This window comes from Populus trichocarpa, chromosome 10, assembly GCF_000002775.5.
Source record: "Populus trichocarpa isolate Nisqually-1 chromosome 10, P.trichocarpa_v4.1, whole genome shotgun sequence".
Classification (NCBI taxonomy): Eukaryota; Viridiplantae; Streptophyta; class Magnoliopsida; order Malpighiales; family Salicaceae; genus Populus; species Populus trichocarpa.
This window is the reverse complement of record NC_037294.2, coordinates 17,978,204-18,255,998: the sequence shown is the minus strand read 5'-3', so window position 1 is coordinate 18,255,998 and position 277,795 is coordinate 17,978,204. Positions and strand designations below refer to the sequence as shown.

General features: G+C 35.0%; 36 protein-coding genes, 3 long non-coding RNA genes, 2 other non-coding genes and 4 pseudogenes across 71 annotated transcripts; 17 read left to right on the top strand and 28 right to left on the bottom strand.

Annotated features, from left to right (window-relative positions):
- The first annotated feature begins 7,972 nt into the window (after nt 1-7,972).
- On the top strand, nt 7,973-9,996 carry LOC7474416 (protein VAPYRIN). The gene is made up of 2 exons (XM_002316159.4): nt 7,973-9,088; nt 9,462-9,996. Exons 1-2 carry the CDS (start codon nt 8,111-8,113, stop codon nt 9,912-9,914), a joined length of 1,431 nt encoding a protein of 476 aa, XP_002316195.4. The 5' UTR covers nt 7,973-8,110; the 3' UTR covers nt 9,915-9,996.
- Nucleotides 9,997-11,837: 1,841 nt separating this feature from the next.
- On the top strand, nt 11,838-13,844 carry LOC7464628 (peptide-N4-(N-acetyl-beta-glucosaminyl)asparagine amidase A). The gene has a single exon (XM_024609859.2). The coding sequence runs from the start codon at nt 11,918-11,920 to the stop codon at nt 13,712-13,714; it is 1,797 nt and encodes a 598-aa protein (XP_024465627.2). The 5' UTR covers nt 11,838-11,917; the 3' UTR covers nt 13,715-13,844.
- Nucleotides 13,845-15,209: 1,365 nt separating this feature from the next.
- LOC7464627 (probable methyltransferase PMT23) lies at nt 15,210-19,754 on the bottom strand. The gene is made up of 8 exons (XM_002315106.4): nt 18,832-19,754; nt 18,167-18,316; nt 17,713-17,983; nt 17,475-17,585; nt 17,054-17,225; nt 16,630-16,884; nt 15,974-16,168; nt 15,210-15,780 (listed from the first exon to the last, which is right to left on the bottom strand). Exons 1-8 carry the CDS (start codon nt 19,381-19,383, stop codon nt 15,594-15,596), a joined length of 1,893 nt encoding a protein of 630 aa, XP_002315142.4. The 5' UTR covers nt 19,384-19,754; the 3' UTR covers nt 15,210-15,593.
- A 1,547-nt stretch (nt 19,755-21,301) lies between these two features.
- On the bottom strand, nt 21,302-24,808 carry LOC7464626 (eukaryotic translation initiation factor 2 subunit alpha homolog). Its single transcript, XM_024611324.2, has 7 exons — nt 24,202-24,808; nt 23,443-23,499; nt 23,278-23,364; nt 23,061-23,207; nt 22,821-22,925; nt 21,911-22,009; nt 21,302-21,726 (listed from the first exon to the last, which is right to left on the bottom strand). The coding sequence occupies exons 1-7, from the start codon at nt 24,583-24,585 to the stop codon at nt 21,574-21,576; spliced, it is 1,032 nt and encodes a 343-aa protein (XP_024467092.1). The 5' UTR covers nt 24,586-24,808; the 3' UTR covers nt 21,302-21,573.
- A 2,748-nt stretch (nt 24,809-27,556) lies between these two features.
- Nucleotides 27,557-33,818, bottom strand: LOC18102687 (factor of DNA methylation 4). 6 transcript variants are annotated; one of them, XM_024611247.2, is made up of 8 exons: nt 33,579-33,815; nt 31,734-32,788; nt 31,414-31,595; nt 30,645-30,713; nt 30,257-30,544; nt 29,857-30,069; nt 28,506-28,737; nt 27,557-27,996 (listed from the first exon to the last, which is right to left on the bottom strand). In XM_024611247.2, the coding sequence occupies exons 2-7, from the start codon at nt 32,779-32,781 to the stop codon at nt 28,507-28,509; spliced, it is 2,031 nt and encodes a 676-aa protein (XP_024467015.2). In that variant the 5' UTR covers nt 32,782-32,788; nt 33,579-33,815; the 3' UTR covers nt 27,557-27,996; nt 28,506. The 6 variants fall into 6 exon arrangements, with proteins under 6 accessions (XP_024467015.2, XP_024467017.2, XP_006378650.3 ...); XM_024611249.2 differs by having other exon boundaries at nt 27,557-27,959; XM_006378588.3 differs by having other exon boundaries at nt 27,557-27,927.
- Nucleotides 33,819-37,093: 3,275 nt separating this feature from the next.
- On the bottom strand, nt 37,094-37,166 carry TRNAK-CUU (transfer RNA lysine (anticodon CUU)). Its single transcript has one exon. It is a non-coding gene; the product is annotated as a tRNA-Lys (tRNA).
- Nucleotides 37,167-37,385: 219 nt separating this feature from the next.
- On the top strand, nt 37,386-40,971 carry LOC7464625 (cell number regulator 13). Of its 4 annotated transcripts, none has more exons than XM_052456696.1 (7): nt 37,386-37,602; nt 37,944-38,306; nt 39,251-39,603; nt 39,701-39,807; nt 40,015-40,086; nt 40,211-40,317; nt 40,431-40,723. In XM_052456696.1, exons 2-7 carry the CDS (start codon nt 37,977-37,979, stop codon nt 40,662-40,664), a joined length of 1,203 nt encoding a protein of 400 aa, XP_052312656.1. In that variant the 5' UTR covers nt 37,386-37,602; nt 37,944-37,976; the 3' UTR covers nt 40,665-40,723. The 4 variants fall into 4 exon arrangements, 3 of the variants coding, with proteins under 3 accessions (XP_052312656.1, XP_052312655.1, XP_024465112.1); XM_024609344.2 differs by lacking the exon at nt 37,386-37,602 and adding an exon at nt 40,747-40,971 and having other exon boundaries at nt 37,663-38,306; nt 40,431-40,524; XM_052456695.1 differs by lacking the exon at nt 37,386-37,602 and having other exon boundaries at nt 37,659-38,306.
- On the bottom strand, nt 40,101-46,104 carry LOC7464624 (uncharacterized). 2 transcript variants are annotated; one of them, XM_024609343.2, is made up of 12 exons: nt 45,815-46,104; nt 45,569-45,659; nt 44,313-44,606; nt 44,020-44,178; nt 43,539-43,679; nt 43,349-43,405; nt 42,752-42,890; nt 42,145-42,249; nt 41,769-41,959; nt 41,619-41,660; nt 41,448-41,535; nt 40,101-40,579 (listed from the first exon to the last, which is right to left on the bottom strand). In XM_024609343.2, the coding sequence occupies exons 1-12, from the start codon at nt 45,910-45,912 to the stop codon at nt 40,548-40,550; spliced, it is 1,437 nt and encodes a 478-aa protein (XP_024465111.1). In that variant the 5' UTR covers nt 45,913-46,104; the 3' UTR covers nt 40,101-40,547. The 2 variants fall into 2 exon arrangements, with proteins under 2 accessions (XP_024465111.1, XP_002315140.1); XM_002315104.4 differs by lacking the exon at nt 40,101-40,579 and having other exon boundaries at nt 41,055-41,535; nt 45,815-46,102.
- A 3,017-nt stretch (nt 46,105-49,121) lies between these two features.
- Nucleotides 49,122-51,824, bottom strand: LOC7474413 (ferritin-3, chloroplastic). Its single transcript, XM_002315103.4, has 8 exons — nt 51,398-51,824; nt 50,997-51,080; nt 50,817-50,877; nt 50,605-50,692; nt 49,912-49,973; nt 49,652-49,717; nt 49,481-49,544; nt 49,122-49,370 (listed from the first exon to the last, which is right to left on the bottom strand). The coding sequence occupies exons 1-8, from the start codon at nt 51,712-51,714 to the stop codon at nt 49,318-49,320; spliced, it is 795 nt and encodes a 264-aa protein (XP_002315139.1). The 5' UTR covers nt 51,715-51,824; the 3' UTR covers nt 49,122-49,317.
- An 11,183-nt stretch (nt 51,825-63,007) lies between these two features.
- Nucleotides 63,008-64,137, top strand: LOC7464623 (LOB domain-containing protein 12). Its single transcript, XM_002316155.4, has 2 exons — nt 63,008-63,372; nt 63,646-64,137. Exons 1-2 carry the CDS (start codon nt 63,217-63,219, stop codon nt 63,982-63,984), a joined length of 495 nt encoding a protein of 164 aa, XP_002316191.1. The 5' UTR covers nt 63,008-63,216; the 3' UTR covers nt 63,985-64,137.
- A 4,576-nt stretch (nt 64,138-68,713) lies between these two features.
- On the bottom strand, nt 68,714-76,688 carry LOC7464622 (cytosolic endo-beta-N-acetylglucosaminidase 1). The gene is made up of 11 exons (XM_024609462.2): nt 76,150-76,688; nt 75,221-75,358; nt 74,742-74,851; nt 74,547-74,658; nt 74,349-74,456; nt 73,297-73,409; nt 72,469-72,550; nt 72,038-72,118; nt 70,793-70,848; nt 70,113-70,248; nt 68,714-69,668 (listed from the first exon to the last, which is right to left on the bottom strand). Exons 1-11 carry the CDS (start codon nt 76,627-76,629, stop codon nt 68,931-68,933), a joined length of 2,154 nt encoding a protein of 717 aa, XP_024465230.1. The 5' UTR covers nt 76,630-76,688; the 3' UTR covers nt 68,714-68,930.
- Nucleotides 76,689-77,582: 894 nt separating this feature from the next.
- Nucleotides 77,583-82,660, bottom strand: LOC7464621 (cytosolic endo-beta-N-acetylglucosaminidase 1). 2 transcript variants are annotated; one of them, XM_024609459.2, is made up of 13 exons: nt 82,057-82,660; nt 81,744-81,881; nt 81,556-81,665; nt 81,344-81,455; nt 81,149-81,256; nt 80,670-80,782; nt 80,368-80,449; nt 79,908-79,988; nt 79,765-79,820; nt 79,346-79,481; nt 78,475-79,210; nt 78,215-78,336; nt 77,583-77,998 (listed from the first exon to the last, which is right to left on the bottom strand). In XM_024609459.2, exons 1-13 carry the CDS (start codon nt 82,447-82,449, stop codon nt 77,765-77,767), a joined length of 2,421 nt encoding a protein of 806 aa, XP_024465227.1. In that variant the 5' UTR covers nt 82,450-82,660; the 3' UTR covers nt 77,583-77,764. The 2 variants fall into 2 exon arrangements, with proteins under 2 accessions (XP_024465227.1, XP_024465229.1); XM_024609461.2 differs by having other exon boundaries at nt 81,744-81,913; nt 82,057-82,203.
- Nucleotides 82,661-83,902: 1,242 nt separating this feature from the next.
- On the bottom strand, nt 83,903-89,045 carry LOC18102686 (DEAD-box ATP-dependent RNA helicase 18-like; annotated as a pseudogene).
- Nucleotides 89,046-91,421: 2,376 nt separating this feature from the next.
- On the top strand, nt 91,422-94,986 carry LOC7474410 (protein trichome birefringence-like 33). Of its 2 annotated transcripts, none has more exons than XM_002316153.4 (6): nt 91,422-91,726; nt 91,880-92,096; nt 93,522-93,693; nt 93,796-93,995; nt 94,093-94,251; nt 94,413-94,986. In XM_002316153.4, exons 1-6 carry the CDS (start codon nt 91,498-91,500, stop codon nt 94,750-94,752), a joined length of 1,317 nt encoding a protein of 438 aa, XP_002316189.3. In that variant the 5' UTR covers nt 91,422-91,497; the 3' UTR covers nt 94,753-94,986. The 2 variants fall into 2 exon arrangements, with proteins under 2 accessions (XP_002316189.3, XP_024465231.1); XM_024609463.2 differs by having other exon boundaries at nt 91,512-91,726; nt 91,885-92,096.
- A 1,307-nt stretch (nt 94,987-96,293) lies between these two features.
- LOC7464620 (uncharacterized) lies at nt 96,294-97,536 on the top strand. The gene is made up of 4 exons (XR_008060235.1): nt 96,294-96,502; nt 96,691-96,761; nt 97,102-97,231; nt 97,372-97,536. It is a non-coding gene; the product is annotated as an uncharacterized LOC7464620 (long non-coding RNA).
- Nucleotides 97,537-102,924: 5,388 nt separating this feature from the next.
- LOC7464619 (abscisic acid receptor PYL4) lies at nt 102,925-104,231 on the bottom strand. The gene has a single exon (XM_002315100.4). The coding sequence runs from the start codon at nt 103,957-103,959 to the stop codon at nt 103,315-103,317; it is 645 nt and encodes a 214-aa protein (XP_002315136.2). The 5' UTR covers nt 103,960-104,231; the 3' UTR covers nt 102,925-103,314.
- Nucleotides 104,232-110,949: 6,718 nt separating this feature from the next.
- Nucleotides 110,950-117,869, bottom strand: LOC7464617 (SNF2 domain-containing protein CLASSY 2-like; annotated as a pseudogene).
- A 2,966-nt stretch (nt 117,870-120,835) lies between these two features.
- On the bottom strand, nt 120,836-122,871 carry LOC7464615 (dehydration-responsive element-binding protein 2A). Of its 3 annotated transcripts, XM_024609367.2 has the most exons (3): nt 122,695-122,871; nt 121,417-122,050; nt 120,836-121,383 (listed from the first exon to the last, which is right to left on the bottom strand). In XM_024609367.2, exons 2-3 carry the CDS (start codon nt 121,984-121,986, stop codon nt 121,135-121,137), a joined length of 819 nt encoding a protein of 272 aa, XP_024465135.1. In that variant the 5' UTR covers nt 121,987-122,050; nt 122,695-122,871; the 3' UTR covers nt 120,836-121,134. The 3 variants fall into 3 exon arrangements, with proteins under 3 accessions (XP_024465135.1, XP_002315132.1, XP_024465134.1); XM_002315096.3 differs by having other exon boundaries at nt 120,836-122,050; XM_024609366.2 differs by having other exon boundaries at nt 120,836-122,050; nt 122,732-122,871.
- Nucleotides 122,872-124,004: 1,133 nt separating this feature from the next.
- Nucleotides 124,005-127,132, bottom strand: LOC7464614 (laccase-12). Its single transcript, XM_002315095.4, has 6 exons — nt 126,928-127,132; nt 126,661-126,812; nt 126,148-126,392; nt 125,885-126,013; nt 124,540-125,493; nt 124,005-124,444 (listed from the first exon to the last, which is right to left on the bottom strand). The coding sequence occupies exons 1-6, from the start codon at nt 127,045-127,047 to the stop codon at nt 124,314-124,316; spliced, it is 1,731 nt and encodes a 576-aa protein (XP_002315131.2). The 5' UTR covers nt 127,048-127,132; the 3' UTR covers nt 124,005-124,313.
- A 3,084-nt stretch (nt 127,133-130,216) lies between these two features.
- Nucleotides 130,217-130,289, bottom strand: TRNAV-UAC (transfer RNA valine (anticodon UAC)). Its single transcript has one exon. It is a non-coding gene; the product is annotated as a tRNA-Val (tRNA).
- Nucleotides 130,290-131,863: 1,574 nt separating this feature from the next.
- Nucleotides 131,864-135,075, bottom strand: LOC7464613 (laccase-12). Its single transcript, XM_002315094.4, has 6 exons — nt 134,886-135,075; nt 134,627-134,778; nt 134,199-134,446; nt 133,849-133,977; nt 132,310-133,272; nt 131,864-132,195 (listed from the first exon to the last, which is right to left on the bottom strand). The coding sequence occupies exons 1-6, from the start codon at nt 135,009-135,011 to the stop codon at nt 132,065-132,067; spliced, it is 1,749 nt and encodes a 582-aa protein (XP_002315130.1). The 5' UTR covers nt 135,012-135,075; the 3' UTR covers nt 131,864-132,064.
- Nucleotides 135,076-141,375: 6,300 nt separating this feature from the next.
- LOC7474409 (probably inactive leucine-rich repeat receptor-like protein kinase IMK2) lies at nt 141,376-144,599 on the bottom strand. The gene is made up of 2 exons (XM_024610712.2): nt 142,303-144,599; nt 141,376-142,208 (listed from the first exon to the last, which is right to left on the bottom strand). Exons 1-2 carry the CDS (start codon nt 144,269-144,271, stop codon nt 141,586-141,588), a joined length of 2,592 nt encoding a protein of 863 aa, XP_024466480.2. The 5' UTR covers nt 144,272-144,599; the 3' UTR covers nt 141,376-141,585.
- Nucleotides 144,600-146,131: 1,532 nt separating this feature from the next.
- Nucleotides 146,132-147,260, top strand: LOC7474408 (PRA1 family protein B3). Its single transcript, XM_002316151.4, has one exon. It carries the CDS (start codon nt 146,394-146,396, stop codon nt 147,027-147,029), a length of 636 nt encoding a protein of 211 aa, XP_002316187.2. The 5' UTR covers nt 146,132-146,393; the 3' UTR covers nt 147,030-147,260.
- A 1,065-nt stretch (nt 147,261-148,325) lies between these two features.
- Nucleotides 148,326-153,034, top strand: LOC7464612 (uncharacterized). Of its 2 annotated transcripts, none has more exons than XM_002316150.4 (9): nt 148,326-148,473; nt 148,772-148,894; nt 148,999-149,066; nt 149,970-150,023; nt 150,262-150,522; nt 150,630-150,692; nt 151,342-151,410; nt 151,493-151,538; nt 152,740-153,034. In XM_002316150.4, the coding sequence occupies exons 1-9, from the start codon at nt 148,440-148,442 to the stop codon at nt 152,802-152,804; spliced, it is 783 nt and encodes a 260-aa protein (XP_002316186.3). In that variant the 5' UTR covers nt 148,326-148,439; the 3' UTR covers nt 152,805-153,034. The 2 variants fall into 2 exon arrangements, with proteins under 2 accessions (XP_002316186.3, XP_052312568.1); XM_052456608.1 differs by having other exon boundaries at nt 148,328-148,477; nt 148,776-148,894.
- A 1,076-nt stretch (nt 153,035-154,110) lies between these two features.
- On the bottom strand, nt 154,111-155,979 carry LOC7464611 (uncharacterized). Of its 2 annotated transcripts, none has more exons than XM_024609962.2 (2): nt 155,066-155,979; nt 154,111-154,970 (listed from the first exon to the last, which is right to left on the bottom strand). In XM_024609962.2, the coding sequence occupies exons 1-2, from the start codon at nt 155,920-155,922 to the stop codon at nt 154,304-154,306; spliced, it is 1,524 nt and encodes a 507-aa protein (XP_024465730.1). In that variant the 5' UTR covers nt 155,923-155,979; the 3' UTR covers nt 154,111-154,303. The 2 variants fall into 2 exon arrangements, with proteins under 2 accessions (XP_024465730.1, XP_002315128.1); XM_002315092.4 differs by having other exon boundaries at nt 154,111-154,949; nt 155,066-155,978.
- Nucleotides 155,980-160,307: 4,328 nt separating this feature from the next.
- LOC7464610 (cation/H(+) antiporter 15) lies at nt 160,308-163,685 on the bottom strand. Its single transcript, XM_024610358.2, has 3 exons — nt 163,260-163,685; nt 161,980-162,978; nt 160,308-161,597 (listed from the first exon to the last, which is right to left on the bottom strand). The coding sequence occupies exons 1-3, from the start codon at nt 163,464-163,466 to the stop codon at nt 160,410-160,412; spliced, it is 2,394 nt and encodes a 797-aa protein (XP_024466126.2). The 5' UTR covers nt 163,467-163,685; the 3' UTR covers nt 160,308-160,409.
- A 3,117-nt stretch (nt 163,686-166,802) lies between these two features.
- On the bottom strand, nt 166,803-169,604 carry LOC7474407 (cation/H(+) antiporter 4). The gene is made up of 3 exons (XM_024610711.2): nt 169,383-169,604; nt 168,094-169,113; nt 166,803-167,996 (listed from the first exon to the last, which is right to left on the bottom strand). Exons 1-3 carry the CDS (start codon nt 169,602-169,604, stop codon nt 166,803-166,805), a joined length of 2,436 nt encoding a protein of 811 aa, XP_024466479.1.
- A 3,690-nt stretch (nt 169,605-173,294) lies between these two features.
- LOC7464609 (protein EARLY RESPONSIVE TO DEHYDRATION 15) lies at nt 173,295-174,098 on the top strand. Its single transcript, XM_002316149.4, has 2 exons — nt 173,295-173,620; nt 173,725-174,098. The coding sequence occupies exons 1-2, from the start codon at nt 173,356-173,358 to the stop codon at nt 173,907-173,909; spliced, it is 450 nt and encodes a 149-aa protein (XP_002316185.1). The 5' UTR covers nt 173,295-173,355; the 3' UTR covers nt 173,910-174,098.
- Nucleotides 174,099-175,910: 1,812 nt separating this feature from the next.
- On the bottom strand, nt 175,911-176,822 carry LOC18102685 (copper transport protein ATX1). 2 transcript variants are annotated; one of them, XM_024609511.2, is made up of 3 exons: nt 176,639-176,822; nt 176,456-176,531; nt 175,911-176,295 (listed from the first exon to the last, which is right to left on the bottom strand). In XM_024609511.2, exons 1-3 carry the CDS (start codon nt 176,645-176,647, stop codon nt 176,147-176,149), a joined length of 234 nt encoding a protein of 77 aa, XP_024465279.2. In that variant the 5' UTR covers nt 176,648-176,822; the 3' UTR covers nt 175,911-176,146. The 2 variants fall into 2 exon arrangements, with proteins under 2 accessions (XP_024465279.2, XP_024465280.2); XM_024609512.2 differs by having other exon boundaries at nt 175,911-176,292; nt 176,639-176,805.
- A 2,271-nt stretch (nt 176,823-179,093) lies between these two features.
- Nucleotides 179,094-185,673, bottom strand: LOC7474406 (putative UDP-rhamnose:rhamnosyltransferase 1). 3 transcript variants are annotated; one of them, XM_052456325.1, is made up of 2 exons: nt 184,117-185,673; nt 179,094-179,282 (listed from the first exon to the last, which is right to left on the bottom strand). In XM_052456325.1, the coding sequence occupies exons 1-2, from the start codon at nt 185,524-185,526 to the stop codon at nt 179,259-179,261; spliced, it is 1,434 nt and encodes a 477-aa protein (XP_052312285.1). In that variant the 5' UTR covers nt 185,527-185,673; the 3' UTR covers nt 179,094-179,258. The 3 variants fall into 3 exon arrangements, with proteins under 3 accessions (XP_052312285.1, XP_002315125.3, XP_052312286.1); XM_002315089.4 differs by having other exon boundaries at nt 179,094-179,442; nt 184,277-185,586; XM_052456326.1 differs by lacking the exon at nt 179,094-179,282 and adding an exon at nt 179,449-179,783 and having other exon boundaries at nt 184,614-185,588.
- A 4,788-nt stretch (nt 185,674-190,461) lies between these two features.
- On the top strand, nt 190,462-192,759 carry LOC7464608 (staphylococcal-like nuclease CAN2). The gene is made up of 9 exons (XM_002316148.2): nt 190,462-190,823; nt 191,043-191,098; nt 191,186-191,300; nt 191,407-191,517; nt 191,621-191,808; nt 191,898-191,954; nt 192,040-192,199; nt 192,280-192,348; nt 192,427-192,759. Exons 1-9 carry the CDS (start codon nt 190,671-190,673, stop codon nt 192,523-192,525), a joined length of 1,008 nt encoding a protein of 335 aa, XP_002316184.1. The 5' UTR covers nt 190,462-190,670; the 3' UTR covers nt 192,526-192,759.
- Nucleotides 192,760-192,801: 42 nt separating this feature from the next.
- LOC7474405 (uncharacterized) lies at nt 192,802-197,813 on the bottom strand. Of its 5 annotated transcripts, none has more exons than XR_002984462.2 (5): nt 197,015-197,714; nt 196,038-196,107; nt 195,867-195,956; nt 194,207-194,305; nt 192,802-193,064 (listed from the first exon to the last, which is right to left on the bottom strand). XR_002984462.2 is itself a non-coding variant. In XM_002315088.4 (4 exons), the coding sequence occupies exons 1-3, from the start codon at nt 197,351-197,353 to the stop codon at nt 195,913-195,915; spliced, it is 453 nt and encodes a 150-aa protein (XP_002315124.1). In that variant the 5' UTR covers nt 197,354-197,712; the 3' UTR covers nt 194,052-194,305; nt 195,867-195,912. The 5 variants fall into 5 exon arrangements, 3 of the variants coding, with proteins under 3 accessions (XP_002315124.1, XP_024466854.1, XP_024466853.1); XR_002984461.2 differs by having other exon boundaries at nt 192,802-193,026; XM_002315088.4 differs by lacking the exon at nt 192,802-193,064 and having other exon boundaries at nt 194,052-194,305; nt 197,015-197,712.
- A 1,031-nt stretch (nt 197,814-198,844) lies between these two features.
- Nucleotides 198,845-200,684, top strand: LOC7464607 (protein LURP-one-related 14). Of its 3 annotated transcripts, XR_002983918.2 has the most exons (4): nt 198,858-199,335; nt 199,507-199,728; nt 199,936-200,144; nt 200,246-200,684. XR_002983918.2 is itself a non-coding variant. In XM_024609285.2 (3 exons), the coding sequence occupies exons 1-3, from the start codon at nt 199,102-199,104 to the stop codon at nt 200,065-200,067; spliced, it is 561 nt and encodes a 186-aa protein (XP_024465053.1). In that variant the 5' UTR covers nt 198,845-199,101; the 3' UTR covers nt 200,068-200,262. The 3 variants fall into 3 exon arrangements, 2 of the variants coding, with proteins under 2 accessions (XP_024465053.1, XP_002316183.1); XM_024609285.2 differs by having other exon boundaries at nt 198,845-199,335; nt 199,534-199,728; nt 199,936-200,262; XM_002316147.3 differs by having other exon boundaries at nt 198,859-199,335; nt 199,936-200,262.
- A 5,806-nt stretch (nt 200,685-206,490) lies between these two features.
- Nucleotides 206,491-207,533, bottom strand: LOC112328974 (uncharacterized). Its single transcript, XM_024610710.2, has 2 exons — nt 207,495-207,533; nt 206,491-207,199 (listed from the first exon to the last, which is right to left on the bottom strand). The coding sequence occupies exons 1-2, from the start codon at nt 207,531-207,533 to the stop codon at nt 206,585-206,587; spliced, it is 654 nt and encodes a 217-aa protein (XP_024466478.1). The 3' UTR covers nt 206,491-206,584.
- Nucleotides 207,534-215,207: 7,674 nt separating this feature from the next.
- Nucleotides 215,208-218,158, bottom strand: LOC7464605 (uncharacterized). 5 transcript variants are annotated; one of them, XM_024609361.2, is made up of 3 exons: nt 217,866-218,158; nt 217,721-217,783; nt 215,208-217,025 (listed from the first exon to the last, which is right to left on the bottom strand). In XM_024609361.2, exon 3 carries the CDS (start codon nt 217,003-217,005, stop codon nt 215,335-215,337), a length of 1,671 nt encoding a protein of 556 aa, XP_024465129.1. In that variant the 5' UTR covers nt 217,006-217,025; nt 217,721-217,783; nt 217,866-218,158; the 3' UTR covers nt 215,208-215,334. The 5 variants fall into 5 exon arrangements, with proteins under 5 accessions (XP_024465129.1, XP_002315122.2, XP_006378644.1 ...); XM_002315086.4 differs by having other exon boundaries at nt 215,208-217,128; nt 217,721-217,787; nt 217,866-218,157; XM_006378582.3 differs by having other exon boundaries at nt 217,721-217,787; nt 217,866-218,157.
- Nucleotides 218,159-218,959: 801 nt separating this feature from the next.
- LOC7474404 (alpha-soluble NSF attachment protein 2) lies at nt 218,960-222,608 on the bottom strand. The gene is made up of 9 exons (XM_006378581.3): nt 222,296-222,608; nt 221,940-221,989; nt 221,782-221,854; nt 221,431-221,510; nt 221,023-221,174; nt 220,374-220,533; nt 220,241-220,288; nt 219,809-219,889; nt 218,960-219,466 (listed from the first exon to the last, which is right to left on the bottom strand). The coding sequence occupies exons 1-9, from the start codon at nt 222,435-222,437 to the stop codon at nt 219,386-219,388; spliced, it is 867 nt and encodes a 288-aa protein (XP_006378643.2). The 5' UTR covers nt 222,438-222,608; the 3' UTR covers nt 218,960-219,385.
- Nucleotides 222,609-226,612: 4,004 nt separating this feature from the next.
- LOC7464604 (amino acid transporter AVT6C) lies at nt 226,613-229,704 on the top strand. Its single transcript, XM_002316146.4, has 5 exons — nt 226,613-227,046; nt 227,235-227,387; nt 228,500-228,703; nt 228,805-229,270; nt 229,363-229,704. The coding sequence occupies exons 1-5, from the start codon at nt 226,626-226,628 to the stop codon at nt 229,484-229,486; spliced, it is 1,368 nt and encodes a 455-aa protein (XP_002316182.3). The 5' UTR covers nt 226,613-226,625; the 3' UTR covers nt 229,487-229,704.
- LOC112329019 (uncharacterized) lies at nt 227,394-228,261 on the top strand. Its single transcript, XR_002984486.1, has 2 exons — nt 227,394-227,826; nt 227,979-228,261. It is a non-coding gene; the product is annotated as an uncharacterized LOC112329019 (long non-coding RNA).
- LOC18102682 (uncharacterized) lies at nt 229,321-232,820 on the bottom strand. The gene is made up of 4 exons (XR_002984483.2): nt 231,813-232,820; nt 230,628-231,431; nt 229,821-229,984; nt 229,321-229,656 (listed from the first exon to the last, which is right to left on the bottom strand). It is a non-coding gene; the product is annotated as an uncharacterized LOC18102682 (long non-coding RNA).
- Nucleotides 232,821-233,604: 784 nt separating this feature from the next.
- LOC18102681 (organic cation/carnitine transporter 3-like) lies at nt 233,605-237,667 on the top strand (annotated as a pseudogene).
- A 244-nt stretch (nt 237,668-237,911) lies between these two features.
- On the bottom strand, nt 237,912-248,781 carry LOC7474402 (endoribonuclease Dicer homolog 2). Of its 3 annotated transcripts, none has more exons than XM_024610991.2 (23): nt 248,546-248,781; nt 248,308-248,380; nt 247,897-248,074; nt 247,193-247,306; nt 246,276-246,410; nt 245,535-245,619; nt 245,369-245,433; nt 244,237-244,377; nt 244,025-244,153; nt 243,796-243,931; nt 243,601-243,694; nt 243,026-243,221; nt 242,781-242,941; nt 242,422-242,640; nt 242,036-242,262; nt 241,625-241,899; nt 241,097-241,518; nt 240,901-241,007; nt 240,240-240,436; nt 239,954-240,163; nt 239,421-239,831; nt 238,965-239,243; nt 237,912-238,523 (listed from the first exon to the last, which is right to left on the bottom strand). In XM_024610991.2, coding segments are annotated over exons 1-23 (4,230 nt in total). In that variant the 5' UTR covers nt 248,547-248,781; the 3' UTR covers nt 237,912-238,148. The 3 variants fall into 3 exon arrangements, with proteins under 3 accessions (XP_024466759.1, XP_052312093.1, XP_002315119.2); XM_052456133.1 differs by having other exon boundaries at nt 240,901-241,004; XM_002315083.3 differs by having other exon boundaries at nt 248,550-248,781.
- Nucleotides 248,782-254,077: 5,296 nt separating this feature from the next.
- Nucleotides 254,078-255,708, top strand: LOC7474401 (uncharacterized). Its single transcript, XM_002316145.4, has one exon. The coding sequence runs from the start codon at nt 254,864-254,866 to the stop codon at nt 255,545-255,547; it is 684 nt and encodes a 227-aa protein (XP_002316181.2). The 5' UTR covers nt 254,078-254,863; the 3' UTR covers nt 255,548-255,708.
- A 475-nt stretch (nt 255,709-256,183) lies between these two features.
- On the top strand, nt 256,184-258,067 carry LOC7474400 (60S ribosomal protein L38). Its single transcript, XM_002316144.4, has 3 exons — nt 256,184-256,346; nt 257,226-257,409; nt 257,818-258,067. The coding sequence occupies exons 1-3, from the start codon at nt 256,344-256,346 to the stop codon at nt 257,838-257,840; spliced, it is 210 nt and encodes a 69-aa protein (XP_002316180.1). The 5' UTR covers nt 256,184-256,343; the 3' UTR covers nt 257,841-258,067.
- Nucleotides 258,068-258,829: 762 nt separating this feature from the next.
- LOC112328973 (uncharacterized) lies at nt 258,830-259,341 on the bottom strand (annotated as a pseudogene).
- A 12,503-nt stretch (nt 259,342-271,844) lies between these two features.
- On the top strand, nt 271,845-276,958 carry LOC7464602 (AP2-like ethylene-responsive transcription factor BBM2). Its single transcript, XM_052456131.1, has 8 exons — nt 271,845-272,307; nt 272,566-273,196; nt 273,316-273,398; nt 273,707-273,795; nt 274,169-274,242; nt 274,357-274,407; nt 275,215-275,291; nt 275,685-276,958. Exons 1-8 carry the CDS (start codon nt 272,061-272,063, stop codon nt 276,581-276,583), a joined length of 2,151 nt encoding a protein of 716 aa, XP_052312091.1. The 5' UTR covers nt 271,845-272,060; the 3' UTR covers nt 276,584-276,958.
- The last annotated feature ends 837 nt before the right edge of the window (nt 276,959-277,795 follow it).

Below are 277,795 nucleotides of genomic sequence, written 5' to 3'. Positions count from 1 at the left end.
CAAATTAATATAATGATAAGTTTCAAGTTGATGGAAGGAATAATAGTAAATGGGTGTAGTTGGAGATGATGGATTATGAATGGGTTTGGTGGGAGCTTTGGTTGCTTCCTTGATGTTTCTATTCAAGACGAGCTTGAGATTATCTCAAGGCAAAATGCTACCATATTAAAGTAGTAGCATTTCAAAGTCTCTCTCTCTCTCTCTCTCTCTCTCTCTCTCTCCCCTTCGATTTCAATTGATTTACGTGAGTTATGTTTGACATTGCTATGAATTCATGCTTTTAAAAATAAAAAAATATATATTATTTTAATATATTTTTAAATAAAAATCAATTTCTATTAACCTCTAGAACATGCCTCATCGAGAAGAAGTCACTTACTACGTACGAAATTAGCACCTTGAATGGGACCATTTTCTTCGAATTGCTCTGTAAGCACTCTCGGAAAGAATATTAAGAAATTTAGATGAAAATGCTTTTATGAGCAACTCAATCAGTTGCAGTGTAATTTTCCAGAGTTCGGTCCCTCCAAAGACCTCTTTAAATTGCTTTAACGTAACTCTTCCCTTCAGACTTTGCTCGTGATAATAGAACATCCCGGCCCACCTTCTGCGTACAGTTAATTTAATCTTCCGAACATGAAAAGGGGTGGTGTATATTTTAATTTAATCTTCCGAACAGGCAGTTTCTTCCCTACATGGCTACATGGGCCGTTCTACAATGTCGGCAAGATAATAATAATAATAATAATAATACCATTAAATAAATATAACATCCCCATGCAATCTTGATATAAATTCATGCATGCATGATTTGCTCCATGATTTCAAAAGAAATGGGCTGAACCCTGTATATTTTCCATGGCACCACATGGTGCTCACATGGCATTATCGTTGCCTTCTAGGGTTTTAATTGAGTGTAACTGACTCCATCCAGTCTCCCTCTGGAGTTTTCCGATTTGCAGTAATCCTGATTGCATCGTTGATTAATTGTTCTCCCTTGCAGAAGCCTAGTTAGACTTTGGACACTTTTAATATAATTCATCAATATCAGATCAGAGGAAAATGCCAGCCGGTTTGAAAACTTTTTTGCTTGTGTAAGCAAAGTTGAAACCCGGGAAGCAAGCTGCCAGCAAATTAACTACCAAACAAAACATGGTGGACCTCGTCGTTTTTATATATTTATAATTGCAAATGTCAGCTGCGAACTTGGATATGTTCTCTAAATTTCAGGTTTTATTTAGTGATAAGCTACGACTACCGAACCTTTGCACCATATGAAGCCCGAAATAATAATGATTCCATTTACACTAATACAGGTTCCTCAGCTTAGGTGGCCGAAAAAATTTAAGGAGAAGAATGAGTTTTAGCTTAGAAATAGGATTGAAATCGTGTTTTTTAAAAAATTTAAATTATTTTTTATTTTAAATTAATTTATTTTTATATTATTTTGATATATTAATGTAAAGATAATTTTTTAAAAAATAAAACACAACTATAAGATTATAAAAATAATGAACCAATGTGGGTCTTACCATTTCTGCTTATATACAAGCGACATGATTTTTTTTTGCTTCTGTTCTAGATTTTGTTTTCTAATTGCTGGCAGTTTGCCCTTTCACATGGTAGGATCGATTCATGATGTTATCATCTTCTTCTTGCTCGGAGCATCATGCATGCATGTGATCCATGTCCCACTTCATTGTTTTGATGTTAATATCCAGGCGTACACCACTACTGTACGCCACTTCCAATCTCTCATGCTTGTGTTTGGACAACTTTATTAAATAAATTGACAGGTTTTGAAATGAAAGGGAAGTGCTAGCTCGGACATTGAAACTGAAATGATGTTTGTGTAAGGAGAAAGGATCCAATGTGGTCCGTTTCTTTAACCAAAGCCCACGTCAGAGTCTATTTATTTCAACCAGCTTTATCCAAATTACGAACGAGATAAACAGCGATAGTCTTTGACCTGAAATAACGATCGGATTCGGGTCGGTTTTAAAATTTTAGAATCAGGTGCACCGCGGACAAAAAAGAAAAACATCCAGCCGCTAGTTCTTTCTGTGTTGACAGCCCCTGCGTCTCCATCTCTTGCTTATCTCGTGCAAATCCTTGATCAATCCGCGAATTTCTCTCTTAATAGCAAGGAATCAAGATAAGTGTTTGTCATGGATTATCCAAATTCCCCTTGGAATTAGTTTAATCAATCCAAACTCTTCTTGCCCAAAAAAAAAAAACTTTCCCTCATTCGCAGTCTCCACGCCTCAAAAGACCATGTTTTTCAATTCACAAATCTTTTCGAAAAAAATCTTTTTATCCAAATGTTTCTCTGCTAGATGCCAGCCATGTTTCACTAGTTAAAAGTAAAAACCTCCTGAAGTAAAGTTCGTGCTAAAACACTTGCCGTTTATGGTTGTAGTTTAGCCTCTTGTATAGTTGGAACTTTCCAAGGCTTTTGCGTGTCAAATCAACGCCTACACATCTTATTCTTGCAAACATATCTCATTTTCATCTGGGTTTCGTATGTTTTTTTTTTGTTTTTGTTACCTCTCTGTATCTCTTACTTGTTTTTTTTTTAGTTTAACGTGGATGTCCGGATTAACTTGCGCGTACCTCGACTAATTTCACGGGCCCTGAAGTTAACGACCATATAAGCCTCCAGTGACCATCATATAAACAACCACAAGACTTGAACCTGAGACCACAGAGGGAGCAAATCTCTTGGTACCAAACTCTTACCACTGGACCACCACCTAGATAATTTTTCTTACTTATTTTAATTAGAGGTGTATAAAATAATACAATACCGGATTCATGAATTATTTTGTGTTACAGTATCAAGTAATTCGATTAGAAATATGCCAGTATAATAAACGATCACGAACAAAACAGAAAATAAGAGAATGAAAATGAGTGTAATTTCAATTTGAGACCGAGAATGTTTTTCAGCATATATCCCATTCCCAAACAAATTCGGGTTTTATCCAGAACCTGAAAAAATCCTGGGTACAAAACCCGAATACTTATTCGGATTGATTTCGACTGCCTTGACTCGAATTGTTCAAACCCAAAACTAATATTGGAATGATCACTCATACTCCCACGTCATGATTGCTATATCGAGGTGTCGGCGGGGGACCTCACCAAACCTTTTCTAATGTAAAAAAAAAAAAATGTTCAGTGTAATATTATTAAAGAAGCAAAAAAATATATATAAAAATCAGGTTATTAATTTGACTGATTTATCTAATTCGGTTAATTTAATAATATATAAAAAAACAACAATAACAAATAAATAAATAAAAAAGTCAAAGTAAATCTGGGTTAACTTGTCAATTTCGTGACCCGACATATAAAATCGAGATAACCTCGCAGAAAAAAAATAATGAGGCATAATCTCTAACGAGCCAATATTGAAAGATGAAAATGAAAAAAATCAATTATACAAAAATAATCTAAAAAAATATAATTCAACTCGGATTTGTATTTCAAATATGGTACTAGAACCCTAAGGTCATGATTAATCTATAGAAGTCAAACCTGAAAAAAAAATTAAACTAAATTCTCGATCAATAAAATATGAGGGATGAAATTAAAAAAAAAGTTTCAATATAAAAAAAAGGATTTAAAACAAAACCAAGAGAATAAGGATAAAATTTTATATAAAAAAATAAAATCAAATATCCAGTGATAAAATTGAAAAATAAACTCATCTAAGAAAAAGATTCAAAACAAAATAAAATAAATAGCAATTAAGAGAATGAAGACTAAATCTAACAGATTTAAAAATAGAAGAAGGATTAAATTGAAAAAAATATAATTTTATAAATTATTTGAAATATATTAATTAAAAAAACATGGACCAAATCTAAAGGAAAAACAAATTGAAAGACTATTTTGAACTTTTAGAGCGTTAGCACATAAAAATTAAAGAGGAGCTAAAAAAAATAAGAAAAAAGGTCATCGGCATCTAACCGGAGATCCAGGCCACATGGGTCATTTCAGGATGGAGAAGGAGGCCATCGAGACAATCTAAACATTGTCACGAAAGTTAGTGTTAGGCCACCAAAATACACCACATGCATCATCCGAAAAGAGCAAGGACATCGCACACAATAACTCATAAGTTGTTCGCACCGAATAATTTTTTTAAACTAATATTTTATATTTATTAAAAAATTAAATTATCCCTCGTGAACTTGATAATTGCAGAAATCTAAAATGAAAAATATAAAAATGCCTTAAAATATCAATTTAAGAAATTTTATTTTAAAAAGAAATATAATTGTTAATTTTACTTCTCTTAAAAAAAAGTCAAAAAAGCTCAAGGACCCGAGTTAAATAAATTTTATTTTTAATGATAATTTAGATATTTCAATGTTCTTTTAAAAACTTAAAAAACTAAGTTAAACACCTTTAATATCATAATAATTAATGGGCCCCAATAAAAAGATTCTTTTACCTAATAGCAAGTTCATTGTTTTCATTGAAGGAGCTATGCACAATGAATTCTCCATTTCCATCAATATTTTTTTTTAAAATCCAACATGAAATTAAACAAAGACTCCTTAAATTATTGGAGAAAGAGATCCTTAAATAAACAAATAATCTACCACTGTAGAAGGAGGTCTCTAAGCCACTACTTGAGAGTGGCTTACCAGTTACTAGGTATACCCTTTGTACTCTTTTCCTACAACTCTCCCTTCTTCTTTCTCATTATCTATATTCTTACTAGAAAAATACTTGCTCGTTGGACGCTAACCTCTAATCAGGCTTTTCTCGTATTTGCAAACTCAGCAAAGCACAACTTTAAGGATTTAAGACCCGGATCGATCCAATTATTTATTCAAGGCGACAACATTTGACACAAATTCAGTATTTAAGAATAGAAAGGAAAAATACAAAAAGATAAAACTAAATTTATTTTTAAAACAATTTTAAAAAATAAAACTGTTGCTTCCAAGTTATTAAAAAATAATATAATTTATATATTAAAAATTCACCTATCAGTTTAAGTTTAAATTTAGTTGGCATTGCTTCTCGTTATTGCAGGAGTCCTTAATATCAATTTGTATTTCAAGCCACGGAGATGGACATAAAACTGCTTTCCTGTTTCTATCTGGGCTCAAAACAAAATATTGTTAAACTTTAAATCCATCAGCATATAGATAAATCAGCATGAAGCGAACAGTAGACAAGCTTTGAAGATTCATCCATAGTTTACATGTCTCGTTGGAACGACGACCGGACGCTGACCTCTAATCAGGCTTTGCTCGTGTTTGCAGACTCACAACTTCAAGGATTCATGATCCGGATCCAATTCAACATTCAAGGTGATGATGTTTGACGTTCGTATGTGAGGATTTCACGACCAAAAAGGCCATTAAAACATCGAGTATAAACGATGCGATGCTTTACAAGTCTATACTTCTCTAAAGGGCATGATCGGACTTGTTTTGTATGTGTTTTGACCACAAAATATGATGCGATATTTTAATTAGTTATAGCAAAGATATTTCAATTCCTTCATTTTGTTTTTAAACTATTAATTTAAAATGGATTAAAATAGGTTTTAAAGTTGAAACTGATTTATAAACATTGTAGGGATGAAATTAAAATCTTTTTGGATGACAGCTGTGAAAACAATGTTTTAGAAAGTTGTGGATAGAAATTCTTGATCCGATAATTAAAAAAAGACAAAAAACGATGAGTCATTCTCATTGAATGAGGCATCGTTCTTCTTCTTCTTTTTTTTTAAAAAATATTTAGGTTTTTTAGACTTTGCTGGGACATGTCGCGTTTAAGCCAGGAGGCATTGAGCTGATTTCTTTTTTCTTCTGATATTTGTTTTTTATGTGTTGGCAATTCACAATTTTAACATGCTATTTTTTTACACAACTCAATACACACACACACACACACTGAAGAGTGTCAAAGACATGTAATAAAATTACAGGTAAATTGAGATCTCAGGACAATAATGGTTTTTGTGTTGTTAAAACTTAAAAAATCTATGATGCGTGATCTTAAATTTATTTACTTAATAGAGCATTGAAATTTAAATATACACTAAATTTAATTTTTAAAAACATTTTATTAGCTTCAAATATTATAAATTTACTTTGATTTCTTAATAATAATTTTTATTATTATTTGTCAATTCAATATGCACAGTTTGAAATTTAATTATTTTGTTCTTATTGAAAATCACATGTGGTGATTTAAAATAAATTGTTTTTAATGTACAATTCACATACTTTATCTGCACACGTCAATATCTGACAAAATTATTTTTGATTTACTTTAATTTTAAATCAATTTATTTTTTTTAAAAAAACTTTCTTAGGGCCCTCGAACTAGCAAGATATATAATTAATGTTTGGGTATGTATTGTATTAATTAGCCGTAAAAACACTATTTGAGAAAAACTTTACCGAATTGTCTCGCCGAATAGATAAAAGGACAGAGATGGCTAGTTATTCAGAGCAATTTTATGTACGAACTCACATAAACAAGATAAGGTAAAGAGCATAATTGAGAAAAACTTTTAACGTTGTGAGAAACTCATTGAATTTTCTGCTTGGGGTTGTGAAAAGGGAACGGAAAGTGGAGGAGATGGGCCTGGGGGTTGGGATAGAGGATTTATTGGGGATTTTGTGGAGAATCTTGAGGATCATGGTTTTGGGTTTAAGCCTTTATGAGAAAGACGAGACAGATTCTGATTTTTACGTTATTGGGCCTTAGCCTGGTTGTTAAGCTAGCAAGGCCCATTCTAGAAATGCCTGTTCTTGTTGAAACCGGGTTCCCTAGCATTCCAGGTACATGTTTGGTAATGCAATAAATAATGTTATTGTAAAAGTATTTTATAATAAAAAAATATATTAAAATAATATTTTTTTTAATATTATTATATCAAAATTATAAAAAAATCTATAAAAATTAATTTAATATTTTTTTATGTAAAAAGTACTTTAAAAATGGGTTGAACCAATTAACAGACGGAGCTTAACACTATACACTGTCTGGTAGAAGGATAGAGGAGGGTCACTGAAGGTGGGATAAGAAACCATAATCAAGAAAACCACACATAATCCTCTTGCGTAAGCAACATAATTAACAAAATAAATCGCTAAATACTCTCATCAGACTGGTTTTAATCAATCGAGGTGGGGGCTAAAGTGGGACATTTCTCCAGGAGCAGGCTGCACTTATAACGTTTTGGATTAATTTTTTTTGCACATGAGTGTTTTGTCTTGGCACGTAAATTAATCATGCATCGACAATTTAATAAAATTAAATACTTGCTATACAACAATTCGAAGCCTTTAAATCCAAAAAATACAGTTCATGCATAATAATAAATACTAATTTGCAAATTAATCACCAACTTCTAGTCTAATGTAGTGAAAAAAATTCCAAATATTTACTAGGCACCGTTGAAAGATTGGATTTTAAAATTTTGGATAAATGAGCTTTGTATATATCTTACCTTTCATGCTAAATAATTCCGAGTTCACCTGATTTGGTTTTTTAATTATAATTTTTTATTTTATATTGTAACTCAAAAATTATTTTTATAAATAAATTATAACAAGAATAAATTAAAATAATTGTAAATCATAAATATTTTGGTAAAAATAACCCGAATCTATTTTTTTAAAAGTGTATTATAATTAAGTTTAAAGTAAAAGAATTTAAACTTTTGATCAGAGTAAAATTTCGATATAATTTTGTAATCAGCTTTTAAATTAATTTAAAAGTTATTTTTAACCAAACATACATAAGGTTTTTCTCTGAATCAAAGTTAAAAAACAATTTAAATCAATTTATAAAAATTATACCAAACATTGAGTTATTCAATGCGATCTTGTTTTTTTCTATCTTATGTTCTTAGCAATTCTCTTAACTCTGGATTAATGATGAGTACAAATCATATTGGATAAGCCTTCTTCTTCTTCTTCTTATGAAATTCGTATTTTTAACAAAGCGCCAAACAAGTCACAAGACAAGAACCCCACATATTCACGGGTTGATCACAAGAAACCACAAACCTCACTGCCGCCCATTACCAAGAAGACATCACTCCTCTTTCGTATTACGTACACCTACAATGGAGAGATTAGTAGAATTATCAGACACAGAGGTGCGCATAGACTTCTTGCTGTATTCCAAATGCCGAGCCACAGTACGTTTGAGGTCACTTTGTGCCACAGCCCCAGTAGCTTTCAAAATCCAAACTTCATCTCCGCATAAGTTTCTTGTTAATCCACCAACTGGACTCATTTCTCCTCTGTCTTTCGCTACCTTCCAAATCGTCCTCAGACCTCAAAATCAACTCCCACCCACTTTCCCACGCTCTCCGTCTGACCGTTTTCTAATCAAAACGGCTCCGTTTGCCTCCAACTCGCCGTGTTCAACTCACCCCGACTCACTAGCCTCCTGGTTCTCCTCTCTCCCTCTCGACTCAACTCAGGACTTCAAACTCAAGGTTGCCTTTGTTGGACCCTTTCTTCTACGCCACGCTGTCAGCTGTGGAGATGCCGACTCAGTCAAGAATATATTGAAGAGGCAAAAGACAATTCTGTCTGAATTGACCCAGAGAGATGCTGAGTCGTTGCTCCGAGTTGCGACCGAGTTGGACAACTCGGAGGTTGTGGTGAATTTACTGCTTGAAGGCGGGTTGAAGATTGACGCATGTGTGACAGCTGGTGGGGTGGGGTCTTATCAGGTGGATCCCAGGTGGGAATCCAAGGGATGGAGTGATTTACACGTGGCAGCGGCTCTTGATCGGGCGGATGATGTTTTGGATTTGTTGAAAGGATCGGGGCCGTTGGATTTGAGAGATAAGGAGGGAAGGACACCGTTGCATTTGGCTTCTAGTAGGGGAAATATCAAGTGTGCTAAATTGTTGGTGGAATCGGATGCTGATAAGGATGCTAAGAGTAAGGATGGTAGGACAGCGTTGTATAGAGCAGCGGCTAATGGTGACCGTAGGATGGTTGAGATGTTAATTGATGTTGGCGCGGACCCCACCATTCCAGACGATCGTGGCCGTTCAGCAATGGACGCTGCTCGTGACAAGGGCCATGTAAGTTGATAAAGAACTTGCGCGTCCAATTTTAGCCTTTTGTTTATTACTGATTATTAGCTACGAAGCTTAAATTAAAAAGTAGATATTTTTTTTTTATTTTAAAAAAGTAGATATTCTGAGATAACATTATTATTCGTTGCATGCTGCTGGATATATTGGAAATAAAATCATGAAAAATAACAAAGACAGAAACTCGAATTTTTTTTAGCAAGTGACGTTACGGATTGAAAAAACAATTACCTATCTTACATGGCATTGGTTTGAGAAAGCATACTGTGATTTTACTGTGAAAACATTCAGCCCTCACATTTGGTATCCATCTAGTTGAATTTTTCTTACTCTTCAACTGGAACAATGTATAACAATGCAGGAGGAGGTTGTGGAGGTTTTACAATGTGGAGAGCTAGCACTAATGGCCGCAAGACGTGGTGAATTAGAGAGCCTCGAATCATTACTGAGAAGGGGTGCCAGCTTGAAATATCGCGATCAATATGGTTTCACAGCCTTGCACGCAGCAGCTGTGAAGGGACACACGGACATAGTGTCGATGCTTGTTGAATTTGGAGTGGATTTAGAATGCCAGGACAATGAAGGTCATGCCCCGTTGCATTTGGCAGTGGAGGGCGGCCACATAGAAACGGTGGAGGTGTTGATCAACAGGGGAGCCAATGTTAATGCGAGGAGCAATCGAGGTGCCACCCCTCTCTACATGGCTAAAGCCATCGGTTATGATGATATTTCACAGTTTCTGGTGGATAGAGGAGCCTCCTCTTCTCCCCCCCTCTCTCTGCCTTCCTCGTCATTTCTCATGTTGCAACCATAAACCAGTCTTAAATCACATTTTTTTTTTTTTGTAATTTTGACTGAACATTGACAAGTGTTAAGAGCAACATGTTACAGTCTCATCCTCAACTCGATAATTTGATCTCTCCCATGAGAAAGCAGGGGTCACGAATGCATTGCAAGCAAATTATATATTGTCCCGCACAACACCCACCAGTCTGTTGCGGAACTCTTTGTTTTTTCTCAGAAACACCAAGCTTTGGTACTAAAGTCCACCAAGTTTCTATTAGCGATATTTCCTCTACAAACATTTCTCAAAACCCTTCTGTCACATAACTTCTACAGTTCCAGCATTAGATCAGCGATATTTTCTTTAAAAGCAGGGTCGGATTTGTCGTTTGTGGACAATCGGGCAAGATTGTTGTTATGGTTGATCCTGCCGTTGCGGGTCTCTAGCGTCTGATCTGGGCAGTGGATGGGCTTGACTGTTGAGGGTTTGATGCGGGAGCCGAAGTTAATTTTGGGAATGGGTAGATTAGTTGTAGACTTGTAGGAACAACTAAAAACCTGGCTCCGAGAAAGGGATTAAAAAAAGAATCAAATCATAAAAAACTAACTGTAATGTTAAAAATTATAAATAAATAGTAAAATCCTAATAAAAATCAAATTTAGATTTGAAATATACTGATTAATAAAAACCCAACAAAATAATATAAATAAAAGTCTAATAATAAAACTAAATAAAATTCAATAACTTAGACTTTGATGTCTTAACCCTGTATAAAGGCTGGTTTCAGGCTGCAAAGACTTAGTCTGGTATGTTTAAACTGACTCAAGATACCTTATATTTTTTTTAAAAAAGAAAAGAGATTAGGCTTCTTTCCATCATCGAAAATCCAGGGCACGAACCGTGTCAAGTTTGTTGTTCCATCATGACGATATTTATATCTGCTGTTATCTTTGGAGACAACATTTGTAATCAAGTGAAGGAGATGTTTGATAATGTAGTAGCGATTATTTTACAAAGTGTTTTCCGCTTAGAAATATATCAAAATAATAACAAGCGAAATAGATTGAACAAGCAAAAAAATAATTTGAAGCAAAATAAAATATAAAAATTCAATTTAAAAAAAAATATTTTTAAAATACAAAAACAAATAGACTTGAAATCACGATAAGCAAAATCAAAATTTCCAAAAATCCTATAGTGATAGTCCACCTTCCTATTATAGATTGAACAAGCAAGATGATGAATCTAGTTTGAATGCATAAAAAATCACTAAAAAGGGAAAAGACAATGCTTTCCTACTGTTATAGGAGAAGGAAATTTCCTAGCTTTCCTTACATGGCGTCCATTTAGAGTTTTTATGTCATAATTCTTATGTACCTCGCATACAGAAACACACTCTCCTTTCCTTCAACTGGATCTTTACAGTTTACATCACTGGCCTCGCATCTACTCTCCTTTCCTTCAACTCATTTCCACTGCATTAAAGATTTCTCCAGATATATATATCTATTTCTAACCTTTAATCAATCTACCAAGTGGATCTTTTTTGCCGACGACCTAGGGTGAATGTTTGAAGCATCAGATTGGTTGGTGTTTATTTTAGAGTATAATTGGTTTTCAATGACGATATTTTGCTTACAATCCCAGTCGCTGCCATGTTTTTCTATATCCTTTCTCGGAGTCGGCTTTTTCCATTGACGAGTTCTTATATCCGTGACAAAAGAAACATGATAAGCTTTTGATGAAATTGACAAAAGGGAAACATGGAGATTTCTGTGAGACAGAAGTTATCATTGATCTTCTATGTATTTTGAAGTTAGTTGGTATAACGAGGAACAACCGAGGAGGGTCCCTACCTCGTGTCCTTTGGTTTCAGCAAGCGACAAGTTTACTGAACAAAAAAATAAAAATAAAATCCAGGGCAGTAATTTCAAGATCTTTTTTAAGTCAACAGAGACTGGCTTCACATCACATAACTAACCATCTCTCTCCTCAGTCCTCGTCGCCACCCAAAATAGAAGGAAACCTAAAAAATGCACCCATCTCCCACTTTGTTTCTCCTCCTCGTCGTGACCGCGTCCCTTCCCCTCGCTCGCTCTACTTCACCAGATCACTTTTTCAAGCCATCCTCGCCACCTCGCTCACCATCACCATCACCCGAACCCTCACCCGAGCCCGAACCTAAAGAATACTTCGAACTCACCCATCCTCTACCCGGCGATCGTTTGACCCCATCATGCGTGCTCCAAACCATCAACCATTCATTTGCCAATACAATCAACAAACCTCCTTTCTCCACCCCATACTACCCACCACTCGACTGCCCCCCTCCTTGGTCCCACGTTACCCTCGAATTCCACGTCAAATCCAAAGGGGACCAATACGATCGCGTCTCCGCCTTATGGCTCGGTGGCTCCGAGCTCCTCCGCACCAGCACCGCTGAACCCGAAGAACACGGTATCTTCTGGAATGTTCGGAAAGACATCACTAAGTACTCCTCTCTCCTCGTACAAAACTACCTCAACTTCACTCTCATGCTCGAAAACATCGTTAACGATATCTACACCGGCGTTTACCATGTTAATGTCACTCTCTACTTCTACAAAGATAACGCAGTCAAGGTTCCTTTGACCGGTATAAATCAAAATCTGATTGCCCCAGTTTTACAATCACCCTTGTTTGGAGACAAGAGCATGTATGATCCACCAGCTGATTTGATAATTCCGATTTCAGCATCCGATAGCACAAAGGGTTATTGGTTTATAATAGAGAGTGAATTGGATGTTAAATTTGAGAAGGTTAGATTTCCGTTGAATACACGGAAAGTCGTTTTGGAATTATATGTGTCGTTTCATGGGAATGACGAGTTTTGGTATTCGAATCCGTCGAATTCTTACATTAGAATGAATAATCTGAGCACTCCGCGGGGTAATGGCGCGTTTAGGGAGGTCTTTGTTACAATTGATGGGAAATTAGTGGGATCAGAAATGCCATTTCCGGTTATCTTTACCGGAGGGATTAATCCTTTGTTTTGGGAACCGGTTGTAGCGATCGGTGCTTTTAATTTACCTTCGTATGATTTTGATTTGACGCCCTTTTTAGGGATGCTTTTAGACGGGAAAGATCATCTTTTTGGTATTGGAGTTACGGATGGGATTGAGTATTGGCTTGTTGATGCTAATTTGCACGTTTGGTTGGACACAGCTTCCACGGTTGTTGAAGCTAAGAATGTTGTGAATATTAATCCTGCGTCGGAAATAAGTCGTAGGGAAGGGTTTCAATCACTTGATGGATCGTTTGAGATTAAGGCGGAGAAGTTTACACGATTGGAGGGGTGGGTTAAGTCGAGTTCAGGGAATTTGACTACTAGTATTACGCAGGAGGTTAGGCTTAGGAGCTCGATAAGGTTCAGAAAGAATGGATCTTATAAGGTTGTCAAACAGAGTATCAAGGTGAGAAGAGAAGCGAAAGTGTTGAATGATGTGGGTGGATTGGTTAGTCGTGTTACTGTTAGGACAAAGTATCCTCTCAAAGTGATTACTGTGACTCTTCCTGGACTGAAGAACGATACTTATATTCTTGTTACTAATGTTACCCATGAAGTGAATGAGAGGATAAGAATTGGGAAGTTGTCGAGCCATGTTAATAACAAACAGGTTTCTAATGGTTGGATGGAGGTTAAGGATCATTCTGTTCTTTCAGGTGAAGTTATGACTAATCAAACTTACGTTTGCAGGGATGAGTTCGGTTGCTATGTCAGGATTGTTGCAGCATTGAACGGAACACTCATCAAAGACGATTCTGCCAATGTCTGTCCATCTGTTAAGTAATGTAATTTGACTCTGTTGATTCTAATGTTTGTTTCACTTGTTTTGAAATTCAAAATAATCTTTCATTTCTGCAGTTGTACATGTCCGTCTGTTCGTTAATAGAAATTTCTGATCTCAATTTCATTGCAAAGTTTCTAGTTCAAAACAATCTTGTTTCTCTTTGAGTGTTCCTGGATGTGTGATTCTGAACATAACATACAGTGCTGACTGGTAGCTTTTGAAACCTCTGCTGCCTATAAAGCGGTCTCCAATTTTAGAGCTATAATATTGCTGCAAATACTAGATTAGCTATTATGCTTTGTCACTCTCTGTGATTTCTGTGAATTCATTTCAGAGATGATTTTGTGGATTTCCAAGTGTCTTGGTCTTACTGTACAACTTAAGGACGATATTCCGGTTTTTACGCTCTGATTGTTGTACAGGGATACCTTAGGTGGTTTCCTGTTAGAATTGTTATATTCACCAGTAAGATTAAACAAATAAACTAGGAAAGAAGGTGCTGGTTGTGAAATAATGTCAAAATTGTTTATGTACGAGTACAACTGAAGTTGTCGTCTTTAGAGATTAGAGATTAGAAGTGAGATGATTGTGTAGATGGGAGATGTGATCCAATGAACTAATCTGCTTGGAAATCAATCAGCAATGAAAGCAATAAATTAACTAATTTGCTTCATAATTTAATTTAGTTATTCTGCTTTTTGAAGATTCCCACTCAGCGATGAAAAGGGATGTCCTACTTGCCTGAGATTTGGAAAAAAAACTGGACAGAAAAAAATATTAAGAAAGATAGAGGAAAACCATCTACTGACTACTTTGATAATGCCAAGAGACGAGCATCCATATATGAAGTTTCATTGAACTTGCGCCTGTTGTCAGGATTCCAGAGCTACAGGAATTCATCTCAATGATAAGAATGTGATACAGGCTTGCATGTGGCGTACATTAAGCTGTGTCAACAAGAAGCTAGTGCCAATGTGATGCAGATTGATAGTTTGCGTTGGTTTGCTACTGGTTTTCAGTACGATCTGATTGAGTTCGCTCTCCAAGAAGCTTTAAAGTGTGGTTTTCTAGTTCTCACTTTTTTGTGTTAAACGTGGGTAGATTAGCTGCCGACGAATGCTAAATCTATGGTAATGCCCGCCAAGTAAATATTAGACATGGATTGTAGAGGAGTTAGAGAACAGAAAAAAGTTCAGTTTGTTAATCTTTCTTGAAGCTTGTCATCTTCTATGATGGCTAACCGCCAGGATTCAGTTTTGATTATATGTACGTATCTGAAACAGAACAGCTACGTTCCCTGTGAAGCATAACGACAGGGATGCTGGGATGGCGGCGCTAGACAAATAGCGTGAGCATATTCATATCTCTGCTAACAGATTTTATTGTGGCTTGGAGGCGCTTCATTGCATGGCCATGCATCGTTATGTGGATCGGGGGCATAACAAAAATCAGGCTTAAATAGCAAAATGACTGCCAGTACATGCTAACTATTGAGTTTGAAGAAAATAATAAAAAGCAGCTGCTATATTCAAACAAACTGGATACAGGCGTCTGTCTGTTGATATCAGCATTGTAGCAAACTTCAAACGACTAAGAGATCGTGTATGTTTTTATACAATTAAACTTTTATACATTGGCAGGATAACCACACAATTTTCAGTAATTGAATCAACCGCTCTGATCTCTTTTTGTTCATATAAGATGCGCTATAAAGATTTACACCACCAAAAGAGGGGCGATCTTCTAGTTGCAGTAATCAAACAGCTCTCAATAATATTTTCATCAAAATTCTTTAATAGCTTGATAATAAGACCATGTATTTTTTTAATCCCAATTGATATCACATGTTGAATCACGACCTCTGCCCACTATTTCACCATTATTTGGGACGCCAAAACCCTTTGTTACCAACGAGAAACTGTCCTTGATAGAGGCTCGTTGACCACTGCATCGAACGCAATACTGAATTTAGCTTGTTAACCATCTCCATAGTGTCTTGAACCAAAATATATCCACCAGGTCGCAGGATGCGATCCATCTCCACAGCTACATCTATAATATCACATCTGAAAAATTGCAGAGTAAATTCAACACAGCAGCCACAAAGAGAGTAATCCTACAAGTTCATTGACGACATGGTTGCCAAAGCACCAATTTGTCTGATATTTTGCTCATTTTTTTATGCAACATCCAAACCGGAAAACAACCATAAATTAGAGTATAATGAGCAAGCTTTAAAAACAAGAAATGATACAGCACCTTTGAGTTAGATTTCTGAAGAGAAAGCTGGCGTGCAATAGATCATATGTTCTCGGATAGGTATTCAAAGACTCACACCAGTCATGATAGATTCCAATCAGCCCTCTGTCAAAAATAATGGGCAGAGTATCTTCCGTGTGTGTGGGGACAACATTCATCACCCAGTAAGGAAGGTCAATGAGGGCTGCTGCAAATCTGTAAGAACAAAAATCTCAACAGCACAGCAAGCTTCAATTGCAGGGTGTGATCAAGCAGTCATGCAATTAAGTAGTCCAAGAAAAATGTTACCGCAACTCATTGGGCAATAGTGCATTTTTTTTTTCTTTCCAAATTAAGTGTGGGAGTGCACATGCGCACGTGTATATTTGATTAAATAACATTCAAGTGTTTGCTGTCTTGATTTGCTTTTTTAAAGGTAGAAACTCTAGACTTATGGAAATGGGAAAAGAAGTTGAGAAAGAGAGATGGATCCAAATTAGATAACGACATTAAAATCTACTAGCAAATTTAACATTCATAGCCTAAACACTGCTCTATGTGGACAACTAAATAGGGAAACTAAAGAAAAGGAGAGACCTAAGATAACAGCCGAACAATAAAACCTAACAAATAATACAAATCAGTCCCAAGTGCTTTGCAAAGTTTAAAAATCTTACCCTCCATAGCCAGCATTCATATCCATTATATTCCGCACACTCGACCAGTTTATAGCAGGGCCATCCAGATAAACATCAGATACAAGAGATGCCCAATGTTTGGTGTCCTCGATGAACATCTCTTCAGCATCTGACAGGGTTGTCAGGCTTGGTGGCTTACTGCTAATTCTATCAGGCCATTGTGTTGGCCAGCCAACCAGGTTACCCATGCTATCAACTGGAAGTCTAGGAAGACATCCACTGAGAGGTACATACCTATCAGACCGAAAAAAAGTTTTTAAAAAAATGAAAGAAGAAAAGTCATAAGGGGCAAAAATTACTTTTTCTTACACACACAACAACTAGACAGACCAAAAGCCAGTCGGCTAAACAAAACATAAACATCACAATTTCCTGTAGGAGATGATATTTTCACAAAGAATACCATGGAGCATTCTTCTCATCCTGCTGCTCACAAAGAGGAGGATTGCTTTCTTGGCGTTTTTCATAGCAGGAAGATGAGACAGGCTTCTGATATATTACAAGTCCGATTCCTGATGAATCAACAGTCTTGGCCACAACCTTCCAGCATATAGATTTTGTCAAAGCTACCATAGCTGAACCAGACATGCAAGACAAACTTCCAATTTAGATCAACTTAAAATAGTCATTATTAATTCCACGGCTGATTCTGATGATTTTGCAATAAAATGGATATAAATAAGCAACATGAAGGAGATTGTTGCCCTCTATCGAGTCACGAGGAGGGAGATAATTAGTGTATAGAGAAAAAATGGATTTAAAGAGGATGTGGTTGGGGGGGAGAAGAGTAAGAAATACAAGCACAGAGACAACTATCAGCTTACAATTCCAAACATTGCGATCTCTGTCATCATCACGATATACTGGAGTAGCAGACCACACAAAGAAACCCCCAGGTCTGAGAATTCTGTTGAGTTCCATTAGTGGTTTCCCTCCTGAAATTTAATGAACAGCATCACAAATACGTCAACTCCCAGCTAGGCTGATAAAGAGGAGAGAACAATTCAAAAGATTATTCATAAGAGACAAGAAGTTCAAACTTAATATATATAACACTAATACCATCTGCATCCCAATGAACCCTGCATCGAGCACAATGAATCAGATCAAAAGCATTATCTGGAAATGTCAACTTTTGTGTGCCAATGACAGAAAGCGTAGCAGGAATTCCCCGCTCCAGAGCAAACTGAATCTGAGCTTCATGTTCATCCTTTGGGGCAAATGACATGGTAATAACATCTCTGTCCAGCAAATAGCCACCAAAGCTGGCAACGCCACAACCAACATCTAAAATTACCCTAGTGTGCCTCCCCCACTCAATACTTGGCAAAGTCTGCACATTACAAGAATCATAAGAATCATCCACCAATTACTCACCCAAACACACAAATTACAATCCATACCAATATCCAATGACACATTGGCGATTGCCTTTCCCAGGCATAACTAATGAGTAGCCTGTCACAAACCAATCATATTTAAGAAATAAGAATAAAATTAAGTCAATTCATCCCACCTTTTCAATGAAATTGATGTAGTTAGTAACCCCATCCTTGAATTGGGTACCACCACCAGGGAAAACAAGAAAATCCCCCTTCTTAATCACCCAATGTTGATCCTTCTTGTATTCGACAAGCTTAGGGTGTGGAACGTTATCATACCAAATCTGGAAAACAGAAAAAAGGGGAAAATAACTAAATTGGATTATCCAAACAAAAAATAATGTAGAATTTATTTTGGCTTACTTGTTAAGTAAACCCTTGAATCAAAAATGAAAATAACAAGGAACACCCATTTAGCTCACGCACAAAAACCATATATGGGCATCCAATCTATAAATGGTAGTAGCATTTTACACCCTTCTCTTCATTCATTCATTCATTATTACTATTATTAAGCATTTTACACCCTTCTCTTCATTCATTCATTCATTATTACTACTATTATTATTTTCTTCTTTTTTTGGATAATTAACTTCAATCCCATTCCACCATAATACATCCTTAGGGAAAAAAAATATCAAATCTCATCCCTCACTCCTAAAACAATACAAAAAATTTAGGTGGCTAGCTTAAAATTAAGCTTCCAGATTTTGCCCAACAACTAAAACCTGAAATAAAAAGGAAGAAAACTAACTAAAACCAAAATCTTACCAAAAAGAATTAATCAAAATAATCTCACCATGTCCCTGCTTTTCGGCCACGGAACTGGCACTTTATAACCATTAGGAAGAGGCACCAAACACCTTGGACTTGGTTGCGGGCAATGCCTCTCTCTATGCTCCATATGCCTTCTTGATTTCAGCTCTTTTATAGCCTGGGAATTATCCAAACACGGTATATAATCCACTGCCACCGGTCCTTTACACGCCACCCATTTTATCTTCAAATCAACTATTAGTAAATTATTATGATCATTATTATCAATATTAGTAATAGTAGTATTATTATTTTCATAATCATTTGATGAATTGGAATCATTACTATCATCGCTCTTGGTATCATCGTTGGCATCATCGACTTTTTGGGTGGTGTCAGGTGAGATGGTGGCGTTTTGAGAAGGTTTTGAGGCAGTGGGGTTAGATTTTTGGAGATCTCCGAGAGAGAATGTGAGAGATTGAAGATTGTTTGAGTATAAGAAGAAGATAGTGGCGGAAACGAGTAAGATAGCAAGAGCGAAGATGAAAGGGTATTTTCTTTCTTTAACCAGATTTTGAACAGATATCATCGCCATATGCTTTCTTTTTGTGAGCTTTTGGGAGAGAAAGGGTTTAAGCAACTAGCAAGGATCGAGATCCAGAGATTTTGGGTCGGAGACAGAGAGACGATGGCATTCAATCAAGATGACCTTACGAGGAGCAAGGTTACAAAAGGGCTAAAGGGGCTAAAAGTTCCTCTAACTATTCTGGGGCAATCGCTGACCTTCTGTATTTTTACAAAAGGAGAAAAGAAAACCCGCCCCAAGTAAGAAATGATGGCAGACACTTGCTCGAACCTGGTTTTAAAGGCAAGTGATCTATGGTGGAATTATAAACCACCAATGGCCAAAAAAATCATCCTCGTATAACCATTAGATCCACCCCTCCAGCGAGAACTGCAGCAATACAAAGACAATAGTTACATGTAATTTGTTTCTATTGGTCAGTTACCTGGTCATTTTCAATTATTTGATATGATTTATAAAAAAAAAAAAAATAGTTTTTAGTTATGAATAATAATTCAAGAGTTATTTTTAGTAAATAAACTTTGTAAGAGAAAATTTCCAAGGTCTGCCCTTTATAACATTTTATATTCGTAGTTTCTTGGATTACAATTTGTGTATATTGTTTAATCGAATAAAATAAAAAGATGAATATGTTATCGTATATAATATAATACAAATGACAGATTCATCACTCAAAATTGATTGATTGATACGCGATTTCTTCTCTCTAGTGCCATGATTTTCGTCTAATTTATTAATAAAAAAGGTGTAGTCTACCCATTAAAATAAAATAAATAATAAAGAAAGCTAAACACACATGCCTTGCCTTTCATGCCATGCATGCCTGAGAATTTTTTTCGGGCTAGGAGTACGGGCAAAAAAAGAGAGAAAGCCTTTCACGCATGCCTTGCCTTTCAAGCCCATGCATGCATGGGGTTCTCTTTTGGACCAGGAGTGGGGTTTGTCCTCCCATACACAAACATTCTTAGTTTTTTTTTTTTTAAAAAAAAAAATAATAATAACCCTGAACTTTTAAATTAGATTAAATGATATTTAAATAATTATCTAATAATATTTCAGTTTCTAAGAAGATTATAGCTTCTTACAATAATATTAACAATTATTTTATAATTAATTATATATTAATTTAATATGAAAAAAAATAAAACTTTTCTCATTAATATTCAATACGAATAGGATGTCTATTTTGTTAATTTTTATCATATAATTTTTTATATATTATTTTATTATTTTTATATTTATTAAAAAAATGCTTAAAAATAATTTATTAATGTTTTCTTATTTTTTATTGAAAATTACTGAGAAACGTTGGTAAAGGAAAAATAATAAAGTATATTCCATAACTAACTTACTTGAAACCAGGAGAGAAGAAACATTCTACATTTTCAAGACGAACTAATTATATATAGTTAATCATTTTAGTACAAACTTTTATACGGTCCTTTCACATGGCTGTGAATACCCATTCTAGTTTCTATATGAAATTAACATCTTCACTTTCGTTCAAAAACAGTTTAGAGACATTATTGACTGAAAATATTTTTGAAATTAGAAACATTCGTACGTGCTATTTTATAAATAAAAATCCCACTTTTTTATTGTAGGTTTTTTAAGCAATAAGAACAATGAATCAATTAATACTAACAACTTTTTTTATTTATCAGTTTATATATTTAACACCCATTTAACACGCACAAAACCACCCTTCCAATCTATAAATCACAGTCGTATTTTACACCCTTCTCCGCATTCATTATTATTATTTTTTCTAAGATCATCCCCGCTAATTCTATCAGCCAAGTTTTTCACTTAAATGGAAGATTACGAGAGAAAGAATGGCGGAGCTTGTGAGACTGCGGAGCTAATTCTCCGCATTCAATATTGGTTTTCCAAGACGAAAAAGATTATTAACGATAGAACATGCAGCTTCAACAAAAGCATTTATATATATATAGGCCCCGATCCAAGTGCCATTCGTGTGTAACAGAGCAAAAGATATAACACTCGAGAAAGACGACAGAGAATAGCAAATTGTTCAGCAGTTAAATAAATAGGCAGTTATGTATCCTCACCTAAAATCTGCTCAATGATTGAGTAAATTGGTAAAAAAAACTCATCAATACAATTCCCCCAAAACCTTGTCCAAAAGATTGGGGAAATGATTTTCCAAACAAAAAGTAGCAGTTTCCGCTGCCTTTTTCACTCCATTATACCTACTGCGTTCTCCACATCAGCATCTCCCAACCCCGTATCTTCTTCTTCTTCACTATCTTCATCGCCACTGATCTCTTCATTGGCACTCCGCAACTTAAGCATGTGCTCGGTAAGCAATTTATCATCTCGTTCGCTCACCTAAACCACAATATACCAAGTCAGAGAAGCCCAGAATGGAAAGCAAGTTATAAATGAAGTAAATAAATTTTCCCAAAAGAAGCCCTTATGGGCTGACACCAAAAATTCTGAGAAGAGTTCCAGTTTCATTTAAGTGTTCAAAACAAATAAAAACCCTTGAGCAGATGAAAAAATTGACACTCACTGCTCTCGGTGGCTCCTTCACAACAAGTTTCCCTTTCTGCGCCTCTATTGCTTCAGTGCATGCAGCAATTGCTTGGGTGAGAATTGATATTCCTTGATCCTGCACGGGCCAGTAGAAATCAGAGCATTTCATCAGCACCATGCAAATACACAATAATGACAGCATCCCATAATTGTCTCCAAGTCATTTTTTTTAAAAAAAAAACAGTTGACAGGGCCTTCAATTCTAGCTTGATAACAAATCATAGGAATCAGAATGCTGGTCTGTAAAACAGCTAATCATCAACAGTCACCAACCCATTTCACATTCTGGCCTCCAACAAAAAGTTCAGTAAACAGTTCAATTTAAATCAAGTGACAGTACATGATAAAAATACTAAATGATCAGAGTTCTTTTTTCTTTTTCTTTTTTTTCCAGCAGGCTGAGTTACCATGCCAATGAAAACTCGCTATCTTGCACAAATCACAACCTAGGCAATTTCAAAATCTGAAAATGAACTGCCTTGAACTTTATGAGGCTGGCTAATCACCCCCTACCAGACAATTAAAAAGAAAGGGGAAAAGGGCGAGGGGTGCAAGTATTGTTGTCACCCCAAGAGCAGGGGAGTTAGAGTATATATTTACATCCTCCAACATGTGTTAGCGCATCATTGTATACTTGATTAGATCTCTGCCTACAATTCTATGTTGAATAAAGCATCAAAGAACATAAAAGCAATGAGATTCAGCATTTGGACATGAGCATTACTACAATTAGCATTCTCTCTATGCATGACACTAGCAGTCACTTGGGAGTTAGGACTTGCACATGGAATTTCACAACAGCCTACATAATAAAAAAAATAAATTAAATCTATAATCATGTAAGGTTCTCTATTTCATCCCAAGATAGTTCTCAGAATAAGGCTAACCTTGTCTAGGGTTTGTGTGGTGAGAACATAAAGTGGAGGAGCAACCAGTTTAATTTTCACAGGGCAGTCTGCATTTCCAGCAGCCTCAGCTTTCCGCATTGCATCCTGCAAAGTCAAAGGGTAGCTTTTGTAATATAGAATAGCATCATGAAACTAGAAATTCTACCCACAGTAAACATGGTCAAGTTCACGAACACTGTCCACAGGAAAAGAAGGCAAAGCTAAGAATGCAAATTGGACCTTAATGTGGAGAACACCATCAAACTGGAAACATTTCATCTCAATATCAGCCCTTATCTTCAGTGGCTGTGGGGTCATTCTTCTCCTGATATTCCTAATCAAAGCTTCTTTGATTTCCTCTGACACAGCAGGCACTACCTTGGTTACCTGCACCGTGAATGAAATCTCTGTAATGAACAGAAAGAATGTGACAAAGACTTCACCAAACAATGGTTACCTCCTGTCCATCAGGGCCAGTTTCTTTGACTTCACGAGTGAGGGGATCCAAAACTGAATCAGGGTCATTCACCATGATTTTGAATGCCTGCATGTCAATTCATTGAGTAGTGCATAACAGGTCAAAAAGGAAAAATCTCCAAAATGAAGAGCTCCAAATTCTCACCTCAAAAGCATGTCCATATTTCCTGTACAGAGGCCAGCCAATATTGACATACAGTTCCTGCAATATGTACTGGTTTTAGTTTGGCAAACGCTATTTGAAAGCATTCATATTCTTGAACATGACAACACTGTTATCTCAGGCCATGACGAACTCAAAGGAACTCTGGAAAAGAGGCATGTTAATGAACAATAACAAAACATTACAGGAGCATCTGAATAGGATATGCTCAAATCAAACTGAGAGCTTCAAATGCTTTTACATGTCCACAGCCATGATCCTAATGGTTCAATTATGTTCCACCACCAATAAATTTCCCTCATGTTAAATCAACCAGAAGCAACCTTGCACTACAGCCAATGTGCAAACACGTTTGCTGGTTTCTTAAAAAGTAACACATCAAGACACTTCGTGGTCTTAAGAGAACAAAACACAACCAGAAACAAGAAACCATCATACAAAGACATAATAAAACCTCGTTCAATTTCTTTACACAATACAGAATTATTATATGAAAAAAAAGGCACAAATATAGCATAACAATCCCTTAATTTCAATAAACAGAAACTCTAACAATTCAAATTTCAAAAAATTAACCTCCAATTACATCGGGAAAAAAACCAAATCCGGACAGATACCGAACATTATATACATAAGAGCGCATTATACTAACTGACTGCCTAGAATTTCACTCAACTGAACTCAAAATAACACAAAAGGCCACACAATTAACCACCAAAACCCTAAAACTAAAAAAAATACCTCCAAATCAATACCCAGAGTTTCAGCGACATGTCTCATGATAGAGTGAACAAGCTTGCTCTTATTATACCTCTCTTCGCAAGTCTGAATATCCTCCTCACTGACCCTTCTCTTACTCAAATCAATATACCCCTTCTCTTTATCAACACGCAAGACCATGACAGGCTCGATGCGGCCAACCTTAATCAAGCTACTAACACTCCGAATCCGACGGCGAGAAAGCTCCGAGAACAAGATCATACCCTCGATGTTGTTGTACTCGAGTAAAGACACATAGGCACCCATGTCGGCGATGTTTTTCACTTGAATCATAACTGCCATGTCCACCTCTGGGTATCGCGATTCGTACATGCGACACTCCAGATTTGGTGAGTGCGTCGCCATGATTGCTTGATTGGTCGAATTGGGGATTTTGTGTGTGTGGAGATTTTTCTTGCAGTCTCTGTCCCTGCGTGTGTGATTGGCGAAAGAGAAGATGGCGTTAGGGTTTTGAGCAGGGGTAGCAGCAGCTGAAGACGGTATTTTCAGGGATAAACAGCGGTTTTTATGTAATTTACTACTCGGATATTTTGCTTGCGTTTTTTTGCCCCCCGAATTGATTGCTGATTTGCTAATAGTACTTAACTACGTGTCTACGTCGGTGGTGCAAAGGGAGCTTGTACTTGACCACATTACTTTGTTTTTTCAAGTGTTAAAATTCATCACGATGCACGGAACAAGGCGCCTCTCTAATGTATCGAAAAGACCCCTCAGCTGTTTCATTACCTCCTCCGGAGGGACCGAAATCTGGTACATCGGTAATTGAAAGAGGCCTGCAAATTCATCGGGGCTGTCGTCTTGGGAAACTGTGCTCATATGATATCAACACCCTGCCCTTTCCCCAAACCATGGAGCTCATAGCCTTGACCGGGCTGTTAAAAAAAACCGGCTAATAAAAAATATTTGCATTACTTACCAACATAATTATCAAAATAAAATAATATGAATATTATATACGATAATAAATTATAAAAAAAATATTGGTCTGATGACAGGTTGATGTTTTTTAAATTTGATCAGCTCGACATAACTTGAATATATTTTTTTATTTTTATATTTAGTAATTTATAAATTGAATATTTATTTTTATTTTATTTATAAATATTTAATTTCTAAAGTTTTTGTTACTGGACTTTTCATTAAATTTATTTAATGTATTTATCACTTTGCTCGAGAGAAGGAAATAATAAATTCAAGATATTAAAATTAAAACTAACATTAGAATGGCATCACACTTATAATTTATATTACAGACCCACCTTTAAATATGAACTCATAAATATTAATAAAAAAAAACAGTATTGCTCAGTATATCTAAGATGCATTGTATGCTGGAATCGAACGGACAGACTCTGCTGGTCTTTCTTGTATCTATAAGATCTATTATAATATTTGTGGACGGCGTAGAAGTTTTCTGGCTTGATATCGATAAACCCACGTGGATCAAGATGGAGAGCCCTGGAGATAGATCATTGTTTTCGAGACTCGAGTTCTAATGGCCGCATTTCTTTCTCTGCAAGCAAAGTTGGATCCAGGGGAAATTGTGTCTACTTTATGCAAGCAATGTTGGATCCCTCGGGCTGCAACCAGGACTGGGATCTTGTCTTAATCTTTTTATCTGTTTTGTATTTATATAAATCTCACTATATTCATCTCAAAAAATAAAAGAAAAATGGAGTTTCACTGTAACTAGAAACACCCTGTGAAAGGGAGGTCCTGGGCTGACATCTAGCCATTGATTCCCACTCAGCATATTGCCAAGCCATGTATAGTAAATGCTTATCTGGACGAATAAAACGAGAAGAGGAATTTGGGGATTAAAAAGAAAGATATGCCGAGGAGGTATTGGGTGGGAAAAAAAACCCACCACCGTCTTGGAGTTATCCGAATACTTAAGGTGGCTGATCCGTCGTTTTTCGAAAACCTCCAGCTAGCCACCACGAGCTTATTTCGGACCATTATAATTTTCACATAAATTATATTAAAATTTCTTATAAAACTTCAATTGGATTCAGTCTTAATCACTAGATTATTTTAATTGATTTAACTCAACGAATAAGATATTTGTATTTTATTAATTATAAGCATATAAATTAAATTTGAAAAAATGTATAAGTTTAAAATATTTGCTTAGAAAACCCGAGCAAATCTCTTAAATCTAGATTAATATCTCAAATTCACAATTCGTAAAATTCTAAACCTAGACTCAATTAAAAAACTCAATTCCTCACCATTTCAATATTGAAATATGAAATTGAAAAAAAAACATCAATTTAAAAAATTTTCTAAAGTAAAAAAAATTAACAATAAAAAGAATGACGATCAAATCTGATAAGAAAAAAAATGTAAAAGGATAAAATCATAATAATAAATTAATTTTAAAAACTATTTCAAATAAAACAAATAACAATTTAAAAAATGCAAATCAAATATGACAAAAAAAATTGAAAACAAAATAATAATTTCATAAATTATCTCAGATAAAATAAAAAAAATAAAAGCAGATTTAAAAAAAAAACAAATTAAAGTGTTGTATTGAAAATTTAAAGAGACAAATATAAAAATTAAAAAAACATAATAAAAACAAATAATCATCAACAATCTATTGGCTACACACGTCGCCGGAACGGAGAGGCAACCACAACAATTCAAACACTGTTTTAGAAACCAATGTTTGACAGCCACATTCCCCATCACCCGCAGCCCCAAAGACCCAGGCATATCCCACATGTCGGCCGTATAATACACACATTAAACACTTGTTTGTTAAATAATATTTTATATTTCATAAAATATTAAATTATCCTTAATCAATTTGATTATATAAAAAAAAAAAAACTTGTACACAAGTTGAAAAAATTTTGTTTTTAAGAATAATTAAATTATTTTATTGTATTTTAAAAAGTAAAAATACAAAAAAAAAAACTTGTAAATATCAATTTAAATTTTTTCTTTTAATAATAATTTAGTGACTTAATATTAAACGACTGACAAAATAAATCTTGATAAAAAAAAACTATATTACTCTTAATATCAAGTTTAATGATTTTTATTGAAATGACAAAATAGTCATTTTCCTACTCCAAACTTCAGTGATTGCTTTTATGTTTCGTTAATAAGCCACGTGTCAATGTTTTAACCCAAATTCAACCATATTTATAGCATGTCACAGATGTTATAGACGGTCCAATCATTCCCTTATTCCCGCAGCCTCACCTTCCCTCCGATGATATTTTCCCTGCAATGAGTTAAAGCCGAGACTGATGCCGTTCATAATTACAGCTATCGGAGCTGTCTTACTGTTGGAAACCAGAAATTAACCATCAGAATTGTCATTTTTTAAACACATCAGCTCACACATTTCCAGCACATCCAGATGGCTTACAAGAAAGAAATCCTAGATATTTGATCACCCAAAGTAGTTTTCAAAAACCTGTATACTTCACTAAAATCTTAACAACGCCAAGATCCCAGATTCCCAATGAAGGAATAGACATATTGAACATCAACTAAGTGTATCACGTACAAGTTCAAGGGTGACTGCATACACATCTGCATTCCAAAATACACCAAAATGCAGAGACCGGCGAATCCTGCATACACATCTGCATTCCAAAATACACCAAAAAACCGGCGAATTCTGACAGGGCCAAATGCCTGACAAAAGAGCGCTTTCTGGCTGTAATTCTGACAAAAAGCCACGGTTTTCTTTTTCAGAACTGCAATGGAGTAGCTTATTTGATATAAAATGCAAGTCTGCACGAGAGAGAAAGAGAGAGAAGGGACCAGGTGATGTCTAGAGCAAGAAGAGCTACACTAATGCTATCCAATCCATTCATGTACGGCCAAGCCTTTTTGTGCCTAGGAACTAGGAAGGTTCAACAATTCCTATTCACACCATGCATGCTAAAAATTGAACCCTCCTAGGCACTGGTACATGCATTAGCTTATTGGCATGGTCTCTTCTTTACATTTATACACATCCAATGTATGTTAATTCCTATACGAAATGAAAGCATGCAACATCAAGACATCTATATATATAGAAATGATAGTTATGCATATCCAACAAGAATGACATATTAGCAAGCAGCCAATCACGAAGGGCAAATTATATCTCTGAATTCCTCCAACCATTAAGCAAAATTGCTAGGTTTATCATTGTTCTTGATGATAGTGATAAAAAAACAACAGAAAAAATAACGCATTCACTCAAACTGCAAATTTCATTTTTATGTTTTCTGGTAAAAGGTGATAATACATACCTCAGGTTTTCCTTCTCTTAAGCTGTCTCCACTGCTTTAATATGTGCATCACTCCCTCACTCAGTGTTGCCTTCCTTTCCTCTTTGAAATTCCATAGCTCTTTTATTACGTACCTACCACTTGGGTTATACTCGTTCATTTCCTTTAATGCTGTTACCACAGCATTAAAAACTTCATCACCAAATTCACTCTTCAAACTTCTCAAATTTTCATCATCTTCGTTGATTATTTCCTACCAAGCCAAATTGACAAACAATTTGATAAGATCACAGCTTGTTTAAGAATTGTGAAATCATAAAATTCACTATTGACCAGTTCTTATGCTTGGAAGGAGAGAATAGCCATGAAATTGAATTCAAAATTTGAAGTGGCTGAATTCAGCAACTACACAAATTCACCCATTGAAGTCTGGTTTGTGGAGACTTGCTGCCTCAATGTTCTATCCTACCATCCTACCAATAAGCTAACATTTTGTCTTTTATAATGAAATAAGTAAAACAAAAGACATGACACTTTCGATATTTAGTTTAACTATACCAGATTATGTTTATTCCAGTCATGAATTCAGTATAGAATTCAGCTCAATTAAACTGTGCCAATACACTGGTTGAATTTAATCGGCACAAAATTTGTTCCAAATAAGGAGAAGGACAAACCAGTGATAAATCGATGAAATAATCCTGAAACATGGATGGACTCTCTAGCAAGTGAGAACAAAAAGGGGTGGGGGTGAGAGGGGATAAAAAAATGTATATTGAGAATTATAATAAAAGAAATGGAAAAGAAAAACAAGTTGTAAGAGAAAATTGGTAACAAAGTTTGTAGAAAGACTAGCCACCCTTGGCTAGAATAAAGTAAACTATTGCCCAAACCAAATACACAGATACCAATTAAATGGTCTGTTAGCAAAGAAAAAGGAAGGAAAAAATCAGCTAGCAGTTCTTGCAATCTTCAAGGAGTTACATCCTCATCATATTGAGAATTATTAAGTTATGTGTTTGTAGTAACATCGTGGTTCAGGAATGACAAGCTTCAGTTAAGAAAAGTATAGCCAGGAACAAAAGCAGGGTAGTGTCAAGTTCACAAGGGCAGCTACCACGATTTATTCACATTTCAAGGTTTGTGCGACTGTGTAAAGCTCTACCTAGTCAGGCAAGAGTAACAAAATATATATGTTTATAATCAGGAAAAGAAACAAGACTGAGAAGGCAATTAGAGTAATCTATTGGCATTTCATACTAGTGAGCCTATACAAAATTCTATGTAGGCAGGTCTAAATCTAACACAACATCTACTTTTATTTATATTATTAAACATTTTTACCATTCTGTTTGAATTGGGCATTGCATACCTTACTATTCCCTTCCTTGTCAAGGATGACCTTGAATGGATGCCAGCTCGGATCTCGAAGACGATCTTCCCATAGTGAACACAACTCAAGTGCTTTCTCATCAGCTTCTTCATCTAAAAATTTTATCTTGCTTGCCTCATGAAATGGTTTGCCATCAAGATCTCCCATTCTCTTAACACCAATAAAAGCACGGGTTGTCCATTGCCCCAAGTACTGTGGAGTGAGGAAATTAGGCTTTCATCAAATACCACAGACATTACAACATGAGTAAGATGAACAGCAATAAAATCACAGAAATTTAACCTCTAAATTAGCTCACTTCAAATACACTTAGTTAATATCTTAAACAAAACACATTCAAAGTTTTATAATGAAGAGTAGAATGGTTTATGGTACTTGCACTTATTAACTCTTTGCGAGCGTCCTGCAATTCATCATTGGTTTTGCGTTCCTTGATGATAAGGGCTTGATTAAGTTGCTCCAATCCATCCAGTTCTTCCTCCTTCTCTTTCAATTCTTCTCGAACTGTATCCATTTTTTTCTTGACATCAAGGTCTTCATCCTCTCCCATGTGTTTCATAATTTGTAAAGAATTCTTCATGCACTCTATCTCCAACTCCAGTGCTTGTTTAGCATCAAGCTTCTTTTCCAGATCAAAAATTTTCTTGTGCAGTTTCTCCTTTTCCCTCTGCGTTGGCCATTTGCCAAAAAATTCCATTATTTCTCCAGCTGGAAATATTTTACTGTTCTATTCAAATATTTTAGTTCAAGGAGATGAATTCATGTACCTTTTGTTCTTCTGCCAACCTCAACACACTTTCATCTGCCCTTTTCTGCTCCAAGGTTGCTCTCTCATTCTGTATGAAGGATAAGACAAGGTTAACATTTTATTTTTTAACAATATCTAGGACTACTGCCTAAAGTATCCAAATAAACCAAAACCACCACCATTACAACAGCTGATGCAGGACAGTAGTCCATCAACATATAACAACAGAAAAAAGTAAGAGATAGAATTCATAAACTGATGCATTGAGTTACATATGCACCAGTTTCTGGTACCCTTCAACATATCCAAACATTACCGAATGCAACAAGGGCTTTGGAGCATCTGGTTGAAGTTGAATTCAAATCAAATACTCAAGAAGTAATCCAGTAGGGCAAGTAGGGAATGCTGGGGTGAACCAGAAAAGTTTGGGTACAACTGGATCTAATTGTAGCCTAGATAAACGCCCCGTAGACAATTCCCAAGGTGGTGGTGAGAGTAGGAGCCCCATTGGTAGGGAAAAAACCCACAACCAGAGGTAGACTTGGAGAGATGTTCAAATTGGTAGCTTTGGCTTTTGCCTTCCAAAATTGTAATATCTGCTAAAACATCACAAACTTCCTTACCTTGATCAATGTCAGATAATTTAAATATGGATTAACAGGCTGAGAAACAAAATTCAATAAAAAAAAAATTAATAACTGAGGCTAGATCTATCAATTTTAGTCATTTTGCAGAAAGCCCCAGCATACTAAGAAATTGGCAGCTTTAAGAAAGGCAAGGTATGTTACCATTTTCTTCTCGTGATGAAGTTTCAGTCGATCATTTTCATTCTGCACCTCACGTCGCTGCAGTTGCTTCTCGCGCTGCTTCAATTCTTCTCTCTGAGCTAGTAGTAGCCGCGTGACCTTCTCATGCTCAACAGAAATCTCCTCAAAATGATCATGTTCATTCTGCTGCATTTTTCTTATTTCTAATCACAAAAATTTCACAAAGAAACAGAGGATAAACTTTCTCAGAATATATCACTGGAAATCTGAATAATTTGAAGTAAAATCCCATTTAAGGTATCTTTAAACCCTTCTGGTAAACTTCCATAACTGAGACGTACCTTCATTATATGACTTCTCCATGGCTTCCTTTTGATCCATCACCTTGTTCAAAGATGCACTAGTCTCTTTATATCTGCTCTCCATTTCTCTAAGGTGGTCATGTTTCCTCTCTAAGGTGCTTTTCAAGTTGGAAACAAGTTTGGCATCCTTCCTTTGGTCCTCGGCTTGTTTCCCATCAACACTCTTTAAATCCCCATTCTTTCTGAGATGATCTCCTACAAGACCACTGGCTTTATAGTCATCCTCTTGGGCAATCCATCCATATAACCTCTGTCCTCGATCCCTCACTGGAGTTTCAGTATATTCCTTCTTTCCACAATGATTCGAATCAAAATCCTTTTCAAACATAATGGCATTACTGAAGCCATCCCAGTCTTTCTTGAACTCTACAATGGCAAATCCTGAATGACCATATCGGCCCCATAAAGGATGCACCCTAACAGGATTAAAACCTTTTCTAGCTAATTCATCCCTGAGTTTTGAGCCACTTTCCCCAACACGGCGTCCATCCTTCATCTCGGTTTGTATATTGGCAAGAACCCCCATCCAGGGCCAAACAAGCAGCTGCTCTTTATCATGATCATGTACAGCGTGACATTCAGTTTTGGGCCTTTTGGCAGAGGGGACAAAAGGCTGCTCTTTATCATGATCACATGCAGCAAGAGATTCAGTTTTGGGCCTTTTTGCAGAGTGCACAAATAGCTGCTCCTTATTATGGTCATATACGGCAGGAGGTTCAGTTTTGAACCTTTTCGAGGAGGACTCTGATCTATCCTTCACATCAAGATGCCTCCGAATATACCTTGCAAGAGCTAGGTGTTGAGCTTCCTCTTTTAGAGTCCCTCTTCTTGATCCTCTACCAAGATCAGAAGCATGCTGGAGAAGCTCCCTGAGATGGTAATCTCTCCCATGACAATAGGGGCATTTGTAAACTGAACCTGAAACTCTGACTCTAATTCTTTCCTTCTTCAAATCTTCATAATGCCTTTCTTCATACTCGTAAAACTCGGACTCTCTTATGTCCCTTTCGTGTGATCTATGAGACATCACTAACCTGAAATACCACAAAATTACAGGACATCAGGACACTAAAGTTGCAAGAAAATCATCCAATTCCCTATTCTCCTTAGCAATTGACAGTGCATTTCATTTTTAAACATCTACTCAGTCAAAAATTAAAGACAACATTCATGAAACAACAAGAAGCAATTATGGATGTACTTAACTTAGTTATCCAAGTAGTTAATTAATTACCAAAAAACCACAGAATGAAAACTAAAATTACAGTATAAATTACGATCTGATTCAATGTCTCGTCTTGTTCCTTTTTTGGCCTAAGCAAGTACACGAATGGAATCCTAGCAACTTTAAATGTCAAAAGATCTGAGAAATAAATAAATTAAAAATCGAGGTTTCAACTATCACAAGAAGGCAAATCCATGAAATAAATAATATAAGTTTTGAAATCTTACTTCAGTTAGGTTTCACAGCTAACAACACTTTAAATATAAAATCTAAGAAATAAATTAACTAAAACATTTTTCTTCTTAACTTTCTCTAGTTTCAAAAACTAACACATACTCTACACTGCTAATAACCTCACTTCAGCTAACCACGACATTCCCTGCGTTTTCTCAGAAATCAAACAAAGAAGAAATTCTAAATCCATTTAACACAAAAGAAACCCTGGTTTCACAATTTCGTTTTTTGTTGTTTTTCCTTTATTTTCTACACAACCAACAAGAGGCAAAGAAACGAGTAACTTTTTGTGAATAAAAACAAAGCATTTATGAACAAATACTAAAAAAAATGCTTTTAGATAATAATAATAATAATAATTTCACCTGCAATTCCAAAACCCTAATCGATTTGCTTCATAAGGAAACCCCGCGACTTTTAATCAACAACAAAATGGAATACAGGGACGTGAATGAAACGACAACGTCGTATAGACTGAAATTTGAGAGGGAGACGTTATTTGTTATTTGTTTTTTCTGATGAAGTCTCTTTCTTTAATGTCCTTTTGATTTCTCTGCGAGTCAAGAAAACACAGATTAAGGAACAGTGACGTCTTTCGTTTTCAACTACTGAGAGGGTCCTTTTCTATCCGAATTTGGTCTGTTTTTCGTCTGCTTGTCTATTTTTGGAGGGTGCTACCTATCTGTCATCGCGAGTAGAGAAACAATATTACACTCGTGGCTGATTGGTGGTATTATTGTAGTTTATTGAGATATTGAGGGTGAAAATATTAAAGGAAGAGGGGATCGCTGCAGAATGTGTGGACAGAGTTTGTTGAGAGGGATTTTCTTGAGTGTGATCCTGGGGGCCACTAAAGGATGGATTACAACCGTTCTTGCCAGTTGGCAATTGACAACAAGAAATAAGGATTGCCTACTGATCATCAAATTAAAACTATGTTACTTTTAAAGTATTTTTTATTTTGAATAAAATTAAAATAATATGTTTTTAAAAAATTATTTTAAATATTATTATTAAAAATATTAAAAAGTAAATTAAAAATAAATAAATTTTCACCAGAAACAAGAAAAAAAAAAAGAAGAGTGTTAGTTCATCACGGCAACGGCTGGTGATTCTACTTGAGAAATCTAACGGCACACTTCATTAGTGCTGTAATGTACTGTTGCAGAGCTTAAAAGGGTGTGCCCTTGTAAGGAAATGGTGTGGAGAAATCATGACCTCGAGATTGCAGGAGTAGATTGGGTGGTTTGGTATGCGGTGGTCAAGGCAGTAGGTAGCGCGAGTAGAGAGTCTGAAATAATATTTGAGGAGTAATGGATTGTTTATTAATGATATGTTTCATCCCTCAACTTTTTAATTTTCGTTTAGTAAACTTTCAATTTATCATCTCTTTAATATGGTTTTTATATTTGTTCTTTTGGTCCACCTCTCGAACTCCCTAGCTAATAAAGCATAGACGACACATTTTCTCTATCGATAGCATGACCTGGCAATATGACATGAGCCTTCAATTTGTTTATGATATTGTTTTGTTTATTCAATATTGATAAACTCAAAATTAACCGCAGAATATTCCCTAAAAAACTCACTTCAATTTACCTGGGCACAACCAACCTCTCTCTGAACTTTTTATGGGGGAGGAGCCCTTGTACTTGTGCTCTTTCTAGAGGAGGAGCTCATCTTTATGGGTTTTTTGGGTAGCGTGTTTGATTTTATTTTTGTTCTAATAGGTCTAGACAACATGTATGAATCCAATTCTCGTTTTAAAAAAAAAATCAGGATTTCATGCGGGTATATCAATATTTTATATTGATCTAATATGCATTATTTTGAGTATATTATAACTTAAAATATCACAAAAATAAAATTACATTTCATCATATTCTCTCCATAATATGACAATACTTGTAGACTATAAATACCCCATAAATTTTTTAAGAACAATGTTCAGAGTTTCTTCATTCTTAACATCTTCATTATACATATATTTTCAGAGTCTATATCTTAAAAATATCATTATAATTTTTATCTCTACAGAGTTACTGATTTTATTACCGGAGAGTTCTCGTGACCATCAAATAGAATCTTTTGCAGGCACCACCTACTACTACCATATATACTAGTCACCTTGTCTTACCAAATACCATGTACTACCAATTACCATCCATTTGGACTTTTTGTATCAAACTGCTAAATACCTTGGCTAGAGAGAATAAATTAAATTACTTGAACTAAAAGATTAACCACTCATTTACACATATCAATTTTATTCTTGGACATCTTGAATTTTAGGACTTATCGAACATATTTCTTTTTATTTATATTTTTAAACTTGAGATGGCGTTATAAAAAAAATAAAATGTTGATGTCATTTCTCATCTATATTTTTTAGCGTTGCGGATAAGATTTTTATACATTACATAAAAGATCACACATTAGGTTGATTGGGGCGGGATTGACTTTGGTCAGACCAAGCCCAGGAAAAGTCTAACTGGGCCAAAAACAGGCTGATTGAGTTTGGTTTGACCGTGTCAAACTACATTCAATATTAGGTTAGGTTTGATTGTGGTGAAACCGAGCCCGCAATCTTAACTAAAAAACCATGCTATATTTTTCTTCATTTGTGTCAAAATGAATCCTGTATGTGAATTTTTTTCTGAAAGAAATTCAAGCATTTAATTTAGTTTTTTTTTAAATAGAAAAAACATGGATCCAGCAAAAGCGGGATCACCCTCTCGAAAGGTTAGTTGAAATGATAAGGAAAAGATTTATTCAACTTAAAATCTTAATTTTGAGTTTTTTCGGTGACCACTCATAGAAATAACATACCTAGCTTGACTAGTTCTACTTAGAAATGCACTATAAGTTTTGCTACTAATATAAATGAAGGCCACTTTATAATTTAAATGCAAACAATTGTGAAATATATTTTGCCTTGTTTATTTTTACATTTCAAAAACGTTTTTGAAAAAATTAATTTTTATTTTTCTTCTTAACTTTAAATTAATATTTTTTGGGTATTTTTAGATCATTTTGATGCGCTGATGTCAAAAATAATTTTAAAAAAATAAAAAAAAATTATTTTGATATATTTCCGAGTGAAAAAATACTTTGAAAAACAATCATAACCATACTTCTAAACACACTTATGAAACATGATTTGTAGCTACGAGAGTGGAATAGACATGACTTCAATAAATAACAATACACAAAATAATCGTAATCTATGATAACATGTGATGTGATGTTGATATACGAAATTATCATATCAAAATTAAAAATAAAAGGCACAAAATACATGATAATTTTGTATATTATTGAAAGATAAAAAAAGAGCAGATGTGCCATGGAGTAACGGGAAAGCATAGAAAACATGAAGGGTAAATAGATATGTAGAAAAAAACGAGGCAAATCCAATGTCCTAACATGAAGGACCGTAATGAAGTTTTATTAAGAAACCAAGGGTGTGTTTTGTCATTTAACACAAAATCTTAAATGTAAGCCCGCCCCTGGACACATTTTTTCACGCCAAACATATAATCAACTTATATAAACACCTGTTAAATAGAAGGGTGTGTTTTCTCATTTTAATAAAAAATATTTTTTATTTTTATTTGTAAATATATTAAAATAATATATAATTTTTTTAAAATTAATTTTTGATATAGAACATCAAAATAATTTAAAAATACATAATTTTTTTTAAAAATATTTTTAAAATAAAAAACTAACGGAAACTAAATATCAAGAGTCACACGGCGTTCAAAAGAGATAATAAAAAAAAGAAAAAGGAATGTTTCATTTATTTATGCTAAAATACAAACATGCATTGATGTTGAGCATTAACTGCAGGCTATGTTTTAACTAGGAAAAAACCATGCGCCCACCGTGGGGCTCGAACCCACGACCACAAGGTTAAGAGCCTTGCGCTCTACCAACTGAGCTAGACGGGCTTCCTGATCAATAAATGGATAACATGTAATATAATTTATTTTCTCCTCATCTTTTATATTAGAATACGGAACGAGTCTCGAGGGTTTTCCTCAATCATGCGTGTTGGAATTCTCCAAATTGAATTTGGTCGTGGAAGTGCACGAAACTATGTAGACGGTATGATCGAGGAAACGTGTTGATTCGACTAGAAGAAGAGAGCTTGCTTGCTTAGACAAGAAGGAAAATGTTAGAGATGAAAAGGAACTGAATAAAAGGATGGAATAGCTGATCTTTCACCGGCCGCCATATTCGAGAGAAATTAAAGTGTGGTTGGGGTACTATTTGGGCCATCATTACACACATTACCCTTCATTATATATAAGTAAATATCACCATTATCTCGAGGATTATCCAAATAAATATTATCATTAGCATAATTGCATTCAACCTTTGCAGGTTAGTCCGTTCCTTCTTGTCATTAAGAAATTGTTTGTTGTCAGCTGTAAATACATTAGCAACTTAAAACCAATATATTGTGAAAATAATCTAGTCTGTTAAAACAAATTACTATCGAACATGTTAGTTCATTTCCATCCCTTCATTTTACGGAGTTTGTAAACTATGGCCTCTGTGTTAAATTTGAACTTTAACAAAGCAAATAAAACCCAAAAAGTAGAAACACTTCCTTAAACACCTCATTTAATGCTGAACTCCCCTTCACACTCTGTAGTGATCACTGCTCTCTCCATTTTCTCTCTAAAGCTACAAAATTTATAAACATGGCAAATCTTGCACAGGTAGCAGGAGTACACACATCAGGCCTTGCAAACATGATCATATCATCAGCAAGAAACGCCACCGCGCACAAGAAAAACTGCGAGCAACTAGCAGAGCACGTGAAGATTATAAGCAACCTGCTGGAGAAGATAAAATCAACGGACCTGGTGAACTTGCCTGCTACAAAAGAGCCATTGGATTGTCTAGAGGAAGCTTTGAGAAAGGCACTTGATTTGGTGGAGAGCTGCAAGGAAAAGAGCTATCTATACATGCTTGCTATGGGATGGAGTGTCGTTTATCAGTTTAGACAAGTTCATGATGAAATTGATAGGTATCTTAGGCTTGTACCCTTGATTTCTCTGGTCCATGAGTTCAGGATGCAGGTAAAGTAAAAAAGATTATTTCCTTCTTCTTTTTTCAAGAGTTAATGGCACCTATTTAAATGAAACATTCAATCAAGTTTTTTTCCTCTGGTAGAAATCCAATCAAGTTGCTTTATACAAACATGAATCTTTTATTGATATTTTTTTTTTTATGAATATCTCTTCTTGGATTCGAATGAGGGTGCAAAAATCCATATATTCTTTTCCCTTGAAAATTTTACCCGAGAATGCGTTATTTTTTCTTCTTCATTTATTTTCTCTGGGCACTAGACACTAGGAGATAAGTGAAAGCAGGATGTTTGACTGTTTTTATCTCCAGTTTCTGAAAAGTGAAAAGACATGTTGAAGAAGCAAGAACTGTTTGTTTATTAAAAACATATCCTAAAGCATGCTTAATTTTGTTGAATTTAGGGTGGGCAAGAAAAAAAATCCTGCGCTTTCTCTGGACGGTTAACTATAATCTGTACCGTTAATAACAGGTTGGCCCTACGATGTTGGTGGACCCCTGAGATACGAAGGACTCTGATTCCATGAATATTCCTGTCTCCAGTGAATAGATTGGCAACAGAAGTGAAAATAATGTCGGTGTGATCGAGAGTAATGGTGCAGTAACTTCTTATTCATGACAAAGAAAGTAGTAATTTGAAAAATAATTAATAGGCTTTTGAGCTCACTGCTTTCTCAAAACTAGCCAAGAGAGAGCACTAGTTGCTGCAAAATATATTAGCTTGGACAGCCTCTTGTATAGTTCAGAACCAAAGCAATGCGAAAAGGCACTGATTCACCATATAAATATAAATAGGAATGGATGATGTTTATGTTGCTATAGCAATGTTCACAAGCGACACTCTCGCTTGAGTTCGATAATGTTTTCCTTCTCATGAACCTGCCTTGTAGTAGTTCAAGTTCAAACAAGTTGGTCTTGAAATTATAGATATGTGCAGGATATAAAGGAAGGCTGGCAGGCAATTGAAGAGGATCAAAGAGACTATACCCTCGATGAAGACGATGTAGAGGCTCAAAGTGTGATTTTAAAACCTGACCGTTCAAAGAAAGATGCGAACATGTTGGAGAAGTCTCTATCTCGCAGATATCCTGACTTGGGATTCCAGGAGGCTCTCCAAGAAGAAAAAGAGAAATTACAGATTGAGCTGCAGAGATCAAGAACAAGCAAGGAGCCAAATCAATGCCGAGTAATTGAACATCTAATTGAGGTAACAGAAAATGTCGTCAATGATGTTCCTGCAAAGAAGGTTACGAAACTTCTTGTTAATGAGCCAACTTATGTTGTCTCAGGGTATGTGTCCAGACAGTTCTGGTGAAGCTTTTGTGTATGTTTAATAGTTTTGTGAAGTACCTTAAGGTATGTATTAATTGGGGATTTATGATTCTAGGTACATAACCAATGCAAGATCCAGCAATGGGGTCCTAAAGCCTGGAGATAAGTGCCAGTCTGAATGGCAGGTTGATCTTTTTGATTGTTGCAAGGAGCCATGTTTGAGTGAGTCCTCCCAATCCCCTTTCTTATGCATAGCTAACTATATAAATGCAGGGGTGACTCTTGTCTATGTCTGCTTATTGCTCTAGAAATTACTAATGTGCTTGGTTTTGTTACTTCGATTCAAATCTTGCCTCCTGCTATTTTAGTTCCATTGATTAGTTCGATTTCTATATATATTTACTTTTTTATTTAACTTTTTTACTGCAGGCTTGAAGACCTGCATTTATCCCTGTGGTGTATTTTCAAGGATAGCCAATGTGGTGTCGAAAGGAAAGACATGTAAGCTTAGCTTAAAAAAAAACCCTTTAGAGCCGTGATATAGGCGAGCTAGTTTAGTACTTAATAACAGGTTTGAGCGTAAATTAACTCTCTTAATATTTCTCTTCTTTAATTCCTGCTAAAGCTCGCGAGCGTGCGATTAATGATCTAATGGCGTACTCTATTTTTTGTGGATGTTGCTGTTACACCTGCTGCATCAGGAAAAAAATTCGGCATCTTTTCGACATTGAGGTTGGTTTTCTTCTTTATGGAGGAGGGCTTCGAAGCTCTTCCTTGTGAAAGTTGTACATCCTTTTGGCTTGAGCTACGAAGGTAGAAGCAGCTGACAAATATACTACTTGCAGGGAGGGTCATGTGATGACTTCTTAACTCATTTCATGTGTTGCTGTTGTGCAATGGTTCAAGAATGGCGAGAGCTTGAAGTCAGAGGCTTTGAAGGTACATGCGGTGCAATTTATCCTCTAAAAATGATTTGGGCCATTGGCTACCGGAACTGCCAGATTTTAAAAGCCCAATTTCAATACTTCTTGGCAGAATTGAAATTCTGTGTTTTAGATTTGATACAACCATTTTTCTAAAAAGTTTGTGCAAGAAAAAAAGATGAGTAGACGGGTAATTCTTTGCTACAGGAAGTTTGATGATGAATTCAATTCCTTGCAGGTTGCCCGGAGAGAAAGATGATTCCTCCGCCTTACCAGTATATGATGCCTTAATTCCTGAACAATATGCTGCTCTCTACAAGTTCTATTTACTAGATACATGTAAATAAACACTTTAACAAAGGCATGGCACTGGAACATTCTGCAGAGACAATGTGTTGGAGCCATATTGTACCTTTAAGTTGACTTGAAAAGGAGTACACGCTAAGTGAAACCTATTTCTAAATGAGCACAATGCGGTACATGCAGCTTCTGCCAAGGCGCTGCATGAACAGCTATCTATCTAGAAGACCAGTGGAATTTCCATCATGGCAGAAAGGGGATGGTATTTAAACTAAAGGCAAAATCCATCAGGTGATTTATGTGAAAATTACAAGATCATTAACCAGTCAGGTATACAAAAAAGTAGAGCTGTTAGAAGCAGCGTCAGATCTGTCAGAAAAACTACTGGGTTGGAATTCAGAATCGAGCCAGTAAGTTCAATGCCGTGAGACAGTGACATTAAACCAAATTGAACTCTGCTAAAAGGAAGAGCTGGCCTTGGCTGAAAATCAACATACAGAGAGGAGCGACAAGAAAGAAAAAGTAGCATGCAAGAAATATTCTCTTTCTTTTCAATAACAAACTATAATCCATCCTTGGTGGACCGTGTATCATCATTCTGTAGAGATAATAGACAACGAAACAGTTGTGATAACTTACTGCTTGCAGGTTTCTGCTCTGGTTCTTCCAGCTTTGCAGTGCACACACTATCATAGTCATGCTTCAGATGAGGAGCCACTATTTTTTCCTGGAGAAAGAAAAAAGAAACTAGAATCAGCATAGGAGAATCGATCATGTAAATTAACGCCAAAGAGTTGATAATACTAGTACCTTAAACTCTTCAAAAGGGCAAAAATCGGAACCATTACAACCCTATCAACAAAACACAAAGAAGTCAATATTTGGAAAATTTATAAAGGTTCATATCAAGAAAGCACAAAAAACATATGCATAATAAGCAAGTGAACTAGCAAGATATACCGTCATTGGAATCGGTTGTTCATTGTGGAGTACTTGGACAAAGTACTTGCTTGCAGAGTTTGCCGGGCAGCTGTGCAGGACCAGCATGTTGTTACCAGCAAAAGGTGCCACAATGCTGCCCCGCCAATTTCTACTCTGAGGAGGTTTTGGAGGGAGCTCCAAAGGTTCTTCCCTTCGTATTTTCTGGAACTCTGAAAGTCGGTAAAAATAATTAGTGATTCAGGATATAGCACACAGAGACAAACACATAACTATCTTTTATGGAGGTATTGCATCTTTAGCCAAGTCGATAGCCATATAAAAGTGTCATAATACAGTTGCGTTCATGCAGAGGCACAAATGCCGAAGAGGGAGTCTAAGAATGAAATCAACTCACCAGATCCTTCAAGAAAAAGTCCAAGGAGGCATGTAAATGGGACCACGGTCTCTGCATGTGCAAACCGTAGCCTTGCCTTCTCATAACTTCCAGGAGGATGCTTTTCTAATAGAATGAAAGCCCAATAAGAAGAAGAAGTGTACGAGTCTTACTAGATCAGGAAAAGGTTCTTCAATATCATTTAACGATTATGCATATATATCTTCTTCTTCTTTTGGTGATTTACGAGGAACTGGGGTATCTGCAGGACATTGGGCCAACACAACAAATCCTCCACCACCCAGGATTAGCGTGACAGATCCTAATTTGCATCGGTGGGCCAAGCCATCTTAACTCGGTGTTGATGGTTGCTAAACTCAATGCTGAGCCCGAGCCAGCTAGTTTTAGATTTGTGCCAAATGCTAACCTCATTATAGCCAATCTAGAAATAAAGATTAAAAAAAAAAATTCACCAGGTTCCTCCTTGTCCGCAACTTACTAATGCATATTAAAGTTAAAATATTCTTTGTTCAACAATGAGACAATAATGTCACTTAAAGAAAGGGATGCAGTTCATCGAAGGCATAAAACAAGCATACAGTCTCTAACATTTGACAACTTGACTTACCTTCATTTGCTTTAATGGCTTGCTCCATGGACTGGACAACATCTTCAAGCAATGGCACTCCCATTCGATAATTTATTGAATTACCATAACCCTTCAATACAAACAGCTCCAAATCATCTGCCCACTCCAGCAAAGCAACCTAAGTATGTGCTTAGGTAAGCTGATCAATATCAATAAATCACAAAAGAGAGAATACTTTTTCAATTTGCATTAATGAATTATCATTGCAGACTTTCTGTATAAAAACACTCGTTTCATATAATTGCAAATGCACATTTTCTTAAGTTAATCGACCATGTCTTTAACTTTCTTGTTAATCCAAACATAAGCATTTTATTTTGTCATTTCTTTTAGCCCATGAACCCGAATAAAAAATAAAAAAACAAAGATGAAAGTATTCAAGTGATCAAAATAGACAGACTTCACTACGTTATTGACTTCCACAAAAGTGAACAGGGAATAATTATTAAGGACGACTGAAATTTCCTATAAAAATCTAGTTGGAAAATTGTGATCAGCGGACTGATTTATCATCAGCATTAGCCTATGGAGAAACATAAATAAAACCTAAAATCACAGCATCAGCATTCAAATTACCTCGGAAGGGCTGAAAAGACCACAAGCTCGATCAGTTATATCCAGGACAGATGCTTCCTGACAAATTGAAAATCCAAGGGCACATTGCATCAAAGTAAGTAAATTAAATATACAAAAATAGATAAAATCAGGAATCATAACGGAATGAAATTTGTATCATAATGAACAGTCATGGAGACAGGGTTGTCACCTGTTTACACAGAGACCACAACGTAGCAGTATCCTGTCTAGTGAATTTGAGCCCATAGCGGCTCACTAATGCAGACGTGATTTCATCCAGTACAGGTTCCTTTAGCTTATCAACAGCAGGCTCCTGCCTCTTCTTAAAATCCTGAATGCATATATGTGATATGAGAGGAAATTGACTGCCTCATAACAACTCTGGGCAGAGAACATGAGCTTACATGCAAATCCACAACTTTTATGCTTCCACTAACTTCAATAAATTTCAAGTCTTGCATCTAGTATTCAAATCTACAAGCCCCATCTAAAAACCGTTTACAAAGAAAATCATTCTTTTACATTAATTAAGCTATCATGGTATTGGGCAGATAAAAAGGGAAGACAGAGTAAATAACCACACAAATTGTATATTGTTTTACAATGTACAAGCTGTAAGGTTTGAATCCAGATGTAAAACTTCAACATAAAAAAGTAGAACTGGATATTACCTTATAGTTTCCACAACAATCATGAAACCTCAGTATAATGTCGCTAGCAGGGATTTCACTTGTAACAGCAAAAGCTCGATGTTGTGCAGGTCCTAGACCTCCCTTCTCACTTAAAAGCCCCATGCCAAATGCCACAGCACTAGCTGATGCACGAGGAACCTAGCACATTGGAGAGAAAAAAGAAGGAAGTAAGTGAAATAAAATAGTAAAAGACTAGGAGAACAGCACAGGTATAAAGTGGGAATTGATTAGGTGAGACATTTTCATTGTAGAGTATTTAGAACAGAGCTCACCTGTGTAGCCTTTATAGGATAAACATCTGGGTGGTATTCCTCATCAAATAATTCTGAAAATCTCTCTCTAATCCTGATTCCAAGATTGTACAATTCTTCTTCTCCTTTCCTGATCAATTCTCCACCTTTCAATTTCCCTCTCCAAGGAGATTTCCATCCCCGCAACCACAACGGAACTTTCTCCAAAGACAAATTTTGTTCTTCAGCTTCTCTTATAAGTTCCCCCAAGTGAGAAGCCAACTTGTCTAACTCTCTCATCCGTTTTTTGTTAGGAGAACGAGTTCCATGTCTTGCCTAGGAAGTAACAAGTGAAATTCAAAAAACATGGTAATAACTTTTATCAGAGCAACAAATCACTTCAGGCAGTAGAAGAAATCAGCATATAAACCCAGCAAATTAAAACACTAAATCAGAAAAGAAGCCTCCAAAGTAATTTTAAAACATAAAATATCCAGGCAAAGGATCATTCCATCATAAAAATAGTACTAAGAAATAAATAAACTCCCTCCAGAAATAATCCCTTAAAAAATAAGGAAAAAGTCATGTTGGTTTAAGCAAATTCTGCAAGTGATGCCCACCCTGGGAATGCATGGCTCATTCCAACAGATTCATTTAACAACCAAATTACTCTAAATGATAACTTGCATGTTGAAGTTCTACGAATTTCTATAACTCGGAAACTACAAGTAGCTCTTTTCCCTGACTTTGGTCAAAACGATATATTTGATGTGTTAGAAAGTCCCTGATTTCAAGGGCACAATAACATTCTGTTGACAGCAGAAAGTTTTTATTCGTAAAGAAAAAGATGCTTCAAGTAATTCCATGAGCGTCGATGCGTTTTTTAAAAACCCTGAGTCTGAGTCCGGCAAGAATCAACTACAGGGACAGATGAGAAATTCAAATTCCTCCGTGACAACAAGTGCAAAACCATGCCCAAAAACTAGAAATTGAATCATACTAAAAAAATTAAACAAAAAAAATTAAACCTAAACATCTTTCGTGATCAGTCATCTCCTCGAGCAGCTACTTGCCAAAATCTCGGATCTTAATCTAGTTTTATAGGAAACTTGCTACATTAACAGGTAATTCAAATTTAAGCACAACATTTTAGTATTATAAGCAGAAAAGACTCGAGCTGCTGTATTTACTTTTAAATTTCGCAGATCCATAGCGATGACGCGGACTTTCACTAGTCAAACATTAAACATGAACAGGAAGAAAACACCTATCTAAAAATTTGCAACAGAGAAGATTACCACAAGGTTTACGTGGATAGGAGTGCATCCATTAGGAATATTATTGGCAGCTACAGCTGAAGTGTTAGCCATATCCTTCGCTACATCGTACCTGCACACAATTTATCAATCAATTAAATAATTACACATAGCTAACTACAAGTTTGCTTGTTTTCGAGCATTAATCTCGTTATTCCACAGACAAAATCAATTGGATTACCTAGAAAGTAAAAGATGGGATAAAAATGGTAGAAACAAGAGAGAGACCTCGTTACAGTGCAGAGGTGGCGACGGACATCGAAACCTTGATCAGCATTTAATTGCGACGATATCGATAACAACAGAAGCTTCAAAATAGCAAACATTGCTTGCTTCTATTGTTTTTCTCTTCTCTTTCTGTTTCTAGAGTGGCAAAGGGAGAATGTATGTATGGAAATTCTCTGTACGGAAACACGAAGCAGATGTCTCCACGGTTTCCAGGGCGAGAAAGAAAGAGCTCTGGCGCGCACTGGAATAAGTCGCTTGATCGTTTCAGATTATTTACATTTTCTTTGACTTTTCGACGTGATGTAACTGACCCAGTAGAAGGGTAACACGTGGTTTTTCTCTTACCGTTTTACTCTTTTTAATATTGATTAGATCCTTCTATGCTATAATGTCACGAACGTGGTCCATCCATGCCATCACCGAGTTAACAGTTGGTCAATAAAATTGATTCGACACGTTATCCAGACATGTTTGTTTATAATTAATATAACGAAAAAATTGAATTAAAGTATTGTGTTCTTCTTGTAAAATATTTATCTATATGGTAACATAGTCAAAATTAAGAAATTAACTTCTAGAATCCCCGAACCCTAATCGATCAAAGTCAGTTCGCAGCTATGACTGGTCTATACTTGTTTTCCACGCAAACATCATCAATGCAAACTATATCTCAGCCCGTCAAAGTTTAGTTTAGGCCCAAGTCCTCGGATTGAGTCCGATCACTGGGCTTCATGTATTCTCGCTTCATCATTGGATATCGGAAGATAAACGCGGCAGGCCCAAACAATTCACATGAAACACAGAAATTTCGATCTCTAACTAGTACCAGTAGAATGGAAATTCGGTTTCCATTATGCCTCGACTTTTCCAGTTTTCCTACTGGCAAGTAATTAGTATGGGCATTTTTGAGAGAGAGAGTGTTCTTTATGCCTCTGGCTATCAACTTTCTTGACTGTCCAATCCAATGAATGTATTTGCCAAACGACAAGCACGTCCGAAAACAAAAAAATCATTAATTAATATGGTGTCAGGAAATTATTGTTTTCCTACACTCAAAAGCACAGTGGATTACAACAATAATTCATAGTGCTTTTCTTTTCTTTTTTTTTTTTGCTAATTTTTTTCTTTTTTTTTCAAGTTATTTTTTTTAAAATTTTTTTTTCAACTTTCCTATTTTTTTTTTCATTTATTTTTTTTTCAAAATTATTTTTGTTGATTTTACTTTTTAAATATTGACTTGGTTAAAATTTTTGCTTTTTAATTTTTTTCTTTAAAATACCGTGGATTGCTGCGATGTTTTTCCACATAGTTTTTATATTTTATTTCTTTATTTTTCAAAATTATATTTGTTGATTTTTTTTAATATTGAGTTGATTGAGAATTTAGTTTTGTAGTGTTTTTTTTCTTTAAAACATTGTTGATTGTTACAGTGTTTCTCCGCATGGTTTTTTTTATGATTTTCTCTGAAGTTATCTTTTTTTATTTTATTTTTTAATATTGAGCTGGTTAAAAATTACAGTTATAATATGTGAGGAAAGCACTGTAACTTTCCTCGAAAATTACTGTTGATTGCTATAGTGTTTTTTCCCACATGGTTTTTTTCTGTTTTTGTTATGTTTTTTCCTGAAATTATCTTTGTCAATTTTATTTTTTAAATATTAAGTTGGTTAAGAATTGCAATTACAAGTAAATACAAGTTTTTCCTCACAAAACACTATAGATTGATACAGTTTTTCCTCACATGGTTTTTTTCTAATTTCTTTTGTGTGTTTTTTTGTGATATTTTTTTCCAAAATTATCTTCGTCGAATTTTTTTAAAAATATTGAGTTGGTTAGAATTTAATTTTGTAATAAAACTTAATCATGTGGGGAAAACATTGTAGCTTTGCTCATAAAACATTGTGGATTGTTACAATGTCTCTCCGCATGGTTTTTTTTGTTATAATTTTTTTCAAATTTATTTTTTTTAATATTGAGTTGTTTGTGAATTACAATTACAAGTCATTACAAATAAGGCTAAATCATGTGGGGGAGCATTGTAGCTTTCATCACAAAACACTGTAAATTGCTATAGTGTTTCCAACATGATTTTTTTTCTTTTTTTGGTGTTTGTTTTGTTATTTTTTTTTTCTAGAATTGTCTCTGTTAATTTTATTTTTTTTAATATTGAGCCGATTAAGAATTTAGCTTTGTAATTTTTTTTTCTTTAAAACACTGTGAATTGTTGCAGTGTTTTTCCATGTGTTTTTTTATGATTTTTTTCAAAATTATCTTTGTCGATTTGTTTTTTAATATTGAGTTGGTTAAGAATTATAATTACAATAAAGCTAAATCATATAAGGAAAGCGTTGTAGTTTTTCTCACGAAACACTGTGAATTGCTACAATATTTCTCTAAATGGTTTTTTATTTTATTTTATCGGAAAAAGCGTTATAGTTTTCTTCACAAAACATTGTCAATTGCTACAACGTTTTTTCTCATGGGTTTTTTTCCTTCCAAAATTATCTTTGCTAGTTTTTTTTTAATATTAAGTTGGTAAAGAATTTAGCTTTGTAATTTATTTTTTTATTAACTGAAAAGCTAAATCATGTGGCGAAAACACTGTATCTTTTCTCACAAAACACTATAGATTGCTATAAACCATTTTGTTCAGTCTCTATGTTTTTGATCACCAACACAACTTTTTTTTTTGTCATGAAATATTTACTCCATCTTATCTTTAATTTTTATTATTTATCTAGTGCTGATTTATAATTATAACACTATCAAATATATTTGTTTTATAAATCCACGGCAGCGGACGTAAATCTCATCTCATGTCTTTATATTTGGGGGCTTAATCGGACACGGTTAACCTCTTCTTTATCCCGTGGGGACGGTTGATTAATAGAAAACAACCTTACCCACTAAGTGACAGCGCGAAAGAAGATCAGCGGTTGATTTTAGATAATTAATACAGCACAACCTTACCCCCTAATTGACAGTGATAGAAGATCCTGTCCGTATTGATGAGAACTTATCGGCAAATCGAAGGGCCAGTTGTCATGCAGCGAAAAAGACCACCGCCCAAACAACAGCGGCTAGGCTTTCCATCCTTTTCAGCGGCTGAAGAGAAAAATCGAGAATACTGGAGAATCATATCATGGTCCAGGTATACAGGACCACCAAGAACTTGAATCATCAGACCATGAGTACAGCGGCTGGTGGTCCATTACCATTTCCCTAGTCACTTCTTTTTCATTTTTCGCTGTGGTAGCCATTGCAGAACAAGGTACAATAAAATTAAGAGTGAAGGGGGACAACCATATATTTTTAACTACCTTCAAGCTTTTGAAACGATGGCTAAACTCATGTTCAATCCTGGACAACAAAGCATCTTTGCTAACCAACCACACCCCAAAAATCCCTTAGCAAAAACTAGAATGATTAACACAAAAAGATAGGCACAGAACGCCCTCCTAAATGGTACTTCAAGCAAGGTAGAAAACAAGATGGCTTCATGATTATGCAACTACTTCTTCCCCATGGAGGAGCATCTGGTCGAAGTGCCACACTCCTGATAATTTCAAAGAAAGAACAACAGTTTAGAGGATGAGCAAATGCGCAGTGCAAATTCATAAATAAATAAAGGTAAGGGAGAACTTTGCACAAGATAGAGATCTTTACCATGTCCTTTACCCACTCTTCGCAGCTGAGCAACATATTCTGAGATCTTTTTGATAGCATCCACCTACAACGTAAGCAATTTGAAAGGTCAAAATCAAAATTCAGCTGACCTGCCATAACTGTGAAAAATAAATGCTGGTGGAAGTAGACCAACATGAAAACTGTACGTACCTGCTCAGCTAAAAACTCACTTTCAACGAAATCTGTCAACTGCACGTCTTTGTTCTTCTCGGCCACCTGTTGAACAAAACTTAATTCAATTTCTACGTACTTGGCAAACAAAACTAGAAAGACCTGAAAGATTTTGTTATCTAAAAGGCAATGCAACTTGCAGCATGGCCCCATTTCGTCAGTCACTGCTGAGTGCAAACTGAAATTTACCATGCAATGAAGTACATTAAATCCTAAATTGAGGGATAGAAATGTCTTACACTATGCAAGTTCAGGAGCTTTTCATTCGTTAGTTTTTCCAAAGACAAGGCAAGCTCCATTGCTGAATCAAGAAAAACAACCACAATCAGGTCAATTAAAGATAAAACAAAGTACATCATAACTTAACAAAGCAGACACCAATGCAATGCAGCACGAAGTATTGTCATTTGCTTGTAAGTTCTTGTAAACTATGGATGCATACAAATTCTTTCAAGTTCAACACACATCACAAGCATAAGAACACAATGAAGATTTGTATTTGAGAAGCCGCTTGTGAAGTTTAACTTGTGATTATTAACGGAAGCCCATGTAGTTTCAACACTGAATATTTCCATTCACCTCGAATTCACAAAGTATACCCTGTGCCACGACAGCTACGTATAAAAAAAAAAAGAAAAAAGGAGAAGGATAACCATGCCCTGATTGAGAAACTCAGAATACACCTGGTAAAATCAATCACATTCCAATACCTCCACAGCATGAATTTGCATGATCAGTTCAGTATATAAGGACACGGTCAATCAACTAATTTCTCCCCTGAATTTATGTCAGGATTAAAGCAGAGAAAAACATTAAAAAGCACCGGCCGAGGACATTTTTCACATCACACAACAGCTTCAATAAATAAATACAAAAAACTTCATTTTGCTAAACTCCTCATTGTCAACATATAAACGCCCATCAAAACTCACCATACAGTGCATCTCCCTTCTCCGCATGATCAAACTCAGAGAGGGGCATCAAAATAGACTGCAGCTTCACTTTTCCACCCCGTTTATTCTATGAGATTAAACAACAATGACCGAGGATTCAATTACATTATGAACATAATAAAGAACTCCCAGCGCTAAATTGAAAAGGAAAAAAACAATAAATAACTATATCAAATTATGAATTTAATCACCTGGTATTCCATCAATTTCTCAGCATGCTCTCTTTCTTCGATACTAGATTCCTTGAAAAACCTATTAGAAAAAAAAAATGTTATGAATCAGCTTTAACAACATATAACAAAAGAGAGAGCTAAAAACATAAAACAAAAGAGAGAGCTTATAAAAAACAGAGAATTTCCACGGGAATTTACTTGGCAAGGCCCTTGAGTGCCACATTATCTCTATCGAAGTAGGCAAACATCGCATGGTACACATATGAGACATTGTACTCCACACTGCCATTCCAAAAACGACATAATTGATGATTAGAAAACAGATTACTAAAGCGATATACTTCACCAAAAAAACTCAAACGAAACATAGATGAACCCAAAGAACCACGAAACATAGATCTAAATATGGAAAACACCAACGCAAGATCAGAATTAAACATCATATAAAAAGAACATGTCACAAGAAAAGTAAATATAGAATCTTTAATCCAGTTCCAGTATAAAGAAATCATTTTCTATATCAATTAAAGCAAATCAATCATTTCTTGACGATAAAAGAATGGTCACTCAACAAGAAGCTTGAAAAAATGAAATCTCACTTGATCTGTTCATTGATGGCGGCTTCGCTCTCATCGGTAAATTTCTGCCTGGCAAGAGAAACTTGTGGCACATTAGGCACGAGATTCAGTTCTTTCTTAACCTCCTCAAAAGGCTCAAAGACGACACCAGTTAAAGGTCTATTATTAGCCCCCTTTGAGGCACAAACAACGAATCCAGACCCAGTTTTTGAGCGAAGAAATGAAGGGGAAACAGAAAGATTTTTGTTAGACAGAGAAGAAACAGATGGAAACAGGGAACCCAGATTATCCCCTGTCGCGTTCAATAGAGAAAAGGCTGGTGCTGCCTTAAGTAACATGATTTTTTTTTTTACTGAACAAAGATGAAATAACGGGTATTGAAATTTCTAATGAAGAGGAAGAAGAATTAAAAAGAGAGATTGGTGTGGCGTGTGTTTGTGTGTGGTGAGGGAGAGAGCATATAATGTAGAGGAGGAGAGGTATTGACCTTTGGATTGTGGGACAGGTGGACGGTGAAGATAGGAAGGCGGAGTGGAGCGCGTGTCAGGCTTGTGGCACGAACTGGAAAGGAGTATGGTAGTCACATGTGAGTTCATTTAAAAGGAGAATCTGGAATATATCGTCCCAAAAAATAAAGGTGTAAACTTTTAGTTGTCAAAAAAGTTAAGAGTGGATGAATTCACTCAGGGAATATTCTCGTTCCCAATGTTGGGTTTCGTCAAGAGCGTTACTGTGCTCTGTATAGCTACCATTTACGAGTTGCCTCGCATGGAGCTTGGTAGATGAAGACTTGAAGTACTAGAGTGAATTTCAGTTTATAATTGTTAGGTCTTTTGTATTGAAGGAAGGAAAGAGAGAGTGGGGGTAAATATATCAACTGGGGGGAGGTCGACGTGCATTAGCATTTAGGAGATGTTTGAAAATATAACTGTAATTATGTTTTAAAATATTTTTTATTTAGAAATATATTAAAATAATATATTTTTTTATTTTTTAAAAATTATTTTTGAAATCAACAAATCTAAACAACCTAAAAACACTTAAAAATTATTAATTTTAAGTAAATAAATAATTTTAAAATTTTTAGGAACACGGTTCACGGTTTAAACAGTGTGAAAATACAGTAATTTTTAAAGTGTTTTTCACTCAGAAATATATTAAAATAATATATTTTTTATTTTTAAAAAATTATTTTTGATATCACCACATCAAAACAATTTAAAAACACTAAAAAATATTAATTTAAAGTAAAAAAATAATTTAAATTTTTTTAGAAATATGAATTTAACCGTGTTCCTAAACAGTGTAGATAGTATAAAAATACGTTAATTTTTAAAATTTTAATTTATTTTTAAACCTAAACATGCTTTTAATCACTCGCTGAAATTGGAGGTTTCATTTCTAGAATTGCGGCAAGGTTTTTTATTTTTTTTGGTTGGAAATAAATCGGTTGCTAGAAGCCAAATGTGAGAAGGGACAAAAAACCGAACAAATTTATTATCAAGAAAAAAAAAAAAACCCCTCCCATCGAGGGCCCAAATTCTAGAAATAAAATCTTCAATTGATTAAATGCTAATATTCTAATAATAAAATCTTCTATTGATTAAATGGTAGTATAACCCCTGCAATTAGTGTCCAACCAATATCTAATCAGTACACCAATTTTTTTCTCTTCATGCAAAAGACCTAGCTGTTATGATCTCAAGTCCCTCCTCACAATTGACACTTCTCGTACTTAAAAATTGTTTTTCAACATGTTTGAAATGATGTTTTTTAAAGATTTAATTTTTTTTATTTAAAATTAGTTTTTTATAAATTTTTTTTATTTTAATATATTGATATTAAAAATATTTTTTAAAATAAATAAATAATATGTATTACTTTAATATATTTTCAAATAAAATCATTAACACATTTCATGTCTCGTAAAGCTAAACGTGAGGAAAGCACAGGTTACCTAAACAAGACAGTCACGATATCTTCCCTCGACTCATTCCCTCTTCTCCACCCTTTTTTTAGGGGATAGACTCTTGTCTACTTGTAGCAATTAGAACTTCGATAACGAGTTTTGCTTATGGGATCAGGGCAAGATCCTTTTCTTCTTGTCTTGATAATAAGATTTTTATTTAAAAAATAAAATAAAATTGAGCTGTGTTAAGTCAGTGTGTTTATATTGCGGTAACTATTGTGGTTGTGGTTTGAAAAAAAATATTTTATAAAAAGTACCTTTGATTGAGGTTGATTTGGTATTTATGTATATTTGGTTAAAACTGTAGTTGAAATTGAGGTTGAACAAAAGGTAATTTAATGTGTTTGGTTGATAATACTTTTGAAATTGAGGTTATAAAATAATTTTAAAAAATAATTTTTAATTTAAATAATACTTTATATAAAATATTTTTTATTGTTTCATTAAACTATCTACAATTTCATCACGTATGAAATACATCCGACAAGGACTACGATTTTTTTGGTTTCTTAAGCTCGCAACAACATCAGCTAAAATATAATCAGGAACAAAATTGGGATTGCGATCAAATTCTGCAAATGCTACGTCATCAAACGATCTTTGTCTAATTTATGTAGTGTCATTGAATAATATTAGACACTAGTTTTTTGAATAAAACACAATTAAAAAAATATAAAATATTTTTTATTTTACTGGATCGGACCCGTTTCAATACATTTTAAGTTTTGGACCGGAACCGGTCCGGCTGGAACAGTGGAGCCAACTACACTATTCATGCTAATTAATTAGCATAATGTGCACAAGAAGCAGCAGAGAGGCAGGAATGCGACGAGAGAAGCATGTAATTTCTGCTTCAACAAAACAGCGTTTTCAACGCAGATAATGTTAGGATCCACGCATAAAAATCACGATTGATTTCATAACCAAATACTATGTTGCAACTGTTATATAATAAACACAGCCGCGGATGCTTAGCCAAACATGCTCGTCAAGGGAGAAAATCATTTTCTTCACTGCTAGACTCATCTCTTTTTTTTTTCTAAAAGAAAAGAAAAACTGTTTTGTTCCGTGAAAAGAACAAGTTGATATCAGCAAATGGGAGAGATCTCATTTAGAATGCTGAATGATTTTGCCTTGATAATTGATAACGTTTATGCTATTGACTGTGAAAATTAAAACTTCCCGAAATTATCATGTCCTTTTACATGCTGGCCTTCTTCAAGCACGTGTAAGTAGATCGTCAACAACTACCTTCATATGATTTGATTGGGAGATAAAATCCGCATATGATTCTACCTCCGAGAATGAGTTATTTCAGAAGGTGATATATTCAAGTGGATAATTGGCATGTCAAGCAGATAAAATTATTGCTGTAAGGAAAGATATTGATATTTTTTTATTATTATTATCGTGGATGTTCAGACTATTTTATATGTATTTTAATTAATTCTATAAATTTTAAAATTAATAATTATGTAAGCCTCTAATAACTATTATATTAGCAATTGCATGGTTAAAACTTTAGATCACATAACTAGCATCCTTGGTCGAAGATATTGCTACTCTTCTTCTTCAGAAGAGAGTGAAAAACTTTACACAGTTTCTTAAACGTCTACCGAGCATGATTCCGTGGAAGAAACTTGCCTCCTTTTACCCAGGTGATAAGGATGAGCTGGGGAAAATAACGTCAACTTTGGGATTGATTAAAGGAGGATTGCAGTGGGACCACTTTTATGGATTCTTTATGGCGCTGTCACTCTCATTCAAGACAAAAATCTTTCTAGGCTTTGATCGTGCGTGTGTGGAGGATCTCCCTAGTCATCATAAAATATGCTTGGCTTTTGGAAGGTAGCACCCATTAACTGTGTCGGAAGAGAATCCACTTGCTTAAATTAAATGTTTCTATCATGCTAAGTATTTAAAAATCCGCAATGGATCGATCTGAAATCTTTTTTTATTTTTTTATTTTATTTTTATTTATCCGGACTGATGATGATTTAGATAATTATAAAACAACTAGTAGTTCATCGCCTTTTTATCACAGTATGGCGATTTGTTGAATGGATCATTTTTTTCATCAAGATAAAGGTCGAGTAAATATTAAATCATTTTATCACAATAAAAAGGTTATTTTTTACAACGGTAATTATTTTTTTGCGAGGTTCGTATGAGATGTACAAAAATAACCATTAATTATTAGGAGAAAAATGACCTCAAGCAAATAATATATAATTAACATGAAAAAGAAAAGAAAAGAAAATCTATAAAATCCTTTTTATCTTGACTTTTTTTTAACCTTAACGTGTGATTAATTAGTTGTGTGATTTTAAGCCGGTGTTATATTAACCTTGTTTCAGCGTCGACATTGTTATAGAGTTTTTTAAAATCATGTATAGTAAGCTGATCAATGATCAATCGTCAAATATTTATTTCCGTAAGAAGAAATAATTAATTATTATTTTTGAAATAAAGTTGCGATAAGAATAACATTTTTAGAATATAAAGAAGTCAAATCATATGAAATAATCATTATTTTTTTAAGTTGCGTGGAAAAAATCAATAATTATTAGAAATATCTTGATATACGAAAATAAACAATAAAAGAAAAAACTGTAAAAAATATAAAAAAATGGATGCGTGGGCCTGGTGACATCAGGCCCACTCACCTAGGATGGAAGCAGGTGGTTTGGAATTTTTTTTTTAAAATACATTGATGACGCCGTCGTTGCAACTTCCAACTCTATGATAATTTTGCCGTCAGAAAATCAATGGGATCAATTTCAACGCTATTTTCACTTGAAATATCACAGCACCCTCTTCTCTCTCTCGCCTTGTATCCCTTTACATAGGGGATATTGTTGCAACATAGATAAAGTTTGTGGACTTTTATGCACGACCTAGATTTTCAAGGACTAGAGTGCATAAAATATCTAAAATTTCCAAAAAATCATATTTTTTTTGTGAAAACGGCATCATTTAAAAAAAAAGCCGCAAAAGCACTATTTTTTAAGGTGTTTCATTGTAGAGCAAGCATAGTGAAATGCTTGGTTTTTCACTACAGCTAGGCATGTTTTTTTTTTTTTTGGTTAATAAAAGTAGTTACTTCAAGTTATTATAAGAAAACGCCATAGGGGCATAATCACTTTATTTTTACTCAGAATTCAAGCTGGGCAAGGTTTAACAAACCAATAGAGAGAGTAGAAGAGACATGACCACTACCCAATTCCTGACAACTAATACGGGCTTCGGTCAAACGAACTGCTGTCTGCTGGAACTAATACCGAGCTAGTTTTAGGATTTATTTTGTTTGCCTGGTCCGAGAAATGGAGCCTCGAAGAGATCGAGACCAATAGCCTGCAGCCGTTAGAAGGGAAGTTAACTTGAATGGTGAATCCAGGCCCAAGCTCGAAAGGCTTGGAATGGGTCACGACTGGTTACTGGTTAGGATACCAATTGCTAAACAATCTTGCAACTCCACCATGGAATTACGTTAAGAGCAAAAGCCCGAAACTAGAGCTGAGATTTTCGAGCTTTGCAAGTCGACATCCTTTAAAAGAATTTTTTAATTTTTTAAAGGATTACTTAGCGATAGAGAAGAGATTAACTCGGTTATTTATCACAAAACTTATCAATCAATAAATTTCTCGTCAAATAATTGTGAACTAAGAGATATCAAGTTCTAGTCCTCCCTTTTAAAATATTCGAGCTTGAAGATATCTTGTTATAAAAAGAGACCAAAGCAGTCCTGTTAGTGCCCAATCCAGTCTGTCATAGTAATATTACTCACGTGCTTAACTATTAATTGTGGTTTGTATGGCCTCGATGTATGTAAAAAAACATACATGTAAGCAAAAATAATAATTGTTTTTTTTAAATACATTAAAATAATATTTTTTAAGATTTTTTTTAATATATAAAAACCATAAAAAACAGTTAACAGAAATCAATTTAATAATTTTCAGACAAAAAATAATTTAAATAACATTTAAAAAATATATATTTAACCACAAAAACAAAACACTCCAACCCCGGCAAATATATTCTAGACCTGTGTACTATGAGCAGCACCCACTGCATTGTGGAAGAGTATTTAAAGCCCATTTAAAAAAAGAGTCTAAGATATTAAAGACGGTGTATCACACCACAGTCTCTAATCTCATGGGACAATAAAATTAGCCTTTATTGTGTCTGGCCATCTTTAATTATAATTAAAATTTCAACGTATCAGCTCAAACATCGTGAATCCAACAATTCACCAGTAATACGCGCTGTCTTTTAATAAAAAATAATTCCATGTTTTAGCTAGCTAAATTAACTATGAAACTCATCGTACTGATTTTTATTTTTCTTTAATAGATAAATTTAATTTTATAAATAAATCAGTATAATAATTCCTTTGTAGACATAAAAATTCTATTCCACGTAAATTTATCTCCCTCTACAATATATTGATTATTTAAAAAAATAATAATTAAAAATCAACTCAAAATAACCCAGTTAAAATCCAATAACCTTATCAAAACCTGTGATCCAGGTGTCAAGTCGGTCTAGTCTCTCGCGGAGTTACAGGGCGCTACCGCGCTACTATGCAGTCTCCAGTCCCTAGCTCAGCACAAAATTTTCTCGGCCTCACAGGCAACAGGCCACCTCTTTCTTACCCATAAAAAATAATCTTCTCTTCATAGCACTACGAGGCCCGTTTTTCTGGGTCTTTTGCAATGAATATATGTGCTCCGAACCAGCGTTGCCGACGTGTCCTCAACTGAATTCTTACCATCCTTCTGCGATGGAAGATTAACGTTAGCAACCTGTTACTGAAAAAACTAAACAAAAAAAGTTAAACTTTCTAAATCATACATTGTTAATTGGCTGATCTTACCATCCTTTTTACACGTAACGCATGTAAAACATAAGTTTTTAATATAAGAGCGTTCTTATATATAAAAAAAAATCATGAAATTTTTTGTATATATTAAATAAATTATATAAATTTTCCACACAAACTAATCCGGTGATTGATTTCTTTATTCTCAATCAATTATTTAATAATTGCAACACGCATAATCCATCATTCATCGTATATTTTGTAGAGTCTGACTGTGGTTTGTTTTTAAGCATAACACTTCTCCCAATACAATAAGATATCTAGAAAGTGTAACCCTAAAATACAAGCTTTAAAAAGATTTGTTGTCCGTGTGCTCTCATGACATATATTAATTAAGAGCCAATGATCTTATTTTTTACCATTTAATTATATATCCCTGAATTAAACTTTCGGCTAAGGTCAGTTAGTTGATTTCCTAGTTCTAAATAGGAGCATCTAGCTCTAAATCTGAGCTTCTAGCAAGTCTTATATAGCTCCTATATCATGCGCCGATAATTATAGATAAATATTGGTACTGTAAATGTAAACGATTTTATATTTCTTGAAAAATTAATTTCAATGCTCACAGCAGCATCTGCACAATTTAGAAAATTAATTTTAAAAGAAAAAGTACACCGTTGATATGTTGGCACGCGACCTAAGCCTAAGGTAATACAAGAGGTTTTCTTACACAATATATATACTTGCCAAGAGACAAAATTAAGTTATCTTACAATGACACATCAACCGGCTAGCATTGAGATTATCAATGTTTTTCTTAGGAAGAGATTACCAATGTTAATTAAAAAAACAATGAACATTTAATTACAAGATCATGATACAAAACCATGCATCTCGAGAATGAATCTTTCATTAGCACGACGCTAGCTCATTTAATGCTTGCATTGGAGGTCTCATGTTTTTTCCTTTCAAGATGGTGAAGATGTCTGTTTTTCCTCGTAATTTATTTGTCTCAAACTTTTAAAAACCAGAGAAATCCAAACAAGGTTATTACTCCCACATTACCATGGTCTCACTCTCATCTATTTCCCCTAGTGCATAGGGTGCATCAAAAGAATATGTAAATAGAGGCTCTTTATCTGGGCACTCAGTTTCGCTGTTTTTGGGCAATTCCCAGTTACAGGCTTGAGAATTTGACCGAGTTTAAAATAGGACTCCTAGTATGGTACTTAAAAAAGAGGATAGATCTAGCACCAAATTATCAGGTGAAATAGTTAGGTTACATTGCCCCTTGACAGAGTGCTACCATCTTTTATGTGTGTGTGTGTGTTATGCAAAGCTAGCTCGTACGTAGATATTTTCCATAGCATATTGGTGAGTACTGTGTTCTATTTTGCGAAATCAGTCTGAGACCCAAAGGTGAAGGAGACCTTGTTTTGCCTTTGTCATTAGGGTGCCCACTGTTATAATTATACTTCTGATCAATTGGGAGTCGATTTCTTGTCTGTATTTTATGAAGACTTTATTAAATTATGTAGAAGAGACCAACTTACAATGAAAGAAGCGCTGTTTTATTTTGGAAGACAAGAAAAGAAGCTTGGAATCATGTGAGGGACAATAAATGCAAGAGTTGGGTAATAGGAGGACTTAGGGTTCCACAACACCAATACAAGTTTCAATATTAATCTCCCTCGAACTGGGTCTCATCACAGTTTTAAGAAAACTAGTATGGAATCATGTCAGGTCTCATTAAATTCTTGGGTGTGTGTGTGTATGGGGGGGTGTTTTCTTTGATTTCATTAATTATCATGCATCCTTATTAAAATATAGATATGAATTCTGCCTAGGTCAGAAAGTTTAATCATATCCAGCTAATCAGCTTGGGTGCTTTATAGTTTATATACCTGTGAGCAGTCCACAGCTCAGGCTCAATGCTATAAAAATTGCTAGATAGTATCATGGCCAGCGTAATTAACTAAAGCTAAACAATAAAGTGAAAACCGTGTTTATTGAAATAATATTTTCATGTTTTGTTTTTTCTATATAAAAAAAAATTTAAAACTGGTTATTAAAAGTATTAAATTTTTTTTCCAAGATCTATCAATTATTAACAAATTGATTGAGAATAAATAAATTTTTTATCATTTTAAAAGCAAGCTAAAATGACCAAAATATAATTAAAAGCAAAAATATTAAAATCGTTATTAGGTTAGCTGAGGGACAATTTGATAATATTTGATCAAATATAAAATATAATTAAAAACAAAAAATATAGTAAAATGATCAAAATACCTTTAAAAGCAAAAATAAAAATAAAAATGATGTTAAAGGGTTTTTTCATCTTTTCATAATGGTTTTTTTTATTATTATCATGTCAGATCATGGGCAATTTGATCTTTGATTGAATATAAAAAATAAAAGAAACATAAAGCTAGATGTGTGTGGGAGGCACCAACACCTCATGACGGCCAAAATCCCCATTCCATTGTGTCATTAAAAGTATAACCGTGTCCTCTTCTATCTAGGATGACACATGGTCTTTTGGAGCGTAATTTGTCGTTGATGATGCTTTTCTCTTTCTTCCCCTTAACATTCGTGCTAGCCATGCAAAATTTCATACTTCTCTAATTAATGAAGATTTCCACCTTGATCCATATTCCTTCGATTTCTAATTTTTGTTTTTGATCATTTTGTAAAACTTGGATTTGTTTTCAATTTCATCATTAATTTCAAAATGGATATGTGCTTTTTTCCGATTTAATTTGTATTTTTTTGATTATTTTTTTGGGTCTTTTGTTAAATTGACTTTTCTTTTCAATTTCACATTTCAATTAAAATTTTATTTGAATTTCTTATTTGAATTTCGATCCTCATCCTTTTTATTTTTTTAGGTCCTTTTATTAAGTTGATATTTCTTTTCAATTTCACCTTTCAATAAAAAATAAATTTATTTTGTGTTTAAATTTTGATCCTCATCATTTTAATTTCTATTTTTTCTTAATTCATTTGTATAATTGAAATTCTTTTTTCAATTTCATACTTCAATATTTGATTAATTGGAATTGTATTTCATGGTTTTTACAGATAGGATGCTTTCGATCTAATAAATCGGGTCACGAATTTGAAAAGTTAACGTAGATTCTCTTTTATTGTTTTTTAAAAATGAGGTTTGTGAATTTTTATATTTTCTTTTCCATTGAATTATTCAAATTTCATAACATGAGTAGTGGGTTTAGTGGGATTACCTGGGTTGGCTTGGCTCTGATTACCAAGGTTCCAGTCACGCTAACTTGGGTCAACTTTTTTAGGTTTTTTTTTTCACCCAATTTTACTATTTTGTATTTAATAAGATGAGAATTGAACTATATCATTATCCCCTTTTAGAATTTTTTTTTCCAGGTTATCACAATCATCTTTTATTTTTTAATTTAATCTATTAATTTGTTATCGTAGCTTATTTTATTATTATTTAATTAAAATAAAATTAATTCATTCGATTCTATTTTGTCTATAACCTTTTATTTTTTTTATTTAAATGCAATTGTAACATATCTAAGCATTATTTTTTTATGAAAAAAAATTGGACCTAACAGGGTCCACAGCTGGTAACAGACTAATTATCATCACCTGGATGGCTGAATTATGTGACCGTACAATTTTTTCCATGTGGGGAGAACTCGGCTAGCTAAGCAGCACACCTTAACATTACAGTTAACATTGGGCAGCACATGCATAAATCAACTTTCCTGTGACTGTACAGGGAGAGTGAATTTAACGGCTAGTATGGCTATTTATGTCAAACTAAAGCATGAGTCCGTCCAAACAAACATTCTGCAGAGCTTCCTCTCCTCTCTCGTGTTCTTGGCTAGGGTTTCACATATCAAGACAAGTATAAGATTGGAGATGAGCAAAATCTGCTTCTATACATGTTAATTAGAACATGTTTCTTGCAAAAGACACAATCTTTATTGAATTGCCCAGATGGGTTCACATTTATAGCACTATCCGTGTGGGAGGAAGAGTCGATTATGATTAATGGACAACGTGGAAACCTTAAACCGTGCATACCACAATTTCGACGTTGTCGGCGATCATCTGGAACCGTTGGTTCCATAGCATTTTCCTCGTGTAATAGACATATAGGCACACTTGTAATGACTACCCAGAACGGATTCCCGTGAACGTAGAGTTTTAGTTGGATCGACACGTACATGGTTGAGGATTTTGTTTCATGTGTAGCTAGGGTTGTTTGTCGTTTGTTGTGATATGAGCGATTTTCGTTTTAGACTGCGGAATCGATCATTGCTGCCTTCTAGTTAGAGAAAAAAGAAAAAAGATAATTCTCCCATTGAAATAAACCAAACACAACATTTCCTAGTCCGGTGATGAAGAAGACTAAAAACGTGAAGTAAGGTACTATTACAACCATTTTTTGGCCGGTGGTCTATCTACACAAGAAGCACAGGGGTAAACATTTGCCACTTAACCAAGATATATGATCATACATACCTAGCTAATTGATTTTTTTTCTTTTAAGAAAAAACTCATTCTAAAAAAATAAGACTGCCTAAATTGATTTACGGTTCATGTCCTAAGAGTTGGGGAGTAGTATCGAGAGGTTAGTACCTGAGCTTCTACCCTCCTCAAACTAATCATAGAATAATCATTTGATATTACTAAAATACCCCAAGGAACAGTCTGAAATGGCTCATCAATTGATCACTGAAAACGTAAAATAATATGCATATTTGGTTTCAATCTCTAAGAACTTTTTGCAAAAAGAAAAAAAGAAAAAGAAAAAGAAAGTGCAAGTACTCTCTTGTCTGATATAAGACTTCATCATAATTAATTACAACCAGTACCAAAGTCCTATTTTTTAATCATCGATGTCCCTAAACAGTTTGTGAATCCGATCTGTTCTAAGCCGTTATAAATATACCACTCCGGCCTCATTCTCTCCCAAGATTTCTAGTCATCTACTCCTAGGTTTGCCTCCTCTTTTCCCTCTTCTTCACAGTTCACAGACCTAGTTTTTTTACAAACAAAATGGGTGGAAATTCACCATGTGCTTCCTGCAAGTTACTTAGACGCCGATGCGCTAAGGACTGCATTTTCTCTCCTTACTTCCCTTCTGATGACCCCCACAAGTTTGCCATTGTCCACAAAGTCTTTGGTGCTAGCAATGTCAGCAAAATGTTACAGGTCTGTCATTTTCTCTCTCTTTTTTTTTTTTAAGTTCTAATCATAGGTACATATGTGGTTATTATATATGTACGTATACATATCATATGTGTGCTGGAATGAGAGTGGTTTTCTTTTGGTAGGGAAAATGAAAGATGCTAATTAATAAAGATAGCTTGGTTGTGCTGTGGCCGACCAATTGGTCCAGAAAAGAAAGTTCCCTCTAATAATGATTTTGAGATGCATGTTATCTTAATTAAATAGACATTAACCTTTTCTTTTTTGGCTAAGTAGGAGCTACCAGTTCATCAGAGAGCGGATGCAGTGAGCAGTTTGGTGTATGAAGCGAATGCGAGAGTGAGAGACCCAGTTTACGGATGTGTTGGAGCCATATCCTACCTGCAAAACCAGGTTTCCCAGCTACAAATGCAGCTTGCAGTGGCTCAAGCAGAGATATTATGCATCCAGATGCAGCATGAACCTGTGATGCCAACCTCACAGATGGGCCCAGATGATGACAAGTCATTTCTTCTCCAAAATAGCCTCTCTCAGTACCTGAATTATGGCTCTTCAAGCAATGCAATTCATGATTCTCTCAAGAGAGAGAGCATTTTTGGAGACATGATTTCTTAATTAGTAGAACTTGATGCTAGCTTTAATCCCTTATTGCTCACTTTATGTTCTCAGAGTAATATAACTGGAGAGAGGAAGGGTTGTCCTTACTTGATGTTAGTTAAAGAATACGCTTTATAAATAAATAACACTGCAACCAACAGATCAGTAGTATAGTTTGTCTTAAAACAATGGTGACTTGACGAGGTCAACTCTTGCATGTGACCGGTGAAGTAGTAAGCTTAAGTTTTATTTTGGGTTAAGTAACCTATTAAAGTTAGGGGTCGGTGGCCTCCCAAACAATCCAGACATAAATTCTTGTGGTGACTAATTAGCTGTTTACAGTAATATAAATACAGGGTTCTCATAAATGATGAAAGATGATAAGCAGCCAGTGAAGGAAAATTCAATGGACCTCTCCTGTTTTTAAGATGACGAAACACAACCAAAAACCTGTATATATAGGTCATCATCATTCTAACAAGATAGTATTTGTATAACAATGATCTGTCAAAAACAAGGACGACTTTTAACAAGTTATGGCCCGTTGAAGTGGAATCTTAGGAGAGAGTTAAATAATAGTTTTAGGCTTCTGTATGTTTGAATGAGGTGGCTGCTTCGGCTTTGAACAGTGAAACCTATAGCAAGCGCGCCCAAGACTTTTACTAGGCGTTGCATTTAGCAATAGCTGCTCTCTGCACAACAAGAACTGTGATGTTTTTTCGCAGCTAAAATTAAATACCTGTGAAATTAATTAAGCGGTAATCTCATATGAGGGAAACATGGATTATGCATTTTACCCTTCATTCTCTGTTTTTATTGGCCTTTTTTTTAATGTTTTGTTCAGCAGAAAAGCACAATTAATATGCTTCCGTTTGAATTTCCTATGGCGCTTTAAATACATCTATATATATTCCTACTGTTAATTAGTTGCTGGGCACCAAATTTAGTAAATATCAACAGGTGCAAAAAAGAACAAAATTGGACCACTCTACTAGCCGCAAGTCTAATCGAATCACAGATTCTTCTACCAAGTTCAAGTGGAAGGTTGTACAAGGAATTTAGTGCTCAGTTCATGGGAAGTATACAGGAGGGACTAATTTTCGTTGTTGTTTTGAGCTCTTAACAGCGTGTCTTTGTTGGTCCTATCTCTCCACACAATTATATGTCGAATCAAACTGATATTTTAAATGGTGAAGAATAAAAGACAAAAGGCAGCAACTGACTCAAAAAGATTCCTCGATAGCTAGCTTTGTTTAAGGTAGAAGCATTTTGCAGGTCAAACTTCACACTTATATTACATGCCCTCTCAAATCCTCTACTCCTCGTAGCCCTTAGGCAGCAACTTCTAGTTTTAAAGGTCATTTATGCCTGCGGTTGTAAATTAATAATGGAGAAGTTCTGTTCCATGACTGTTCCAAATATTTCCACTGAGATCACAACGCACCCACATGTTTTGGATTATTGTGGACATAGCAGCAGAATTGTTTAAAATATAAAACTCCCGGTAACTATAAATGTCTTTTCTAGCCAATATAATATGCCTGCTTTCACTGAACTTGAATACGTTGCCATGAAAAAGCTTGAACCTTTGAAAGGGTAAAGAAAAGCTACAAAAGAAGCTAAAATCATGTAGGGTCATAAATATAGAGAAAGGCAACATGAAATGACAGGATGGTCCCTTGAAACTTCGGTGGTTGGTAATATTTAACAAGATTTTTTTTTTTTTGAATTGCATGTCTCAGTATTTGGGAACGATAAACAGAAAAGTAAATGAAAGCAACTGTATCAATGGAGATATGGTCACAACGCAAGGGCTTCCTAATACTATTAATTAATATCACGAGATCAAATTTCACTTAATACAATGTACTTTGGAAGTTTCCTAGTTGTCAGTGATGACATTACGCGTACGTTTCATTGGTTTTTCTTTTACTTTTTCCTGGTAAAGAAGACAACATGTTTTGTTAAGCAAAACAACAAGAGACTATAAGCAGATTATTTGTGCTTCAAATTTCAATGTATATTTGCGAGCTTGATCATCAGTTTGACAGTCTCTTGAAATTTGATCAGAGCTGCGAGATCTTTTTCTTTTTTTGATAAGATTAATTGTAATTAAGAAAAAAAACTATATCAAAATAAAAGAGATATATTCTAAGAAATATAATTACTCAGATAAAAACTGATAAAAAACAACCGATAGAAAAGACAAAAACTAAGAGAAGATTAAAAGTGAAAATAACATATTATTAAGATAGAAACTGAATAATCGATCAACTGATTTCTCAAAAAACTAAAAGCGGTCGACCGGTTGTTCATACAGAAACCATGAGATGATTCAAGTAATATATCTAATTTTTTAAATTTAATTAAAAAAACATGGATATTAGGATTCAAATTTATGATTATGTGATTTTGATGCCATTTTAGAAATCAGTTTAAAATGAAAATATAAATTGTTAAACGACGTTGAACTCTCTAATAGAAATGTTGATCAATAATTTATTAAATTAGATGCATGTGTTATCAATACGATGATCTACCCATTAAATGATATCATCAAACAAAAAGGAAATAACTAAAACCTTACCGGGACCAGCATTAATAAATTATATGTAAAAAAAAAGAAAAAGAATATGAATGTTCATATAGAGAGTTGAGTTGAAATTTACTTGGTTGAAAAAAAATGAAGCATTGCAATAATTAATAAAAAAAGAAAGATAGACTGCATTTTCTGAATTTCTCCCAATGATAAATAGAAGTTGGATCGAACGAGTTTAAAAATCTCCTCACATATATCCTCATAGGGTTAATAGATCTGATGAAATACATCCTGATATGGTTGATGGATCTGATGAAAGACTCTGTCCATAGATCTGATGGGGTCGATAGATCTTGAGCAGGGAGAACATGGCTACAACACTCTCCAACATTTCTTACCTGATAAAGCTTCATAATATATATTTATTTGCCGCAGTCCCTTGACTAATTGTCAGTTTATTAGACACAAGATCGAAGCTGTATTTTTAAAAGGAAAGAAAGAAAGAAAAATTTAAGATAAAAATCCGTGACAAACGAGAAATATCATCATCATTTAATTATATTTTGTTAGTTTAGATGATTAATGAAGCCCGCCAGCTAATTTTGTTTTTTTCTTTTTCTCCCACCGCGACAATAGAGCGGAGTGGTACTGCCGAGTGTCGACTTGATCAGCATGTAAGGAAAAGGAACAGAGAGACGATATGAATGAGACGAACTTAAACTACGCAATGAGATTATGGTAAAACATGTGTAAAACCTTAAACTCGATGAGTATATTGTGCCTGTGGGGTCAGATATCTCGGGGCCCCACCGCAGCTTCTGTGGTGCAATGAATATGAAATTTCGTGAAAAAGATTTTTTAAGTTTTATGCGGTACATGTTTGTTCGTTCTTTATTTTTTTTTTCCTGGAAGTGGAGATGGTGGCTAGAAATATTTGCATATCTATACTGCCGCGAAGTCCTTTTTAGCCTTGACAAAAAGTGGACCTGGAGATTAGTTACTGATATGTCTAGCCTGGTCCAGATTGAGCAAGTTGCGTAGGAAGGGCAAAAGAAATGCACAGTAATTCCAGATAACTTTTGAACATAAAGACTGCTTCTACATTGGTCCATGATGGCAGGGAGGACAATCCCTTCTGCAACAACAAAAAAATAAAATAAAATTGTAATTGTACTTTTCAGCTTAATGACATGAACTCTTGTGAGAGTGTTGTTATTGCTTGGTGGAGTGAGAGGAGGAAATTGGATGAGTTTGTACCCTGTTTCCAAGCATAAAATCTAAACTAACTAGCATGGAATCAATTAATACTGGAGTGGTAACTCCCATCAATCACTTAGCTTTCTTATATTGAAGCAAAGTGCTCCAAGAAATCTAGTCCAGAGGACTTAGGAGTAGAAGACATTAAGAGTCATGTAGAACTAACTAATTAAGACTTGTGAGGGAAGGGTTTTTGAAAACCAAGCACCTTGCTTTTGGATGTATTATCCTCGAGCACTCGAATGAGAACTACAGGATCCTTCCACTATCCTCTGCTGTCTCCATAAACTAGCCAAGTTCGAGGTTGATAGGTGAAACAGAGCTGCCTTTGTCTTGTTATGTAACTTTTGATTATTTTTCCAATTCATTGCTTATTTTCACATCAATTTGACTCTTTCTAGTCTCCACCATGGAAGTTACATGTACTAAACCTCATTGTGTCAAGTTTCTAGCTGTGATTTGCGTGCGAGCAGTCACTTTCAGACACCGGACTTTCAGAAATGTCATCATGACCAAACGATGAGAGCCGTCCACATGCCGCTTGTACAGCACTCACATTCCCATTTAATGTGAATAAATAGTTATTTCTAGATTTTTTTTTTGGCAGTAATCTAGATTATTTCTTTTGTTACTAAAGATGCTATCTGTAAGTTTGACAAGGTATTCCTTCCTTTTTTTTTTTTTTTTCATTCTGTTTTCTACGGTGCATTATTTGGCTGCCTGTTATGTTTCTACACAACATAGGAAGGGTGCCAACTAGCACGCCAGCAGTGAAAAAAGCTAGTAACCTCAGACATGAGATTCTTTTCCCTACCCACTGGACTTCCATCTTTAACTTCCAGAAAGTGAAAGTAGGTGATTCAGTTAAGGAAAGTTGGAATTTTAGTAGTTATATGTCAGTGGGTGAAATAGGAATTTCAGTTAAGCTAGTAACCTCAGACATCAGATCAGTTTAGAAATTTAAAAACAATTTATCTTTCATTGCAAATAAGGAGTAAATATATGCAGTTAGAAACACGTGTTGCAGAGGAGGAATTTATTATAAATAATTCTTATCTTAACCTGTGTGTTGAAATGATACAGCACTCGCCAGATATAAGCAATGCCATTTGCGGTTCCTCAAGGAATAATACTAATGCAAATGGAAAAGGAAATCGTAGCAATTAGCTTACTGACCTTCAACATCCAGTAGCATATACGGAGATTCGTCCAGCTCCTGGCAGGTCCCATCAGCAGCACACGCTTGGATAATGAATCTGAGACTACCGATATGTGAGGGAATGGAAAGGTCGGACATATAAAACGCTTGAACGTGTGCCGCCCCAAGGTACACCCTAGCGTCTACTAGTGTTCCAGTTGCATTTCCATCAACTTGTTTTGTTAGTTTCTCTACATAGATATTGTACTTTGGGAACAGAAAATCATTTCCATCTTTCAGTTTCCAAATGATTTTCAAACTGACAGTTTTGAATCCCTGCGAAATTGAGCTATATTTAATATATTGACTCTCGGTTAGCCATGAAGTTGAGGGAGGAAAAAATAAGTTCCCTGAGAAATTTTTAATCGTGATGTGACCAAGCACTGCAAAATACTCTGCGAGACTGGGAGCTGGAGCACTATCTTGGTTATCTGCTCTGAATTCGGATCGCAATTCACCAGGTGTAGACTTCGTCCTGTAGCACACAGCATGGATTTCTGTTAACATGAACCCATCCATTGCAACAGTACCCTCATTTATGATCCATTTTGAAGCCATTTTGCTAACTTGACTTGGCATAATCATTTTACTGAATTTGTGCGACAACCCATTCATTTCTGATGGTGCAACAAGTACCATTATCTTCTCACTCAATACAGATGAAAACTGAAGAGAGAGGCCCAGCAGCGAATCCCCCTTTGATTTCACCTGGCATTATTTGAGGTGTTAACAGCTAAACCAGATGGAAGTAGATGAAAACACATTGAAGAAATAATGTAATTATTTTATCAGTTTTAATGTCTGCATAATGTGTCCCAAAATTCTGTCTCCAATCGACAGGCACACCTCATTCATAAAGTTGGATAACCGTTGAAAAAAGAAATAAAACTCTGTTTAGCTAGAGATACGGGAACATAAACACATGCAACCTCATTCAAATATTTCTTATCCATACTCATTTTTTCTTAAGAACTGTATGTTCACAGTATTACTGTTTCAAAATTTAAATTACTATTTTACCTCAAGCAATTTCATTTCAATTTTTTTTAACGGCAGTTGAGTTCTTTACAGGATGGATACGAAATAGGGGTTTGCCATTTTATTATGGAATACTCTCATGTCATCAAATTTGAACCAAATAAGAAAGCTTACAGAATATGTAAGGACGAGATGCAGGTTGTCCAAAAGAAGCTCTCCTTGAAAAAGCCTTATTGTGAAAGGAACATTCTCTTCGAGAGTTCCTTTAAATGTGATGTTTCCTCCCCCATTATAAGATTCCTCCTTGAAGCTATCATTTGCAAATATATGTTCAAATCAAGTCAGAGGAGTGACAATCAGCATACAGAAATCAAAATTGGTGCAAGGAATGTAGTATCAATGTCATGTCATGGGCTATGTAAGCTAGCAACAGGCCACCAATCTCAAAATGGTGAAAGATACTAGCATGTTCTAATGTCGTTATCATGCTTAAGTCTCATGGAGGACTGAAAGAGCAAGCATAAATGAGAAGCATCCATAAGGAAGTCTCAAAATGGTGCTACCATCCAAAAATATGGTTCACTTATAATGAAGTAATGATGTTACTAGGCCCACAGAGCAATAAACATACCGTTTTTCTGTCAATATGAAGCTACACCACAAATAAGTTATCTTTGAATAACAACATTAAGAAGAAAACAATCGGAATCTTGATTGCAAGTGTCCTAGTAGGCTTGTACATATGCTAAATTATGAACGTGTATATATGCTATTATTCATGTAGTGGAATCAACACTACTAAGTAGCTGTAATATGAAGTAAATAAAAAAAATATTATAAGCACTGAAGCTTACTCAACAATGAATTGAATAGCATCTGGAGTTGGTCCATCAATAAACTCAAGACGAGGCTGCCAAAAGAGAAGGGATAAGAAAAATAAGACATGGTGACAAGCTGGTGTCAATGATGTTACTGATGGCTGCTCAAATAATAGCAGGTATTGGAATATTTCAGATAGACCATTAAAAACTAAATTTTGCCAACTGAACTGACCAAATATGCCTCTCCATCTCCATAACACACACGGGGTTTGTTTCACCTTTTTTGTGCTAAAGCATCCCTTTTATCTGATTATAAGAGAAGCAGGGGAAGGAATGCTTCTCTTATAATCAGCTTTGGCATGCCAGCTTTTTATAAAAGCAAGTTTTTTTATCAAACACTTCTACCCTTAAAAGCTGCACAAAAAGCTGCTTAACTTGTAACATAGCAAGGCCAAACAAAGCCATGGTACAGAAGCAAAAGCATACAAAGATAAACACAGAAGCAAAAGCATACAAAGATAAACACAGAAGCAAAAGCATACAAAGATAAGCAGGACAAATCTTTGATAATTAGCTTTAAGGGGCAGCTGTACGAGTTACAAGATTGAACTCACTATTGCTGGATACAAGCTAGAATCTAGTATTTGCTTGGAAAATGTGCATCTGATGCATAGAGGAGATGTTTCTCACAGGGTTTGCAGGCTTTGGTAGTACAAAAAGAGGGCAAGTGCTGGAGAGGTGTGCTATTTTTGCTATGGTATAATGCATTTTGCGAGAGTGCAGTTCCAGAATTTCTCAGCAACAAAAATTATCTTTCTTATTGCTTTGGGATATGGTAGTAATTTTAGCTACACTTTGGTCTTTACAGGGATTTTATGGGAGTTTCCTTGGCGGACATGAATTAAAATACTACTCACGTGCCTTCACTAAAGCTTTATTAAATTCCCATCTATGCAGGTAGAACTCAGAAAGGATCATAAATTGTGACTTAATAATAACGTGAGGGTCACAATGTTTTGTGAGAATGTATACACTCTTCATTGAATATTGAGCATTTGATATTATTAATAAAATTCATAACAGATAGCAAGTGTGACTTCTGCCTGTCCTGAAAGATCAAAAGTTTCTCTATAATGCACTTTGGAGAGATAGTTGGAAGTCTCCAAAATTTCTTCATTCCATAACAAAATAAAACTACATGGTGAAATGAAAGAAAACTGAAAGCTCCTATAAATATCAAAAAACAAGACAAGCCAAACCAAACATACTAAAAGACACCTGAAAGCCTTGGCAAGACATGTTGTTCCAAGGAGCATCTGTTAGTTGGTTTCCCTCGACAGAAATATGATAGCCTTGACCCTGAAAAATATCAAGATTGTCAGTACTTGGAAAACTAATACTTGGAAGGATGCTTGACCTCCACCCTTGTGACGATCATGAATAGTATTTATAGATCAGTCCCAATGATTGCAATCACATGATTACTCAAGGACAATGCAGAAACTGCATCGAGAAGAATGGAATCCTATCACCAGCTCACTTACAGAAAGATAAAACACAATGTATAATTCTTATTTGACTTAAACCTATTTCATTGAATGCTTTCTGCTACAATCTGAAAGAGTGCTTGCTAAGTTGCAAAATCATTTCAACAATTATTCATTCCAGCTTTCAGGAAATCAGTGTAAAGAGTAGGATGTAGTTGAAACCTGATCAAAATTTGAGTAAAAGGGTAGTAATTTAGGATAATTGTTTACTCTTCCCCAAGATTTAGCAACAAGTTCCCACCAACTGCAAACACAAAGTACATCACAATCACAATTGAACTCATAAAGAAAAATAGTGTTAAGATTTTTTAGGTACCAAATGAAAAAGAAATATTTTACTTTTAACCTATGCATATGCAAAATTCATACCCTTGCAAGAAAATTGACTTGCAAGAAGAAAAGTAATGAGGAGCAAAGGAGTGTCATTTAATGACTCCAGGCAATCTGGAAAAAAACTTTTAGTTCAGAGCAAACAACAGATGATAACAGTTTCATTGGCAAAGAACAAATTTACACAAATCAAAGGAATAAGATAATGAATTCTAAGAGAAAACTGTTATTCTAGCTGCCAGTACATATAATTTAATGTAATATTTCTCTGAAAAAGACAGTATCCATATCAAAAAGTATGGATGCAAGATATTTGTTGACCTTATTGAGTTCATGCATGCAAGTAAAGAGGAGAAAAGCATTAAGAGAATCTTAAGACAAAACATCACAGCCAACATCAGAAAGCATTGTGCAAAGTGCATCATCATCTTTCTTTATCCAGAAAGCAAAAGAAAAGTTTCAGAGCATCTAAACTTCTAACGCAAAAGTGATGTTGATTTGTATCAGGTATTAGGAAACACAGTTCATAATCTAGACAAGTTTTGCAGGAGATATAGAAGGCTAAGGAAGCATCATATGTTATAGCGGTACAACATAAAGCCATATCAGAACCAAAATATTATATTCATGAAATTTTGCAAAAAGATACAACAGGATTACCGATTTTGAGCAGTCTGAAAATCAGGTGGTTGCTTTGTCTCGTATAACCATCCAGGAGCAAATATGGCAGCTGACACGTTAGCCTTCTTTAGTACATCAAGTGCGACATTTGTCTGATATCACAGTTACTAGATTAAGAAGAAGCTACAGTTCCCCATGCAAGTTTAAAGATGTAAATTTAGCAAAGAATACTAAACTATATCCACAACTTAAAGTACAGTAGGTGACAAACTCAACACCTATATGCCATTGTTGGTGTACAAATGATTTCATAACATGCCTTAAGAAGTTTATATTTTATGCTTTGAGCATTATTCCTTCACCAGTTCTTTTGTTTTTGGCACAAAAATGATATAACTATGGATGAAAAGAAAGGAAGATACAACAGGGAGAAACTCCTCCAAATCACCACCCATATTGGCATTGCCATAGATCATATTACTTCACCCATGAGAGCTATGATTTGTTTTCCTAAAAGAAAATGAGAGCCAACTCCTATCAAATGTACAGAAAATATGGATCAATCCAGCATAAACACAGGATCCATATGTGACAAAAACTGGTACCATTTCAAACAGAAAGCATCAAGAATGCTACAAGTCCACAATATCATTTTCGACATAAGGACAAAGTATCCAATTGTTTCAGGTGGAAGGTGGACACGGCATATTTTTTCAAGGTATTCACTCTCCCAAAACCCACTAATTGGATCAATAACAAAGCCTCAGCCCCACTAACCTCTTATAGAGTAGAAGATAGCCATAATCCTTTAAAGTAGATAAAACAGATCATGGCATTTTCTTTTCTTTAAAAAAACAGTGAGATCATCGCTGACATTGGTCTTTTAGATTACATGTTCCTGGAACTCAATCAAAATATTAACAAAATACATGGGTGGATATCATAACTGTTAACCAATGGACAAAAAAAAAAGTGCAATGAATGTCTTCCACATGCACTGAATCTGATCAGAATGATGAAAACAGACCTACATCATATGATAGAGCTTGTAATTAAGATTCAAATGTCTAAATGAATGGAGAGATACCTACATTCCATTGTCCACCACCAAAAGTTTTCCTTCCAAATACATCTATTCCCATGTAGACATCAAACTTTCTATCTCCAGCCACAGCAGCTGAAAGATCTGGATAGTTACTCTGCTTGGCAAATGATTAAATTTGTGCACATGAAGAAATGAAAAAATAAAAAATCAGGTCTATATGGAAGAGAACAAGAGAATCTGGTACCTTCCATGTGTAGTTTACAAATATGCCATCACATATGTCAAAGAAAGGTTTGTTCTTTTCATTCAGTTGATCTTGCCATCTAAGATGTCCGGTGGTTATGACACTGTCATACCTGCATAAATGGTGATAATCACTACAAAAAAAAAAAAAAAAAATCAGGATGGATAGGTAGAATGCAGTACTTTAAATACTCACCATATTACCAAAGATTCAGGCATTGAGGAATGCATTGTATGGGTCAGATGGCTCACAAATTCTTCAAGATTAGGAATTTGCTCCTCAAGCAAATTAACCTCAATATTAATCTGCAATAAGCAATTGCGACCTCAACTGAAAAGGTAAGTGAAAAAGATAAAGATACAAAAAGCACATGGAAATAGAATGAAAATCACATCTGAACTCCTTTCCACTCTTCCTCAGGAAAAGCATTCTCTGTTGCTCCAAATACTTAACGTGTCTCTTTGTATCATGGAGCACAGTATCAAAGATTGAAAGAAAAAAGCAAATTTCTGGTAGTAATTGTCAAAGGAGGCTTGACATAAAGGAGAAAGACTACATTTAGCATGTACTTTCAAACACATCAAAAAAGTGATTGAAATGACACGATGCGAATTATTTAACCTGGTCCAAGATAAATTCAGATTTAACATACGAAATTTTAACAAACTATATACCAGCCATCCATCAAAGCCCAAATCAATGGCAAGCTCTGCCAATCGCTCAGCATACATTTGAGCAGACTCCTTTGTTGCAAGCAATTTATTGCAAATAAGTCTTCCTTCATCCCATTCTGTTATAAAAGTGCCCAACACCTTCCATCAAAAGGAACAAGGAATAAAATTAAATGCATCAATTCCTTCAGCCATCCACTTATAACAGTACATCAAGCGAGAATAATATAGGCAAAACCAAAGTATCCAAGGAAAAAAATACCATAGTGTCTGAGCTCCCATTGAAAACAAGTGATTTTGTTTTACAATTACAGGCTAATGTTTTTTCCATGAAAGTAAAAATTGAATCTAGGATATATCAAATTCAGATTTCTGTGAGATCAATGCAAAAGGTTGTTAATTTCTACCAACAAGTTCTTAACTTGGCACTCAAAGCAAAAAAGTCGAAATTTGTACATCAAAGATTATACCAATAATGCACATTGCCATTCAACCAACCATTTTTAAAAATTAAAATAAACTAAAGATGTTATTTACAAGATTTAAACCATTAATAACCAATGCAGAAGCCTACCCTATGTGACATTATTACACCAATTCTTTCTTCAATTTCATATATCACTGCAGACTGAAAATAATAATAAAAACTTTGGTAAACTACAAAAGAACCAGAATTCACAACTTCACCACCAAAGCAGCTTCCTTACGATTAAAAAAAAAATCCAAAAGGAAAAAATCTTTTCACATATAAACTCCAAAAGGACCATATTTACCGAACCAGTGTCCTGCTAATTCAGAAAAAAAAGTCCAAAAATAAAGAATCTCCTCACATATAATTTCAATAACTAAACTCGTTCCACTAATAAATTAACTTAAAAAAAAACCCATTTCAGCTAAAGAATTGCAAAAAAGATAAATAAGAAAAGAAGTACCTTGACACCATGTCTGTGAGCAGTATTAATCCAGCAAGGAGGAGGCAGAGTAACCAAACTATGAGAGAAGTAAACGAAAACATCAATCAAGTACCAATGCCGAATAGCATAAGCATCAGGATTAGTGCCTCCTTGAACCCACTTGTCATCCACATAACCTCCTTGCATATCATGGCAAACAAGAAGCCTAGGCCTATTTGGCAGAGACTTGGGTTTTAAAGGAACAGAAGATTTGTTAAATGGGCAATGAAAAGATTCAAAATAAGAACGAGTTTCAAGCTCTTCAAGGGTTTTGATTGGGTATGAGATTGGAATGGAGGGTTGTGATGGGTCGAATTGAGGAGGGTGATCAATGGTGGGGGATTCTTGGTCTTGTGGGGGGGCATTGGAATTCATTTTGTTGAGTATTCGAGAAAGGAAATTGTAGAGAGTGACTAGGGTTTGGCGGTTGATGTAGGCACGAAGGAGAGATATCAGCATTCACTCCTCTGCTTGTTTATTTTCAAAGAAAGACAAGACATGGTAAGTACTAATTTCGCTTTATATATATATATATTTTTTTTTTTTTGGAATATTTTATTTTACTTTATTTTATGTGGTTCTTACGGTGTGTTCTTGTCGTTGATTTGGTTTTGGAGGGTATCTAAAGAGAGTGTAATTCTTATCTCATGCAAAATCTTTTAATTTTGCCTTTATTCTCTCCTGTTTTACCGAGAAACTTCATATGTCGAATGTGAGATGGATGAGCTTTACAATTCTGGATTCGATTTGAGAAAGGTTCCACTATGGTTATGCACAAGCATGATCTCGTATACATACCCGTTTCTGGTCGTTGGATCAAAGATTCAAGAATTCACAGACAAAACATAACCAAAGGTACCGCCATCTCAATTGTATTTTGATGCAATGATTGGGGTTTTTTTTTACAGATTTGTGTTTGAGACAACTAGTTTCTTTAATTTATTAAGATTTTATGACAACTGTTTATCTTTTTTTTAAAAATAAAATATTATTAATAAAATATCACTAATTACACTGTAAATTTTTCCAGTCAACTACCTCTCTGTGTCCAAATCTTATTTTTCTGCACTCTCAGCCAAAATCATTTTGCGGACATTTCGCTTCTTAGTTGCGCAATATTCATCGGCATTTCGTTTTCTAAGCGGTTACTTAGATAAAGTGAGAAAATTTGACTTACTATCAGGGAAAAAAGAGAGTAGGAGTTATCCCCATATCTCGTCTTCTGATATGTTTCGATTTGGTACGGTCAACCTGAAGATACAACTCTCTTAGTAGTTCTAAGTTCTGACATCATTTTTTTCCCTTTTGTGTTCACATGATTAGGCTGTGTGTATGTGTCTGTTCTTGGGACGGTAAGACTACATGAGACATCACATGGAATGCACAGAGATACAGCTAGAACAACAATGTCATGCGTCTTAATTACAACTGTTGTAGCATTATTGAATTTAATCATCTGCTATGGTCTTGGAAATGATTCTGTCTTGAATCTCACAAACCTTTGTGTATCATAATCATGCAGGGAAGTTTTTTATATCTCTCCTAAAACTAGTTAGATCATACAATCTAACTAGCTAAAATACCCTATTGATCTTTAGGGAAATACAAGAGTTTCCTTTCCCCATTTCCCATTTGATAATGTGCACAGAAGTATGACAAAAACCATAGATAGAATCATAATGACCCAGATTTTCCTCTCTCTTGAGGGCAACCTCAGCAACTCCCTGATCTCCATTCTTGAAGTACTCTGCAAAAGCCCTCTAATAACAGCCTTCGATCTTTCACACATTAGTGAGTCGAACCACTCAAAGTGCCGAATACCAAGCTTCTGCAATTCACAAGGAATTTGTTTTCAATTAAATGGTTTAGACACTTGGGGGAAAGGATAAAATTAACGGTTCAAACTTTTGAGTTTGTGCCAATAAGTTGTAATTCAACTGGCAGTAGTGTCCCTCCTTCCTATAAGAGGTCTCGAGTTTGATATTCTCCGACGCATCCAATAAAACTTGCGAGTCTGACTAGAAATTTTCAGCTTATTACTTACCCCATGACTTTTGCAGCCTAGTAATTGTTGTCCATTTGTCGAATGTGCCCACGGATTTACTAGGTTATTCCTTTCAACATAGCTGAAGAGTTGAAACATCTTTCTGCCGCCTACCGTCGTTGCTGCCACACATATGGTCAAGTCATGTTATTAAAGTGCTATAACGTTGGGCTGAAACAAGCACCATCACCCTTCCTCCTTAAGAATAAAGAATATATAACAAAAAATGAAAAAAAAAGAAGAAAATCAAAATTTCTAACCTTTGACATCGAGTTGAAAATATGGAGAATCATCCATGTTCTGGCAAACGCCATCTACACCACAGACTTGAATAATGAATTTGATGCTAGAAGTGGTTGCAGGAATTGGAAGTTCAGAAACATAAAAGGCTTCTACATTTGCCACTCCAAGGTACTCCTGAACCCCTCCTAGTCCTACACCATGATTTCGAACAGCTTGTTTTGGTAACTTCTCGACATAAATATTGTATTTGGGGAACTGAGAGTCAGTTCCGTCTTTCGATTTCCAATCGATCTTGACACTAACGGTCTTGGAACCCTGGGAACCTGAACTCCATTTGATATAATGACCTTCGACAAGCCATGAGCTAGAGGGAGGAAAATATGTATTCTCTTTAGAAGTATTCATTGTGATGTGACCAAGGACTGCGTGATACTCTTTTGGACTATACGTTAATGTATCCTCAGAGCCATCTGTTCTATGTTCTAACCTCAGTTGGGAATGCTCATGCTTTGGCCTGTAGCAAACAGCATGAATTTCTGTTAATGTGTATCCATTCATTTCAATACTACTCTCCAGTACAGCCCATCCTGGAGCAGTTCTTGGTTTATTAACTTGACAGGGCGCTATGATTTTACTGAATTTTCTTGAGAATTGGTTTGTTCCCCAGGATGCAAGAAGTACTGACGTCCTTTCATTTGCAGCGGAAGAGAAATGAAGTGAAAGTCCCAGTAGAGAATCCCCTTCTGATTTTACCTGCATTAGTTTAGGTGTTCATAGAGATATCTAAGGAAATTGTTATCATCTCAAGACTATTAGAAAATTATGATCTTCTGGACAGTCTTCTCTCCCCAGCCTTAATCAATAACCACAAAACAGAAGAGAGCTTACAGAATGTGTTATGTGAAGAGGCACTGCATCCATAAGCAGCTCTCCCTGAAAGATTATTGTTGTAAAATCTGTGTTCTCTTCAAGAGTCCCTTTAAATGTGATATTACCTCCTCCTCTGTAAGATGCTTCCTTGAAACTACCATTCGAATACATGTTTCATTCAGGATTTTGTATGCTAGTCAAAACTATTAGAAAATTTACAGCAATATACATCCAAGTCAAGAACTGGGCTTCAGAAACTGGTGGCCAGCCCCCATCAATCAGATGGAAAACATTGAAGGATATAAAAACGAAACCGATCCCAATGTTACACTTGTTTCTTAAGAAGGGTTGAAAATGTGTGGTTTACTCGTAAAAATAATGGTTTTGATGAAGGCATTTTCAAGGAAATGGGTGATACTTATCACCGTGATACTTACTCTACAAAGACTTCAATAGTATCAGGACTTGGGTTACCAGTGAACTTGAGGAACGGCTGCCACAAACACGAGGGTAAGAAAAGCTGCATGATTACAAGCCCAGGGCAAAATCACTGATAATGACAGGTATATTAGGTGCACACCTGAAAGCCTTGAGAAGAAATGTTATTCCAAGGAGCATCTGACACTTGGCCTCCTTCAACAGAAATATGATAACCATGGCCCTGAACGACATTGAAGACTTCAGAGTTACAGAAAACTAGTTTGTGTGAAATACCAACTGAGGTCTTGTTCATTTATAAAATCCTCCAAATGACTATTGGCAATATTGGAGATCTAAGAAAATTGAACGTCAGTAAATTCTGCAATTGATTGTCCAAGCTCACCAAGTTCATGTTTTGCCAGATGAGTTTCAGCCTAGCAACTCAAGGAAACCAGAACTAAGATGATGTTTTCAACATGAATTCAATGGCGGTTGAGATTTTGCACAGGCTTTTCAAATTGAGCTAGGTAATCCGTACAGTTATTATTTCAATTGATACAAGTGGCGTAAATGATTGATAAATGGAAGAAGATTTCATCGAGTTGGAACATGTTCTCTACCTGATCAAAATTTGAGTAAAATGGTAGGGTTTTAGGATAAAACTTTACTGCTCCCCATGATTTTTCGACAAGGGACCACCAACTGCAGACCACAGAAGCATGCTATTATGTTCAACATAACAATTGTGTTAAGAATTACAGGGTACTAATTCGTAAAAAAAATATCACTTGGGAAATTATTTTTGGTTAGAAATCACTTTGCAAAGTTGACATTATAGAAGAGCCATAACAGAAGGTAGTACTGATAATTTCAAAGATATCTAATCAGGTTTGTGGAAACTGCAGAAAGAGAAGTAAATTACTGATTTTGAGCAGTTTGAAAATCAGGTGGTTGCTTAGTCTCGTAGACCCATCCGGGTGCAAATATGGCAGCTGACACATCGTCCTTCTTCAGCACATCCAATGCAACATTTGTCTGATGTGCAAACAGTTGTATTAGATACATGAATCTAGCACATCGACATGTCTTAGCAGAAATGCCAAAACTAGCAATCTAATACGCCACTCATATTTGGTTTTCCAATTACTGATTATGTTTTAGCATCTGATTATTAATGGAAGCTGTGATTTGATCTGCATGATGGTTTGAAAATTTCAACTGCATTCATTCTAGGTAAGAGATATGTCAAACACTTATTAATGGAACCTGTGATTTGATCTGCATGATGGTTTGAAAGTTTCCACTGCATTCATTCTAGGTAAGAGATATGTCAAACACTTATTAATGGAACCTGAATTTAAAATAAATAAAAAACTGTCTTCTCCACCATAAGCTACATACCATCCATTGTCCACCACCAAAAGTGTTTCTTCCAAACACATCTATTCCCATGTAGACATCAAACTTTCTATCACCAGCAACAGCCGCTGAGCTTCTTGGGTAGTCTTCCTGCAGAGGAAACAACAGAATTGGCATGCAAGAAGAATGGAAAAAATGAAATCAAAAGGCATATGAGAAGAAAGGAGAAGGCGATACCTTCCATGAATAGTTTACAAATATGCCATCACAGATATCAAAGAATGGCTTATTTTTATCATTCAGTTGATTCTGCCAGCTAAGATTTCCATAAATTGTAACACTATCATACCTGCATAATAATGATAATTTAAATCATAAGAACTTTCGAGATTGGTTCTGCAAGATATATTCTTTAAACAATAAAGTGAATGGGATTGCTTATCACCCACCATATCACCAAAGATCCAGGCAATGAGGAGTGCATGGTCTGGGTTAGATGGCTGATAAATTCTTTCAAATTAGGAATCTGCCCCAACTCCAATTTTACCTCCATATTGAGCTGCAAGTAACGATTCATTTATCAGCTATGGAAAATGATCCAATCAATGGGACTCCTAAAAATCCATATACCAATTACCAGCCATCCATCAAAACCCAAAGCAACAGCAAGCTCTGACAACAGCTCGGCATACATATGAGCAGACTCTTTTGTTGAAAGCAGTTTATTGCAGATAGCTTTCCCTTCATCCCATTCTGTGATGAAAGTCCCTAACACCTTGGTTTTCATAGGCACAAGGACGTCATGCACTGAAGTGAGTATCCCAACAAGTCATCAAATGAAATATATACACACACACACACGCACACATATACATACTCTTCTAATTAGTTCCATTTGTTCATGACCATGCATAAAAGTGAGTGTCAAAAGCATTACAAGTCTTGAGTACCTTAACCCCATGTCGGTGAGCAGTATTAGTCCAGCAAGGAGGAGGCAAAGTAACCAAATTATGTGAAAAGTAAACGAACACATCAATCAAATACCAATGCCAAATTGCATAAGCATCAGGATTGCTCCCTCCCTGGATCCACTTATCATCCACATAACCTCCTTGCATATCATGGCACACAAGAACCCTGGGCCTGTTATCTAAAACAGAATTTTCAAGAGGAACAGAACATATGTTAAAAGGGCAGTGAAAGGACTTGAAGTAAGCCCGAGAACCTAAGTCTTCAAGGGTCTTGATAGGGTAGGAGATGGGAATGGATGGCTGAGTTGGATCAAATGGAGGGGGGGGAGGAGGGTCCACGGTGGAGGATTGATGCTCTTGTGGTACAGACATGGTTAGGACCTAGGAGGGGGAGATTGCAAAGAGAGAGATTCAGGATTTGGTAGTTTACATGTATGGATCCAAGGGTTGATAATGGTGGTTATAATATAAGATTTTGGCACGAAATTCCACCACTACCTTGTTAGAGAATCAAGTGTAATCAGGTTGACTTGATTCTGTGATAGAAAGTATTGGGTTATTTTCTTTGTTTTGCTGTTTTTACTTTTTTGGCGTTGGCGTTGGATGTTTGGTGGGACTTTTAAAAAACTTGAAAGTACGTGTGGACATGTGCTTTCTGTTCATTATTACCCAGCAAATACGGCAAATAAGGAAAAAGACTTGAGGGTGTCCATACTTCTTTAACGAATAGCATATAGACATAGGTAAGTGGTTACTATAAACATCTGATATAATCGACGCTGATATTAAATACGTCAGAGGCATATAACTTGCGGAGGAAATCATGCAAAATTTTAAAATATTCTTTACAGGGGATCTTGCAGAAAATAAAGATCTGGTGATTTTCCCGAGGTCTTGCCATGTTTTGTAATTTCTCTCTCTTAATCGGTAAATTAACAGGCTACATTTCACAGAAATATTAGAGATGGTGATGGTGAAAGGGTATGCAATAAACTAATGTTGAACAGATGTACAAGAAAATAAGCCACTCGACCCCCGAGACAGAGCCTAGGGAGAATTGATGGATTGTATTTGATTGGATTATCATTGAGTGCATACGTGTATTCAAGTTCTTGATTGGTGTTTTCTATTGTTAGTCATTGTGTAGTTTCCCTGGCTTTTTCCTTGGAAAGAAACGAAGGGCTGAAGACTTTGACTTCGGTGCATGCAGCGTCTTTGTGATGGTACATTCAAAGACTAGCATACAATTAAAGGATATGCTTGTTTTTTATCAGAAGCGAGTTATCTGGTTTTCGATGCAGCAAGTAAGAGGGAACGCATCTCGCTTTTTATCAGAAGCGTGTCATTTGGTTTTTGATACAGCAAGTAGGAGAATACAATTCTTACTTTCAATAATTCTGAACCTAATCTTTCCAGAAAAATGCGTGCAGATTGCTCTCGTGAAGTCTACCATGCTCCTGTTTTGTGCACGTCCGCCCTTGCGACGTGAAAAATGATTGAAATGATCATGGCACTGCTGGATTCATCGAAGTTTTATTAACTTGATATTGCACAAGCATGAGATTAGAATTGATGTGCCAAAATGAGCTGCTGCTTTACGAAGGGGTTTTGTAAGATACCGTGATATCGACAAAGATAGCACAGTGATGATGGTAATAAGCAACAATAGGCAGCACATAAAAAAGGTTTAACGGGACTTTATTCCTAATTGAGAGCCGAGTCCTGTCAATAATTACCTTTAAAAGATTTTACGATTCTAACAATTAACTCAAAAACAATTCAAAACCAAATTGATTAGGAAGCTCAAACGGTTGGGATATACTCGTACAGAGAAAATTCTTTTTCATTTGTATTTTATAATTTTTTCCTCTCATATCGACGCCTTTAATCACCATGCAATTCCCATTTAAATTCATACTACTGTCAACATCAAATAGAACAAAACCAATATGGATTCATATTAGTGCACGCTGACAACCACTAACATCAACATAATGTCCTCTGCTTCGGTGCCCTTCTTTGCAACAACCTCTAGGACTAGTACTGGTAAAAGCAATGGCAACAGAAGCAACCACTCGAATCACTCATGTATCCCTCATGTAAACCCAAAACTGAGAGGGAATCACACGTCTCTGTGTCACCTATACAGTTTCTCTGCAACAAAACTTTGCAGCATTTGTAGAAGATTTTAGTCCAGTCTTCACAGCAAGCTTTGAATATCTTAGCCGGTGACTAAGACGAGTTTTAAGTTGGTTCCTCAATTTTAAAGCCCACATTAAAGTTGCAGCAGAGAAACCATTCATGTAAACTCACAGGATGGCTATCCGCAAACCATGCATTTCAATTGTCCCCTTCAGTTTTTTCAATAAATGATATTCCCGAGCCAACTCTTATTCATCCTGAATTGTTTGGGCAGCTCATCTCTGTTTAGCAGTTTGCTTTCTCATGACGGTAGGTGCGGCGTTGGGGGTCTTGCTTGGATTTTGGGGTTTTGGTTCTCACTGCTGTGCTTCTTTCTTTGCTTGCAAATCTTTCTGCCTTTTCTTCTCACTAGATTTATCCCTGATCACAATCATTGGCTATCAGAATTAAATAGCTTAAGAAAATGAGTAGATCAAGTTTGATGACAGCACATGGAATCTGGACACCATGCACAGGAAAATGAGTTTAAGCATTAAAGATCTATATGAATACAGGTGAAGCTTAAGTGAGGAGAAAACCAAATTTTGAAGCTGCTAAACTATGACAAAGAATATATGAATCAAATAGCTAATCAGACTGCAAATGAGAACATTAAAAAATTTCAGGCATAAGATATTTAATCATAAGTACTCATCACTAGCATCAACAATTGCCGCTACAAACTGAACAGTCTCTTCTTTACACTTAATGAGGTAAGTTAGGAATGGTGAGGAACTCTTACTTGTACTTGATCTCCTCTAAATTGACGTCATCAACTGGAGTGAAACCCTTGGTTGAAAGCGAGTAGTGCTTTACCTCAGGCATCGATGGGAGCTGCAATAAGCCATATCCCATGCCCAACTTCCCAACTTCAAGTTCTTTCCAACTGTAAGATAATTACATAAGGCGAACCTAGTTATGGTCCAACAGAAGTAAGGCCCTAGGATGAGAAGCCTTGAGATGGTCTCACTTCATACCCAGTTAAGAGTTAGCTTTTTTGCAGGTAGGGGGGCGGGGGGGTTAAGAACAGGATGAAGCATAATTGTTAACCTGAAAATGTAAGAGCAGTGGTGATCTTTATATGCACTGCATGAATGTAAGAAACATATGCTCTCAATCCTTTCTCCACAGTCCTTTCTCCATGACATCATGGTCCTTTTTGGCAGCAGATCGTACCTGAAACAGGCAATGACCAGAGATATTGAATAAATTACCAAAAAATAGAAGAGCATAGAAGAAAAGAAAGCTATGAACTATGATGCTAGATACATTATACAGAAAGAAAGCCAGTGTTCAGCATATAACAACAATAGCAGTGGATGTATTAACTCTGGAAACATATGAACAAAAAATATCAAATTTCAATTGTGACACAATTAGCTGAATTGAGCACCATAATTAATCACAGACTATTTCAGCATGTACTGCTGGCATCAAATCTAAATAAGCTTGATAATGATATGTGTACAATAGAGAAAAATGGTCATTCAGCATTTACTAATAGCATTGTGAACCTAATCAGGATTTGTTTCTCTATCATCATCTTCAAAGTTACTACTAGGAAACAATTGTGCTCACCTGAGGAATAACATCATGTGTATCATCTGCACATGTCCTTTCTTCAAGAGGAACCCTTCTTATGCGCAGAAATTTCACATAAGCTTCCTCCTGCTAGAAAGCAGCCACGTTGATCACTTTTGTTGTAAATAGAAGCAGTGGATAGAAAATAGCAGGAACAAAGAACACCAAATGACATATTTAAGAACTAATGATGGTCTTCAATGCAGAAGTGATAAGCTATACCTTTAGCAACAGAAAAACAACGGCATTTCATTGTCCACCCAACCGAGCAGTTCGACCAACTCTATGAATGAAGACATTTGGATCTTGAGGGGGATCATGCTGCAAGATTAAAAACAAAAAAGGATTTTCACTTGTCAATTAAGTTTAGAAATTAAAAGTTTAAAGTAAAATTGCTAATAATGTTAACATGGAATCATAACATTCTCATCATAAAGTTACAAGGCCACAGAATCTAGGTAGTTTCTACGCTACCTGCATCATACAATCCACACCGGGAATGTCAAGTCCACATGCTGCAACATCAGTACACAGAAGAATGCCACTTGCGAGATAAGTAAATGAAGTCCAAACTTTCTCTCTTGCAGTCTGTCAGGCATAAAAAGAAAAAAAAAAATGTCAGTATGAACACCTATCAGTTCAAGATTTTGTCATCGACAAACTGGGCTCATCTTCAAATTTTTACTTGCTTCATCTTCCCATGAAAAGATATCAGAGAAAACAGTGAGACGTGGAAGAACAACCACCCAGTAACCAACACAAGCACATGTCATGAAGTATCTGCGGATGTATGGAAATCATCTTTTTTAAAAGAATGATATCTCATCAGGCCTTAATAATGTAGATTGCATTTACTATCCTTTTAAAATATAAAACATGACTCACATTATAATCTTTTTAGACTTGTTCTTGATAAGGAGATCAAAAAGCTGAGATGGTTTCTTACCTGCTTTGCATTCCAGATACAGCAGAAAGAAAAGATGGATTTAGCATAGTGACTCCACTAAAGACAAATATTGACCACCAATTGCACTCCATTAACATGAAGGGTTAACCCAAGTTGAAAGACAACTCGGTGCCCTGTAGAATTATCATATCTAAATGTACAATATACCTCGATGTAAAGGCCTGATGGTGTCCTGGAAGGTGCTGATTTTTTAGTCGATGCTGAGTTATCAAAGATTTTGTTTCAGCTCGAACTTCAACCCTCACAGGATTCCTCAGCTCAGCTTTGGATAGCTCCTCAACAACCTCAGTTTGAGTAGCTGAGAAAAGGCCAGTTCTGCGCAGCTTGGGTAAGCGAGATATAATGGAAGTTACCTGCTTCTGGAATCCCATATCCAAGAGTCTACAGCCTCATCCAGAATCAAAACCTGTTTCACCAAATCCAATGAACAAATTTACCAATAAGCTTCATGATTGTCTTTTGCTGCACACCACAAAATCATCCTTGTTTACAATCTCCATAATATGCAATTTCAGTTCATGGATATCTCAATACACTTCTTAAAAAGGCATGCAACATTTTATCAGATGTCCCTAATTAAGCGGTCACGTTTTCTTTCCATAGAAGTAACCAAGGAAAATGCTTTGCGTTTCTACAGAACGATAACACATGAAACATTACAGACATGAGGGTATAGAAGCATCAACCTCGTCAAGTGATTAAAAATCACTACCTCAAGGTTTCTAAAATCCAAGACATCCACACGCTCCATTATAGCCTCCCAGGCGTCCCTATCAATAAATTAGCTCCTTCCTCCTCTATTTTCTTCACATCTGCTTTTACATCCATGCCCCAACAAGTAGCAGGGACTTAAAAATTTGATAAGGTCGCGATAAAAGGTTGTGCAATATTGTATATTTTGAGGATAACTCCCTTGTAGGAGAATCAATTATTCCCATCACCTGTAAACCACATAAAACACTCAGATTATCAGCTTAATAAATAAGCAACATGACCAAAATTAAAAACAAATGCAAGGAAGCAACTGAGCAAAAAAAAATCCCCAAAACCCACTAGAGTTAAAATTTCCATCTTCAATACTGAAACAGCTAAAAGAATGAAAACTTTCCTCTCATTTTTCAAATTTTCTCAGCAACCAAACAGAGCTAAGAAAATCAAAGAAAATGAGAATATTTTTTTCAGCATTTCAAATACTGAATTCAACCAAATTACAAATCCACTAAAACAGACAAAACTTACTCTAATTGAATAAGCAATAAATTAAATTACGCAAGTTTAACACTAACCCTACACTAAAACTGGCCACAAGAATCACTAATTTTCCATTCGAACAAAAAAGACACAAACTTTCTGGCATTTATCAGCAGCCGAACGGAGCAGAAAAGTAAAGAATAAAACAATCACCTGGTGAGGTTTGGGAGGAGAAGAGGATCAGCGAAAAATTTCGATGAGAGGTAGCACACAAGCTAGAGTTTTTTTTCCGGAGCCAGTGGCGGCGTCGACGGCTACGTCTTGGTAGCTGCATAGCGCACAATAATCGAACCCGGATTGAGTTAAGGCTTCGAGAACCGGTTCGGAGATTGAAGGTTCTAAATCAGAGAAGCGATTGTTCGTTAACACTCTGTTTGGGTTCGGTGATTCGGTGGTGTCCATTCTGTACCCGCCGCTTCTTCCATTCACTTTCAAAATCAAAATCTAAGTGTCTGTCTGGATTTAAGAGAAACGTTTTTTAAGGATGATTGAAAAACGAAAAGCTTCAATATCCAAAAGAATTCAGAAAATAGTAGTAATGGTGGAAATAGTGGCCCAGTCTTTGACTCCTTGTACAGTAGTTTGAACTTTGATAAGAATTGAGACCTGGGACGTTAAGGATTTTGAAGGGAAAAAAATATACAAGGGACGACAGCAATAAACACAGAATTAATCATCGTTTGTGTTCAGGATTTTCTAAGGACTGGGCTAGAGTTGATGGCCTTTTGTTTGAGGTCTTGATTAATTTATCTGCATTTTGTAATTGGGCTTCTGTTGCCCTTTATTTCTAATTTGGGCATCGACCCATTCCATCAATTGATGATTGATTGCCGAGTTAAAGGAAAAGAAGACCACTTTCCTGGACCCAAGCAAAAAAATTACTGCAGCCATTTTAGAGGCGCTCTATTTTATTTTCTATTAAGCAATAGACAGAAAGGTTCTCTAGTTGGCCAAAAAGGATATGTAACGCTTAGAACACTTTTCTGTAGCGTAGCTTACCTTTATAGCTCCCAGCACATCATTTCTTAGTTCCCTTGATCTTCTGGATTATGAGGACTGAGAGTCACGTCCATGTTGCTTGGATTGCAAAGCACAGCCAGCCATTAGTTGTGCATGAGAAAATCTAGTGATGGTAGATGAATGCTGAGAAGAAAAACAACCCAGGTGATAAAGATATACGAGCAGCCTTCATCTGCTTCTCACTGTTTTTATAATCACAATGTTTGGCATTTGAAGTAACTTCGTTGGGACTTCTTGGCATTATTCCATTTGCACCGAAGCCACCACTACCAAACTACGATTTTGGAAGGTTTCCTCCACAAAAATGTGAATTTTAAGTTATTCAACTAGTCCATTGATGTCATTAATTCTTTCCCATGTCATCATTTTAAGATATCTTTATTTCTAAACCCTAACTTTTTTCTGTATAAATTAATTCTCAACGGCAATGGATAGGCACCGAATAATTAAGAAGTTACGGTCATTAGGTAGATAACAGATTTTTTAAAAAAAAATCCTGGTGTTAGTTAATCTATCGCCATAATATAATTTCTTAAAGTCGGATGTACAAGAAAAGGAAGGCCAACCACTTGAAGCTGAAATACTACCAAATTCTCACCTAAACCTCTCGAATAAAGAATGGTAACTCCTCACGCTCTCTTGGTCGAATTGTTGTGGTGGTGGATGTGTCGTTTATGTATATAAAATGCCAAGTCTGGTATGAAAAAGCCAAGGCAAAATGATGTTGTTATCCATCTCTTTACTGATCTTAACGTACAAGTTAAGAAATTATTACAGCTTCCCTAGTAGTGTCTTAATGCGCCACCACCCCTTGCCGGGAGGGCGTGGTTTTCTACTTGTTCTCATGAGCCTTGACTCTCCTTCCCGGTGCCCTTTTGCAACATACAATGCCTGAGAAAACGTGGACATGAAAACCAGGATAGATATTTAGATAGATACGAAACACTACAATATATGAACGGATTATATATTAAGAATTTGCAACAGTCTTCATCAAATACTGTAATTGTTTGAAAATAGTTTGATGTCAACATTTCCAAGTGTTTCAGAAGCTCATTTTTTTGGAACTAGGAACAAAAAAAAAAAAAAAACCTTACAACCTAGCAGTTTAATAATCCATGCAACAAATTAACCAAATAATAATAATAATAATAATAATAATGCATGTAACAAATTCACCAGTTCGAATTACACAAACCTTATAACCATTGAAGGTTTACATGATTGTTAACTTTAGAACCCGTGGGATTAGTTAAGATACGTACAAGCTGACCCGGACACCCACGTTAATTAAAAAAAAATACATGCAACAAACATTCATTCAACAAAGAAATCATCACAGAAAACTCTAAACCTTATGGTTTTTTATTATATAATACACGATGCTTTTAAAAAATATAATTATTAAAATTTGTTTTTTTTCAATTACATTTTTTAATACCAAAATTTATGATCAATTTATCAAAAAAAATGTTAAAGAGAGACAAAATTGAAACAAAAAGAGATCAAAGTGTAAAATAAAGAGAATATAGGGGATAGCATTTCGATCCCTTTATATTCAGATTCATGTGATTATTTGTTGACTATTTATTAATATCCCTGCTTGTCGTGATTTGTTTCCTTGCAATAAATAATTGATTATTATTCATAGCTGGATACAAGAGATTAACATTGATCAATGGTTTGGATCTTCCATCAAGAGTGCCTGGTAATGCGACCCGTTTCTTTATTAATTAATTCATGATAGCTCAATCTTTTCTGTATGCATGGGAGATGCAAAGCTGGAAAATTTAGATTTTTTTTTGTCATGTCATTGCGAGGAACAAATGTTGCCAAAAAGACGTGTCAGCTTCTCTTCCAAATGGCAAGTTAATTATAGTTTCCATTGTTTTATTTTTACCATGCTGTAAAAACAGTGTTTTATATATATATATATATATATATATATATATATATATATATATTAAGTATCAATTTATAAATAAAAAAACCAAAAATACAATACTAAGGCAAGGCAAAGGATCAAATACCAGAACTTGTTTGTTTGTTATTACTCTTTTTTTTCTCGACATACAATTTATTTTTATTTTTTTTCCATTGAATTATGTGTTCTCGAGATCTCGATTGATAATTTGATACACCTAATTATTACTATTATACATGCATCTGAACAAGTCAATTGTATTTGCATTTTGAGAACTAGTCACCAACCATATTTTAATAATTTATTAATGAGTGTCATCAAATTAATAATTTCTTCCTAAACCTAAAAAAAAATAAAAATTATTAGGGAGAGCGAGTACTGCTGTATTAAACCTGTAGACGAAAATCAAAAACGTTATCATGAGACATCGAAATCAACACTAGTATTTTCTTTCCTCGAATGCTTCAAGCCTACATAATTGTTTCTATATAACGCTATGAACATTAAACGCAGTCTTAAATTTTCAAAGATGAAGCAACCTTTCACTGCATCTTCTTCTTCTTCTTCGTCATCATCATCTCTGATCAGAAAGGCCCGTCTCTCTCCTTATCTCCTCACTCTATTGGTTTTCATAGTCTTTGTTGCCATTCTTTATGGCGAGGATTTCATGTGCCTCCTTGGCCAGCTCGACCCCAACCTTGACCGTCCAGCAACGTCCAGAACCGGTGAGTTGACTCGATCGGTGGTTATCAGATTTTTAACTCTCTCAGTACTCTATTTATATATGATTCGTCTGTTGTTTTTTTCCTTGAAAAAAGTTTTTTTGTGTAAGAAACGTGTGGTTGACTGAGATGGATTATATCATGTTTTGGGGTTAGAGAAGAAGTGGGAGAAGCTACCTTTCTCCACGGGGAGGACCCCAGAAGGTTGTGATTTTTTTAGCGGGAGGTGGGTGTGGGACGATTCAAACCGGCCACTTTATGAAGAATCGGAGTGTCCGTACATACAGCCACAGTTGACATGTCAAGAGCATGGCAGGCCTGAGAAGGATTATCAACACTGGAGATGGCAACCTCATGGCTGTGATCTTCCCAGGTAAATATTAATTTGCTCTCTTCTCTCTACGGAATTTGCTAAATTGCACGCGATGCAATTGTGAATAACTATTAATTTTACCGTTTTAAAAAATCATGTTTCAATAAAGATAATTATACCATGTTAATTCTATTTTGATATCATTAATTTTTGGAATTGGTTCTGACTGTACTTTTGAGATTGTTTTATTTTAATTAATTTTTTTTTATGTTTTTATATTATTTTGATATTGCGATGCAAATAAATTTTAAAAAATAATATTATTATTTTGATATATTTTTAAAATACTTCTAAACCTAAAAAATCATGTAATTAAAATTATTGTGTAAGAAACTTTATTAAATTTCTTTAAATGCATAAAGTTTAATTTGGAGTGACGTGTAACAACAGATAAACCATGATCAGTAGATGTGCATATATATATATGTGAGTGGTGGTTGTTCCTAAACTTCCAGTTTCTGCTTTCATCTGGGCATGTTTTGTTTAAAATTCGGGGGCATGTTCAGATCAAATAGGACAGATCAGCAATAACGTTGATTAAATATAAATAATTGAGATTCTCAATAATGCTCCCTATCGTGTGACCCACTTCGATTGGAAGAAGAAGAAGAAGAAGAATAAACATATCATCGTTGACGTTAATTAATTTTTGTTTTCTTTTATTATACTTTTTTTATTTATTGCTATCCGTTCTGCTTGATTCCTTTTGAAATATTCTACCATCTCTTTTATATATATATATATATATATATATATATATATATATAGAGAGAGAGAGAGAGAGAGAGAGAGAGAGAGAGAGGTCCAAAATATTCAAGAAAAAATAAATAATTATGAGATTGATATTTGAAATATTAAATTAAATGAGTCAAAATGGAACATCACATAATCTACAGGGACTAATATAATTTATCCTAGTCTTATCACTGTCTCTAATTTCTGCATCAGTTTTACCTTTAAATGGGCTTGATATTAGTATGGGATAGCGAGCTCTGCCCGTAGTCCTCTGTGAGAAGGCCCATATTACTTGTCCGAATGTGGGCTGTTCATCTATTGTAGTCAAGTGGGCCGGGTCCAGTAGTTTGTGTACACCCACAAGGTGTATCTCAACTCGTTCACTCTCCAAATCATCATCGTTCTTATTTGCACTTTTGAGAAGGTATTTTTTATTTTATTTTATTTTGCAGACCCAAGATTTTGATTCCAAGCTTTAATCGAAATTGACTATTGCATTGAGCAATAGAAACAAGAAACGACACCTTTTCTGAAGTTTTCGTGCAGTAGTTTCATCCCAATGGCCACAAATTGCCACACCATGTTATTTACTTGATTGATTGATGTTTTGATGGATATCATTGCATTGATAACATTGGAATTAAGATTGTTGGCATGTAGATGACAACACTTTTGTCACATATTATGCAGTTTTAATGCCACATTGATGCTTGAAACCTTACGAGGAAAAAGAATGATGTTTGTTGGTGATTCTTTGAACCGGGGTCAATATGTTTCCATGGTCTGTCTTCTCCACCGACTTATCCCTGAAGACCAAAAATCCATGGAAACATTCGGTTCTTTAACGGTCTTCACTGCCAAGGTGAATTTAATTAATTTTCTTCTCTAATTTGCTTCACATCACCTGTTAATATATATATATGAAACTTGTACACAAAAAGTAACTTCATTTATGTTTGAACAGGAATACAATGCAACAATTGAGTTCTACTGGGCACCATTTCTCCTTGAATCAAACTCGGATGATGCTGTCATTCATAGAGTATCAGATAGAATTGTGAGGAGAGGTTCAATCAATAAACATGGGAAAAATTGGAAAGGCGTTGATATTATAGTCTTCAATACTTACCTATGGTGGATGACTGGCCAAGACATAAAAATCTTGTAAATACTTGCTTTTCACTCATAATTTGTCACAGTTTTCTTGGTTGTAGCTTGTATTAGCTTGAAGAATTGAAGTCTAACAGCTTATGTTTTCCAGGCAAGGGTCATTCGAAGATGAAACAAAAGATATCATAGAGCTGTCACCCGAGGATGCGTATCGTATGGCAATGAAAAGCATGCTGAGATGGGTGAGAAAGAATATGAACCGCAAGAAAACAAGGGTCTTTTTCACCAGCATGTCACCTACTCATCAAAAGTGAGCAGACTGTCTCTCTTCCATTGTCTGATTTTGTTGTGTTATGCACCAAATTGATTCTGTTAGACAAACCAACAAAGATGAGAGAATATGACATCATAGAAAAGTACACTGGTTTAGCTTATCTAGACAGGGGACTAACATTTGAAGTTCTTGGGCAGGAGCATAGACTGGGGAGGCGAACCGGGTCACAGCTGTTACAACGAAACAACTCTAGTTGACAATGCCACATACTGGGGATCGGATTGCAAGAGAAGCATAATGGAAGTAATCGGAGATGAATTTAGCAGATCAAGATTCCCCATCACATTTCTCAACATCACACTACTCTCAAATTACCGCAAAGATGCGCATACCTCGATATACAAGAAGCAATGGAGTCCATTGACTCCTGAACAAATTGCTAATCCTGTTAGCTATGCAGATTGTGTGCATTGGTGTTTGCCTGGCCTTCAGGATACCTGGAATGAACTCTTATTTGCCAAGCTGTTCTATCCATAGCACATACACTAGCAAGCCATGAATCCTCCTTTTTGTTTCCAGTGGGTTTATTTGATGATGGTACGGAGAAGCGATTTTTGGAAATTGTGATGCATGGGAGAAGTGGAAAAGATAAGAAAAATGAAAAAAAGATTAAGGATGAGCATGTGTATAATATCGTTGTAAAAGAAAATTCAAGTACAATTGAATTGATTTGTTCTAATTGCAGAACTAAATTCTTGTATTTTAAAATTATACTCTGCATCTTGAAATTACAATGGAATTCCCAAAATGTAGATTAACATTATTATCTATCATTGATCATCCCTGTAATGCCTCTAAACCCAACTCGCAGTAGGCTTCTCCGAACTCTCCAACACCAAGCATTCAACCTCCCCCGTACTATTTCAATCGACCCCACATCAGTAAGAGCTAGTCTACTGGACTGGACATAGGATATCGTTAACTCGATGGTGAGTACCATCTCCATTTCGAAAGCATTTGCATTCCTCCTATAATCTTCACTTTCGATTCCAAAATTCGAATTCGATCATAGATATGATTCATGCTTTATATTTTTAAATATATATAGAATTGTGTTTACATATTATGAATTTAATCATTTAGATTTTAGAAACATATATAGCCTAACATAAAGAAAATGAGAAGATCAATCCTCCCCGTTTCAAAAGGATCTGATAAAATCAGACGGATACGAAAAAGAAGAATGACACCCACAAATTAAGAAATAGCCCCTTAACTATGAGAAATCACCCACAAGAATGAAATCACCCACAATTTATTACATGAGTAATATTTAAAAATATAAAAATGAACTCTTAGCTGTAATTGTTTGGTGGGAGGTTAAAAATTGAGTGTGTTAATGGTGGTTTTGGTTAAAAATTAAATAATATATTATAGAAATTTTCATTGACGAAATGCAGTTAAAAGAGGAAAAAATGGATTGCAATTTTTTTATATATAAATTATAAGTTTGAGAAAGATAGTAAAAAAAAGGCAAGATAAATTAAGCTTTCCCCTGAAAACTTTTTACCCTCTCTCTCCAGAGCTAAAATTTATCCCGAATTTGTAGTGCTTGAGGAGTAATTTTAACCCGCTTAGTAATTTTTTGGATTTTAATATTGACCAATTGTTTAAATTTCTCTAATCAAAGTGGTCTGCAAACACCACCTATGATCTGGTTGTAGAATTTGCGAAAAAACTTCATATTCCATCAATTTTTCTTAGATTGGTATTCAAAACAATAACATGAAAAACAAGCATGCTTACCGGGTAAATTAACACCCGAGTATGATAGCTGTATCTGAAAATTGGTAAAAATCAACGAAAACATGGATGAAATATATTTCGTTGCATTTTACAGATCGAAAGTTATTATGAATTATTTTTTAAGGAAATGGTGATAAAATAAAAAATAAATAAAAATTTGTCGGTAATTCTGTAAAAATCTTCGACTAAATTGCGGGTGAAAATCTCGTTGAAAATTTTTGACCCGTGTTTTTTTTGCAGATGAAAAATGTTTTTACAAAAAGTTGATTTTTTTCCCCCTTTAAAACCCTTCTCAACCCTCTGAATCCTCTCTTGTAACTATTGCAAAAATGTTTCTTTTTTTCTTTATTTTTTTTTAGATCTTAGATCAGTATTGTTTTTTCTTCCGGGGAGAATGGGACCGTTACTGGCCTTTCTTTGACGACTTTGCCATCACTGGCACTCTTAATTCTTGTCACCAGATTCTCTATCATCCTCACCGGTAACCCCTTTCCTTCCTTCTCTCTTATGATCTTAGACATGACCTATATTAATCTTTGTTTCAATTAAGCTATTTTACTTAATCGATTACAATTATGTGGAGCAAAATAAATATAAATGTTATAAAATCTGATTATTAGTGATTTGGGTATAAATAACTGAAGAGTGATGTAGTTAAAATTTCTACAGAATCAACTAGATATTTGTGTTTTTGCAGAGTAGGATGCGAAGAATTCCCCATCTGTGCAGAGGCACAAGAAGTAAGTGTGCTTGAAACCCTAGATTTTGATATTGCCATTTCATTTCCTTTCTTTCGATAAAGTCTAAATGATAGATGTAGCTCTACAGTGTAGATTCCAACATTCTTAATTGGAGCGTTGTTATAGTCAAAGTTTGCTAGATGCATGATTAAGAGGTGGATAAATATCGATTGTTCATGTTTAAGTCGATTGACTCCAAGTTGTTCCGTGATACTTCTAACTGTCGGAAAAAAAGTCCATTGCCATCTGAACTGAAATTGATTGTTTTGGTTAGTTGAGAGATTGTATGACTGAATTAATGCTGGGGTGTTCTGCTAACTAAATGGGTGTTGATTGGCAGATGACAACAACAATATCAATTGAAGATGTTCATTGGGAGGTGAAATATGGAAAGCATTATTGGGGCATACGAATATGATCAAATTCCATGATGCTTTTGAGGATGAAAACAATGTCTATGTTGTCATGGAGTACGTATATATCTTACTCAGAGTTAACCTTTCATACAAATATGATCAAATTCCATGAATGGATTGCGGCTTGCTTTCTATGCCATTGCAAAATTTCAAAGTTGTTCTGATTTTTTTTTTTAAATATTTGTTATTGTCAGATAATTTGAAGATGGAGAACTACTGGACAAGATTTTATCAAGGTATTAAAGGAGAAGGACTGCTTCTACTCCCTTTGATACTTCATATATTTTTAGTTGCTTTTTAGCTTTGACTCCATACTTTTTGATGAGGATGCTCCAATGAGGATTATTGATTTTGGTCTATCTGATTTTGTTAGGCCAGGTAACATTTGCTTGCTGATAAGCTTATCTCTGTGAAATTGTCCAAATGTTCGTTGTGAGATTGATTTTGATTTACTTAATAACCTCACACATAAAGCATTCTGATTGCTCTATTCGAAGGCTCAAAATTGAACTTGTCTCGGGAAACTCTGTGAGATGCAGATTTCTCTTCTTCCTTTTTTTTTAGATTTTGGTCAGGAATAAAGATTTGCAATAACTAGATCCAACAAGAAAGTAGTAATTAAAGGTGCCTTCAATCAAGCTTTTTGACAAAGTAAAAATGAAAGTTGCTCATCTCTAGTGCTAGAAAAACAAACCTAGAACTAACCCTCGCTACATTCTAATAATGCTTACCATACGTACCTTCACGGGTGAATTTGGAAATGTGCGCTCCTGGTGCCAGATCAATGCTCTCTTAGAAGATTTTTTGTTCATGTCACTTTATGGTTATATAGATTAATTACTTGTGGAAAATCAGGCTTTGTTTAGTTAAAACGATCTCATTGCATGCCCCACTGCTGCTGGCCCCTGCAATGTAACATGCAAGTGTGGAAATAAATGCACCTTATTGTTCTATGTCCTGTTAGCAATCATTTTCTTCCATGTCCTGTTGTTCAGTAGAAAACTTGATTTGAAAGGCTAAGTTGTGTAGGTAGAAAAAACATACATTGGATTTGGGTCTGTGAAACCAAAACTCTTTATGTTTCATTGTTTCCTTTGAATTTTGATCGTTTAGCATCTAGCTTAATAACTCATAAACAAAGGGAAATGGTAAATGGTTGTAGAATGATGAACTGACTTCTTTTTTTGGCTTCCATGCGGTCTCTTTGCTCAGAAGTATATCCTAATTGCTATTGTTGGCATTATCATTGATCTTATTGATGTACTGTGGGTGCTTTCTCGGTGCTTTCTTTTGCAAGACATGGATAAATGGTCTAGTGAAGGTAATGTACCGGCAAGTGGAGGAAATAAAGCTTTTTGAAAAGAAAAAAAACATGGAATTGCCATGAAATTTCCATCGGCAATTCCATTTTGTTTTATTCCATTGACAATTTCATCAGCATCTCTCAATTTCTAATGGAATATTTCATCAGCATGTTTGTTTATAATTTATAATGCCAACAAAAATGCTAATGGAAATAAAATCCCAAGAGATATTACCGAGCCGAATTTTCCTAGTGTACAAAAGAAACATTGCAGTTGAATGAAATAAATATAGCTAACATTAATTAGGTTATATTTTAATGCTCCTGCTACTCAATTTTTCTGACAAACAACCACTGCGTTCATATTAAATTAATTTGCTTCCTTTTTCTCCAAGAGAAGTTATTTTCGGTGTGACGTGAAATATCACGAGGAAGTCTTGACATGTATAACACGTAATTTGACTAAAACTTGTATAATCTTTAATTCACCATCGAGTTTGGCTCAAATCTACTCACGAGGTTTTATAGACACGGATATACAGGAAGGTAGCTAATTGTAACAAATCAAGATCGAATAATGTTTTAATTATTTTTTAAATTAATTTAGATTTTAATTATTTTTCCTTCTTAGTTTTGAATTGCTTTGGTAGGTCTTTTTTTTGCTTATATATAACTAATTAATGTGTTGTTTTTTTCATGAGAATTGATGAATTATTGACTTTCTTAAATATATTAGAATTTTCTCAGCAAATTTCTTTATGAACAAGGATTATATTCCTAGCTTGAAAATCCTTTTTTTTTTCTTTCTATCGTTCCATGCCGTATCAACTAATTATGCTTGGGCAGTCCACTGCACGTGATAAATTTTTCGGCTCGATGGTCACTTAGACCTGATGAATAGCCTATTAAGATTTTATTTATTTTTGTATTTTAAAAGTTTTTTTTTTAAAAAAAAAAATTATTTTTTTATTTGAAATTAATATTTTTTAATATTTTCATATTATTTTTACGTGCTGGTGTCAAAAATAATTTTTTAAAAATAAAAAAAATATTATTTAAATATATTTTCAAATAAAAAATATTTAAAAAAACAACTATTATTACCATCTTAAAACACAAATAAGCTGATAACGTTTTTTTGAGTTCACCTTCGAAAATTTTCCTATGCACAGTACTCCTAGATTTACGTGGATGCTTGGTAATACAACACCCATACACACAATATTCTAGAAGTTTGTGAAACCCATGGGACAACTTAAGTTTTTATTGGTCTAATTAATTAAAAATATAACTATCTTGTAAAAGTAATTGGATAGTTTGTCTTTTTACCCCTCCACAGTATCCGATACAAATTGGAGGGACTTTCTGTACCTGAAGTTGAAAACTAATGAAGCCAGGTATTTAATACCCGGATCGGTCCAGTAGGTCGACCCAGAACTCGCTCGATCCGAGCCTGAGACCGGTCCGGGTAGAGGCAAAAACCTGCTCGGAAATTGGCTTTGCAAAACCCGGTCGACCCGGCGGGTTGACCCGGGACCGGTCGACCCGGGTAAACCCAGTTAAGACCCGGCTGTTTTTTTTTATATATATATATAAATAAAACGACGTTGTTTTTGGCTTTAGCTTTTTACTATCAATTAATCAAACCATCTGCAACACGAAGACAAAATAAACCCAATCTCTTCAATCTTTGAAGCCATATCAGTTGCAAAGAAGAGCAGACAAATTTAAGCCACATGCAAAAGACTTCAAGGCAAGTCATACCAGATTTTGTTCCCGTCTCTCTTTTGGCCCTCAGCAAACAGAAACACTAAATCTGTTTTTGCAGGGTGTTTGTTTCTTTTTTTTTTTATTTGGCTCTCTTTAGTTCAGATATGCAAATTAAGGTTAGATGAAGTTTCTGTTACTTATTTCTCTAGTGGAAACAGAGAGATCAATAACTGGGATTCCTTCTTTGACACAACTTTCTTCTTTTTTTTTTCCTGGGAAAACATTGAACATTGATAGTTTCTGTTGATTACAGGAGATGAGTAAAAAGAGGGGGGAAATAGAGGAAAGGGTGAAGGGAGGCGAGCAAGATAATTTCTGCAGCTTTTCAATGTAGAGAGAATTTCTCAATATAGTGGGGTGGGGTGCTGTGTGAGATTTTAAAGACAGGGATAAGAGGGAGGCATGAGCGTGAGAGTAAAAGAACCAAAGAGAGCCAAATTAAGACAACTTTTGCAGCGCTTCATGTCTGGTAAAAGAACTGTTTAGAAAAGTAAATCACGCTCTGACCATTAATGAAAATTCACGGGAAATATTCATTTTTTTGGGTTGACCCGGGTTAACCCGGGTCAATCCATCTGACCCGTAACCCGATCATTATACCGGGTCAATTACCGGGTCGGGTTTTAAAACTCTTACCGTAAGAGCTCTGACAGCCATGTCGGGGGGGAAATAGCCTAAAACATGATAATCTGGGTTTACAGGGCGGCTTGATAAGAAAATTTAACTCTGTGAGGTCAATTCACGGTGGACAAACAAATGGGTGGCTTTGATTTGTTTTGATACGGGAACAAGGGCGGCCGGTGTACAATAAAAGCCTGCTTGCCCACTTGCACGCCAACTTGCCGAACAATACTCTCAGCCACAACACATGGTTCACAGAGACAGAATATAAAAGGGGGCAAAATCTACAAGTTGCCTGTGTTTCTAGACTTTCTAGTAAAATGTTAACGGGTGTTTATGAGTTTTTTTTTATTTATAAATATATTAAAATTATAACTTTTTAATTTTTTAAAATTTATTTTTGAGCAGATCATAACAATCCAAAAATAACATAAAATAAAAAAACAATTAATTTTAAAAAAAGAAAACAGGTTAGAAAATCAATGTCAAACACCTAATAAGTATAATTAAAACCAACTTGCACAGCACCTGTTGAGAGTATTTTAAACCTATAAAGCTCTCCGTCCAAGACATTGCCAATAAGGAAAATTCCCAGTTATGGTTTTTAAATTAAGAGGTTGAACTGTTCCGATTTCTTTGTAATTTCCAGCTTAAATGGGTAAGAAGCTTCCAAGAAAAAATAAAATATCACTGCCGACTGGAATGAGACCTGCAGCCATAGCTAGTACAATAATAGCGTTAAAAACAGGATACATTTCTGACAGTGTATCGGTGTATGGGCTCGAGGATAAAGAAATGAAAAAAAAGAGAGAAAGAGAACATAGTCGTACAGCACCCTTTTTTTTTTTTTATCCTAATTAATCGCCACTGGCTAGCCTTTGCATCTCCTGGTCGTTGAAATAAAGCTTACCGTATCATCAATGTGGAGTAAACATCAAGCTGGAAGCCACGTTCGACACCTACTTTCTGTGTATCGGCCTCTACAATCATGACTTGCAGCATGAGATTCATCATTCGGCATACTTACGTTACAGTGCTATTATTTGCATTTTGGTAATTGCCAGTAACTTGCTAATGTCCCCAGCAGGAATTCACTCTTTCTTTTCTCACATAGCACAGATGAATTCCTAGACACGTTGAGCATTGTTTATTTACCATTGCAATAAATAGGGAGACATCTTCGTTAAATTTATTATCCATTGTTCCAAAAAAAAAAAATGGAAATGTAATCTATTACCAATAAATAGCTTGGTGATTTTATTGCTCCAAGGAAATACTAGCTCGTGCAAACTAGGATTCATAAAAATATAGATCTAATTCTCTTAGCATATTTCTTGATAGAAAGAAAACAAATAAATTAATAAAGTGTTTTTTTATGGAAAATGAAAATTTGAAATTATTTTTTAAATTTTGTGTTTATTTATTGCTAGAAAAGATGACACTTTTCAGTTAAAAAAATATTTGTTTTAGCTTTTAAGAAAATATTTTCATTTTATTTCGGGCATAAAATACTAAACAAAAATTATTAAAAAATAAAAAATATACCTTGTTATTTATTAATTATATCAAATTTGATCATCAATATTTGAATTATTATATTTTTTTTTCAATCTCATCCCTTAAAATTTATTTTTTATACTATCACTTATTTTTTTATTGTTATTTATTTTTTCTCTTATTATTTTTTCTTCTCTTATTTTTTTAAATAAAATTTTTTATTTATTAAATTTAATAATCATTTTTTATTGCTATTTATTTTATTTAAAATGATTTATAATTTTTTTTTTCAATTTCATTCATCATATTTAATCTCTATTTTTTTATTTCAACTAATTTATAAAATTAAATTTTTCTAACTTATTTTTCATGATATAGCCAATCACTAAAAACTATTTTTCAATTTATTTTTTATAATAATATCAAACATTATAAAATAATTAATCTTACAAAAATCTACTTTTTATGTAAGTAAAGTGCTTTCAAAAAATAAACTAGTTTGCATTAAACTAACAGGCCCAAAAAAATACAACAAGGAAGAGGGGCGATCGAAAAATTTAGTAAAGAAGAGACGATATATTCACAGCTATTGATAGTCCTGGTACCCGTAAATTTATATATTCAATTAAGAGGCACAAAATCCCTCCCCTCATTGAACAAAAAACAAATGAAAAAAAAAGAGAGAAAGAAGTTAAAAAAGGGCATACACAGACAATACAGGTTTATAAATTCACTATGATTATGTGCTAATGTAGTAGTAATTATCTCGAAGGGAAACAAAGTCGACATGTACAACATCAAAATATACCATATCACCCTCGAGCGCCGTTCACCGATCTATGAATTTCCAATAAGGGCATCGATCAAGAGTCCATGATGATCACCAATCCAACCCCGATCGAAAACAAAAAAATAATAATTAAAAAGTCTCAATCAAAACAAACACTCATGATGATGTAGAAATCTGGGCATTCCTCGCCATTTTCTCAGCAATCTGAGCCAAAGATTGTAGGTTGCACCGTACAATTGTCTCAATAAAACTACATGTGTCCTCTTTAGTATTACCAGCTGGTACATCCACGACGTATGATTCAACGACAACTGTCCCATTCCCATTTGGAGAAGCATGAAGCGTGGTAACAGACCGGTAGTTATTTAGCCTGTGAACGCCACCGACCACACTAAAGCTCAAAACATGTTGTTCATCGTCAAGAATTTCAAGCCTCTCCGTGCTTGATGCTGCAGGGAGGCCAGACACCACGTGTACCTCCCTGAGGGAGCCAACGTTTCCGTCTCCGTCGATGACATGACAGCTCTTAACAAAATGCTTGTAAGCCTGGGGGTTATCAAAACGACGGACTACCGACCAAACGGTGGAGACTGGTGCATTGATGGTCTTGACCACCACGGAGCAGCACTGCTTGGGCCCCACTAAACGCGTGTGGTGGCAAGAAACGTAGTCAGGTACGGGAGCGTCCCATGTCAGTGGGACCCGCCATGTGTTCACGGTGGTTTGTGATTGTTTGTGGCAAGCAAGGGTGGTTGTTGTGGTAGGGATGGCGGCTCTCTGGAGCTGTAGTGATGCAGGCATTCTTATCTCTCTGGGATTTTTGTTATTACCGTATTTTTGGCTTGGTTTTTTGAAGATTGAGTAGGCTTAAGATTCATTCATGGATATATATGCATAGCTATAGAAGAGGGGATTGGGATTTTAAGTGATTTTGGCTGCCCACTTGGATTAGTTTGATGTTTTATGGGAGAGATTTAGTCTGGTGTGAGAAATATTTTGAGGGTGATATTATCAAGCAGCATATGCAAAGACTATGCAAGTTGATGCTCAACTTGCAACTTCTTTGGACTTAGTTTGGGGAGATTATCCCATCATTTAATTCAAAACTACAAAATTGCCACTTTGTTCATGTCCTTTGTTTGGTGGGTGATTGATACACATGTATACAGTTACCTATTGTTTTCCGATTTCAGGCTTGCCAACTTCTCTTGCACATTAACCAAAAATTAATTAAAGGGAGCTTTAATTTCTCCGTAGAGGGGTCATAGAATTTTAATTTGGTAATAGCTAGACTCCTAGGCAATATCTACAAGCCTACAACCCCCAAATTTTGGGACACAGACATTTGCATCTTGGCAACGAAGTTATGTTGGAGTGTTTGTAATTGTGTTTTAAATGTTATTTTTTAAAAGAATTATAAATAAAAATTATTTTAACTAATTTTTATTTATTTTGATATGTTAATGTTTTGACATGTTGATATTAAAAATAAGTTTAAAAAATATTATTTTAATATATTTGTAAGGAAAAATTACTTTAAAAAATTCTTAATTTGCTCACAGAACTGAAGGCTTGACGATCTGTTTAGTTAGACTTTTCATTTAGGCCATGTTTGTTTATCGGAATCCACTTTCTGGGAAAATCACTTTCCAAACTTTCCTGTGTTTGTTTGTCACTAGGAAAGTTGGTCAACGGAAAACACTTTCCAGTCAAGGAAAAATTTGGTTTGGTTTCCAGGAAATTGTTTTCCCTTTTGGCTATGTTTGTTTTCCGGAAAGTGGTTTCCGGGAAATCACTTTCCAAACTTTCTTGTGTTTGTTTGTCATTAGAAAAGTTGGTCAATGGAAAACACTTTCCAGTCAAAAGAAAATTTGGCTTGGTTTTCAGGAAAGTGTTTTCCTGGAAAATTTGGGCGGAAAACAGTTTCCGCAAGTTGTGAAAAATTTAAAAATGTCATTATTTGTTGATTATATCAAATTTGATCCTCAAACTTTTGATTGCTATATATAATTTGTTTTGAATATTTATTTTTCAATTCCATCTCTTAAAATTTAATTTTTATATTAATTTTGGTCCTTATTTTTATAATTGCTATTTGTTTTTTTCTTATAATTTTTTTATTGAAATTTTTTATCTATCAAATTTGGTCCTCATTTTTTTGATTGTTACTTATTTTATTTGAAATAATTTATGAAATGTTAATTATTATTATTTTAATTTATTCACCTTTCATTTTTTTTAATTTTTTAGATTTGATCTCTATTATTTTGATTATTATTTATTTTATTTGAGATAATTTATGAAATTATATTTTTTTTCAATTTCATTCTCATTCAATTTTTTAATTTTTAAGATTTGTTCCTTATTATTTTAATAAACTTGAGAAAAATAAAACAATAATAAGTTATTTTCCAGCTTATTTTCCATAACATAATCAAATACTGGAAAGTGTTTTCCAACTTATTTTTCATTACACTACCAAATATCAAAAAATACTTTTCTAAAATTCATTTTAAAAAAAAATTATTTTTCAGTAAAGAATCAGAGAATTAATTAAGACTCTTCTCGAAGAAAGTTTAGCGATATGTCTGCTTCTGTTATGTTATTAGGACACATTTTTTATAAAACTAAAACAACATGTATTCCAATGCCTGAATCCTGATTTTTAATCTTTGGTGGCTTTTTGATAGACTGAAAAATCTCGAGACTAAAGTACGCACCGACTAAAGTGGCATTCCGATTTATTTTGAGTAGTAGATGTCTTTTTCTTTGCCCAGTCTTGATGAAGGTACTGGTGGTTGTTTTCTTAAGGGTCAAATCTGTCACATCCCCCCCTCCCCACCCTTCTTGTGGCCTGTTGGTCAGTCGCTAATTCTTCGTTAACTTTGGTTTCGGATGATCCGTTGAACGATTATTGGTTGAACAGTCATGTAATATAAACAGCAATTATTATTAACCAATGATGGACCTTCGATAGGAACCCTCCACCACATGTATCATTTTTTCGTCAAAGAAATGGGTTGCTTACAGTATTGGTGTCCGAGATTCAATTTTTTTTGTCAGTGCACAGTGTTAACAATTTCCGTTAAGAAGTCTTTAGTTTATGTGGGATAACGATTCTTTCTACGCCCATTAAAATAGAATTTCTCGAAAACTATTCAAAATTGGGGTTCTTGAAAGTTAAAAAAAAGTGTTTTGTATATAATATCCTCCGAGGAAAATTCAGACGAGAAATAAAACCTCACACCCTGTTGGCATTATATATATGCAACTGGAATCATATTTCGTCACCCTGGTCGTCATCTATGACAGAAAACTATTCACCTTCTTCGAGAGGAATTTCCGTTTTCAAAGTATAATTAAGTTGGATGCAACTCAATCAATTAATCTGGGTTTTGGTTTGTATTCAAAAGCATGGAGAATATGTATAGAAACAGAGAGATTCTATATTGCTGTGTAAAAACAGATCTTTATATGTTTTTTCTCATGAACACTTGGAATCCAAATAACCTGTTATTCATACTGAGACTGGAAGGTTTATAAAATAATAATAATAATAATAATAAATTGTCTTTCACAACCTTGAATGGCCAAGATTAGAACATATAATCTTAACCGTGCAAGCTTGACCTTTAATCCTATGTATTTCGGTGTCAATCTTTTTAATATCCATCATGTAACATGCCTTGTGAAGATCTTGGTGTTGTCAATTATATGGTCTGACAGTCACGTTTATCTGAAAGAATTAATTTGTGACTGAAATTCTCCTCGACTAGGTGGAAGAGAGCTCCTTAATCTTGAGGTCTGGGAGCTAGTTCCGAAATTTCACTAGATGCCAATATCGTTCTATATCAACACTTTTGTGAAACTTCTAGAGAACGGGGGTCAGATTGAGGGCTAGCAAGTTCCTTTGCACTACATTTATTTACTACAATTATTTTTCCGTGGCTATGCGTACCTGAAGGGGTAATTCGGTGACTTCGGCCATCCAACTTGGGGCTTTATATAATTCCATACCAAACTTTAATCATCTCTCTGCTCAAGTAGCTTAGCTAGTTGGGGTAGTACCGTTTAGTTTACTCTTTCGACATCTTTTTAACTCACTTTTTTGTCCTTTCCTCCATATTTTTCCATGTTCGTATCAACTTCCAATAATCAACTTGATTGTTTTTAAGTTGAGACCGCTCTTCGGTTTATGGAAGACAGGAAAAAGAAAGGGAACACCCACTTTGTGCTCTTACAGGAAGGCCCTCTAAGTTTAAAGTTTCCTTATAATCAAACCTTAATTAAAGTTAAGATTCCTTCCAATTTTAACCGCCCTTTCCAGCAATTTGGTCATACCTTTACAACTCTCACTCTTGAGTCAGGTACAATATTGAACCTTTAATAGTGTTTGGTACCCTCAATAATGATGAACAGGATAAGTTTTTTTTTTTTTTTTTTAAGGTGTTTGGTGCATCCATCCATGTACAATATAAGATTATTTTTTATCTTGTTCATGGTTGTTTTAGTAGAGATTTTCATTTTACTGAAAAAGATAGGATAAGACTGTCCGATTCTATTTACAAGGATTAATCAGGTTAATTCATGTTAATATAAAAATAAAAATAGTTATTATCATAATTTTAAAATCTGACAAGAAAATCAACTTAGGGCAAGGCTCCTGTCACAGGTCGGGTTGACCATTGACCGGGTCAACGTAAGGATAAAAATAGTTATTATTATAATTTTAAAACCCGACTTTGAGCTCTACCCAGGGAAAGGTCTAAGTAACAGGTTGAGTTAACTATTGACCTGAATCAACGTAAAAATAAAAGTGATTATTATCACAGTTTTTAAACTCGACTTGAGGGTCGACTCGGGATAAGGCTCGAGTCACGGTTCGAGTTGAAAATTGACTCGAGTTTATATAAGAATAAAGGTAGTTAGTATCATAGTTTTAAAACCTGACTAAGAGGTCAACCCGGAGCAAGGCTTGTATCACGGGTCAAGTTGACCATTGACCTGGGTTAACTTAGAGATAAAAAGTGGTTATTATCATAATTTTAAAACTCAACTCGAGGGAAGGCTCGAGTCACGGGTTGGGTTGAACATTGATCCAAGTCAATTTAAGGATAAAAATGGTTATTGTCATAGTTTATAAACCCGACTTGGGGCAAGACCCGGGTCATGAGTTAGTTGACCATTGGCCCCGGTCAGCATAAGGATACAAATTACTATTATCTTAGTTTTAAAATCAAGCTTGGGGGTCAACCCGAGGCAAGAATCAAGTCGCGAGTCGTGTTGATCATTAACCCGAGTCAACATTAGAATAAACATGATTATTATCATAGTTTTAACATCTGACTTGAGAGTCGACATGGGGCCAGACTTGATTTTCTGTACGAGAGGGCTAACTCGGGTTGACCCAAATCAACGTACGAATAAAAGTTATTATCATTATAGTTTTAAAATTTGACTCGAGAATTGATTCGGGATATAGCTTGAGTTACAGGCATGCAAGGTTAACATGAGTTGACCGAAATTAAAATAAAAATCAAAGTAGACTAGTTTCAAAAAAAAAACTTCAGAAAAAATCAATGGTTTTTTACTCGTGTTTTATCTCGGGTGAACCTGGTTTTTAACCTGGTTAAATCAAATCAATTATTCCTTTATTTTTTAAAACCCGATCCCGTTCAAATCCCGAGTCAGCTGTTTCCGTCTAGTGTTTATCAAACCAAAATAAAATAAATTGTTAAATTCAGTCCAATACACACTACATACAAGACAAGATATATGTTCCATTCATTCCTGTTTAATCCAATAACAGTGTCCAACGTATCAAACACTATCTAAAGAACGGGTGGCAATAATTAGTTATTAATCTGCTCCATTTCATGAAGGGGTTCGAGGATGACTTACTTTTACTTCTTCTCTCTCCCTTGGCTTGAAGTATTTTCAAATGGAAGAAAACCACAGTTTGTGTAGATTAATCAAGGGGCCAAATCAATCTTAACCTGGTAATGACCAGTCCAATTTTTTGCAGTGTTTAGTATATATATATTAACCTCAGCTAGAGAGGTTAGAATATTTATTTTCGCAGGCATTCAAAACCCTAAACATCCAACTAAATCAGAGCTTGTATTAAGTGTTAACGAGAAATCTCAACCCAAAAATAAATATAAAAAAAAAACCCACCCACCACTCTTCATATACTAATGCCAATTGAAAGCCGTGCAGTGTATGCAGTGGCAAGAACATTCACCCAATCTCCTCGAACAGACTAAAAAAAACAATCAAGCAATACGAGAGATAAGAGATTACAATCTGAATAGTAGCCACGTCGACTCGTTGGCCCAATATACTAAATACGGATCCATGGAATTCCTTGTCGAGGACATGAATTTGGTGTGGATTATACGTGAGAGAGCCGAGTTGAAGTTTTAAATCTGTACAATCAGGTTGCAATTCGTGTTTATTTTAGGCTCGCCGACTTGGATTATACTCTTACCGGTGTGTGTTTGGCTTGAAGAAGCTTCTAAGAGCTGCTAGTCGAGGTCATCTTTGAAGGGGCCAGAAATCTTGGCACTTGACACTTTTAAAATCTGTTGAACGCAACCCAACCCAGCCCATGGTTTTGGTACTTGATACTGCTTTAAGAATCTGAATTTTTTACTTTAAAAAAAGTGAACAAAATTAAGCCTTGTTAAAGGCCTATTGAAGACTTCAGCGTCAAAGTGCAGTGTGGTGCCTGCCGATGCTTTTAGAGTTAGTAATTATTTTTTATAGTATTTTTTATTTAAAAATATATTAAAATAATATTTTTATTATTTTTTAAAAATTATTTTTAACATTAGTTCATCAAAACAATCTAAAAATACTTAAAATATAATAATTTAAAGTAGAAAAAAAATACAAAAATACAAATTTTTTTAAAAATATATTTGAAACACAAAAACAAACAGGATTTTTATGCCTTGTTTTTATACCTAATATACATCATATTCAATCTATTGAGTTGGATAATTTAAACAACTCGGGTGCATATATATATATATATATATATATATATAAACATTGTGAACCAATTATAATTCAACTAGTTTTAACATTTAACTCCCTTAAAAAGTCTCGAGTTGCTATTTGTTAAAACAAAAAAAGAGAACACACAATACCTCCACATCTTTTCGGCCCAATAATAGATAACTGAATATTAAAAGTAGTGTTTGGGATTATCAGGATTAAATTTTTAAAGTGTTTTTTATTTAAAAAATTATTAAAATAATATATATATTTTTATTTTTTAAAATTTATTTTTAACAACAGGAAAACATATCAAACAATCAAAAAATAAATAAAAAATTTGAAACTTTTTAAAAAATTCAATTTTTTTAAAAAAGCATGGCAACAATACTAAACGAGACCAAAGTATCCACCCGAGTCCTTGTTCAGTGCCTTTGGATAAAGAAGGTCCCGTTCAAGCGATACGCTCATATCTCACAAATTAAAAGAGGTTTGATCCAGTGATGTTCCAGCATACGTGTGTTGGCCGCCTTTAGACCAAATATGACGGCTGGCCTGATGCCCATTAATTTTAATCTCGAAAACAAAGAAAGCTCGACCCAGTTAATTATACGAAGCCCAAGGAGTAAAGCCGAAGAGTAGAAGAGGCTTTCTTGTAACAAGTCTACATGATAAAACCAAAGCCAATGATCATTGAAATTATTCATTTTTTTTTAAAAAAAGTAATCATTCATACAGTTTTATGGGTCTGAGTAAAGGAAGTTGGAAAGCTTTATGGGTAATCATTGATTACTGATGCAAAGCAAAATCATAAATATAATTAATGACTACAAGAAGCATTCCCCAATTATTGGAAGAAATCATGTCCCATGTAAAATGTGATCCCAGAAAGCATCAAAACAGAGAACCTTAATTCCTAGCAGTTTATGAGATGATTCAGACAATTGTATTTCAAGCTAAAATGTAATTACCATAATGCGGCCAATGCAGGCAGGTTTCAAGGCACCACCAGATTGGCAGATTCTTCAACCTAACAGCACTTGGAAATGGAATGACACAAAAATAAACAGATCATTAAACTAAACAGCATTTGGACGGCATTTATCTTGCCGAGAAGAGAAACTGCTAGAACTTCCTGGACATGGATGGAGCTTTTTCTGATTTCTGAATAGCTAAGACATGGCTCAGCAAGTTACTATATTTGCCGTTAGCTTCATTGCGGAAATTATTAGAACCTTCAAATCCCCAGAGAAGCATAAGCAATATCAAAAGCCCTGAATAACGTATAATGAAAAACAGATAAAATGATTAAGCTTAGATAAAAACAAGGAAATTGTAACAAAACCAGGCAGTTTCTTACACTATATTATAATGAAGGTAGTCTCCAATCAACTTGTTGAAGCCTTCTCATTCTTCATTATCATATGGAATGACTTCACCCGGTCCTCCTCCACTATCTCCCTTAATACATCATCCTCAATCTTTTCTGCCTGCCAACGAGAAGGGTCCTCCACAGATTCTTCACTAAATATCATGCGTGAGACCCAATTCTTCCATGCTGTCCTATGGTACTTGTCTTCTTCAACTGTGCCTGTTGCCAGAAGCTGATACACATAAACCATCTTCTGTTGACCAGGCCGAAAGGCTCTTGCAATAGCCTGCTTTGTCTTGGAAGGATTCCACTCCGAGTCCAATAGAATTACCCGTGATGCTGCTGTCAAACTTATGCCCTTGGCACAGGCCGTAATTGATGCAAGCAAAACCCTCAAAGGCCCTCCCAATTCCTCAAACTTATCCATCTCTTCCTCATTCAAACAGCTCTAGGTCCCCTGTAAGAACAAGAACTTCTTTACCCAGCTGCCATCTAAAGACATTCTCAAACAGTTCAAGGAATAATTTTATGGGTGCTATGTTGTGGCAAAAGATCAGAACCTTGTCCTTCTTGACTACACGATATACAAGATTCAAAACAAACATCACTTTGGACCCCTTTTTACAATCAAACCTTAACTTCTCAAGTTCCATCAGCTCCTCCTGTTCATAAAACTTTTTTACACAGACAGAAGAATTGATAATGGAAGGATGTATCGAAGCAAGGGTTATCAAAAGCTCTACTTCCAGGGGGTATCCAGGGCATTTTTCCATAATTTTGTGGAGTTTCACCAAAATCTCATGTTGTATATCTGTTGGATTAATCATTATGGTGTAAATCTGTAAACCTGGAAGGGTGTCAGAAGCTGTGCCTTCATATACATCAATGAATCCATTAGTCATGTTTCTCAGCATATTCAAACCCTGCATTTTCTCTTCAGCCTCGTCCAAATTGATTTTGCTTGCAATGTTATCTATGAAGAATTTTCTGGCCCGAGATTCTAGGAAATGGCGTGCTTTTTGTGCCCCTTTCTTTTTCCTCTTAAACTTTGGGTCTAATGCCTTCAGAACTTCTCTGATAAACAATGGTCTTGCCAGGCAAAGGGTATTGAAATATTCACAGAAATTATTCTGAAATAAAGTACCTGAAAGCAGTATTCTTAGATCTGTTTCCACTTTCATCAAAACCTTTCTCAACCTTGATTTAGTACTCCTGGGGTTATGGCCTTCATCTAGTACCAACATTCCAGGACTCTCACGCAGCACTTTAGCCATATATTTTCTGCGGTTGTACTTTGAATCTTCTCTCATTAATGTCAGAAATGAGGTATAGCCCATGACAAGCACACTTGGTTGTGCATGCCACTTTTGCATTTTCTCCAGGCAATCCAAAATATGCACAACATCCTGGCTGGGCCTTGGACATGATCCTCGAAGTGCCACTGGAGTCTGCCTGAAGACTCTAGAAGATCTAGTACCATGGATAAGAAGAACTGGAACAGGAATTTCCCACTTGATAAATTCCTTGTACCAGGTGTAGAGAGTTGTCTTTGGAGCGAGGACCAGAGGCCGTTTTCCTGGAAACAACTTCAGGTAGCTGACAAGGAATGCAATCTTAAGAAAAGTTTTTCCAGCTCCAGGAGTATGAGAGATAACACAACCGCCTATCTTCTTAGATGCTTTTTCCATAAGTGCTGGCACCAAGGATCCAGCAATATTCCGCCATAGACACTCAAAAGCCTTTTTCCGATGCATGTGTAATTTTGCTCTGAGCTCAGGGATTAAGTCCCACACATTGTCATTCACTTCAAAAGGCACGCTTCACCTGAAGTATGATTGCTAAAAAGATTCAAGCCCTCATCTTCATCAGGCTTGAGCTCCGAATCTTCTTCATCCCGTGGCTTACTTTCTGCAGTCTGGCTTGTGCGTTCCATCTACAGAAACAAAAACATACATAGAATAATTAGAATTCTGTTTGAACCACCTAGGAAACTGCGGCAAGGACCAACCAAAATCTACAGAGGTGAAATTTTGCATACATTAAACAAGTGTGCAATAGGATTCCTTGCAGAGTATCCCCTTATTACAAATAAAAAGTGCCTCCCCTGCATACTCACTTGTCTATCCAGAGGGGACATAAAAGAGAGCAGAAAAACTGAAAATACCTGCATCATGGGTTTCAAAAATTTGACTTACAAATGGTGCTGAAACATATTTTTTTTCAGTTTTCACGAAGCTGCATTTATGGCATAATATCCCAATTTCTTCATCCAGTTTGAATTCATGCTGGCAACATTCACTCGAGTTCTGTGTGGTCTGAGTGGAAACTCGAGACTGAAAATCATTGAACCAATCAGAAAAGGTGATAAAGAAAAATATGTGGTACAAGGATATGAATATATGAAAATAAGGCACCTATCAAATCAAATTAACAGTTATACTTCATTATCTTCAAAAATATAGGCTGATGTCAGGCATAGTTCCATTTCTCTCCACAACATTTCAGTTTCTGAGCTTTCTCCATCATCCTCAACCAAAGAAGGTTCCATTGTCTCCTTCTGATCTGAGCTGTGTTTGGCTTTAAACTCCTCCCACTGGTCAATAATGCGCGTTACCTCCTTTGACTTGATTGTGGAATCAAAGTTCTTCATATAAAAACTTATGAGTTTATCGTATGCACCTGCGCTTAAGGCTGTCTGCTTGTAAGTCTTTGGCTTACAGGAATCATCCCTCTTTAAATGTGTGGATTGGTATCTTGCTCTTTGAACTTTCTTCCTAGAAGATTTTCCACCCCATCCACTTCCAAACATCATATCTTCATCGAAATCATTCTTCCTTTGTACAGAATAACCCTTTTTGCTATAAGAACGGATTGGAAATTCAATACACTCTTGTGGAAAATTATCAGGAGTCTTCAAAGGGGAATCATATTGTTCAAAGGTAACCAGATCATCTTCAGTTGGCACAGGAACAATAGCAAGTTGATCTTGGTGTTCTATTCTGTTAGCCACACCCAATTTAACCTCCCTAATTTGGGTTCCGTGCTTTTTTCTGTTAGCCATGCCTGATTTAGCTTCCCCAAGTCGAGTTTGGTGTTTTATTCTGTTAGCCACAGTGGATTTTTGGCGCTCCCTTCTGTTATCTATACCTGATTCAACCTCTCCAAGCTCAGCTTGGTGTTCTCTTCGGTTAAACACATTTGATTTAATCTTCCTTGAGTTGGTCTTGGTTCTGGAAACAGGGGGACCTTCCAAGAATTCTAGTTTAGGAGAATTAACTCGCACTTCATTGCCAGGTTTCTCTTCTGCACAACTTGCATCTGCATGTGTACCAAACAGGTATGCTAATGGTAAGTGCAACTCTTCTTCTTCCTTCCACTTCAGTGGTGTGTATGGCAGGGATCTAACCCAGCCAATTTCTGTCTCTGCAGGAGTATCTCAGGCAAGAAAACGATCGGGTTGTACGTTTCAACGCTTTGACCGCCGCAAGTTCATAACATCATAGCATGGTGGTTTTTCAGTCCCATTTGTGTCACTGATAGGGCCTCGCTCACTACAAGTATCAATGGGATCCAACTGGACCACAAAAGGGGTTGAAATACCGTCTTCTACTTTGAAAGTTACACAGTTTATGTGATTATTAGATTTTAGTGAACAGTGATCATCATCACCACCAAAAATTTGGTAGGCAATTTTATTTTGTACTGATCTTACATCAAATGCAACTTGCTTCGGAATGGAGGCTGCAAGCAGCCATGTAAGATCAGCTAAAATTTTTTCCCAAAAAGAGTTTACTTCTTTGCACTAAAGAACAGTCCTCACAGAATTCCCAACGGTAGAACTGAGTTTCATGTCTATTGTTGTCTGCTTCACATGGATCATTGTCAAGCTTCTGAAGGATGGAAATTTGGTCGATTCCTACTGCTTCAGTTTCTTTACTGAGTGTTGCTCTCTCCGAACCAAGAGGACCTTGGTTGACATAGAGGTTAACAAAAAATTGGCATGAGCACTGAGATTCATGAGGTTTCCGCTTGATAGAATTTATCCTAGCATCAACCCACACCTGCATGAGAAAGAGAATTGAAATCAACTTCAAATACGAGTACCATAACTTTTGAAATTTAACTATGCTGCAAAGTTTAATGACAGCTCTTTCAAGCAGCAAAATTGATTATGTGTTGCGTTGCTGATAGTGGTATATATTATAGGAAGCAACTCAATGTTTTGTGCATTACGATGTGTATTTATTAGGCCATAAGAATTTTTTTAAGCATGTTAAAGTCTTGTGATGTTTTAAGAAAGAAAATAGTTTGAAAAATTCAATAAGCGAGATTGTAATAAGTGTCCACCATCCACAATCCTTTCAAAGTTACAGAGCTTTCCGTAATGCAGTGACATGATGAGGTCACTCACAGGTTCTGAATTTCCTTCCTCTGAACTCTTTGCACGTTCAGAGAATGAAAGCACACAAACATCAATACCAGGCCTCAGAAAGCAGGTGCAATCAGATAAAGTTGACTTCCTCGACTTCACTCGAATGTTTGAGAAAGGACCCTTCTCCTCAATTCTATGATGACTATCGGCAAAATGCAGAGTCATAGCCCCATCCCTGATTTCTATGAGCTCCACGCTTTGCCAAGAGCCGCCGTATAAGGCCTCAAAAGCTATCAAATGGAACATCAATAAAACAATATTAAAAAGATATTTATCACAATGTCTGGTGCATATACAATTCTATAAAATATTTCAGGAATCCATAGCCATTTGAAAAATGAAATTATTCATGCTTTCAACAACTTAAATTAGGATGCTCTTTACAATCGAATGCACAGATAGTGGCTTCAGTTGAATTCCGTACTGCATAAATGGCAACAACAATTGATTTTGAAGATTAAAAAATATCAGGATTTAACGGTTTCACCATCAATTTGTCTTTTTGACAATCCCATCTTTGCTTGAACATTCAGGGGCTCGGACAATTTAGCTGTGAAAAATATACATAAATGCTTATATAACTTCCACATGCCAACAACTCATGACAAGTAATACGTGAACCTATATTAGCACAGACTATTGCTCAGAAACAACAAAGGCTTATACCTAGTTGTTGGGGCTCACTCCAGAATAAACATAAGAAAAACATCAGGAATAAACAAGCAAGAGAAGAGGAGGGAATTAAGGAGGTAATGCTTACGGTGTGCATTATATGGGTGCTTGGACTGATGTAAATGCTTTCTCTTCATTGTTAATCAGTGGAGAAGCCAATTTTCTTCAATAAACCCTGAAAGCTGAAATAATAGATAAAAAAAAAATGACTGCTGCAACATATACTCAAGGAGATGCATTCAACTTTGAACGCGTGAACTACATGAAATTCCATCAAAGTAGCTTTTCTTTATTTACTAATTTGATTTGATGCAAGAGGCGTTTACCGTTAAATTCCAAGTGAGTGAACAGGCCTCTTAGCCGCACGGCAATAATCCAGGCTGCATAAATGAGATTCAGACTATAGATTTGAGCCTCAACAGCTCATCACGGGCTTGCCCTTTTCCACTAGGCTAAACAGGTGTGCACTGACAAGTCCCATGGAAATCATACCATCAATATGGTCATAAATAGAATTCAGTCTGGTGCTATCATTTCCAGGTGAACCAAAACAATGCCTACTTGGTTGATGCAATAAACCCCGCGGTTTATAACGGTTTGGCGTGGTAAAACAAGATAGTGTGATTGGTTTGGTGGAATGAACCAAATAATGCATGCCTCGAGCGGACCCATCAAAAAATGCAAAAATTGATCAACCAAAAAAATAAATTCTTAGAAAAACTCAAGCTTGAACCAGTCAAACCCCTAGTCAGCATCAGTTCTACATCGGAGAGGAAAACAGAGCGGCCGGTTGTCTCTAGAACCCGGTGAACATGCCACAACAAACAAGAAAGGAAAAAAAACGGGGGGGGGGGGGGGGCATAAGTTATTATATTGAAGCAAATATACCTGAAAAGAACTTCTGGGTATCTGATAAAAAGCAAATTCAGGTGAGTTGTGGTGGAGAAGAGTAGATTCCGGATAGGTCTCCATCGAGAAAGAGACTGAGCCATTAAAATAGAGTTCACCAATAGAGTAGTTATTGAAAGAAAGAGATGCGCGCAAGCCGGCTTGAATATCCACCTTAATAAAAAGAGAGAGAGAGAGAGAGAGGCGAGGAATTCTACAAGTGTTCTGAGTCACTGAGTAAAATCATAGGTGTCTGTTCGTGGCGGAGCTGTTGCCCTGTTTGGCAGTAAATTCATAGGTTTAGTCTGTTTCGGGTTTAATGACCGCGCTATAGTTATGGTTACGGTTTGGATTAGGATGTGTTTATATTTTGGAATGGTTTTAAAAAATTATTTTTTAAATTTTTTTATATTTGTTTGGTATTGGAAAAGTTAGTAAACAAAAAATACTTTCTGGTTAACGAAAAATATTTTTCAGCTAAAGAAAAATTTAGCTTGATTTCTAGAAAAGTGTTTTTCTTTTATTTTGAACAGAAAATATTTTCCGGAAGTTGTGAAAAATTTAGAAATGTTATATTATTTGCTGATTATATCAAATTTGGTCCTTAAACTTTTGATTGTTATATATATTTTGTTTTGAATATTTGTTTTTCAATTTCATTCCTTAGAATTTTATTTTTATATTAATTTTCATTCTTATCTTTATAATTGTTATTTGCTTTTCCCTTATTATTTTTTAATTAAAATTTTTTATCTATCAAATTTGGTCCTCATTCTTTTGATTGTTACTTATTTTATTTGAAATAATTTATGAAATATTAATTATTATTATTTTAATTTCTTCATCTTTTAATTTTTTTTATTTTTTAGATTTGATCTCTATTATTTTGATTATTATTTATTTTATTTGAGATAATTTATGAAATTATATTTTTTTTCAATTTCATTCTCATTTAAATTTTTAATTTATAAGATTTGTTCCTTATTATTTTAATAAACTTGAAAAAAATAAAATATTAATAAGTTATTTTTCAGCTCATTTTCCATGACATAACCAAACATTGGAAAATGTTTTCCAACTAATTTTTCATTACACTACCAACACATCGGAAAATAATTCACTTTCCTGGAATTCATTTTCCCGGAATTCACTTTCCAAAATGAAATTACTTTCCAGCAAACAAAAAACAAATGGGGAAAAAATGATCTAAAAAACTAATATTTGTATCTTTAATTTTTTTTAATATTATAATTAAATTTAATATAATAATTTAAATTAATTTTTTTATTTGATACTTTAATTAACCTGAAATTTAAATTAAATTAGTAGAAAAATTCTTCTACGTTGTTAATTAGATAAATTCAAATAAAAAAATAAATTAAGTTCATCCTAATTAATCTATAAAATCTTAATGGATTGCACTAAATTGAGTTAATTTCTTTTTTATATACAAAATGAAATTTTTTAATTTTTAATGCACCGCTATAGGTTTAAACATCTAAAATCAAATCAAATAATTCAAAATTAAACATTAAAGTTTAGACAAAATAGTTGCAGAAAATAACAAGTTTTAACAAAAAAAAATAAAAATGATTCGTTATTTTTTCCTGTATGACATGAAGTGGATGGTGAGTTGTTATTCAATTGAAATAAGGCCATTATCTAGAGAATCTTCGATGGCAAAAGTTATTAAGAAAAAACTAAGTTGTTGATATAATTCTTTGAATAATGTAAATTTAATTATTTTATCATGTTTATTTAAGTGGAAAAAAACATTTTAACAAACTATTTGTATTTTAATAATAATACTTTCAGTTTTTTTTTTTGAAAAACAAGAAAAGATGAAAAAATAATTTTTTCAATAATTTTTTCGTATTTTTTTCTTCTGATAAATATGTAAGAAAGTTTTTTTTAACAAAAAAAAAAAACCATTTTGACTCTTCATTTCATTTTTTCCATTAACGCTGTAAAATCCCCTTCCTTTAATTCATTTGATCGGATTCCCGTCTGTTAATTCAAGATGCTCTTCCGCTATCTCCAGACCGGAAAAAGAAAAAAAAAAAGGAAAAGAAAACTAATCTGGCTCTTCTTTTAACTCTCCTTAGTTTTTTTTAAAGATGACAGATACCGAGAGAGAACCGAAAAAAGTAATAAAGGTTTTGAAGTGGCGTAACGTGAAGGTAAAGGGCTTGAGATATGTATAACAGGTCTCGAGTTCGAGTCAGGGCGTGCATCTCTTGTAAGAGCCCGGGACAACCTGAGTTTTACTCGCTCATTTAGGCCCACAAAGTGTGTTTTTTGAAGGATAGAGTTTTCTCGAATAAAAAAAAAAGAATATCGATAATAGTTTTGTCGTAAGGATAATGTCGGTGGCTAGCCACAGAGAGTTTTTTTGGGTTTATAGCATTTTTTTAAATAAAATAATACAGTATAAAAAATATTTAAAAATTAGTATTGTTTAGAGAATTCTAGATGATATTTTAATTTTTGTAGATGATATTTGTGATTTGCAAGTTGATAGTATCATTCTAGACTCCTTTAAATTGTAAAATTTTAAATACATGATTTGATTAGGGGAGAGAAGACATAGCACATCGAAACTTTAACGATGACACCATTGTTATCGTTCGAGATATATCAACGAGACGAATCCAACAACACAAAAAAAAAGTCACCAATTATGATCACAATGAGTCACATGAGCGATATCTTTTTTCTTTGATGATCATTGATGATATTTTTTTATGTCATTGAATTCATCTCATCAATATATTTATAACGATATCGATAATGTCATTATCGGAGTTTCAATATACCTTTAATATTTTTTTCTTTTCTCCTCATTTTTTTTCTCTATCCTAATTAAATCATGTGTTTAATTTTACAATTCAAAAGAGTTTCAAATAATGCTAATAACATATATCATATGCAAATCTCTAATCAATATTTTTCTAATTTTTTTTTACCATGTTATTTTATCCATTTTTATTTTAGCATGCTAGAGTAAAAAATACTCTAGCCACAGGCCATGGTGAAAAACTAAAAATCACAGGATTGTGTCCAATAACGAAACCTAAACAAGGAGAGGAGGTGTGCTGTCAGTAGAGAAGCCAAGTTTTCGAGACCAGAGCAAAGAACGTGTAACAGTACTAATTGCTTTTCAAAACAATCTAAAATAAATAAAGTTATTAAAAAAAGAAAACACTCGGTTGAAATAAAATCAACATGTTTTTTCAAGGGTTGTCGCCCTCCTCTTGACTTCTGGCGCTTTGAGCCAATAAAACGCTCACTTTGGGCACTGACAAGGTAGATAAGATCAACAAACACTACAAATTGCAATTTGCAAATTTTAATTAGCCCTACACAAATTAATCCCTTCTAAACCATGCGAAAACTTCGCAATGCCCACCAACTAAATAGTAAAAGATCAATAACTCTAGTTTGTTTCCTAACATCAGTTAATAATTGACAATTTCTTTTCAAATTGGACTTCTAGTTTGCAAAATGCAAAGCAAGCGACTAAGAAACCAGTTTTACATTAAAATTTATAAACCCTTCAGCCAGCACAAAGCGCAAGCAATAGCTTCCTCGAGAAAGCGCTACAGAGCTATCAAAATCCCAAGTTGAAGTACCCTTCTGCCCCCATCATCCCCGCATCAATACCCCCTAGCAACTCATCAAAGCTAAATATTTCATCCATCGAGTAGTTGTGCCAGTCATTGGTCCACAAGGAATTTTCTGATGGAGTCCACAAAGGATTTTCTGATTGACTCTTCTGCTCGTCCCTCAGCGTGCTATTTTCAACTCCCTGCGAACCATCCTCAATATGTTGTTGGCTTGATATATGATGCGCAAGAACCTCAGCTTGGCTAGATACATCCTTCCCACAAACCTCAGCTTGGCTGTATACATTCTGCTTAGGATCCTCATACACGCAGACCTCAGAGTGGGTTGATGTAGTAGCAGAGTCCGCAGAACTCGCTGCTGGAGAATAGCAAGATGGTGTCGCTGAGGAGAAGTTGTCCTTCGATGAGCTTGTTGAATTCAGCACATCAGGAACATTTAAACGAGCATACGGGCCATACATAGCTCGTGCAGCTTCATCATAGGCAAGAGCAGCTTCGTAGGCAGTAGGAAAAGTACCAAGCCATAGCCTAGGGCCTCTGTTTGGTTCCCGAATCTCAGCAACCCACTTCCCCCATGTCCTCTGTCTCACTCCTCTGTAATTGCAGACTGAATTCTCTGGTCCTCCTTTACCTTTCATACACCCCTTCTTTGAGCCCTTGGCAGGAACTTTACGAACTGGTTTATTACCTCCATCACCTTGAGAATCAAGATACTCATTATACTCCTTCCACTTTTTAAGGGTCTCGGCTACAGATTTATTGATTACCCTTTTCCTCTTCTTAGTAGGATCCGTAGGCATAGAAGTAGCTTTAGAATATTGATCAAGAGTACCCATTTTCTCAATCTCAGAACCCAACAATTTTGATCCCAGTACAGCCAAACTACAAGAGTTTCAGAATCTGCAGCAGATAGACAAGTAAAATTAAGTACCACTACTCAAAAACTTGAGCAGGAGAAACACAGGAAAAATAACAAATCTCAAATTCTCCAAACAGTGACAGCTAATGTTTGATATATATATAGACAGAACCAACTAATCCTTATCCTGTCAGGACAGCAAAATTACTTGCTCCCCAAGTTTGCTCTATTTTGTCCTATTTACTTTCCAGTTCTGGACAGGAGTTTTTTCCTTAACTAACAAGTAATAAACCTCTTATCAGTTAAATCCCTTAAAAGAGTCACCATTATTGCTCACCACGGAAATATTTATCTTGGCCATTAAGTAAATTAATAAATTCCAAAGGTACGAAAATTTAACAGACCCAAAAAAAATTAACAAAGAAAATCTAATTTCTAGCGGAAGAATTTACCACTCCACAAACAGAAAACTAATTCTGTAACACCTCAATTTGCCAATTGGGTTTTTAGTCACAAAATTTACTCCAATTATAATAACCCCCAATTTGAAACCCTAACCCGGAAAGAGAAATTTCACCAGTTAAACAATACCTAGTTACCCAATTTGATCGATCAGACCCTAGAAACAAAAAATGAGCTAGAAACAAAAGTTTCAAAAACTCTAAGCTGAGATTAACTAACTAACCTGCAAAGAAATTCGCTTCAAGAAATCAAAATCTTACACGAATCACTTAAATTTCTGTCTTCGACTTTGCTGTCCCGCGTTGGTTTTTTGTTTGTATTTGTTCTGTTTTGAGAGAGGGGAGAGTTTCTAAAGTAACAAAGAGGTCACGCACAGCTTCTAACAATCGAGAAATCTTTAGAAAAACGAGGGTACCGGGATAATTATAGCCTTTCCCTGGATATTTCTGGAATTCAATTTTTTTATGACGTGTCGGTTTGGATTTCACTAGTGGCGCTTCGTTCCTAATCTAATGACACCTGGAAACCCGACCGTCCCGAACCTAGGCTGGCTCTCGTCTTTACTTGGCACCGAAGGAATTCCCCTCTCCAGGCCTCTTTCTATTTACCTTCTTCCTCTGTTTCTTTGAAATTTCATTTTTGCCATTTCTAACTAATTTACTCCATCTCTCTTTTTTGAAGGCTTCCAATTTGTTCGTGAGTTCCGTGTACTAAAATAAGGTAAATAAACTCTTGAATTAATTGACCCAAAATCTAAACGTATAGGATTTAAGAATTATGCAAATATCATTCTAGAGAAATAAAACAAACAGATTGTTACATATTGACAAACAAGATTAATTCCCACCAGTCAAAAAATATATCCTAATATTTTTTATTTTATGTTTAACTGTGCTATTTAATATATTTTTTAAATTATTTTTTACATCAAAAAATATAAAACTAATATTTTTAAAATGTTTTTGATGATCTTGCTAATATTAAAAATAAATAAATTTTAAAAAATATTATTTTAATATATTTTTATTTTTTAAAAAAAACCTTTAGTTAGTGGAGTACTTCCAGAGTACTAAATTTGATGGCTAATGGAAAATCAAAACGTGTACATCTGCAGTGGAACCCAGGTAGCAGTATTCCGGTGTTCCCTTTATAGTGCATGTATACCACGTGTCAAAATACCACGGAGCCAATCATGTCCCGTGGGTATATGACATGTATTGTAGCCGTTGATGTCATCACCACTGACCTTGGCAAGAGAGGAGCCCTTTGAAAAGCCGAGGGGTCACTTGAAATGGCTAAGGACCACACGTTTCTCTACAAAAAGAAAATTGCTATTTATAACATGGGATTATCCTTAACATGTCAATTAATTTTATTATATTCAGCAAGTTTTTTTTATTGATTTAGTTTTGGTTTTTTTTTATATTTAATTTTTTTTTATCCCGATATAATATGCTACGAATTAATCCAGTTAACCAGGATTATATATTTGATCATTGCAATGTTCAAAACTCAACATGTCAAAGCAGAGTATTCATAAAGTATGATTGTATTATTAACGAAGAGAGAAGAATAGCTCTAAAATCAAGAAACAAGCAGGTCAGTCACTAACATGAGATGGCGACTCTTGTTTCAAAGGCACCATCTCTTGTATACCCGCCTATTATCTATCAATAAAAGAGAGGAAAAATACAATATTGAGCTATGTCCCCAAATGTAGGGAAGAACAACACATGGAATTGAATACAACAACCAGAGAAGGAAGGAAAGAAAATCCTATAGCTGTTGTCTTCTGAAGAATGTCAACAATGGGTAAAATCTTCTTTTATGTTTCGATCATAATTAACATATCGGCAGATCTGCTGGAGGAGGCTCTACACTCTGTAATTCCCCAATCCCATCCTCTACCAAGAAAGCCATGGCCAAACCCCATGTGATGTGAACATCCAAGTGACAGTGCATTAGCCACACACCTGTTCAATCATGACAAAAACAAGTTGATGAGTTTAATGTTCAAATGAAAAATTGAAGCAGATCATGGATCGACTCTAGATTAACTTTAAATTACCTGGATTGTCAGCAACAAATCTAATGACTGCCCATCCATTCGAAGGCACTGCAACTGTATTCCTCATTGGTGGATCCACAAGATTAAATTTAGATTTATGAGTTTTGGGATTGAAATTTCCAAATCCTTCTGCAATGATGTAGAAGTCGTATCCATGAAGATGGATTGGGTGGTTTTCTGGTGTGACAATGCTCGTGTCCTGCAACACAATCTGCACCCTTGATCCGTACATCAACTTGTACAGCTTAGTTCCACGAACAGGCTGAAAGAGGGAACGACTCACATTACCAGTGTAATCAAACTTTACTGGTGGTTTTGCTGGAAAGTCAGTGGTGTAAATTCCAGGAACTTTTTGCTGATACGCCTGCAGTAACGCAATGTTTGAAGGAAACACAAAAGAAACATTGTTCATGCTAGCGGTGAAGCGAGTGCCGTTGGGTCCTTGACACCGCCTAGCTCTGGAATTTTTAGGACAGTTGTTAAGCCCTAGACCAATTGTGAAGAAGAGGTTCTCGTCAATATCTGTTGGGACCTCGACTTTTCGAGGGCTTCTAAGGCTTCCACTGAATGCTGTAACTGTAGCTGTGTCGTTATAAGCTGGAAGTCGAGGCATAACTGGTTTTGTTGTACACTTAGCAGGGCAAAGGGCAGATTTGTATTCAAGAATGGCAGTGGTTGTAGTATTGTCAAATGGTGCATTTTGCGCACTCTGATAAGCTCGAGCTGCCATGTAATATCGGCCAGGTAGTTGGTCGCCTGAGATCAAAACATCAGTGGTTTGGCCTGGTCCTAGCATTATGACCGAGGTAGTAAAGGGTTTAAGATAAGAGGCATCAGCACCAATAACTGTGAACTTGTGATTGGCTATTGTGAAGAAAAGCGGTTGATTGAGTGCAGCATTGATGACTCGAAGGAGGTTTGTCTCACCAGAGGCGATCGGAACGATGGTAGTATCTGCAACAATATCAGTTCTTTGAGATCATCTTTTATGAAATACATAAACTAGATCAAGTCTTGGAATGGGTCTCCCAAGCAGTCTATTGGGCTATAGGATACTTCCTGGGCTCCAGCCTACTAAAAATTATTTGATTGCTACAGTTAATTTGCAATATTTTCTTAAAGCCTTTATATACATGTTAAAGCTAATTTTGGAACAGCTACCAACCAGACTAAAAAAAAAAGCCCCATCTGGGCATGAAGCAAGTTATTGTGACTGGGCTCTTTCGATACAGTTCACGATCACAAGATGGTTCAACAGGTCATATACGGGTTTTCCTACTGTAGTGCTGATTGTAAGTATACAGATGGTTTTTTTTTGGTTGAAAGTATACAGATGGTTAATTACCTTCGCTGGAACAATTATAAAGATCACCAGGTTGACCATTAATGGTATATGCATCAGATATATTTGGAGCTGCTCCAGTTCTAGTTGCCTCCCTCACCACATCAACGGGATTCGCATCCCACCATTCGCCTGATCATCATGGTTAGTTAGAATCAACAGTTGCAACACACAAACATTTGTTTTGAAGCTAAGTTAATAATAATTAAGGGAATCTAGTAATTATGGTTAAGGAATTTGGGAGGAAATTAATGATGGATAATTACCAAGAAGTATGGGTGTTTCACGCTTTGGCTTAGTGAACGGATACGAGGATCCTTCTCTTGGATGGATAATTAGAGCACCATAAACGGTGGCTCTAAGCCAAGAGCTATGAGCATGCCACCAAAGTGTCCCTTCTTGTCCTTCAATATTAAACCTGTAGGTATAACTCCCACCAGGTCTGATCGGGCATTGTGTCACAAATTCTGGCCCATCTGCCCAGCCCGTTCTCATTTGCCTAATACCATGCCTACAAAAATATGATGATTTGAAGTCAATTGCTAATTAGACAATGTGCCAAAGAATAGTGGAGTTGGAATGGTTCGTGAGCTGGGTGTGTGATGAACAGTGATTTCGAACATGCAACTAGAATAATTGAACGGCAACTGGTAAAAAACTAAAAAAAAAAATGCATTGTATATATATGTGCCTCATGCTCCATGTAATGATTTGTCGGGAACATGTGTGTTTGTAGGAATGCGATCACACGTGCATGTGTGACTCATGCAGTTGATTACCAGTGAATGGTAACGTTGTATCGGGCTTTGTTGACAACTTTTACAACTAGAGTGTCTCCATTTTTCACTTCCAGGGTTGGCCCTGGGAACATCCCATTGACTGTGATGCTATTGTGGGTTTTGCACAGCCTCTTCACTTTCGTTGCTTGAACCTGTTCCATATTAAAATATAAAAGTTCACCAGGAGAAAGATGGAGATCAGGATTATTGATTTGAAGATGATACATTAAATAACCAAAGAATAAGGAGTTAATTACTAGGACATACAACAAAATCATGGTGGTGGATCTCTGCAATCGCTAATGACATTGTTGAGGCTAGAAGAAGCAGCACGACCAGGAAGAAAGAACAATGACGATCAGCAAAGATAGACTTGATAACCTCCATTTTATCTCTTAAGCTAGCCTGCCTTGATGTCTTCGAGTGATGGCTAATTAAGATGAGTGGTGATGAAAGGGAGTCAAAGAACTCCTTATATAGGATGAGCGTGAAGCAGAACAAGTTGTTTGAGGTTGGCAGATTAGGTTTTGATTTAGGGAGTGGTTTGATTTTGAAGGCAATACTTAGTTCAATCCTATGGGAGTTGTTGCACCCACTAGCATAGCGAGATTGGATAATTTCTCAAATGCTTGTTTCACAAGTCTTTTCGTTAATTTCTGGTTGAATCTCAACAGATCACCACCATTCATAATTTCTGTTGGCAAAAAGAAGGGTTTTGATCCTTCAATTCTTTTTAATCAAATGGGTTATTACGTACAGAAATTAATGCAACCTCGCCTGCTTTCTTCTTCTTCTTGTAATGCTCATGATTTCAACATCCATATCTTAGGACAAGCACAATCGCCCGATACCAAAAGAAATTAATTAATTAACCCATGCACAAGCGGTCAAACTCGTTGCAAATAAAGATAGTACTGATGTAGGCCTCCAACTTTTGTGCTAGCAAACAAGGTCCGCACACAAGTTGAGAGCGATGCTCGAAAACTACTTCTTCGATGGGTGAATGCTCAATTAAATATATCAACAAGCTTACTAACCTTAAGAGTTCACGCTTAAAGGACACGTACTTTAATTAACAAATACTCATTTTAACTCTTTATCAAGGAGTAAGTGATTCAGGAGAGGTGATTTTCGAGTGTGGATCGATGATTCTAAATCACTTACAATTGGGATTTTGTCAGTAAAACTAGATGGTAATGGTAACGATAACATTTTGTTTTTAATTTTTTAGATAACTAGAGCAGTATTTGAACTCAAAACCTCAGCTTCTCTCTTTTTCTAAGAGAGTGCATCACCAGGCTAAACATCTATATATTAATTGGTGGCAACAACATCATGGGTTCTAGGTTTAAAGGATATATATTAATTTTAACAATTTTAGCAAATCATTGCTTGATTGATCCGACGTGGGTATAATTACCGTTCCTTTAATATTTTATTAGTGGTTGTTTTTTAAAATATTTTATATTAAAATAATATTTTTTTTATTTTTTTAAATTTTTTTTCAAATCAACACCAGTGTTTTTAACTCGGCCCGGTGGTCGACCCGACCCAAGGCCCGGTCAACCCTAATTTTTTTTTATAAATCAAAACGACATCGTTTTGGGTAAAAAAATAAATAGTCAACGGGTTGCAATTGGGTTTTTGACCGACTCTTACCAGGTCAACCAAGTCGCCGGGTCAGCCGAGTTTTTGACTTCCCTTATTTTTTGATAAACTCGACCCTGTTCTAGCCCCGGATTAGCCGGGTCCGGGTTAACCCGCCGGGCCGGGCCGGGTTTTAAAACTATGATATATATAAAAAATTTTGAAAATACAAAAAAAATCAAATATTTGAAGCAACGGGAAAATTTAAAAAATTTAAAATTTTTCAAAAATATTTTTAAAACACAAAAACAAACAGACTCATAATTACATATTGTATTCCCAATTATACGCCATTGTTTAAAGTGTTAGTTCTAGTAATTTTTTGTCATCCAAAACAATCTTGTTTCCAATTTAAATGCCAAGATGAAATAAAATGTTTTGTTTTTGTCACCATAATAGTAAAATGAGTAATTCCTTGAAGAGTATTTTTTAATTTTCACATTCTCTTCAATGATTATAAGAGAAAAAGAATTAACTTCTGCTAACAATGATTTCATGAAATATTGAGATCTTGAATTCCATGATCAATGGCAATTGGGAGGAGCTTAGTCTCTTTGAAAGGAAGCATATCTAGCGATCGAGAGAGACAAGGGATTGATAAGGATTTTGATAGGTGAACAAGATTGAAAAAGGAAGGTGCCCTGTTTGGTAAAGTTTGTTATTGACCTGTTGAGAGTCTTGGGATGTTAGTTAGTGGCAATTACGAAGTCATAAGCAACACGATTAATCGTATAAATGAAATTTTTTTTTAAAAAAGAAAAAGATCCAAAAACACAGGCGCCTCCTTAATTCGTCAATGTTTTCTGGTGCTTCGTCTCTCACCACCCTTTTATTTCCTTCGGTTTCTTCCCATGTCCTTGTGTGTTATGATTATTAATTAAGAGCACGTTGTCGACCTTGCTTTCTTGGGTTTTCAATTTCCATGGTGGTTGTGAATGGTTTACCATTAAACTTGAACAATAAAACGTTCCAAGTTCATAAATAATATCTTCTTGCAAAAGTAAAACCATTAATTAACTTGAAGCACGCAATTATTAACATAGACAGTTGCCTGCAAGTCAATTAATCCCACATGGTTTTCACGCGAGAATTAGCTGTCTGTACTGTGGTGGGTTCTCTATGTGGTGCCCATGTAATAGAAAACACTACGAGGAACCCATTCTATAGGCCTAGCAAGCTGCAAAGAACATGGACAATAGGGCAAGACTCAAGTACAGCCCTAGAAAGGCCTAACAAAGGCGTCAAACACACTCTCCCCGAGGCCTTAACTACTAGTTGTTATGTGCTCTAGGCACATAATGTATAAACCCTTTTGCACTTATTGTTCAAGTGCTAGAGGGAATTTAAGAGGGAGTTTTAGCACCGAACATGTTTTACACAACAAATCCTTGTGTCAAGTCCCAATCGAATCCCATTGCCGAATTCAAGAGACAGTTCTAACGGCATTCAATAACTACAGGGAAAGCTAGAGTGGTTGGCATAATGTTGTTGCATAAACACTTTGCACTAAGTGGTAGTTTTCACATCCAAGCTGCAATGCCATGCCAACAGACAAGAGCGATGAAGCAAAATCAGGGAATCCCACTAATGCAAAGTGCAAGTACTGCTTCTGTCCAGCAATATCGATGTGCACCGACATTTCTTCATTAACAACCAAAGATATGCGTATCACTTTTTGTAAAGCGACTATAAACTTCCAAACCCAGCTCTGCTTGTGCCCACCGAGACAGAAGCAATCCCAACCCACTTTCTATAATGATTCTCGATCGTTGATTTCTCTGTAAGGTAAGATTAATTTAATTAATTAAACCCGGACAAGAGAAAAATCCAAGAATAGAAACCTAGATATTTATAGCCCCTTCTCTTTTCTGCCTATTTTGTAAGCAAAAAGTTGTGATTAAATTCAAAATGTTGCTGCCCAGGATCGAACTGGGGACCTTTAGTGTGTAAGACTAACGTGATAACCACTACACCACAGCAACCTTATTATTGATTTCAGTCTCATAATATTACTTATAGTAATTAATTGCAATGCAACTGGGAAAAAAATACTTCGCTGATTTCTAGGAAGGCTCTCTGTTTAAATTTCGAACTCTATGCATTTACTCGGTCATTTATTATTTTCTTTGATTTTAACGATATGAGTATTTTCAAATAGCTTTTGAGTACACAGATTAGATTTTCTTTAATGAATCATAACAAATTAGTCTATCATATAATCAAGTGCTCAATTTATTGATAAGATAAATATTTTTTTAAAATTTTATCTATTTATTTTTATTTCAAATTAATATTTTTGATATTTTCATATATTAACGTCAAAAATAATTTTTTTAAAAATATATTTTAAAAATCAATTATTATTACAGTTAGTGAATGTTGGGGGTATATATAGTGACTAGTGGTTAGAAGTTGAAATAACATGGACTAATTACCTAGTTTCATTAAACCATAGAGACTAAGTCATAATTAACTTTTGTGTAAGTAATTACACAAAAGTTTGTAGTTATACTTCAGTAACTCTGGTTAATTGCAATGCAACAAGGAAAAAATACTTCAGGAAAAAAAGGGAGCGAAAGCTCGCTGATTTCTAGGAAGGCTCTCTTTTTAAACTTCCTTTCTGGTCATTGACGCACCTGTAATTAAGTTCGAACAGTGAATGTTGGGGTATATCTAGTCACTAGTGGTTAGAAATTGACTAACCATAGAGACTAAGTCATAATTAACTATTTATTATAAGATTAATCTTGCTCTTTACAGATGTTGTTTTTTAAAGGGTTTTTTAAAAATATATATATATATTTAAATAACAGATTTTTTTATTTTTTTAAAATAATTTTTGATATAAATTTAACAAAAAAAATACAAAAAATTATAAAAAATTTAATTTTAAACAATTTTTTTTAATGAAATACCATTTAAAACGAAATTCCAGACAACTACAAAATAGTATGTACTTAATTCTGCACATGAGAATTTTCAGAATTCAACCATTTGTTGATTACACAGGGGGTGAGGACGTGAGGTAACTCTTTGTTTTAGGTAATTTATTTTTCTAACTTTACGGTTGGAAATTCATGACAATTTTATTTTTTAAATTTGACTTGAGGATATTTGAATCATGATAGTTAATGAGGTAGCTGAGCAGAGCTCAACCCCAATATATATATATATATATATATATATATATATATATATATATATAGAGAGAGAGAGAGAGAGAGAGAGAGAGAGAGAGAGAGAGAGACTTCAGTTGGGCGGTCTCCAATGTCTGCTACAAGATACAATTGTTGCAGGGGAATGCCAATCAGTGGAGTTTATACACTCGCATTTGATAAAAAGCACAAAAATAGTTTGCAGGGATCTTCTTGCAACTATAATTTAGATTTCAATACTCCTCAAATTTAGTAAATTCTGAATCACATCCCTCATGTTTATCAGGATGGGAGTATTGAAGCTGTCCAAAAGATAATTAAAGATAAGAGAGAGAGAGAGAGGGAGAAGTGAGATTTTGTTGCAACAATGATTAATGGAAAAGAATTACGTGCATCAAGAATCAAGAAACATGGCCATTGTATTGGTAAATAATTTGGAACCGATTTTTCTAACTGCAGCACCCTGTAATCGCTTTATCACTCGAAAGGAAAGAACAAACCAACAATGAAACTAAGACTACAACACATGGAAACATTATGTTATCGATCGGGCTTATGAATTTCAACAAACTGGTACGTATATTTTCTTTCTATTGCTGATCTCAGCATAGAGGCAGATCTTCTGGAGGGGACTCAATGGATTGCAATTCTCCGACTCCATTCTCGACCAAGAAAGCCGTGGCAAGACCCCAGGTGATGTGAACATCCAAGTGGCAATGCATTAGCCAAACACCTATTTATGCAAAAAAATAAAACATGTTGGAAACATTTAATTTAGATTGGAGTTCAATTGAAGCTAAGGTTCGACATCATTGTACGATGAATGCAGAGTGTTTATATTTTTTACCTGGATTATCTGCTACGAATCTAATGACTGCCCATCCATTTACAGGCACTGCAACTGTGTTTCTGAGAGGTGGATCAACGAGGTTAAATTTTGATGGGTCTGTTCGGGGATTATAATTTCCAAATCCTTGTGCGATAATGTAAAAGTCATATCCATGAAGATGAATTGGGTGGTTTTCTGATGTGACAATGCTCGTGTCTTGTAGCACAATCTGCACTCTTGACCCATATTTCAATCTGTACAGCTTAGTCCCTGGAACAGGTGTGAAGAGGGACCTGCTCACGTTACCAGTGTAATCAAATTTTCGTGGTGGATTTGCTGGGAAATCAGTGGTGAAAACTCCTTGTATGCGTTGGTGATGAGCTTGCAATAGAGAGAAGTTGGATGGGAGCACAAAAGATACATTGTTCATGCTTGCAGTGAAGCGGGTTCCATTAGGCCCTTGACACTGGCTAGACTTGTTAAAATTTGGTGGGCATGGATTGAGACCTAAACCAACTGTGAAGAATAAACTCTCATCGATGTCAGTCGGGACAAAGGTTTTATCAGTACTTTTGAAGCTACTAGTGAAAGCAGTGACAGTGGCTGTGTCATTGAAGGTCGGTAATGGTGGCATGATTGGTTTGTTTGATGAACAATTTTTGGCAGCACAAGGGGATGATTTGTATTCAAGAATGGCAGTAGTGGTAGTATTGTCGAATGGTGCATTTTGTGCGCTTTGGTAGGCACGTGCTGCCATGTAGTACCGTGAAGGATTCTGGTCACCGGAGATCAAAACATCGGTGGTTTGGCCCGGTCCTAGCATCAGGACTGATGTGGTGAAGGGTTTGACATAGGATGCATCAGCGCCAACAACAGTGAGCTTATGATTGGCAACAGTGAAGAAAAGGGGTTGATTCAGTGCTGAATTGACGACTCGGAGAAGATTGGTCTCGCCGGAGTCTATTGGTACAATTACAGTATCTGCAAAAGAAATTCATGTCAAAACAGGTTATTTTCTATGATCGCTTCCAAAACCAAGAACTACTAGCACAGGAATTCAAGTCTCTGCTGAAAGATTCTGGCCCTGGGCTCATTAGTGAACACCCCTGCCCATAGGCCCAAATGATTTGGTATTTGGTCCCTGTGGAATATGCCTTGATGATTTTTAGTTGGCAAGTCAACTTTTCTTGCTCATCTACAATTTTGGGATCCAACTATCCCTTTCCACACCAACTTTTTTTTTTTTTGTTGCAAAACTAGTGATCAAAACTATTTTGTCTGAGACTTTTATATTTCGTGGGTGGATGCTTCATGCTAGGGTCCATGTAACCATGCATGTTAGTGAAAGAACATCATTACACCATCACTAAGTTCTGTCCCAGGATAAAACAAAATCCTTCGATTAGACATTTTAACCGCTGCGTGTGAATTGAACTAGGCTAGAAATTTTCTCAAATGCTAATATATTGTTATTTCCTTTTCTTTTCTTTTTTTTTGATAGAATGCATGAGCAACAATTTTTTTTTCTTGATTTTGAGGAAGAGTATTTAAACATACCTTGGCTAGAGCAGTTGTAGAGGTCACCAGGTTGACCATTGATGGTATATGCATCAGAACTATTGGGTGTACCTCCCGTTCGAGTTGATTCCCGTACAACATCAATTGGATTCGCATTCCACCATTCACCTGATATCGTTAATTACCAACATAATTAATCAACGTGATTAATATCATTCCCATCTTAATTAATTTCCATTAATCCACAAATCATTTGCTCTTAATTTCATTTAGGTAGTTAAGCTACCAATCTACGTGTATATAATTGCTAGCTCATGTACTTATAAATTGATTAATGAATCATGAGTACTCAAAAACTGATTTTATGGAACAACGAATAGTTGGATTACCAAGAAGAATTGCTGTTTCGCGCTTTGGCTGCTTAGAGAATGGGTACGAAGACCCTTCTTTTGGGTGGATAATTAGAGCACCATAAACGGTGGCTCTAAGCCATGAGCTATGAGCATGCCACCAAAGGGTCCCCTCTTGTCCTTGAATGGTAAATCTGTAGGTGTAACTCCCACCTGGTCTAATTGGGCACTGTGTCACAAATTCTGGCCCATCTGCCCATCCCGTTCTCATTTGCCTAATTCCATGCCTGAACAAAAAGAAAAACGATAGTATTATATATATAAAAATGCATGCCTCATGATACGATCGATAGACAAGGTGCGATTGCTATTGTAATGTTTACTAGCTCGTCAAGAAATACTATTATTAAAAGAAAAAAGGTTGATGTCATGTAGAAAAGCTGAAATATGGAAGACAATCTATTTACCAATGAATGGTGACGTTATATCGGGCTTTGTTGACAACATTGACAACTAGAGTGTCTCCATTATTCACTTCTAGTGTTGGCCCTGGGAACATCCCATTGACCGTGATAGAATTCTGGGTCTTGCACAGCCTCTTCACTGGAGTTGCTTGAATCTGGACCATCGCAATACATAAAAATATTATAGTTATGGTATCTTATTAAGTAGAGGAAGAACTTGAGACAAGTTCGACGAAGGAAATTAAGAGGGAGAGAGACATACAACAAAATCATGGTAGTGACTTTTGGCATTTGCCAAGGACAATGCAGAAGCTAGGAGCAACAGAAGGCCTAAGAAGAACGAAGAGCAACGATGATTGATGGCAAAAATGTTGTTGAAAACCTCCATCTCTCAATCAAACCTCCGTCTCAATTGATGCTATTAGTTAAGTTGGTAATGTGGTGTGGAGAGTTGGAGAGAGGAAGCTCTATTTATAAGAAAAACTCGACGCACAGAATTATGTGAAGCTGGCAGATTAGGTTTCGGTCAAGAGCCAAATGGTCAGATTCCAGGGGCAGACTTGGTTCCACCTCAAAGGAGTTGGTTAGCTTGGTGCACCAACTAGCCTATCGAAAATAGTATAATTAATTTCTTTTAATTGTGCTTGGTTCAAAAGTCTTTCTTAGATGCTAAAATTCAACAAAGCAACAGTACTATAATAATTAATCTGGAAATAAAATGGATTGTGTTCCTCTAATAAATCTTTAACTATAATAATCCAAAAAACTCCAGGACGGTTTCTTCTTAATTTTTTTTTAACAAAAGTGTTTACTTTGAAGTGGGAAATTAATATTTATTCCATAATCGAGGGGGAGAAAACGACCTACTTAATTATAATAATTGCTAAATTTACACCCAAGCTCGATCGGGACTAAATAACTTTGTTGCAGGTAACATCACCATCTGCAAGCAAAACACAGTCACTTTCATTAAACATATCATTCTTAAGCAACTGGGAGATCAGATTGATATGTCGTAGTGTCCGAGAAAAAGGAAAGGCCAATGCCGGCTGACCTTTTTCCGTAATTAGAATGGTTCAGCTGTCAGAAATAGTTTGTCAAGATCGAAACAGCAATTCCTATAAAAAAAAGGGTGTTTTGGGTGATTGCATGAGAGATTTTTTAGGCCTTTATCTAGAAAGCGTGTGTTCCAAAAAAAGGAGTCACGTGTACAGTTTTTTCTACCATTACAACGTGAAGCCCATACTTTCATCAAATTATTCTCTCCCTTTGCTTCTTAAATTCAAATCTCAAAATTAATATCTAAACAGATTAATTTGTTGATCTCTTAATTACACACATTGGATGGATATGAGGGGTTTTTTTTTTTGTTTTTTTAAAGAAAAAATTAATCTTGATCGATGAGTAATCATCTGATTTGAGGATATTTTTTTTTGTATTTGAACTAAAAAAAATGTAATTAAAGCATTAGTGGTTTTGTGGTGCACTTTGTTTACATGACACGGCAAAATAAATGGTGATTAGTTAAGTTCAACGGTCAAATTTATTGAAGATGCAGCGTAATTATGATCACTTTCAATTTCTTGGAAACAAATGACTAGCTGGTGTTCGCACGGATATAGATATTAACCAGTGCTTTGTGACCAACACGTTCAGAATCATCACTGCTAACGTAATAAGATACATGCATGGTCATTGATTTAGTTAGATTGTTGAACACGGCGTGATGATGCAAGTCATCGGTTTAGGTTAAATGTCCAGAACAAGACTGAAGATTCAATCAAGTTTCCTTCCCTGGATGACTGTAAATTAAGTCCCCTTTAGTAGGTAGTAATGTGATTTTATATCAAAGATGGGTTGGTTCTAACCTCAGACTTCTTTCTTAACAGCAGTCGGTTTGAAATGCGTGAAAAGAGATTTGGATTAATGATAAAAAGGGAAATCAGGTAGCTTCCGATGAATATTATAAGAGGCATAAAAGCAAAGGAACCATGGATCTCTATTTCTACTTGTTCAGTTCGTCTACATTTGTCAATGCATGATTGATTAACCTGCAATATTTTCCTACTTTGATGTTTTTAATTTCTACGATTGCGTGTTGTTTTCGTTTGACTTTGGTAAACTAAACCTTCCATTCTAGAAAAAAAAAAGACAAAAAAAAAAAAAAGAAGAAGCCTTCGATCCAGGAAAACTGACCAGTTGAAAGTTGACACTGGGAATTGGTTCTTCGCAATTCCATGTTTTCTTTTCCTTTTTCTTTAAGACAAATTAATACTAGCTTCCCCCCCCCCCCCCCCCCCCCAAAAAAAAAGGAATATTATAAATAGGCTTAATTAACGATACATGTCCATCAGAAGAACAATATTATATATTATATATTGGGTTTAGTTTCTATGATTTAACGTGATTATAGGTAGCCCCTTAACAAATCACATATTTGGCTGATTAATGTTTTTTAATTAGTGCAGACAAGGAGAATTTTGAAAGTAAAATGACTGAAATGGTCACAACACGACAACTTAATCATCTACTAAGTGGCTCAATGGTAAAAGGTTGGGATTAAGGGGTTTGCTTCTCCTGTGGTCTCAGGTTCAAGCCTTATGGTTGCTAATATGATGGTCACTCGAGACTTATATGATCGTTAATTTTAGAACCCGTGAGATTAGTTGAGGTACACCCAAGCCGGTCCGAACACCCACATTAATAAAAAAAATAAAAATAATAAAGTGCTTACAGCACGTGAAAGACAATTATAGAAGTGTTAAGGAAACACGAGGACTACTTGGCATTGTTTTTTCAAAAACAAGCTAGAGACTAATTTACGTAAATTATTTTTTTTCCTTAATTCTCACATAGCTGCAACTTTAAATACATATAATTAGTTGCTGATCATGAATAATTTTACTAATTGCAATTCTCTTGTAAAGTTTTATGAAGTTAATTTGTAGATTTTTAGAAAAGAAGACTTGTAGTTGCAAAAACTTTAAACATAAGAAATAAGTAATGTAAAACTTTAAACATAAGAAATAAGTAATGTCCTTTTCTTCTTTTTATTTTTTATTTTTTAAAAGATAGGTGCTGTTAGCACGTACACACCCACAAGTTTAAGTAAAAAAATAAAAGTTTTTCTATTTAGATTGTGCTAAATAAATGTAATTTTATACATTGTTATAAAATCCATTCCAAGTGGTAGATTAAATAAATTAACTTGAGTTAATATATATCAATTAAAATAAATATCATTTTAAATTAATAGACTAATTATAATTTACCTTTCGAGCTTTACTGTTTTTAATAACACCGTTTTATATCTTATTTAGAAAAGTAGTGCTAAAAACATTTTCTTCAAAGTTTATTCATGGGAAATATAAGAGTTTTTTTTATTATTATTATATACCTGGCAAAAAGTTTTGTAATTAATTAAATCGCTACTTGTATCGAATTGATCTGAAGGCATGAGAGGCCATCACTCTTCTCTTTTATTTTTTTCTCTGGAGGCATGAGAAATTAGTTTTATTGTATTTAATTGCTAGCTAGCTAGCTTCTTACCGTCACGATCCTAAGTACGCCGGTGGTTGAGAGGCGATCACTCTTCTCTTCTATTTTTTTTCTCTAGAGGCATGAGAGATTAGTTTTATTGTAGTATTTTTTTCTCTATAAGCATGAGAGATTAGTCTCCCGTGATCATCATATTAGCAACCACATAGTTTGAATATAAAACTATAGGAGAAGCAAACCCCTTAATTTCAACCTCTTATCTCTTTTCAGTGACTATTATATTAACCTTCAGTTTTATTATATTTAATTGCTTGCTAGCTAGCTAGCTTCTTACCGTCAGGATCCTAAGTACGCCGGTGGTTGAGAGGTGAAAAGATATGGAGAATAAAACAAGGATTCAAGAAAGAAATCATACTCTCGCCACCACTACTACATGCACTAGGATTACTACTTATGTTCTCAGTGCCTTAGCGCCAAAGAGAATTGTTAGGTGCCCAAAACCTTTCAACAAAAGTGAGAAAATCCCTTCAAAAAGACAAGAACAGGAAAAGGTGCGGAATGATGAATATCCCGGAAATTGTGATTGGAGGAAATATATCGGTGGGTGGAGATTATAGCCAGTCATCTAGAAGACCAATAACGAAATTTTTTTTTTCTTTGCAAACGCATCACCATTTGTCCCATTATTTTAAAGAAGAGTTCCTTTCACCTTCCCTGTTTATTTTGCCTATACCCGAGTCTTTAAGTTGTTTACGACTTCATCAATGCCTTGATTTTTTATTCTTTTTTATTGCCTATATCTAAACTTGAATATTTTTTCCCCACAAGTTACCTATCGCCAGTAATCTGCAAAAGGAGATTCGAGTTGCCTAACAGTCAAATCAAGCCCAACAGAGACCTTACCACACGACCTTGGTAAATATAGCTAGGAGGGGCCGATATGAACTTGTATGAAACCATCTTAAAGCAAGGAAAGGATGTGCGGTTTGTTGAGGTTGGGCGAATTGGCAATTGCCCATCTCTACATGCAGAAGATGCAATGAGAATTGATAGTCAAAGCCTGAAAAGAACATGTTACAAAGGAACAAAAAATTAGTCTCTTTGAATGGAAGCGTAGAGGGAGAAAGATACACAGAGATTGGATAGGTGAACTAGAATGAAAGATAAATTAATAAGTTGGGTTTGTTATTGACATTTTGTGTCTTTTGAAAATCTTACGAGGAAAAAAAGGTGCATTACAAGTCGTTATGAGTGGTAAGTGTCTAAACATTTAAGAATTGATCGAAGAGCAGAAAGGCTCGTCGTCAAAGTTTTCTGCTGCCTTGTCTTAATAAAGTTAATTCGTTATTTAATTCCATCTCTCTCTCTCTCTCTCTCTCTCTTTTTTATAATCATTTCCATATGTTCGGTCATATATTTTTCCCGGGCTTTAATTTTCCTTGGTAGTTATGGATAGACGGGAGCAAATTTATAGCATGTTATTGCCATCATTTCAAGACTGCCAGTACGTCGTCCACTCTGAAAATGCAAAGTTATGATTAACAGAGGTTAATTTCACATATCGTCATCCATACATGATTCTTGTGATCATAGCTAGCTTTGGAATCATATATACCTTTCCTCACAGCTTGTTCCTTCGAGAATTAAGAAGATCTGTGTTTCCTTAGGACCATCGACATGCCTGAGGCAACTACTAATGACATTGGTGAAGCAATTCATGTTTGTTGAAGAGGCTAATCTTTTGTGAGCAATTGATGTATTTTTATTTGGAAATGAATGGGAAATTTGAAAAGTATGAGGATTAAAACGGGAAGTATGAAAATATTAAAGGAGCAATTGCCTTCCTTGTTACCTAGCTTCACCACCGAGAAGTGATGAATCAACTAGCAAGAAAAGCAGGATTTAGTTGCGATGCAACCACAATATGTTAAGGATTACTACACTTGACACACATCAGCAGTTAATTGAGGCTTGAAATCTTCAATTATCAGTTCTTATTATAAGAATAACACATAATTACGAGTTTCAATTCAGGATGAACCCGATCCAAACCCGAGTAGTAAATCAAGTCAACTCAAATTTTAACCCTTTTTTTAACATATTATTTTAATAAAAAAAACTGAGTTTTCCACACCAGGCACAAAACTCAGATTAGCCGGCAGGCAGGGCGGGGTCTCATGATTGGAATAATAAACGAAGTTGCTCTTACGTTCTAACAAGGCATGGCTTAAATACAAGCTACCAAGTCTAATCCATGGCTTAAACTACTGCCATCCTCCCCACTAGGCATTAGGCATCTGGATTGAGCTTTCTCATGAGACAATGTTACCCCTGATAATAATTAATAATGTTGTGGGCTCGTAGCTTAAAGGATTAGCATTGTCATTTCGACAATTCAGGATGGAGTTTTTTCCTAGAATTTAGATAGGCTTTCATTTTAATTGACCGTGCTTTATTTATGACCTCAAGATACCGTGCTTTAGAATTCCTCTCTTTTTGTTCAATCCAAACATCAGGCTGACTGTCGCCGTCTTCCAGAAAGCGTGTGTAGCAACGCCAAAAGGACGGATGAGTTGAATAATCTAGCTATTGGAGAGTTCATACTAAAAAAAAATATTTCTCAATCTAATAGTTGCAAAGTAATTCTCAAACTAGCATACCCCTGCGCAACACGCAACTAGATGTGTTGCGCAGGTGCTACATACGCAACTGTAAATTCAATTTTTCTTCTTACATATCCATGCTTTCCCAAGTTTATATATATTAAAGTTAAAATGCATGTTCGTGTTTTTATCTCTCCTTTCATATACTTATATGCCATGCCATCTTTTTTTTTTTTTTTTTTTTTTTATTACCATTAGATTATTTATGTTTTTTTTTCATGAACATAAGATGTTTATAAAACATAAACTTGCATTTTAACTTGTTGTATATATAAACTTGGGGAAGCATGGATCGAAAGAGAAAGAAGTGGATTTGCAGACTTGCGCGGTACATGTGCGTGCGAATTTACGTAAAGAAGTGATGTGAATCAGCCTTGGTAAAGAAGGGTCATGATAGTGAATTGTCATCTGAAAATTATAACATAGTTAAGTCATGTCGATAATCAACTTTTTATTTTTTATTTTTGAAGGAATTGATAATCAACCTTATCCATATAGGGTCAGTGATGCAACATGATCGGAAAACTGTCCTGTTTTTCAGATCAATTGGAAGAACCTGCAAACACTAACGATAACACTCAAAGCCAAGACTCAATAATGAAAGATTTGTAGATTCATATATATCAGCGGTGCAACATGATCGGAAAACTGTCCTGTTTTTCGGATCAATTGGAAGAACCTACAGACACTAATAATAACGCTCAAAACCAAGACTCAAGAATGAAAGAATTGTAGTGGTCTACTCTATTTCCTAAACTCTCTGGCCACCAAATAAGTAACCCCATTTCTAGAGTCCCTTCCTTAATCACTTGTTGAAGGAACTCCTGCACCGTCATCTCCGGAAGGTCCGGGACTTGCAGCTGTCTCTGGTCTAATCTCTTCCAATTGCTGGAGGACTAGTTGAACTTCTGGTCGTGCTGAAGGTGAGGGATCAACACAATGCAAAGCCAATTTCAATGTGTTGAGCAACTCATCACCGATTATCGAGGCATCTTTCATCAATTCTAAGTCAAAAACTTCGTTAGTCCACTCTTCTTTGACAATAGAGGCAACCCATTGAGGCAAATCCACTCCATTCATTGCCTCGCCAGGAGACTTCCCTGTAAGAAGTTCCAAAATAATCACTCCAAGGCTGTATACATCTGTTTTTGTGTTTGCTTTCTTAAGCTTTGAAAGCTCTGGTGCTCGATATCCTAATACACTTGCAGTTGCAATTACATTAGTGCTGGCAGCAGCTGTCATTAGCCGAGATAGGCCATAATCTGCGATTTTTGCATTTGTGCGCTCATCAAGAAGGACATTGCTTGATGTAAGGTTTCCATGTATGATATTCTCGTTGTTGTGAAGATAGAACAGGCCGCGCGTCATGCCCTGAGCTATTTTCATTCTTGTTGGCCAATCAATTAGTGTATCAGGTCCTCTAGCTGCCCAGAAAGTTAAAATACAGCATGTCACTAGCTGAAGAGAGCGCTTATAGAAATTTAAAGCCAATTAAAAAAAAATAAAAATTTTGCTAACCATGGAGGAATGTTGCCAGACTCCCTTTAGGTATGTAGTCGAAAACAAGAAGCTTCTCTCCTTTAGGTCCCAAATAATATGCCCTTAATGCCAAAAGATTTGGGTGCCGGATTTTACCAAGCACATTAACCTCGCTTTCGAACTCTCTTTGGCCCTTGGTGATCTTTTCTCTTAATCTTTTCACTGCAACTTGATTCCCATCCTCTAATGTGGCCCTATAGACAGTCCCATAAGTGCTCTTTCCCATAATTTCAGCAGTTGCGCACAAAAGATCATCAGCTGTAAAAACCATTGGTCCATCAAAATGGACTAGTTTCCCTCCAGCTTCTCCACCAGATTCAACTTCACCTGCCGCAGGCGGGACCCCCTTTTCGCCTCTTGCCGCTGCTGCCCTTGTCGTGGCTTGACCATTATTTGATTTTGATGCAGCCCTTTTCCTTATCAAACAGCAAAGCAAAATGCAGCAAATTATAAGCATTACAACGAGAAGAGCTCCTGCTGCAATGAGAATTATGTCTTTTGTGCTCAGTTTACGATGATGTTTCTTCGGTTTCTCTGGTGGTGGAACTGGGACACTTGGGGAAGGCGCATGGGAAGGACATGGAGCAGTACCACTGTATCCACATAGTTGAATATTCCCCACGAAAGAGCTTGAATTGAACTTTTGAGATAGAGGAATGGGAACAGGACCTGAGAGGTTATTGTAAGAAACATTGAATGAAATAAGGTTATTTAGGTCGGCAAGGGAATCTGGAATTTCTCCACTGAGCTTATTCTCGGACACGTCAAGTTGTGTGAGTGTAGAAATGTTTCCTATTGTTGCAGGAATGTGACCACTAAATTGGTTTCCCTTCAAGTTGAGGACAGAGAGATTATGCAATCTGCCAATGGCTTCTGGAATTTGGTTATCAAGGTCATTGTTCTCGAGATTCAACAGAACAAGAGAGGATACATTGGAAAGGCTATCAGACAAGCTTCCATTAATGGCATTATTGGAAAGATCAAGTGTTCTAAGCCTAGAGAGCCCCCCTATTTCAACAGGTATAGCTCCATTTATTTGGTTGTGACTAACATAAATATCTTGGAGCTCTCTCAGCTTGCCCAAAGAAGCAGGAATACTTCCAGAAAAGAAGTTATGACTAAGGGATAAGTGCTGAAGTGGAAGAAAGTTACTCTTCTTTTGCGTTGCACCCCAAGAGTTTGGAATGGCACCAGAGAGGTTATTGTATTGAAGATCAAGGAAAATCAGGGAAGAAGAGCTTGTGAGACTAACTGGGATTAAACCCGAAAGTGAATTGTGGCTCAAATTGAGCCTAAAAAGCTTGGTAGAGTTTGCAAGACTAAAGGGGATAGACCCAGTGAGTAAATTATTACTAAGGTCTAGAGTTTGAAGCAAAGGGCAAGAACCTAATGAAGGTGGGATTGAACCTGACAACCGGTTATTGAATAACTGAACACCTCTAAGATTGGGGAGAAATCCCAATTCTTGAGGGATTGAGCCACCGATGACATTGTCATGGAGGCTAAGCTTTCTTAGTTCTTGAAGTTGGCCAATTTTCTCAGTGATTCTGCCTCCTAGTCCTTTCCAAGGAAGCTGGATTACAATAACTTGGCCTTGAGCACACTTGATTCCAATCCAACCACCAGAACAAGCTCCATAGCCACTGTCATTCCAGCTTCTCAAGACGCCTTTTGGATCAACCAGTTCATGCTTGAAGGCTTGCAGTGCTTGAAAATCAGCTTGGGTGACAATCACACCATCCCAAACTTGGCTCGAAACTGGTTGAAATGCAGAAATGAGCAGAAGCTGGAGAAGCAAGAAAATGTGGGTGTATAGAGAAAAGGGATTTTGTAATTGTGACATAATCTTCCATTTCTCCTTCTTCTTATTGGACATGCAGCATGAATCGGCTAGATTTTGGAAAGGGTAGTTGTAAAAACTATTGAGTGATTTATTTTGATTCTCCATAAACCATCAAACAGGTAGAAAAAATGAGATTAGAAATGACTAAACAAGAAGGAAAAAGGAAGGAAGAAAACAAAGATTATTTTGTTTTGCTTGTTTCAACGAAAGGAGAGAGTTTGAGTTTATAGACATTAGTATAGAGGAATGAAACAGGAGCTAAAACACCTGTGAGTGGGTTTTGTAGTGTCAAACTAGAACAAGAGGTGGGTTTCTGTCATGGACCACGTGAAGATCTTACTCACATTAGAGTAGAGAGGGGGAGAGGAGGAATCTTTGTATTGGGAGAGAGAAATCTTGGAGACATGTTGTCAGGGGGAGCCGGGAGGCAATAAGTTGCACTGAGAGAGTGGCTCTTCCTCCTATACAAAATCCCAACGGCTAGTTTTTTTCTTAATCCATAGTTTTCCCTCTTCTCAACGAACATTTCTTTTTTTTTACCAGTTTTTTTATTCATGTGCATTCGTTCATGGATTATACAATATGCTCTTTTATTGCCCTACCGCGCCCCTAACGGCTATCTTCTTTAAAGGGTCAAAATCCAATAAATCAAATGTAAAAACACATCATGTATCCAGAAAAGACAATATATATAATATGCATATAACACACACCCCAGACTCATATATTATCTGTTCTTTTGTTTCTTTGTTTTTTCAATGAAAATTTTTCCGGTTTCATGGATCGATAAACTGACGAGGGAGGTAGATCTTCGTGAGTGCCAGTAGCTACATAAGCTAGGTAACTTCAAAATATTGTAGCAAGAATTAAGGGAGACTAATGATTTAAAGTATGTAGAGGAAGACCTACGCCCGCCCTAAACATCTTATTTCTTATACCTAATTCAAATTTTGAAGCTAGGACCTTCGTTTTAAATATTCCAATATATATCTTGTTCTTTTGAGATTGAATAGCTGGTTTTGGGCTATAATACTAGCCTGAGGACTTGGCACGATGGGATTTGTCTTCAAGAGGCTTCATTTAGTTAGTTAGCGATACGAGGTAAAACAAGACATGTCTTTGTCTCTTATGTGAATCCAAAATTCCTGACAAAAAGCGGGGTTGGTTTCTTTCTTTTGAGGATGGTGGAGTTCTTGCTTAATCTGCACCGTTGGATGGCTATCTTTTCCAGGCTAATATTTTTAAAATTTGCATGGACCTAGAAGAGAAAGAGACACCCACGAGAGGGCCCCTTTAGCATTATTAATGATTAAACTTAACTTGGAAAGGTTAGTCTTTTATAACCTGGAAAGAGTCGTCATCATCATGTTCATGGGGGTGGTCCAGAAGTTCAGATGGGAGATCCATCGTGGTCTTCGATGGACCATTGCATCATATTCACAGGTGTACACAGGGGATTAACCAGAACATGCCGTGGTCCAGACTCCAAAGGCCTTCGACTGTCTAGAAAATATACACAGCCCAAATCTAAAGGAATATTGAAAGTGGGTTTTCTTTGTTGATGGGCTAAGAGATTAACTCTGTTTCAGAGGTTCTCGTAATTTTCTCTACGCACTTTTAAGAGAGTTTGAAAGTGGCTTTTCAAAGTGATTTACTATGTGAAAATATATTTAAAAAAATTAATTTAAAGTAAATTCAAAAATTCAAAAATATTTCAAAAATATTTCAAAAATATTTTAAATATAAAAACAAACGGGTTAGGGGTCAAAATCAAATAAGTCTTGAAGTAGAAGATTTTACTAGAAGAAAATTCTAATTTAGAAGGTCCCAAAAGCCTCAATGAAAAGGGCTTGAAGCCTTTCCACGAGTAAGGCCCAAGAAGAGGCCATCGCAACTGCACGCGAATGATCAATGATGAACGTAGTGAACTGTTTATTGGTCTGTTAATTGATAAACGAAGCGCGTCGTCGCCAATCAGAAAAAAAGATGATTACCGTTGATAAAGAGATCAAATCCAATAGCACCGACAATCACCCCTGTCAACTTCCGTTACTGGATCCAGCGATGCATTCAGTAACTTCCCTTCGAACCTCCAATAAGTCTCTCTTTCTCTCTCCATGCACCAACACCACTGGTCCTCTACTGCATCCTCTCTTGGAGTAAAGATCTCCCAGCCACCTCCACGCCTTTTCCACACCCACGTCTATTGCTCTCACGCGCCGCCAAAATGTCCTCTCCTACAATCCCAATCTCAAATCCCCAAACCCAATCCCCAATAGCAACTCCCGCTTTCCGCGCGTTCCTCTCCCGCATCTCCACCTCCATCCGCCAAGGCTTCTCTCAACGCCGCCCATGGTCCGAGCTTATAGACCGCAATTACATTGCCCGACCTGATTCCCTCTCTGAAGCCGCAACCCGCATCCGAAAAAATCTCTCTTACTTCAAAGTCAATTACATCACCCTACTTGCTCTTATACTCGCCTTTTCTCTCCTTTCTCACCCTCTCTCACTCATCGTCCTCCTATCACTCCTTGCCTCTTGGATCTTCCTCTACCTGTTTCGACCGTCAGATCAGCCTTTGGTTATTCTCGGCCGTTCATTCTCGGACCGTGAAACGCTGGGGATTCTCGTCGTTTCGACAATTGTTGTTATTTTCTTGACTAGTGTAGGATCGCTCTTGATCTCTGCTTCGATGGTTGGGTTTGCTCTTGTTTGTGCTCATGGTGCCTTTAGGGTTCCTGAGGATTTGTTCCTTGATGATCAAGAACCTGCTAGTGCGGGTTTATTGTCTTTCCTTGGTGTCACTTCTACCTCTGCCGCTGCTGCAGCTGCAGCTGCACCCGCTGTTGCCGCTCGTGTTTGATTGTAATTGAACGCCAAGTGTACGGATTGGTTCTGTTTTAAATTAGAGATGAAAAGATTCATCGGTGTCACGATTGCAAAAGATTTGGTTACGATTTTGTAGATTGAATGAATTGAAAATTTGATGCAGTATAAGATCTTTCCAGTGATTGATTTCGCAATGTGGTTTTGATCTTGTAACGATGGATTTGATATTTTCAAGTACATGCTTATTGTTTCTAATTTTAGATTATTTCCCTTGTATTGTTGATGACTAATCATTTACCACTTAAGAACCAATTATTATTTTATTTTGGGAAAATCATAGTGATGGCAAGGATTAGGGTTGCCCAAGTTATGATAAATAGCTGTTACTGGATGCCTTGAAACCTGACTTGTGCTAAGAGTACTGCTACAGCTCTTGACACAGTTGAGACCGGGGAGCGAAAGCTGACCGATTTGAAACATCATCCACGAGAAAACCCCCTGCCTTTGGATCCAATTGTATGGCTTTTTCATGATGTCAATATAAAAACGTATTCCCCACTCCTCGATCAATAACAGCACGCGTCATAAGAGTGTCGAGTGCCTTTTGATCTTTGGATATATTTGAAGAAGGAAAAAAACCCGTTAGCTTGGGTTTACTGCTGGGTTCGTTCCCAAGGTGCATCGATATTGTTCCGACTTGAAGAATCTCCAGCACCACCCCCAACGCGCAAGTATTGTTTATAGAATATTACTTTCTTTTTTCTTTAACTAAGTTCATAAGAAAAACTTGAGAGGGTTGATTTGATTGAACATGTTTCCCCAGCTTTATTCTTAGGCTTCAAACCTGCGGTAAAGTTTCATCAAGTTTTAGCACGAATGGCCTGTGTCTGATTGAACTTTTTAGTATACAAAATCAGTTCAGATGAATCACCTAGCTGTAGAGCTAAAATTACCGAAGAGAAAATTGTTTGTTTGCAGAAAGACCTAGTCCAAATAAATCTAAAATTACCCATCGATGCTAGTTTTATTGATGAGATAACATTTTCACATCTCTACAGTTTTTGGTAGAATTTGTGACTTAGACCAATTCTATTACCAATTTCCTGTACATCATTACTAAAATCAAATAGCTGAAGGGTGAAATTGAATAATATTAAACCTTAGGGACTAAATAAGAACAAAAATATAATGTCGGGGATTAATTTGTATAATTGTCTTGCGTTTTAATGGGGGTGGAGTGGAGAAACTGAGGAGAGTGGGTGGACGGACATTATAAAGGAAGTGCCTAATATCTGTATGAACCGTGGGGGGTGCAGGTGCAGCTAAAGCTAACTGAACTAACTACCAATTTCGGAAAGCTCCTCCATCCTCAATAATAAAAAACTCGCTGCTATCTTCTCTTCACATTACACAAGCATAGCTCAAATTCTTCATTTCTTCACCAATGGAATCCTCTCTTCTTCTTCGATCCTTTCAATGTAACTCTCTCTCTCTCTCTCTCCCTCCCTCCCCTTGCATTTGTGTATTTTTCGGTTAATTTGCCGATAATTTGTTCCTTTTTATCTTTTCTATGTAATTAGGTCCAAATCAGGTTGCAATTAGTGATGTCTTTTGTTTATTTGTTTATGTTTATGAGGCTAAAACTAGAAAGGAGAGAGAGATTTTTTATAATTAAGGCGCGTTTGGCTGAAAATTCATAAATTTGCATTCCAAGTTCTTTAGTTATCTTGCTGTTTTTAAACTATAACTATTTAACCTTTGAAATTCCTATGGCAGGTACCCTGCACACTCAAGGTTTGACTGTTGGGAGGAAGCTGATATCGTATCCAGTAAAGAGAGATCGAAGACTAGTATCCTGTGTTAAAACATCTGAAGCTCCTGCAATAGCCAAGACTGACGGTGAGTTATGTTTTTTTTTTTTTTGTTCAATTAATGTTTGTATATTATTATTATTAGAGTACATTTATTAAGATTTGCTGCTACTGATGAGGCGTGCTTGCTAGATTCCAATAAACAAGGGTCATTGGAGAAGAATTCTCAACGAAATGCAACTTTTCCAAATGGATTTGAAGTGAGTTTTTTTGCCTCTTTGAAGGCTTATTAATTGCTATCCTAATTTGTTGCTATTAACTTGTGAATTTATTTCTTATTAATAACTAATGTCATTTTTCTGCTTTCAACTACTTTATGTTGTTCTGATCACAATTTTTAACTGCTGCTTATTGTATCCTAAATAAACGTGGATTGATTCTATTCTTCATGCTATCAGAGATAAATTGAAGATTTTATTTGGCTGCCCTTGCACTGAGAAAGCTTGACTAATAATTTAAATCCTCTTCCATTCCAAGAGAAGTTGAGATTTAGGAGACATAGTAACCAAACTAGAGATCGATTGTGCTATCTCTCTCTCTCTCTTGTTAGAAAATTATGTAGGTAATGCATCGATCATCTTGAAACTCAGTTACTTGCCTCTAGCAAAATTGTTGAAACTTGATGTGGGATATATGGATTTGGACTTCCAGCTTAAAAAAGTGATTAGATGCTTCATTATGGGCTGCATATAAGCTTGTTAAGATCATTATAGGCGCTGTCCTGATAGTAGCCAATGCTTTCCCAGAATCACAAAACTAACAACTAATATTAGTCCTGCCAGTATTTGCCCTAGCAGGCAAACGATGGTTTCAGATTTGATTTTTACACCAACTCACCTTTGGGATTCAGGTGTTTGCAAAACTATATTTGCTTCTTAGCGTAATGCTTGACAGAATGCTTAGGCGATGGCCTTTTCTGTTTTTAGTGTTTTCCTTATGCTAGTTTGATTATATATCATGGCTTTTGTTTTCTCGAGAAGGCTTGATTCAAAGTCTCATTTTGGTTCGTTTGCCATTGATAATGAATATTTCATTTTGATCTATACCTGTTTGCGTCTTTCTGATATGAATCTTTCTTGTCTATTGTTTTGAAATCATCAAAGGCATTGATACTAGATGTCTGTGACGAGACCGAGGTTGCTGAGCTGAAACTTAAGGTGAACTCCTGATCCATACTGTGCTTGTTTTTGTCTCTCATGGAACACCATTCTTATTTCTTACCCACATCCTTAGAAATGCCTCTAATTGTTAAAAATAAGGTTTTAACACCTCAGCAGAAATAAAAATAGTAGTGACACAAGCTTCCACTCCTGCAATTTCCTTGAATCTTTGCCAGGTGCAGGTTTTCAGCCTTAATAATACATGATATGACTGTTTATCTGCTGTTTGTGATAGGTTGGGGACTTTGAAATGCATCTGAAGCGGAACATTGGGGTTGCAAAAGCTCCCTTTACATCATCAACACCACTATCACCACCACCTATTCCAACTCCACCAATGGAGTTATCAGCAGCTGTTTCTCCAGCACCATCGCCATCTAAATCCTCTGTCGAGAAAACCACTCCCTTTACAAATGTCTCCTTCAGGAAGTCATCTAAGTTGGCAGTGTTAGAGGCTTCTGGAGCTAGTGGATATGTTCTAGTTGCTTCTCCAACTGTAAGTAATATTAACAGAGAGAAAAAGGCCAATTTCCCCTTTACTTGTGAAAAAGCCTTTAAGAAGACATATGCAATCGATATATATATATAATTTTTTTTTGTTAGGTTGGCTCATTTCGAAGGAACAGAACGGTGAAAGGAAAGAAGCAGCCGCTTATCTGCAAAGAGGTACATGTGCTCACACCACTTCTCTCCATCAGATATTTTGTATTTGTTGAATTATCATGTTTATTGCCAACCAACTCCTTTTTTGAAAATTTGTCAGTTATTTGATAACTATTTTCATTTATTTCAGCTATGTGTCATTTGCCAGTTAATTTGATTGTAGATGGTTGGATAGTCCCAGGGTGATGAGACATTGCTTGGATTTATAGTACATGTGGAAGTAATTATCCATTACTGATGGACTGCACATAAGTAACTCTAGTTATGCTCTGCTCATTTATTAAAGGAGAATAGCCATGTTAATGAGATTAGTATGCGCAGATAACTGGCATGTGCTAGGAATTCTGTAAGATCTGAATCTGGAGATCTCAAATTTAAAATGTGATCCAGATCATTTTTCCATCATCAAAATTGTGGCCTGGCATGCGGTGATGTTTTTTTTGCTCTCAGCTGATCATCTTTACCATCCATTGCAGGAATAATTTTTTTGAAAGATATCTTTAAACCTCATTATCATGGCATCACATTCACTCTTGACATTTATGTTGCATTAATTTAAAATAATCCAAATGTTGAAATTAATGTTGCACAATGACTTCATGTCTTCTATCGCCTCTTCTTTATTCTGAACGTTTTAAATTCAAATTTGTAGGGTGATGTGATTAAAGAAGGACAAGTGATAGGATATTTGGATCAATTTGGCACTGAACTTCCTGTGAAAGTAAGTCTCCTATTTAGTTTCTTCAGACCAGAGTTCGCCTTGATAATTGATTTGTCTTATACTTTTGTTGATGATTGAGCAGTCTGATGTGGCGGGAGAAGTATTAAAGCTCCTCTTCAATGATGGAGGTAACACATCAACCATTTTATTGTCATTTGTAGCTTTTTAGCATCTTAATATTTTGAATAACTTGCAAGTCAACTTTGCTTTGACACTAACGAACATATAGGCACCACTTATGGAGCCTAGCTGGGTTTAGAATAAATCAGGCTACGAGTGCCACCCAAGAAGCATAAGTAAAGGATATGAGTTTTGATAAAAATGAGTTAGACAAGGGATGCATTCCCAAAATAAAAAAATAAATAAAAATAAAAAAATTAGTGCAAGCAATGAGTAATTAGGTCTCTGAAAAATTGTAGGTAACTTTATACCCTATAAAGATGTTTGCCTAAAGTGCAATGTTTAGCACATGAGTTTTTGATTAAAAAAAAAATGAGTTACAAAAGGGATGCATTTAAAAAAGAAGAAGAAGCAAAAGAGCATCATTTGAAGAACATAAAGGGGTCAGCAAGAGTGCAAGCATGTGGAGAGATGCCAAGGGAGAAACGGGAATAAAATATCACAGCATCTTTCTATCTATAACACACTTCTAATATAAGTATCAATCTACTATTTCTGATGATTTTGGGCATATTTTGTGAGTGATGTGATTAAATGCAAGTTATAGGTTTTTTCATGCAGAGTTTTAGGAGTTTATGCATTTTCCGCTGAGGCTCAAACATGTGATATACCTTTTTAATTACTTATTAGGGGAAAATGTGAAAGGGAGGGGTCCACTTAATTATCAGGATAGATAGGTGTCTAGCTGTGTCAACGTAATGTTGCAGCTTGGTCCTGGAACACACTGGTCGAGCAAAGTTTTACTCACTAAACTCCACCCTTCCTTTTCTTTTAATGGTGGTGCTTTTATGTGAGGACTATGCTCCTTATCTTGAATTCTGTAGCAACAGAATACTTTTTGGTGGGGATTGGACCAGTCGCTTCCATTTGATCTATGACCTTATTATTTGGTGGCTAATTACCTTGGCAGTGACCAGTTTTGTGAAATTACTTGACATTGCATTAGAATTTAGAATATACAGTTGTGGCCTATTAAATTGTTAAGTCAGTACTGCGAAAATCTTGGAACTGTACTGAGGCATTGATGTTGGTGCAACATAAACAACTACAGTTGATGGATTGATATATTATCTGGCTGTGAATAAACTTATCATTTATTTATTTTTTGGTTTTTGAGGAACTGATAATCTTATGTTCGGTGTAAAACAGATGCAGTTGGTTATGGAGACCCTCTTGTAGCTGTCTTGCCATCATTCCATGCTATCGACAAGTGACCATACTGTCTCTGGTAACTTTGATGCAATTATTGGGAAGCCCTGAATATTACGTTCGCTATTGTAGGTCAGATTGAAAATTTTAATTTCAAATGAATGGTATCTTAACCAAATAATTTATTCAATTATGATGAAAAAATCAGCAAAAGAAGAAAGTCACAATCAAATATGAAAACACAGAGACAAAATATTAGATTTTTTATTTTATATTAGTGCTAATATTTTTGTAATGGCGTTTATATTTAAAGTGTTAGAGCTTAAAGGATATAAAATATGGTTTATAATTTATGCACATGCTTTAAATTTTGAATACACGACAACTACATCCTATCAAAAACTCAATTGAATTAGGCCGATAAAGGTGTCAAAAGATAAAAGTTTATATCACTGTTAAGTTTTTTTTAAAAAAAACTCATTTTCGAGCATAATCAAACTCACCGAAAATTGTATTTCAGAAAAAAAAAAAAAACTAGAAAATAATTCATCTTCTTTAAATCCACTCTTTTTTTCCGACAAACAAACGAAGACATTATAGGCAAATTCAGCTAAATCTCATTTCCTTGTTCGATTCTACATAAAATGATTTTTATATCTTAAAAAATTATCGTTTCATCATTAGTTTATTCTTCCTAATTTACTTTCTCCGTCCGGAATTATGCTAGGAAGAAAAAAGAAAGGGGGAATGCAAAATGAGATCGGGAAAACTGTGAGGGGTCTTCGAAGGACAGAAAACGGGGGATATTTAGGCCTCGTCCATTGATCCAAACCTAAATATAAGGTAGAAGGTTGAAAATGCTGGTTAATATCAAGAATTGATCCAAGAAATGGGTTTCTTGATGGGCCTCATATGAGACCACTCATCCAAAGCTGGGTATAATTCAGAAAAGCAAAGTGGATCTGCCCATATTAGTATTATCCAATTACAAAATTCGTCAAACAATTTTAAATTAACCCGAGTCCGTATAAAAAAGAGCTTAATTACCTCAGAAATGGAGGGGGTGTTTCGAGGGGGACACACAAAAATAAACCTATTTGGTTTCATCCCTCGAAAATAATTTTTAACCAGGGCTAAAATCTTGATAAGACAAGTTGTATACATTAGTGGCACGATTAAATTTAGTTAATTACATTTTAAACTTGCTTCATTGCTTTGTCACGCGGATATAATATATATGTGCTGGCCCTGCTGGGTAATGCTTATCTTATTATTATTATTATTATTATTATTATTATTATTATTATTATTTTTGCCGAGTGAATTCGAGATATAATGCTTATCTTCATTGCTTTAAGAGACTGTACAATATTGATCTCAACTCAAGTACTGGATATATTTGATTTATTTCGAGCATTCATTCCCTTGCTTGAATGTTATCCGCACTTGCTTATGATATTTATTACATTTCGACGTACGTTCATGGTCAAAATGATAAATACACAATGATATGCGCTTCTTAATTAATTCTAGCTGGAACAGAAGTAAGAAACTGATAATTAAGTTAGGATGGTGGAATACTAAGATGAAGAATTTCCTTAAATTGCAGTCTCCTAGTCTCACTATACGCTGTTCTATACTTATTAGGCCAATACGTTAACCAAATCCACCCTTTAATTTCCCATTCCATTGTCTTCCCCATGGTACTTTTGTCCACCTTCCACTGCACACTCTTTCCATACTCATCACCGGCAAAGATCACCCCTCCTTGCCTAGTGAAAGGCCGGTAAGAGCTTGAGTACCGGTTTTTGAACCATGCCTTGGGTTTGATCAATGCCGTCCTTGGAGGTTTGTTCGAGAAAACCTCTCTTCCATCCATGTTATCATGAAGAAACCAATTCATTATTGCACTGGTACCATAAACAGATTGCTCAAACTTCCAAGGCTTCAAGCTCATTGACACTGTCTCTCCTGCCGAGACCTTCAGCCCCAAGAAACTGTTTGGTGGATCAAAAGAAGTTTCTATACCTTTTTCCATTTCAATCTCTCTTGTTGGATTAGCTGAAGACTTGCCTACTGAAACGCTTATTATGTTGGTTTGAAGAATTGGAGTGAGATGCAACGATATTCTCGAAGGGAAATGCTTCTCATCAGTCCCAGCTCCCTGTTCAGTCATGAGGGTTTCATTCACTAGTCGGACTACATCACACCTAGCAAAAGTAGGAATATCTCTGATTAAAGTTGAAGATCATCAGGCCACCAAGAATAATACTAATTCATTTCAATACGGTCCACATATGCCTAAAGAAATATATATTATCAGTACCTTATGTTATCCGTGTTTACAATCACATCCACCCAATTTTCTTGAACGATGACTTTGTAGTTAAACTGGATGACACATTCAAGTTGGTGGTATTTCAGGGAGAAAAGAAGCCTCTCGTGAGCTGGAGGATTGCTTGAACTTTCGATATCCATGGCTATGACAGGACAATATAATTGAACTTTCCATAATCCCGGTGTTGAAAATGAGTAAGAAAAGAGTGGTGATGGAGTTTTGAGAGTGTGGTGGGACGCTTGGAGCTCTGCAATCCAGTTTGTGATTGCAAGATTTAAGGACCGCATCCACTGCTCTTCTAGATTGGATCCCATGATTTTCATGAGTGACTTTGATGCTCCCCGCAACTGGCTATCAGTCAATTGATTCTTGAGACTAGCAAGACATTCAGAGCGTAGATCTGCAGGAGCTTCGTAGATGCAAATGAGGAGTGAGAGTGTTAGAAATGCAAGGTTGAACGTATCTTTTAAGTGGGAAAGTACCGAATCCGTTTTGAGAACTTTGGTGGAGGAGCTACATGACTTGTTTGAGGCATAACCAAGGACATCTTCAATAAGATTGATTGAGAGACTAGAAATTGTTTCATCATCTAATAACTTCAATGATTTGGGGTTGGTTTTGATTGGTTTTGAGGACCAAAGAGATATAGGGAGATTGAGATCTGCAATGATAGAGAAGGAAATAGTTGGAGATTGTAGGTTTTTGGCCACAGAAAGATTGAGGGATGGCTGGAAAGAGCCGGAAGAACATATGCATATGGACAGGGGATTTTTTTCTTTCCATCGAGTGATTGGTGGAAGGTTCTGAATCCAAGCAAGAACATCAGGATAGCAACAAGAAGCCATGAAAGCAGCAGCCTAAGTTGAACTCCTCTTGCTTGTCTCTTTAACAATTTGATAGATAAACTTCATATTTAAAGACAACTTCATTCATGAAAGTAAATAAAGTTGAGATTCTAATTGGGAAGAAATGTCAAAAGTGAAGCAAATAATATTAATCAAAAGGTTAGATGATAGTGCTAAAATCCTGCCTAGCCTAGGGGAATACTTGTAAGATGGCTAATTGTACAAGAAAATGAGCATGGAATCACTCTAGCTGAATCCGCTATGCATGCTGCGAAATGTCCAAGTCCTTTGTACTTGCTATATATGCATATGATACAATTAAAGGGAAAGTTCTGACCAGTTTTTGGTTGATCAGCTAGCATCAGATGCCTAAATCCTTTCAAAGCATGATTATGTTACTGTATCGCGTTATTATTTACTGCTAGTACTGATATTGTTTGGAAACGCAGATCAATCCGTGTTTTTAAAAAATTTAAATTATTTTTATTAAAAATTAACTTTTTTATATGTTTTGGATTATTTTAATGTGTTAATCTTCAAAATAATTTTTAAAAAATGAAAAAATATCATTTTGATGTATTTTAAAATAAAAAATACTTTGAAAAGCAACCGCAACCACACTTCTAAACAAGTGTATAATACAATCATGCATTTTTTATTAGAGAATTAATTGTATTATCAAAAAATTAGTAAATACAAATGAAATTATTTTTTTTATCCAAAAAAATTAATTAGAAATCATGGTGATGAAATTATTATCTAATTACCGACGGAAAATTATATCCATAAAATATAAAATTAATTCTAGTAGTCTTGATAATTATAGCTAAAACAATTGAGTAATTCCTTTCTGGTTCTGTCGTGTGTGTACAGTGACGAAAAGTACTAAGAGCTACAATTTGCAAGTATTTATTATTAATATTATTAATGTAGGTTTTCATATCAGTTTACGTGTATATCGATTAATTCTACGGGTCTTAAAGTTAACGATCATATAAATCTTCAGTGGTCACAAAAAAACTCAAACTCGTGACTATTATAAAACAAATCTAAAATTTAACTAGTTGATTTACCTCTATCAGAATTGTAAGTTTTCTTCTTTGTTTGCAAAAGAAGATTACAACTAATAGCTGGAATTCAGTAAACTAACTTTAATCGAGAGTCGTATGCAATGCAAATCAATAGGTTTAACGTCCTGGAAAGATATAATTCCAAAAATAAGCAAGAGGATATATTATATATAGTTGTAAGTTTCGGTGCTGATTAAATTTGTCATTTATTTCTTCCCATCAGCTGTCACAACTTAATGTATTGTTAGCTTCTCTTGCTGCAATATGGATTATACAACGTACTAACAAGCTTTCTTCACTCTCTTACCTTTTCCAATATACAAATAATTAGCATTAATCAGTTACAAATTAATCTTCTGCAAATTATACTTTTTTGGCGTAATTAATATTACTATTAAAACCGGTGGACAGGCTCCTTTTGCTATGTATATATATGATCCTGCGCCAATTTGTTCTTCTCAAGTTAAGCATTCTCTCTTTTTTTAGTTATGCTTTCACTTCGAGCATCGTTATTCTTATACACTGCCAGTTCTTATTTATCTCCAACTATGGCAGATCTTCTCTAGACAGCGTGCGAGAGGACTACAATCATATTTAATTTGCCAATGATCAAGACAATTTGGATCATAGGCCAATTTTATTCTTCATGATTCTTATTTATGGAATCAGATCCTCCCATACTGGAAAGCAGCAACATTATTGGTTCATATTTATATTATTAAACTGGGATTATTCTAAATAATAATAATACAAGGACAGGTTAAAAAAAAAAGTCTTTAGAGGTCATTTTGCAGACAAAAATCAAGAGCATTCCTAAAGATCATAGTTAGAAGAACTTATTAGAGGTCTAGGAGCTGATCAAATCAAGCTTTGAATACTTTTAAAAACAAATTAAGATAATATTATTTTAAATAAAAAAATAAAATTTTTAATTAATTTAATCTAGATTAAGTTTCAGGTCAACAAGCAGCTAGAAATAAAAAAGTTGCAAGCTCAGTATTTTTAACTCTAAAAGAATGTTTAAGAGTGTGGTTGTTGTTGTTTTTCAAAATGTTTTTTATTCAGAAATGCATCAAAATAATATATTTTTTTATTTTTTTTAATTTATTTTTAATATCAACATATCAAAACGATTTAAATATATAAAAATTAAATTAAATAAATAAATTTTAACAAATTTTTATTTGTACCACAATCCTAAGAAGGGAATAAGACAGCCTACACACGCGAAAAAAACTGAGAGAGAGGAGCTGTCCCAAGCAAAAAAACCATTGCAGAGCATCATGTTGCACGCGCCGTCCTGGTCAGGGATACAAATTCACTCACACACGCCACTATCGGTGAACCCGTGGATTACAGTAGCTTACTTTAACAAGTGAACCAAAGGATTTGGCTGCAGGATCCACTAAGAAAATACAGGAGCTTTTCTTTAAAAAACTTGAGTGGCAAGCAACTGATGAAGCAGATAAAAACTTGCAGAATCCCGGCAGTTTGGTAAATATCAAATTGAAAAGGTTGGATTCGAACTTGTACCAATAAAGATCAACTAATGTTGATGTTTAGTCACATACTTTTGGATATGGCTGCATTAATTATTAAAAAATAATAAATAAAAAAGAAACCCCGCTAAGAAATGAATCATTTCTTCACCAAGGAAATTAAAAGAGTGAAGATACCAAACAATGGATGTGGCCTTGGAGAATCAAATTATGCTTTTCAGCTCTTTACGACATGATTATATTCTTTAGTTAGCCAATATCTATCTTCTCCTTCTTTTCTCTAAGATGCTCTCTTCAAATCTCATGGCTGGCAGCGGCAACAGAAAACAGTAACAAGACCCAGCTTCCCCTGAGATATGGCAAATCAGCTGAAATCGCTCAATACCTATTTATAGATATCCCTAAAAGCCTATCAAAGCGGCACTGGGCTGCCCAAATCTGAGCATGCCAATAGCCCATTACAAGCAAGCCCATACCATATGTCCAGTAAATCTCCAGACAATTTTTTTCTTTTTTAAGGAAAAAAAAAACAAGAAAAAAAAGTATCAATTAAACAGGAAGCTCGGAATTCTCAGTAGTCGGGACTGGGAGCGGAAACTTTTCTCGGGAGGGATGCATTTGATGTTTTGTACGCAGGCCGTGCAAGTGATGTATTTGATGTGTGTATTTATGATGTGCAAATGATGTATTGAATGTATCCATGCACGGTATACAAATGATTATACAAATGATGGCAATGGACTTCAGATCTGTACAGCAGGTCTCGAGTTCGAGTCAGGACGTGCATTTTTTATAAGAGTCTGGGACAGCCGGGATTTTACTCGCTCACCTGGGTCCATAAAATGTGCTTTCCGAAGAATGGGGTTTCCTCGAATCCAAATAAAAAAAAAAGATATACAAATGATGTATTTAGCGTGACGAATGGTCGTCATACATTTTCAAAACGTTGAACCAAAAATATAAGATTTCTAATACAATCATCATCATATCATATTGTGTGTTTGATAATATTAATTATTCTAAGATATATTTATTTTGATTACTCGTGAAAACTCATTCTTTCCACAAATTATTAAATGCAGGAAAAATATATTGACCAATTATGAATGATGGGAGCATGATTTGGAGATTCAAGGTTGTTTATCTTATTATAGATTTTCAATTATGATTTATATATTGAAATATTGTTATTTGGATTAAGATAATTTAATTGTATGAAAATTGTGAGTGGAGTAATTATTTTTAAGGTGTTTAATGGGTTTAGGGCTTAACATGGTAATCGATGAAATTAATATGTGTGAATTTTTTATTTTTTTGTGGATTTTTTATAGATTCAAGTCTTAACTCGGTAGGGGATGTTTTTGGTGGAAATTCCCTCGATCATATGTCAGTCGCGTCCCTGGTCATTCTGCTTGGTGATTTTTTTGGGGTGTAATAAATAATTTTCTATAATTTTTTAAGATTTCTTTCCCCTAATATATTAATTACACCTAATTAATCTCAAATTATTATTTCTAGCAAAATAATCTAAAACCAATCAATCTATTACCTATAATAATTTATCATATCAAACTTAAAAACACAAAATTCAAATCTTCATCGGCCTCCACAATTCAAAAACATAATTCAACAACAAACAATCATGTATATCAAAGTATCCATCTCTTCCCTTTCTCTTTTTTTCCTTCTTCCTCTCTTTCTTTCTTTCGGTTTCATGTTTTCTCAGTTTATGCATATGTTTTTTCAGATTGAGGGACGTAGTTTCGGTGATTTTAACAAATGTAGTTGTTGGCCCATTGGTGAAACTACTCTATATATTTATTAAATTGTGTGAAAGGTCCAATTTGCTCTTCTAGCTGGGAGCAATATGTCAGGCTTAAAAACTAATAATAATAATAACAACAACAATAATGACCTCCTAAAATATTCTCTGATTCCTTCTCTCCATCGAAAGGCATACTCTGTTATAATCTGGAGCTTCATGAATAAGCGGCTCCGTTTCGTTCACTCTCATTCTTGGCTGCTGAACGACTAAGACTGATGCAGTGCACTCAAAATCTGGTGAAGCAAGCATATCGCCAATGACCCCTAGCTCAGGGCACTCACTCCACTCTTCAAGGCCTCTAAAAAGAGGAGACTTCTGATGATATTTCCCCACTAAAACTAAATCAAAACAACCCACCATCTTTGCCAGACATCCAGCGAGCTCTACCCCATCTCTTACCACTTCTTCGAAATACAAAAATTGCTGATTTCCCAAGTTACCTTGTCGATATTCATTGATTAAATCGCTGTCTCGCTTCCTTTCTTTACTGTTTGCATTTCCAAAGAGAAGAAAGTTCACGACTGTTATCTTTACACATCCATGTCTCACCATGCGAGCTCCATAAGCTAGTGACTCCGCGTCATCTGGGCCGCCAAAGAATAGAACAGCAACATTGAACAACAACCTACCATTCAGAACAGACAATGACCCGTTTAAGATTCCACGGTCAACGAGAATTCCAACAGAACATGGAGCGTTTTTGAGGACATTGAGGTTCATTTGTTGGATAGAACGGTTTGTAGATTCGATGGAGCCATCGATGGCCCATTTCTTATGAAACGGCATGATTACAATAGTGGCTCTCTTGTTCATTGCCAGACGACAAATATCATCATGCATTGTTTCAAAATGCGTGATTGAGGTGAATGATTGGACGGTGGAGGAGTTCCGATGATTTTGCTCATAGTTCCTTAAGGCATTGAGGATGCTGGTTGTACTGGATGATTCTGTCTCCGGGACTCCTTTCCGGCTGTTTTCTATTAGGATTGGGGCAGCTCGTCCCTCAATCTTGACGAGCACCAAGCCAATGACTGCTATAGGGCTCTCTTCCGTAGCGTGTGATATTTCTAGAAGGTTTATGATTGCAGGGACATTCTCACGGTTGTGGATGCAGACCAGCATCCGAAATTCTGAATCTCGCCTGCAATGTTGGATGGTGCTTCTTTTCAAAGTATTGTATTGCCTTGAAGGATTATAGAGTAGTTTCACCAATGGGCCAACAACTACATTTGTTAAAATCACCGAAACTACGCACAAAGCGTAATCGCCATCATGTAAAGTCTGCAATCATAGAATATATATATATATATCAGGCCATTGTAGATTAGCATGGAAAGGAAATTAATAAAAGATAAAAGTGATAGATCTTCTTAGAGAAACTTCATGGAAAACACCTTCCACTATCCAGAGAAAGGGTGCTTTAGCTTTCAGGAAATAATTAAGAGGTGCTTTAAACTTTAATTATATTCTTTTGACTCCTCTATTTCCCAAATAAGGGGAAGGAAAGAAAAACCTTATAAATCATTTGGGGCCATTTTTGGCGCGGGTGTCCCTAATGGGGATGTATATATTCAAAAGTTTTCCTTTTCTTGCCTCGTGAAGGTTGCCATGGGGCTCTCTTACAACAGTACCAGAATTTAAACTATCTTCAAATTAACCAGACCTTGTTATCTTTCCAGAAGTTGTAAACGTTGATTTCCACAATCCCCTTTATATTCAAAATGATTGCCAGCAGAAAAGCATCTCGAACGGGCACCTGAGAATGCAAGGCTGGCAAAATGACTGCTCCCAACTTAATTATGATACCAGAGACCATAACTATCCCCACAATAATTGCAGACTGAAAATCAACTTTGAAGATATTGGTCTGCAGACCAGTAACAGCAAGGTAAGCGGGATAGAGGAGACCGCAAACTAAAGTACTTAGCTTCGATACCAAAGTTGCTCCAAAAGGTGGTCCGATCGGTAAAACCAAGCCAAAAATCAATGGCCCAAGGACGTAATGCTGGCCGACGATCTCGCTCACAAATGCGAGGAGTAGAGTGACAACGGTGGTGATAAAAATGCATTTCTCACTCACAAGTTTCATTTCTTTTATAGGACCCATCATCCACATTACCATTGGCTTGATGATGAACACGATAACAATAACAAATGCAATGTTTGATAGGACTGCCCGCACTGGCGCTAGTGGGTGAGAAACGACATCCCCAAGCGTGAGCGAAATTGCGGCCACAACAATATCAATTAAATCAGCAAATACTGCTGAAGCAAAGGCTAGGCGGCCAACATCTGTGTTCTGGATCTTGAGCTCAGTTAGGAAGGCAGCAACGACTGGAAAACCTGTAAATGACTGTGATGCAGCTATGAAGACAATCGATTTATTGAGATTAGCTTCCATGGTGACAATGGTTTTCAATAAGAATGATAGTGCAAGGGAAAGAAACAAAGCGATGCAGAACATAGAAGAGCCTATATACATAGCAGCTCGACCTGGCTTTAGCATCATTGCAGGATCTGCCTTCACTGCAATTAGAAAGGTATAGAATAAATTTCCAAATGATGCCGCTGTCCACAGCGTTGCCAAACTTCTTATAGGGAACATGGTATCTAGCAACTTCTTGTTTTGCCCGAGGAGTGAAGGACCAAATATCATACCAGCCTGTCGACATGCATGCAAAATTTGTTAGATATAGGACCTGTCATTATTATACATTTCTAACGTACATGATAGACTAGGTACAAATACGATATATATCATAAATTCGAAAGGGAATTTATATACAACTGGTTTCTGCCATCTTTTAAAAAAAACAAAAAAATTGACGGACAACAAGTGCAGAGTTCCTTTGGTGTAAACTTGAAACCTTTACAATTAAAGGTCAGACGTTTTCTTAGTATATACGATATTCACAATGCAGCAAAAGAGAGAAGAAACCATACTAATATCTGGGAAACGCAACTCGGTTGTCCAAGAGGCCTGAGAAAGATTTCCAACAAGTTTGATACCAGGGAAATAATTGTCATCTGAAACATGAAAAGAGCGGGAGAGCCATCAACAATCTTCGCGGTGAAATTGCGCCAGATAGCAAAGTCATTCAATGAATTGATAGCGTGGCAAAACAGGTCATGAGTCGCATTTTCTGCCATGGGTATTGCTTAAACTAACTTGCTTCCTCTTTAGAAGAAGGGGAAAAAAAAGAGCAGAAAAAGAAGAGGAGAAGAACGAACTACAAGGCACGAAGCCAGCCACACATAAAAGGTGAAGATAGATCGTGAGACCAACCCCATATTTTGCGTTTTGTATTCGTGGCTATTGACCTCAAAGGAACCAACGTTTATTGGGTACTACCTAAGCCATCATGGGATTCCTGCCCCCTTTTTTTTTTTCAAGTTAGATCCAATACCTCCCTTGTAAATTAATCCTAACATTACAATAGGAATTTAACCAAGAATTTTATTCTGACTTCTCACGCTCTTACAACTCATGACATCCATCATCAAACTTCGTGAGGCTTTCCTATGTATTCATTTTGTTTGCGAAAATTAAACGAGAAAAATTATTCATCAGTTCATTTCTATCAAAATTTTCATCTCTCTTCAAAGACCAAATCTACATAAACATCCTTTGATGCAAGAATCAATTACATCAAGTGAAGTCTTTTTTATTTATTTATTTTATTGGAGAAATATTTTATCCATAAAAAAGGAACGAGTAGAAGCTCATTCCTGCTACAAAGCTAAGAAACAATTTTGAAAACACTGAGGAAAGTAGAATTAATTAGAACGGCTTTCTGCAGAGCGTGAGTATTATGGAGCCTCTATTGAACATTCTGGATAATCTACCTTGTTAGAATCTCCCACAACCATTATCTCATTCTTGTTCCTTTCCATCCCAACTCCATAAATTGTGGAGCACCAAGCAAGCCTCAAAGTCAAACCTGGCATAAAGCTCTTGCACAGATTCTGTTTATCCCGCTGATACTCTGCACACCAGGAGGTAACACTATTGTTTATGCACCATTTTTGTAACACAGAATCCCATATACTCTACTACACTTATGGATATCTTAAGAAGACATGATATCTATCTTCAGCAGCATTATTGAGAAGAAAGAAAAAAGGACTGTTGATTCTTCTTCCCATTCTCACTCTAGTGGACAATCTGTTTCGTGTTGCCAACCAAAAAATGAAACTGGTTTGGAATATGTAAGCAACCCCAGACTGGTTTGTACCAGTAAATTGGCATTCTTTTTCTTCAGTGTTTTTTTTCCAAGTGAAGCCCTGCTCTGCTACATGTATTTCTTTCATTTGGTTGAAAAACGAAGATTTGGTAACATCTATGCAAACAGGTCAAGAGTGGCAAGGAAAATACTGTCAAGAGTAATTTATGCATATATGAAATGCTACAAAGTCTAATTATCTCGCTACATTAAGGACTTCTGTCCATCCTTCTGATGCAAAATCTCTGCCATTGATTATTCTATCTCACAGGAGTCAGCTGATGATTTCGAAGACTGCGTTATAATAAATCAAGCCCATTGCACCAGAAACTTGTAAGCTATGTAGGCTAGCTAGTAGTGAATTGGATGGGATCAAGTTCAAGGAAAGGATGAAATCCGGTTTGCTGATATTGCAAAGGAAGTAAAGATTGGATGTGCAATCAGTCCACTACAAGGCCATGCATACAATATCAAGTTGCCAGCGTATCTAAGCTTAAGATACATGAAGGTTAGCTTCAGAAGGATTGTAATGTGTTTTACATGTAATAAAGAGAAATTATGCAGTTTTTCTGTCGCCCTTCGAAGCAAGGTATACTTTGAATTATCATCACCTCAAAGTACTACTACAATTTACTTTCAGAATTTGCTGTTGGATAGCCAAGACTGAAACTGGACTGGATATATCTTCATAAGCAAGAAGATCCCTGAATCCATTCTGATAGGCCTAACAAAGCTTGCTGTACAGTTTCTTGGAGATCGATGTCATATCATGATAAGGTCATAATCTCCCACCGTTGATTGAATTATGGATGATGTTTCAGCTCACATTCTCGTCGGTCTCATGAGGCACCAAAGATTGTGAATTTGAAGATGGGATCAAGGACGATTCAAAAGCTTGGCTAGAGTTGTGTGATTCGGCAAGTTGGTGTTGGACTGATTAGCTGTTTGTTCACAAAGGCTGATTTTGGATTTGGATACAGTTTGAAATTGCATTTCAAACGCTATTTCTAAAAATTCAAGTATTTTTTTTATATATTTTTTTAAATTGTTTTAATTTAATGGTGTTAAAAATAATTTTAAAAAATAAAAAATATATTATTTTAATATATTTTTAAATAAAAAATACTTTAAAAACAATCATTACAACCGTCTATATTAATTGCATCTATCAAGTCATCGTCGTTAATTGTGTGGATAATTTAGTTGGGTTGTTTGTATTAAATACATCCATGGCATAATTTGGAATATAATAATTGAATTATCGAGTAGCGTAGCGATCGAACAAAAGAATTGCATTAAATTATGTAGTGGTTATATTTATCATATATTATAATTTAAATTAATAATGAGAATGCAATTATGTGTTTATTAGCTTCAAGGGATGCATGTGGATGGGATTTTTTATGTTTCTAAAAGAAGTTGAAATATTTTTTCACAATCTTTATGGATCATGTTCCATAAAAAAAAAAAAAAAAAAAAAAACCACTATTAATAATAATAAACTAAAATCAAGACAATGAGAATTCTACGTCGGTGCACATTTACCGCATGCTTGGCACCTTTTCTCTCGTAAAATTGCATATAAACATGAAATCAATTGATTTTGAATTCAATTCTTATGGATTGGAACAAATCTAATACAATTGGATTGAATAAAGTTTTTTTTGTTTAATATTAAATAAAAAATAAATAAGATTTTGTAAATTTATCATATTACCCTCAGAGCAAGGCTCTCAACAAACTCACCATTTTCGGACCAACTAGATACAGTTCTAAATTGGATCTCCTTTACCATCCTCACAAATGCGAGGGTAATATCAAGATTTCGCCTTACCCTTGAACCTTTCATCATCCACGTAATTTTTTATTTTATTTTTTTTCAATTGCCTCTGCCTTTCCTCGTCCCTTCTTTTAACCGCCTCCTTCGTTTTCTGGAGGGAAGATGGCTTTATAGAGCTGGGATTTTGGGGATGTTAGGTTCTCAACGGTAACATAGCATGGAATTCTCGGCACCCAAAATGTTGCGGGTACAGAAATCAATTCTTCGATCAATAGATGAAATTTTTTTTGATGAAATCGAGAATAGATGAAATGAAATCAATTATAGTCAAATCCTCCATGTTCCTGTTAAGCGTAGCTTCTCGAGGTTTGTAATGAGCAGACATTCATAATTTCTCATGTCATGATAAAAGAAGCGGAGAATTCTCAGGTTAGTGCAGTATTTTCTCCCGCCATCCAATGCAAGTGTACAACTTGCAAATCATTAATTCAAAGTACTGCTGTGACTTGCTTTCATGATCTGCTGTTGAACCACCAAAACTGAAATTGCACTAGTAATATCCTCAGAAGCAAGCAGGTCCCCTATCGGCCCAAGCTCTTGCAAATCCATCCATTCTGATAGACCTGAAAAAGCTTGTGGCTCAGTTTGATGGCGCCGCCCTGCCATGATAAGGTCATAACCTCCCACCATTGACTTTATTATGGATGATGTGTCAGCTCCATCTCTCACAGTCTCCTCTATGTAATTGATACTACTACTTTCTGACACTCCAAGTTTCAAGTTTCTCAAAAATTCACTGTTAAGCATGTAATCCCAATCATGATAGACTTGCTCAGTAGTAGGGGTGATAAAACGCTTAACTGTTAAATGAAGTCCAAATCTTCCTGCCATCCTTAAGGCATAAGCAACTGCCTCCCTATCATCTGGGCCTTCAAAGAACAGTGCAGCCACACGATATGTTGACGCAAGGAAGATAGAAGACAAGCCCTGGGTTCTACTACGATCAATGAGGATGCCAACAGAACAAGGTGCCCTTTCCAGTACAGTAATATTCAAGTTCCTTGTATCAGTGTTGCTGGAAACCAATTTGCCTTTGCTATTCCATTTCTTATGAAATGGAAGTATTATTAGGGAGCAAGCCTTGTCAAAAGAGAGCCAACAAATGTCCTCATGCATCTGTTTTAGTGGCGATACGGCAGTGAACATATTCACCCGGACGAACTTCTTGTACTGTGACTCAAAATACTTGAAGATATCAATGATTGGTTGTGAGCGGGATACCCTGTAAGAGGACATTTTTTGGCCTAATTGGTGATTGATTAGGAGAGGGGTGGAACTGCTAACGAGTTCCTCCAGGCAAAGTACATAAACGGACAAGGGACTTTGTTTTGTAGGATTGGAATACTGTAAGAGCTTGATTGCCGCAACAGCATCCTCTTGCCTATGTGCACAGGCAAGTATCTGGAGCTCCGCATCATCAGAAGCCTTCTCAATGGATTTATTCTGGTACCCAATGTATTGGTCTGCAGGATTGTAAAGCTTTTTAATAAGGAGTGGCTGAAATGCTTGTAACAGAAATACTAAGAAAATTCCAGAGGCTGCGTCTAGTTCCTGAGAGAGAGAAAGCAATCTTGATGAGAGAAAAAGCAATGAGACGTTTGCACAAATTGGGAATTTTTAATGGAAACGAATGCAGATAGAGTTATTAGGTGCTTGTTTCACAAACATCCACTGGTATTTAAATTCTAAATAATAGAAGTAATGCGAGATGTACCGTAATGTCACCGAAGCTTAAAAATTGTGCAATTTCAGTAATGCCTTTGGCATTCAAGATGATTGTGAGGGCAATAGCATGTCTTAAAGGTATCTTGCAAAAATACGCCCCGATAAAAGTTACCAGCAGCTTCATCACATATCCAATCAATGAAATCTGGAGATGAACAGCATCCTTAAACTCGTGGATAAACTGAAATAAATTGAGTTTGGAGGAACAGAACACCGCCATGAGTGGTAGAAAAAATCCTGAAACCAATGTATCGAACTTTGCTACTAGGACTTCAGCTAAAGGAGACCGTGCAGGCACTGCCAGGCCAAGTATTAAAGGGCCATACATATAATGCAGTCCTACTTCGTCACCAATTGCTGACAATAAAAATAGTACGCCTACAGTCATAGTGGTGTAGATTTCCTTCGTAGGCTTACCTACTGGTGTGCTTCTAATGAAGAAGAGCATTGTTTTCCTCGACACGACTACAGTAAACACGATAAGTGCAAGAGAATAAATAACGATCCGAGCTCCCACTTGAGACGATATATTTACAAAAGCATTTATGAAACCAAACAAAGTTCCTACTGCAAAGGTTGCCAATTTGAATAACAATGAGGATGCTAGAGCAAGGTGTCCAAGCTGCGAATTTATTATCTTAAGCTGCATTAAAATGGTACTGACCATAACAAATTCGGTAGTGGTTATCGATGCAAAATATATAGCTGAAAATGCTTCTTTTGCAAGCACGAATCCCGCAGTTAACTTCTCCTTATCTTTGTCAAACGTGATGTCGATGCTTAGCATTGCTATGTGATGGAATATGAACAGCAGAGTCGCTAAAAAAGTGGCAGTTCTTCCTGTTTTCCATATCAAACTTGGTTCCATTCTCACACCAATCAAGAACGAGAACAGAATGTAACCAATCTTTGATAATGAAGCAAAGACTTGATTGCGCACTACTGTAGGGAACAAGCGCTCTGATTTGTCATTGTCTCTCCATACAGTTTGTCCCAATACTATACCTGCCTGGTAAACATTAAAGAGAGAGAATTAGCAACACAAACTAACAGGTTGAGATAAAAACTAAACCATTTTTATAACTCCAAAAGTAAATGAAAATGAAAGATCAGCAACGAACAAACACATCAATTTGTTTGTTAAACCAACATTGGTGTCCCGTGCAAAATTAAAAGAAAAAAAAAAAGGAATGGACCTTTAGTTTACAATCAATGCCATGCTATACATAACAGATAGAATTTCAAATCATGTAGTAGTAATGCAATCAGATATATTACCAGGATCTCGGAGGTGAAATGGGTAAAATGGAATCGTTGGAGCACCAAGTGAAAAGAGTTCACAAGAAGGAAAATCACAATCAATTGAACATGGAAACGAACCAATGAATGCTGAAGAATACTTTCCCCATGTTTTACGTTCCACATTCCATCAGAGAAAACTCTAACATGGTCGAAGCAATCTCCACTTACGTTCACGATGTTTCTTGGCGTGAAGTCCATAAACGAGCCTGCTCAATTCTTTCCTAGTTTTAAAAGAAGAAGAAGGAGAGAGAATATAAAAGAATATATACACATTAAACTGAAGAAATGAAAGGGGTGGTCGATTATATAATAAATATATTGAAGACATTTGTTTTGGTTACAGCATGTTGGCATAGTTTCTGCTAGCCATTAGTTTACAGTTTTGGCAGCTACAATTTTGGTTTCCAGTTGTGTAACCAACTCTTGTTTTGTTTTTTGAGGTAGAGACTCAACTTGAGACAGACCAACTCATGTTTTCTGTACATGTGATGTGTGTGTGTGTGTGTCTGAATCTAGAAATCGTTTACATTTATTTGAAACTCTGTCAACGTTTTTAGAAAATCAAATTATCTATTCTCAACTATATCTCCAAGTAAATTTAGATTTTCCTCGACAAGTAACTCCAAATTTAGATTTTTCAAGATTTAATAATCGGTTAAATAACAGATAAACAAAACAAAATGTGCATAAATTTGACATGTTGGCAATATTGGGTGCAGGGGCATTGCATACCGCCCATGCTTCACTCAGATGCCATTAATTTCATATATTAATTAAGATCCAGTTCTGTGACTGTTGGCACCTCGAAATAAGAGGAATTCGGAGAGTTTGCGGTGTCATTAAAGGTTTGATTTTGTGTGACTTTTTTTCTTCAGAGAGATTAAAATATTTGGGACTGTTCGCTGGTCGTGATTTCTCTTCCGCTTGGCTTGCTGAATTTTCCGCGGGTTCATTAATTTCTTTGGTGCATTTTGTTTTGATTTCTTGTTTTGTATCGGTGAGTTCTATCCAGAGACGTCCATGTTCGTACCTATAATGTCCTAAAATATTCAAGTTGTCGGGGGCAATGTTTATATTTTGAATAGTTAGTTAATCTTTTTTATTCTGTTAATTTTTTCTATTCTTCTTTTGCTGTGGTTGTTGGGTTGGTATTAAAAAAGATTTTATTTAGTGAATTAGAGGATTATCCAATAATTAAATCGATGATTTTTTAAAAAAAAAATACAATAATATTACAGATAGATACTATAAAAATAAATATGTAATATATAATTGAAATTTTGAACTTTTTGTTTAAAAGATTTATGATCTACTTATAATCCATGAGTCTTTTTACAAATAGAAGATGATGAAGTGTAATATTATCCTAATAGTATTAAAAAGAAAAAATATCTCTGACATGTGTATTAATATTGATAAGAAATATCCTTGGTATAAGTATTAATGAGAGAAAATATATTTGACATATATACTAACATGGAAAAAAATATAATGGACCCTTAAAAGATTTTTACACACTATTTATTACGCAACATTAATATTGATTCGACGTGGAAAAGGTCTTTAAAGAACTTTTTGACCTGCTAGGAAATAAAGACATGATAACCTTAGATTCTTACTTTGAACACTTGTTTCTAAAAAAAGACTTGAAGGGGTTGGCCCTGAGAAGATACTAGATCCACAAGCGACTCATAAGCGTTTGGGTCTAACATGATTTAATTTTTTTTACTGAAAAACCAATAACAACACTTAAATATTTAAAAAATATATATAAAAAATAATATAACTTATAAAGGAGCGCAAAAACAGTGATCTAGTTCATTATTAATGAGCATGGAAATTTTGGAAGGTCAAAATAGCATATCATTGCAAAATAAATCTTAAATTTTAATTGAAAGCAGTAGATTAAATATATACAACTTGTAATATAACAAGAAGTTGTGTTTTCAAACATCAAAGATATCTCCTAAAAGAATTGATAAGTTCTGCAATCTTCTTTTTTTTGTTTTTACCAAAAAAGTTGTGCAATCTACGTCCCCGTATTACCAAGGAACTAACCTGCCATTAGTTGAAGTTATATTGAAAGGCGAAGCTTCGGTTCACAAGGAATCGTAATGAAACTGCGTCCATTTTGCATGTCAAGTGCAGCTTTCTCTAGCCATTATTTCTATGCAACTTGATTATTTGCAAATCATTAATTCGAACTACTGCTGCGACGCGCTTTCATGATTTGCCGTTGAGCCCACGAGCACTGAAACTGGACTTGAAATATCGCTAGAAGCAAGCAAATCCCCCCATCGGCCCAAGCTCGAATTTATGACATTTTTATTTCTTTTTTTCTTATTTGGATTGAATGCTATTGATCCAAGTTTTCTCATATTTATTTTTGGTTCAGTTATTCAAGTTGGATAAATTAATAATTGTTAAACAATATAGTTTTTTTTTTCTTGCAGAATTTGTATAAAGATTATTTATACTGGCGCATGGGAGTTAAGGTTTGCTTGTTAGTTTTGTCTTGGGCCTTTTGCCCATTTATGCAAAAAAAAAAAAAAAAAAAACCCATTTATACTGCCACGTAACAAGTCAAAGACATCGGATTAGAACAGCGACGTGTTGTCTACCTACATGTACCGATATAGATCTAAGTTACTCCAGTTTTTACAGAAACACCACTCACATTACACGTCAGTTTTTTATTTTTCGTTTTATGTTATGATACGGGGTGTTTAAAAACTGTAGTCATTATTATTTTTAAAGTGTTTTTTATTTGTAAATATATTAAAATAATATTTTTTATTTTTAAAAATTATTTTTTACATTAATATATTAAAATAATTTTAAAATATTAAAAAAATTAATTTTAAATAAATAAATAAAATTCGACATACAAAAACAAACAGAAATTCCATCACCTCATGCATTTGGGATACTATATACCGATAGACAGTGTACTCTCTTATAGCAAAACAAGGGGCGGTTGCATCTCTGTGAGTTTTGTCTATTGTTGACTGACCTGCCCGTTATAAGTAAATTTTGTTGTTCCGGTATTGCCCTCGGTATTTAAAAAATATAACGAGGCATACTTTCATTAGAGATAATGTTGCTAATAAAACAAAATTCCACAATTTCATTTGATTATTGTTGGATTTAATTTTTATTCGATTTAATTAGGGCTCAAGCGTTTAGTGTATGGTTATAGATATAAGATAATTAATTATTATTAATCGTGAATATATAAAATCAGTATGTTATTGTCTCTTGGTATTAGATATAATATCAATTTGGCAAACACTAATTAATATGCAATGTAAGCTAGGCAATTGATGTGTTTTTGTTGAGGTATATATATAATACAGGTGAATTTATAAAAAAAAATAACAAGCACATCTAAAAATAATAAAAATATTAAATAATTTTTATAAATATAAAACCATATCAATCACTAATGATTTATTAATGTTACATGCTACATATCACCGATGATGTTTAATTACATAATTTTATATTTTTAAATTGCATATAATATCAAACCTTAAAAGTAAATTAGGAAAATGAGATTATTGAATGTATGAAACTTTACTCTAAAAATAAGAAAACGAGAAAACAAAAGAAAGGAATATGGAAAGACAAACAAACAAAAGTAAATATATCATGTGAAGTAAGAAATTATGCATGCATTAATCTGCAAATATTGATCTGTTTTTAAAATTAATCGGGAAAAACTTAAATTTTAATATATGAGAAATGATTTATTAAAAAGTGCAATAAAATATAGTACATCTTTTTCAAGAAATGTCATTTCTGTAATAGAACCCTAAACCAAGGCCAAATTTAAAACCCTACCCTTTTCAGATAAAAATCTCTCCTCGTCCTTTATAAGCTCCTGTTCTGCTACAAGCCACCCCTCACTCCCCCTCTCGTCTAGCTTTTCTTCTTGTTTCAAGTGGCAATGGATGTGATCTCTCACATATCAACATCAACTTTAAATCCCAACGCTCCGTTGTTCGTCCCGCTGTCATATCGAACGGTGGAGGATTTTTCCGACCAATGGTGGGCTCTTGTCCAATCCTCCGCTTGGTTCCGAGACTACTGGCTCCAAGAACGTTTCCATGATCCCGAAGCTGAACCTCTATTCTCTGATATTTGCGATCCTGTGCTCTCCGAGGATCTAGACTCTCTCTTCTTCGACGACCCAATTTACGACACCATCAAAGGTAAGATCCCTCCCACAAATTAGAATTTGTGTTCAATAGCCTGAGTCACCCAGTCAACTCGCTAACTTGATTCTCTCTTTTTTTCCCGGGGGTGTTTGTTGCAGGAGAGGAGGTGGAGTTGAAGGGTTGCAATAAGGAATTGGTTTCGCTTGGTGTTTTGAAGTGGAAAATGGATCGATTTGATCGTGCTCAGGCACCAAGGTATTTGGAGAAGATACCGAAGATTGTGAATGTGAAGCTGAGTCCAAGGACGATTCAGCAACCGAGGCAGAGTTGTATGACTCGGTGAGTTTGAGGATAACCCAGTTGGGTTGTTTTGTGTACAAGGACTGGCTATGAACGGGGTACTAGCTGTTTTTTTTCCTTTTAATTTGGGTTTTTCATGTTATTGTGTAGAAAATAACGTACTTTGTAAAATTGTAACTTTATTTCTGTCATAAAAAATGTTGTGAAATAACATGCGGTAATTATAAATAAATATTGCAGTGATAGAGAAATCAGTAAGAACATAAAATTTAACTTGGGTTGCTCTGGACAGAGAGTTGATTTTGATGTAATTCTATTAGGTCCTTGGCATAATTTGGAAGGTTATTAAATCTATAAATTACCTAGTTTTAATTAATTAATCAAAGGAATTGTAATTGCATTCAAACATTAGTTTGATATTGCAAAAAGAGACAAAAATTGTTAATGAATGATTTGCCTTTCAACTAGTACCTTAAAACTAATGCATATTTGCTTTAGCGGGTTGCTGAGGCTGACTACAAGCTAATTGAATATGCCCTCCTCTACACAACTATAGAAATGTTTTGCCTTTCAACTAGTACCTCTACCAAGTGCTTGCTTTCTTGAAGGAAAGCTGGACATCTTCGTGGCAATAACTGATAATCTTTGCAATTCTTTGTACTGAAACAGAGCAGATCACACATGGTGGTCTCCCTTGGCCATCCAAGCGCTTGCTTTCTTCCCGGTCACTATGACCTTAACTTAATGTTTCATTATCTTTTGGTAAAAAACAAAAGACATGTTAAAGCAAATTCTAGTTCTTTAAGAAACAAGGAAGGATATGTAATTGGTAAAACGTGAAAATTGTACGTGTTCTTGATGATCAGCAAGGTTCTATTTAAATCTTACAAGACGTCCTGTTAAGACAAAGTACTCGATGACATTTTTCGATGTCACAAAGGCTAGGGACAGCTTGGGCTCAAACAGTACATTAATTGAAAGTACTCTATATTTTCAGAAGCAAGCATACCCCCCAACGGCCCAAGCTCTCGGGAATGAATACGTTCTGATAGGCCTGGTAGAACTTTTGTTTCGTTTTCATGGCAACGACCTACCATGATAAGATCGTACTCTCCCACAATTGATTGAACTATAGCAGATGTATCGGATCCATCTCTTACAGTCACATCTATAAAGTTGATATGAGTGGCCCTGTATGCCTGTTCTAACATTTTTCAAAAACCCATTATCATATACGCTCTCCCGATTGTCATGGACAAGATCATTATGCGTGATGAAACGCATAGCTGTTAAATGAACTCTGGGGTTTTTGGCCATCCTCCAGGCAAAAGACTGTCTCCCTGTCATGTGGCATCTGTAATCTTGCTCATTTTGGTCGACAAAGTCGTGTTATCTTCCTGAACCTCGAGCTCAACATTTTATACCATTATGGTAGAATAGTAGCATCCCTAAAATAGAAGCTGTTTTCCATATCAGGCCCAAACATATGAGCCTACTGTAAAGGCCCTTCAAACTATCCCTCTCTTGTTTCCGTGACTACTGTCTCCCAGAACTCCTCCATGGACCCCCTGGTATGAAGTCTTGTCTGCAATTAACATGTTTTTTTTTCTTTAGTTTAACGTAGATGTCCGGGCCAGTTTACGCGTAACTCGACTAATCTCACAGGTCCTGAAATTAACGACCATGTAAACCTCCGGTGACCATCATATGAGCAACCACAGGGCTCGAACCTGAGATCACAAAGAGAGCAAACATCTTGGTCCCAAGTTCTTACCACTGGGCCAGTATCTAGATGGTTTTTTAACATGTTGTTTCTATAGCTTGAAGCTTTTGTCCTGCTTAATTTGGATAGAGAAAGTGGATTTCATGTCATTATATATGTTAGGCCTGGGCAAGATTTGGAAGGTAATTACTACTCTTAGTCTTAGTCTTAGATATTGCGAAAATTAGAGAAAGGCCCAAGAAATCACAAATGATTTGCTTTGATATGTAATAGCTAATAGGTTGTAGTTTTATTTTTATTTTTATTTTTGCTCAGTATAGGTTATTGAAGGAGGCTAACTGTATTTAATAACTTGATATGCATATTCATACGCCCTTTACAAATCAGTATTATTCTCTCTAGAAATTGCTCCTCCATGTTGACCAGGTTGAATTGTCTTCTCTGTCAAGCCATCCATCCAGTAAAGATGAAATTAGAAAACCTTCATGGCCATAATCACATATTATAAACTTAATCTGTTGCTGAAACAGAGAGAGGAGATCACGTCATCGATTTAGTTAGCAAGTTACCCCATCTCCCTCGGCTTCCCAAGTGGTCGCTGTCTTCCCAATCTTGTGAATAACTCTAATGACTTCTTCTGATGAAACATTGCCAGTCACTGTGACCTTATTGAGCTGTGTATCAATGTCGTAAGTTTCGATGTCTGCTGGTCAAAAACACCGGACATGTAAATGTTAACGCAAATTGATCAAGATCTTTTTTTTTTTTTTTTACAAATTAAGTAGAGGGCGAAAGGGTGATCAAATTCAAGTTCATCTCATGAGACTATATATAAATCAAGGATAGCTTGGACTCAATATAGTTACCTTGTATTTTTTTGATAGCTTTCAATATCTTCTTAATACATTCATCGCAATGCAAACCCACTTTCAATTCCACCACCTATTGCCGAATTGAAGCATTAATTAAAGTCCAAAATGATTCAACAACAAACAGGAGTAGCTAGATTAAATACTGAAAGTACTTTGATGTAGTATATATATACTTACGTTAGCCATTCTGTTCGATGAAAACTGCAAGTTGGTGAAATTGGCGTGAATAGTGCACTGGAAGAGAAATAAAGAGAGGAAATCAAGAGGAAGAGAAATAAGGAAACAAACATCAATGTTGGCAAAGTGACCAGTACTTGAAGCATATAAATTAATGAGCAAGTTGAGAGGGGCATTGGATTCTTTACTTGATTGATGGAATTTATCACATTTTATGATAAAGCTGCCTTTGTTTCCATGGTGTTGACTTGAGAGGAAAGACTGTGTCCACACATGGGGTCGGCAAAAAAGCATATTAATGCTGCCTGGTTTGATTGGGACAAATATACAAAGTTTTTCTGCGTAGCACTACTCTGTTCATACCTCATTGCTTTGATTTATTAAAGCTACAAAGTTTCGTGATCTATATTCTATGGATTTTGTTAGCTTTATTGAGTATATTGTGGGGAAAACACAGGTGAATTGTTGGCTTTACTTTCTGCAGTACGTATAAGGGATCATAGCGTGCAGGTAGAAAGAACGGCCTACAGAGCGTCTCTTTTCCTAATGCGTGTTGACATATCATACGACCTTAAGAAACTGAGATGAAAAAAAGTTGTATTCTTTTCAGATAAATTCGTACTCCTGGAGCACAGTGCCCTGTCTCGAGACTTTCGACCATCAATAATGGATGGCAAAATTTGACCTTTTAAGAGTTTGCACTTACCTTTGATAGATGTTTTTTTTTTTTTTTCGGATCAGTTTACATGCACCATAATCAATTTCATGTTTCATTAAACATCTTGCAAACCCAGTGAACATATAAGGTACCATGGGAGTGACAGACATATACAAAAAGATTTGAACCCGGATGCAGAGGAAGAGAACAAGCCCCTACCACCACGAACAAGCCCCTATCACCACTAGGCCAATACCTCAGGTGCTGATACATGTTCTTTTAATTCGCTGTCCTTGTGCCGGAAGCTCTCTTGAGAGGACGAGCCACGGTGATGCTAAAACCGGTGAAGTTTAGGGTATTGGGCATCTAGGTGCAAAGCAGGGGCGAAATTATATACGTAGAAAGGTGGAGGAGGGGCTATGACAGCCCCAAATATTTTTTAAATAAATCTGCATTTTAATGCTAAGCTTTTGAGATTTTTAATTACCCTTCGATCTTATGTTTTGCGTCCTTAAAATCATGTATTATCCGAAATTTATAACTCCACCCCCGGTGCAGAGCTAAAACAAAACGGAGGGATGGCAGTGTGAAAAAGCTTACATGGATAAAAAAACATAAATCTAAAGTAAGAAAGGGTAAAACTAGAACAATTGAACTTTTCAAGGTCGATGAGAAAAGTTACAAGGAGCCACATAAATTTATAGTTGCCAAGAGCTTGGTATGTATTCAGATTAAAATTTGTGAGGATGTATCGGTATCCATTTTCAGCTTTAGGAGTGTATTCATAAATATATATATTTGGTTAGGAATGATATTGCATATTTTGGAGTGCAATCCCACAAAACCCTTCGGTTTTGGTGTGAAATGTTTTTTTATTATTATTATTATAAATTCAGGACACTTGAAAATTTGAGATTGTGATGAGAATATTTTTTAAAATAGTTTTTATTTTAAAATATATTAAAATAAATGTTTATCATTTTTTTTTTTTTTACATTAATAAATCAAAAGCGTCATAAAATATTATTAAAAAAATCAATTTAGTAGGCTAAGCATTTCTTAGTCCTTTGCACATCGTTTACTGGTATCATTAATTAACTGCTAGATAATTATTTTCATGGAAGTAAGATTTTGGACAAGCTGGTATAATCTTAACGACCAATATCAACAACCAGTCAATAAATAAATAAATAATAGTGATATACACCTAAAAGTCATTTAATTGGCCCTTGAAATGATCAACCGATCAAGGTCGAGGGCTGTTATGTGAAATTAGACCTTGCTTGTCAGAACTTTTGAAAATAATTGTTATAAAGGATTAGAACTTCCATGGACAATTATACTACTCCGTCCATCCTATGATGATAGTCTAGTACACAAATCATTGCAGAGCACGTTTCGGGCTGCAGGCTATGGTGCATATTTTCTTTCATTGACTACTTGGTGAAACATTACATCAAACTTTTTGTGAACTGAACTATTTATCTGTGAGAGAGAAAGAGAGAGGGGTGGGAAATAAACGGCACGGAAATCTTCCACTGTCGGTGGATCTTTCCGTGAAAGGTCCCCTCAGGATGATGGAGTCGACTGCATAAAAAGAAGGCTATGGCCCCTCTCTTCGGAAGATATCTTAGCCCCGACAATTATTGATTGGACTTCAATCTAATGCCTGCCAGCCAGCCATGCCTGCCGATAATCTTGGCTTTCAATTTTACATTACTTTTGTGTTTTAGGAAGTTCCACTTTTTTTCTTAATAATTAATAAAGTATATATTTAGATAGAATATAGCACATAGATTTCTCGAAACAAATTTTAGTTTCAGGAAGTGGCACTCAATAGTATATACTCTCTACACTGCATGAAAAAAAAAAAAAAAAAAAAGGCACTCCAGAGTCTAAACCTACGGACTCTATTTTAGAACCTAGTCAAGAACCGGATGGCACATAAGCAAGTGGAACATGTCAGTTTGGCGAGTGCGTGGGCAAGTCATCGTTAATCACTGCTGGCAATTTTCTATGACTTCGTAAGAAGGCAACAAATTGGTCCATGCATCGATCGCTGATACACTTATCACCAAATAATGTTGCCATCTGCTGCTTGGCATTTTCTCTATATGCGGATCCTTCCTCGTCAACAATAACCAACCTGAGTGACTCAGCTACCGAGTTCCTTGTAAACGACCCGTCCTGCTAGCTCATCTCTCGGCACTTCTATCCCAACCTTCTTCTCTTCAAAAACCCTTGCGATTAATCCTTGGTCTATAGCGAAAGGTAACATGATCAAAGCTAGTCCAAAGGAGAGTGCCTCTGCAACTGAGCTAAAGCCGCAGTGAGTCAAAAAACCACCGACCGATTCATGAGCCATAATCCTTAGTTGTGGTGCCCAGCTCGTCCACACCACTCCACGTCCTTTTACTCGTTCCTCAAATCCATCTGGTAACCTGACCGAGTCATCCCGGTTCCTGAAAGCCCAAAAGAACGGCAGCCCTGATAACTCTAACCCCAGAGCCAATTCAGTTATTTCATTTTGATTTATTGTTAACTCGCTTCCGAACGCTATGTAAACCACAGATCCTTGGGTTTGCTTGTCTAGCCACTCACTGATCGTAACCCATTTTTCGTCCACTCCGCCCTCGCGAGACTGAGTAGATGGTAGCAGTAGGCCTACTGGGATTACAGGCTTACAGTGAAGGTCTTCCACAAGTCTTATGAAATCAGCCTCTAGCTCTAAGCAGCTCCTTACGGCTATAACATCACAGCCAGCAAGCACGGATCCCCAACGAAATACATCAGTGACACCTGAACTGTTCGCTTCAATTTGATCCATAAACCGCTTAGCTTCATGGATGCGAAATGCCACTTTAGAGGGAAATGTGACCCACTTTGGAGGGACCGTGAGGTGTTGCGGTTCGGTCCTTGGATCGTCGCCGTTGAGCATAGCTGAGGATGATGGTCCAGAGAAGGATATGGTCCATGCATTAAAAATTGATTCGCGGTGTTAAATTTGGAGGTATAGTTGGTAAACGTTGGATGTTAGCTTGGCGATCTCTAGATATGGGATTATATGACCGAAAGCAAGCCATGGGAACATGGCTATGTGGAGCTCCTCAGGTTCATCCATTGATACTTCCTGATCTAAATGCTTTTGTGGCTTTAGCTTCTTATCCTGTATTCCATGTGTATATATATATATATAGCTAGCGAATGAGAGTTTTTTATTTCGAAATTGAATTATTATTGTAAATTTTTTTACATGAAAATCGATGACTTCATTAATACCTGATATATTACTATCCTCCCATCATGACGACGAGGACGATAACAACAACCACTCCATTCTATTATATGGATAAGAAATAAAAGCTCTTCGAAATTCTCTAATTTAAGAATACATATGAGAAAACTGGTTATTACATAGATATGAAAAAGAATCTAAACCATTATAAATTAATGAAAAATGAGCCATACTATTAAATTCGTTTATTTATTATTAAATCAGATAAAGATAATGCTTCACGTTTTATTTAAAGATTATTTTATTTTTCTAAAAAACTCTCACAATCTGTTTTATAACTTAAAAAAAAAAACAAATTAAAATTTAGGCGCGATAATTAAAGTTCCTGACTCCTAGCCATAGGGATGGCCGGCTTGAAGCCCTGAAGACAAGGGCACAAGATTTCAGCATAAGCGCTCAACTTCCCTTCGTGTAGCCCAAAAACAAAAGGCCCAAGGATGGTCTGGACATGGGACCGCCAGAAGCCCAAAACTAAGGGGTGCCAAATTCAAAATGCCCCCTTCGGCCTTTTCTCTTCTGCAGAAAACAAAGGGTTCATTCATCTGCAGTGTAAATAATCAAGCCAATTCATTTCATTCTCAGAAAAACAGGAAAGATTAAATAAATAAATATGTTTCATGTATATTTTAGATAAGACGTCGTCGCCGTTCGTCAACGAGCGTACCTTACTTGCAACAACGGTTAGTTATGCAACCAAACGGGTCGGTGCAAGGCATTGCAGATGATCATTATGGATTGGTGCGTGTGTGTGTGTATTGTATTTTACATTTATATTTTATCACTGCCCCTTTTCTTTGCAGGGCAGGATCACAAGATACGGAGGGATCGTCGTTGCAAGATGCTATTGACTACGAGTTATATTAGTATTGGTAGGTTTTGGCTGCGAATGAAAAATTCTTCCAGATCTGGTGGTATTGACTGATGCTGTCTCTAGTACAGAGCCGCAAGTGAATTCTGTATGTTGTTTGCTGTCTATGTATAACAACGAGTATTTGATGGGGAAGCTGGCTCGTACTCTTTGAAATTGTATTAATAGATGTTTTTTAAAGTTTTTAATATAGATTTTTATTATTTTTTAAAAGTTATTTTTATCATCAAAACAATCTAAAAACATATATATAATTAAATTTAAAGCATTTTTTAACTGAAAAAATAAATACACCAGCATTTCTGTTTTATCTTTCTAAAAGCAAACCAAATACCTAAAGACTATTTTGGTCTTTTAATAAGGGTCTATTGGGCATTAACACATTAATGGGATGTATTTGTCTTTTTACATTATACAAAGTAAAACAACTTTGATATCCTTTGAATCAAATTTTTTTATTATTACGTTTTTTTGTTTTTTTATCTTATATTAATTAATTTTTATTTTTATTTTTATCTTTGTCATTATTTTAATTTGATATTCATATCAAACCCGGTCTTTAATGTATTGATTTTTTTTGCTTTTTTACTAATTAAACTTTGTTTTTAATTGTATCTCTAAGTATTTGATTTAAATTTATTTTTATATCGAGATTGGTTCCTATTTTTTATTATTGTATTGTTTTGCTTAGAATGCTTTTTTATTGTATTTTTGTTCCAATTTAATTCCTTGATATTTTTTTTGTTGATAATTTTTTTTCATTGTTTTTTCACTTCTATAAGGTTAGCTACAGTCTTATGGCCAAGTCACAGGTTTCAAAAATTAATATGGGTTGATATTTGTTTTCTAGATTCGTTTATAAATTTGATTTATTTTCAATTTTATCCTTCAAATTTTTTTTTATATTGGTCTTCATGCTTTTTTTTTTCACTTTCCTTGTCGTGGGGTTAACTTGATCTCGAGTTTACTTTAATTTTTTTTCATTGTTTTTTTTAAATATTTTTTTAATTTCATCTCTAAACATATTTTTTTTATTAAGAATTTTGCTTTGTAGTTTTCAAGATCTGTCTTCTATATGGTCGGTTTTGGCCTCTTGATTAAGGTTACAAGTTTTAATGGTTAACATAGATTAGTTTTGATTTTTTTAAAAAAACAAATCTCAATTTCATGCTTCATCATATATGTTTTTGAGAATTAATCTCAGCTTTAATTTTATTTTTTGCTTTTCTCTCTGTGGGTCTGTTATAATCTTGTACCCATGGTTTTTTGAGTTAAGGGCTTAATGTGTGGCACACTGTATTTATTATCCAAAATGGATGATTTGCGACAGCTTTGGCTCACAATTAGAGACGGACACAGAGAAAAGTAAGGAAATTAAATTTATTGAATCTTAAAATTATATGGTCTTAAATTATTAAAAAAAATAATTTAATAAATTCTCTGTCTCTGTCTTAAATTGTTTGAAATTTACTGACATGGGGACCTAATGCAAAACCAAGATGTCTGATCTCTGTCTGTCTCCTATCCAACTGTCTCTGGTGCATGCACACCCACAGGCCTCAGGCCAGCAGCTCAATTATAATCTTATCTTCTCTCAAGTGTGGGCTTCGATCTTGACTCCTGATTTGTTTTATTTTCCTTCCTAACGTGGCTTTTCGTGGCTCCATCTTATATATATATATATATATATATATATATATATATATATATATATATTTGATGTGGGCTTCGATCTGGACTCCTGCATTTCACATCTTCGTTCCTCCTCCTCCTCCTCCTCCTCCTTCTTTATATATATATATTTGATGTGGACATCTTCGTTCCATTTTCTCTTGGCTTGGGATCTTGTAGGTAGGTATTCCTTTGGAGCATAGGGAGTTAAGATGTCACTTCTCAAAAAATAATTGAGTAGGGCATGCCAATAATGCCATCGCTCGTAATTAAATTTCCTCGTGAATGACCGCCCACCGGAGATTAACGGATCTGCGCAGATCATTGCAGAACACGTGTTTAGGCTTTCTATCAGTGACTAATCGGTGAGAAATTTCCCCAAGCTTTCTGTGAACCTGACTATTTATTTTCCAGAGAAAGTTGTGTAATAAACAGAAAGGGAAATTTTCAAATGTCGGTGGATCTTTCTGTGTTAAAATGTTTCAATATGAAAATATGATTTTTAATTAGCATGAATTTGCTGGAAATTAGATATGAGATTAATGTGCAATTCCTTTTTTCAGAAGAAAGTAAAATATTAGTGAGGGAGACAGGTAAAAAACCTAAAGGAATCTTAGCCACAGTCCTCCTTCCTACGGGCCATGGCTGATGGCCCCTCTCTTCGCAAATGCCTGCCGACAATCACGGCTTTCAATTTTGTAGTACCTTTGTGTTTTTTGAAGTTCCAGTTTTTTTGTTAATAATTAATAAAGTAAATATTTAGATATAATATAATACATAAATTTCTCGAAAACAAATTTTAGTTTCAGGAAGCGACTCAATGGTCTATTTATACACTACATAAACAGACAAACAAACAAAAAAACACTGTAAAAAGGCACTCTAGAGTCTAAACCTCCGGACTCTTTTTAAAAAAACCTAGTGAAGAACCAGATGACACGACACATAAGCATTGACACGTGTCAGTTTGGCGAGTGCGTGGGCAGGTCATTGTTAATCACTGCTGGCAATTTTCTATGACTTCGTAGGAAGGCAACAAATTGGTCCATGCATCGATCGCTGATACTCTTATCACCAAATAATGTTACCATCTGCTGCTTGGCGTTTTCTCTATATGCGGATCCTTCCTTGTCAACAATAACCAACCTGAGTGACTCAGCTACCGAGTTCCTCGTAAACGACCCGTCCTGCTCATCTCTCGGCACTTCTATCCCAACCTTCTTCCCTTCAAAAACCCTTGCGATTAATCCTTGGTCTATAGCGAAAGGCAACATGATCAAAGCAAGTCCAAAGGAGAGTGCCTCTATAACTGAGCTATAACCGCAGTGAGTCAAAAAACCCCCAACCGATTCATGAGCCATAATCCTTAGTTGTGGTGCCCAGCTCGTCCACACCACTCCACGTCCTTTTACTCGTTCATCAAATCCATCTGGTAACCTGACCGAGTCATCCTGGTTCCTCAAAGCCCAAAAGAACGGCAGACCCGATAACTCTAACCCCAGAGCCAATTCAGTTATTTCATCTTGATTTATTGTTAACTCGCTTCCGAACGCTATGTAAACCACAGATCCTTGGGTTTGCTTGTCTAGCCACTCACTGATCGTAACCCATTTTTCATCCACCCCGCCCTCGCTACACTGAGCAGGTGGTGGCAGTAGGCCTACTGGGATTACAGGCTTACAGTGAAGGTCTTCCACAAGTCTTAAGAAATCAGCCTCTAGCTCTAAGCAGCTCCTTACGGCTATAACATCACAGCCAGCAAGCACGGATCCCCAACGAAATATATCAGTGACACCTGAACTGTTCGCTTCTATTTGAACCAAAAACCGCTTAGCTTCATGGATGCGAAATGCCACTTTAGAGGGAAATGTGACCCACTTTGGAGGGACCGTGAAGTGCTGCGGTTCGGTCCTTGGATCGTCGCCGTTGAGTATTGCTGAGTATGATGGTCCAGCGAAGGATAGGGTCCATGCACCAAAAATGCTAAAGAGAACACCAGAGATCCCAAGCTTGGTTGCTATCTCAGGTAACCAGTAGGAAGCGAAATCAAAGATGATCCAATCTGGAGAAGAAGAATGTAAGAAGTGAAATAAAGAATCTTGGAGTCTGTCATAGGCTATCTTAAGGTATGGAATTTTGTCGAAAGGCAAGTCTGCGGTGGCCTCTGCGTTGTTTGGGAGATTTTCTACATGGGGTAAAGCGAGGCTCACTAAATTGATTCGTGGTGTTAAATTTGGAGGTATAGTTGGTAAACGCTGGATGTTTCGTGGAGTAGATATAAAGGAGATTTTGTGACCCCTTTGAGCTATTAGCTTGGCGAGCTCTAGAAATGGGATTATATGACCGAAAGCAAGCCATGGGAACATGGCTATGTGGAGCTCGTGAGGTTCATCCATTGATACTTCCTGATCTAAATGCTTTTGTGTCTTTAGCTTCTTATCCTGAATTCCACATCTATATATATAGCTAGCGAATGAGAGTTTTTTTATTTCGAAATTGAATTATTATTGTAATTTTTTTTTACATGAAAATCGATGACTTCATTAATACCTGATATATATATTACTATCCTCGCATAATAATAATAATAATAATAATAATAATAATAATAATAATAATAATAATCTTTGAGATAATATATTATTATATGGATAAGTAAAATGTTTTAACTAATTATATATTGACAATTTCAGTCAAGTAGCAAATAATAATAAAATCTAATTAAAATAAAAGTGAAATAAACAATAAAAAAGTTCAAACACCTTAAAATATATAATTCAAATAATTATTGATACGTGATTTAAATAACTTAAAAATATAATATAATTTTTCTTACGCTTCAATTATAAACATCTAATCTGACTGCTCTAGTTAATTAGACAGAAGCTCATTACACTAATCACAAACTCTACTTCGGTAACCAAAACTAGCATCATCATCCGATTATGCAAACATGGAAGTCATGATTTTCAATTTTGACGAAGGCTCGAACTATGACATAGACAAGGAAGTGAATGCAGGGTTTATCAGCAAGCCCATCAAACAACATCTTCTCAAATAACCATCTTGCAGGATGTAGTGATAGTGACTTAGAACAAGCATATATAGGAGTATCAAGGTCACTTCTTTTATCTTTTAAGTTTCTAACATCATGAATGATACTCACAAAATACTTTGAAAAGCGTAGGTGCCTATTCATAATAGAATTAATAAAAATCATGTGTAGAGTTTGCAGACCCTTAACTTCATTACTCATAAATTAATTATAGAACATGATTGCAATTTAATATTAATTACTCCAAGAGTCAAGTATGTCATTTTATTCTATATATTTGCCACCAAAAACAAAGAAATATGTCAATTTAAATAAATATACCAATTCAATCTCTTCACGCTGCAAATAGCTTTTTCACCAATTGATGTGCTTAATAGTTGGGTTCCTGCATTTGAAATCAAGAAATTTCAACGATGAATGACAAAGGAAAAAGATCAGTGAATCCAAAATAACAAATCTAGCATTAGAAATCATAAAAGTAGTTATAGAAGCATAACAAAATGTTTCTCATTTTGAATATCGAGCCTATCGAGCCCTTAATTATCAGATTGCACAAGTTTTGCAAGATGCCTTTCAATCCTTTATTCTTTGTTAAAACAATTTCCTACAAATCTATAATTTAAAGTTTAAACTTTAAACCCACTTTACAGGATGCCTTTCTTGAGTCCGTTACCATTAGTTTGTACTACAAAGTTAGTAATTTGGCAACAGTTTTGGTGTCATTCTGTCTTGAAAAGAATTGAAAAAGATTCATAGATCAATTAATATTCTTGGAATGAAACGAGTTCGGCTAACAAATAAGAAGAATGAGACAATTTATAACAAGAAGTGTAATAACAATAACATAGAGCACAAAAGAAGAAGACAATCAGAGGCAGACCCGCAGACAAAGTAAAGAAAAAAAAAAGTGTTTTGAGAGAGATAGAGAGTGGAACTAGCTGCTGGTGCTAGGGTTGAGATTCTTGAGAGAGGGCAAAGCCGCAAAGGGGACTTGGGGCTGGGGGAGTCAGTTAATTACTTCATTTTTTTTCCTTTCTTCAAACTCGTGAAATTGGTCTGGTTTTATAGATTGTATCAAGTTTGATCGAGTTTGACCAATTTTGAGTGAGACTGATTTCAAGTTTTTAACCTTATTTCACACGTTATATACATATTGACTTATAAAATCGTACGATTTTACAAGTTAACTTGTGATTTTAACAATATTGGTTATAACATAGATATGAAAACGAATCTAAACCATTATAAATTAATGAAAAAATGAGCCATACTATTATAAATTTTAATAAAAGTTTTAAGATTGTTGATCAATGTCAATTGTTAATCATAGCTAACCATGACGAACATAAATAGTAAACAACTAGCAATTGATGACATAGATGTAAATAGTAGTTATACATACACTGACAAAACAATAAAATTATCTGCACTAAGAAAAAGCTGATGTTAATTTTTTTTAGATAAAATTTATTTCGTTAATTCATTTTAGATAAAATGCCCAATTCAAGAAATTTGAATTTTAGATAAACTAAGGGTTGCCAAATTCAAAATGCCCCCTTTTCTCTTCTGCAGAAAACAAAAGGTCCATTCATCCGCGCAAGCCAATTCAATATTTTATTCTAAAAAAAAAATGGAAAGAATAAATAAATAAATATATTTCATATATATTTTAGATAAGGCGTCGTCGTCGTTCGTCAACGAGCGTAGCTTACTTACAACAACGGTACTTAATTATGCAACCAAATGGGTCGGTGCAAGGCATTGCAGATGATAACGTGTTTAGGCCGCAGACTATGGATTGGTGCATATATATTACATCAAAAACTAAAATAGCTCGGTGTCATATCATGAATTGCAACAGGATAATGATAAAATTATTCTTATTAAAAAAATCTTCTAAGCATGTAATTGGAGTGAGATTGTTTTTTACATGAAAGACATTTACTATTGATATAATTATTGAGAAAAAAATGGTTCGTTTAAGTTTCTTGAACTACAGTATAGATATTGATTTGATCTTCAAGATATAAAATTTTAACTTTTGGGTTGGAGATTTCTTTTGTTTTTTTTTTTTTAAATAAACAGTGAAAATACAATCATGCCCTTGAGAAAAAGAATATGCATGTATTAAGAGGTTTTTTTATTTTTATTTTTTATTAAAAAAGTTAAAATACAAAATTATCTTTGAGTTTCAACAAAAACAGGGCGCATATAGGAATCTTTCCATCATTTTCATGTGGTTTTATAATAAATATCATGTGGGGTTATAGGGTAATTAAATATTTGTATGTATATAAATTATTATTTATATTCAGAAATGACTGTCAAGTGTTGAGCATGCTCCCGCAGGTGGGTGCCACCCGCGTTTGTGTGTTTTAATTTATAAGTATATTAATTTGGTTTATAGGTAATTTTATATTTGTACATTGGACAATTTCTCCAAGCAATACCAAGTTCTAAAATCAAGGTTCTAAATCCCTATATTTTAACATATTCTTCAACATGTCCTTTTATCATTTTTCTTTGAAATGCCCTTCCATAGAGTAATCTTAAAATCAACTGTAAGAAATAAGAAATATCTTAATATCTTTTGGAGGGAATTTCATCATAAGTTCTTTCATTTTTCTTTAATAATAATTTAATTGTCTTTTTATTTTTTCATTAATAAATTACTTTTTAATTTAATAACACACCAAGTATCTTTTTTTAAAAAAAAACAATATTGTTTCATTACTACACAAAAAGAAAAATACAAGTACATTTCAATTTTCATGACACATGGATAATAAAAATGAAAGTTAGAGTCAAATTAAAAGGAAAAAAACCCCGAAAACTATAACAATATATAATATTTGAAGTTGTCAATTTTCATATCTATTTTATATACTTCTAGATTAACCTTCATATTTTGAAAAATCAATCTAATTATATTAATTATTCCTATAATGATTATTTCTATAATAATTTATTTTTATTTTATTTTTCACGTCTCTCGGACCAAAAAATAATATTGAAGTCTAGTAAAAAAAAAAAAAACTTTTGTGAGCTATAAAAAAATAGCAGTTATTGAAAAAAAAGTAGAAGTAGAAGCTGACACCGAGAAGCTGACACCGAATTTTGCACTGCCATGTAACGGCTTTTCAATTAGTGGAAGAAAATAGAGGTGATTATTTTCAGTTTGGTTTGATTTTTATTAAAAAAAAAAGTAATTAAACCGAATTTAAAAAAAAAAAACCGAAACCGAACCGAAACCAGGTCAAACCGACCGGTTTCGGTTCGGTTCGGTTTTTTAGGGCAAAAACCGGTTCAAACCGGTTTGGCTCGGTTTTTCCGGTTCGGTTCGGTTTTTCCGGTTGGGCTCAGTTTTTTCCGGTTTTGGCTCGGTTTTTCCAGTTTGGCTCGGTTTAGCTCGGTTTTTTTCGGTTTCAGTTCGGTTCGGTTTTTTACTTATAAAACCCAACCGAACCGGCCGGTTTTTTCAAAATTTTAATCTGTTTAATCGGTTTTTTTTTTGTTCGTTTTTTTTTGTTATTTTTTTTCTGGTTTTCTCGATTTAATCAGTTTTTTAGTTTTTTTGCTCACCCCTAAAAGAAAATGCCCGCTCTTATTTATTTCCCGTCAAATATCCGGTCCGCGACGTTTGCGGTGGCATCCGACGTAATTTTTACTACCATATATATGCAAAGAAACACTGAAATGTTGGAGATCAAGCGCTTGATTTTTATTTTTATTTTATATAAAAAAATCCTTATTTTAGACTCAAATCTAAATATACTCATTCTAGTGGCATCCCAAATCTATAAATTTCTTTTAATAAAATCCTAAAATCTCATATATTTCTCAATTGAATCCTTCTTTATTTTTTTTTAATATTTTAAATCTATTTCCGCACCAAAAATGTATTGATTTGAATAAAATTTATAGAAAAATTAATGAACATTTACAATTTTTGTCTAAAAGAATAATTTATATATTGAAAGGATATCAATTTGAAATAAAAACGACGAGAGGTTTTTTTTTTTTATGAACATTAATAAAAGGACTTGACTGAGAATTGTTTTTCAAATGTTTGGGATCAAATTGATAAAATTAATAAGTTTGGGACTCCATAGATAATGAGTATATAGATTAGGAACCAAATAGACTAGAGGTTTTTTTTATTGAGAGAAATTGAAGCAACGTCTCCTAGGAGTGCATGGTTTCAGACTTTCAGCGTTGCTTGTAAAAGTTCCTCACCTCCACTTTACATTATCTTGTCCCGTAAACAAATCAAATACTGCTACGTGTTCTTCTTCCTTCCTATTCGTTAATTACTCGCTCAAGATTCCTGCCCATAAATCTACGACTCCCTCGCCTAAGTATTTCTCCTTCCCCTCTCCTTCCTTCTCAACGAAAAAGTTGAAGGAGAGCTTTTTCTTTGTTTCAAACCTTCACTTTGTTGATAAATTAAGCTTCTTTTTATAGAAAACAAATCTTAAATTGAAAATGGGAAATGCCTTGAGGTTCCTCTATGGGCATTGCTGCAAACCAACAACAGCTGGGGACTCTGATTCATTGGGACCCGACGGTGTATCAGCCGCAACAGTTGGTGTTTCGGCTCTTTCCCTTGATTTGTTTCACTTTGAAATCACCTCCCAAGTATTCTTTCTTGCTCTGATTTTAAACTTTTCTCATTTTTTGGCTGTTTCTGGCAATGTTTGACTCTGCTTATGGTACAATTAAATTCTTGGTCATAGTCAATCTGAGTGATCATGGAACTTTTTTGAGTTTATGTTTTTATTTATTTATCATGTTATGGTTTAGCATAATTTCATGATCTTCAGAGTTGAGTGTCTTCTGTTTTTTTGTTTTCTTAAGGTCCCAGAAGGACTTGATAAGCATGTGGTCTCGTCCAAGAAGGCTCAAGCTAATTGGTAATAATTATAAAGCAATCTTTAATTCTCTGTAAAGTTACAAGCATGTAGTGATATATAGTTTATCTGAATTTTGGACTTTAAAAGGTTTAGAAAGTTGTTGGAGGCATGGAAAGAAGCAAAACCCCCACCAGAAACACCCGAAGAAGTTGCTAGGCTTGTTATTCAGACCTTGAAGAGACACCAGAAGGCAGATGTTGAGGTACTAATTGAAAACCAATTTCAGCATTAGACTTGTAGGAGTGCAGAATGCTTACTACATCGGGGTAGGTTTAATGCAAAATGATCGTTCCTGTTTTTCCTTAAAGGGTTTATTGGCTTTCTACGGTCTCCAACTTCCGCATACTCTTGCTCAAGTTTCTGCTGGGGGACCAACATCATTGCCTCAAGGGGTCAAGTTCGAGATGCAAACTTTACCAGTTAATTATTGCAATAACCCTTGATCAAACTTTAAATTTATTAACAATCTAGTTAGTTTGAGTTGGTTTGATGTGATAAAACCATTTGAATTAATTAACCCAGGTGGATCCAAAAGCTGTAGCTGATGGAGATACCATAACAGTTTATGTTAGCACGACCGACACCAGGGAGTCATCTTCTGTTCCAGGGGAAGTTCATATGGCCGCTGTTCAAAGATCAAAAGCTCGTGCGGAGAGGAACTATGGGAAGGCAGATGCACTTCAAAAAAAAATTGTTGAAGCAGGATATCGGTTGGTTATCTGATTTCCCTTGTATAAATTTTGTTAAATTAATCCTCGGGGTGACAAATTCGTTTCAAATAATTCGTTTGCGTGCGCAGGGTGATTAATGTTCAAAATGAGGAGATTCTTGCTCGAAAGTATCGCATTCGATTAAGGTGACATCTGCTCCTTGTAGGATTCGGTCCCGAATTAGGCTTATGTATTGCAGAGGTTAATGACTTTCGACTGGAAAAAATGCAGGGGCATAGATGCACCTGAGAGTTCAATGCCATACGGGAAAGAGGCGAAAGAGGAGCTAGCTAATCTTGTTCAGGGCAAGTGTTTGAGAGTCTTTGTCTATGGAGAAGATCGTTATCGCCGCTGTGTAGGTGATATATATTGCAATGGAATGTTTGTACAGGTGGTGCCCCCATTTTCTTGAATTGATCTTTATATGATTTATTAGTAGCGTACGAATTTTCTAAAATCTATGTGTAACAGGAAGTAATGCTCAAGAAGGGTCTTGCATGGCATTATACTGCATATGATAAACGCCGGGAACTAGAAACAGTAAGTAACCATTGTTCTTTGCAAACTCCCGCACTACAAACTTCTTCGCAGTCTTAATTATTGTATGCATCTTATTAGTGGGAAAAGGAGGCTCGAGCAAAGCGTGTAGGGTTATGGGCTTCATCAAACCCTGAGATGCCATGGGAATGGAGAAAGGACAGACGTGAAGGCAGATAGCACTGACCTAATTAACCCGTCCAGACAAGTGACCTTTTGTTTTTGTCTGCATCGACCACGTAAGCAGGCATAACCCAGACCGGGAAATATTAACCCATAAGTTGTACCCTGTATCCGCTTAGAAGGTGTCTGGAAATTATGCCCAAATTTATACTTAAACTAAAGTTTGTGTAATTTAGAGTTGGATTGAAAATGCCATTGAAGCCAGTAAACTTGAGGCTAAAAGCAGGGAAATATCGTGCGTGCTAAGCTATAATCTCCGCACCTAGATGCAAAAACCCTGAATGTTTGATAATCATTGCATATGGGTAAGAGAAAATATCAGAGGAACAGTTTATAAATGCATTATTCCTGTCTTTGTCCACGCCCCAAGGACCATGTACCCAACGACAAGGATTTACCAGTTAACAAAAAGTGCAAAACTTTTTCCAAAATACATAATCGAAGATGTTTCCAAGCGAGACCTTTAGAGCATCCTCTTCATTTCCACGTACTGCTAAACTGCTCGTGGTAAAAGTAAGGAGTACATGAGAGAGGTGCTGAAATTATAAAGAAGGCTAGAAAGTTAAATGCCGTGGAGATTTCGCTGAAATTATAAAGAAGGCTGGAAAGTTAAATGCCGTGGAGATTTCGCTGTAGTTTTAAACACATTATTATAAATTGCGTTAGTAAAATTATGTGGATATGTAATTTAGAAAAGCAAGGAGGGACATTTTAATATTATCACGTTGTATTTTTTATTTTTTAATAGAATATTTTTTATTTTTTAATAGAACAATTACTGGCGCGTGCAAGAGACACCTCCAGGCAGCTGAATTTGATTATCCACCATCTCATGAGATGCACAATTGTACCTTCTTCTACATGGTACAACACGTGTATAAATATTATGGTTAAATTGTTGCCGGTGATTAATTGTTTGAGTTTTTCTTTCTTTTATCTCTCCTAACAACTAAAATGCATAGTTGTCATCTTTTTATTTGTTGTTTGCTTGCGTCTGACATAGCTTCCAAACCCAAGTCGCTTGAGTCAGCATGGCTCCCAAACCTTACTCTTTTACCCTTTAACGACTTAAATTTAAGCCTTCAATTTAGGGGTATTTGGATCTTTTCATCAGGCTCAGTGGTCACTAGAAGATTGTTTGGGAGTGTGTGCGTCGTTTTTAATTTCTAACACAGTTAAAGTACTCTTTTACCCCTAGAGTCAACAAAAATTAGAACTATTAACCAAGGGCTTTCTTGATTTTTCACAATATTCGTAATAGTAAAAATACTTCTTTGTCCTCAAGATCAAAAAATGATAGGCTGCTAGAAAAGAGTATTTCAGGTTTTTTCAATTTCCATGTGCAATACAATAACGCTTTTAGCCTCAGAAAAAACAAAAAAGTAGCTTGTATTTGATGTTTTTACCAGACCCAAGTGCCTTGGGTCTAGCACCCACGCTTCTTGGATCTGACACCCATGTTTCATGCCAGACCCATGGCTTTTGGGTCTAACATGACTGTCAGACCCAATGCTCTAAAAACATTCTCTAAACTTTTAATATTTTTTTAAAAATTAATATTGATCCACTGTAGAGCGCGGGCTAATATACTAGTTATTTCTAAAACTAGTCTGGAAATTAACGTATCATAGCCCAAAATTTCAAATGCAAAAACACCATTGCAACTGAGAAAACATACCTAGAGTTGGGTGATACAAAACAAAAAACTGAATCAAATGACGCAAAAGATTTCATCAGCATCTGGACTTCCAAAGAGACAATGCAGCCGAATAAGACACTGCAAAAAACGATAAACGCAATTTAGTATGGAAGCTCTTCACAACATGCTAAAATCCATTCATGAAAAGCAAACTACCATTAATAGTTTTATATCTTTTCAGTTTCCGATTTTCTTCTCCTGGCGGACCATCAGCCTGAACAGCCAGCCATTCCTACCTAACAATATTTCATTTGTTTATCCTCCCAGATCTTTCCACCTTAAAGCATTGCACAGCTCAATCCCTCCCAAACATATTTCATGGCTTACTGATAAAATTCTCATAAAAACTAGAGTTCAATGTACAGCCCAAACTAGCCATTTCAGCAGTTGAGTAAAGGGCTCTCAACAGGTTCTCACTTTAAGTTTTACAATGGCATGCTCAGCAATTATATTTCTCTTTTGCTAATATTAAAGGGTGATTAAAGCTTCTCTCAACCATTCTTCTAGGAAACACCATTGACTGTTTAGAATCACTACAAACTGTTGATAACAAGATGAAATTCACAATCACCACAAACTAGTGATGGATAGGCGGGCCAATTCAGCATGATGTAAAAAGACAGACAGAAACTTTATCCAAGGACAGTGCCAAGGGCTGTAACAGGATGGTTTGTGATTAAGAAGATGCAAAAACATTGAGATGATTAATGTTGGTGCAATTCAAAAGGAGTTATGTCAGGTAATCACAGCCACGTTCATCAAGTCAGTAAAGAATAGATTGATAGGGACCTGAATATGCATTCATATATCTAAGATACATCAAATGTCAGCAAAATTTACTTATCCTCATGAATGAGCAAAGATTCAACACTCAGAAATTCCTCACTTTTCCTGGATCTACCCAGCATCATCTCTATTTGTCTTTATTTGCCAGTAGAAAATAATATCAGATATGAAACAATGGCGTAATAGAGTAAAATAGGTCAAAATGAATACTGGAAAGCTGTTTCACAGTTCAGCTTAAGATTAAGAACTCGGGAAAATAAAGCAAACATTATGGAGATAGATCATCATAGCAGGGGTCAGGGGGAAACTCTAAGATTCAGTTGGCATCTTGAAGTATTCATAGAAAGAAAAGTTTTTTTAATATAGTATCCAATGCGTGGAAGGAGGATTAGGAAACGTGATAGAGTAGAAGCTGTTCTGTCTTGTTTCCTGGCACTGGTTTTAAAGGCGATATACCAGTCCAGTAGATATCCTAATTCCTCAAGGCAACTTCATAGCAGTTGATATTTACTCCTAAAACCACCTAATCCTAAGCACTATGGCGTTACTTCAGGAACTTTTCGACTAATTTGTGGTTTTCAAAGCAACAATGGAATAAACAGTGCTTCTCACGCTTTCCCAGGAATGAACAAAACAGCTGCATGGCAAGAGCATCCATTGAAGCTGAACATGACCCATCATTATTTAGCATGCCATAAAATTTAGAACTTGTTATTATGCATCCAGTAATGGTTAATTTTCTTAAGCGAACCGGTACCAAGGATGAGTTTCTACCACTGCATGGAGGGAAAATGGAAATAGAATCAATCAAAAACAACTTAGTAAATCAGCAGCAACAGGGGTAGAAATTCACCAGGTGTTCTCATTTGTGATTTTGCCAGGACTAAAAAAGTTTGATCTTATTTCCTGTCATCCTCTGAATCTGAGTCACTTCCATTATAACCTAAAGAAGTCCAAATAAAAGTCAAGTAAGACAAACGGAGCCATTCCCTAGAATACCACTGAGAAGAGAGAGAGCATGTACCTGGACGTTTATTGCTTACTTTCCATACTGAAGCTCGACGTTTTGAAGCTCTACTAATCCAAGCACTTCCCTTAAACACGATTTTATATTAGACCATTTAGAATGGCAAAATCACAACCAAAAAGATAAAGAGAGGAAATAGAAAACTGACGACTGAGACGACTGGGCAGATAAAATAACAAGTGGAAGGCTCAGAATCGCTGGTAGGAATGTAGGATTAACAATGAAATGAAAAGCCTTTATCCTATACATACTATGAGACTGTCACACTGAAAATACATCACTAAACACTCTCTTTCGTTTTGAATAGGAGACAATGAAAACTTTGGCATTGTGTAACAGTTAGAAACGAATGATTTTAAGAAGATGTTTTCCAACCCTAAACTCAAAAATCAACCACGAAGGAGATTAATCTAAATTGAGAAAATCTAGCATAGTTCACAGTTCTAATTGCCAATTTAAAACGCAAATTTCTGATATCCATCAGGCTTTCAGTGACCTCCCAAAAATCAAAATTGTATTTACCATCCCCCAATCTGACTGCTAACTGCAAAGAGAAGAATCTATAAACAACAGCAATAGGGACTATAAAATATTAAAGCTCTAACTTCTGTTCATATTCCTAATTTCCTCGGCTAACAAACAAACATAGAAGCCTCGGAATACTGTGTAATCTGCACAACCCAATTGTTATATACACAAACAAGCGTGAAATGGAAAAGAAATACCGGCAACCTGATCCGAATTGTGTTTTCCCTTGTTTAAAACCAAAGGCAGCATAACACTCAAAATCCAATATTTTCTCATTTACAACTCACAAAAACCTTGAAATGGCAAATCAATGGCTGTGTCGTACAACCCCAGAACACAATACAACGCTAGCAACAATAAAATTAAAGTAAACAAGGAAAACCCAGAAACGAAAACAACATAAAGAACCGAAAAATAAGCACTCAAAGAAAAAAAACAGATTAAACCTTTTCAACATCTTTAGGGACGCCATAGCCATTAAAATACATCTGACCCACAAGAACTTGCATGGAAATGTCACCAGTCTTTGCTTCCTTTAGTGTATCTTCAAACCATCTTTTAGCACAATCAGAGACAACCTGGCCTAATGGCACCCGTTTTTGGCCATCCAAAATAAGAGAACTTTCTTCCATCTTTTTCACCTTCAATCGCTCCGAGTCAACCCGGACCTCACTCGGCCGCGATGGAACAACGGGTACGATGCTTCTTTTGTGTCTTGGTTTGTGTGAAGAGACTATTTTGGAGAGTTCCAGGAGTTTGCCCGTGGAAGGAAGTGACTTTCCCATACAAGAGAAGAGGATAGAACAGTTTTTTTTTTTTTTTTTGGGGTTTCTTCTTAGTTTTATTGGGTTTTGGTTTCTTTTATTTCAGGGGCCCTTTCTTTCTTTCTTTTTTCCCTTTCTTATCTGCTTTTTGAACAGCTTCCTTATCTGACATTCATGGTAATGAATAATGAAGATGATTTCATAGGAGGATTCCTTAGACCCTTGTCCCGCGAGCTTCTGTTTTTGTCTCTTTTCTCGTTTGACGGCCTAACCCCCATTTGCCCTAATAAACTGTGATCTCATTGAAAGATGGCAAATCCTATTTACCAATCCCTATCTTTGAAATTAAACTTGATAGACGAAATTAACATGAGAGTGTAGTTAGTGGGGGTGAATATTTTATTTTGGATTAACCTTTCAATTTAGTCCTCAAGTGCTTGGAATTTGAGGGGATCGAGGGAGAAGAAGCAGGGAATATAGCCTCCGAACACTTTGGGAAATTTTCTTGCGTATAGCGAACACAAATTAAATTTGGAGGAGGTGTTCAAGGTAGGTTTGTCAATTCTCCCAGCCCCTAAAATCTAAATCCCCTTCATAATAAGGCCTAAGATAGGGTACTAGGGAGAAGAAGAAATGTGGTTTATAGTTCTTAGCTTTTTTTTCTTCCTGTATTAACTTTCCAATCACTTCAACTCCAAGGGATAAGCTTAATGGTTGAAAACATTTATTGAATTCTTTAATTTATTAAGTTCAAAGACACATTATATAAATGTGGAGATGTGTTGTTAATATCATTTAAAGATTTTGAATTGTTGAACCAAATAAAAAATATATATATATATAAAATAAAACCTTTGCAACCTCTTCTATGATCTCCCCTAGTTTATCTCTCTTCTCCATTAACGGGATTTGTCTTCTAATTTTATGCTCTATACAAGAAAACGAGGGGGGGGGGGGGATCCAACAACGCAATTCCAAGTCGGTTCAACTTAATTTCGATCCCAAACAGATATTTATTAATCAATCACATTAATATATCTTGCAGCTTTTTCCATGATCTTGCAGCATGCAGAGTACTGATTGCGGATTCTATTACACAGGTGATCAAACAAGTCTCTGAAATCTTTGTTGCAAAATGCAAATATTGCAAACAGCAGAAAGATCATTTTATAGTTTGTTTTCGAGATATATACAACTAAAAAAGAAAATGCTCTCTATATTTCAATTATAAAGCCCTGCAGGCTTCCTATTCTAGTTTTTTCGATTATCAATTTATCATGACTAATATCTGGTAAGATTCAAGACGAGAAAAAATCAACTTACGATCTACCATGCAAACTAGAAGTTTTTTCCATAATGATTAGGCCGTCAGGATTCAGGCCACGTCCTACGAAGCCGTTACAGTTTCTGACCGACTGAAAAGGAATAAAAACAAACACCTATTAATGGCGCAGAACGCTCTCCAACGTTCATTTCGAAACTCCTGGCAACAATAATTCTCATTTGAAATGAGGAAAATCCATTTACAGGCCAAAAGGATGATATATCTACCTGTACCCTTCCTATTATAGATTGTTTACTTAAAATCTTCAATGGTTAAAGATACGATGAACATAATGCTGACAACTATAAAATAGGAAACAAACCAAACTACACCAACAGTTTTTTGGAAAAAAAATCCCAGGCACAAATTAAACTGTAAAAACTGGCGACAAATCTGATTGTCTTCTTCTAGCTAGCTGGTTTCCTGTAGGTTTTGAGGCAATTCAATGACGGTTTATGGGGTTCCTCCTGTTAGTGTGGTTGGGGAAAACTATTGCGCCCCTTACCCCCTGGAGTTGATTGTCAAGAAGAAGATTAAAAAACTATCCAATGCACAATTTGAAGTATTTGATCTCAGTGGAAACCTCCTCCTCCAGGTAGATGGTGGTGTCTGGAACTTCCAGTTGAAAAGAGTTTTGCGTGATCCTGCTGGTTTTCCTATCCTCACGATCCGCGGAAAGGTAATTGATAATCCCCAGAAAAAAAAACATATATATTCTTCTTAATGTTTTGAGGAACACAGGAAGTAATTAATTGTTACAGTATGTATATCTTATGTTGTGTTTGGTATTGCGTTTATTGAAGAACCTGACCAAGTATATATGGTTTTTTTCCTTTTTGGTTTCTTCAAGGTACTTACACTATGGCATAAATGGAAGGCTCATGCAGGTGAAAGCACGGATGACAGCAATGTCCTTTTCACTGTAAAGCAATCCCATCCTCTCCAAATTAAAAAAGCGATCAACGTCTTCTTGACCAACAACTCCAAGAAAAAAGAACCTGACTTTCACATAAGTGGATCTTATACTTCTTTGTCATTCAAAGTTTATGAAGGCCGTAGACTCATTGCAGAGGTACCAATGGATAACCTTTATGCTTACATAACTAATTTCTATAATAATTTACCATGCGGATTTGAAAATGGGAACAACATCTGTTTTGCCAATGTTCAACATTGTAGAACATCGTTTTCTTTCCGTTTCTTTTCCATTAAAAAAAGGGTGTAGATGGATGATTTTGGATGATAGAATGAGATTTATTAATGTAACAATATTTCACAGGTCAAACATAACTTCACGCTTGAGAGTTTCTGCAAGGGGAAGGAAAGATACAAGGTTAAAGTTTATCCAGAGGTTGATTATGCATTCGTTGTGGCGTTGCTCGTAATTCTTGACGAGAATGACACCCCTTGAGCGGGAGGTCCGTTTCTTTACCACCTCTGCGACTGTCGCTGTGTGATACCTGTGCGGGTGTTAACCTAGCAATCCTGGTGTGTGATTTATTTCACTTTTATTGTAAGATAACACCACTCGTGTATAAACCCAGCAATTTTAATAAACCTAAAGATCCCCATTACTGTTTTCAAATCAGATAATGGAATATCCATAGACGCCAGCCACTTTCTGTGAGAGAAGGAGCACAGAGATTGAATAATTCCTTGTCGAATCATTGCTTCCATGACCGCTGCTTAATTATGAGCTTTCATGATTCTCTTCATCAGAACTGGTTCATCTGTTTTGTCTGAAATTAAACGCCCATTATGTCTATAGACAGGCCTAACGATGGCAAGATTGGCAGATAGGCATTATAAATGCACACTCCATTTTACAAGCCCATAAGTGGAGCAGAGAGGGCTATGTGGGCTGTGGCCGTCAAGCGAAGCTGGCCCCAGTAGTGACTTTTTCTACCTCACGAGTTTTATTTTTTTTTTAATAGGACATCCTTGGTTTATGTGTGTGTTGTCTTCGAAGATCTTGGAGAGCGTTTGTAAACTCAAGTTGGCTCGTGTTTTAAAAAATTAATTTTTTTATATTTTAAATTGTTTTTATATGTTAATTTCAAAAATAATTTTAAAAAAATAAAAAATATATCATTTTGATATATTTTAACATGAAAAATATTTTAAAAAACAACTACAACTATACTTCCAAACCATCTTTAAAAGTTTAGCTACCAGCTCTTTATAAGCAACTCCAAACTGTAGTTTCCTATAAATTATTACGACTACTCTGAAATCTTAAAATTAGAAGCGCAAACATCCATTAAATGAGTTAATAATGCAGTAACTAGCGAGTGTGTATTTTACAAATTCTTACAGTGGACCCTGTCAGCATTTATTATTTTCCAACAATTATGTACTCTTGAAACTCTAGCAATCAAATTTAAATTTTAAGCAATGGTAAGTTGGACTTTAATGCTTTAATAAAATGTCATTTCAATAACAAGGTGATATGTATGACATGGAAATGAAAAGATGATGACATGATGTGACACTACGAGTCAAAAAAAATTTATTGATTGAATCCTTGTACTATGCATTTTGTATCATTTTCTTCCTTTGGTGTAATATCATTGGTTTAATTATGAGAAGAAAAAAAACCTATATAGAGACTCAAGCTTGTTTATTTTTTTATTTTAAAAATATATTTTTAAAAAAATTATTTGTTTATTAGTTTTAAATTAATTTTTTTTTATTTTTAGATTATTTGTCAACATATTAATGTCAAAAATAAATTTTAAAAAATAAAAAAATATTATTTCCATGTATTTTTAAATAAAAAACACTTTTAAAAATAATTTTTATTACAATATCAAACACGCTAAATTAATATATATCAAAAGGTGGAACAACCAAACAATTAGTGGGGAAAAAAAACAACTTTAATTTCAAAGCATATAAAAAAACAAGAAATGATTTTCGAAAAACCAAACGAAATTCAAAACTAATTTTCAATTTGATGCATTAAACTAAAACTAAAGATACTACTATCAATATGCTGAAAAATATAGTTTTCTTGTATTCAAGATCCCGAGCCGAGCACTCTTGCAAATAACAATTCAGAATGGCATTTCTTCCCATCAATATCCTCTACCAATGTTTTAATCTTCAACCAGGCCGGTCATTTAAATACTCATTGGTCATTATTATATATGCCACCTTTCCAGAACCTGATTGGAAAAAACCAATTGATAATCAGAATGACATTCACGTCTCAAGTGACCCCAAGCAAATTTAAAATTAATTTTTTTATATTATTTCAACATTTTCAAATCAAAATAATCTTTATAAAATAAAAAATATTATTTTAATATATTTTCAAACAAAAATAATTTAAAAAATTACAACGTTTCTTAAACTTCGGCCTGCAGCTCACGTCAAGCTTAAAGCCGGTCCAATCAACATACTGTTGCTTAATTGGATAGTCCAATTATGTTACGTGTGAAATTGAACTAACAACTAAATTTTCTCCGCTGCCTGTGCACAGGATAAGTGGAAGAAAAAAGAAAACTATAGATTTGTCATGAGTTAATTAAAAGGTTTTATGCCCGGGAAAAAGAAAAACAAAGGCACTGAAAATGACAGGAACTCGGTGTGAAAATACATGGAAGGAAAACAACGAAACGTCAATAAGTTGCTGACGTGTAACATCATCTCCCACCACTGAAATCGCCAAGTCTATCCGCTCAGTAAATCGACTGTGTTCTTCAATCAATTACATCATACGTGTAACTTTCGATGTGAACTCAACGAGAAATGAAAAGAAACTTCCAAGGAGAGCAGTTAAGTTCCAATTTTCAATAGGCGCTTCAAATTATCAACACCACCTAGCCTCCGAACAGGATAAATTCCGACGTTGTTTTCAGAAAAAATCAAAGTGGATGGATTCTAGCATAAAGCACTAAAGCAAGAGGGCACCGCCAGCATCTCGAAGCAAAAGACTAGTTTCTGCCTGGTTTGTTCCTCCTCCTTTTTCTTTTTTCGAAAAAAGAGAAAAGGGTGTTATCGTATGCATCGACTTTTGTTTGGTTCGGCCAGCTATCAACCGATTCTATTGCTATAAAAAATCAATATTCCATCATGTTGGTCTTCTTATCGTGATATTGAATCAAAATGGGGAAAAATAACGCGTTATTTACACTAACTGATCATGCAAGGATAAGAAACCATGGCATCTTCGGAGTCGGAAATGCTTGAGCAGGGAGCTAGAGAAGCACTGTCACAAAAGGCAAGTGGAAAACATAAAGAATATGGGTACAAATGGAATCAAACACTAAATTATTCATCGAACACTGCTCATGTTGGCCAACATTCCCCACCTTCTCTTGCTTTCGTGCTCTTGTTTGATCACATTTGTATTCAAAGTAATGGTTCAGACTTTGCTAGGGTTGGAACATGTATAGTAATTAACCCGCTTGACATCCTTCAGCAATCAATCCCAAACTTAGACCAAGTTAAATTATTAGTATCTCTCTCTCTCTGATCTCCAATATCCACTCTCATAGATCAAAATATGGTTACAGGGATATACCTTCTGTAAGTATATTTTGGTTCTTTGGAACCATTACTTGCTAAAATCACAAAAGAGTATAAAATTGAAAAGGAAAAGAAAGCAAGTTATATCCTTAACAGTAAGCATCTATGCGCAGGGGCGGAGCAAGAATTTTTAGTTTGGGACGGCCAAATTAGAGAAAAAAATTTAGAGGAGCTAAACTTTAAAATTTTATATTTTTAAGGCTAAGAATCTAATTTATTGAAAGAGAAGGGCTGAAAAAAATAATTTCAGGAAACCTAATTCCCATGAAATAACTAATTTCAAACTTTAAAATAACTTCAAACTTTAAAATAATTTCAAACTTTAAAAAAGAGAAGGGCTGTAAAAATAATTTCAAACTTTAAAATAACTTTATATTTTTTTAGGAAAAAAAAAGAGTATCTGTGGAAGAATTCTCCGAATTTTTACAGGAAACCTAATTCCCATGAGCTTGAATTTTGATGGACAAAAAGGCGACTACTTGCACAAAAACAATAGCAATAGCTTTTACATATTTTTGCCATTTAGTTTTCAGCTAGAGCTTGTTTGTAAACACGGCTTTCCGTGTGATTTCAAAAAAATTATTTATTTTTTAATTTTTTTTTATTCTTTTAATAGGTTGATATTAAAAAATAAATATTTAAAAAATATTATTTACATATATTTTTACATTAAAAATATTTTTTTAAAAAAAACTGTTATTATAATACTAAACACTCCCAAAAAAAAAAAAAAACTTTAATCACAGGAAGCATGATAATGCTGCCTTCGTATCATTACGTGTACATGGGCTGCCAGACCAATATACTACACCTTTGCAAATTAAAATTAAAAATATATCCTTATTGAAGTCATTGAGACGCTATTCCTTGAATGAATTTGAATTTAATCAATCCAGATTATTTTATCAGATAACATCCTGTTTATTTTTATGTTTTAAGAGTATTTTTAAAAAATATTAAATTTTTTTTTATTTTAAATTAATATATTTTGATGTTTTTAGATTATTTTGACGTAATGATATTAAAAATATTTTTTTAAAAAATAAAAAATATATTATTTTAATATATTTTTAAATAAAAAATACTTTAAAATACAAACTTAACTATAAATTCAAACACGCTATTGAAACAGATCGTCTGCCAAGAAACAAACAAGTGTTTTCTTTGACGAGATTTTCGGCTCATATACGCGATCAGATACGTGCTGAGTTTGAGTATTGGACTTGGTGCCATATGTGTATTGTCTACGTTTATTCCGTCACAACTTGTTGTTAATTATTAAAATAAGGGAGAAAAAATCAAGTTCTGATCTGCTTAATCTGCGTTTCACTTAATTATTATTGTGTCCACATTCATGAGCCTTTATAAACTATGCGACAAAAATAAAGGCAGGATGTGAGTTCTGGCACACCATCACATGTCACCACAAAACGCACAGCAAAAGCGCCGTACAGGGCATCCGATGTTTACATTTAAAATAAACACTTTTATATGAATTGCGTATTATTGACTATTTCTTTTTTTAAAAAAAAATTGCTATTACTTCCGTCCAAGTAAGTAACGAATATCTTGCGTGTTTCTTATTCATCAAGTAGAAAGTATTTTTTATTTAAAAATATATTAAAATAATTATTGTTGAGGTACTTGTGTTAATCATATACAAGGGTGCTTAATTTAGAGAGGTTAATTTATCACATAATGGACAACTACAATATTTCAATTATTTTCTTATTTTTGAACCGCAGAAACAAACTGCGGTCAATTCCTTTTGTATGCCCCACCATTACAAAAAGAAAGGAAAAAATTGAAGCCTATGGAGCCTGGCCGAGGGAAAGAGAGTTACATAATAATCTTGCAGGGTACGTGGACCCACTTCTTGTTCTGTCCGCTACTTTCATGTGATCATGATTGATCTGTTCATGAGTTCCAAAAATAAAAATAAAAATAAAAATAATTTGATAATGTTGCCCCAAAATGCTTGATATGGGTGTGCACGTTTATGATACAACGGGCCTACTCTCTCCGTGTAGTTTGAAAGTATTAGCTGTTACAGATCATGTCCGACCGTGCTCCCGTCCCGGCAAAATAAGTCGTTTGATTTAATAATTATAAAATGACAAGAAATGTGCTGTTTCCATTCCAGTTCTCACAAATACACACACACCAGTGCATGTGTGTGTACGCGCGCAAAACACCTCCGAACCATGCGGAGTAAAGTTCCACCTAGTAAAAAAAGCATATCAAGAGGAGGTTTATTATTTTTTTTCAGTTTATCAAGTTTAAGTCTTAAGTTCGGTATAAAAAAAAACTATTAAATTTCACTGAATATATTTTATTGATATAAAAGATATACTGTTGAAATTCCGTGCGAGGAAATTTAATCTGGCTTAACATAATTTTTTTTAATTCCCATTTTTTCATTGCAAATATAAATAAACACGTAATTTTTTTTTACTTTCCTCGCAAATTATGGTTATTATGTCCTCTCCTTAATTATTACAGCTAAAGCAAATAGTCTTTCATTTAGAGCCGAACCAAAGCTGGTTGGAATATTTTTTCTGTTAAAAAGAATTATCGATATATAGTTTGATGCTTTCCCTTCGCTACCCTGTAAGAATATTATATTTTAGCCGAGAATTAAGACACAGATTTTGCTTGTGATAAACGATAAAGGCGCACCGATGGATGACGCGTTCGATTGCATCTTACGGGTTGTTTGGACTTTGGAGACCTGCTGCCCCTCCAATTTCCAAACGATGCTGACCAAATCTTAAATTCAACACAGTACCAGCAAACATCGTCCAAAACAAACACTCCTTCAAGGCTTCTGCTTTTTTATGTGTTTTGTCTCTGTAAATATATTAAAATAACATTTAAAATTTATTTTTGATATTAATAAATCAAAATAATTAAAAAAAATTAATTTAAAATTTACTAAAAATCCGTGCAAACGCAACCACAGCATGCCTAGAGAATAATAAAAAAAAATCAATTGCAAAGGCTAAAGGACTAAAAAACTAGTAATAGCACAATTTTTAACACTAGTGCCGCAATCTTGACCAAGTCACAAACAAAACGGGAAAAAGCTATGATCCACCAAATTAAAATTAGAACAAGAATGAAGCTTAAAATAAGAAAATCGCAGTACCACATCTTTATTGCACAATTAAAATACCAAATTACAGGGAAATGTAGTGTGAACCAAATAGGTCTCCCCATCTAGGCCGACTCCTACTATTTTCACACACACACAACTTCAACAATCAAAACCAAACCAAACAAGACCTAAGAGACTCACATCTCTCTTGACACACAAAACACACACGTGTGCACCCTATTTATTCCAAACTACATGTATATTACAATACTCCCGGATGCACCTGAACAAAGTCCGCTCAAATAGCCAGAACCAAACCCGGCACGGACTTACCGACCCGATTGGATAGGGTGCTCTCCCAGATGGATGGGCAATGCAACAGAGATATTTCGGGCGTTGATGATGAATTTGACTTTGACTTAAAATCAGACGGTTGTGATTGGTTTCCAAGACGAGTAACAGTAAGAGAAGTATTGAAGTACTCTCTAACCTGGGTAATTATCCCATCCGTAACAGTCCAAGCGTGCACCCAGGAAATGGAACGACTTGTATTACACCCTTCAACAACCACAAGGTTTCCAAAAGAGGTGATGGAGATAGGGGAGAAGTCAAACGGCACGTCGTTGTCTTTTTGTTCACCAGTAAGAAGGCGCATCATAAACTGGTGAGACGGCGGGCCATGGAACCACCACTCAAGGTCGTGTGCTAGGATCTTGTGCACCGTGTCCACGTCACGTGACTTTAAGGCTTCATAGAAAGCAAGAACCACGTCTTGGTTCTCTTTTGTTGATGCTGGTAGCTTTGGTGCAGTGATTTCTGCCAGAACTTCTTGTGAGTTAGCCAGTTCTTGGGAAAGCGCTGAATGCAGCTGATAAAGAAGAAGGACGGGGGTAGTTTTGCTTAGGAGAAACAGCTACCAGAGAGAAAAGATAACCGATTGAGTTTGTCAGGGAGGCCACGGGGCTTTATATATAGAGACGGATATGGATTAGATCCTGACCCTGTGCTTTTATGTTTGGTGGGTTTGTAAGGGTATTTGTGTCCTTCTGATTACCTTTTGAGGGTGGTTTGGTGATTTCAAGTTAAGAGAAGGAAATATATGGTAAACTACGTCTCAATCCTTATATATTTAGATATATTACATTTTGATCTTTATTGTCTTACTATTATCAATATAAACCACACGTAATTCAAAAGCAATCCAATACTTGAACATTAAAAAAATCTGGATCGGATGAAATTGTCATTTCAACTAGCTTCAAAAAACACTAATAGGTAGGGGTGAGAAAAAAACTGAAAAACTGATTAAACTTAGAAAATCAGAAGAAAAAAATAACTGACTCGTAAAAAAAACTGATTAAACCGATTAGAATTTTTAAAAAATAATCGGTTCTGTTCAGTTTTATAAGCCTGAAACTGAAAAAACTGAACCGAACTCAAACCGAGCCAAACCAAAATCGGTTTTTGTTCTAAAATAACCGAACCGAAACCGGTCGTTTGAACCGGTTCCGGTTTGGTTTTTTTTAAAAAAAATAATAACCTGTTTGGTTACTTAAAAAAAAAAACTGAATAAAAAATGATTACCCCTACTAATAGGTTATTGATACAAAAATTCACTGTATCATACGATTTATCTAAATGCTTTATTGATGTTTGAATATTCGAGATACATATTTTGTTTTATTAAAAAATGCTGGGGATTATATTTTATATTTTTTTACTAAATAATATGAATTTTCACTGTATGTTTTGCAAAATAGTTTCGATATAACAGATTTTTTCCTTCAGATAAAAATTAAAAACTGTCAATTTAATAGAAGAATAAAAGATAGAGGAGCATATTGTAGATAGATCATGGAGCATATTGTAGTTTTTTGAGGCTTCAAGATTGATACTGGAAGAATTATTATTATAGAAGCCGAAGTGAAATACTCATGAATTTGTAGGGGCTAGAATATAATCTTGCAACAGCATGTTAACAGATGACGTGGCGTGAAATGATTGGAGAAAGGATTATGGAGAATCGGTCCTCGTGTGGACCCGCCAAGGACAGGTAAGCGGCGAAGACAAGTTAGTCAAGCCAACTTTTTTGACCTTGACTGGGTTTTAATTAATTAAAGAAAGCTTAAAGATCAGAATTTGTTGTTTTACAATTTATCGGCCGGTTTGTTTTTTTTTTTTAATTATTTTTGAAAAAATATAATTTTTTTTATTTTAAATTAATATTTTTTAGATATTTTTAAATACTGATGTCAAAAATAATTTTTAAAAAATAAAAAAATATTATTTTAATAGTTTTTTAAAAATATATATTTTAATAAATAATTATAATTATACTCTTAAACACTCTGCCATTGCCAGACAGATTGTTGCAAATTTCGAAATATTAATTGGGTAAGAGAAAAACACTTAAACTCGGAATTATTACAAATCTAGTAAATTATATACTAATTTCTCAAAGAAAAAAAATTATATATTACCTACCAATAGGCTTTGCTTTGGTATTATCGAGTTCCTTGAAGTCCAACCCTTTATTTTTAAAGATATCTCATTCCAAGAATAAAAATTATTTTCACCGTGGTCAATTTAATCTCTCTCGTTATCATGAAATTTTCATACCGTATCAGCTTTTATGATAATTCTTTATTTGACTATTGACTGTTGACTACATATTTCTATTTGTGACAAAAAAAATAAAAGATAAACTATACAGTAATTTGTTTAAAATTATTTAAAGATAAGGTGTTGAATTTAGTGATGTGATAAAAAAAGCATTGGCAAGGTTTTAGAATTGACAAGAATGTAGAATTCCAAGCATTAACGATGTGATCTCTTTGATTTTTCTCATGGAAGCCCTTTGCTAAAGATTGAGATGATAAGAACAGAAGCATAAAAAAGATAAACAATCAATAGATTAAGTACAGGCTGTGTTCCAGCTCTATAGGTTAAAATTATCAGTTTAAGCGTGTTTAGCAGTGTGGTTGCGGGTGCTTTTCAAATAATTTTTCGTACCAAAATGCATGCCCATGATGTTTTTTTATTTTTAAAAAATTATTTTTGACATCAGCACATTAAAATGATCCAAAACGTACAAACCATATTAAATTTTAACAAAAAAAAAATTAAAATTTTTTTGGGAACGCGGGTTGAACCACGTTCCCAAACGCTTCCTAAATGGCACTAGATGTCGTGGTCTAACAGGGAAAGGATTTGTTTTTTTTCTTTGCATCCGAGTTCGATTCTCTTTGTACATGCATGTCACCCTCACGATGCTTTACATGCCCACTGAACTTATAGGATGTTCATTGGATTTAGGGATTAGTTGTGGTACACGTAAGCTGACTCGGACACCCCGGGTTATATATGTATATATATCAGTAAATGGTTTTACTTTTTTTTTAGTTTCCTTGAAGGTCTCAGGTTTTAGACAATCTTGTGAAAATTATTTTTCTATAAATATATAAATTTTGTTATATTTGAAATCTGATTGAAAAGAGAAACAATCTTGATGAAAACCGAATTTAAAAACATGCCCCCGTGGACAGAAGGATTTCCCAACTTCACCGGCCATGTTAAATTCAAACAAAATAAAAAAAAAATAATGCGCCGCTTGAAAACAAGGTCTTTAGTTTTACTTTTCAATCTTGATTCCTTCAAATGCTTATCTTAATGGGTCCACAATGGCCACTAATTATCAATGCGAGGATGACTTCTTGGGAGGCTGCAACCTTTTTGGTTATGTTTGTAACTGTGGCTTAGAGTTTTTTTTTTATTATTATTTAAAATATATTAAAATAATATTTTTTAAAATTTTATTTTTGATATCATTAAAAAACACTAAAAAAATTAATTTAATTTGAAAAAAAATAACTAGGTTTTCACTCGTGCAGTATTTTACTTTATTATACGATATATAAAATTTATCTGCATAATGTACGCCAACTGATATGCTCCTGGGCACGGCCATGCATGACATAGAAATCACAATCGGAATGGGTGGGCAATTGGCTAGAGCTGCCGGTCAGACACTTTCCCTATAACGAAAAGAAATTACGAGGAAAAATGCTTCGGAGAATATGTCCATCCATCGCTATTCACTGCCATTTTCAAGTGCAAACGACCTCTTGTATCGCTATTCACTGCCATTTTCAAGTGCAAACGACCTCTTGTCCGAAAAGAAACATGGGTCCATTGGTAGTAAATTGAAGGCAACAAGGGCTTTTGTCCTCGACAGCAGAGGTTACAAAATGGAATATTCTTAGCAAGCAAATTTTGATGCCACACTGGAGACAGCATGTACAACTGCCACTAGTAACACTAATGGCTTTAGGTTTAGCCGTAGGATTGAAATTAGAAGGCTAGATTGGGCTTCTTGTTAGCCATGAAAACACCTTCTTGTTACAGTAGGTTCTGGCCATAGCTAGAAGAGGAGACTTTTATTCGAGAAAATACAGGTCGCAGGCGGTGTGACTCTAGCTAGGCCTCCGGCCGGCCTCCCACGGAGCTTGAATCCACTTCTATGCTAGCTGGCATTTGGACATTCAACTTCTTTTTGACTTGAAGATTTTGCTCACCCTCCTCATTTTTACCTACCTGTTGATTACCCATAGGCTAGCAGCTACCCCTCCCAATCCATCACTACCCTCATGCTTTTGGAATTTCAACTCCTAGTGCTCTTCCAGTAGCCATTTATTTCTCAGTAGATTTCAACGGCTTGATGGTATTTTTAGTTGATGGAATTTTTAATTGTTTGTATATTTGTTATTCAATTGCATAAATTTTTAAATTTTTACTGATTAAGTGTTTCTGTTAAGTTCCGTCTATTTTATGCTAACATGATCATTGGATTAGATTGACACGTAGCATGATGACGTGTTTATCAAGTGTGCATAGTCTTTGTAGTTTCTTTCTAATTAAATATCTGTACTTTTATATGAATTATAATTAAATATCTATTATAATTATAATAATATTTCCCTTTTAGATGACTTTTCGTCTTGTCCATTTTACACGCTTTTAAATAGATTTTTTTTTTCAATGTTCACTTCGTATATATATACAAGTCATATTTGAATAATAACAAATTTATACGACAAAACCATATATATTAATTTTATTTAAATTAAAAAACTACAATGCCTTTTTAAAAAATAGATTTTAGATTCATTCAATTTCCTCCACTTTCACTTGAATTAAATATATCTCTACCTTGTTTTGATAAGTTAAAACTTTTAATTTTTCTTTTAAATAAAACATCAAATACCAATCTAAGCATTTGCAATTTGAGGGATTTTAGAGATTAAAATAAACTAAAATCCATTGGAAAAAATTTATAGCCCCTTATACAATACATGAGTGTTGTTTACTTGAACAATATAATGATGTTTTTACCATTTCACTTAAAAACTTTTACGCTAGCTTTTAATAGTATTAAAATCTTTTCACGTAGCTTATTTGTCATTTTTAAATTGATCGAAGATAAATAAGTATTTTTTTCATCTTGATTGCACAATAAAATGATCAGAATACCCTTTAAAGCAAAAAGTTTGGACCTGCATCAATGATTATTTTTGTTTTTTCACAATATCTTTTTTGTTATTATAGTTTAAGTTTGGAGAAATTTGATATTTGACTAGATATAAAAATAATAAACAATTAAAATACACAGTAAAATAATAAAAATACTCTTGAAATAAAAAAAAATTAAACCCGATATCAAGGCGTGTTTTTGGTTTTTCATAGTAATCTTTAATTACAGTAATGTTTTTATTTTTTATGCTAATCTTGATCTTTATTTTTTATTTTACTAATTTTTTTTTCAATTCACTTTTGAATTAAATATTAAAATTTAATTTGTATTTTAATTTTAATCAAATGATCTAAAACGTGAATTTGATGAGATATCCCAAGTTTTAATTAACTTAGTTTTAATTAACGTATTGCATATTTATCATGACCCTTTTTTTTATTCAAAACCTGTATATGATTTGTAATAAAAAAAATAATTCAACTTTGCAGCAAAGTGCGGAAATCGAGGCCAGTTGCTACTCTCTATATATACATGAAGGTGGTGCACATATAATAATAACAGTAAAAATTATTTTTTAAAATATTTTTAGTTAAGAAATATATCAAAATAATATATATTTTTAATTTTTAAAAAATTATATTTGATATTATCATATCAAAATAATAATAAAAATTAATTTAAAACTAAAAAATATTTTTTTTTTAAATACAATTGAAACACACAGTATCAAACACCTTCTTGGTAATCCACAAAAAAATGGTTTAAAACATGAAAAGGCGAGGAACAAGGACAAGTGCAGGCTTTGGTAATTTTTTCATTACTGCCTGCTTATGCATTCATAGAGTGAATATTGTATAATATCCTATTAAACAGCAGGGTTCTTGATTCAAATACTGTTTCTTTTTTCAATCACCTTTCCGAAATTAACTGTAGGTGATTTCATCTTGGAATTTAAAATTCTTGCCACAAAGTCAGTCTCTATAGAATTATCTTCGAATGCATCCACATTTCTCCATGTGGCATGCCTTTTTCTCGGAGAGTGGCATTACATGGAGTCCACTTTCTGTCGAGAAGGAGATTTGAAAACACAGTCATCCACTTCATATTGAATTCGGCATCCCCTTACCCCTTTCAGCATGAATTTCATCTGACCAATACGGCACCGTCTTTCTTACTTTATAATTACTATGTTAATAGGAAGCTTTGGCACCAAACTTTTCCTCTTCTTTTCACATAATGTCAAGGCACTACCGATAAAGGCACCAGGGGTACCGCATATTATTTTAACATGGCAACTGAAAAATTGGTGGTGAATTGGTCTGTACTCTGTAGAATGGAAAGAAAGATCAATTCCCAGCTAGTAGCTACACAGAACAAGGTCCTGAAGCATAGAGATCGACCCATGGTAATCACACAGACATGACATCGTACAGACAATCTCAAATTTGCAACGTGAATACTCACAGCAGAATTATGTAATAGGATTATGCAGTCTGAGTTCGGTTCTATGTGCATGCACTACAACTCGACGAAAAAGTTGGTCTTACAGGTGCACAGCCATGATAATCACACAGAGAATGCAAGTCATCAACATCAATAATAAAGCGAACAGTGAACTCTCGGCCATGACGGTATTACAGGTTCATAATGCTGTTTAGCATGCCCCATTATAGGCAGATAAATTGACAGCTTGAAATGCTGGCCGCGATTGTGACCTCTGTGAGAAACAGATCTATCAATACCTAATCAAACAGCAGACCCAACTCGTGGAACATGCTAACAATTGAAGCCAACACCAATAATTGAATGATCCCTGTGATTATACGACAAAGTAACTACTCTCTCTCTGCATCTCCGTGTGTGTGCATGCGTATGCCCTCATGAAGACACATAACCTGGTTGAAGCAAAGGAATAGCTAACATGAAATATCTCCTAACAATCAATACTCTCTCTCTAAAAGATTATCATATCTTACTTTTCACATGCATTAAAAATATAAATATCATGTCACCATTTTTTATCCATACTCTTAAAAATACCACTTTTTGATTGTAGATTCCATGTAAACGAACTCTAATTAGGGTATTATAGTAAAATAAATAATTAAAGTATTTTGATCAGATAATTATTTTCGGATAAATAAAAATAGAAGGTAGGACAATCTCTAATCTCTTTGTGACGGAAAGAGTATGACTTAACCAACATGCATGCAGTCTCAAACAGGTGATCACACGGGCATCAGTGTCCAGGGTCGAGGACTTTCCATTTCTCCCAGGGTACCAACAACAAATTTCAGTTCGTAAATTACTATTAAGACCCCCGATGTTAAACATCTCTTTTGTAATCTAAAACAAAAGCAAGTATCATTTCGGAAATATTCGGGGTGGGTGTAGCAATGCAATTAAGGCAAATCAAACCCATTTTTTTAAGCATTTCAACTGAGGAACACCATCAGGATAATAGAGATTAATCAAAAACTGATATTCCAAATTAAGCAGAATAACAGTATAACATTGTCTAATTCTAAGTTCTGTGCATAAAAGAATTTGGTGCAACAGGATCGTAATGCCTTGTCTATTAACCAGCAACTTGAACTAAATGGTGTCAGCTAGTATACTTTCTTTGAACAATAAAATAAAAACAATCTAAAACAACCAAACAAAAAAAAAAAAGAATTAGAAAGTGAATCACAAAACAAAAAACGCATATAAATCAGGTGTATGAGGAACATAAAACGGGGATTGAGCGAGGCCGAACAAAAGGGCTCCCTTAAGTGATGTTTTAACTTGTATATAGCATGATTGATACCTTCACTTGTCGGAAGATTCAAGTGTTTTTTTTATTCGCTCAGATACTCTTATCCACAGTGGCATGCATTCTCTTCTGTCTCTATGTTTTGTTTTCCTGAAAGGAAAACTAATTTATCAAATATAAAAGAACTAGGTTGATAAGGTTTCACAAATTGGAGCCAGATGCCATGAATATGTGCCGATACTTGTCTTCTTTCACCACCTTCACTCGTACAATCAAACTAGATGCACCAATCTACTTCTGTTTCCACGTCCCTGTAGTGAAATCTAACAAAAACCCGGGAAGCAGACAGCAAACAAATTAAGCAGCCAAAGTATAGGACAAGCAACTCAACAAGGAAAAGATGTTGGGTCACGGAATCCCGTTATAAGAACATAGAAAGTTACAATCAAATGAAGCCCACAGATATCATTTCATTGCAAAGAGCCTAAGCACCACTTTCTATACTGTTGCTATCCGGAAATAATTGCTTATGGAAAATATTTTCTTCAAATTTAAATCAAACTATGGACAAGATTTTAATGCCATATGAAAAATAATGGTGTTCAGAATAAACACTTTTAAAGAGGCAAAACAGTATGAAAAAAAAGAGAGGGATTTCAATTGAATTTCAACGCATTACACCCAGAATACATGTAATAGTTTTCACAACTCATTCATCGTCGACTAATTACAAAATAAAAATTATATATATTTTCTTTTCCAGCTAATTGGCTTCTCTTTCTATCAATGATGGAGCAGGAGGAGTCATAGTCTCATCCTTACCTCCTCTGGAAGGCTCTTCTTTCACCATAGGAAGGTGCTTACCAGGAGTCACGTGCCCCTTTGAAATTATGCTTGGACTTGGAGAATTAGTTATCACATCACTGGATGGGCTAGAGTTGTTGCCAAGTGGAGAACTTGGGTTTGAACCATCTTTGCCGGAGAAAGGTGACTGTGGCATCTGGTTACTACTGTCCATTTCCTTCTGACATAATTTATCTTCCACAATATCGTAAGAATTCCCAGTTCGGACTTCCTGAGCAAGAGAGCACCAGCAACAGCATAGCCACAAAGTGCAATCAGAAACTGCCGGTTCACCGAAACAAAATGTGTAAGCTGGCAAATTGAATCTCTTTCTCATTTGAATCCTCCAAAAGCCACCGTACAGTAATCCAAATGCACAGAGAATAATTCCAGTTATACCTAACACTTCCCTGACAGTCTCGTTATCAATATTAACAGCAGCCAAGTTGAAAATCCAGAAAGGAGCCAGGCAAAAGAGGAGAAAAGTTAAAATGTGAACATACATGTTCCCAAATCCGAGTCTCTCCATGTTCCACCCAAAGACACAAAAAGAGCAGAAAAGTGATAGATACGCTAAAGAAATGTCATCCCAAAAATCAAGTATCCCTCCACTCCACTGTGGTCTAGTCTCAGCAATTCTTTGTTCATCTCTGACTGCAAATGAATATCTCTTTGCTAATGATTTTGACCTCAACTTCTCTGGCCCTTCACCAGTGGTAATCTGCACCTGTGCTTCCTCATCTATTTCAGACTCATAATCCTTCCCAAGAGGGCTAAGAATGGAGTATACACCAGCAATTGCAGGTGCAGCTATTGCAACAGAAATGCATACACCAACTCCTAAGGCTGGTCTCCCTGATCTCCTATATCCTAAATTTAGACCACAAAGTGCATATTGAGCAAAGCAGTTAAGATGGAGTAGAGCCACAACCACCATCATATGTGCCCACTCATGGGGCTTATAAGTCCCATTCTTGCAGTAAATCTTTCTGAGTCTAGAGATGTCTTTTGGATTCCATCTACAGAGAAGCACAAGGTGATAAAATCGCTTTGGATGTTGATACAGACACATGAGGGTAAATAGTGCATTTAGAATTTGATTATTGACTTCAAACCATACATCTCTCTGGGACTTCTTTGGTAGTGCATGGTCCAACATCCCGGTCATGACTAGGAACAAAATTGCGCCGGAGATAGCAACGCAGATGATCCACACAAAAAGGGCCATGTTCATTGGGTCCCAGATCCATTCTTTGCCCATTTTCATGAGCAAAGCCCAATCAATCTTTCGTGCAAAAACCCCATTGATACGTTCTCGAAAACCGTGGCTACTTGAAGAAGTCACTGAACGTGAAAACTCGTCTCTTTCCTGCGCTAACTGTCTGAATTTGGCAGATGCAGAACCAAATTTGAGAAAATTTATTCCACTGGGAAGGGAGATTAAGCTGTCTTGGGACTTCCTCTGTGAGTTTTCATTGCTTAATAGTGTCCTTCTAGATGCTGAAATCTGAAGAGGAATTTGACCCCCGGCCTTAGTACCATTACATTCCTCAATTTCATCTTTGGGGTTCCCGTTATCAACTGAAGCCATTCTCACTCTCAAAATTTGACCTGTTAATCAGAGCGACAGCCGTGACCTAAACAGTGAATGTATAAAGCAGAGGGGGGGAACTCCAATATGCAAAATACTCTATGTTTTGTCTAGTTTTGAAACCTAAACAACAGAAAACGAGATATTTCATTAACTGAAGCTGAAAAGGTAGCGTGAAATGACAAGAAGCAAGAGATCTTTCAACTGAAATGCAAACTCTACAGTATACCAACAATGCGTCATATGCACAAACATCACAAACCTAGACTATAATGAACTACGCGTTCAGAAGCTGAACGAAGGGGAACAATATCAAAAGTTTGCTGTCAACAAATCGGCAACGATTAAACTTACATATAAAGTGGAGAAAAGATTGTCAATTTCATACAAGCAAGAACGATCAAAACCCAAATAAAAAATGTAACAAAAGCAAGAAATGACCCATCCTTAAAACCCAGAATCAGATATGCATTAAAAAAAAAAGGGCAGTCCTTTCGTTAATTGGGCTGTTACAGAAACTTGAATTACACAATTCAACCAAGGATTTGATGCATCGAAATTAATAAAGAAATGAATGTAATTAATTGATACGACTAAAATTAAAACAGTTACGCAAATCAGAACGAAAGCATTAACATAAAGAACCAACAAGAAAAGAATTAAAAGGAAATCTAAAGAGCCCCAAGAAACAAGAAAAGTAAAATCAAAGACTTACCACCAGGTGAATTGATTGATTGATGCAGAACATAGTTTGGAAGAAACTTATGATTTCATGGCACTTCCTGTCCAAATATGATTGGTTAGTTCAATGATTAAGTGAAACAATAAGACTTTTAGCAATTGTTCAGCTGGATTTGTACCTTTTTTATGTTGCTAAGGAGAAAAGAAGGAATATAGTTGCCCAGGCCAGGTGGGTGAGGTAGAGTTGCTTTGCTTGACCTAGAAAAATGCTGAACGATGTCGTTTTGTGGTAAGTAAACTGTGAAAGGGCGAGGCAATACCATTGTTTATGTCTCCAGGGGAGCAAAGTGGAGATGACGTCATAAGGGGGACAATGCAGGGTTGCATTCGCACATATCCTATCTACCAGTGTCATGCATCAAAAGATTCTTGTTTTGTAAGCTTCTCTCTCTTCTTAATCAATTTTCTAACCACTTGTTCCCGAATACAAACAATAAATCTTAACTACTTGCTTAGCTCTGGAATATTCTAATTTATAGACAAGTGAGCCTGCAAACTCTTGGTATTTTTAATTTTTTTTTAAAAAAAAATTAAGTTAACTCTATCGATTACTTTGTCCAGATAAATTAATTGCATGGCGAGTCAACCCATTATATAATTAATTTAGCCAAGCCAACGTACGAAACAGTTCGAAATAAAAACTCAACACACCCTGCCCTAGTGTAAGGTTTTAGATCACAAGATCACCTAATTAACAGCTCTACTCTACAACGCCTATTTCGACCTTGTATTTTAAGCCCATACCTTAGATGCCACATTAATATTTGATTGGTTCTAGCGATTGAAGACTCGACTAATGAGTTATGGTTATTTTTAAAAAGAAATATATTAAAATAATTTTTTTATTTTTTAAAAATTATTTTAACATCAACACATCAAAATAATATAAAAATATCAAAAAATATTAATTTAAAATAAAAAAAATTAATTTTTTTTAAAATATTTTTAAAACGTAAAAATAAAAAAACTTAAGCTCATGTGAAGACATGCCACTTCAGAGTTGGGATTTTCAAGGCTTCAAATTCCAAATCTCCACGAACTCTTTCCGATCCAACTGCCGTGTCAGTTGCTGTTTTGATTAACGACAGAATAAAAACACCAGTTAAACACAAGCATTCCTCGGTTCATTTAGCTTTCGATAACCATGCGGATGTAACAGGAAAAATATTAGCAGAGTAATGATGGATGATTCAATCCAAAACAAACAGCTATATGTAGACAACCTCCGTTTATTTCTGCAATCGCATGTAAATGTTGGGTAGAGGGATTGACAAACTCAACAATCATGATTCATGAATAAGCCACTCGCATCCAGGATCAGATGAGTGAAACAACTAAAAACTACACGGAAGCCAATGCAGCTTCTGCCCTTGTTGCAAATCCACCATATGCGCAAGACCATGTGGGTTTTGATTGAAGAGATTGGTTTTATCCCCCGCCAATCCCTTTCTCCTTTAGTTTGAGGGGGGAACCACATGACGCAAAAAACACCATTTATCACAACTACAAACTCAAGTCCACAATTGCAAGCATACACACTCCTAGTAAAACCCAAACCAGATACACTTTTAATAGAACACATTGTGAACAAATGCAAACAGACATCTCACCGAAAGAACAGATGACTGAAACTTAAAATTTAGGTGAGGTCATCCTCCTCTAGTTCTTTAGCTTTCAGCTTCTCTTTCACCCTCAATAGAAGGGTCGTCTTCCAGGAATCCTGCACAGCAATTAAGGAAAAGACCACCACCATCAGCAAATTGAGATACCAGATATATATTTTCTTTTGATTATCTAATGATCTAATCTTAATTGGGAACATATATATTTTAGATTTATATAATATAATGATCTAACTTGTATTACATATATGTTTTTTTATTTATTTATAGCATGCCGCCTTCTTTCGGGCGAGCGCATAGCGCCTCGGGCATTTTACAGGCTTGGCGCCTTTTAGCGCTTTTCGCCTTTGACAACACCGGATATAATACAAGTTTACCCCTAAACCTGAAAATTGATTTTTTTTAGACATGCACTTGAAGGATTATAAAGAGAAATGTACCAGTGGTGTCATGCTATCAAATTCCTTGATAACATCAGTGAACTTTGCAACATCTTCCTCATCAATGGCAGCAGCAATATCCTGTCACCAGAAAAAAATGTGTTTGCTCATAGGCATTCCATTGTTACACCAAAAAAAGAGGGAGCAAGAGAGACAGGAATGGATGTGGTGGGGGGGGGGGTGTTTAGAAGTACTCAGATTTCATACATAAACGTGTGGAAAAACACACAAATGGATATTTGCATATGAGAGTCTGTCTATAGTTTACAAACTATTATAACAAGCTGTGAGCAGAAGATCAATTGAATGCTAAGAGTTTTGTAACTGAAAAGCAATATATTTATGGACATTCAAAACCAATTCCAAGGAAATTACTACAAAAGAGAAACATTAAAAGACCAACAAAAGTTTTCCACGCTGGACACAACATACCGCTAGCAATTTATATTCACGAGTTCCTGAAAAAGTTGGATCCATTTCCTGCAACAGAAATTCAAATTTTATTGATTCTATCCAAGTGGTGAGATAAATAATCCAGGTGCAATTGGGGAGCCAAACTTAAGACCTGATAGCGCTCCAATGCATTGGTAATTGCAACAACATCGCCTTTGCAGAGATGGCAAATGCCAGCATTAAGAAGATGACCTTTGACTCCATATTTCAGTAAATTATTTTTAAGCGATTGCCGGGCTATCTCTTCATAAATGTCAATTGAAGTCTGGTATCTGAACAAGTACAATGAGAAGTTATTCAAATCTCTAAAAAACATGCTAACATGCAGTCCAGCTAAATGAAATGATCAGGGTCTTTTATCTTTTGTTATCATGCCCATTTTGACTAGTTAACCCATGTCTATTGCAAGGGGCAAGAATGTGATCAGCTATGGGTTGTGTAAAAAACTGTCAACATTTCCAAATGCAAATACAAAAAGCAAAATACAGTTGTTTTATGCGAATAAAGTAAACACTTAATGGGAATGACTGTTCATATCTCAGGTAATCAACCTGTCCAGTATTCCATCATTTAGCGGTGTACACAAGTTGACATCACTTTACTCTCAATTATTAACGCTTACTACAAGTTTGTCATACCAAGCAATATCTGCAGCAACATTCAATTTGGACAGAGAAACAGAAATATATAACCTATACGAATGCATGTAACAGCATTCAAACACAAGAAAGCAATACCAAAAAAGAAAAAGACACCCTTACTGTTCTAGCTGAGCAGCAAATTCTGCCACTTTCTGGTTGCATTGGTTGGCAGAAGTTGTTACGTCTTCATTTTGGAAGAAATCAGCGGCCTTATGATAAAATTCCATAGATTTCTCAATATTTGCATCCGACTCATACAACTCAGCAACTTCCTGCACAATAAAAGGTAGTTCCAGGTTCTTGAATATCTAATAGAAATTAGAACAACATGGATCCCTATGACAACTTTATAAACGTATCCCTAGTATACTCTGAGAGCTGCATGTTATCAAATTCTTGAAGCTTGATAATGTTGCAAATGATTAACACAGTAAAACTTAAAACAATCACATACATATCAATGCTGGTACAAAGAGTAAAACAAAAACAACAAAGAGTACAAGACCAACATTGGTACAAAGAGTATACCTTTAGATATCTTGCAGCCATACTGATCCTTCCTATATCACAGAACATGTCTACAGCCTGAACTAAGCATGAAATTGCCTCTGCGCAAGGAGAAGTTCCAAAATATGAGACAAAATGGACAGGGAACACAAAATTGGGGGAAGACGGATATGACCATCACATTACAACCCCATTTCATTTCACAGATCAATAAGCAATATTAATATCCTTACAGTTGCATGCACGAACCCATGACAAGCACAAATAACAAAGGCACACTACCAACAAACCAACACTAACATAAATTGTATTTGCAATAGATTCATGTATCAACTTAAATGATTGTGTCGGAGAGCAAGCACTGGTGCATACCACTAGTGGATGTTTTCTTATAACAATGAGCAGCATCAACATATGCTGAGGCAGCTTCATGTTTGCTATCCAACTACAAAACATAAGATAACAGTAATGTCTTAAAAAAAGTGATATATAATAAAATGTGCTTAATTCAATCACAGCAAAACAGGCACCTTCAAATGACACTGTGCCAGCTTGACATACGTTGATCCAGCTTTTTCCCCTGAAACACAATTGCCAGAAAAAATGAGCAACCAATCGTACAGGCCTACCGCAAATGAGGATATCACCCAACTTTATATGCTTATTAAGTGACAATTTAATTGATAAACTTTGACTGCAATCCAATCAAAACCCTAAAAAATGCAAATTCATATCCATTGCTAACCAAAATGCCAAATAATAATAATAATAATAATAAATCAGAAACTGAGTTGTTGTAACGAGATCCTAAAGAAATAAAAAGAAATTATTTAATTTAATACTTATTATTTTGTAAAAAGAGAGAAAAGGGGGATAGAAAGGATACAGGATTTAGCGAGCTTGAAATTGTTGGCAGCTTTGTCGAAGAGATCGGCGGCGTCTTCATATTTGGAACCGAAAATACCCCAACCGTTCAATTTCTTTTCTGCTTTCTTCTCGAGATCGTCTCCTTTCGCTACCAAATCCATTTTTCGACTTCCTCAGCGACCTCTCTCTCTCTCTCGCTTTTCTTTTGTATTGGTTTTGTTGTTAAATATGATCGCTGGACAGTGAGGAAATGTCAATCGAAATGGAGACTTAACAATAACGAAAAGAAAAAAATCGTCAAAGTAAATAGAGTACGATGATGATAATGTTGTCAGGAAGAGGAAAGAGAAACAATGATAGTATATTCACTCCTTATGATTTCTAAATGTTTCACTTCAGGCCTTGCAGTTTCGATGTTTCTATATTGACCTAAATTTCCATTAAAATCCCAATATAACTTCTTTTTTTTTTTTTTAGTTTAACGTTGGTGTCGGGTCAGCTTACGCGTACCTCAACTAAATTTTAACTTTTTTATTCAGTGGGAAGGGTGTATCAAGTACCTAGATTAAATTAAGGTATTGTTTGAGAAAAAGGTTTGAGTGTTACGTGGTAAATTTTAATTTTAAAAGAAAAATTCTGTATATATATATTTTTAATTATTTTAATGTATTGATATTAAAAAAAATTTAATACATTATTTCAATATATTTTTAAATTAAAATTATTTAAAAAAACAACTACTATTATTATACAACATAGCTTGTAAACCTCTTCATCCATGTATTAAACAAGTCACTTTAGTAAAAAAAGTTTTTTTTTTTAAATCCGCTCTTAAGATCTGAAAAAAATACTTGATTAATATTTGATTTAATAAAAAATCATTGTAAAGGTGTTTATTCAAAGAATACTATATTGGTGACGTTGTTACCGGTACAATTACAAGAAAGAGGATACATTGTAGAGTATTTATTTAAAAATAACACTTTAAATTATATGTATTTTAAAAACATTTTTTATGAAAATAATGAAATTATATATATATATATATATATATATATATATATATATATATATATATATTAGCATGGCATGTCGGGTTGGTTATATGATTTTTTTACAAATAGTTTATTGTTTAAAAATAACTTTTAGTCAAATATTCTTCACATATCTTAATACAAAAGTTTAAACAAGGAAACAAAAGTGAGAAATAAGAGTAGCTATTATAAGGGGAATAAATAAATAAGTAATATTAACTAGACGAGAGAAAATACACATGAGTTACTAGGTTAGTAAAATTCACCTTGATATTATTTACATGTATAGTTTAAAATATTTACATGGAGGCTCTCTATTCTTCCTCTGTAAAAAAGTTCAAAGCTTTTAACTAATAACCTTGTTTCAATAGAATGGGAACTGGACAGATACACACAAACCTCTGTAAGATCAAATAGTATAATTACATATTTCTCAGCTTTGATCATAGACTCTATTGACCTTGTCTTTTTATGGTTTCTTGTATTTTACCCTCGTGGAATCCCATAAAAAATTAGGATTGATATCCCATGGAAATCCTTTAACAATAACAAAAAGCTAAAAAGCTAAAGTTGATGGTGATATACTGTAGTTTTATTATTCATTTTAATAATGTAATTAGTATATTGTTTCTTGGTCATTTTTTTTTCTTTTAATTCAGAGATAGAATGGTATTTTTCACATGACATGAATTTTTTTTATGGGAATTGAGAGAGGTTATCTTGGTAACTGTGTTTGTCAATGCATATGTGACCTAAAATAAAATAATTCAATGCTTTTTTCATAAGAACGTTTTTGTATTTTCATGTTTGGCCGAATAATGAAATTGCGACATTATCCATGCCATTTTTTTTTTGTAGCCTTGCATTTAGGGGTTTTGTAGTAATTTCCTCATGGTCTCTTTGTGATTGTTGACCGATCTTAGAGGCATTTTCAGTTTTGAGCAATTAAAAAGAATAAAAAAGTTGTTGGCACGTTCAAAGCACTCACCAGCGCGTCACCCACTCCGCCGACTTCGAGCGTCGCGTGCAGCTGACTCTGGTGGTTGTATTGGCTATTTCGCCGCATCATTGCATTCATCTTGGCGTCTTCTTCTTCTTCCTTGGACAGCGCACATAAGGCAGGGGTGAGAAAAAAACCGAAAAACTAATAAAACCGAGAAAACCGAAAAAAAATAACCGAAAAAACCGAACCGATCAAAATTTTGAAAAAACCGGCCGGTTCGATTTTGGTTTTATAAGAAAAAACCAAACCGAACCGAAACCGAAAAAAACTGGAAAAAAAACCGAGCCAAACCGAGCCAAAACCGGAAAAAACCGAGCCAAAACCGAGAAAATCGAGCCAAACCGGTTTGAACCGGTTTTTTCCCAAAAAAACCGAACCGAACCGAAACCGGTCGGTTTGACCCGGTTTCGGTTTATTTTAAAAAAAAAATTCGGTTTGGTTACGTTTTTTGATAAAAACCGAACCGAACCGAAAATAATCACCCCTAATATAAATTGGTTCAACGCGTGGGCTGAAATGGTTTTTCTTTCTTTCTTTCTTTTCCTTTTCTTTCTTTCGGATTTGTGCGTAGGCTATGTAGAAAATCAAACTAGCCCTTTAATTTTTTTTTCTTTCAATTCAATCTCTCTTCTCTTATTTGCATTTTTTTAATTTATATTGGTTGTTTCTAATTGGATTTTGTTTTTGATTTCATCCCTGGTTATTTGATTTTTTAAATTTGTTTTCGAACTTGGTGCTCTTTCTTTTAATTGCTATTTATTTTGTTTTGAATTGTTTTTTTGTTTGGTTTTTTTTTTATTATTTCACTCTATACATTTATTTTGGTTTAATTTTCATGTCAAATTTGGTCATGTTTCTTTTAGTTGATATTTTTAAATCATTTTGTTGATGGATTGGTTTTACAATTTCATCCCTAAATATTTAATTTCCTTTTATTTTTATGTCAAATCTAGTCATAATTTTTATAATTGCTTTTTTTTTTTGCATGGTTTTGTATTTATTTGTTTTCTTAATTGCATCCCTTGATTGATGTCAAATTTAATCATAATCATCTTCTCCCTTTTTCTGAGATAATTTTTTTTTTCAAATTTCATCTTTATTTGGTTTTTTCTTGTTATATTTTAAACCTTTTTTTTTGTTGCTCCTTTTTTTTTGCAAATTTTTTTATCAGTAGTTTTTTCAATGATTCCATAATTCAAAATTAAATTGGATGATGTTTAAGCTTTTTAATTAAACTCGGGCCCATGATCCAACAAGTTGCAGGTTTTTTAGATTAGATGAGATTTAGGAGGTTCGTCTGGGATTGATTTGTTTTTTTTTCTATTTTTTTAAAGATGATGTTTTTTTTTTATTTGAAATTTGACTCTTTTTATTTTGGTTTTCTTTTAGTTATGTTAGTATCGGGTTGTTTGATAATTCAGATAGGTTCGGATGTTGTTCTTTCTATTTTTTTCTCACTGTTTTTTAGTTAATTTATTTACTGTTATTGTGTTTTATTTTGTTTTTTTATATTATTTAAATTACTATTTTAACCATTAATTTTGAACTTAATTTTTTTTCATATTTTCATGGCTATTTTTATATCAAAAAAAATTATTGTTATACCCGCAGGGGCAACGTGTCTAGTCTTATCTACAATGTCTTGAAACCTCTAGGATCGATACCAGAACTCCAAGGCCCCAAGCACTGCAGTCAAATATGATTCCATCTATAAAAATCGTCTTTTTTATATAAAGTAAAATAGATGCAGTAAGGGATTTGTTTGTTTTCGCTATTATACTATATATTTTTTTTAAAATGATTTTTTTATGTATTTTTTAATTATTTTAAAATATTAATATTAAAATAAATAAAAATATTATTTAAATATATTTCAAAACTTACATAATCACCACGTTGGATTGATCAAGACATAATATAGACATTCTCGGTTTCAAGCAGATTGTCATTTAATTTAATTTTAAAAAATGTTTTGATTTGGGATTAGACAAACAAACAGAGAAGCTCAGACAATCTCGTTGACTAGTCTTTGCACCCGAGGGAAAGTATCATGGTATTATAGGACCAAAGCACATGACCTGTTTTAGAGTCCAGATTCACTTAAATCTTGATACGTTTTGTGTCCACATTCATCATTCTCCCCAATCATATGACCCCACATTCCTCCGCCATTGTCCATGTCACATCCCAATCTTACCCTTATCTTAACCAACTCTAACCAATCATATTCCACCTCTATCAACGCCACTTTGGTCATTTAACCATCACATTATTCACAGCTTGCCTTTAATACTCACGTTTTAAACTTAATTATGAACAACAAGACAACTTATTCAAAAAGCATCCTTCTAGCCGGTAAATTCCCTCCCGGAATGTCGCCTGCCACTGGAATACGTGCTCCGCTTCTGCCGGAAAGGAAGGAGGGGGAGAAGCGTGCATCGGTACACGGAGCAGTGTTCAACGTGTCAACTAGTATAATAGGTGCAGGAATTATGTCAATACCTGCCACACTTAAGGTGCTAGGTGTAATACCTGCTTTAGTGTTGATTATGATTATTGCATGGCTTGTGGATATTTCTGTGGAGTTCTTGTTGAGGTATACGCTCTCTGGGGAGTCAACAACGTATGCTGGTGTCATGAGGGAGGCTTTTGGGAGGGTAGGATCCGTGACTGTACAAATATGTGTCATGATAACTAATCTTGGGTGCTTGATCGTTTATTTGATTATCATTGGTAAGTGTATGTGCGTGCGTGCGTGCAAGGAACTTGGTTGTAGGATTTTATGTCTTTTTTAATTAGGGAAGTGATCAACGCTGGGGGATTTGTTTATCAACCCTGTTAATTAGGCTTTCTGCACTTGAATTTGAAGAATGAACAGTCCTTCAATCAGTTCATGAAATTTAACTGCCCTTTTTTGTCAGGGGATGTACTGTCAGGGAATGTGCATGATGGATCAATGCACTTGGGCGTGTTGCAAGAATGGTTTGGAATTCACTGGTGGAATTCCCGTGCTTTTGCGCTCCTCTTCGTTGTTATCTTTGTTGTGCTTCCTCTGGTTTTGTTCAGGCGTGTAGGTAAGTTTAATTTTCAGTTTTCTTTTAATTTTTATTCATTCTTGTTCCAAGCCATATAGAGCATTGATGATATATTCCAGACATAGTTATCTTAAATCCACGTGTTCAAGTTTTAATTTCACCATTATTATGAATGAACATCTGGAGAAAAATTAGTTTATTACAGGATCATGACGAGAATAGTGTGACAATGCTCAACGTCCCAGAAAGATTGGAAAGGGATCTTGTACAGACTCTGAAGTTAAGGAGAGTGACTGGAAAGCTGAGAAACATGATGGGCTGATGGTTCCAAGAGAAGTGCCCACTAGAAAATGGATTGAAATTGATGTTTCTTGAATCTGTAGAGAAGAAGGGGAGGATGGTGCGATATGCCTTCTGAGGCTCAAAGATGGCTAATTCCTGATATGAATATGCTTTGGGTGGAGATCCACAGTTAAAGGTTATGGACAGTTTCTATAAGAGGGTATATGGAGATGCGGAGTTGCATTTAGAATTAGGAGTTTTTATCTTTGATTTTGAAACCTGTTAATGGAAGCAGAAGATGCAAAACAATTCCTTGGCCATTTGTCTTAAATTCTTTCATGATTACAGGATTGATGAGAGAACAGGATTGCATTAAGTTGAGCTGGAAAAATTGTTGGTGGATAGAATAGAGAATCCAAGGAAGATATTGATCATTTAATGCTCAGGAAAATCTTTCAGAGCTTACCGTGGCAGACAGGAGTAGACAAACAAAAGGACACATGAAAGCAAAGCAATAGATGTTTTTTCCTTTTCTGAAAAGAGAGAGAAGTGAAGATTCTACTTGATCTAATTTGTTTTTCACTGGATAAATTTTTAGGATGCCCTTTTCTTGATGGTAGATTATCTGTTAGGCTAGCTGGCTAAGTGATTTTTTCCCCTCTCCCTTTTGAGCTTCCTTGCGGTGGAGTCCGTGATGTTTCTTGCTTCTACCCACATGCTTATCTATTTCTCCTAGAAAATTTTCAATTTACTTTTAAGAAGAATTCTTCTTTAAAAAGAAACTGGCAATTTAACTGCTGGATTTTGGGAATGGCTACCAGCAGAAGTCGGGTTAACGCTTGTTCACTTTGGTTGGCCTGTTTTTCCAGAATCATTGAGGTTCAGTTCAGCTATATCAGTCCTCCTCGCAGTAGTGTTTGTTGGCATATGTTCAGTGATGGCAATCTATGCACTCATTGAAGGGAAAACCAAAAGTCCGAGATTGCTGCCCCATCTAGATAACAAAACTTCCTTCTTCGACCTTTTCACTGCAGCTCCCGTGATTGTGACAGCCTTCACATTTCATTTTAATGGTGAGAAAGCTTTTTGGTATATTAATCTATATAGTCAAAAGACTATATCATGGCATTGTTTGCTTTTCTTTCTCTCAAGTTCCTTCGTTGAATGTGTGCAGTTCATCCAATAAGTTTCGAGCTCGGGAAACCTTCTGATATGGTTTCAGCAGTCAAGATTTCCCTCTTGCTTTGTGCTGGCATCTACTTCACCATAGGCATTTCTGGGTATCTTTTGTTTGGGGAATCAATCGTGGCCGACATACTTGTAAATTTTGACCAGAGTTCTGATACAACAATCGGTGCATTACTCAATGACACTGTCAGACTTAGTTATGCCTTTCACCTCATGCTGGCGTTTCCCCTCTTGAACTTCTCATTGAGGGCAAACATTGATGAACTTCTTTTCCCTAAGAAGCCTCTTTTAGCGACAGATTCCATCAGATTTGTGTCCCTCACTCTTGCACTACTAGTTTTCGCTTACCTGGCAGCGATTGCAATCCCAAATATATGGTACTTGTTTCAGTTCATGGGATCAACCTCAGCAGTGTGTCTCGCCTTCATCTTCCCAGGTGCTATTGTGTTAAGGTACTGCTCTGTCCTTCCGAAATTGATATTTTGCAGTATAAATTTGACAGTTCTGCACAATATAATTCCTTTTGTCTTCTCATGAATTACAGGGATGTTCACAGCATATCAACGACACGAGATAAGATCGTGGCAGCAGTGATGATAATTCTAGCTGTAGCAACAAGCACAATTGCCTTGTCAACAAACATCTATAGTTTGGTTAGAAACAAGTAATAGTAATAGTAATAGCCCCTCCCTGTGTTTTTCTAGTTGAGGTGCTTGTATTGTTATATGTATTCTTCATACTCGTAGCGTGTCCTTACAATCCAACAGCAGCTTCTCTGAAAGTTTAGGTCGTAATTTTGTATATTGAACTGGCATCAGATTCTCTCTTGCGAAGAGTCCTAGTAGAAATCATTAATAAATACAGTCACATATGCAGTATACAAAAATTAGAATCACAGAACAACGTATTTAAATCACCGTGGTGTTGCGTCTCAACAAGGAATATAGCGAACAAACATGAATCACAAGCATTAAAAACTAAACAAACCACTTGGCCACTTACTATAGATGTATATGATGATGTACAGGTAAGATATGACTTCACAAGAGACAATCAAACCATGTCTTCCTCATTGAGGACTACAATCAATGCCACAATGAAGGCATAGTCCACTCCTGGATAAACTTTCACACTGAAGTCATCTTCATGGAGAATTTGTGATTCAACTGTATAATCATACCAGCACGAAACGTTAGTTTTTGCTTTTAAAATCAACCGTGAGCTAAAATTTTGAGATAGAGCTCCATAAACCAACAGGGGAACGTGGTTTCTGGGTCACAAATGATTAATTATTTTATAGATAAACAGATGTTTGAATCTCAATTGGTATTAAGAGCTCAAATCCAGGAAATAAAAATTAATTCTATTTGTTTGAATTTATAGAGTGCTCATGTCAAGGCCAAATAACTATTTTAAGTTGCATAGCAACCGATCTTGTAAAGGTAAAGGAAAAGTCGTGAACATGGGGCGAGGATAGCAGTCAACCGGTTTTGATGTACTTCTTTGCACATGATCTGCTGTTAGTTTTGAAAAATTATGGGATTATTTCATTTGATTCATTACAACACTTGGCATGGGATTTGAGAAAACATTGACCCAGGATCTAAAAACCAAGGGTAGGTAAGATGATAATCTGAACTTTCTTGAATTAGATTCATACACACACCATTATAAAAGATAGAAAAGCTTTCATACAACAAACGGTAGTTTGCAAGAAACAATTTTGCTGTGTAAGCTTGCAAAGAAATACGAACTACACAGGGTTAATAGATAAAGAACAAGGTTAGCATAACATTATTTCCATTTTACCATTCAAATAGCCGAAATTGTTTGAAGTATCTTCAATAAACTCTCCATAGAATCAAGGTCCAACTGAGCAGCAGTCCACATCCATCCATCCATCCACTCCAGCACCAACAAACACATCCATTTCAGGCTAGCACATATACGATGATGGAACAGTCAACACACAAAAATTGGTGGACGTGTGCTGAGTGCTAACTACTTGCTTGGCAAACCATCAGGGTCACAAACTAAGCTACTCAATGTAAACACAGCCTTACGAGCACAATTATAACTGCGCAGGACAACTATTACATATCCACTCCACGAGCTCATGCCTCATGGTATACAAACCCCTACGATTCATAGCATTAAAAACATGAGTATCGATGGGGAAATTTTGGTTCAAATTACATTCAAAAGAGATGCACTGTATTTTCATTACTTGTGAGGCCTAATCTCTCCAAGATGTCAGATGACTTTTTGACCTGACTGTACTTCAAGCCTGCATTGGAAAGGGTTATGCCCTGAATCGATTACTTAAGACGAATTATCATATCTCAGATCCTGGAATCTCTTCAGCAAGCTAGCCTTACATTTCTCATTTTCTGCTTCATCAGAGGAATCTGGGATAGACTTAATCACCGAGATTGCCCCTGCATGGTGTAAAGCTCTGACAGCTTCATCTGCAGTTTCAAAACGGAAATACCAAGTTCCAGCAACTCTTGGCAGCAATTGTGTTGTCATGAACATTTATGGATGTTGCCGTAGGTTGAATACTCAAATATGTAAATCGAGCCCATCACATCACGCCTAAAGAACCAAAATACCCTAAGCACCAGGAGCTGAAATTAGAAAAATCTAATGGATCTAGACATTCATTATTCTTATTGTTCTAAACATTTCTTGTATTGGAAACACGAACTCCAATTTGTGTGCTCAGCCAGCTTTTGTTTATCATTTCTATAATGGATTGGTAAATCAAGGTATTATATTGCTAGAGAAAAGCATCACTGATTTGATATTAATAAGAATTCAGCACATCCTCCTATCCAGGAGAACTGGAATCACAGACAATATTAGTTGCGTTTACAATTGGCAAGCTGTGACGTTGAATCAAGAGTACACAGAAGACTTATTCATCCACATCTAAAATCCATTAATAAAGGAATATAAAGTACAAAATGATGAAAGCAAACATTTAAATCTAACCTGGCTGTGAGAGGGCAGAGCTTTCAAATCCGCTTTCCTGGTGTGGTCATCTTTAGCACCTCCTTACATGTTGAACAACTCTTGAGCAGTTGAGCCCCACCCATCTCCACTATTCTCATCCTTCTTTCAACTAGAAATCAAGAAGAAGCAGCAGCAGCAGCAGACCTTACACTGTGATTTGCGTATGAATAAAAAAAGAAAGAAAGAAAAAATCTCAACATCTCTTACGCCAAGCTAATTTCAATCTAAACCTGATATTCAATAGTTCATTTACTTAACTATGGGTCATCAGTTCTGAAAATCACAAACACAGCAAAAAAAACACAATTACAACACTCTAGGAGAAAAGGGGCCTAAGAATATATGATTCAGAAGAAGTGCAATCTGACAACAATAAATTTACAGATAAAAACGAATCCATCATCAAATACTATGATCAGAGAAGAACAAAGCTCCGTGATCGCAACCCACGTCAACATAATACAAGCAGCTCGTAATTTATACCCAAAGAATGATGGTGATGGAGCTGGGTTTACCATAATACTTGTAATTAACAATAAAAAAACCGAGAAAGAGAGGGAGAGAGGAGACCTCTTTTACTGAATGATGGTGATGAAGATGATGTGAAATTGCGAGAACGAACATTTCGAGGATTAAAACGACACAAATACTGCTCCAAAGAAAGGACAAAAAAATGAAAGAGCAACAATACTTAACCAATAGAATTGTTTGATTTGACTGAACATTTCAAGGCAGCATTACATTCATTCTTCAGCTGGGCTGCTGCTAACGTGCGCATCACGCTCTCATTGCGGGTGAGAGCTCTCTTGGTGCTTGTTTGTTTCTTTGTCGACGGAGGAGCTTCTTTCTAACCACTAACCAGTTCCTTTCGGTCTTTCAGTGCCAAAGCGACACCGTCTAATTAATTTTTTTGGGTGCCTGTTTAATTATTTTATTTGCCGTTAAATTAAAGCCTACAAGTTTGATTACCAGTGAATATCCTCCGACGTCGTTCTCTGCCTTTCCCGTAAATAAAATAAAAAATAATATATATATATATATATATATATATATATATATATATATATATATATATATATATATTTGCATTGAAAAAAAAAAACTTCAATATACATATAATCGAGAATCGACCATGTGAGTCTTGAAGTTTTTTTTCTTTTTAGTAAAGAACGAATCGTGTTTTTCGAGAGGAAAATAAATTTCCATTTTCACGACTGAAAGGCGACGAAAAATTTAGGGCACAATCATACCCGTGCAGCGAACGGGTACACCAGTGGGGGTATGAGTTATTCTGGCCGCAGTTTCAACCTTGTTTACATTCTGCCCTCCTCTCCCACTGGCCCTTGAAGTAGTAATCTCCAGGTCCTCTTCAGGTAGTTCCGCATCTATCGACTCTTCAGGAAGTAGAGTCATGACTTCAACACCGGAAAAACTTGTCTATGATTCGAACGCCGATGTGTAAACTACCCCTAAAATTTCTAACTCCACGGCCACCGGACAACATCATATTCGTCGTCCTAATATCACTAGCGACTCCTAAACTCTCTCACGTGTCCTTTTTTAAATAATATTTAATATTTATTAAAATATCAAATTATCTTTTACTCTATTATAATAAAAAAATCCAAATTAAAAATATGAAAAAACCTGCTTGGGATTTTTTTTAATTATAAAGTTAATTCAGTCATTTCACCATACTTATAAAAATAAAATAAAAACCTCTTAACACAAGTTTACTATATCTTTTTAATTCTTCATAATGTAACACTGTAATTATTATTATTTTTTCTTATTAGTATTACATGATCGGATAAATTTACTTTTTCTAAACAGATATCATAGAGGTGCATGTCTTGTATTTTTAAGGTATTAAAACTAGAAGCTTCTAGTTTTAAAATTTCAAAGGAAGCAGCAAAGTAAAAGAAGTCCTTTTCTTTCTTCGAAAAAATAAATAAATCATGGCCCTCTGTTTTGTCAGGTCGAAGTTTGAACAGAGTGAGAGGCATGGATTTTGAAGTTAAAAGTTGAAGAGCATCTTTCAACGAAATATTGTAAATTTTATGTTACGAAACCTGTCAAGAAAATTGTCACTATACCAGATTAAATGCAGTGCTATAACAGAGTCTCTTCAAGCTCTCAATTCACAGCCTCAAATTAAGACCACATACAACATGGCAGATTCAACTCCAAAACCAGACTCTGCCCCGCCTCAGCATGAAACTAATAATCACAATTCTGATCTCAAAGGCGATGACATTATAGAAAACAGCATAGGTGAATTTGGGTGTGCCCAATTTTTTCGAACAGTCCTCGTCTCATTAGCTTACATGTTTGATTCACAACAAGTCTATATCAGTGTTTTCACTGATGCTTTCCCAACATTGCATTGTACCAGCAATAGCACTGCATGCACCTCAACCTCCAACACATGTCTCTGGCTGCCTTCTCCACCAACATTTAGATGTACTCGGCCTTGAGATTCTTTAGCGGATTTGGTCGTGCATCAATTGGAACTGTATAATTGTGTTACTGGTGGAGACAGTTGGAAAAACATGTCGAGGCCGGGTTAGTTTTGTTGCATTCTTGTGTTTTGCTCTAGGATTTCTGTCCTTACCGGCCATTGCTTACATTACCAAGGACTCTTCATGGAGAAGAATTTATTTATGTACTTCTCTTCCAGGACTCATTTATAGTTTGTTTCTTTATTTCTTTGCTTACGAGTCTTCCAGATGGCTTTTCCTTCAAGGACGTAATGAAGAAGCAGTGGCTGTACTGAAGAAACTTTCATCCGCAACCCGCTGTGATTACTTGGAGCACATAATTAGCTCAGGCAACATTTCTTTAAAACATGAAAAGGTGAAGGATGATTAGTTTACATCAATGAAGAAGCTATTTGAGAAAGGATGGGCTTGTAGAAGAATATTGATAATCATGGGACTTGGCTGCAGCCTTGGTTTGGTGCACTACGGGATTCCGTGGGGGTTAGGCAACTTGGGTTCCAATCTCTACCCGAGTGTTACATTTAATGCCACAATTGAGGTGCCCTCAGCTTTTATCCTCTTATTCTTTGTAGATAAATGGAACAGGATAAGTTCTATACTCACGTTATTCTTAGTAAGTGGAATAAGCTGCAGCATCTGTGCTATAACTGGAAGTAAACGGGAAGGGGTAAACACTGGGTTTGAGATATTAGCATTCTTTTGCGCTTGCTCATCAGTGATTTTTTATCTGGATTCACGGTAGAGCTATTTCCTACTACAGTTAGGAATTTGGCTACATCACTGTAAAGGCAATCCCACATGTTTGGTTCTGTGTTCAGTCCTATGTTGATATATGAAGGGAGAAAAGGCAAGTTTTTTCCATATGAAGGCAATCCCACATGTTTGGTTCTGTGTTTGTGATGATAATTTCTGGAGTTTTGCTGTGTTTGTTGCCAGAAACAAGGGGTGCAAAATTATGTGATACCATGGATGAACAGGAAAGCAAGGAGACCGATCACGTTGTGTAATGGAATCAATGCTATATGATATTCGAACTCCATTATTGCTTTTGTTTGGAGATTTTATTTTCTCTGTATTTATGTTACTGGTATCACGATGTACAGAGTAGCGGGAGGGAGAGCTACTTAACTGCTAGGGTGGTGTCTGCATTGGTTAAACAGTTGAAGTTTTCACCGGCAGTACTGTACAAATTCGAAAGCCATAAACAAATGAGCCGGGCCTTGTGTTAATGTCAAAAGTTGTGTCATGGTGGTGCTGTGAGGTCACGGTCCCAGAGCTTTAGCAGAGCAGACAGGGCATTTCTAAATTGTATGTTTATTATTATTATTATTATTATTGTTTGTTTGATTACCCATTACCACCATGTTATGTGACGGACTCCAATTTTTTCACATCCGAAACTGATTACCATGTGTTAGAGAACCAAAAAAAACTATTTGGTTTAGAGGTTGGATAGTGTTGTCAACACTTGTCAAGGAATTTGTGCAGACTCGACAGCTAGTTTTGCATAAGTAAATGGATTTGGTTGTGCCTTTTTATCAATAATAAAGCTTGAAAAACGCAGCCTGGTCCTTGGAGCCAACCAGCAGCTAATTAATAAAAGACACGGCACACTCACCACTCCTCACCCTGACTGGGCTGGACGTTCTTTTAATGATAGCCATGATCTTGGCGTATCCTGCTTTTTGCGTAGGCTTGCGGTGGACGACATTGGTCCTGGTTCCCATGAACATGTCAGCTTGTGCCAAAATGGACACAATGTTTTCATGGCATCTGATGGATCATCCCGCTATGGAATGTCAACAATCGGGGAGGATTTTTATGGCAGGGTTTCTGCATCATCTTCCTTCAATTTTGGCCTTCACGGCACCAATTCCATACAGGTTGCGATACTTTCCTATCATTTTCCAGTTCTTGCTAATATTTACTTTTTTTTCACATTTGCTTTACGGAAAAAGCACTATTATGAGAAATTGTTTGCTGGCATTTGTGCCTTGTAGTCCTGTCTAAAGTGTTGCCTAACTCAAGAATTTTGCATAGAAGTTTATTTACTGGGAATGCAGTTTCAGACCTTTATTTGAATAATATTTTATAAGAATTTCACTGAATTAAATAGATGAGTGTTAGTGATTGTCGTTAGAAATTTCATCTTAGATGGTGTGTGCAGCTATGCATCCCTTCTGAAAATTTACTTTCTATAAATTCTCTTTACTGCATCCCTGGCCAGCTAACTCTTATTCTCTTTAGTTATGATCGACTATTCCCCCCAAATGTTTGCTGGGGTAGAGAAAACAAGGAAGCTTGCTATAACTTGCCTACCTGGAATTGAGCGTGATCTCGTGAGCAACTTTGAAATTAAGTGTTTTGATGGGTGCGCAAATCCATACTTGGCTCTGGCTGCTATAATTTCCGCTGGAATGATGGTCTTAGAAAGCATCTTCCTCTTCCTGAACCTGTCGGTAACATTACTTCATCTTTAATAAAATCTCAATCTTGCTCCAGCATGTTGTGTTCTGGGTATTTTATTCTCCTTTTGGTTAGCAGGTCAGAGTTTCATTGTTTTCCCGGCTCTTAAAATTAAGTTGTATGCTAACATCTTGATATTGTTTTGTAAGTTTTGGCACAGATTTAGACCCTTCTATGCTTGAAAATGTTCCAAGATTGCCTCGATCACTTTCTGAGTCTTTGAAAGTTCTTAAAAAAGACAGTCATGTATGAGCTAATTGGAGAAAAGCTTTTGGTTGCTTTAAAAGCAGTTCGCAAGGTATGTTCAAATGAGCTGTTTGGACGATGATCTTGAAGTTAACTCATTAAAGAAACTCCAGCAATGCTTTAAGGTTTCCTGAAAAGAGTTTTGACATTGAATTCCTTGAGCCTAGAATAAGAGATAATAGACAATAGCCAGAAGCTATTGAAAAAGATGGTTTAGACTCAATCAGCTGCACACTGCACCAAAGAAAAACCTATTCTGGAATTTACTTAGACTCTGAATACTTTCCCTTCAGGATGCAACTTATGGTGCTGAATTTCATTTCCTGTTTTCAGGCAGAGATTGATGACCACTAAAATAATCCAGAAGCTTACAAGGAATTGATACACACCGCATTAAGGATATTGATTGCTGAAAAATGCAAGGAATCCCCATAGGAGCTCTTTTGCTGACATTTATGTGGAAATAAAGAGATAAGAGTTGGACCATCTCAATTGCAGTTTTGTTTCTGGAAATGCTTGCTAGCCTATTCAAATTTTTGACAAAGCCAATTTATTAGGGTGCAATATTTTCAATTATAAGATCAATGATAAGTTTGCTTTCAACAAAGTCTTTCAAGGTTATATTTTCTCCTTTCGAAGATTGCTTTAGTTTGCTGATATTTGCTGATAAGTTTCCTTTTCCTTTCATTAGTACAATGCATGAAATCTCACGAAAGATTGGTCACGGTTCACCTAAAGCAAATACAAGAAACATGCACACAAATCCAACGCCGATGCATCTTCCAAAGCACGACACAATTGCTTCTGGTAACTACCATCACTTTGGAGAGACGACATACGTTATTTGTCTCTCCAAATACCGAAATTTCAAAATATCTTCAAATAGAAATAGCATTAATGCAATGTTTCTGTAAGTTACTTGAATGGCGAGTGAACGCATCATACATCACTTGTCAAACTGTTTGTAAGGCTCTTATGTATAAATTTCTACGTGAATACACCTTTCCTAACATAAAATATACAAACTACTTTATAGTCACACACCTATACCAGAGCAGACATCCAACTTGATGCAAACTCAAAATTCCCAATGAGAGATGGTTTAATCAAGTTTGCTTGGGGTACTACTAGACGCAAAATTACTTTCCTTCAGGGACTTCAAGACTTCTTTAGAAGCTAATTTTTTGGCTGTCTTCTTATCTGCAGCTGTGGCTGTGTGTTTGAATGTCACACCATTAGCCCCAACCACTATTGTAATGGAAGCATTCCTGCCGTTGTAGGAAACAACGGATTTCTTGTAATCAAAATGTTGCTTTTGACATAATTCGCTCAATTCTCTTGCAGGATGGAGTCTTACTGTCGCAGGCGTAATTAAAGGCTCCAAAAGTGGTCTTATACTTTGAAAGACTATCTCCTTGTTGTATCCTGAATCTACAAGAATAGCCCCTGCTAGAGACTCTATAACATCTCCAAGTACCTGTTAGGATTAGGAACCATACAAGTATAAAATGACATTAGAATTTGAATTTTTTATCTGCTAGTTTGCTTTTTCATTTTTCAATACAGTAATAATGCTGAATTCTGACTGTACATAAATAATCAATTGCATGTTACACAATTGGACAAAGTTTGCAAACGCAGGAAGGTGGGGTTCTTCCATGTCAGACACCTTCCTGGATTTCACTCATTAACAAGTCAAGATGATGTTGGCATAAACTGATCAGTAAATCATGGGCACCAAGGAGTTAAAATGAGTGCACGAATAATATAATTGACAATATAGCTAACTTAACATAAAATGACAGCAAAAACAAGAATAAATAGAGAGGAAAAAACAATTGCTGCTAAATCAAATTACACTGCAAAACCAAAGAACTTTGCAGCAAGCATATTTCACTTTAACGTGTTTGGTACTAACCTTGGGGAAAGATGTCTCAGATTCCCATCCGAATGTTGATCCTAAAGAAGATTTCTGAAAAATTTCAGCAGTTTCGACTATATGCTTGTGAAGGTCTTGTGAGGTATGAAGAATGTGTTTGTGCAAGTCCCCCTTAACAGCTGATTGTGCATAACAGTCATTGTTTACAGAAGCAGACCTCAGGTCAGTTAACAGTCCTGGTGACATCCCGGGATATTCCTTGTACAAATGCATCGTGATGAGATAATCTAGCACAGCGTCTCCAAGAAATTCCAGTCGCTGAACAACAGTTAAACACGTTGAAGTGAAGATCACCAAAAACCAGCATTTACAAAAAGGATCACAGAAACTAAAGCAATCTTCAAAAAGAGAAAATATCTGTGTGCACGTTGTAGTGTTATATCATCATATTTTCATAAACAGCATAAATGTCATCATAATTATGGATAAAATTACCTGATAACAACTTGGGATCTCAGGAAGCATGTAAGAACCATGGGTCAATGCCTCTACTAACAGAGAAGGGTCACGAAATGAATAGTTTAACAGTGACTCTAAGTAGCGAACATTAACAAACTTCTCTGCCTGCAATTGGAAGTGCCTCTCGTACGGTACAATCATGAAATCCACCTTTATACCAATCCAATCCATGAAAAATAAGGCCAGTACTTCACCACCTGTACTAAGGTATGCCCCAATGAGTGCCTCGACAACATCAGCAACTGTCTTACTTTTTACCTTTCTTCTTCCCCTGACGTAAATTTTTCTGCACTCAGAAAGTGGCTCCTCACTTAACAAATCGCTTCCACACTTGTCACCAGGAATCATCCAGAGTTTTGGATCAAAAGATTCATTGCGGATAAACCCCTATAATTCAATAAAATGAGGGAAGATTAATCAAATGAACCATGAAATTTTTTTCTCAGTGCTAGATATTTCTGTTGGTCAGGTAAAATCATTTGAACTTTTTTTCTCGAAGGAAAGACTACCGGAAGTTTGTGGTCACATCCACGCCTACAGAGTGCAGCATTAGAAATAATTTTTTCCTTCTTCATACTAAGAAGGCCCTCATGATGATTTTGATAAAGTTTAAATAGCTGCTGGCTTGCAGCATATTTAAGAAAAGAATCTCCGAGAGTTTCTAAGGATTCCAAATGAAATTTCTCTTGGCACTTCTTTGTGGTAATTGCTTCCAATACCTACCAATAACAAAGTTTGGTCAGTACAAGTCCAAAAAACAAAACATTTCGCATAATTAGAGTCGGAATAAATTACCTTCATGGCTGGAATATCAACATTTTGCATGCAATGATCCGAATGCATCTTCTTTAAGTTGACAGCAATAAGTAGGGACTCTAGTCGATGCATTATTGATGGGATAAATGTATAAGAATAAAGAGTGCTGATTGATACTGGAGATAAAATTATGTCACAAAGTTCAGGAGGCAAATCTACATGTGCATTCTTCGATTCTGTCATGCCCAAAAGCAAATATCATTAATAATGTAAATACAGTATAATTATCGCACATATTGTAAGAAATAAAATACAATAAAAGGGTCTGGATTCCATATCCAGATGGCCTAAACTGGCAACCCAATTTCCTCTTGATTTATTTCGTAGCATAAAAAACTGGAGATGGAGAGAGAGAGGGGCAGATCTTGAGAGGTTCTACGCAAGACCAAGCCAAAGTGTTATGATTTGGGCCATTTAACTACACTGGTTTAATTAATTCATTATTTTAACCTGCTTTTGTGTTGTATTGACAGAAAAAAATTTAGATGAAACATATTTTAAACCAGTGATGTTTCTGTTTATTTTACAATCTTTAAACGAACAGAAAAGGCTGAAATTCTTTTATCGTGGTATCATAGTATCCATGTCCTAAAGGAAGTGGGTAGGTGGTCCATGACAAGACAAGACAAGAATACCAGACCTTTCTCCTTTTTTGTTCTGCATCTGTTAAGAAAATTGTGCACTGGAAAAATATGTCTCCCTTCAAGTAATGGTTCTTGATCAAAAAGCAATTGGATGCTATTCCTGCTGCAATCAAGTGTGAGCTTGAAGTCACACATAGGGATACAAAAATAAAATATATAGCATGATACCGATGAACAATCAAAGAGCAATACCGCTTTGCAAAGTGCTCCTTGTAAGTGATTGCACTTCCATTCCTCAGCTTTAAAAGCGACCTTCCATTCAAATCCTCAGAAGCACCCGTGATGAAATAGACATTACCATTGTGGGGGGTGCAGACCAAGGAATTCTGAAGCACACATGTGCAAACTGGACCACCTTTGGTATGGACAACATGGGCATTGCCCTTCGAAGAACAGTTGAAGTGGTCCTCGTTTTTATATGAAAACAGGACAGAACTAATAGGTTCCCAGTCAATGGAAGGTTGCGAGCGTGACCTGATAGCTGGAAGTAGAAAATAGTCCATCACAACACCTGTCCCTAACTCCAATCCTTTTAAGACCTCTTCCAATTTGTTCACTTCACGATGTATAAGAACTTCGAAAAGCGTAATCTGAAACCTCCTACATAAGAGAACCTGACAATCAAACAAAAAATGGAAATGAGGAAAATACAATACATTACGTAATCTTTCATCACATATTACACACGTGACAAGAAAAGAAGAAAACTAGATGACATACCGGCACTTGATCAAGATAAATATCTCCAATATACCTCAAGCTCACTGCCAATAATCCCCTCTCAGCTTCTAATTCAAAACCCATGCTACTTAAGACATCAGATTCAAGCTCAGTCCTCATGACAAGCACAATATCATGGACAGGAACACCATAATCAAATTTCTGATTTAATTCAATTAAGTAGCAGTAGTACTTTGTCTTCAAGTTCCGTGGACCTTGACTGGCCAGCTCAGGTGGCAAATAAATGGGTTGTTCATCGTCATACCGTTCATTCCCTATAAAATAAACAATTACAAGATTAAATTGTTTAAAGAGAATTGAAGTCAAAAATGATTTTTTAAAAGTGTAGATAGTGCTTTGAAAGTATAAAACACCCAAACCAATAATAGAAAGGTTGCAAACAGAATTTACTAATTTCTTGAGCAACAGCTTCTTCCTCAACAACATCAGGAACAAGATTGTCTGTTAAAGCACCAATTAAATGGAGTTGCTTGCAAGCTTCAAGACATGCCTTCTGCTTCAGATTTTTATTATTTCCCTGCACACAAATATTTTGTATAGGAGAGCTTTTTGGAAGATGTAGTGTGCAAGTCTCCTTCTCCTTGTCTATAATACATATAGGAGCTGGTTTAAAATACCTACAAAAAATACAACCCCACCCTCCCAACCAAAAAAGAGAAAGGGGGAGAGAGAGCGTGTAAGCAATGGTACAATACAAGCTTGTGACCGCTATATAATAAAATTATTAAGAGCTTAGCTTAGCTGTATCTTCACAATTAAGAATACTGATGACTCACCCATCAGAAGGAAGACGTGAGCAGTAAAAGTAAATCAAACTAACGCTTGAACTAAGAGTTACAACTGCCCCTGTGCCTTCAACACTATAGAACTCATCTTCATACAGTTCACTCTGCGGAGCTGAACAAGAAGTGGAAGAGCGGCGCAGGGACTCCCTTCTCATTATTTCACTGCTAGAAAGATAGTTCTCTAGTCGAGAATGTGTGGTCGAATCCTCTCTACGGTTATCAAAAACAAGTGAAAGAGATCAAACACTAATGATAACATAAATTCTCAGTAAAATGAACAAAAGAAGCTATTCATATTCACTAACAGTACTCATTGTTACTATGTACAATAAGAGTCACTGGAACATTACGTTTTCACCATTAATAAGTAGTCTGAATTCTGCATCCTAGCACGACCTCGGGACTGTATGAAACTGCTGACTGAGGATGGAGGATCAAATCTAATCACCAAGTTGCAACTTTGTACATCTAATCCTTCCTCAAGGATTGATGTTGCAACAATGATGTTCACCTGGAAGTATGCTATTTTACTCATTTCAACACGGACAATATCATGAATATATTATTTTGGATCCAAAGAGGAAAAATTGCATACCATGCCTTTACGAAATTCTTCCACAATTTCATTTTGCATTTGGCGTGTCTGGGATTGCAACCCTGAATTATTTCCTGCTATGTATTTAGTCTTCCAGCTGCTATGTTTAGGAAGCAACTCCCTCAATAGAGATTCAAGGACAACGGCAGTAATGACCCTTTCCACAAAAACTATACATCTTATGTCCTTTAAATCCCTGTTATTAAATACACAAAAGAAACTCATCAACACACAAGCTGGTGTAAAAATGACCAAAATATTAATTTGAGGCTTTATTTATTCAAAATATGTTGTATGCATACAACAGTTTAATGAATAGTCCGAGTGCAGTCGAATGATCTCATGAGCATTTAGTTTGAACAATTAAGAGCTGCTCATCAATGGGAAAAGAGCAAGCTCTTGTATAAACTCATTAAAAGACTCAAGCCACAATGTGCAACTTTTCATTTGTTTTTATCTTTTATATGCAAATAAGAACATTTCCAGCAGACTTCAGAAACTAGAACCATCCCCAATATTCTGTCAAACATATCTGATGAAGGTAATTGAGGATGCATATACAGTTCTGCACCAACCTGTACTGAAGAAGTGTCTTAATAAGGCAGAGAACTTTTGCAGTTATAAGCCCCGCGCCCACATCAGCCTCAGTGTTATCACCAATACAGCATTCTAGACGATGTTCAATAAAATAAAAAGAAAAACTAGAAAAGTAAGGAAAGAATCACCAGTTAAAATTTCCACAAATTCTCTTGCCAAGTTAGAAAAGGTACCAGCTGAAAAGCAATTAGAAATCACCAAAGAGGCATCCCAGCAAAACTTCTTAACAATTGTCTCACCAGACACGTCTACTTTACCCCATGCAATAAAGTCACTATCAGTGTCACTGTGTGATAAGAACCGTGCAGCCTGTTTCATCAACATACATTAAATGATTTTAACTACACGGATATCAGTGCAATGGCAGGCAGGTACATGAGGGAGTGCAGACTAAGAAAATACCTGAAAAGCCAACCAAACACCAAGTTCCCCTGAACAAAACATCAAAGCTGAATGTACTTTTGATATTTTACTGTGTACAGATTCTGCAGCAGACTCACTGAGATCCAATTGCTTGAGCAATAATTCATGCTGAAAAACAGTAAATCGACTAACAATAAAATCATAGAAGCCACCAGCATCCCTTCCAAACTTGCAATAAAGAAAGCACACACCTTTGCCTTTAAATTCCCCAATTCTTCTTCCAAGCAAGCATATATACCATCAGGGATCTTCATGGGCTCATAAAATAAGAATTCTGCGGCTGGGGATGGTATAAATTCGGCAAGCACAGTCTCACTAGCACAGGTGTATACCTTCGATATAAGAAATGTTATCATAAACAATTTATTGAAGAATAAAACAAATTCACGTACAACAGAGTGGTCTGGAACATAACAATCAAATAAAAAAATCTAGCAATAACTAAGTCTATATGCCGAACATGTATAAATGATGTTCTATATCTGCCAAGGTAAAAAGCTAAAGCTACATTAGTATTCTTATATTTCCCCTAAGCCCAAAAAAGGGCAAAGATCATGGATTTTCTAGATCCAATGGTAGGCTATGGGGTTCCTCCAGCTTGCCTAAACCCAGTAACATGTAATGAGCTGTACAGCATGTACCCAAGATATAATTTTCAAGAAATTTTGAGCAAGGAAGGGAAAATATTATGGATATTAGTTGAGTGCAATTGAAATGTGCCATGTGGGATCGTTTAAATGTTTAGAAGTCACCCAAATGCAAAAGGAGATGATATACATAATAATTTCAAATAGGAATGTGAACAATCAATTCAATATCCAAATAAAAAGAAATCAGTGCTGATAATAAAATCCTGTACATGAATGGATGGGTAGGAAAATGTAAAACAAAAAATGAAAGATTATCGTAAGAAGGTTAGAGAATTAATATATGATGCATAGTTTAGGTGTTTTTCCTAAGTGCAACAGCCAACAAGAGAACACCAAATGCACAAAAGCACCTAGGAAAAGTAAATCTTTCTTATACAAGAAATGTGGAACTAAGTGAACTCCTTAAAGGTTATACACAGCATTACTCGTTTCTACTGAATTGTTTCAGTGACCATTCACAATACATCATTAACCATTGTCTGATGAAAAACTCCTTTATAATGAAGAGATCCATTGGCCATACCCAGGATACATTTTTTTTTTAATGAAAAGTGGACCTTGAGGATTTTACAACAAACAACTCATGACGACCTTAGTGTAAATAAGTATTATGGTGACCAAGCAAATGGGAAGAAACCAAGGTAAATATTCTTAACAAGAAGCTAGAAGCAACCTTTGAATTCATAATATTCTCCAGTTCACAAATCTGCTGCCTGTAGTATGATTCTGAGTTTGCACCTTTAACACAAAGCAAGAAAAAAGGGTTAAATCTTACATCAAGTGAAATAGTGCAAAATGCAAGTATCAAGCAAACAATATGATCTATTGCTAAAGCATACCCTTTGACTTTATGAGAGAAGCTGTCATCCCAAAAATCCTAGGAAGATCATGGTGACCAGACCTTAACTCACGATGAAAGAACTCCTGCAAATGTAAATCTTTCAAACTTAGCAGAATATTCACTGTACACCATTGACTTCAAGCATCATCTTTTGTGGCTCTAAGTAAACATAAATGGTGACTTAATACACATTAGTTTAATAAATAATAAATGACTTAAACTAACGACAAAACTTTGCATCCAACCAAACCACCCTTGTGACTGGCACCCCACATATTATTCATATTTATTTAAGCGTCGAATTTTCTCATCAATAATTAAGAAAGGTGGTATGTTTGGTTCTCGCAACAGATAGTAGAATTCATAGGATGCTTAGAAATGCCTGCATGTATTTAATCTAATTGCAGAAATCCATCAATCTAATATTAACTTTCATCCATGAAAAAACCTGCAGAAGTTCAGGTTATTCTTCTCAAATCTGACACCCTTGCCAATTTCTTCTACCAAATCCACACAGATCTTCACACCATGGACAACAAAAAAATGCTTGAAACTCTAATTGAGCAGGGTTCATTTCTCATAAAACGGGGGGGGGGGGGGGGGATTTTCAGAAACTTTTCCCTGAAAAAACGAATATCACTTCAACTAGTGTTATTATGAATCAAATGTAAATCATTATGATACAACAGAATAAAAATTTAATAAAAGAGGTAGATTGAAGGGGAGAGAAATAGCTCACCGTCATGATGCATGCATAAGGGTGATTGCCCCTGGCATGATGACATTCATCAAATATCAACACCTTTATGAAGTCTAGCTTGAAATAGCCCTGCCTCAAGCCGTTCAGCAAAATTTGATGTGTCATAACAAGCACCTATACATATTAATCCAAAGGTCATTGTCCATTGCATAAGCCATATGCTGGTAACATTGGCAAACTACAAAAAAATTGCTGCAGAAAGGAAGAGGATCATAGTGTAGAAAATTTTAAAAAATAAAAATCAGAGGAGAAATGATTAAGTACCAAACTGACAACAACTGAAATGAAGTCATTGATGGATAATTAATTTTATGTCAGCGAATCAATAGTATATCATGCAGTTCCTCAAAGGAAAGCTAGCACTTGATATCGTCAAAGAAGAACCAGAACTCCAGATAAAACTCCAGATACATGTTAAAGACTGGATCAGGGCTACCTTCATCATATTTCTTCAAATCTCACAGGTGTAAAAGCGACAGCATTGAAAAAAATATAAAAATGAAGTCCTAAAACAAGAAATGATATATAAAAGCCTTCAAAAATCACCATTTGAATGCTATAACTAAAGAAAGTACAAACCACATCCACTACCAGCACCACTAGCATGCTAATCAATAACCATTGAAAACAGTTTTATTTTTTTCTTTATTTTGAGCCTCTCAAAGTATATTTTGATTGTTGTAGTTCAAAATGTTTCCCCCTTTTGGATAGTAAAAAAATAGCTGGCCGATTGAGGACAAGTTCTTAAATAAGACTTTGAAACAGAGGTACAAACAGGTGAAAACTCGGAACTTAAAAACATAAGATGAGGCTAACAGATGCAAATGATTACAAAGAAAAACAGAGATAAAAAAAAATAAACGGATAATCAATGAAGCAGCTTCCACCCAGCTTACCTCATGTTTGTCTATTTCCTGCTTCCATGTAGCAGCATGCGAGAAGTCAATTCCCATGTCTCCCCAGTACATGCCCACATTCAAGTCGGTATGCATTCTCACAACTCCAGCTTGCTAGCAATCATAGAGGACAGCAAGAACGACGACACAAAAAAAAATCAATTTTCTGAATTTTACTTTCATTATTCATATCTAACTACCTCAAAATTATCATCAACATTAAACTTGTGAAGAAAATTCCATTCATTCTCTTATTTTTTAAACCTTCGATGGAACTCTGGCTTTAATATCAACTCGCCAAGTTTCATTTTGTAACTTAAAAAAAAGTTGACTAAGCTACACCCGAAGTGTTTGCTGGGGTATCTAAAAAAAGTCGGGGAAATTTCATTACATTGCAAAAGTTCAACTGCCAAATATATTTTTTCAAATTCAGCTTTAGCAACGACATGGCATTTTCAGAACTCCACAGCAGATGTATAAGGCAAGTTGCATACAACTCATAAAGTTACAAAAAAAAACACCCCTTCTTCACTGGCGATTCCTAACATCTCCAATATTTAGTCCTATTGTTATAAATTTCAGCAGCAGACAAATGAAACTTTTGTATTGAATTGTTGTACTGTTTCTAAGTAAATGGACTAGCATAAATCCCACATAACATAGACACACATAAGCAGCAGAGAAAGGAGCTTAATCTGTCATACTTGGCGAACCAGGAAAACTTCAGGAACCAGGAAAACAGCAATAAAACGTGAAGGCTTGCGAAGAAGATGGGCGTAACTGCGCAGTAGCATGGTGGCAATCAAAGTCTTGCCAGAACCAGTCTCCAAAAAGACAATTGTGTTCTGCTTTAGCGCCTGCTCCAAAGCCTCCAATTGATAACTGTGAAAAAAGAAAAAAAAAGAAAAAAAAAGGGTATCCCAACACAGAAAAACATCAAAAAAACAACAGAATCTATGTGTAGAAAACACAAAACTACATAAACAAAAGAATAATCAGTAACCCATTTATTATTCGAAGAAAAAAAGAGCAACAAAAAACTCTCTTATTTCTTTCTTTTTTAAAGGCATCCTCTAAGAAAACAAACAATGGAGAAGAAGGAATCAAGAAAACACCTTCTAGCAAATGGGAGAGGATCAGCAGGGAGCTGTTGGGTTGTGTCTATATCCACGCTAACAGGCTCCATCACTGCTCAATGCAATTCAAATGGCACTCGAAATTCATTAGAAAAAAGAAAAGAAAGAAAAGCCATCTCTCCAAAAACATGATCAAAATGAAATTCCAGAGAAAAGGACTAAACAAGAAGAGAGGAAGAGTAAAACTTAATCAGTAATTGAAAAGCATAAAACTCACTCACTCGTCAGCTGACTGAGGTATGAAGAGCAGGATGATCGCTTCAGAAAATAGAGAGAATGTAGAGACAAGAATAACAATAGTGAGTTAGCAATGCAATGGAATGAAATCTCCCAGAGGGTATTATTATAAAGACAAAACTTGAGAAAAAAGGATCAACAGTGAATGAGTGATGCTTTTCTTGTCTGCTTGCCTACGCGAGGAAGCAACCTCCGAAGCAAGGAGCCAGTCGGAGTACTGTAGACCACCAAAAAAAATAAAATATAAAAAGAAAAGGGAAGACCGGGCATCTTTGCTTTTCCGTTTTGAAAGCTGTTTTCTTGAAATTTATTTTTTAAAATTTTTTATATATTTTTAAATCGTTATGAATGGTTAATATAAAAAATAAATTTTTAAAATAAAAAAATATATTATAATAAATTTTTAAAATAAAAAAATATATATTTTAAAAAATAACATGAATGTTGGAGATTGAGCGCGTGTGTTTAGTTTGGCTATGTAAGAACTTGTTTGGCAGTATGGTTGTGAGTTTTTTTCAAATAACTTTTCATGTTAAAAGTATAACAATGATTTTTTTTATTTTTAAAAAATTATTTTTGACATTACTACATTAAAACGATCTAAAACATGTAAATTATATTAAATTTTTAAAAAAAAAACCAAATTTTTTAGAAATACAGGTTTAACCGTGTTTCCAGCTTTTTAATTGGCGTGCGTTGATAGCTGCTGATGGTCAATGGTCATGTCAAGACATGCCCTTTATAGATTTGAAAGGAATCTGAAGAATCTAACTAACTCCTGTCTGAACTCTGAAGCTCTGTGCACTTCCTGTCATACGTCTCTTTCTCTACTCTCTGTGGTATACTCTCTACTTCTACCTTGTATTTTGTTCTGTTGCGTCGTTTTGAATATGCATGTACTCTCTACGTCTATTTATTTTGTATTTCTCCAATTATCATGCTGGACTGGACCTCGTTATTATTTTTCCTTTGGTGTTCCAGCATGGTTATGGGATTTTACACCTTCTTAATTTACTTCTTTCGACGGTACACGGTATACGTGTTGAAATGCAATATGTCGAATTACCGGGTTGGATAAATCTGATGGATATTCATAGATAACAAAAATATCTTTCTAGCTTTTGATTACGGTTTCGAAACTAAAAAAAAATAAAGATAATAAAAATATAAAAATGTTTGGTTAAAAAATTATAGACTTAAAAATAAATTTGAGGTATATCTTTAAATATAATATTTAATTTTTATTCCTGAAATTTCATTGTTAATAACTTTTTAATTATCAACTCGTTTAACTAAAATAAGTAAATATAAAAGTGATTATTATTATAATTTTAAAATCTAACTCATTGATGACTCGGGGAAAGGTTTCAGTCACAAGCTGGGAGGGATAATTTAGTATTTAAATAAATATAAATATCATGAAAGAAACCATTGATGTGTGCATTGCATGTGTTAGTGCATGGATGTTGCCCACACATTTTGAGCGACTTGTGTAGCATTTTTCGACGGCCAAACAACTGTATCTAAGGCAATGTTGTAATCTATTTAGCGGCTCCTCCATACTTGGGTGGCGCATGTAGTGAATGAACCTCTAATACAGTGATAATGACCTTTAAAAAAAAATTGTTTTCTCATATATGATGCCCTTAAATTTTTATTTAAATATTTTTCAAGCTGGATTCGTAAGCAGAGTCGTCCATCCTTGACTCAGTAATTTAGTTAGGATTGTAGTTGTGGTGGAGATTCAAAATATTTTTTATTTATAAATATATTAAAATAATTTTTTTATTTTTTAAAAATTATTTTTGATATCAGCACATCAAAATGATCTAAAAACATTAATTTAAAAAAAAACAGAAAAAAATTTAAAATTTTTAAAAACATGGTTTCCACCGCGTTCCCAAACACACTCTAAAGATTCAGCAAAACCTTTTTTCTCTGGCTTTCTTTAGATTTTAAACCCTTCATAGAAGTATTGTGTACCAAGCCTTTATGGATAGAAAAAGTCATTGAAATGCAAGATCATACCACCGTTTCCTTGCTAGGACAATATTGCACAAATCATTCTCGGTTTTTCTACCTTTCAAGTTCAATGACTTTTGATCAGTATTTGACCTTACATTTTTCTATAACGGCTTTACGTTACATTTTATATTAAAACTCTCTAAAAAATCATGTTAAATATTTTTTTAACATAAACAAAATTATTTAAGATTCAAAGTCTGTTGTTTTTATGTTTCAAAAATATTTTAAAAAAAATTATTTATTTATTTTTATTTTTAAATTGAGTTCGTAACCATGTTGAATTGGAAGTGATACATAATTAAACTTGGAGTTAGAGATGAAACTGCTGGGTTTTTCCATTTTTATATCTTTAGATTTGGTCGAGGAAATTTTATACCATGCTGTAAAGTTTTTATTAATACTTTTGTTTACTTGCAGGTTATAAAAAAATAAAAAGGAAAGGGAGGTTGAAGACATAGAATAAATTAGCACGAATATATCGTATATCCCGCTCATATATATATATATATATATATATATTTGATTGATTGAATGACTAATTATAGTTATAGTTGTCGAAGGTAAATGATTTTTTTTTAATCCCAAGTTCCCCGAGTTAACCAACTATGAACTGAAATTTATTTATTTATTTAGTTTTATTCATAAACTCATTTGTGATTAAGTGACAATATGACAAACAACACATGCGCTATATGATATTTAAAATACATATACAGTACAGGACAGGAGAGTAATCGAACTCAACCTAAACAAGGATGTCATTGGCGAGTAAAGAACATTAAAACTTCGAGAAATTTTATGATCAAAGGAAGTTTGGTATCTGTCTCTTTCTCTTTCTCTTTTTAAAGAGTCCAATCAAAATTCGACGAGGTATAAAAAGAAGATGCCAATGGTTGAATAATAAACATAATTACAGAAGAGTCTTTAATGTCATATGTTATCATCTCCAAGCCCGAACATTCTTTAGTTTACCTCCGAGCAAGAGAAACCAAAATCATATTGCTTGCTTGTTCATGTTTCTAATCATGAAAATTGCCATCTCAACTTTAAATATATCCCAATTGTGCTCGTAAATATAAAAAATAAATGGGTGTTTGAAGAGTGTGATAGTGATTACTTTTCAAAATATTTTTCGTTCGAAAATATATTAAAATAATAAAAAATCCGAAAAAAAATAATTTAAAATAAAAAAATATTTTTTTAAAAAATATTTTCAAAATATAAAAATAATCTTAGTAGAAATGTTATTCGAGCAGTGTCTGGATAGGTTGTTGTTTTACCATCTCTCACTCGAATTCATTGCGAGTTAGATTCATGTCTAGACTCGCTAGAATATAACACTCAGTTATCAAGTTGTAATCTACTGTTGCCTCGAACTCGTGATTAACTACGATGATAGAATTTGGGTTTCTTTTTTCTTGGTGAAAAAGAAAACACTATTTCCACATCTTTATACCAAAAGGAAGGAAGTTTTTGTCATGGACCTGCTTCGTGAATAAGCATAGGGTTCGTTTTGTTTTGGAGTATGGTTGTAGTTATGTTTTAAAATGCTTTTCATGTCGAAATATATTAAATTAATATGTTTTATATTTTAAAAAATATTTTTAAAATCAGCGTATTAAAATGATTAAAAATATATATAAAAAAATTATTTTTTAAAAAAACATGATTTTAATGCATTTCCAAACGCTGATTATGGAAAGGAAGGAAGCCCGTGTTGTTTCTCTCGTTTTACCTGCCTTTTTCTTAGAACCCGTATCAGTTGAGATTAGAAAACGATAAAAGGACCAGAGGCAAGGTGTTTCTCAATAAAATATAATATAATTACTATATTAATGGTCACTTTAACTTTTTAGATAAAATAACTTTATTATCTTTATAAGCAAAAAAAATTTACGCTAGCTTGTAGGAGGTTTTTTTGTTTTGTTTTTATCTTGCTTTTTTTTTTATTGGATTAGTTGGGAGACAATATGGTATTTTAATAAATTTAAAAATAAAAAATTACTAACACACTGATTCAATGCGCGCAGCGCATCTACTGCTATGTAGTTCTCAGGTGGCACGTGGGGTGTGTTACGACAGCCAAACATGATTCTCACCAATATGGTTGGAATCATCTTGGTGGCCGCTCTCTTATTGAGTGGCGCTTATAGTTTATTGATCTCTGATTTTACGTCTATGATCTTTTTTTTTTCTCTTTGATTTTCATACTTGACCATCCAAAATTCTAAAACAACCATTTAATGTGTTTTTCCTTCGTATTTGGTCTATATTTTTTTATTGCTATTTATTTTATTTAAAATAATTTATAAAAATACAATTTTTTAAAATTTTATCCTCCTTTGATTTTTTAATCATTTAAATTTATTACTCATTCTTTTGACTGCTACTTGTTTTATTTGAATTTTTTTTTGAATTTATATTTTTGCGACTTTATCCTCCTTTATTTTTTCCCTGACAGATTTAATTTTCATTCTTTTAATTGTCATTTGTTTTGTTTTAAGTCCTTTTCTTAATTAATTTTATTTTAATTTTACCCCTCAACATTTGATTTGATTTGATTTTATGTTGGATTTGAATTTGGTCTTTGTCCTTTTCATTGCCATTTTTTTTAGCAAAATTTTTAGATTGAAATATTTTTTTTCAATTTTATCATTTAACATTAAATTAGTTGGGAATTAAGTTTATTGGTTGAACCCAAGTCTAGGACTTCATGAGTTGCGGTTTTGAAAAATTAACTCAGGTTTTAAGAGATTTGTTGGTTTTGCTTGTTCCCCCCCTTCTTTGTGCTAATATTTTTTTTAATTTCATCAACCAGTATCTATTTATTTCTTAAGCTTCACCTCTAATATTTTTATAACTCTTCAATCTAGTTATAGATTCAATTTAACCCAGGGTCAATTAAGGCCCGATCGAGAAGCGAAAGAGGAAAGGAAAAATAAATACACAAATTTTTCAACCAGGTTAACTTATTGTGGTTGTGTTCATTATCTAAGTCATAAATTTCATTGTTAACCCGGATCGTTATAACACGTCATTATCTTTTTATTTCACTTCATGATTTTTTTTTTTTATGATTTGACAATTCATTTTATCACATCTATGTTAAGCTAGGTAGATGTTAAAATGATAACGACGTGATTTTTTTAAAAACTAAATCACCTTTTGAATAAGGTTACCAATTCACCTTGACCTGATAGATCAAATAAGACTTGCCAATTTTTATCATTCTTATTTCAATCTAGAAATTTATTGATTTGAGATTGCTTCAAGCTGAGTTTTATATAGAATCAGGTGGAGAATTGATCTAGTTAAATATAGTTAATTTGATGGTAAACTCATATCTTATTTGACCGGTAAAACTTGTGAATTTTTTTTAATATTTATATTTAAATCAATATCATTTTAATTTTTTAAAATAATTTTTTTTTTTCATTCAAATTGATCTCCTGAAACCGTGGTCCCTCTCTGTAGCCGAACCAAGATTTGTAACCAAGCCTTTTACTAGTCAATAACACTGTAACAATGTTGCCACGTCACATGCTCTTCTTCTTCCACGGAAAGAACCTAGGAAATCAGAATTCTCCACTTATTTTTTATCTTCTTCCACGACAAGCTTAACAGCCACCATCTGGCTCATCCAGAGATAGTGATCAACCAAAGCGAAACCACGCTACTGTCCTTGCTCATGTTGTTGCTGTTGATGATGGCGCCATGTTGAATCGGAGCCCGCGAATCATTGTTAAATTCATGCTTGTGATTTTTGTTTGATGATGCCGTTGTGGAAAGTGATTGGGGATAGAGATGGAGGTGCTGTTTGATGATGCCGTCGTGGAAAGTGTTTGTATAGGAGAAAATCGGGTTTGATGGAGTGTAGTTGGAATTAGAGTTGTGATTGAGATCTGAAGTTATTTTCTTGATATTTCTGAATCCATTGTATTCTCGAGTAAACTTAAAAATTCTTTCTAAATTTTGTTTTTAATTTTAGGGCTAAAACGGATATTAATTAAGCGTGTTATAAATTTTAAAGTTGTTTTCTTATGATTATTTATTTTTTTTATTAAACGAAAAGATAGCTCGGTGCGATTAGCGCCGTCCTTTTTTTAATCCCACTCTTGTCTCATAAAACCAAAAGGAGGTTTTTTTTCCAAATCCGATTTTGGCAAGGAAAAAAAAAATAATCCTCCAAATCTCCATATAAACAAACCCTTCTCTCTGTTTTTTTTCCTGTGTATACACAGCGTCTTTAGTTTCAAAGTTCATCACAGGCACCATGACACCAGTTACCGTAAACAAAGGGCAGGAGAAATCCTACAAGAAGAGACAAACCACGATAGAGAAGAAAGCAACAGAGCTCGCAATTTTGTGCGATGTTCCTGTTTGTGTTGTTATTAAAAACAATACTGACGGCAGGGTTTCAACTGTGCCACAAGATAGAGGACAGGCGGTCGATATTCTCTTCTCTTACAAACGCAAACTACAAGCAGAATTAGTGACGGGTAATGCGAAGTCCAAGGTAGTGAAACAGGATGAAACCTGGGACCCAAGTTTTAATAACTTACCTGAGGAAAATTTGATGGAGTTTATGAAGGAATTGGAAGAGAAGTCAAAGATGGTGGATGAAGCAATTAAGAGAAAACAGGAGGTTGCTAGTAAGAAGGGGAGAGGAAAAAGACTTCATGCTGGTGATGGGTCGACAGAAGTCGGCAATAAAAAGGCAAAGGGCAATATTGTTCTTGATTCGAGAACGACCAATTCTTCGTTTTCTACAGATTCTGGTTTAGATTCTTCTGGTTCTAGCACCAGCAGCAATACTGGTTTTTCTGATGGAGTTTCAATTCCAAGGAGATTAACTGGTGGCACGTTTGCGGGTGAGATTGACAATGATACCGATATCGAAGCTTTACCTGCATCCACAGTGCGGCCTGTAAAGCTGTTTGGGATTTTTCTCAATTGAGATGACTTTCGCCTCTATTTTTTTGAAATTCTCTCCGTGTAGTTTTCTAGAATTTTACCCTTAATAGTTATTAAGACAAGAATAATTACTGAATTTCTTGCCAGTTATGGGTACTTTGCTGCATGGATGATTGTTAGAATTTGATTCTTTTTTAAGTGTAATTGTTCATCCAAACTTATTTGGGGTTATAGTTCAATCTAATTTTTAAAAAAATTAATTTTTTTCATGTTATGTTTTAGTATTTTTAGATAATTTTGGTACTTTGATATGAAAAATAAAAATTAAAAATAAAATTTTTTTTAAATTTTTTTTTTTTAATGTATTTCTAGCTAATTAACCTAATTAATCTTCCATCTCTTTTATATCAAAACTAATTTTTTTCTCAACTGAATCTCAAGCAAAACATCAACTCCCTAATAGAAAATACAAGTTGCTCCTCCCCTCGGAGGATGATATAAATGATTAAAAAAAATCTTTATTCGCCCATTCTTTCTTGTGTTTTTTTTTTAGAAATAGCAACGCTAGTATTCAACTCCCTGGGCCTCGACCCAACATATCCATCTATCTGGGCCTCCTGAGCGAGAAAAATAACCGAATTCTGGAATCTAGGCCCATAAACTGGAACACTAATATTATGGACACAATGGGAAAAACAAAAACGAGCGGGGCCATTTATGGATGAAAATAAAACTAGGGTCTAGAGGCATTTCACCTTAGTATATATTACCGCCATCAACTCCTGCTCTCTAAGGCGTCTCTACTCAAGGAGAGGAGGAGGAGGAGATAGAACGGAAAAATGGTAATTTCTTGTAATCATTACTCCTATCGGATTGCTTTGCTCATCATCGTTTTTGCTTTCTGTTTGTTTATTTGCATAGAATAAGAACTGTCTGGAAAATAGTCTGTGTCCACCCATCCTTACAGACGCGTCTAGGGTTTTGTTGTTTTGAAAGGCTTGTATGATATCAACTGCTCCCATTTGGGCTCTACATTTTTTCCTTATTACAAGCAGATTACAATGTAGTACCAGTGTTTTTGCTTCGCTATTGTTAGTGATTTGATGTATTTTGGTTTTGTGGTAATTATGGTGTAATAGATAGGTTCTGGAATTTAAAAGCAGTTTTAGAGGGATTCTCTTAGATGGTTATTGGAAGTAGTCTTAAACTTTGATGACTTAGAATGGTTGTAACCAGTTCTCAATTCTAGCAATTGGCGGATAGTGAAATCAAATGTATTTCAATTCCAGCAAATGTGTTTGATGGCTTGCAGCGTCTGGATTTTTTGGTTCACCTAGAATTAGCTTTGGTGTTAGCCTAATGTTTTAAAAGCTGCCTTTTCAGTTCTTTCCAGTCAGATAGATGCTTTGAACTTCGAGCTAGATCGAGATGTGTTGTTGATTTTTTTTTTTTGAAGAATGAGTTTTAGGAATTGAACACCAATCAATGCATTTTTGCCATTTACGTAAGCTGATTGTTAGTGTGCTCTTATAGTGGAAACTGGGTTGCATTCCAATGTGTCGTGGAATAAGTTTTGGAAAATTGTTTTTTTGGGACTATTGAAGATCTTATCATGTTTCTGTTTTTCTGGAAAAATGCTTTGCTTGTTTCTCTTATAACTGGTGATCTGGTGTATTTGGTTTTTTACTTTCCTAATAGTTCTTAGTCTTTTTCATTAACAGCCGAAGCAAATACATGAGATCAAGGATTTTCTTCTCACAGCAAGAAGGAAGGATGCTCGTTCTGTTAAAATCAAGAGAAGCAGAGATGTGGTGAAGTTCAAGGTTCGTTGCTCCAAGTATCTTTACACGCTATGCGTGTTTGACCCTGAAAAGGCTGACAAGTTGAAACAATCTCTTCCTCCAGGTACAGGCAACCTTCTGTTTTCAATTGCTGCTCATATGTTGTGCTATTGGACTATTTCATCACTGTGTTTTGTTCAGTGGCTATTCATGTCTGTGTCCTGTCATGTTGCTCATGCGTTTTGCACATCTCATCTTGTATACTTGTTCATGCCTTTTGCTCCTAGGTAATCTAGAATTTATGCATGTATTATTTACTAGATATCATTATGATTTTTTTTATATATAATACATCTCTTGCTTGATTGATGCTCAAGATAGTTGAGATAAAATTAAGAACTCAACACTTTCTTTACCTCCTTTTCCCTTATATATAATTTTATCATATCCTTGAAAAGGATTGATTTGTGTAGTCTCTGTAATTTATTTTAGGTGATTACTTCTTATTTGGTTCCTACAAATTTGTTTGTAGGTTTGAGTGTTCAGGACCTTTGAAGAAACAATCGGAGTGATTTTGGGCCTTTGCAGTAATCAAGAGATTTATTTTAGCTTATTTATCTTCCTTTTTTCTTGTGATTTTTGAGTAATGTTTTCTTGATTTAGTGACTGATCGTTGAGAAATTATCTGATTTGTGGAGGCTTTCTTGTATAATCTTAATTTTTAAGCGGTGGATTTGGAGAATCGCTTCTTGGAAATATTTATAACCATTTTGTTCTCATAATTTTCCCTTTTTCAGGGATTTGTCCTTTCTGAACTCCCTCCCGTGCTTACAAATTTACAGGCACATAATCAATAGATTTCAGGGATTACCTATTCACACAGCACTAGTGATACAATATATTTTTTTGCAGAGGCAAAAGCTTCAATGTTTGTAGTCTCTATGTACACAGACCGCCTATGGTTAGGCATATCATTTCTTAGACTACGAATGTTCTGGAGATTGTAAATGGAGACTGTAAATGAGGTTCCATCAAGAAATAAGCAATTAAACGTCATGGAAACAGAATATCTTCAAAAATTCCTGACTGAGGAAGGAACTCCCGTGGGGTTAGTCTGGGTTAAGAGAATGATCGCCTTGGTATGGGAATCCTGGAGAGGATTAGTCTGGGTTAAGAACACTCGGAAGTCCCAAACTGCTGATTTCAAGACTATCCTTTGAGTTTGAGAGGAGAGGTCCTATATTTAGTCAAGATAAATATTTTTGCTTTCTAATATTGTTGCGACTGTCATCTGCAATCAATTTCACAACATTTTTACAGGACAGATTTCTTGAAGAGATAGTTTTTAAGGAATGAAAAACAGCACAATAACATTAAAAACCATGCAATAGTTAAGTTTCCTTTCAAACTAATCAATAACGTCGGAAAACTCTAAAAGAACTGAAAATTCATAATGAACAAAGAAGAGTCACAGAGAGGTCACCGAATCAATTAACCATCACTGGCTGTTCTTTCAATTTTGTTGGATGTTGCGGAAGGGACAGTTATTTGTCATCTTCAATGCGTATTCTTTTAACCATTCTTTCTAATTCACGTTCTTGATAATCCAGAGGAGGTGCAAAGTCGACCTCGCAGTCTGTTTCAACAATGCTTATTGCAGATGATGGCTTTGCTTTAACAAGTAATTTTTCTTTTTTTCGGTGTTGTGCATTATCAGAATAGTATATCACCAACAGTACTTGAACAAGTAGAGTTCCCGAGAGTACTTTCTAAAACAGATTTAGAGTTTGAGAGTCCCAAAAACCTTGTGGCATGTGGCTGTAATTTTATGTACGTTCCCTTCACAAGAGCAACACTCTTCACTAGTGGGAGGCCTTCTTCCTTTAGTTTCAACTTCTCCATCGTCCATTGTGGTAAATAGATGAAACCCTCCTCGGCCATGAACTCTAAAACTCCTCAATGCGAAACATGACCTGTTAAAGGGTTACGCAACTCGAATAACATAGGATAAGAAATCTCAAAGCATAGCCAAACGATCAAGGGCTGAAGGTGGCATTAAAATCTTGTCACAAAAGTCTTTCCGCGATGAATTGCGAAAGTAAATCTGATCAAAGGGAGCATAGCTTTGGTAGGTCTGATAATCCATGCTTGTAGCGTCAGGAAATTGTGATTGCCAGTAGTGCTCCATTGGAAAGAATAGGTTTAGGGGTATTATATAAATAGCTTCCCCTGTGATCCTGTATGGTAATAACGAAGTTGGGACATTAATTTAGAAATTTCTTTTATCGAAAGTGGTTTTTTGAATTATTTTTTAGATTTGTATATGTTATTTTATTATTTTAAAAGTTGATTAACAGAAAACACTTTCTAGTCGAAGAAAAAATTAATTTGGTTTTTAGAAAAATATTTTTTTTATTTTTAGACGGAATACACTTTTCATAAGTTACAAAAAAAATTAAAAATATATTGTTATTTATTAATTATATCAAATTTGGTTTTTAATTTTTTGATTGCTTTTTTTTTTCAATTTTATATCTTAGAATTTGATATGATTTGCTTTTTGTATTAACTTTACTCCTCGTTTTTTTTATTGTTATTTATTTTTTTTCTTAATTGAATCTTTTTTATTAATCATATTTGATCTTCATTTTTTTTATTGCTATTTATTTTATTTGAAATAATTTATAAAATTAGATTTTTTTTTAATTTCATAATCTTTTAACTTTTTTATCCGTCAAATTTGATCTATATTCTTCTGATTGTTATTTATATTTATTTGAAATAATTTATAAAATTAAAATTTCTTTTTCTAATTTCATTCTCCTTCAACTTTTTTATATGTTAGATTTGGTTCTTATTCTTTTAATAAACTTAAAGAAAAATTAAAACATTAATATTTCAGCTCATTGTTTATGGAATAGTCAAACACTGAAAAATATTTTGTAATTTATTTTTTATAATACTATTAAATATAAAAAAATAATTTACTTTTTAAAAATTTATTTTTTTAAAAAAATATTTCACAACAAATAAACAATATTCGAAGAGAGATTTACAAGGCTAATGGTGGGATATGTATTTTGGACTTCACTCCAGGATAGAGTGGGCGTGATATCAGCATCGTTGTGATATATAGTCGGAAGCGGGCCTAACTCGCTAATGGGCTTAGTTCAAGATAAAGACCAGTTCTCTATCCATGACTAACTACCTGCAGTAGTTGGCCCAACAACCATTTAACAGTGCAAATAAACGTTCACCAAAGTGGGAGAGGGAATATTTTCTAGGTTTAATTCATCTTTTTCGGACGGCATGATTTTAAATTAGGAACAAAGGAAAAAGTGAAGAGATTTTTATATGATAATTTAGTTATTTCCTCCAATTTTGGAAGTGCCATGCTCCATCCATCCATACCTAGTTATAAATTCATCACTTCTAGATCATCATAGTTAATTTTGAATAATTAACGTAACGGTCATATTTCCAAGTGATGAAAGGACTTAATTGCACCAGTTATGGAATGTTTTGCAAAGCTGAATAATATTGCTGTATTTCCTTAATTAACAGTTTGGAGCCAAGAAACAACATATATATATATATATATATATCTTGTCGTAGTATAAGTACTCAAAATTAAAGTCGCTAGGGAAAAAAAACAGGGTGGTTACATTCGCCCGATGCATGTGCAATTAGCCACACAAAAAATATATTTTAGGCCCTAGCAATCATAGTTGCTCAAGGTGTAGAAAGGATGCAGAGATAACAGAGCAAATATGTACATGGACGTGGAAGAAGCTCAGCTCAAATCACGAGCAACAGTGCGCACGGCCATAGGTGTAGATGTTCATGCATCAACACACTCCACAGAAAAGGAGGGGCACTTGTACACATGCTCAAGGGAAGATCAACTTAGGCTAGGCCACAGGGGTAGCAATAATAAACACTTAAATCCAAGACGAGACAACTTCAAGAAATAGCTTTGAGTTTTGATATCTCTTAATTTTAAACAACACTACTACCAGTATTTATTTATTTTTGTGTCAACCAGAGCTAGCTAAAGCAAGTTATCAGGAGGAGATATGTAGCAAGGTCCAGGGTTACAAATGGTTTGAATCCCAAACAGAACCCTGCATGGGGTTTTGAGGCCAATGAAGGATCGATGAATATATAAAAATCCCGAGAAAGAGACGAGAATGAGCATTCCTAGGGCTTGTTAGCTAGCTTGTGAGAGGATTATTCTAATATTTTAGACACTCACAGACACGCATGAGGCATTCACTATTTTAATGCTAACTAGAATTATACAAATGTGGCCAAATTAACGTCTCCTTCTACAATCTTGACTTTGACTTTGGGGTTCTTATAGCATGTATCGAAGTGTATCCCAGAGACTGACATTTCCTGAGCATCTAAGATTACTAATTCTTACACCAGTTGCTGTTCTCTTAATCATTTCTTAGATTTCGAATTAATATTTAACCACGCTTTTTTTAATAATATTAATATTTTACCATACCTTTTTTTTAGAAAGTAATATTTAATCACCCATTAATGTGTTCGCATCTCATTTTTTGGAAAAAAAAAATTATTTACAGCCAGCACCTTATTATTATTCGACAATATGAGAGATGCCTGTAACTTGTACTTAAATGTTCTTCTTTAGAAAGGCATCGTTAAAATCCAGTGATATAATACCATAAAACTTGATGAAATTGGTGTAGTCAAATGGAAAATTCAATCTATGGTAGCATAGTGCAAGACCACTAAAATAAACCCATGCAAAGTGAGGAAAAGAAAAGGTAGAGCAGAAAGTGCTAACGAATAGAGAAGACAAGGCATGGAAGTAAAAGAAAGCATTTTGGAGGTGGACCCTTGTTATCTTACTTTAAAATAAAGTTTACTTTTCTTGGAAATCTCTCACTCCTACTACTGGAATTTCTTTAGAGTACTGAGAGAGGAGTTTTTTTGTTTTTTTTTTTTTGCTGCTAAAATGCATGGATAAAGGTGCAACCAGAGAGAGAGAGATGATGATGATGGCTGGGTATTGGCAATGGCAATATTCACGTAGAGGTATGCTTTCCAAGGAGGCACAGGTGCTCCGCTGATTTCTCCAATGCAATCCCAGTTCCCGCTGGCTCTTGCCTTTGAATATGTATTATAACCACACACTCTCTTACCTTGGCTTTTGGGCTTCATATGACCTTATAATTGTATAGAGTACAATCTTTTCTACTCTTATATATGTGTGTGAAATTCCCACCTATGAAACAAATTATATTGATTAAAAATGCATGAAGATATTATCATTTGTTTTATATAGTTCTTTCAACACTTCTACACTTACTTTATTCTCAATATAGAACTAGCTAGCTCTGTGGATACAGCAAAACTTGAACATACGCAGACGCGGACAATTTGAAGGCTATTCCGTTAAATGCAAAGGGCTGGCAGGCGAGAGCAGCTCACTCTGTACAGCGGTTAATGTAAAAGGCTTTTACTTGTTTGAGGTTGAAAATATCAATTCCAAGTCCGCTAAAGTATAGTGAGGCACTTATATGTTTAAGTTTCGAAAATCTACCATCAAGCATTTGTTGCTATTTGATCTTTTGTTGAAACAGGATATATATTTTGTCTTATCATACGATTTTATATACAAGGAAACTTACCTTCATATTATAAATTGTGTTATTCTGGACAATAAAAAACCATTATTCATTAGATTGGCCAAATTATTAATTAAGTCAGCGATGATTTATTTTTTGTAATACAATTTATCCAATAACTCGCCTATGGAAATTCTACGGGATGACCTGCGCCTCCGAGGAACGTGAAAATGGAGATGAACTCTCGATTGGTGCTGTAAGAACAAGGTGGTGAGCCTGTACGTCCAACAATATATTTATGCTTGTTTAACTTGAGGTCGTTTGTGTGAATGGAATAAAAAACGCACCAAATTATATATGAAGGCCGGTGGATAACTTTGACTCCAAACAATGGAAATTTCTATGGTGTTCAAAATCTGCGTTCGTCTATGAGGGAACCGTTTACCTTGATTTACTAATTACTAATCAGAAGTAGCTGCAGATTTTAGTCATTTACGTTGTTTTAGTATTTCTATGTCTATCGATGCAGTTGAAAAGTGATAGATATGTACTATCCAAGTGGGATTAAACCACTGCACCTTTAGAAATGAAAATTTTGTTTGAATTTTGTGCGGAGAATGCCAGATTGAATGTCGCATTCAAATTAAAGTATTATTTTGTTTGTTGAAAAATATTTTTTTTTAAATATAGTTTTTATATAAAATAAATTCTTGAAAAGTAATTTTTTTTTTTTATATTTGTTAGTATTATAAAAAATAAATAAATAAAAACTTAATTTCTAGTATTTAATTATATCATGAAAATCATACAATCATGATTTTTTAAAAATTTATACCTGCCTTTGTTTCGGTTCGCTTAAGATAAAGAATTAAACAAGAAATACCCACGAATTACATGTAATGTAATATATTAGAATATATCCAAACTTTTGCGGTCTTAGCTTAGAATTATAATTGAAAATTAATTCTATTCGACACAAACATATTAGTTTTTTTTCATGGAGCTCCAAACCAATATTACCGCATATTTTTCCAAAGGGATCTTAATGAAAGTTAATTGGATCTGCTTAACTTTTACTCCGAGGAGGCACTTTTGTTTTGTAGCAGGTGCTTCGGCTGTTGGCCACTACCACCTCTAAATGCCATGATTTGCGATAACCAAAATTTGATATGGAACTTGACCTGTAGCCATGTGTGGGCAAATAGCCGAGCGGCTGTCCGCAATCATTTAAACCCTCCCATTAATTTCCTCCTCGCTTGTTATCCGGTTTTGTGTCTGATTGTCACCACCCCTACCATACCACTAAAAGCCCTAGCACTTGACCATAACTTCTTTCTACCCACCTATGTCTGTGTTCCACTTCCATAAAAACCTTAGCCAGTTGCATCATTTCTAGCCTGATCAGCTGGATATGGTTCTTGGAAATTTAACGTTAGTAATCTCCATGTCTTAGGATCATGTGTTTGATTAGAGGAAATTTCGAGCGTTTACGGGTGATGTCAGTAGGTGCCTAGCTAGCTATATATAGGACTCTTAGGACGCATCTTTTCTTTGAGATTAGAACAAGAACATGGAAAAACAAAAACAACCGTCTCTAGGGATCGTGTCCTCTGAATTCGTGCCGTCTTCGAACAGCCTGTTGTATCTATGACTTGTCTGTGAAATCGTGTCTCTTGTTTCTTTGCGAAATTGAAAGAATTGTTCTTTTTTCTCCTCCAAAATAGTAATAAAGATTGCACTCTCTTCACCTTGCCATCGTTGTCCATAAAGGAAAATCCATGCAACGCATAGAAGATGGCCATCAATAACGCGATCGATCTTACTGCATCGCTCAAGACTCGAGTTAGTTAGTTAATTAGTGTGTCATTTCTCTGCATAATATTGGACCCTAAGATAAAAAACGTGTTAGAAACAAAGAGGCAAATATATATATATATATATATATATATATATATATATATATATATATATATATATAGGAGGACGACACTTTATAGTTTTTGAAAATAGTGCAAAACGTAAAAGGAACATCGGAAAATATCAGGTAAAAATTCTCTTTTGGCTATATAACATATTTTTCCAAAAAATAAAATTTATTCCGAATTAAATTAAAAGCGTTATAAAAACACTGCAAAAAAATTATGTCCCTTTTATTTATTAACAAAATAAAAATGAGAAAGGGTTTAAATTTATTGTATCTCCTCACATGACATTATTCATTTAAATAGTGTTTTGTTTACTATTTTTTGTTTTTTTTAATCTTTTTTGTTTCCCAATTTCAAATCCTTCCTTCATTTAGTGCAGATTGAATTTATTTTTTATGAGATTATTTCTGGCTCATAACCCGAATTATGTATTTGACGGACTAACTTGGTTGACTCAAGTTTTTTTTTTCTTTTTATAATTAATTTTGTTATTTTATCATTTAATATTAAATTAATAGAAATTAGACTTTGTAATTTATTTTAGTATGATTTTTATGAAGTTATCCTTATCTCATGACTCTAGTGACGTATTTGGCAGGTTAACTTAAGTAAACTCAAGTTGTTTTGTTTCCCTTTTTAATATTTTTTTTAATTTTATCTTTCAACACCAAGTTCAATGAGTATTGAGTTTTATAATTTGTTTTGATTTGCTTTTTATTTGGTCATTCCGATCTCATGAACTGGTTTGCTAGTTTGGTAGATTAATCCCGGTTAACTGAGGTTATTTTTTGGATCTTTTTTTAAATTGATATTTTCTTCAATTTTACTTATCAACATTGAGTTTATTGAAAATTAAGTTTTGTAATTTACTTTAATTTGCTTTATACTAGATTATCATGATTATATGACTTGACATGCAAATTGACAGGTCAATTAAGGTTGACTCGAATTGATTTAATATATTATTATTTTAATATTTATTAAAAAAATTATTATCTTAAATATTTATTTTGAGTCAAACTATATTTTTATGAGTTATCAAAATTATCTTTAAACTCATCAACATAATTAATTAGTCATACCGAATTTATTCTTACATGTTTTTAATTTTACCTGGAAAAAATAATAGCAACATTAATATATTTTTTCTTTTAAAAAAAAATCAATGCAACCACAGCGTATCAGGGGTGAATTATCTAGTGTTAGTCTAATCATGTAAGGCGGTACTACGTGATTGTATTATTCATCTCTTGCTGGTAGTTTTTCAAGCCCCCCCTTTTCTGATGCAAAATCAAGCACGTACCTTCCTTTATTTTGTGCCTGGAAAAAAACGTAACTGTGGCTTCTCTGCCGGTGTCACGTGGTGGAGTGGATCCCACAAAATCATGAGAACTGCATTTTTTTGGAAACAAAGCATGGACTGTATGGGCTACATGCATAACTTGACTAGTCTACACGTCGGATTTCTACTTAAAGCCATGTCTCTGGGCCCATGGCTCTACGTCATGGGCTGAGTCCTTTTCCCTTTTTATGATTTTTTAAATATTTAATTAATTTATTCCTCTCTTTTTTTCCAGACAAATCCATGGGGGGAATAATGGTATGAAAGTTGGGTTGTTGTGCCTGTCTTTAGGACATCATGCTTGATACCTTGCTACGAAACAAAATGAAATGATATACCAATACAATAATGTTATCCAGTCGCATAAAAGGTGTCATATTCAAGAAAAAAAATAGAAAATAGAAAATGTAAATTTATTATTTATTAGTTAACAATAAACTTCAAATTTTTAGAAAATTAAAAAATCTATAATTTCAAAGATTTATCATTGCCCTTTTATTTTATTTTGTTTTATTTATCTCCATTTCTTTGATGCTATTTTATAGTTTAAACACACATTAATTATTTATTGTTATCTTATTTGTGCTGGTGTTAAAAATAAAATAAAAATTATTTTATTATATTACTTATAATTTTTTTTTTAAAAAATAACTGTAATCACTGGAATAAACTTGCTGTATCCATGTCAAATGAATGTTTCGTGTATATATCTTGCATAGATTAATGGATCATCGACCATTTTGTTTTCTTAATTCAAAACCGCACTGCCCATATACTAGATACTATTCATGAGTTTTCTATAAATTAAAAAAAAAAAAGAGAAAAAAATAGTATACAATTCACGAGTTAGTATGTGCAGCTTCAGATCGAAAGATCAGTACTGAACTGGCATGAGAAACACATGGCATTCTATTTGTGTGTGGCAGGAGTCGAATATAAACACATGGCATTCATTCAGCATCTCTTTTGCCGACTATCTCAGTCGATTCATCTTTTATTTATAAACGAAAACTCAATTGAATTAATGTTTACCACACACACACACACACACACACGTGACACAGAGAGGTGAAATTAATCCCTTTTTTTTCACGATTCAGGTGCGTAGTGCATACAGTCCAACAAATCAATTTATATGTTTGAAATTTTTTCTGGAGGTGTTGGTTTGAATTCAAATAATAAAAATATAGACAAAAGTTCATCCCATTTACAAATTAATTCATCTTAAAATTAACACTGAAAATATTAATATTCCAAAAATATCATCTTTCTTTTCTTCAACAAAAACTTCTCTTTACTTAAAATTTTTCATCTATGATTTTCGAGTAACTTGGCTTGGCACAGTGAACTTAATTTAATGGTACAGTTTAAATTCTTCTTGTGTCCAGCCCCCATGAGCTTCATTGTTGAAGTCACCTTCAAGAACTACAACATCTAGCTAGTTTAACAGAGGCTTCTGTGCCAGAAGTTACGACATGTCTAGTGCTCGCATCATCCAAAACAATATGAATTGCGGCACCCTGCTCCCCGTCTACTTTTCCTCCTGTGAAAAGGGGAAGAGACAACCTAGACCTAAAGTGCAACTGCAAGTTTTTTCCATCTGCAAGTTTAACAGAGGCTTTTATGGGGGTATTTGGAAGATATTATAAGCTGATATTTAAGAATAATTAAGACGATGGATTGTAATGCATAGTTTTAACTTATTCTCGGTTAAAGATTTGGAATAGTAACTTTACATAAATAAGAAATAATTTAATTAGAGGTTCTCACAGTATTTTATCATAGTTTTATAAAAAAAATAATAAGAATAAGAAACCACGTCCCTAAGGATGAAACCATACATTCTTAATTCTTACAGCAAATGAAAAGGACACAGTGATTGTTGCTTTCATATAGCAGAGTTGCTAAAACACTAAAGTTGTGTCTACCTGGGATTAAGCAATACATTCTTAAATTAATCCTGCTAAATTAAGAAATACCAGTTTTTATTTCCCTGGGATTAAATGTCTATTATTGATCATATATTTACCTTTATTATAATGTTTATTATTAATCATGTATATGCATGGTAGATGTAAGTTGTATTCCAAAGAATATAAATATTTAAGAAGATTATAATTACTTGTAATACTTGTAAATAATATCAAATTATTCGTTGAGAAAGTGCACGATACCATGCAATTCCAAATTAAAAATAAAATAATCAAGATTGTTAATTCAATAAAATAGTTGTATAATTAAATTTAATTGTAGAATTTAATATTTTATTTTAAATATAAAAATTATAATAAATTATTAATTAAATTTGAATAACAAATAAAATTTAATTTAATTTGAAGGCTGTTTTTGGTTGCAAACATGGTCTCGGGGTTATAGTCTCATTTGTTTTTTTTGCCAGCCCTAAAAGATGGTTCCTAGGTCAAAAAGTCCTACTGAGCTGTTTCTCACACTAAAAAAAGTTTTGCTCTCCTTGTCTCTCTGTCTAAGATAGAGGGCTAGGGTTGGGCATGATTATGATTAGATTACCGAGAGCATTTATTTTTTCTTACAGTGGAAGGCAGGCTTTTAAATATAATAAACGGATTTTGAGACCATGTGGACGTTTTACCGTCTTTGATTCCTTTCTTGACGGTCAAACTTACAGTGTGGTTATTGCACCCTTCGAGATGATCTCTCTCATACTTTCTGCAACACTCAATCTTTAAACTATTCTTTCTCGAGGGTGTCTGAGGATGTACTAGCTATGAATTGTTATTTAAAAATATATTAATGTATAATGTGATTTTTAGCGATCGGGCTTGCTTATATAATTATTACAATTGAGTGATTGATTTTTAATTTTATTTAAATAGATGTTTAATCAATCTTTTAATCATAGTTATTCTCAACATGGACAAGATAATTCAACTTAAAACCTAACTTGGATGGAGTTTCATTTTAAACAAGATTTTGTTTCTCAGATATTATATGGTGACTTACCGAACATATTAACATTTAAGGACATTCTCTCATATACTTTTTTTATTATAATTAATAAATTAAAAAATCAGATATATTAATTTAAATATTAAATACTTGATTAATGTGAAAATTATGTAAATTCAAGCATTCAAAATCACTCTATCCCTGTATACAAGGATGATAACCCTTTGTTTCTATAAAATCTCATCTCAATGTATAGATTTAAAGCAAGAAATCCAAGATCCAACATTAAAATCTTGGATTTTAGAGAAAACTCCTGTAGTTAGTTTGTAAATATAGGAGAAACACGTACAGGCGCGAGGCACGTAGTGTTGATTAAATGCAAGGTGATTATTGATAGTAATCATGGAGCTATAAGATCAAATCCATAATATTAATTACTAGTTTTCAATTAGCAATACTACCATGTGCTAGTTCAATAAGAGATGGTACTAGCTAGGAGTACATGCATGCGAATCTCACCGAGGAAAATCTATTTGTGGTCTTTGGTGTTTATCATCGATTTGCAACGTCTGTTTAACAAATTTAATCGTGAAGTTCAAAGAGGCGATAAAAGATCATAGTGCAATAATTATAGATAAATAAAAATTGTACAAAAGCTTATAATATAAAACACATGTTTAATTATGCCTGTGCATGAGTATTTATATATGTATCTATATATACATAGCTAGCTGGTGTATCCGAAATAGAAAATGAACAAGGAAAGATTTATACGAGAGATCAAGAGCAGTCGACAAGCGCATAGAAAAGGGAGAAAAGTATCTTGAATTCCATTTGCATCCTTGGAAATTCGATTTTCTTCCAATCTGTCCCTCTCAAGAGGAAAAACTTAAAAAAAAAACAACTAGCTTGAGAATGAAATAACCTCAAAGGACCCGGAAGACAGGGGTTATTGTCTTCTTGTAGGGGTGCAAGAAGCCCTCCCATCTCCATATTTTTATCTTTCGTTTTCCACTTTACCACTATATATACATACACACGGTAAGAATAATTATAATTATATGATGCAGTGCTATGCATACATGATTCTCGATCCCTTGCATTGAAAAAAAAAATAAAAAAATGTCTGTCATGCATGAATTATTTGTTAGGTGCACGGTAGAGAGAGGGACTCCGTCTGTAGCGGGGGAGCAGGTTGATGATTAGGACTTGGAGATAATAGTAAAAAACCGGCATGAATGAATGGAATGTGAGAAAGTTATGGGTATTTGAAGGCAGAAACTGAGGGGTCTGAAGATATGTATTGAGAGAGTGGGTGATCTGGCCGTACTTGCGATAATAGAGGATTTTGTGTGTGTGTGTGTGTGTGTGTGTGTGTATCATAGTTAAATGATGATTTTTTCTTATATGAAACAGCCGATATATTTATGGAAAAATAAGATGACTTTAAATCCAAGAGAACATCCGGTGGTATCATACTAAAATGTGATGAATCAAAATAGATATAATTTTTAATTTTATTATTCAATTGAGTTGAAATTTTTATATATAGTAATTTCAAATGCTATTTTCTATATAATAATCAGTATATTACCATGCAAACCATTAAATATTTAGATATTAAAAATCTCTTTCGGGTTTTTTTGGTTTTGATAATTTTGTCATTTTTTTTATGTTTTTTAGATTTCTTGCTTTATTTTATTTGTTTTTCTTTGTATTTTTTTTATTTTTTAACCGAGAAAGAATTTATGATTTATTTGAGATTTTATAAATTTTACAAGATGATAAATTTTATTATTAATAATTTAGAGAGAATAAATCTGTAAATCTTAGGAGTTAACATCCATAACTTCTTACAAGCATCAAAATTTTGTCTTTTAACTTCCGGCTGCACGTAGTTAAAACTTAAAAGGGCTGGTTAGAGGAGTGGTAGGAGCAGATTACACTGACAATGAAATGACTTGTGTCCAACTGGGCATGAATAAACAGGTGTGGCGAGGGGGTGCGTGTGGGTTTTTTGTCCACCTCTGTCTGGTACCGACTACCGAGTAGTCATCTACTACAGGGGTTCTACAGCAAAGAAAAAGAGAGGAATGGATCACCATCGGTTCATTAGATTAGATGGAGAAAAATCAAGATAGATTTTATCATAGCTTATAGAGTTTGTTTTATTATAGTAGGAGACCATGAATGTAGTAAATTAGGGCGACAAGGAAAGTTCAAGGTGTATAAGTTTAATTAACAATGAAATCATGTAGTCAATTAGGGTGGTGATACATGAAAAGAAATCAAGGATATCTGTGAAGTTCAAAGGATTAGTTTCAAGCTTACGAAACCACTTGCTTTGAACTATCAATGGCACGAGGATGAAGATAAGCTCAACTTGCCTAGCCTTAAACTATTTGCAATAGTAGGGAGAGTACTAGTACCGCAGGTCCGGTTTCATTCAAAATCAAACCACCCCTCGTGTACCTTTTGATTATTTTAAGGGGAGATTAGATTTTATGCTACCAAGGCGTCTAAATAGAGAGAATGGGGGAGAGAGGGATTCGACATCAAAACAAAACAAAAACCCTCCTTGGCTCCTTGTAAAGATCATTATTTGAGCACCTCGTTGGATTTATTATTTCTTATATTAGACTTCTACGTGCAAAAGTACAGTCCTGCCCATTAGCCCACCATCTGCTGTCTTCATTTCTCACTTGTAGAGTTGATAAATGTGTTAAATATTCAGGTGCCCTTGACTAGGATGGGTGCTCCATTTATTGTTTGAGAGAGAGAGAGAGAGAGGCATAGACGGTTTATATGTATCTTCACTTGCTTTGGAAGAGATGATTTCACTCTCATCCTTTGACCTTTCCTCTTCTATATCATGGTTTCTCGACCTCCCTTCTCTACTTCATGCATGAACTATCCCTTATCTCCCTTCTGCAGCAACATTAAATCTCCAAGTTTTAATTAGAAGCCCATCCAATATACATATATGGCATCCATGAATAACTGGTTAGGTTTCTCTTTATCCCATCAAGAACTTCCATCATCACAATCTGATCATCATCAAGACCACTCTCAAAACACAGACTCTCGCCTTGGTTTCCACAGTGATGAAATCTCTGGTACCAATGTCTCTGGCGAGTGCTTTGATCTCACTTCCGATTCCACTGCTCCTTCTCTAAACCTCCCTGCCACTTTTGGTATACTTGAAGCCTTTAGAAACAATCAGCCTCAAGGTAATTTGTTGCACAAAACTTCACATCTTTAATTTGTCATTCATTTCAGAGCCGAAGTTCTAAAACCCTAGCCTTCTTAAAACAAGAAAAGAAGTGATTTAAAATGAATCGGTTATCTTCGCATCTCTGGATGATTTAAAGTTATCCTTTTTTCCCTTTCTCTCCTTGATACTTTCTCAGAACTTAAATAAGTACGAGTAACAACAATATTAATCGCTTGCATCTCTCTCACTTTTTTTCTACTGTGTTTGTTTGCAGATTGGAATATGAAGAGTTTAGGCATGAATCCAGACACTAACTACAAAACCGCCTCAGGCCTCCCTATATTCATGGGCACTTCATGCAATAGCCAAACCATTGATCAAAATCAAGAACCTAAGCTTGAGAACTTCCTTGGTGGCCATTCTTTTGGTAATCATGAACACAAACTGAATGGCTGCAACACCATGTATGATACCACTGGAGACTATGTGTTCCAAAACTGTTCTTTGCAACTCCCATCTGAGGCGACATCAAATGAAAGAACCAGCAATAATGGAGGAGGTGACAATAAAAATAGTTCCATTGGGTTATCCATGATCAAGACTTGGTTAAGGAACCAGCCAGCACCGACGCAACAAGACACCAATAATAAAAACAATGGTGGTGCACAAAGTTTGTCCCTTTCAATGAGTACTGGGTCACAGTCAGCTGCTTCTGCTCTGCCACTTCTAGCAGTAAATGGAGGAGTTAATAATACTGGGGGAGATCAGAGTTCTTCTGATAATAACAAGCAACAAAAGAGTACCACACCAAGTCTTGATAGCCAAACCGGTGCCGTCGAATCGGTGCCAAGGAAATCTATTGATACTTTTGGCCAAAGAACATCTATATACCGTGGTGTAACGAGGTATCTTTGCACAAACCATTAGATGCTTATTTGTATACAATACTGCTTTATTTCTCTGTTCTGTCACTGTTTTCTTGGTAATAAATATCGGTAGTTACTTTAGGGTTTGTGTTATACAGACATAGATGGACCGGTAGATATGAAGCTCATCTATGGGACAATAGCTGTAGAAGAGAAGGACAAACTCGGAAGGGAAGGCAAGGTATGGGGTACTCCATTCATTAATCTACTTGAATATGCAGATTCTATGGAATTCAAAATTTCATAAATGATTTCTTTTTGTTTCTTTCTTCTTCTTCTTCTTCTTCTTTTAATTAATCATTGATTTATGGGTTTAATATGCACTAACTTATGTTGCCTTTTTGGACCCTTACATATCTTGATGTGGGGCTTGCCGAATCTCATTTTTCAGTTTATTTGGGTAAGAGTGACTTGTTTTTGCTCTTTGTTCTTTGAATAATTTCATTTTTCTCTTGATGATTCTAATTCGTTTCTGCTCTTATTTGGCAGGTGGTTATGACAAAGAAGAGAAGGCAGCTAGAGCCTATGATTTAGCAGCATTGAAATATTGGGGCACGACTACTACGACAAATTTTCCAGTGAGTTTCTACTTTCTTTCATTTAAATTCCAGGGGAGTACTGAGACTGATTTCGTACTAGGTGCTTTGAACTGCACCTCTCTCTCTCTCTCTCTCTTTTAGTTATTTGAATAGAAAATAAACAAGGATTGTGTAAAATTTGTCCGAAGTATGACATGCAGATTTTTTGGGAGACATTAGTGGAACTGCATTTCTGGAGTATTATATCAAGCTCCACCTTCATTTATGTTCTTATGCTCCCCGAACTTTCCTGTTAACAAGGATATGTGTCCTCTTATTGAGCAAATAGGATTACTTCTCAATGTATTTAGCCGGTGTTGATGCCTTATGTTGCTAATGCTAAAAACTTCTTATTATGTAAATAAAATCACAGATTACCAACTACGAAAAAGAGATAGAAGAAATGAAGCACATGACTAGGCAGGAGTATGTTGCGTCTCTTCGGAGGTATTCTTTATGGATGCAGTGTTTTTTTTTCTTTTTTTTTTCTTTAAGGAAGCAAGAATTAATGTATAGTTTCATAAAATTCACACAATGTACGTATTTCCTATGCTGTTGCAGAAAAAGCAGTGGGTTTTCTCGGGGTGCTTCCATATATCGAGGTGTAACTAGGTACGTATGTTAATTATATACCTAATTTTTCAATGAATTTCTTTTCCTTCAACTTTATACTATTAGATAATTGTTTCAGCCGGCTTAAAGATGAAAAATAGATGCTATCGTGATTTTAACTGTCTAGATATGTTGTAAAAAGTAATTCCACTTATAAGTGGACTTCGCTTTCCAAATATTTTAAGAAATTACATGGATCTTATGTTTAATCTCATTTGTCTGGGCTTAGGCCCATTTCCCACCCAAAAAAACAAAACTTGATGCTAAGAATCTAGCTAACGGGTAGGTAAGCGAACATGTCCCTGTTAAAATCTACTCGACGAATTTCAAGTTTACCTGCGACTAACTTAAATATAATTCAGAGAAAATCTGCAGAGCACTATTTCACATTAAGACAACTAGTTGTCTGTATGCATAAAATATGCGTGCATATTTGTGTAGAGGATCGGGTCAAGGGGTAGGCTGGAAAGGGGTTTTGGTGCAATAGAAAATGCAAAGAAATTGGAAATTGTTAATTCTTAAGATCACATATATTAATATTGTTTGAGCATGGTGTTCAAATTCTTGAACCTCTGTCTCATTTAAATTAATTTTCCTGCAGACTTGATGGACCTGCAATTAGGGCTCACGTGCAAAGTCCAAATTCGAACATGTTAAAAAATATTAATAATCTGTTGACATAGCAACTTCAAATTTTAGGCGAAAGGATTCTATATAGATTACTGGGGAATCTTTTGTGGAGAAAAACTAAGTTGCGTGAGGCATTTGAATTAACTTGCTTTCTTGATGAACTTCGTGTCATGCCAGACATCATCAGCACGGAAGATGGCAGGCAAGGATTGGAAGAGTTGCAGGGAACAAAGACCTTTACTTGGGAACTTTCAGTATGTTTATTTTCCCCCCTATGATTTCATATTATGCACTACTTAAAGTTCTATTAAAATGTTACATTTATTGTTACCCTAAATATTTACTCATGTTATTAAGCCATAGTCATAGACTTTTTTATTTGTGGCAGTACAACCGTGTTTTTAATTTTTATTTATTTATTTAGTTTTAAATTATTATTTTTATATTTTTGGATTATTATAATATGTTGATGTCAAAAATAAATTTTAAAAAATAAAAAAAATTAATGTATTTTTAAACGAAAAACATTTTAAAAAACAATATTTATCATACTCTCAAACTTCTACAAATATATTAACAAATTAATAATTTCTCCTCTCAAATATTCCTGTAATTAATTAAATGGTGTGCTTGGATTTAATTCATAGGCACCCAAGAGGAAGCAGCAGAGGCCTATGACATTGCAGCCATAAAATTCCGTGGGCTGAATGCAGTAACCAACTTTGACATGAGCAGATATGATGTTAACAGCATACTCGAGAGCAGCACATTGCCAATTGGAGGCGCGGCTAAGCGGTTGAAAGAGGCGGAGCATGCTGAAATAGCAATGGATATTGCGCAAAGAACAGATGATCATGACAACATGGGTTCACAACTCACCGATGGAATTAGCAGCTATGGTGCAGTACAGCATGGCTGGCCTACTGTTGCATTTCAACAAGCACAGCCTTTTAGCATGCACTATCCATATGGCCAGAGGCTTTGGTGCAAGCAAGAACAGGACTCTGACAATCGCAGCTTTCAAGAGCTTCATCAACTACAATTGGGAAATACCCACAATTTCTTTCAGCCTTCTGTCTTACATAACCTTGTGAGCATGGACTCTTCTTCAATGGAACATAGCTCTGGCTCTAATTCCGTTGTGTATAGCAGTGGAGTTAATGATGGTACTAGTACTGGAACCAATGGAGGCTATCAGGGAATTGGTTATGGAAGCAGTGCTGGGTATGCCGTCCCAATGGCTACGGTTATTTCTAATAATGACAACAACCACAATCAAGGAAATGGTTATGGAGATGGAGATCAGGTGAAGGCTCTGGGATACGAAAACATGTTTTCCCCGTCTGATCCATATCATGCCAGGAACTTGCATTATCTTTCACAGCAACCTTCAGCCGGTGGGATCAAGGCTAGTGCATATGATCAGGGTTCAGCATGCTACAATTGGGTGCCAACAGCAGTTCCTACCATTGCAGCAGCAAGGTCCAACAACATGGCTGTTTGTCATGGAGCACAACCTTTCACAGTATGGAATGATGGTACATAAAGGATTGTGGGATTGATCAAGGGATGAAAAACAGGTGGGTGCGGCAAGGTGAAGGGATGTATACAACGACTGATTTAGTGATTTTGATTTTTCACGATCCTTTCTTCCTTCTTTATTCACAAATTGAACCGAGGAAGATTGGCACTTTTCTCTCTCTCTTTTGTCATCCTAACTTCGAAGCATGCAAATTCTATAATTAAAGGGTCGGTTCAACTGAAGTTCAGCAATAGCATTTAAGATCCAGAATTCTCACTTGCTATGAATTTTGGAGAACTTCAGGTTTATATAGATCCTCGGATAGGTTTTAATTTCCTAACACCGGACTTTGTAATTTTCAATAACATAGTTATGATACAAAGAATGGCATTTTTCCTCTGTTCTTTCTCTTTTTAGCTTTAAATTTGTGCATGTTGATAACACCCATTATTAGCTTTATTTGTATCTTTTTATAAACTCTTTTTTTATTGGAGATTTTATTTATTTATTTAGTACTGATCCATGTATAAATAAAGGATAAAATTATAAACAAATAAACAAAACCTTGAAAAAACGAAAAAAATTAAAACACTATTCATGAACATTAATTTGGGAGGAGGGAAATAATGAATTCCCCTCATCTAGTTTCTGTTAATAATAATAATAATAATAATAATTCACCTATATATTCCTTCTTCATAATTAAATTTAATTAACTCACCTTTCCTCTTTGTTCATAAAAACAATCATAATTTAAATCATATCTTGCATTCAGTAACTTATAAATTCAACACGCATAAGATTTAGATTAATTTTTACGTGTCTTAGTGTGGCAACTTGTCGCACCATTGTTTAATTCAGGTAATGAATGATATTATAATAATAATTGTTTTTTAAAATTTATTTTTTATACTAGTATATAAAAACATTAAAAAAATCATTTTTTAAAAATCATTCTTTTTTAAAAAATCCACATATTTTTGTAAGATAATTTTGAAGACATACATTGCTCGAAAACATTATAATAATATCAAAAATTAAAAATGATAATAAGTACCTACTAATCGAGATTTTATTATATTTATATTCTATTAATAATTATTTAAAAGATAAGAAATTTAAATATTTATAAAATAAAATAATGCTATATATATTATATTAATATTGAGATGCATGTGTGTATATTATATTGTATTTAAAAAATATATAATACAAATATATATATTTTGGGTTAGG

Bases quoted from the DNA above. Each gene is read 5' to 3' on its own strand.
- LOC7474416 (XM_002316159.4), top strand. From the start codon at position 8,111: ATGGAGAGATTAGTAGAATTATCAGACACAGAGGTGCGCATAGACTTC. The intron at 9,089-9,461 runs GTAAGTTGATAA...ATAACAATGCAG, and splicing joins CTGCTCGTGACAAGGGCCAT to GAGGAGGTTGTGGAGGTTTT.
- LOC7464628 (XM_024609859.2), top strand. From the start codon at position 11,918: ATGCACCCATCTCCCACTTTGTTTCTCCTCCTCGTCGTGACCGCGTCC.
- LOC7464627 (XM_002315106.4), bottom strand. From the start codon at position 19,383: ATGGCGATGATATCTGTTCAAAATCTGGTTAAAGAAAGAAAATACCCT. The intron at 17,984-18,166 runs GTGGGATGAATT...TGTAATGTGCAG, and splicing joins ACATCAATTTCATTGAAAAG to ACTTTGCCAAGTATTGAGTG. The intron at 16,885-17,053 runs GTATTCTTTGTG...TCGGTCTGATAG, and splicing joins GATGAGAAGAATGCTCCATG to GTATGTACCTCTCAGTGGAT.
- LOC7464626 (XM_024611324.2), bottom strand. From the start codon at position 24,585: ATGGCGACGCACTCACCAAATCTGGAGTGTCGCATGTACGAATCGCGA. The intron at 23,500-24,201 runs GTATTTTTTTTA...TACATATTGCAG, and splicing joins CTCTGGGTATTGATTTGGAG to GAACTGTATGTCAATATTGG. The intron at 23,365-23,442 runs GTGAGAATTTGG...ATTGACATGCAG, and splicing joins AATATGGACATGCTTTTGAG to GCATTCAAAATCATGGTGAA.
- LOC18102687 (XM_024611247.2), bottom strand. From the start codon at position 32,781: ATGTCTCATAGATCACACGAAAGGGACATAAGAGAGTCCGAGTTTTAC. The intron at 31,596-31,733 runs GTACGTCTCAGT...TTTTGTGATTAG, and splicing joins GGAGAAGTCATATAATGAAG to AAATAAGAAAAATGCAGCAG. The intron at 30,545-30,644 runs GTACATGAATTC...TGGCCAACGCAG, and splicing joins GGTTGGCAGAAGAACAAAAG to AGGGAAAAGGAGAAACTGCA.
- LOC7464625 (XM_052456695.1), top strand. From the start codon at position 37,926: ATGGCAAATCTTGCACAGGTAGCAGGAGTACACACATCAGGCCTTGCA. The intron at 40,087-40,210 runs GTAAGCTTAGCT...TTCCTGCTAAAG, and splicing joins GGTGTCGAAAGGAAAGACAT to CTCGCGAGCGTGCGATTAAT. The intron at 40,318-40,430 runs GTTGGTTTTCTT...TACTACTTGCAG, and splicing joins GGCATCTTTTCGACATTGAG to GGAGGGTCATGTGATGACTT.
- LOC7464624 (XM_002315104.4), bottom strand. From the start codon at position 45,912: ATGTTTGCTATTTTGAAGCTTCTGTTGTTATCGATATCGTCGCAATTA. The intron at 42,250-42,751 runs GTAAGTCAAGTT...TCATTCTATTAG, and splicing joins AGCCATTAAAGCAAATGAAG to AAAAGCATCCTCCTGGAAGT. The intron at 41,661-41,768 runs GTATATCTTGCT...TTTTGTTGATAG, and splicing joins AACAACCGATTCCAATGACG to GGTTGTAATGGTTCCGATTT.
- LOC7474413 (XM_002315103.4), bottom strand. From the start codon at position 51,714: ATGTTACTTAAGGCAGCACCAGCCTTTTCTCTATTGAACGCGACAGGG. The intron at 50,693-50,816 runs GTGATTAAATTC...TTAATCTCATAG, and splicing joins AGAAATTGATGGAATACCAG to AATAAACGGGGTGGAAAAGT. The intron at 49,974-50,604 runs GTGAGTTTTGAT...TTCTTGATTCAG, and splicing joins GAAGGGAGATGCACTGTATG to CAATGGAGCTTGCCTTGTCT.
- LOC7464623 (XM_002316155.4), top strand. From the start codon at position 63,217: ATGGGTGGAAATTCACCATGTGCTTCCTGCAAGTTACTTAGACGCCGA. The intron at 63,373-63,645 runs GTCTGTCATTTT...TTGGCTAAGTAG, and splicing joins ATGTCAGCAAAATGTTACAG to GAGCTACCAGTTCATCAGAG.
- LOC7464622 (XM_024609462.2), bottom strand. From the start codon at position 76,629: ATGCTGATATCTCTCCTTCGTGCCTACATCAACCGCCAAACCCTAGTC. The intron at 74,659-74,741 runs GTGAGTATTTAA...CCATTTATGCAG, and splicing joins CCTGAATCTTTGGTAATATG to GTATGACAGTGTCATAACCA. The intron at 73,410-74,348 runs GTAGGTATCTCT...CTGTGATATCAG, and splicing joins TTGGTGGTGGACAATGGAAT to ACAAATGTCGCACTTGATGT.
- LOC7464621 (XM_024609459.2), bottom strand. From the start codon at position 82,449: ATGTCTGTACCACAAGAGCATCAATCCTCCACCGTGGACCCTCCTCCC. The intron at 81,666-81,743 runs GTAATTGGTATA...CGTTACTTGCAG, and splicing joins TGGGTTTTGATGGATGGCTG to CTCAATATGGAGGTAAAATT. The intron at 79,989-80,367 runs GTAGAGAACATG...AATGTCGTTCAG, and splicing joins TTTACTCAAATTTTGATCAG to GGCCATGGTTATCATATTTC.
- LOC7474410 (XM_002316153.4), top strand. From the start codon at position 91,498: ATGAACATTAAACGCAGTCTTAAATTTTCAAAGATGAAGCAACCTTTC. The intron at 92,097-93,521 runs GTAAATATTAAT...CATATTATGCAG, and splicing joins CATGGCTGTGATCTTCCCAG to TTTTAATGCCACATTGATGC. The intron at 93,996-94,092 runs GTAAATACTTGC...TATGTTTTCCAG, and splicing joins GGCCAAGACATAAAAATCTT to GCAAGGGTCATTCGAAGATG.
- LOC7464619 (XM_002315100.4), bottom strand. From the start codon at position 103,959: ATGCCTGCATCACTACAGCTCCAGAGAGCCGCCATCCCTACCACAACA.
- LOC7464615 (XM_002315096.3), bottom strand. From the start codon at position 121,986: ATGGGTACTCTTGATCAATATTCTAAAGCTACTTCTATGCCTACGGAT.
- LOC7464614 (XM_002315095.4), bottom strand. From the start codon at position 127,047: ATGGAGGTTATCAAGTCTATCTTTGCTGATCGTCATTGTTCTTTCTTC. The intron at 126,813-126,927 runs GTATGTCCTAGT...AATATGGAACAG, and splicing joins TCCACCACCATGATTTTGTT to GTTCAAGCAACGAAAGTGAA. The intron at 124,445-124,539 runs GTAATTTAAAGT...ATGATTGAACAG, and splicing joins ATTTGTTGCTGACAATCCAG to GTGTGTGGCTAATGCACTGT.
- LOC7464613 (XM_002315094.4), bottom strand. From the start codon at position 135,011: ATGGAGGTTTTCAACAACATTTTTGCCATCAATCATCGTTGCTCTTCG. The intron at 134,447-134,626 runs GTAAATAGATTG...CTTTTTGTTCAG, and splicing joins TATAACGTCACCATTCATTG to GCATGGAATTAGGCAAATGA. The intron at 133,273-133,848 runs GTATGTTTAAAT...TTTCTTTTGCAG, and splicing joins CTACAACTGCTCTAGCCAAG to ATACTGTAATTGTACCAATA.
- LOC7474409 (XM_024610712.2), bottom strand. From the start codon at position 144,271: ATGGAGAATCAAAATAAATCACTCAATAGTTTTTACAACTACCCTTTC. The intron at 142,209-142,302 runs GTTAGCAAAATT...CTTTCTGGGCAG, and splicing joins TCTGGCAACATTCCTCCATG to CTAGAGGACCTGATACACTA.
- LOC7474408 (XM_002316151.4), top strand. From the start codon at position 146,394: ATGTCCTCTCCTACAATCCCAATCTCAAATCCCCAAACCCAATCCCCA.
- LOC7464612 (XM_002316150.4), top strand. From the start codon at position 148,440: ATGGAATCCTCTCTTCTTCTTCGATCCTTTCAAT. The intron at 149,067-149,969 runs GTGAGTTTTTTT...AAATCATCAAAG, and splicing joins CTTTTCCAAATGGATTTGAA to GCATTGATACTAGATGTCTG. The intron at 150,523-150,629 runs GTAAGTAATATT...TTTTTTTGTTAG, and splicing joins TTCTAGTTGCTTCTCCAACT to GTTGGCTCATTTCGAAGGAA.
- LOC7464611 (XM_024609962.2), bottom strand. From the start codon at position 155,922: ATGGCTTCTTGTTGCTATCCTGATGTTCTTGCTTGGATTCAGAACCTT. The intron at 154,971-155,065 runs GTACTGATAATA...AACTTTAATCAG, and splicing joins GTAAACACGGATAACATAAG to AGATATTCCTACTTTTGCTA.
- LOC7464610 (XM_024610358.2), bottom strand. From the start codon at position 163,466: ATGGCAGAAAATGCGACTCATGACCTGTTTTGCCACGCTATCAATTCA. The intron at 162,979-163,259 runs GTATGGTTTCTT...GCATGTCGACAG, and splicing joins GTTGCGTTTCCCAGATATTA to GCTGGTATGATATTTGGTCC. The intron at 161,598-161,979 runs GTCTGGTTAATT...CTATGATTGCAG, and splicing joins ACTTCTGGAAAGATAACAAG to ACTTTACATGATGGCGATTA.
- LOC7474407 (XM_024610711.2), bottom strand. From the start codon at position 169,604: ATGGACTTCACGCCAAGAAACATCGTGAACGTAAGTGGAGATTGCTTC. The intron at 169,114-169,382 runs GTAATATATCTG...AATGTTTACCAG, and splicing joins ATTTCACCTCCGAGATCCTG to GCAGGTATAGTATTGGGACA. The intron at 167,997-168,093 runs GTACATCTCGCA...CGTTTCCATTAA, and splicing joins TAAGCTTCGGTGACATTACG to AAATTCCCAATTTGTGCAAA.
- LOC7464609 (XM_002316149.4), top strand. From the start codon at position 173,356: ATGGATGTGATCTCTCACATATCAACATCAACTTTAAATCCCAACGCT. The intron at 173,621-173,724 runs GTAAGATCCCTC...TGTTTGTTGCAG, and splicing joins AATTTACGACACCATCAAAG to GAGAGGAGGTGGAGTTGAAG.
- LOC18102685 (XM_024609511.2), bottom strand. The intron at 176,296-176,455 runs GTAACTATATTG...GTTTTTGACCAG, and splicing joins AGCTATCAAAAAAATACAAG to CAGACATCGAAACTTACGAC.
- LOC7474406 (XM_052456325.1), bottom strand. From the start codon at position 185,526: ATGGATGAACCTCACGAGCTCCACATAGCCATGTTCCCATGGCTTGCT. The intron at 179,283-184,116 runs CTGCCCACGCAC...ATTAACGATGAC, and splicing joins CAGCAGTGATTAACAATGAC to TTGCCCACGCACTCGCCAAA.
- LOC7464608 (XM_002316148.2), top strand. From the start codon at position 190,671: ATGGGAAATGCCTTGAGGTTCCTCTATGGGCATTGCTGCAAACCAACA. The intron at 191,301-191,406 runs GTACTAATTGAA...TTTTCCTTAAAG, and splicing joins ACCAGAAGGCAGATGTTGAG to GGTTTATTGGCTTTCTACGG. The intron at 191,955-192,039 runs GTGACATCTGCT...GAAAAAATGCAG, and splicing joins AAGTATCGCATTCGATTAAG to GGGCATAGATGCACCTGAGA.
- LOC7474405 (XM_024611085.2), bottom strand. From the start codon at position 197,353: ATGGGAAAGTCACTTCCTTCCACGGGCAAACTCCTGGAACTCTCCAAA. The intron at 196,108-197,014 runs GTTTAATCTGTT...ATCGTGTTTAAG, and splicing joins TCCCTAAAGATGTTGAAAAG to GGAAGTGCTTGGATTAGTAG. The intron at 195,957-196,037 runs GTACATGCTCTC...GGACTTCTTTAG, and splicing joins AGTAAGCAATAAACGTCCAG to GTTATAATGGAAGTGACTCA.
- LOC7464607 (XM_002316147.3), top strand. From the start codon at position 199,102: ATGACGGTTTATGGGGTTCCTCCTGTTAGTGTGGTTGGGGAAAACTAT. The intron at 199,336-199,506 runs GTAATTGATAAT...GGTTTCTTCAAG, and splicing joins TCCTCACGATCCGCGGAAAG to GTACTTACACTATGGCATAA. The intron at 199,729-199,935 runs GTACCAATGGAT...AATATTTCACAG, and splicing joins GCCGTAGACTCATTGCAGAG to GTCAAACATAACTTCACGCT.
- LOC112328974 (XM_024610710.2), bottom strand. From the start codon at position 207,533: ATGACAATTTCATCCGATCCAGATTTTTTTAATGTTCAA. The intron at 207,200-207,494 runs GTATTGGATTGC...TCTCTCTGGTAG, and splicing joins CAGATTTTTTTAATGTTCAA to CTGTTTCTCCTAAGCAAAAC.
- LOC7464605 (XM_024609361.2), bottom strand. From the start codon at position 217,005: ATGGCTTCAGTTGATAACGGGAACCCCAAAGATGAAATTGAGGAATGT.
- LOC7474404 (XM_006378581.3), bottom strand. From the start codon at position 222,437: ATGGATTTGGTAGCGAAAGGAGACGATCTCGAGAAGAAAGCAGAAAAG. The intron at 221,511-221,781 runs GTATGCACCAGT...CTCCTTGCGCAG, and splicing joins TAAGAAAACATCCACTAGTG to AGGCAATTTCATGCTTAGTT. The intron at 219,467-219,808 runs GTACATTTCTCT...ATTGCTGTGCAG, and splicing joins TTGATAGCATGACACCACTG to GATTCCTGGAAGACGACCCT.
- LOC7464604 (XM_002316146.4), top strand. From the start codon at position 226,626: ATGAACAACAAGACAACTTATTCAAAAAGCATCCTTCTAGCCGGTAAA. The intron at 227,047-227,234 runs GTAAGTGTATGT...CTTTTTTGTCAG, and splicing joins CGTTTATTTGATTATCATTG to GGGATGTACTGTCAGGGAAT. The intron at 229,271-229,362 runs GTACTGCTCTGT...CATGAATTACAG, and splicing joins CCAGGTGCTATTGTGTTAAG to GGATGTTCACAGCATATCAA.
- LOC7474402 (XM_024610991.2), bottom strand. The intron at 242,263-242,421 runs GTGAGTCATCAG...TATTTTTTGTAG, and splicing joins TCACGTCTTCCTTCTGATGG to GTATTTTAAACCAGCTCCTA. The intron at 240,164-240,239 runs GTAATTTATTCC...TGTTATTGGTAG, and splicing joins TTGATATTCCAGCCATGAAG to GTATTGGAAGCAATTACCAC.
- LOC7474401 (XM_002316145.4), top strand. From the start codon at position 254,864: ATGACACCAGTTACCGTAAACAAAGGGCAGGAGAAATCCTACAAGAAG.
- LOC7474400 (XM_002316144.4), top strand. The intron at 257,410-257,817 runs GTACAGGCAACC...ATTTGTTTGTAG, and splicing joins GAAACAATCTCTTCCTCCAG to GTTTGAGTGTTCAGGACCTT.
- LOC7464602 (XM_052456131.1), top strand. From the start codon at position 272,061: ATGGCATCCATGAATAACTGGTTAGGTTTCTCTTTATCCCATCAAGAA. The intron at 273,197-273,315 runs GTATCTTTGCAC...TGTGTTATACAG, and splicing joins ATATACCGTGGTGTAACGAG to ACATAGATGGACCGGTAGAT. The intron at 274,408-275,214 runs GTACGTATGTTA...GTGTCATGCCAG, and splicing joins ATATATCGAGGTGTAACTAG to ACATCATCAGCACGGAAGAT.